This window comes from Rhinolophus sinicus, linkage group LG03 (assembly GCF_036562045.2).
Source record: "Rhinolophus sinicus isolate RSC01 linkage group LG03, ASM3656204v1, whole genome shotgun sequence".
Classification (NCBI taxonomy): domain Eukaryota; kingdom Metazoa; phylum Chordata; class Mammalia; order Chiroptera; family Rhinolophidae; genus Rhinolophus; species Rhinolophus sinicus.
In genome coordinates this window covers 52,973,252-53,182,122 of record NC_133753.1, presented here as the reverse complement: position 1 = coordinate 53,182,122, position 208,871 = coordinate 52,973,252, and the positions used below count along the sequence as shown (strand labels likewise).

At 37.9% G+C, this 208,871-nt stretch overlaps 1 protein-coding gene across 6 annotated transcripts; it reads right to left on the bottom strand.

Moving 5' to 3' along the window:
* Nucleotides 1–50,542: 50,542 nt before the first annotated feature.
* On the bottom strand, nt 50,543–163,965 carry NEDD4 (NEDD4 E3 ubiquitin protein ligase). 6 transcript variants are annotated; one of them, XM_019732304.2, is made up of 30 exons: nt 163,563–163,965; nt 156,289–156,346; nt 146,332–146,405; nt 137,964–138,042; nt 137,831–137,869; nt 118,931–118,984; nt 88,032–88,082; nt 86,572–86,633; nt 84,024–84,126; nt 79,106–79,272; nt 77,052–77,169; nt 76,797–76,964; nt 73,410–73,475; nt 70,277–70,396; nt 68,762–68,962; nt 67,607–67,687; nt 67,328–67,382; nt 67,173–67,231; nt 65,388–65,453; nt 62,757–62,986; nt 61,085–61,206; nt 60,862–60,932; nt 59,638–59,733; nt 59,231–59,304; nt 58,888–58,948; nt 56,313–56,372; nt 56,123–56,230; nt 55,373–55,469; nt 52,721–52,793; nt 50,543–52,214 (listed from the first exon to the last, which is right to left on the bottom strand). In XM_019732304.2, the coding sequence occupies exons 4-30, from the start codon at nt 138,006–138,008 to the stop codon at nt 52,112–52,114; spliced, it is 2,550 nt and encodes an 849-aa protein (XP_019587863.1). In that variant the 5' UTR covers nt 138,009–138,042; nt 146,332–146,405; nt 156,289–156,346; nt 163,563–163,965; the 3' UTR covers nt 50,543–52,111. The 6 variants fall into 6 exon arrangements, with proteins under 6 accessions (XP_019587863.1, XP_019587859.1, XP_074183814.1 ...); XM_019732300.2 differs by lacking the exon at nt 156,289–156,346 and having other exon boundaries at nt 163,563–163,740; XM_074327713.1 differs by lacking the exons at nt 156,289–156,346; nt 163,563–163,965 and adding an exon at nt 155,121–155,146.
* Nucleotides 163,966–208,871: the final 44,906 nt, after the last annotated feature.

The following is a 208,871-nucleotide window of genomic DNA, read 5'->3' as shown; positions in this document are numbered from 1 at the left end:
AATGTTTATACCAAAGAAGTAAAAGTTGTGGAATAAATTCACAATATTACTATGAAATTTAGAAATTTCCCATCTTCCAACCTGTTCTGGTGCAGACTTCCTGGCCACTGAAGAGGTACATGCTCTCACTCATGTTCTGTTTGGTAGATGAGAAAAAGATAAGTGTGTGTGGCGGGGTGATGCTTGTACTAAGATATTGTCCCCAACACCGTCATGCTTCATTAGAGGCACTCCAGGGGTCTAAAGGGACTTCAGCACTCTATTTCTAGACATACCCATGCTAAACTTTTATTTAGTACATTCATAAATCTTTTATGACTGCCCTCAAATAGTGCACCATGCCTCAACACCTTTACATGGCACCTAGGAAATGTGCTTTGGACACAGTGGATCAGGGGGTTCCCCCCAATTTTCTAAGGGAGGAAGAAACTGCTTTTCACTTTGTCTCCTGATGAATGGAATGGTGCTGACAGTCTATAACCCATGGTTGGTATGTGTGTGGTGGCGTTGATGTGAAAGTAGGAATAGGAACAGGAACATAGGTCACAATTAGACACCTATGAATTGTATCCACCCAACTCACCTGGGCAGTGTTTCACTCCCAACTCACCTGGCCAGTCTTCAAGGAACACCGAGCTCTCCACTCCCTGCCATGGGAAATGTTGATGACACACATAGAAAGAGATACAGTGGCAACTGCTAGCACATAATTTACTGAGTTAGGTTTTATGAACCAATCATTTTCTTGATCACCTCCTCAAAGACCAGTATAAATTGCTAAGTATTTCATGTCTCATTGAAAATGCATTTTATTTCAGTGTGAAATTTCAGGTTTGTCAGTAGATAATATTTGGTTCACTATTACTCTTGCTCCTATCTACAGTAAATAATAGCACTAGCAGCATTTAGTAATTGTTTACTCTCTATTGGATGGCTATATCTACACAGTTCACCATCTCTATCTAAGAGCTCATAAACCTATAGATTCTTGACACTGAGTACACAAGCTTCCAGCTAACATACATGAATATGCATACATATACATATATATATATATATATATATATATATATATATATATATATATATTTCTGTAGTTTGTAGATTGTATGGATATCATTGGCAAAGGATAGGTACCATGTGAAGGTTGTTAGGGTTAGTAGATTAGCTTTAATAATTATAGACGTAGAATTTTTTAAAGTTTGTATAATATTTCCAAAAAATTTTTTGAACACTGCTAGGAGTTTTCTAGATCTCTTGGCTATAAAAGTTAGAGAAGAAAAGATAAATAAACATAGGGACATATATAACCATACAAATAGATTATAGTTCCTTTGTTCTGGCTAGCATTTTTCAGAAAATTTATATTCTGCAAATTCAAATTTTTCATTACAATAAGATTGATGACTTAACAGGTTAGTAGTTGCCCTATATTTAAAAAATTACTGTCTGCCAATAAATACTCTTTTATAACATAGAGCAACTTTCTTATGTAACATTTTTAATGATAACATAAAAACTGTGAATAAACACAATAATTTGATATGTTTTCATTTTCCAAGATAAAAATGTATAACTATATATTTTGAGAGTGGTAGGTATGATTTATTACAGGTGCTGACAAAACGTAGTCCTCCTTAATTGTGTATGCTTTAAGAATTAGAAGAGATTTTAATTTTAAAGTTTGGTTCTTAATGTTTCCCTTAGATCTGAGGTCCACTAAGCAATCATATTCCCACTTATACCAGTCAAATCCCATTCATCACTGAATGGCAGCAGCTAATGAGCAAGTACCCGGGTACTTGCTTTCAGTTCAAAGATCTTGCACTAGTGAAGAAGTGTTAATTTCTTCAAAGACTTCACAGCAGCCCCTTCACAACCTTTGAGAGTGCAAGGAATCCTTTTCTGAGCCCCACAGAAGTTGTTTGGCGGCATTATCACTTTAAGGTAGGGAAGGAGGGAGGAGCTGCCTTCACTTCTTCCTCTTCTTGCACCTCTACTTTAGAAATCTTACTTAGCTCGAGGGGCTCCTTAGACCGAAAATCTTACTGTGTGTTTCCTAAGGCTGCTTCATTTTCTAATAGGATGGAGGGAAGCAGAGGAAGAACAGGGACAAAGGGAGGTGGTGAATGAGGCTTTTCCTGGCCATCCCATCTAAAAGAGTACCTCATTCTCCCCCATTGTCATTCCCTGTCCTAGCACAGCATAATCATATATATTGATTTGTGACCTCTCTTTCTCACTAGAGAACTTTTCCTGGTTTACAGCAAGCTGAAGATTTTTCTGGCATAAAGTGGACACTCAATATCTACGAGTATTCAATGGATGAATTAATGCATTTTGTAGACATAATCATTTCATCTGTTGATAGTTTAATAGTAATGTTAAGAGAATCTTCTTGAAATGTTGGTTGTTTGAAATAGGCTTGTTCTCTGATTTAAAATTCTAATGTTTCAATATAAAATATTCTTTTGGAGGAATTTCTTTCAGGCGGCTATCTTAGTATTTGGTTTAACCAGGCAAACACACACTCTCCACTCAAGCACTCTGCTGGATGCTAAGAAAAGCAAAATGAAATGACACAGCTCCAACCCTCATAAAGCTCCCAACATAACTGTGGAGACAGACATATAAACAAATGCTGATAAGATTCTGTGATACGTGCTGTAGCAGCAGTATGTACACAGTGCTGGGGGACTTGACTGGGTAGGGATGCATTTAAGTGGTGGAGAGAACAATTCAAGACAGGACATAATTTAAAATATTAAATGCTATTAAAGTAACACATGTACATAGAGTAAAAAGTCATGATGAAAAGGAGCAATTCTGTGCACCTCCCCCACCCTCCTGACCACAGCCTCCATCGCCCTCCTCCAGTCTGCACCGGTGGCTCTATCAGCCTGCTGCATAGCTCTTGTCTCGGGACTTCCCTTCCCGGCTCACCAGAGCTGGAGTCCTGTTTCCTGGATCCCATCTCTTCTTTCTTGCTATTCCTTTATGTTGCTAAAGCATATACTGTAGAAGATCTTCAAGAAAGGGTGCTTGGGAAGTATTATTTGAGTCCTAGAGTAGCTGAAAATGCTTTTGTTCCACTCTCATGTTTGATTGATAAAGTATGGCAAGATACAGAATTTGCAATTGAAAATCATCATCCTTCAAAATTTTAAAGGCATCCACTGTCTTCTAGCATCATTTTTTCATCAAGGCATTCTACAATTCCTAATTCCTTGAATGTAGCTTGTTTTTTTCTCTCTGGATGTTTTTAGGATTATCTCTTTATCCAAGATGTTCTGGAATTTCACATTCATGTGCCTTAAGGTGGGTTGTTTTTCACTCATCATTCCACCAACCAGTGAGCTCAGAATTTCTGAGTTGTAAATTTCTGCAAAGTAACAATTTTACTGACTTCTATCAGCTTGCAAGTTTGTCTGATCATGACTTCAGAAGAATTACAGAGAAAATTGTATTTTGAATATTCATGTTGTTTTTTGCATAATTTATCCCAAATTAAAATTTTTGCAATATGGAAGAAATTTCAAAAAGTGTTATTTTCCAAAAAGTAAAATGTTTCATACAATAGTGCCTTCCATTTATGTAATTTTAATGGTTTATTAAATGTTTTCACAAACTTGATCTCATACAATTTACCAGGTATTTTGAAATATTTTTTAAAAGACAACATCACAAAAACAGTGAATAAAAACTTATTTGACGTTTTGCTTTTTCTATTTTTAAAAGAAACTATAGCTGTAAATGTGATTTTTTTTCTATCAGTTTAGCATTTTCTTTGCTCTAGATAAATTAAAAGAACAGGTTATTGAAACAAGGTTGTCTAGTGAAGAGTGTAAAATGTAAGATAGGTAATCTGGAGGTGGAAATGGAAATCCCAAAGAAAATAGAAACAGAAAAACAAAGAACTAGTAATGTGTGAGAAGAACCAGGCTAGTGTTTTAGGAGACATAGAAATTAAAACAAAATGTTATACTTTATGTACTGAGGTGACAAATAGGTCAAACTTCATGAATTTGTAAGAGCCCGTTTTGCTGAGGGAGGGTTAAGGAACAAATCCTCTGCTTTCAACGCCTGAAGATGGGGAGGGTTTCTGTGGTGATTTTTTTCCCCTCAATCTCTGATATCACCACCAAATAAATGTCTTTTGGGTCCCCATCCAGTCTAAGAATAGAAATATATCACTTATGTTTATCTTAGGTTTGAGACCAGCTTCCATATTTTTCTGAGTTATTATGTGAACGCTCACAAAACAAAAATTCAAGTTTTATTAAACCCTTGTCTCTTTCACTAAATTTTTTTTGCCTAAGGATTTATTTCAGTCCAACAGAAATCCAAATCTCAGACTACACTGCCAAAAAAATACTAATTTTTTTTGTTTGTTTTGAGATTTTTTTTAAATTTATTGGGGTGACAATTGTTAGCAAAATTACATAGATTTCAGGTGTACAATTCTGTATTACATCATCTATAAATTCCATTGTGTGTTCACCACCCAGAGTCAGTTCTCCTTCCATCACCATATATTTGATCCCCCTTACCCTCATCTCCCACCCACCACCCCCCTTACCCTCTGGTAACCACTAAACTATTGTCTGTGTCTATGAGTTTTTGTTTCTCATTTGTTTGTCTTGTTCTTTTGTTGTTTTTGGTTTATATACCACATACCAGTGAAATCATATGGTTCTCTGCTTTTTCTGTCTGACTTATTTCGCTTAGCATCATACTCTCAAGATCCATCCATGTTGTCACAAATGTTCCTATATCATCTTTTCTTACCGCCGAATAGTATTCCATTGTGTATCTATACTACAACTTCTTTATCCATTCATCTATCGAAGGACATTTTGGTTATTTTCATGTCTTGGCCACCGTAAACAAAGCTGCAATGAACATTGGAGCACACGTGTTTTTATGTATAAATGTTTTCAGATTTTTTGGGTAGATACCCAGGAGAGGGATTGCTGGGTCATAGGGTAATTCTATTCGTAATTTTTTGAGGAACCCCCACACTGCCTTCCATAACAGCTGCACCAGTCTGCATTCCCACCAACAGTGTATGAGGGCTCCTTTTTCTCCACAGCCTCTCCAACACTCGTTACTATTTGTCTTGTTGATGATAGCCATTCTGACTGGGGTGAGGTGATATCTCATTGTGGTTTTTATTTGCATTTCTCTGATGATTAGTGATGTTGAGCATTTTTTCATATGTCTATTTGCCATTTGTATGTCTTCTTTGGAGAAATGTCTCTTCAGGTCGTCTGCCCATTTTTCAATTGGGTTTTTTTGTTGTTGAGCTTCAAGAGTTAAAAAATGCTAATTTTTAAAATTAGTTTCAGGTGTACAAAACAACATAATGATTAGACATTTACACCACTTACAAAGTGATAATAACCCAACAAGTCTAATACCCATCTGACACTGTACGTAGCTATTACAATACCATTGACTATATTCCCTATGCTGTACTTTACATCCCGTGACTATATATATATATATATATATATATATATATATATATATATATATTTAATTATAGTTGACATTCAATATTATTTTATATTAGGTATATACCACAGTGACTAGGTATTTATATAATTTATAAAGTGATCCCCCTGATAAGTCTAGTATCCATCGACAGCATACACAGATTTTACAACATTATTGACTATATTCCCCAAAGAGTGCTAATTTTAACACTTGATATGGAAGTTCTCTTTCCAAGTTTCCATTTTTATTTTTATAATTATTGTAGTTATTAAGAGTGAATTCTCTAATCTGAAATCTAACAATTGGTTTCAAATATTATTTTCATCATTTACTTAGTTTCATAATGTTGGGTAAGTTGCTTAATCCCCTGAAATTCAGTTTCTCCACCAGTAATATGTGGATAATAATTAGTATCTATGTCGCAGAGTTGTTATAGGACTAAATGAGGTAATATATGTAAACAGCTTGGCAGAGTGTCTGGCATATAATAAATAAATGTTCAATAAATGTAAACCATATACATTTACATATATGATGTGTAACTGAGCTCCATGTTCAGTGAAGTATTTAATATGACAAGAGAGCTCAGATTTTGTTTTTAGTGAATACAGGAAGGATTTATGGCTTACAAAGTTCAGAAAAATGTCTCATGCAAACTTTTCTCCATGTGAACTACTGGAATCAATGCACAGGTATTCAATTCCATGTCTATAATGACCAAGAAGCTTCAAATCCACCTGCCCTACAGATAAGGTTACATGCCTATTTTTAGAGTATATATATATATATATATATATACACATATATACCTTTTCTAGGTATCAATGTTGCATAAAACAGTCACCTTAGATTATAAGAATTGGACTAGTTTGACTCCAATTTGTTAGATATTTGAAGCAACTATGAAGGTGTTTCCTATTAGGAAAGTGCTGAGCAATTTATGAATTTATCATTTTGTTTCTGCATGCTGATTTGGTAGGCCCATGTATTACTTGTGATACATAACAATAGCTGATGTAAAATTCCATGATTTAACACAATAAGCATTTATTTCATGCTTATGCTATGTCCAGTGTAAATATTTGTGGTTGGTCATCCATATAGTCATTCAGGGACCCAGGATCCTTTCATCTTATGGCTCCACATCCAATGGGGCTTCAGACTTCTCTGCTAAGAATTGTACATATAGTCAGCAGACTGGGAAAGAGAGAGTGGAAGACAGTGCAGGAGGTATTTATGGGCCAGTTTTGGAAGTGTGATATATAATTTCAGCCCATTTTTCCACTCAATCACGTGGCCAAATCTTACTACCTGGCAGCTGGGAAATGTAGTCTATATGGTTTTCCAGGAGAAAAGGAAATGGGTTTTAGTGAACATATAGTCTCTGCCATAGCCATGTTTAGAAAGTAAGCCAACAAGTACTCTGGGAAACTGTTAGAGAATGTAAACACAACAAGACATCATGGTCTGGTCAGAGAAAAATTTTAGTATCTATGGTCAAAGCAACACAGGAAGAATGGTTTTCAAGAGCTATATGCTAACCCTTGGGGTGACATGTCTAAGTTCCTTAATCTTCATGAACCTGAGTTGTCTTGGTCAGTAAAATACAGATAGTAATAGTATTTATCTTTTAGGTTTGCAAGGATTAATAAGTGAACGTATGTAAAATTCCTAAAACTTAATAAACACTTAACAAATGTTAGCTATCATTATTATTACTATTATTAGGATATTTTCAAGTCCTAGGAAAAAATTGCTATGTAGCTAAAGTGTAGTTTTGTTTTATTTCCTCCCTTTATAGCCAGTTCCTAGTGCCATCCAACTTCTTTCCCTCCTGCTTGGTCAAATAACAATTGCCTCATGACTATTAATTTTATTTACTTTTTCACTTAACAGCAGAATAATCCAAGAGAACAAGGTAAAAGTGATCATGTTTTCAATGACCTAGCTAAAGAATTCGTGCACCATTACTTCTGCCATATTCTATTTTTTACATAGATCAACTTTGATATACTATGAGAAGTTACTACACAAAGATGTGAATACAAGGAAACAAGAATCACTGGGAGATCATCTTGGAAGCTGGATATCCATAGTCTGCCTCTGGTCCCCCATGTTTCATGGCCCTACCACATGCAAAAAGTATTCATCTCTTCCCAAGCCCCCCCCAAAATCTCATCCCATAGCTGAAGGACAGTGCCCTTAAGCTTCTTAGAAGCCCTGGTGTTAAACTGAAAGGTTCTCTGAAGCATAACCTTGAATCTTTATGAGGTCTTCACAAAGGATTTATAGTAAGCTTCACCTTTATTCCATGTTTTCCCTTGAATGCCTTGGATTTTATCTTCATCCAGAAATCGTTTCTTAATTTTAGCATCATCTGTCATCTGGAGAGACCAGGAATTTTCAAACCCAATGATTCCTGAGATCTTTTTGTTTAATGGTCCTTTCTTTGGCTTATCACTCGCTCACATTTTACCTGAAGTAGCAAGGGGAAGCCGGGTGGCACCTTCAACACTCTTGTCTGGTGATCTCTTTAGCTAGATTGCTTAGTTCATTAAATACATTTACTACTTTCCTGTTACCACAGATAATAGTGTTGCCAACATTTCTGCCACTGCATAACAAGGATCATGTTTCCTCCAGTTTCCAATAAAAGTCTCCTAGCTTTCCTTTAAGACCTCGCTATCAGCTTCCTCAAAGGCCACCAGGCTTTAATGGACAGACTCTTCAAAGCCCGTTAGGCTTTAATACCCTCTGTAAGGAACTTCTAGTTTCTTCCTGTTGTCTGGTTCCAAAATTCTCTCATATTCTAAGTTTTATTTTGGCAACAGTCCACTTTTAGGCATCAAAATCTGTATTGGTTACCTATCGATCATTATAAATTACCCCCAATTCAACTGTCCTAAGATAACAGTAATCATTTTTTATCCTTACAGTTTCTGTCAATGTATTACTTTTCAATGGCTGCTGTAACAAATCACCACAAACACAGTGGCTTGAACACAACACAGATTTATCTTACAGTTTTGTAGTTCAAAAGTCTGAAACAGATCTCCCTGGCCTGTCTCCCATTAAGGTGTCTGCAGGGCTGCCTTCCTTTCTGGAGGCTCTAGGGAAAAACAGTTTTCTTGCACTTTCCATCTTCTATAGGCCACCACATTCCTTTTCTGGTGCCCCTTTCTACATCTTCAAACCCAGCAATGGCAGTCGAGTTCTTGCATTGCTTCACTCTGACCTGTTCTGCCTTCCTCTTCCATATTTAAGGAGATTTGTGATTACATTGGGGCCACATGGATAATCCAGGATAATTTTTCTATTTTAAGGATAGCTGATTAACAATTTTAATTCCATCTGTTACTTTGATTCCCCTTTGCTATGTAATGTAACATATTCACATGTTCTGGAGATTATGACATGTACGTCTTGGAAAGGGAATCATTATTCTGCCTATGACAGTGGATTAGAAATTGCCAGAGTGTCTAAATTTAGGGTCTCTCATGAGGTTGCAGCCAAGATACCAGCTGGGCTTGGAGGATGCATTTCCCAGGTAAGTTCATGGTGGTTCTTGGTGAAAGGTCTCAGTCCTCTCCATGTGGGGCTCTCTTCTGCTGCTTGCAAAGTCCTCAAGATGTGACTATGGACTTGCCCCAGAGTGAGTGATGTCAGAGAATAAAGCAGAAGCAGCAATGTCTTTTATGATCTAACCTCCAAAGTCACACACCAATGCTTCAATCATATTTCATAGGTCGGAGAGACTAGCTCTGCTACAATGTAGAAGGGACCATACAAAGTGTGAATACCAGAAGGTAAGGTTAATTTGGCCTGTATTAGAGGCAGGCTGCCACACAGGCACACTCTTTGCATGAAATTTTTTCTAACCATTTCCCTGCCCCCCACCACACTCCTGTGTGCTTCCTCTGCCCTCTTCTGATTCACACTACCCTTCATTTCACTCATTTGTGTATTGGTCAGTTTTCCTTTCCCTCATTTTGAGCTCATTGAGGTTAGGGGTTATGCTTTATCTAGTTCTGAATTCCTAACATGCAGCATGGTGTGGTTGAATTAAATTTAGGTAAGGAAAGAAAGTCTGAGGACCAGAAGTTGGAAGCAAACCCCACTCTTATAAGGGAAACTTGCTGAATTTGGATGGTACCTAATTTGAATCTGAAGACTAGCTAGAGCAGGGGTGTCCAAACTTTTTTCAACGTTTTTCACCAAGGGCCATATGCGGTAAAATACACAAACAGCCGGGCCACTCACTCGAGGTGAAGTACGTATTGCCTCACCTGGTTTATTTAAGTAAACTAAATATATTTTTGGAATTTTCTGTGGGCCAATTAAAAATGGATTGCAGTCTGCAGTTGGCCCGCGGGCCGCAGTTTGGACACCCCTGAGCTAGAAAGAATCGTAAGATGGTAAAACCTTGAGTAATAAGACATCTTTATAGTAAATGTAAAGAACTTGAAGGCTGGGGAGTATGTATAACACTTCATTTGGTTGTTCTCCTGCCTTGGATAAAATTGAAACTTGGCCACCATGCTGAATACCTGCAATCTTTCTAATGGTATATTTGCACAGGGAGACTCCTCCCTCTAAACAAATTGTTCTTGGTCTGTCAACCTTTGACAGTGTGATGAGAACTATATTTTGCCCTGTATAGTGTGCTCCTGTGTATAATGCGCACCCATGTTCTTGGCCCAAATTTTTAAGGAAAAAATTTTTTGTTTTGAATTTTTAATTCAAACTTTTATTTGTTTACATTTAGATACTTGTTTTTCATATTATAAAGGAATTTCAGCATTTATTCTTTAACATATTATGGTGCAAGACATTTTATGTAACAAATAATTACAAAACACAAGAACAGATACAAGGTACAAGAAATTTTATGCTGAAGCTGAAGCTGAACAATAATGAATGTTAACTATAATTATATATATATATATATATATATATATATATTTAAAAGAAGTGGAGTACAGCATTAGGACTAGAGACAGTGGAAATGTAATGGCTGTGTGCATTGTCAGAGGGATAGTAGATGGGGGAGTTGTCACTGTGTGAGGGGTATAAATGATAAATGTCTATTACATTGTTTTGTACACCTGAAACTAATAAGAATAAATAAATAAATAAGAAATTTGATGGACCGGTAACAAATTTATAATATTTATACAATCAGAGAAGGCAAGAATTTTTTGTCGTTGCAAGTTTGTCATACGTTCAACAAACCGATGATTATCGTACTTCAGGCTATTATTTTGCATACGGATATTGTTGTTGATTTCTAAAGTTACACTTTTAACTCAGAAGCATAAATAAAAGAATTAAAAACATTTATATAGATACGGATTTAGTACTACCCGTGTATAATGTGCATCTTTATTTTCCCTCACAAATTTGGACAAAAAAGTGCGCATTATACATGGCAAAATACAGTACTAACTGAGGATGACTGCATGTTAAGGCCCCCATTCTTTCTCTCTTAGCATGTTTATACACCTGAGAGACTGTTGACAATTTCTCAAAAGACAGGATTTATTTGGACTCCTAAAATTTAAGTTTCCAGCCATCCTGGGTTCTCTCCTTGAATATCAGCATGAAAGTCTACAGGGGCATGCACTGTTTGTTCTGTGAATGTCCATATGAAATGTACCCAGTTTTCCAAACTGTGTATTAATCTAGACTCTTTACAAATTTTGTGTTATTGAAAATTATTGCAGCATCTTGTGTTAGTGAAAATGGTTTCAAATTAGACAGCTTGAATTTCTTAATAGAAATCAGAGAGACTTTGGGGTAATAATGTGAATGGAAAGAAAAGAATCTGCAAGTTTCTGGCCAAAAGGTGACCCCTGTAAAGACATATTTGTTAGTTGTGAGTGACAGAGGTTACAGAGCCAGCCAGGGCCATTTCTAAAGTGTTAAGCTGACCTTAGGTAACAAGGTCATGAGGTCAGTTGGGGTCAGGATTGGTTTAGGAGAACTCTTTGCCTTTTGTAGGGAGCTTTTAAAAGCCTTCAACTTTCTGTCCCTCTCTTCTTTCTGGTCTCTCTCTGCATGGCTGTTTTCTAAAAGCCACCATGATTTAAAAACTGACTCACTGGCTGACCTCCCATCCCAGGGGCACATGAATAACCAGATGCTGGGGTTCAAACCCCTTCCTGTTCAGCATAGTGGCCAAAGCCATTAAGACTGGCTTAATGAATCTCTTATCCCTTATTCTATCTGCAAGAATTTTTTTTTTTTTTTAATAACAATATGGCCTTCAGTTCTTGGCATTATTTCCTTTGGCCTCTTTGAGTTTATGAGTTTGAATTGGTATTTCCGATGATCTTGAGCAAGTCATTCAACCATTTTGGGACTCATTTTTCTCATCAACAAAATGAGAAAGTTGGATTGCATGATATAGTCTCGCTTCTTATTTTGTTAGTCTGGGTAGTTAAAATGCCTATGCTTTTTTTGGTTCCTGATTAGTAAAGAATTAAAGACAGTTCACATTCTGTTTTCCATACTCTCTCTCTAGGAATGAAGACACTGGATTACTCTGTTCTTACAAACTATTCTCTATGTGTAATGTTTTGTATTTTAGACAGTGGAGTAAGTCATTGGGGCACCTTTCAACCCTTTGTCTTCATCCCAAAACTACTTAAGAAATTTAATACAAGTTTCTAAGATTTTACACGTGGTATATGCTCAGCACATGGTTGTAGTTGGTTTCTCTGGCATCTACCTTGTATATTACTTATGTAAGCTTCTCTGCTCTGTAACAGTACTTTAGACAATGATTTCTTATTAAAAGGACTTTGTCTTTCCCTGCACTGAACATGTTAAAGCACATTTGAACAGATATCTTATAAGCAGAGACATTCAGTGTTTTGCTCACGAATACCTTAATTGACTGAGGGACATTTCCTCATTAACTTCTTTCCATCAATTTGGAATGGAAATCAAGACTTCACAATGAATCCTTTCTACTTCCACACTTCCTCTTTTCCTTTCTTTGGAAAATCTGCTGGAATATGGGTCTGACTTTTGAATATTTTCCAGGCTTCCAGCTGCAGTGATCTCAGCTCCCTGAAACCACGGTTGCCCACAGCATCAGGGTGCTCTAAGAGGAGGATGCTCCCATGGTTGGAAGTTCAGAGCCCCTCCTACCCCACACACATACATCCATACACACCATGTGGAGTTTGCCTGTTGAGGGTTCAGGGAAAGCATATGGGCAGTTCTGGCTGCCAGATGCTCATCTAGTTCCTTCTGCCTCCATTTTAGGGGAAAATAACCAGGGTAAGAAGAGGAAATGATTGTGTTAATGATTATGCCCCCCCCCCAATCTAGTGTATATGCTGGAGGAACGGAATAAGAGAAGAAGGGAAAATTCCTGAGAACTGATTGAGAAACGTGGGCTTGTTCCTATCTGATTCAATTATTAAAAAACAAAATTAAACTGGGTAAATTTTAAAGATCTTATTGGCTTTATTCAATGATTCATGAATCGGGCAGCTAAATCTATCCAATCTAAGATAAAAAGGAGCTCTGTAGAGCTGTACAAAATGAAAGAGTTTATAGGTAGAACAAGGTGGGAACAAGGAAGTTATACTTTCCAAAAGTGGATTGGTTGTGGCAAGGTCACCTTCTTTTAGGGGAGGGCAGTGATCTATCAGGTGAATTACTGTACTAGTGCTGACCAGGTGTTTCCTGACTGACTGATTTAAGATTCCATTTCTGGGAGAAGCTTAAACTGTAATTAAGTCTCAGTTTGGGGACATGGTGCTTAGCATAAGTGATTCCATTTTACACTAGTTGTCTTGTGCATGTGTGTTTTTAAAAACAGAATTGAAGAAATATTTATATGAGTCAAATTATGTAATATGAGCATGGGAATGCATAAGATACATAAGAAATATAAGGTGTGGGTCCACAATCTGGTGAAAAGGGAAGAAAAATACATACAGAACTTAACTACAACCACATAAAGACATAGACGCAATGCTCATGGGAACAGAGAGGAGAAAGGGAGACATTCTGATGGGAAGACGTCAAGAACGCTTCATGTGGGAGGTAGCATTTTCGCCTGGTTTTGAAGAATGGGTATAATTTAATGCACAGATTTTGCTCAAGGGGCAGAGGTCAAAGAGGATATTCTAGGGAGAAGGAAGAGAAAATAGCTTTAAGAAAATCCTAGGGGAGGCAGCAAATAGCAAGAGGCAGACAGATAGGAATTAGTGAGTAGATTCTTGAACAATTAAATTTTAGTTTGCAAATCACACTGAGGAAGAGAAATGTGAAACTATCATTAATAGCTGGATGGAGAGCAGAAGAAACTTTAAAGGTAACATCACTCTGGAGGCTTAAAGTTACTCTTGTTAAGAAAACAATAATATAGGTATATGGGTGTTACAGAACATCTTGGTAAAAATCTTAGTAGTTTCTTAGGCACTATCAGGATTAGGGTAAAGGTTGGAAAAGGGAAGGTAATACTCCCATGTGGGATAGTAATTCTTATATTTAGGATTACTGTAAGGATAAAGAATTTACGTGAAAAGCTTGATATTGTGCCAAATCCCTAAATGGCAGTTGCTATTATATAAAAAAATTTAATGATATTTTGTGCTCTTGTTATAGTTATATGAAACTTAACCAAGTGAAAATAAAAAACACCAAGACTTGAAAAATGTTTGGTCTGAAGAGAGAGAGGAAAGCATCAAAACATTACCCTAAGGATTTGGAGAATGGAGGTGCCAGTACATAAAGAGTATGGCTGGCCTGTGGGTCCTCCCCTCCAAGTCTTGTGCTCTAAGCTCAGCCAACTTCTGCAACAGTCAGAAAACATTTCCGTTTCCCTATCAGTTTCCTACCCATCCCTCTAAGCCCAGGCCAATGCCAGCCCCTTCCTCAACGCTTTTCCCTTCCATGAATCAGATTGCAGAGTATTTCCTCTGTGTGCTTAAACACTGCTGCTTGCACTTTGAGTATGCACGTATTTGTGTATATGTCTCCCCCCTTGGACTCTTTTGGGTGCCTTGCACTTAGTGGGTACCCAAGAAGCATTTACTGAAATAAAATATTTCAGTGGCACATAGTGGGTTTAAAATTTGCTATAGTTCAACTTTAATGTAGGTGTTGAGGGTAGCGCCAAACCCCAGATGTATAAAAAAAAAGTGAATTTACTTTTCTATGAGTCCTATTCACTTCTCTCAGGGTGACAGAAATTTTATAGTAGTCAGTTAGGGGGTCTCTCTTGCTTTCCTCCAGGACTGGATATAAGTTCTATGGGGCGCACACAGAGCCATCTTGTACTCAGTCTTCCATCTACACAGCTCATGACTGAGTTGTTCCTTGTTCCTTGTTCTTCTCTGTGCCTCTCAGGCTCAAGGACGCTCATTGGACACCTCAGCTCCAGGTTCCAGTGCTGTGGGTGCAGCTGCTCAGACACTCACACAGCCACACCCACCCTGGCACTCTGGGCTGCCTCTGGGGTCTACCAGAGGACTGGGGTACAAGGGTTCTCTTTTCTCAGCTGCCCCAAATCCGCCTGTGGTTTCTGTTGTTGTTTCCCACTGCCACTCTCCAGGCCACGTTAGAGGAGGCAGGCAGGTCACAGCCTGCTTCAGGGAGCTGCCTGCTGATGATCCTTATCGCTGTCTCCCAGCCCTGCCTAGACTGCCCTCCTCCTTCCAAAGCAGAGCATCTTCACTCAGACTCAAGAGCGTGACAACGTTCTCTGATGCATGCATGAAGTTTTCATTTTATTTAGTTATTTTCTGTGTTCTGAGGGTCCCTCCAAGACCTGAACTTTTGAGTGTCAAAAGCTTTCCCTCCACTTAAGACACTGACTGTCCTTGAGTCTAACTCCCCAATGAAGGAAAGGGTGGAGGGGTAACAGGAAATACTGGGTTGGGGGACTCTTTACCATTTCAGCTACACAGGCATCTGGTGATATGGGGTTCATAGTAGAGAAAAGAGAACTGGAAATGGTAGATTTGGGAATCAACATAGTGGTGATAACCAAAGCTGAGAGTGAGTCCATGTTCTCCATGTGTGTCTAAGGGGGAAAAAATCAATCAAGTCATTTAAGCACTCTGCTAATTACCTCTAAGGGACAGACAGGAAGTTTGCAATTTACTTATAAGAACCTTTCACAGTGTGGCCCCAGGCTCCCTCTGTAGCCTCTTTTCTCACCACTGAGTTCCTTGACCACCCGCTTCTCACTCTAGCCTTTCCCAGGCTGTTCCCTGAGGCTGGAATGCCCGTGAGTCTCTCTGCTTTCTCTTCCCCAGCCGGCAAACTCATCCTGAAAGAAGATCAAATGTCTTTTCTTGAAAGATTTCCTGATGCCTGCAGTGGTATTCTCCCGGAGCTTTCTCCAGCCTCGCATTTTACCAGCAACCACTGACCTGCGAAATATCTGAGGGCAGGGGCAGAATCCATCCCCAGCACCTTGCATAGTGTTTAGCACGCAGTAGATACTCAGTAAATATTTTTTGACTGAATGAATTATGTATACAACGCTTTTATACAATACTTTAAGTGATAAAACAATGATACCTGATATAGGATATACTATCCTAAGCACTTTAGCTTCAGTCTTATTTAGTTCAAGTCACAATCCTACAAATAAACGCATTTTATTTTTCCATTTACAGATGAAGATACCGAGAACTAGAGAGGCCAAGTGCCCTGGGGTTACTTGCCCAACTCTTAAGTTGCTTGGCTCTGGGCAGGCTTCTTAATTCCTCTAGACTCCAGTTTGAAGGGAGGGCATTGGGTCCTGTGATCTACAAGATCACTTTCAATTTGGAAAATCTGTGACTCAATAGTCAGGGATGCGACTAAGAAGCAATGTATGTAAATGGTGGAACAGTGATGAGGGCAGGGTTTGAAGGGTGGAGAGAGAGGTATTCTGAAAGCAGATGCTGAAGAAAAAGGCCCAACTAAGGCTCACATCCTTGCATGGAAGCACCCCATGCATTTCTTTCTCACAGAAGAAGTGGCTGAGCTGCCCCTGCCCTGTCCTCCCCACCACACACCTTCTGCAGGATTCCTTCAGAAAGGTACTTGGTAGCCTTTTAAGGCTGTACTACTTGATGGCCACTTGCACTGCCTTTCCCTGGGGAGCAATGCTGGGGAGGATCTGTCCAAGGATGCATCCCCTAAGATGGTCTCAGGACCCACACCTTCCTAAGACACAGGCCAGCCAATCACAGTGGCTCAGAGAAGTGCGGGAGCCGCCCTGAGATAGCAAAGCACGGCAGTCACCAGGACTAAGCAGGTTGAGGGGTGAAGAAATGGATCGGCGGAGGTACCCACTCCATCTGTCTTCTTTGTCCTCTTAGTGTCCAGCCATCCAGTTAGTAGATTCCATCCATTCTATCTCTCACAGAGCTTGAGCCTCTCTCTCTCTTTCCCACCACCTTCACCTGCTTTGGGTGTGAAGTACTTCCTTGGTGTGCAGCAGTGACAGCCCTAAAGGTCTCTCCTCTTCCCAGTTCCTCTTACATATACCAAGCTGTCAGATTTAGTTTAATCATAGTTCTGATCCTACAACTCCAGGGCCCCCCAACCTTCAGGCCCTTCCCATTCTTGATTTTTCATGTTCTGGTCCCAAACTCCTTGTATTCTCATTTCCTACTTTGTACAGAGAAACCATCCCACCCCCATCTGTGTCTGCTGAAATTCTCTTAGACCCAGTTCAAATGTCGTGGCTTTTATAAAGCTTTCCCAAATACCCACAGTCAAACTTAATTTCGCATAGCACTTCCTCGTGCCTCTGGTAGAGCAGAAGATCACCACCAATCTTGTACTTAGGGTTATTTTTGTAAATGTGCTTCCAACAGGTTATGAGCTCCAGGAAAGTAAGAATCCCATGTTTTCATATTTCTCACAGAGGTCATGTACACAACCCTTCATTTAGTGGGCACTTGGTAGCTACAGAAGATGTGAGAGAATGTAGCAATGACTAGGCTGTGTTTATTGGGGTTGAGCAACATGAGCCAACACTCACAAGTTACACACTCATGTCTACATTAAACTAAGGAAGAGAATGTACAGGGTCTGCTTTGTTGAAAGCCGGATATGATGTATTGGGTAAAAGAAACTCGGTAGCGGTTCTCCTGGAGTTTTCTGCTCCTGAGCGTCTGTCTACTCAGTAAGGTGTATTACTGATTTTCAGTTTGTTCAACAGCTTTCTTTCTGTGTGGATGGGAGTGACAACGTCCAAGCCTCTTACATGCAGGACTGGAAACCAGAAGTCTCTGTAGGGTCTAATTTGGAATAAGAAAGAATCAGATGACTGAGATTTGGGAAGGAAAGGACCCAGGGCAGCTCTGGGTATTTGTATAGTGGAAGTCGGCCTTCCCTCTGGAGTCCTGCCGCTGATATGATTTAGCAGCCACAACGCCTAGGCCTCCCTATCTCTCCCCTTCATACCTTACATTTTAGGGAGGAGCATGAGGGGGATTAGCCCCCCTGGATCAATCAGCTCTGGCCAAGGTCACTAGGTCACACAGTATGGATGTGGCCACTCCTCAGAAGAGGAGGAGTCTTTGTGAGTTGTGCAGAGTCACAAGAAGCATCTACCTCACAGTCAGAGGTCCCTGTTTGAAAAGTTTGGCAGAAGAGGAAACAGGGCAGGGGAAATAAATTAACCTCTAGAGGAGGCAAATGCTGGGTAAGAGAAGAGTTATTACTGTCCTATTTCAAAAAGTTAGAGAATGAAAACAAGTCTGTTTTAAAAATAAAAAATGTTCCTATTATCCTTAGTAACTTAGTCTACGGTGTTTTGTGGACTGGAGAGGTGGAGGCTGGAGAGGACAAAAGTATCACAACAAAGAAATTGATCTTAACCCCACTGCTGATTTGGATCATATATTTGAGGAATCAATGTTAATGGAAAGAGAAAATGCGGTAGCAGTGGAAGGAGGCAGTAAATTCCAGGGATTGCTCTCTTTTCATGTTGGTGAAAACGTGAGGGTGTGATTGAAGTTGAGGATGGGAGGGTGGAAGGAGGGGGTTGAGTAAGAAGGGGTGGGGCTTGGGGTGCCTCCTGAAAGCAGATCGGCTGCTAGCAGGATTTCAAGGAGCAAAGAAAGGATCAGGGCCAGGGCTTGCTTGGGTGGTAGTTACTATGTGTTCAAGCAGAGGAAGACCATCTGTCTCCCTTTGAGAACACAGGGAAGCTGAAGGGCTTAGCTGCAAAGGCAGGCAATATGGAGTCCAGAAGGACAGTGTGGGATGGATCACATACTATCAGCCTGACGCTTTCATCTAGTGTCTTATTTCTTTCAAGACGAGTACTGTTCCAGTGTTAGTTTCCTAAGGCTGCTATAACCAAGTATTACAAATTGGATGGCTTAACCAACAGAAATGTATTGCCTCACAGTTCTGGAGGCTAGAAGTCCAAAATCACGGTGTTGGCAGGGTTGGTTCCTTCTGAGGGCTGTGACAGAGAATCTGTTCCATACCTCTCTCTTCAACTTCTGGTGGTTTGCAGACAATCTTTGGTATTCCTGGCTTATAAATGCATCATTCAAACCTCTCCCTTCATTTTTACATGGCATTTTCCTTGTGTCTTCACATGGGTGTCCCCTTATAAGGACACTTATCATATTGAATTAGGGGTTGACCCTACTCTAGTATATCATTTAAACTTAATTAATTATATCTGTAACTACCCTATTTCTATATACGATCACATTCTGAGTTACTAGATACATTCTTAGTCAAGATACTTGTTTTTTTTGGGGGGCGGGGAACACAATTAAACCAATAACAGTTCCCATTTTACAGATCAGCAGACTGAGGCTCAGAGAGGCTTAATGCATTGCTCAAAGTCATCTAGCTAATAAGAATCAACATCAGTATTTGAACCCATGTCTCCCTAAGCCTGAGATGTTCTTATCTTCTCTGTGAGTTGAGGGTTGGTGAAGAGAAAATGGAAAGTTCAAGACAGAAAAGGTTAGCAGCAGTCAATGAGTTAGAGAAGTAGCAGGAGGGCTACTGGCAAGTGGCCAGGGCTCAACTGAACTGGAAGAAATAAAATTCTCCTGGCAGGTCTGTGTAATCAGATGTCAATTGATATATTTTAATAACTCATTATATTTATGCCCCTTAGGATGGGCATGGCAATATTGAGATTTGAGAAGAACTGCTCCAAAATTTGGGGAAAAACTGATGGGTGCTTTTTTTTTAGAGCAGAGCGTCAGACAATAAAGATAATGACAATCGCAATAACTAATACTTCACAGTACTTTACAGATCATATGGGATGTTCACGTTGTGCAGTCTGCAGACATCCTTAATTTATTGAGGAAAAAAATGAGGCTCAGAAAAGTAATCACAGATGAGCACGGCTTAAAGACGGGGGTACCAGTATGTTCTGAGAACCGCGTCAGGTGATTTTGTCATTGTGCCAACATCACAGCGTGCACTTACACACACCTAGATGGTTATAGCTTACTACACACCTAGGCTACACGGTATAGCACCATCGTATATTCAGCCTATCGTTGACTGAAATGTCATTATGCAGCGCATGACTGGACATGGCTCACTCAGGAGCACCCAGCTGGTATGGGAGGAATGGCCATGGTTCTAGCCTCTTTTTTTCCATTGAATGCCTTTAGGTGTCTTGTTCACCGATATCTGAAACAGTAAGAACTTGGAGACATCACTAAGAGAGAGCTCAGTGTAAAGAAAAAGAGGGACAAAGCCTGGTCCTGAAAGACCATGTTTTAAAGCCAAGGTAGAGACAACCCACAGAACCAGTGGATGTATTCAACCAGGGCAGAATCGAGGAGGAGAGAGACAGTGATAGACAGTGTCAAATGCTGGGGGAAGGTCAAGAGAATGAAGGTGAAAATATCACTGGATTTGGAAATGCATAGTTCACAGGTGACCTCTGAAAGTTTTCAGGAGACTGGTGGAAGGAAGCTGGCGTGCAGGGGGTGGGGTTGAGGAAATGGAATGATGAGTGGCCCCATTTTTCATTCAGAAAGTTTGGCAGGGAAAGGGAAGAGAGAACAGGATTGTAGCTGGAGGGCACAGCAGGACCCAGCAAAGGTTTTTCCAAGCGGGAGACAGGGAGACCTGTGCATGTCTGGAATACATCTGATTTCAAGGCAGTCCTCTGTTTCCAGATGTGCAACAGTCAATGATGAATACAATAACGTCTCCATCTGTCAGCCAAGCCATAGTCCTTCTGCTCTCACAAAGACTTCCGTGTTTACTAACATATGTTATTAATTTTGTTTGCACTGTAGTGGACAGTATATTGCCTAACACTTGTCTGCATTGGATTTATATCTACATTACCATTCAGCAACATTTATTGCATAGTGACCAAGAGCTTGGTTTTTGAAGACCTGGGAGTGAACACTGGATCTTTAGTCCTGGGACAGTTAATATTCCCTTAACCTCAGTTTCCCCATTTGGAAATCAGGGATCATATCTATCACAGAGTATTGTGAGTAGAATGGAAGGAATTAATCTATGCACAGTGCTTAACACAATGCCTGGAACATACTTAATACAATGTCTGGAACGTAAACACTCAATACATGGCTACTATTAGTAGTCTTGGGTGAAGCAGTAAAAGCAATGCTACTACTGCTTTGACCTTAAAATCGAAGTGGGGCATTTGTTTTTACTTTTTGCACCTCCACACTGTACAGTGATTGCTCAGTCTCCTTTTACCAGGATCATCTTTAGATCAGAGACTAAAGATGCTGAATTGGCCGCACTCCACACCAGAACAGACCCCTCCCCCACTCATTCCTTGACTATCAGGTCAGTCTGTGTGTGGGAAAAGAGATCTGAGTCGTTTTCAAACAGATCTGGGATGAAGGGGGAGGAGGAGGAAAGAGGAGAGAAGGAAGGACACCAAATGAAACTCTTTGATCTAAAAAAAATGCCCCCACACACACACATGCACGCACGCGCGCGCACACACACATGCACACATTTGGTTTCTCTCTATCCACTGTGTCCACAAGCCTTCCTTTCTGAGGCCTCAGAGACAAAGAACATTGCTACTTTACTACTTTAATAGATAATGACAATTGTAAAATCTTAATGAACCATCGCGCCTCCTTCTTGGCCTGTAATCTCATTAATAGATTAGGTGCTTGGAAAAATTTAACTACGTATAAATATTTTTTAACTTTTAGAAAGCCATCCATTTGGGGAATTGATGGGGTGAGGGGTGGAAGGATGAAGAAAAGGCCGAGCTGCTGAATAGCTGCAGGCCAGACTGCCCCAGAGACCCAGACAAATATAAACAAATATCCATGCCCACTGTGATTTTCTTTCAAGTTTTCTCGGCTTTTCACAAATACCACTTTTCCTTTGATCAAAGTGTCTTCTGAAGACCTGGGGGTGGTGGGGGGAGATGGAACAGGCTTCCTGCTGCTCTCACCCCATTTTATCTCATTGAGACCCACTGCTGATTAGGAGAAGGCCACTTGGCCGGGGAGCCCACACATCTCCTTCTGGAATGCGCTCTCTTGCTACAGTACTCTCTGCTGTCACGGGAAGAGTGATTGCCTCTCTGGAGTGTGAAGATAAACAGATTTCTCTGTCTGCAAAGCTTATTCCCAGCACCACCTAACCACTCTTGCTCTGGAAGGACACGTCTGGCCACCCCCTTGCTTTAAAAACAACCCCAAAATATGACTGCTCGGGACCCAGACTTTCTACCATCACATATTATTGTCATCTCAGGATTCTCAGGGAGGAGGAGTGGTTAGCACAACTGAGGTTTTTAAGGGGAGGCAATGCCAAGACAAAGTGGTTCAAAAATAGTCAGCAAACAGGAAAACACGGAAGAGAGGGGTACGGACACATAGTAGTACTCTGATGTTAGCATTGCCTGAGAACAGTTTGCATTTCTGGGGACTTACATGGATCTTGCCAAAATCTCTCTGGGAACCCTGTTCCTCTTATCTTGCAGTTGGCAGTGGCCCCAGGTCTTCACAGCAGCTACCTCCTCCTCTGCTCTGAACCCCCTGTGCATCTTCTTTGTTTATTTGCTGTGATTCCGTAACAGGTGGGAGTGGAGAGCGATTCCTTCTGGAAATGACTCAAGTAGTCCTGCAACTGTATACTTAACAGTTCGGTAAATATCCAACATGTGAGAATCTCCATCAATGAATACTTGTGAGAGGTAGGAGTGGGCAAGGAGAAGTTTGGTTGCAAGAAGCCATGGGCCTGCTCTCAAAATTCTTCTTCCTTTTCACAGCAAAAGCAATCCGCTTTGTTGTCAGGACAATGACAGTCACCTACTGGCACGATTTGCAAGCCTGGATTTATCTTTTCAATTTGAAGTTCCCACCTAAATGGAAGGAACAAACACTCTTCCCTAATGGATCCACACATGCAAATCTCACGTCTGGTGGTGGGACTGAAGCACAGAAAAGCACAGCCCCCAGGGCCAGGTAGGAATTTTAAACCGATAACCTTCTCAGAATAGCCAATTGGGTCAATAATCCCCCAGCAGCAGGTAACAAAAGGCTGCCTGATGAGTTGCAGACAGCGCTCCCGACAGAAACCCCTAATGGTCAGAAGTACATTCCCTGGTGTCTTCGGGCTTTTGTCCTAGAAAAATCTCTCCCGGCTCTGTGGGTTCCCTTCTGGCGCCAGCTTCCCGGGCAGGTGAGGGGAGGGAGGGAGTCAACAGAAGAAGGGCGTCCCTCTCTGTAGCTGCAGGAAAGTGCTCTGCAGGGAGGAGGGAAGAGAAGCCGGGCTTCTGTATCTGGCTCTGTCTTCTGTTTCCTGGCTTGGGAGCTAGGTCCCTTGGCACTGAGCAAATAGGTGTCCCCAAAGAAGATGGAGAAATTTTAACCCCTATCTCTGCTCCCCAGGGCAGGCAGAAGAGTGCACTTTGGGGCTTGCGACCCCTTCTCCTTGGGCTTTCCAGAAATAAGCAGCTTTTCATCTGATCACAGGCAAGACAGGAGAGACCTCACTCTTAGGCAAAAGTGGGAGGTGTGGAAGTTCAGCATTGGTACCCATTTCCGCATCTCCCCTCCTTCCCATCAGTTCTTCCACGCCCAGCCCCCTAGCCTATGCTCATCCTCCTGGTCTCAGCTCGAAGTCGCCTTCTTTCTGAGACACCTTGTGAAGTGTCACTCTCTTCCCTTTCCTTCCTTAGTCTCTCGATTCCTTCTTACACTCAGGCTGGTTTGGGATCTGTTTGTCTGCTTGTCTCCTCTAGACCTTCAGGCCTTGAGGTCAGATCATATCTACCTGGCTGGCCTGGTTGGTATCATGCTGAGTCTGCATTAATGGAGAAGCAAATACCTGATCACGCCCAGGAGCTGTCTCTCAAGTGTCCCTTCCGCTGTTCCAAAATGTCTCCCTCCTTTTCAACTAACATTCACAGAGTGTCTTCTTGGTGTCTGGTACTCTAGTGGAGGACAAAGAGAATAAATGCTGACATATATAACACTCACCATGTGCCAGGTACTCTACTAAGCACGTTTTGTTGACTCCTCTAGACCTCACAACTCTGTAAAGGAAGCATAATTCTGCTAATCCCCATTTTACAGCTAAGGAAACCCCATTCAAGTGGCTTGCCTAAGATCACACAGCTTATAAGTGGCAGCAGTGCGATGAGGACCCTGGGAGTCTACCTGCCAAGCCCAGTCCCTGGTTATATAGTCTCATCATTCTATATCAGCCAGTGGGGGCCTCCTCCCAAGAGGTCGTGTTCAGAGGTTGTGAGGGGGCTGTGGTGGATGCACTTCTAGACCAGTAAGGAAACTTGGGATAAAAAGAAATATACCCATTTGCTTGAAAAGGCTGCTTCCCACCTCTTGTTAGTAGGGCTGTCATAAGTCAGAATGGCAAACAGCTTGAGTAGCACCCTTCAGAAATCCCCTTCCCTCAGACTTTTATATTAAGAGAAAGGCAGCATTCATGATAACATTTACGTGCAAAAGGCAAATGGCCTAACTTACAATTCTAACTCCTAGAAAGGAGCTCGTTGATGTAAAAGAGCATCTGAAGGTGTTCAGGTTGGGGGATCTCTTGTTGGGACTAGAGACAGCTGCCTGAGGCTGCGAAATGTGTGTCTGGAGACTATTTGCAGTTACAGGCAGGGGTGGCTGGCAGAGGACTATTCTCCCAGGGTCCTCAGACCACCTTGCAGTCAGTCACAAAGGGAACCCAGCCCACAGATACGCCCTCTCCAGTGGGATTCTCTAACAGGGTCTGACATTTTAACATTTCTGCAAAGTGTTCACCTCTATTATTCTGTGGGTTCCTCACAAGCAACCCTGTGATTGGAAAAATATGAAGAAAAGACAGGAGCTTGTTTTCCGTTTGGAAAATTGTGCTCACAAATCGATGGTTGTAGGAGTGATCATGCACTATTCTTGGGGTGCTGATGGGAGCGGACATTGCATGCTACACGCAGTGAGCAGGAAGGCTGGGTGGATAGGGGAGCTATTTTATAAAGGGTCTTAAAAGTCGAGGGAGTTCAAATGCTGTTGAGTCTTAGGAAACTCAGAAGGTTTTGAACTAAAGAATGTCCATTCATTTAATCATTCAACTTAACAAAAGTGTAGCCACAGGTGCCACCATGATGAACAAGCCAATTCCTGCCTCTTAGACGGGTAGAGGAGACAGGTGCATAAGCAAATAACTACAACCCGGCCAGACAAGTGTGATAACAGAGGAATGTCCAAATAGCTGCCCAAGCACAGGATGGGTGGCTCTCTCTGGGGGAGGCGTTGGGGCTGGGCCCTCCAAGAAGGCTTCCCAGAGAAAGAGATATACCAAGTAAGTTTTAAGATATGAATAGGTGATCACTAGGTAAAGACTGAATTATAAGTGTGGGAGTAGATGAAGGTGGAGAGCCAGGAAAAGGCACTTCAGGCATAAGGAAAGCATCAGCCAAGGCCCAGATGTGGAAAATAGTAAAGTACGATTAATGAATGCCAGCTTGTTGAGGTTATGATATGGGTATTCTGGGGAGAGACGGGTAGAGAAAGAGGGATGATGGTGATATAAAAAAGGAAGGAGGTTAGACAGGGTGTTGGGAACCTGATGATCAAGGGACTTGCCTGTTCGTATCAGGGTGCAAGGCTAATTGCAGACTTTCTTCCCTTGTTTTCCAAAGGAGCACCAGAGCCCTTGGGAGGGTAGTACATGTTCCAGTTTGAAGGGGTCCTGTGGCCTAAAAACCTTAAGGATCATTTGGTTGGGCAAAGTTATGTTTTTTTTTCACTTCCTGAATTTTCAGAGTCTAATATATTCAGACTTTTATTTTTTTTGCATGAAACATGGTGTTTTATTGTATACGATAAAAGCATTTTTGTAAGATTCAATAAATCTTTGAGTAGTACATGAATCAGGGTTCTCCAGAGAAACAGAATCAACAGGGTTTGAGTGTACATATATCCATATGTATATGTATTTATATTTGTGTGTGTGTGTGTGTGTGTGTGTGTGTGTGTATGGAGGGAAGGAGGGAGGGAGGGAGAGAGGGGGAGAGAGAGAGAGACAGAGAGACAGAGACAGAGAGAGAGAGAGAGAGAGAGAGAAAGAGAGAGAGAGAGAGCCCTAATTTAAGAAGTTGGCTTACACAATTGTGGGAGCTGCCAAGTCTGAAATGTGCAGAGCTAGCCAGCAGGCTAGAAATTCCAGCAGGAAATGATGAAGTCTTGAGTCTGGAGGCAAAATTCCTTCCTTTTCTGGGGACCTCAGTCTTTTCTCTTAAGGCCTTCAACTGACTGGGTGAGGCCCACCCACATTACGGAGGGTAGTCTGCTTTAGTCCACAGTTCTACTGACTTAATGTCAATCTCATCTAAAAAAATACCTTCATAGCAACATCAAGACTGGTGTTTGAGCAAACAGCTGAGCACCAAAGGCTGGCCAAGTTGACATATAAAATTAACCAGATTAAACCTCCATGAGGCACTAAACATTACTCTGGACACTGGGGCCACAGTAGTGAATTAAATAGTTGAAGAAGCTACCCCCGTAGAGCTTATGTTCTTATAGATGAGTTGGGGTGTCATTTCCACGATGAGTTGAGGTGGGGGGGGGCAGGGGAGCAGGAGGTTGGGGTCTGGAAGGCCAGAGAAAAGGGTCATGAATGCATGAGGTAATGACATTAAGATTGGAGTGGGACATTAAGATTGCAGTGTGACAAGAGTGACTGGGGCTGATAAAAGATGTTTTGGAGGAGGAATAAATAGTCATTAAAATCATAGGAAGGACCCCAACTCTTCTTTAGGGAAGAAAACTCAGGTTTTGAGAGATGATATACAAGCTTAAGATCTCATGACATGTGGTGACATTCTTGATATAGGACATTTCTCAGCAGGTTTCTCTTGACATCCTAGATACCTTGAATCATAGGTATGGGCCAAATTTTAATCAATGTTACATTTTTAAAAAATATGTAACCGAGGATGTCCTATTTCACTGCAACTGAACATATCCTATTGTGAAAAATCAGATCGAGCTGAATGGGTCAAATGATGGAGTATAGAATAACGTACCCTTGAAAACGGTGGGATAAAAGGCCCGGTCACCTAGTTACTGGAATATGTGAGAACTGCCTCAGACAAGCCTGGAGTCGACCCAAAACAAATCAGGTTACAAATGAATACAGCAATCCTGGTTTGTTTTTCTGATGACCCAGCACCACGGCAGGAACAGAGGGAAAAGTGGAGAGAACCAGCAGTAAAAATCCCACCGCCAATGGGCAACGAGTGCCTCAGCTCCGCCAAGAACAGCCCTGAAAGTGGCAGGCGGGAGGGTACCCTTGCGTCTTCCTGAGCCCAGCTGTGGTTCACCCTGCTGCTAGGAGAGGCTCTAACCTAATTACAATTAGCATTTGTTCTGATTACATTTTGGAAACATTTTCTGTGGGAAAGCAGCACCATGGCATTAAAAAAAGTACTAGAGAGTGGGCGGAACTCATCTTACCCCAGGATAGCAGCTGCCAGATCAGAGACCACGTGTCCATGGGCTGCCAGCCCGACAAACCCTGCTGGGTGTCTCTCACCCCCCTCCCAAAGCCTGGAGTGGGGGTCAGACTGCTACTGTGGCTGCTGGCTGCTGGTCCAGGCCAAGTCAGGCCAGGGGTTGGGTTTATGCCGAAGGGAGTTCCAGCATCCCATTCAGTTTGAGGCCAGCTGGGCCCAGTCCCCCTTCCCGGCCTGCCTTTCCTAGGCAATGCTGACCTAGACCATCCTTCCCCCTCCCAGTTCATAAAGGCTCCTTTTTCCCCCTTGGGCTCACCACAGGCCCAATCAAGCTGAGAGACAATAAAATCACCGACAGCTTGTGATTAGGCACCAGTTGCAGGTACAGAGAAAAGTTCCCTGACTATAGAGCAGGGTACAGTGAGGGCAGAGAAGACTTCTGAAAGTATTAGGTTGGTGCAAAAGTAATTGCGGTTTTTACAATTATTTTTAACCTTTTAAACTGCAAGTACTTTTGCACCAACTTAATAGGTAGAACTCCAACGGGGCCTAGCGGTCACTTGGCCTCATCAGATGCTTGGAACAACCATGATGACTGTTTACGGGGAACTGCTGTGTGCCAAGCACTGTGCTGAGCAGTTTACATGCATCCCATTCGTCATGTTCCACCAGGGTAAGTAACACGGCTGTTTTGTTCACTGCTGTATCCCTGATGTCCAGAACAGCTTCTTGCTTAATAAATATTTGCCTGATACCTGAAAAGTAGGCAGGATTATTTCTCTTTCACAGTGAAGAATTTAGATTGAAAGAGATAAAGCGAACTGCCAAAGCCGAAGGGATCAGGTAGGGACCCAAACCCAGGTCTTGCGGACCTGGAGCTCTCACTCTTCACCATCCCACTGCACTAGAACCATCTGGGCTTTAAAGGAGACAGTATGCAACCTATACAGCTAGAAGCCTGGAATTAATGCGAGGACATATCATGGGAAATTAAATGGAGTAATCAAAAGAGCTTAGCATATTTCCTACCCCCTTCTAGAAAGCACCCCTCATCACTGCAACTTAAGGGCGTTTTCCTCCCAGCCCCTTTCTGTCCTATAACACAGAGTGGGCATGTAATTGCTACTTAGTAAATATTATTTGAATATGTGTTTTTTTCTTACCTGTTGTTCATTGCATTTTTTAATTGCTTTTAAACTTTCTTTGCACATCTATCTGTTTGTCCCAATTAGACTATAAATGAGGTTTCCGCTCTCAGGGCTATTCTCTGGCTCTCTCTCTTTTTTTATTCTGTGTCTTATCCTTCCTACTGTAGCCAGGCCAGGGAGGAGTACATGGCAGGGCTTTATTAAGCCTAACATGAGAGAAAAAGCTTGTAATAAAATACTCCCTGGGCTGGGTCTCCATAGTTACCCACGGTCTTCTCCTCCTCTTTCCACTATCAGTTCTTCCATTTGGTCGATTTGTATGACCCTATGCGAGAGGCTGAGCACTAAGGGAGGATGAGGAAAAGCCTGGTTCCTGCCCTCAGAGGGTATACACATAGCAGGTGACACGGATATGGTTATTAAGAATTAGAACTCAGAAAAAAATTGCTCCATTAGAGAAACACAGATAAAGCTTAGTATAGCATGTCAGAGGAGGGAGAGATTATTTCCAGCTGTTGAGATTAGGGAAGATGGCTTCCGGGATGTTCACTGTCTTATGCCACTCACCCCCATCAAAGAGAGATGACCTTGAAAGACTTCAAAGGATACTGCTTACTAAGTAGATAGCTGAGCAATTGAGGAGCCTAGGCTTTGCTGTGGCCCTTGCAGTATTTTTTGCACTTTATACTGCAAAGTGGAATCCAGTTTTAAAGGCTTGTGTTGACTACAGAGAGCTCAGACAGAGGAGGACAGAGAGACAGCCCCCAAGTTTGGTAATCCAGTCAGAGGCAATTCTGGAAAGAGAAGTTTTAGAAGAGTGGTGAAAGCAGTATCTAGACAGCAAGGATATAAGTTGAGAATGTATAATGAGGAAATGGAGACATTCGTTCATTGAATTCAGCAAATGTTTGAATGCCAATTATATTCCAGGCACTCGGCTAGACACTGGAGAGAAATACACAAAATAGACATGTCCCTGTTCTTTGGAACCTTCAGCCTATGAGGCCTCTTTCAAGACTATTGGAGAAAGGTTGTATGTCAATTATACCTCAATAATTTAAAAAAAAAAAAAAAAAAAAAAAAAAGGAAAGAAAAAGACGGGAGGTGCCATGAGGAGAACTAGGAGGACAGCACCACAAAGTCGTTGAGGGAAGGTTTGTTTCGTTGTTTGTGTATTAAGATGAGAGAGACCAGGGTATGGTCTCAGGCTTAGGGGAGACAGAGATGGAGAGTTTGAAATGCCAGGGGGAGGCAGATACCTAAGAAAGCAAAATCCTAGAGAAGATATGTGTAGAATGCTTAAACCGTGCTGGCACTGTGCTAAGCACATCTTGTAAATGACCTCATTGGATCCTTACAATACCCCTATGAGGCCATTATTAGAGATGAGGAAACTGAGGTGCAAGATCACAGAGCAAGTAGGTAGAAATAGAGATGTGAAGCCAAATCCAACCGTAAAGCCAGGCTCTCGAGAACTTCACTGCTTCAAGGGAATGTGGCTAAGAAGACTTTCAACGGAGTCTAAAACTTGCTTCAGCGGGTCTACATTGCAATATTTCACAGGCCTTTGGGCCGATGTTCACCTGAACTTTTCGCAAAGTTTTGAGCAATGCGGCCTCGGGGGAGGGGGGCCATCTCCCCCCACGCCACGTCAGGCTGCTCTAAGTCCATCTGCAGTTATGCTCTGGTGCAGATCTGGGTGGCTGGTCCCAAGACTGACTTCTTCCTCACTCAGGCCCCTCCCTGAATCAGCCTTGGGTGCTCCTGATGCTTCCTTTGGCAAATCCCTAGCACCATTTCCCCAGCCCATTCCTCTAGGTTTAGGAGCTCATCAGTCACTGCCTCCCCACCCACTCCAGTTCAGAGTTTCCTAACTTGAAACAGTGCTTCAGCACGGAGTAAGTGCTGTAGAAGTGATGGACACATAACGTTTTGCTTTCTTAAAGCAATTAACCCACATGGAATATAAGAAAAGCAACAGGGTTGGTCAGACAAACCTAGATTTCAACTCCCCTTCTGGTACCTAGAAGCAGTGTGGCTCAGAACAAGTTACTCATTCTCTCTGAACCTGTTTCCTCATCTAAAAACTGGGATAACAAAACCTTCTTCATATTCTGTAGTGAGGATTAAATGAGATCATTCATATCATGTGTTAAACATCTACTTCGTAGTGTGTTTCCAATAAATGTGGGTTTTTTCCCACCTCAAATGTATTTTAATAAAGCACTAACCCCTCACGAGAGCCTGTAGGATTGGTTTCCCAATTCTTATTCAGCACTGTGGGAACACCTCAAAGGAGGAAACAGGACCAGAAGCATCTTCCAGTACGTCAGAAATCTGACTGGGTTTTCTTCTCGAAGCAGAAAAATCTCCACCTTTCATATGATGTCACACAAGCCATTTGCACACCAGAAGTGTGACTTTAAAGTAAGCAAGAGAAAAGGATTGCCTTTTGCAAGCCCTAGGCATGGTATCGATGGCATTTTTCAAAAGCCACTGCAGAATCCACTAATAGAGTTCATTTGTTTGTGGCGTCTTGAGATGCCTGCCTGATCTTAGAGTAGGACCCATTCATTAAACAAGGAGAAAGCCAGAACCTTGACAGGGAAGTTCTCCTTCCATAGGCAACAACAGATGAAACCATGATAATGCTCTCACCCACATGCCATCTGCTCCCACTCTGCAGGTGGTGTGGGGGCAAGAGCAGGAGGGAATGTTCTTGCATGTTGCAACCCCTGTCTTCCCAACCCACTGAAAAAACAAGCCTCCGGTGAGGTCCGCATGACTCTTCAGAACCACCATTTGACAACCCCTTGGTCCCATTCTACCTCTTAACCCTTGGAAGACTACAAAGATGTGTGTTTTTAAACATAAATTTCAAAGCCCATACAAAGCACTTGGTTAGTTAGTAATAAAGAAAAGTGATTTTACTTAACAAGATCTACACCACCATCAATGAGACTTGATGGTATGTGATGTGACTCCTCGAGCTATCTGAAACATTCAGTTTAGCTCTAAGAGAAGAGATCAGAGAGGAAACTATTTTGTCTGCATTACTTTCTTTTTCATCACCACAAACAAGGAATCATCGTCTCTTTTTTGGATGACAAAAAAAAAAAAAAATATCTTGCATATGGTCTAAAAATAATTTTTTTTCCTCTTCAAAATGAATATATCCTATATGTTCTGCTGAGGCTGGTACCAGAGAAGAAAAGTTTTGACAACCTAACATTCAAAAGGTCAAAATCAGTCCACAGGATAATTTGATTTAGCCCATTCATTTTCTAGCCTGCTAACCAAATGTTTAGTGCTTACTTGTATTGTATAAAGGACATAGGGCAAGCTAGAAGCCAAGATCAAGTACCATGTTTATATCTTCTACTTTCTAAATCTTAAAATTATTTACTTCTTAAGAGAGAAAAGGCAGGACAATCTATTTGAACATTAACTTTTCCAGAAAAGTAATCTGCCTTTCTCTCTTTGTCTCCCCTCCCTCCCTTCCCTTCCTTCTTTCCTCTTCTGTTGCGTTAACTCTTGAGAAAAGTCAAAGTGGGGAAGAGAATTAGGGAATTTTCATCTTAAATTCATGTTACATTTCCAGGACTGGTCTTGGATAAAATTAGGAATTCAGCCCTATTGGCCTTACGTCCTTTTCCTGTCCCGCTCACATTTGACTAGATCGATCCTGTTCACAGAAACCCAAGAAGACTAGGAAACCACATTTTCTGGGCCTGTCCAGCCTAGCTTCTGCCAGAGATCTGAAGCTGCAAAATTGTATCTATGCTCTCCTGAGCGGCAATTAGGCAATAGCCAGCGTAAGTGGCCATTTGTACCATCTGAACAGCATGCAAATGGCGGATTGTGGGTGCAATTCAACAGCACATGCTCCTTGGTATCTGGAGTTTTGCTTTTGAGCAAAGGGAAAGGCCACAGTGGGGAAGTTGGCCCTGCCAGATTTCTCTCTTCCCCCCTTTCCTAAATACTGAGGACTGTCCAAAGGAAGACAATTTTGAGACTGGAAACAAATAAAAGTGTGGAAAATCCATGGAAACATCAGCAGCATGATTTTAAAAGTCAGTTTAGAGGCAGCTGTGCAGCAGGCAAGTGTTCAGGATCCTTTTCAAAGCCGAGGGGTGATTAACCAACAGCCTACCCTCATCTATGCTGGAAACATGAATTAGTAGTGCCACCTCCTGGCAGAGGTGACCTCCTGGGGAAGGCTGGGAAAACATGGCATCCATTTTGATTTGGGCACCAGAAAGTTCAGAGCTGGAAGAAATCACAGGGCTTGTTCTAGCCCAACCCACACTCATTTTACAGGAGAGGAAATTGAGGTCTGGAAAAGTGACATAATGAAATCAGTGGCAGAGCTGAGACTTAGGAACTAAATAAACCACATCTGTTGAATCCTTACTAAGGGATGAGCACCATGCAAAACACATTACATCCTCACAATAACTCTGTGAAGATACCATTCTCTCCCATTTTCCAGGTAAGAAAAGTGAGGGCCAGAGAGGTTCCAGTGACAGCTAATAAGTGACTGAGCTCCCTGATACTTTTCTGGTATAGTACTTTCCAGCTGCCTTTCAGACACATGAACATAATGTGTGACAGATATTAAGCCCAGGCTCCAGTGTATCTGGAAAAAATGCTGCCACTACACTATCCATATTGCTCTGTTCACTGGCTGTAAGAGCTTGAATGGAAACAGGCGCTGTTCTGTGGAGTTGGGTGGGGGTGGGAGGGACCCCCGGGAGTGGTGGAATGGAATCTCTAGAAGGCAAGTGGTTCCTCAGAAGTCAATCAGTAAATAACACTCATCAGGCACCCTGTTCTCTCCATTAGTTTTTTCATAAATGTCAAACCAGCATCTTATTTGGAAAATATGGTTCCTACATAGAATACAATAGAAACTCAACAGATACTTGTTAAATGAGTTGTTCCAAAACAGAATTCAGAGAGCGTTTCCCCTTGCAGTGCTGTAATCCTCCTTTTCTTTTTCTTACGCTCTCCTTCCCTTCCTCCCCCAGCCCCTCTATGCCAACACACAAATTCCTCTCCAGTTCCTTATTCAGTTTGCGTAGCTCCAGGAAACACTATTTTCAGAGGTGGCCAATTTTCAGTAAGTGCCAATTCAATTATCATTACAATTATTCCTATTGTTAAATTAGTTTGTCATCCAACAATTGCACTCCCTAGTCCTAATTTTTACTTCTTGGGCTATACAGGACCTATCTCCTTTGTCTTCTACATAACAGTGGTCACATTTCCACTGGGCTCTTCCCCTTACATTAAATCCTGGGTTTCTTCACAGTTTCTTAACAAGTCCTCCCTCCTCTGGTCACATCGTGTCCCCAGAACTCTACTCAGCCTCTGGGCAGATTGGCTACTGAGGAGCAGGATTTATTCTCTTGCTTAAGCCCAGGAGTACTTACCTCTGGACTTGATATATTGAGAAAAAACAAACCTGTAAAGCCAGCTCTCTGTTGCTTGCAGCCAAATACTCTCCCAACAGCTGTAAGTACCTGCTTTGTACCTGGCTCTGTGCTGGCTACTGTACTACCGTCATCTCCAATCATCGGGAAAATTCAATAACTGTCTCCACGTTAGTGTTCTCATCTGTGCAATGAGGGATCTGGACCCAATTATCTCTGTGGCCCTTTCGGAATCTGATGTCAGCTCTACTGGCATCACCACTGACAGTCTGATGCCTATACCGGACTCCAAACGCAGTGCTGGCATTTTTCTTAAATGATTTACGGTCACAACTACATTTAATTTGCATTTTGATATTTTCCTTCCTGGAAATATTTTTCATAATTGCAGCATCTATTCCTGCTGAGTTGGAGAATCCTTAATATTTCAGATCATCTACCCCCCACCCCCACCCCCGCCCTTGTCATCCATCCCTCTGGCTAGTGCAGGAATAAGCACTCCCAGACACCAGCCTCCATCACTTGGTGCTGAGAGAGAGAATGGGGAGCTGGGCTGAGGGCTGTGGTGTGGGCTGTTGTCCACTGGCCACCAAGCCCCAGAGGGAGGGATCACACAGAGCGCGTGCACATCTGATGACCCTGCGTCAGCTCTGGCTACTAACCAGTGGCTGGGCTTCTGTAGGCCTCTGTGTGTGCTTCTGTATAACGGGGGGTGGGGAATGATCCCTGCCTAGCCTGTCCTGTGTGGTTGCTCTAAGAAGCTAATGAGGAGTTTTGAGCATTGTGAAGACGCTGTACACGTCAGGATCAATTTTAAGATTCTGATAACTACTCTTTCCAAATGATAATTTTTATGACCAGGATTATTACTGCTATTTGTTACAATTCAAAGCTAGTAGATATGGAACATTGTCCTCGCCCACATATTTCCAAGTGGTTAATACATTTATTGTGCAATTGCTACATTTATCAGACCGAAGAATACAGAGTTTAGAGCATCTGATTGCTCTGGCACAAGAAGCATTTACTCTGTTCCTAAACGGGCAACGCACCCCTTTAAAGAAAGTAATAGTTGCCCAGCTGTGACTAGTAAAGACACCCGTTATTTCTGACTTCCACTCCTAAATCTCTGAAAACCAAAGGAAAGGTTAAGTCTGAACACTCTAATTCTAGCCCAGCGTCAGGGTCGTGGCGGCCACTGTCTCTCTTGTAGATATGGAGGCAGGACCTGCTCCAGTGGCTGCCACCACATGGGGATGATCATCAAAAGAAAGAAGAGACAAAAATATTTTAATTGCCTTGTAACTTCTCCTTAGTTGTGAAACAAGGTGGCTTTTACAGCTGCCCCCCAGAGAGACTAAACACTGAGCCAGGACTGTTTTGAATGGAAAGCTATAAAGTCCAAGCGTTTAAAAAGAGCGTTACTCTGTAATCACCGCTGCTATTTATGGAGCTTGCCCCACTCCACAGGCTCTTGGCAGCATAGAGATCACCTCTAGGCAACTGCTGTTATCAGCTTACCTTGCTGAGATTGGAGGTGAGGTCCTAGTGGGTGGGACCTGCAGTGGGAGGAAGTCTGGGCCATCGGATGCTGCAGTCATTCATACAAAGTTTCCCAGGAAGGAAACCAGGGCTGGAACCCAGGCTGGAGACTTGGGCTAAGCCAAGCAGGGAAGAAGGTGACCAGACCAGTAGATCCCCATATTTTCCCTCTCTCATATACAAAACTCTTGGAAGCTAGGATATATTCCCTTGGAAAAATAAATACTTATAAAAATTTAAATGAGAAGTTCTCTCCTAACAAAATGGAGCCCCTCTACAGTTGTGTGAATTCTAGTATTTAGGGACTGTCTGGTGGACAGCTGGCTCTTCCGGCTCAGTCACCTGCTGGCTGACAGGCCTCTCTCACTCACCTAATTTCTTAATCCCTCATTCTTAAACACAAACTGAAATCCAAGGATCACCAGACAGTTGGTTCAAATTACAACACAAATGAAACAACCAAACAAATAGAAAAATTGACTCCAGAGGAAACAAAGGTAATTCAGGGAACAGTAGAGAACTTGGGGGAAAAAAATCTGTAAACAATATCCTCAGGAAAACGTGAGAAGATATCATGTCCTTAAAACAAGAAGAGAATGCTATTTTTTTTTCAGAATGCTATTTTAAAAAGGAAAAAAGAAAGAAGTCAGAAAATAAAATGTTAATATCTAATATCTATTGAGATATTCAATAGAGATTTTAGAAATAAAGAAAATCCTCCAGAAGGTAAAATAAAAAGACAAAAATACTAAAAGAAAAGAAAAAGAAGAGACATAGAAGGCCAATCAAGGAGGTCTGAACTTTCTTTTGAGTTCATGAAAGAAAGAATCAAGAACATGGGCAGGAGGAAATTATAAAAGGAAGAATTTAAAAAAAGTGTCTAAAGCTGAATAACATTACAATGTCAATGAGTGACATTGCAATTAAAATGGTCCACTGAGTGCCTAGTATAATAAATTAAAAAAATAGATTCCTACCTAGATATAGCATGAAAGTTAGCAATACTGAGACTAAAGAAGATCCTCAATGCTTCAAGGTAGAATAAGACAATACCTACAGAAGAATCAGAATGACAATAGCCACAGTAAATGCTAGTAGACCGTGGGATGAAGATCTTAAAATTCTGAGGGAAAAAGATTATCTTGTATATCCAACAAAACTATCATTTGAACACAATGGTAAAGCCAAGGCATTTTCAGACATGTTAGGACTCAATTTACTCATGCAAACCCTTTACCAGGAATTCACTTTATGACATATTCTTGAAAAAGGAGGGAGCAAATTGAAGAAAAAGTAAAATCTAGGAAATACTGGAGTCAAGAGAGGAGAGGAGTCAAGAAATACCAGAGATTTCTTGAGCAAGCTGTCCCAACCTGAACAGGAAGCCAGGAATCCCAAAAAAGAGGTCTGCAGGGAAAATAGGGGCTTAGTAGAATACTTAATTTATTAGGGATTTGGAAATAATTGGGAATAGGGTCAAGATAATTGGTGGGAGAAACCAAAAAGAAAGCTAAGCTAATGAGAAATTTCCTGGAAAAACATAAAGATGCACAAAAAGGGGAATTTCACAGTACATATACTATTTGAAACAGAAGTGCATGCTATTTACCTGGTCATAATAATATAATTGTTGCTTAGTGATTTTCAGCTGTAAGACTTAACCTACAGGCAGTTATGTATATTGGGGGTTTATGAGAGTAGGGGTAGAATAAATGAGCTATATCATCGCTTACGGAAGTAAATAAAATGTAAAATGGATAAATCAAGAAATAGAGGCAGAAACATTGTTCATTGATATGGAAATGGGAAATAACTAAAACTTTGAGGGTAGAACTGAAAGTGCATTAGCTGCATTGATCAAAATTTCAAACGACTTTTTTTTATATTTTGAAATAATTTTAAACTTAAAGTTGCAAAAAATAGTATGAAGATTTCCTACCATCTTCTATCCAGCTTCTCTTAATTACCATTTTACATAACCACAGCACAATGATTAAAATCAGGAAATTAACATTGATGCAATACCATTAACTAAAACATACACCCCGATCTGATTTTCACGTTTTTCCACTATTGTTTTTTCTGTCCTAGTATCCATTCCAACCTAGGACCCCATAATTCAGTTAGTAGTCATGTGTCCTTAGTCTCCTCCAATCTCAAGCCTTCTCTGGTCTTTCATGATTTTGACACTTTTGAAGAGCCCTGATCAGTTATCTTACAGACTACATCTCAATTTGGGTTTGTTTGATGTGTTCTTGTTTTTAGATTGAAGTTATGCATTTTGACAAGTCAAAAGTGATGCTGTGCTCTTATCACTGCCTCATATGGGGATACATGCCATCAATATGACTTATCCCTGGTGATTTAATCTTGATCATTTGGTTAAGATGGTATCTGTAGGATTTCTCTATTGTGAGGTTATTTTTCCCTCGGCAATTAATTTCTCAGGGGAAATACTTCAAGAATACGCAAATATACGGTTTCCCTTCAAACTTTTGCCCACTTTAGCACCCACCATAAGTCTTACCTGCAACGATCATTGCTGTGGTGTTTGCCTAATCATGATTTTCAATTTCTCTCATTCCTCCCACATTTTTAAATTAGAACTCTTCTGTAAGGAAGAAGTGTCCTTTCTCCCATGTAGTTATTTATTTGATTATTTATATCAGTATAGACTTACGGAAATTTATTCTATGGGCTTTAATTCAATACTATGATTATTTTCTTGCTTAATTTGTTCCAGCTTTCACTATTGGGAGCTCTTTCAGGTGGGTTACCGTGTCCTTTTGATGCTCCTTTATCAGTTTTTGAGCACTTCATTTTCTGTAACTAAGATGTTTCAGGCTCATCTTTTTCTTTCTCTGCCCAGCTCTGGATTGCACTATTTCTCCAAGTATCCCTGGTTCCTTTTATTGGAGAACGATGGATCTAGCGACCTACCTTAATACATATTACAAACCATAGTTCATCATGGTTCCTCCAAATTTAATCCAACACTGTACAGGTCCTCCTACCCTTCTCCCTTTTTGGTAATTTCCTTCTCAGACCTTGAGAAACGTGGCCTTCAATATCTACAATATACAGAGTGCCAAAAAAATGTATATACATTTTAAGGAAGGAAAAACTGTATTAAAATTGTAATATTCAGTTTATACCAATAACAAAAGATGAATAGAAGTCTTGTGTATACATTTTTTTGTCACCCCTGGTATTTACTTATTTGTTCGATCCTAGTAACACCTACAGTGCTGTGTTTCAGAATTCCTAACCCATGCCATTGCGAGAAACAAGTTTAGGAACTGGAGTATAGTATTTATATACAGTTTATATTTAACCTCATAGTAGCCAATCAAAGTAGTGTTTTGCAAAGTTGTTTAGGTGACTTCTTTTCTTCCTCACCTCCTTCAGTGTAATTGTTATGTTCAATTCGGTTAGGTCCATTTTTTACTGTTTATATACCACATTGGGTTCTCCCACATCCTGGTTGATTTTGTATGTTTATTTTTGGTGGGTATGTGAAACATTACTATGGTTCTGAGTCAGAGCTTCACAAAAAGTTTTAATCAAAGAGTTGTTCCCTCCTCATCCCTACTACCTCATTCTAATTCCTCCTTTCTTTCAACCCCCTTCCCACCCACACCCTGTTGTAACTGTATTTCCTAAGGCTGCCATGCAAAGTGCCACAAACTGAGTGGTTTAAAATGACAGAGAGTTATTATCTCACAGTTCTGGAGGCTACAAGTCCAAAATCGAGGTGTTGGCAGCGCTGTGCTCCTTCTGAATCTTTCTCTGCTACTTCTAGCTTCTGGGGGTTTGTTGGCAATCTTTTGAGTTCCTTGTAGATGCACTGCCCTTATCACTGCCGTCATCTTCATATGGTGTTTTCTACGTGCTTCTTTTCACATGGCCATCTTCTTAGAAGGACACCAGTCATACTTGATTAGGGGCCCATCCTACTCCAGTATGACCTCATCTTAATTACATCTGCAGTGACCCTGTTTCCAAATTAGGTCACCTTCTGAGGTACTGGAGGTTAGGACTTCAAAGAGGAGGGTGGGGAGGGCCACAATTCAACCTATAACAACCTAAGCTGTTTCTTTGGTTTCTGCTTTATGCTCCTCATATCTCTTTTGTACAAAGAAACAAATACATGTGTATTTCTTATATCCCTTCTTGCTTACATGTAGGACAGCATACTATAGATGCTATTTTAGACAGTTTTTTACTTAATAGTGTATCTGGAAAATCACTCCATATTGATTTTATAGACACCTTCCTTATTCTTTTATAGAGCTGCTTGTGTTCTATTTTATAGATGAACCATAGTTTATTTAATCACTCTCCTATGAATAAGCATTTATATTTGTAATTGCCAGCAATGCTAAAACAACTAATCTTGTGCATGTATATTTTCACATTGTTGGAACTATATCTGCAGGATCAATTCCTAGAAGCGGTATTGCTGGGTCAAATTGCACAGGTAGTTTTGTGAGGGGTTGCCTAATTCTCTTTGCAGTTTGCATCACCACCAGCAATGTATGAGAATGCCTGTTTCCCCACAGCCCACAGAATGTATTGTCATGCTTTATAATTTTTGCCAATAGGTGAGAAATGGTATCTCAATGTTGTTTAATTTGCATTTCTCTAATTATGAGTGAATTTGAACATTTTTTTCATATATTTAAAGAATATCTTCCCATTTTTTTCTATGGGATTTTTGGTCCTTTGTCTCCTTTTTAAAAAACACTTTTATTTAGATATAATTCATACATCATAAAATTCACTCTTTCAAATATACAACTCAATGGTTTTGGTATATATACAGAATTCTGCAACCATCAACACAATCTTAGTTTAGTGCATTTTCATCACCCCAAAAAGAAACTTTGTATTCACTCCTATTCTTCCTCACTCCCCAGCCCCAGGCACCCTCTAACCAACTTTTCTATCAGCATGGATTTGCCTGTTGTAAACATTTAATATAGAGTCATACAATAGTGGTCTTTTTGTGACTGGCTTCTTTCATTTAACATAATGTTTTCCAGGTTCATCCATGTTGTAGAATGCATCAACACTTCATTCTTTTTGTTGAATAATATTCAATTGCATGAATATATCATTTTGTTTATCCATTCATTAGGTGATATACATTAGAATTGTTTCCACTTTTTGGCTTTTGTGAATAGCACTATTTATTAAAATACCCTACGATTTGAGATGCCACCTTTAATGTCTACTAAATTTCCATATGTACTTGGGTCCATTTCTCTTTTTTCTATCCTATTTTACTGACCAATTTGTTTATTCATGTGGTACTACCACGCTTTTAATTACGGAAGATTTATAGTATATTTTTATGTCTGGTAGGACCAGTCATCTCTTGTAGTTGTTCGTTCTCAAGTGTTTTCCTGGCTATTTTCCCATTTCTGTTTGTCCATATTAACACTGTGTAATATCAACTTGCCTAAAAAAGCTTGCTGGTATTGCATTAGATTTTTGTAAGTAACTTAGGGAAAACAGCATTTTATGTTAAATCATACTATGCCAGAACAGGAGGGATCTTTCCGTTTGTTCAAGAATGCTTTACTGTCTGTCAGGAGTGACAACTTATATTTTTAAATTGCTTTTCAATTATTTTAGGGGTTGTATTGAGTTTTTAGCACTGTGAAAACATGCAAAAATGGAGACAACATTCTATGCAGAAAAAAAGACTAATTTCTTAAACGCTAATATGACTCACATAGTAAATGATGTTTTAAAAACTTGTAGCCTGATCGACCAACACCTTTGATGACATTTTATCAATGTCAGCTGTAGAGGGATGCCTTAGGCAGCCAGGAAATGCCAGGAACACAGGGTTATTTTCTTTCTTGGATCTTCCTCTCAGGGCTCTGCAGGGAGCCAGATCTTTCCCACCTAAACCATAAACTTTCTTGAGAAAGATAAACAACTTCTCGTTTCTTGAAAGGAGAGAAAGGGAGGATGATATAACCAATGGAGTCAATGATATGAGACAAAAACTTTCAGAATAAAGTGGAGGTAAAAAAGAAAGCATGTAAGGGGCTGTAGCCAGGACAGCAAAGCCCTTGTAACAGAATAATCAGGCACTGGTATGTTGCAGAGAATTTACACACACACACACACCCACAGAGGACAGAGAATGACAAAAGAATTGATCAAGACACAAAGGTGAGAACACAGACCCAATTCAGCCATCCCAGCTAGAGAATTTAGAGCAAGCCCTTCTGTAAGTGCAGTGTAGTCTTGTAAGCCCAAAACACCTTGATGCATTAGGTTTCTAATTAGTTGTAATCATTTAGAAAATTTTACCCATTGCTGATGCTTGCCATTTTGAGAATATTGCTTACTACAAGTCCCAGTTAAAGAACCTAATAAGGTTACACAAAAATGTAAATCCCGCTGCTCCTACTGCCCGTTAGTCCCTGGCTCAGGGACAGACCCCTGCAGTAAGCGTGTCCACAGCCACTCTATCTGGAAAGAGGAAGGCCACTGGCTTTATGACTGATACTCCCAGGGGAGGGGTTGCCTCCAAGCCTCACCTGCAGGTCAGGCATAGTGAGATTCAGGTGAGGTCATTAGGCCTGATACACAGTCCTGAAGTTGTCTAAAGCCTGGGTCAGGAGACCACCCACAGAGGCTGACCTCCCTTCTAGATCCAGGTCTGTTCCTAATTTACTCTGTGACCAAAGCAAACCCTTGCTGAGTCTTGTTTCACCTTTCTGATCTGTCAGATGAGAATAATGGCACGTGCCCTACCTACTGGCATTGAATAAAATGAGAAAATAAATGTGAAGACACATTAGAGAGACTTAAAAGTGCTATCTGAGGGATGTTGCAGAGTGGTTCAGTGAACTCTGTGTTCCAGTACTTTCCAGTGTTCTAATTAGGAAGAGAGAACAATTAGGTAGCTTTCAAACATATTTGTCATGGATTAAAACTATATCCACTCACTCAGGGGCTGAGTCACCATTCTAACCACGGCTGTATGTACATTAGATCATTTAAAAAGGGCTGAGAAATCTCTGTTCCACCAGCTGAAAAGACTTCCAAGCCCCATCACCTGGCAGGCAGCCTGCAGAAGGAAGCCACCCCACACTGATGGCGGAGAAGTCCGAGATGGAGAAAGAGGTTGAGTCAAAGGGAAAAGTTATTGCCACTCTGGAAAAGATTCTGTAGACTCAGAGAAGGAGCATCTGTTATAGTCAACGAGGGAACCAATGTAATGAAAGAAAGCCTCCCATTTACATCTGTCCCTTTTGGTGGAAGTGTATCTGCTCTCCAAGTTCATGCCCATGAATATAACCATCTTTTGAGTAACTCAATACTTGGAAGTACTTTGTGGTGCAGAGATTTACGAAATGCGTCTCCTACCCCGAAGTCTCAAGTGAAATCACACAGATAAAATAAGCAGTGACCAGGCTGCAGCTGTCACCAGGGACTCTGCTCCGGCCATTTCTCTTAGACTGACGTTGACCTCAGGTAAACAGGGCCCAGGAGACAATGGCGAGGCTGGAAATTTGGTCTTTCAGGACTCAGCCTCCCATTTCAGGGTGCTTTTCCAACCAAGGGGGGGTGCCCTTTTCCTAACCTCTGTCAGTGCTGGAACAGGTCTTACCTTAGTCCCTTACATTTTCATGTGAATAGATTTAGGGTCAGGAAACTTTTTCTTTGTATCATAGTTTCAGTCTTTTAAGTATGGAAGTGAAAGGTCTTATTTTCTCTTAAGATAATTGTAGTCATCAGCAAATAGATGCGTATGGGGGTGCATAACCAATTGCCCTTGAATCTCATCACTCCTGGTGGGAGGCTAACCCCGAAAGGGAACTTCAGTCATTTGGGGTACTTTTGAGTCATTTGGGGGTCCAAGGGTAGAGAGGAGGGGCTTTCTTAACTCCCCCCACCCCCAACGGCTTGCCACCTTACCTATTCTCTGTCCAGGAGCTGCTAAGGCTTCTTCCAGGTGGCTGCTTGCAACAGACAGCTCAGCCTCGGTCCCATCCCTGCAGAGCCCTCTGCTCCTGGCTCCTCCGTGCTCTCCTTGGCTCCCTAACTCATCCCCAGTCTCTGCCTCCTCTTCCCCAATATTCCCCAACGTCCGGAAGCCCATTCTCCTCGTGCTTCTCCCTCCTCAGGCCACCTGTCCTGTTTCAGTTTCTCCACCCACCCACACTACCTTATGTAGGTAACAGCTGTTTCCCATCCATGAAGTTACCCACGTGGGGCTGGCTGGAGTGCCTGAGGCTCTCAGCACTACCCAACAACAGGGGCCAGTTCAACCCCCCCACCTCTCTCCATATTGAGGTCTCCACCCTGGGTTCAGACACTACCATTTCTTACCTGCATCGTTGCAATACTCTGCCACTAGCACCTGCCCGCTCAGTCTTCCTACCCCTACACAGGTAAAATGAGCTTTCTAAAGTTCATATCAAATTGTACATTTTTTTGTCTTGTGACTTTTCATTTGCTTCCTCATTGTTGATCAGTTTCCTTAGCACCGAATATAAGGCCTTTCATGGTCAAAACCCACTATTTCTCCAGCCCAATATAATTTCTGCTATTTCATCCATTGGAAGTAACTCATAATTATCTCTGGTGAGTCTCTTGTTTTATTTCACTCTTTCTTTTTCATGGGCCACACGCACTGCTGAAAATTAGAGGGCTGGTTCCAGTTCAAAGCCTTTCGCTGGACTGAGCTCTCAGCCAGAAGTTCTCCATCTGCAGCCTATTAGCCTTCTGCTTGCATTTTGTTATTCTCTTTGCACCAGAAAAAACAAACAGATGTCTCTCCCACAGTCTCTGCCTTCCCGCAGTGTCAAAGAGGTTCTCTCCCAGGTGACCCCCTGCGACCCCGTGGAGTTCCTTCCTCTGCAGTGGCCTTCCCCTGCCGGTTGTGCAGTCTGATTGTCACCCTCCCGTTTCTGGCTGTTTCTTTCTGATAAGCTACCCCATTCTCTGTCCCTCTTGCCTGTGCTGGTGATGATCTTCCAAGGTCCTAGATCTAGTGCATCAGGCTGGGTGCTGGTGCCAACAATTCCCACGTTTGCCTCTGCCCACAGCTCCTGCGACCTTCAGTATGGGAAACCTTCAGTATCACGGCTGGGGACAACCTCAGCACTAGGGAGCTGGTCTCAGGTGTGACTTGGGGATTTAGCTCCCTCCCCATAATCTGCATCCTACCTCTCTTAAGCCATCACTCGTAAACATACACTCCAAGTGGAAATAGTGTGCTTATAGTGTAAACACAGCTCACCTTTCAACCAGACCGGCATGTTCCTAAATGTAAAATTAGGAATTGTCCAGAGCGACTGTCTAGAATGTTGCTTGTTTTCAGCATTTGGCTCTCCTGGAGGAGCTTCTTCCATGTCTCTGGAGTTACCGGGAGGAAGCAAGCTAATTTAGCGTATCACCAGGTAAGTCACTTCTGGCTGCTTCTCGATTCCCTTTTCTTGTGCTGAAGTATGACGTAAGACCATTGATTCCAGTGCTGTCCGCTATGGCAGCACCAGCCACATGAGGCTATTTGAAATGTGGCCAGTCCGAACTGAGACGTGCTATAAGCATAAAATACATACTGCATTTCAAAGATTTAGTATTAAAAAAATGAAAAATATCTCATTAATAACTTTATTTTGATGACATGTTGAAATGGTAATATTTTAGATACAGCAGGTTAAATAAAATACATTATTACCAGTAAATTCACTTACCTCTTTTTACTTTTTTAAATGTGCTACTAGAAAATTTTAAATTACAGATGCCACCTACATTATATTTCTACTGGATGGTGCTGAATTAGATCTCGGCTCTAATTGCATGTCTTCATACCCCTTCCAAAGGCTTGCAGTACATGCTACATCGTCCCTATTTTCTGCCCCTGGCAATGCTTAAATTAGTAATTACAGGTCTTGATGATAACCTCCCAATTCCTATCCACATTGTCCCCAGATGGCAATGGGACAAGTATGTGAATTGCAACCACAGATACTCAATCCTCATAGTGACTAAGTTAATAGAGCTTTCTTTTTTCCCTTCTCACACTTCTTTTGAAGAAGTAGACAAGGAGACAAGTGAAACGTGACAGAATTCCTCACAGCTTAAAGCCACACAACATCAACACGCACGTCACATGCAATACACCATTACAACAAACAGCAATACTAGAAAAGGAAATCCAGTTGACTACTACTCATTCATGACCAAGACCTTGGTCACAGCTAACCATAACGATTTCACTGTCATCAAGTCTGGAGGAATATTTGTGCTACACTTGGGCTGATGCCCAGTGACTGAGTATTAACAAAGTCATTCATCTGCATCGTGTTTTCAAGTTCAGCATCAATGAAAATCCAGTTTGTTTCAACTGCGATTATCCTTCGCTCACTGTGCTTATTACCTCTTATTAATTTGAGAGAATACCCTCGAGTTTCTCATTTATAAAATATATGTTCCAGAAAAACAAGTCTCAGGAAGGCATGGGGGTTTGCCTTGCTCTTAATTGATTATTTGTCACAAGAGAACTTAAATCAGAACCCAAATGTTGAATTGAGTATGTTCATGAACGTACAGTTATGGCTTTAATCTCTGGTTAGCTTTCCAAGGAGAAAAACTCTGGTCTAGACTTGTGATTGCCCAGGACCTTCCAGTGACTATGGTGTTAGGAAGCCCACCCCTTCTCTCCCTGGAGACTGACAGCCTGCAAACGACCAGCAGCTCTGGGCTCTAAAAGGCTTTCTTCCCTTCTCAGCTCTGTTAAGATTTATACCCACGTCATTATCTGGAACATGATTTCCTTGGAAAAAATACCAACCCTTCAAATAAATGAAAAGAACAGCTGTGACCTTTTATTTCTGTTTGAATAACAAGGGACCTCCTAAGGATGGGTTGAATCTACTAGGTTGGTACAAAAGTAATTGCGGTTTAAAAGGTTAAAAACAATTGCAAAAACCGCAATTACTTTTGCACCAACCTAATAATTTCAGACCAATTCAACCTTGATGCCGCTGAGAAAAACACAAACCAGTGGCTCACCTGGGAGTAGTGACTTGTGAATTTATAACTGCTGAGGTTGAATCTTACTAGCTGACATGAGCATTAGTTTATCTGGCTTTTCATTAGCAAAGAATGGAAAACTACACTGTGCACTCTAAAATTAGATGTGTTTTTCAAGCTAAGTCTCCATAACCCTTTGCTCTCCTTTATGTTGTGTGGGAGGCAGAATTTCTAGGAATGGCCTTCAAGAGCTCTGGCCCTCAATCCCTGCAACCTATGAATGTGATCAAGACCTCACTCCCCTGATAATTATGCCTACGGCACAGTGGACCTTCAAAAGGGGGTATTATCTAGGTGAGCCTGTTCTATTCTGGTGAGTCTTGAAAGCTGGAGAGCTCTACTCCACCTGGTGGCAGAAGAGGATGGCAGAAGTGGACATGGGGGAGAGTCTAAGCATGAGAAACATTAGATACACCATTGCTGGCTTGAACATAGAAGGGGCCAAGTGGTGAGTAATGCAGGTGGCATCTAGAAGTTTAGGGTGGTCCCAGCTGACAGCCAGCAAGAAAATTGGGGCTTCAGCCACAAGGAATTGGATTCTGTCCACAACTCAAAGGATCCTGGAAGCCGATAACAACAACCTAACTGGCGGACAGCTTGATTTTGGCCTTGTGAGACCCTAGGCAGAGAGCCCAAATGAGCCCATGTGGACTCTGACCTACTGAACTGTGAGATAATAAATGGGTGTTGATTTTAGCTGCTAAGTTCATGGTAATTTGTTATGCAGCAAAAGAAAATGAATACACCTTGGTAATTTATTTGTCGGAGTCCACAGCTTTTGTTGTGGTGGTGGTTCATAATCTAGGGTTTGCAAGCTGTGTGGCCTCAGGTGAATTACTTGCCCTTTGTGAGCCTATAAAACTTGCCTTGCTGAGTTTTCATGAAGATCAAATGGGATACACTTAAATGTTTACTGCAGACTCCGGCTCTCAGCAGGCTCGCAATCAAGCTCCTTGCCTGCATGTGTATTTATATAGTCCCCAATGTTCCCCTAAATACAGGGACACTGGAGGTGTTCGATACATGTGCACTGAATGGATTGTATACACATACAGCACTCATCAGATTGGTACAGTCATCAAATATTTGTGTTGGGAAATGAACACATTAAAAAGATGTATACAAGGTACCCTCTGTTCTCCAGCTGCCCCAAAGTGGGAGTGTGTAGGAGAGAATTATGTAAACAAAGAATTGCAATACAATGCCATTCATGCTAGTATATACCAAATGCTGAGGCCATCGAGCCTTTCCACTGGCCCAAAAGGAGGAGTGATTTCTCAAGTGGACGTGAGGGGTGAAAGCACGCCAGGACAGGCACAGAAGAGCCTGCAGTGGTTTGGGTGGAGCACAGGGTGCCAGAGAGGGTATGATGGAAGGTGGAACTCATACGTTAAGGTGAGGTCAGACTGCTTTTCACGTCGGTGAGTCTGGGCTTCATGTTTCTGGCTCTGAGGAGCTCCCAGAGGTGTTTGGCTGTAGAGTGGTAAACTAATTCAGTTTAATAGTTTAATAGTAACCTGATCAATTTGTTTGCCAGAAAGGAAACACTGGTATGAGATGGAGGGATTGCACCGGATAGGGTGCAGGAGAAGAGACTGGCAGAACCTAAACAGGGGGTTAATTCAGTGATCATCTTTAACTTTCAAAAATACAAAACCTACTGAAGCCCTTTCTTCAGTAAGGTCCTGAGACTCTAACAGTTTAACATCCTTTATAAAAGAACGTGTCTGCCCTGATAGCAAAGCAGGGATTTCCTATATGGTGATGCACAGTGTGAGCTAGCTAGTGCTTGAGCTGGTTAGCACTAGAAAGGGGGAAACAGAGAGGGCAGTGGCCTGGGTCCCAAGGATTCTCTGGATTGTAGCAGAAACAGAAGTCTGGAACAACACCTTCCCAGGGCTGGCTTGAGGCAGGGGGCGTGGATTCCTTTCTAACTAGGAAAGTTCCAGGCATCTAAGAGGAAGGAGGAAAAGATACTTAGTTCTGAATTAACACATGGAACTCCTTTTTTTTTTATAGAAACAATGCTGTAAGTAGTGGTTAGGTTAATGGCTGGTCTCTTTAATAAGCAGCACCAGTGCTGGGCGGCCAGCGGGATAGCTCAGTTGGTTGGAGTGCCAGCCCTGAACAACAGGGTTGCCACATGGGATGGTGGGCTGCGCCCCCTGCAACTAAAGATTGAAAACTGCGACTGGACTTGGAACTGAGCTGCGCCTTCCACAACTAGATTGAAGGACGATGACTTAGAGCTGATGGGCCCTGGAGAAATACAGTTCCCCAATATTCCCCCTCCCCCCCAAAAAAGCAGCACCAGTGCCTGAAATCCAGTCCATTTGTAACTTCACTGTCTTATGGATATTTCACTAACAACTAGACTTTTGGAACAGAACATGCCCTGTGAATAAATTGGAGATTACCTGTGGTTAAGACTATATAATGATATTAGTTCATCAGATATAAATTCAAGATTGTGTGAGAATTCCATGTTGCTGCAAAGGACTAGGACAGAAGATATCACCCATCATACTAGCTTGGAGACATCTCTATTTAAAATGAATTACAGTTTTCTTTTCTTTAAAATTAGAACTTTATTTGTGGCATCAAGATTTTTAAAAATTTCATACTTTAAAGTATTCAATAAATTCTGATACATTAATCTTGATATATATTTACCATATCAGAAGATTTTAAAAAACAAGGTCAAATGTCTTATAATCAAAATGAATTGTTTAACTTGATAATTACATGAAATAATTTCAGCATTATAAATAAAAAAAAAATGAAAACATATCATTTAAAATTGAGTTAGGATGAAATGCATTTGTAGTACAATTTTATGTCTATGTTAAAATTTGATTACAGAGAAAATATAGGCTAAAATTATATGCTTATAATTTCTAGAAAAATATGATGTCCTTTAAGAAAACAACCTTACTTACTTTCCAGCCCCAGAATGCATTTGAGATACTTTTCTATCTGGGGTGAGGGTCTGTGTTGCTTGATGCAGATTTCTTCCAGACTGTCATCCCACATCTGGGAGACGGCGTGGAAGATGGTCTGTGGCTGGGGGCTGGTGGGAGGGAGTCTGGTCTCATTTACACCCGTTTTATCTGAGTCACCAAATGAGGATCATCCAAATAATATCAGTCAGATGAGAAGCAAGCTTTCTATTTTCTCAAGCTCTGACACATGCCATGGTATTTCACAGAAGTGATATTTAAACAATCACATGATAAAATCCCGTTTTAACAAAAATAATTTTCACATTCAGTTCTACATAATGAGGACAATCCAACATGCACTGGCCCGTTTTAATTACTTTGCTGATGTGGAGAAAATGAATTCTGATGGTAAGCTCCATGTATAGATAAAAATATGTATACATATATGTCTGTGTATTCAGTATCAGATATGTTCCTGCTTCCTTATTTATTAGCAGTCATTCTATTTTTAAATAATGAGATTTTTCTTTAGGAGTGTAGTTACTGTCCACACCTGATTTGACAAAATCTGATGGTGAGCACAAAGCATCTTTTGATTGTATGATACTTTACAGAACACCTCTCTGGAACAACAATCTTACATGACGATGAGAGGGGTCATGGTGATTCTTATTTGACAGATGAAGAAATAGGAGCCCAGAGAGGTTAAGTAAGTTGCTTCAGTTTAAACAGTAAGTGATAAAATTAGGAATACACCTGGTGGTCTTGCCGGAATCTGGTTAGCACAGGTGGAGATAAAACACAGGTGCACTGATCTGAGTTCACTTCTGTAAGCTGAGCTGTTGACATGGTGTTTGGAAAGTGGTTTTGCTATTGTCACATCTGAGATCTCTACTAGGTACTGGCAGGTACCCATCATATTATATCCCAACCAACTTAAGCCAATAGCCAGAGCACTTTTTACAACTCTCAGAGTGTATATACATATATGTATTTAAGAAGATTCATAACATATAATTATTTACAATTATTCATAAATCACGAAGATACAATATTGAGAAATAGGTTTAACTGTTTGTAAGAACATTTTCTATATAACCTTTCCAATACAGGTATGAAACATAAATACAGTCTTGGCACACTTTATCTTGGCAGGTACACTGGAACACTTTCCCTTTTGCCTTATTCTGCTCACCCCTATTTTGATTGTTTACAAATTCATTTACACACCTGTAAGTTCCTTGAGGATGAGAAATGAACTAGATTGCTTGGAAGCTGACAACTCTCCCCCTGGAGCCTAGCACAGTGCTATGTGTATAGCAAGCATTCAATAAACCTTTGTGGAATCTATGTACATGGTTTTTATGTACTTCGATTTGATTAAAGTAGGATTCTATCTGTAGTATTTTGCTGAAGAGTTTTGGATTCATAGTAAAAACATCTTTTTCATAGTAAACAGTATTTTTAAAAGCATAAGAAATATGGTAATAAATTTAATACAAATTATGCATTATAACTAGTCTTTGGTTATTTTTTAGCTAATTATTTGGTTTTTTTGACTAATGTAAAATACTGAAAATATAAAAAGGCCACTACAGAAATTAGCTTAAGGTGTAAACATAATAAACCCTGTAAACATATAGTTACTACATAATTGTGCAAGTGTGAAGAATGACTAGTAAAGGCAAGTACTATACATTTAACTAAGTTCTTCAAGGCATATTTAGAAATACTGCTTAGTGGAGCTTTAGTTTAACATTGAAAGAAGGAATTCTTTAAACTAAAACACGAGAGAGTGATGACTATACCAATGAGCCATAAAGCTATAGAGGCAAGAGGATGGCGTTAATACTTTTCACCCTTTGCAAATCTGAATTTGCTTCACATGTCTTATACACCACTTTGTTTAGTAAAACCACATATTAACAAAAACCAAATATTTCTAAAATGAAGAAGTAAACAATTTTTTTTTGCCAGTGAGTCAGTTGACTAAAAATATAGCTAACACACTTTCCAAAATTTATCCAAAACTCTGGCCAGTAAGGTGCATTAGGCAGGTCTACAAAATAATAATAAATGCAGGCAGCACTAAATATAGTGTAGTTTACTCAGTATTAAAGTATTCTTTTCCAAATTTCAGTTTTCCTTCTCAAAAAGCATCAAACTTTTCACACATGACACTCATCACAAATATTCACAGTTATAATTTCAGTAGTTTAAAAAAGGACTGCCTGGCAAATACTGCAAAAGAGGTAACTGTTAAAGACACAACTCACTATTTCAGGCACAGAGGACTTAGGTCCTAGATGTGAACTCTAAAGATAGAATGAAACAACTGTGTAAATGCAACACATTATTTTAAAGTGGATGAAATAATGGTCAAGTTGCGTTACTGTTTCTTCTAATGCTTTTATATGGTTTTTTCCAATATTTGGGAAGAATCAATGGCTAAGTTTTAGTAGTTCCCTGGAAAACTTTAAGTCAAGATTTTGCTTATAAAAAAGTGGCAGTAAAACACCGTAAATTGTTATCTGTAATCTAATCAACTCCATCAAAACCCTGAGTGTTCTCAATTGCCATCTGAAGTTTATCCCATAATTCTTCAAATGATTCATAGGGTGGCAAGTCCAAGCGATTAAAGCTGAAAAACAGAGAGGAACTGGTTATGACAAAGCAACTATTACCACGACAAACACAGTTTAAGGCAGCTATTCATGTTGATATGGTCCAACAGTACAAAAAGACGTTTTATCACTGGGGGGGGGGAGGAAGATACAGGACTGGACTCTAGGTATGGACTCTTCCCATGCCTTCTTGGTAGACACCTCTTGTCCCCACCTTGACCTCCAAATATCTGGGTTCCACTGCCATTTTAACCTCCGAAAGGGAAAGTTCTAGCCCCTCTTGGGATGGCCTATCATTCATGTGATGGAGGCAACATATGGTCAACCGTTCAGATGGACCTCTCCAATGTGCAACTACCTGGAAGTCAAGCCCAGTCTACCTGGTTAAGAAACACCTGTTCTTGGGTTGTGTCACAGCTGCCACTGACACAGCACAGAGGAGTAGGCCTTCTGTACCTATACCGACTGTTAGAGGAACTTCGCTCTGAGAGCTTGTTCTCTCAGGGTCCAAGAAACTGCTCACCATGTATGGGCTCTTGGCAGCTTTTCAGGGGTACCCCACTGTTCAACTGTAAATGACTGTGGTCCATTTGAGCCTATAAGGAAGAAGAGTTGCTTTAGTTTCATTTACTCTTTACAAGAAACTCTAGGCATTTCACAACTCATTTTTTCTAATGGAGACCATATACAGAGAACTAATCTAGTTTCTTTAAACTCAAAAGAAATGAAGGTGGTCCTGTGCTTGATGGTTTTATTGTCCAGTCACGAAAGGTAGGCTCCTCTTCTATCAGTTCCTTTGTCACCACTGTATCACTCTTTCCCCGAGGTGGCATGTCCCAAGGTACTTTTGCTGTTTCCTAGCCCTGCATGTCCTTATACCACCTCCTTCATAGGTACACAGAGAAAATGATTGTTTTCTTCTTTTTTTGAGTCCCACTGAAAATAGCCTCATTTTTTTCTGATCAGATCTGACTGCACAAAATTAAAGCAATAAATATACAATAAAGGATGTAAAATTACCTCAAAATTCCACTAATAAATCTGAGTTAATATCCCATCATGAATGTTTTTGTGCACGTATGTATACAGAGAATTTTATGTGCATGTGATACTATTGTACATAATATGTTTTTCTTTAATTATGGACATTTTTTTTTAGAAACTCTTTTTTTTCCTTTGGTGTTTTTCACTTAGCTCTTTCTTTTCCAATTCTCAATGTCCTCCAATTGCCCAGGTAATTAATGCTGCCAACCCAATGTGTAAACCACCTATACTTTTCTCCATGTCTTATTATTATATACAAATATATGCATTAAACTTATCACACATCACCCAGCACAATTATGTTCACAGTTAACATTTCAATACTTTTGTCATTATTTGTTTTTCATAATATGGAATCATATCAATTTCCTTGCTTTCTGATTTTCTCACCTAAATTAATCATCAGGAAATCTCCCTCTAAGTCAATCGATATACATTTAACATACGTTTTATTGGCTAGATAATACTGCATTGTAATATTAACATTTTGAAGCAATTTTTACTTCTTTTTATAAATACATAAGAATTTGAATATTCTAACATTAACAACTCTGGCTTCTTGTGTGGGATATTTCCACCAAATTCCAAACAGTTTGTGACATCAGTGGATGGCTGTAGGCCTGGATCCATAAAAGAGGCAAGTGGAGCTAGAGCTGGAAAAAGGTGTTTGCCCTGCAGTGATTTTCTCTGTGAACTGGCTAAAGCATAAGAGAAGAGACTGGAAAGGGAGTCAGGCGAAATCACTAGAAAGATAAATGCTAAGAAACATAATTAGGCAAGGAAAGAGCACATCGGTTAGTGGCAACCTCCTGTTCTCATTCTTCTCACTATGAGTGGTTATTCTAGGTGGAGACGTGGCAGCTGCTTGACAAGTTCTGCAAACAAATATAAATAAAGCTCAACAAGACAAGGTTTGCCGAGGAGGAGGTAGAGGGGGTTGGCAATCCCATCAGGTAGCAACAGCTTTCGATTTGCCTGAAAAACTCAGCTTAGCAGCTACCCAGGCAGCAGTCCCTGACTTCTAGTTCCCAGAACAATTCTAATCTTTGTTGCTCTGAGTAGAGCGCCAACCTTAGCTACACCTTCTCTGAAAGATTTGTTCTCTTTGTATATTTAAAAGCAAGTAAGTCTCATTCCAATAAACAATATGTTAACATACATGAGACACGTTGCTGTGATCTGTATCAGAAATAGAATTTTTTTTTTCTTTTTTTTTTCCACAAAACCCACCTCTAGTGTTATGAGGTAAATCGACCAGAAAATAATTTGATAGCACATACAGAACTTCACTTGATGGAACACTTAATTAATAGTAACTATTCTGAATAGCAAGAGATACGTGCATTCTGACCCCTAGTCTGGCCATTTCCCACAAGACTAAGAAACAGTAGCCTTATGAGATTCTCTACCCTCCACACACCACACACAAGGATTCCACACACACACGATCAAATAAGTCTTGAAAACTCTGCTTTGCCTCCCTCCCCCATAATAAAGGTTCTGACAAGTCCCAAAGAAATCTATTTGACTTCGTTTAGTCCAGTATTTCCGCATATGTATTCTACTATGATATTCTGTTGTTTGTTGTATACTTATTGACATTATGTGGAACTTTACATGCTACCCTAAACTCTCTCACTACAGGCAATCTTTTTCTGTAATGGAATGCGGAATTTAAAAATTCAAGAATGGCTTCAAATAAGCCAGGGGGATGTAATGTACAGCATGGGGAATATAGTCAATAATATTGTGATACGGTGGTATGGTGTCAGATGGTTGCTAGGCTTATCATGGTGATCACTTCTTTAGGAATATAAATGTTGAATAACTATGGTGTACACCTGAAGCTAATATAATATTGTATTTTATATTTGCAATAAAAAAAATAAAATTCAAGAATGGAAAGTAACCCAAGTGATTTCATGTTTCCTGTTTTCTCCTTTGCTATCTGATTATTGGGTGTCCACATATTTTGACCTACTGTACTGCATCTAATTATATCATTTAAAAATCTTACTTCATTTTTATTAAGCTAAATGTCTGTATAAATGATAGAGGCTTGAAGACTCATCAGCCATGGAAAAGACAACTGGTGTCACTCCATTTTTTAATATGTATGGAAAATCCTTACCATATAGTTCAGCAAATCCATTCATAGGCACGCGAGATGTGCCAGTGACAAACTGAAGTAATCTTATTCTTTTTTCTGAATCCATCATTAAAACAGCCTGAATAAGATCAAAACATAATGTTTTTGGAATTATCATTGGAAAAAAAGGTAATAAAACTATGCTGAAAAATATGCTATCAGGATGTGGTTAGAGCATTAATGATCACTTTAAATTTGCATTTTTCTTTCAAATTTATGTTTATGGGTGATTTACAAAGTTCTTGAAAACTACATTTCCATGGCTACATGGTAACTCTTTAGAATGGAATTACAGCCTAATAAAGTAACAAAAAAATGTCTTCTTAGATGTGACTTGTGGCTTTTAAAGAAATTATATTTACTGATATTATTAGGTGGCATATACGTTTCTCTATAAGATTGAAACTCACATTTAAAGGAGCCATGTAGGCGATCTAGAGAATACACAGCAGGTTATTAAAAGTTCTCTTGAAGAGTCCATACTTTAGTAAAGAACTAAGTGCCTATCTCAGCTATCACTGCCATTTACTACATTCTGAACATTTTACTTACTAATCTATAAATATGTGTGGGGTTGGGCCCATACCCAGAAGGTATATGAATACAATACAAAATCAAAGATAATTTTTACTGGGCTGTATTTTGTCTCATCTATAAAAGAAGTTAACGAGTATAGTTAAATAGGATTGAATCTATCAAAAGTAATTCCTGAAAATAGAAGCTTTCAAGTACCTTCCAAAACCACTGGATGACTTGATGATTGACATTGTAGCCATTTTTGTACTTGGTGTGTTCTCTCCAGTCATTCACATCGACATCTCCCAATCCACACATAAGAAGCTACGTAACAAGAAATGTCAAACTGTAGACAAGAAAAACAAGTACAGAAGTCCTGTTTTAACATAAAAATAATGTTTCTTACCTCTAGTTCATTTTCATCGAAAATTTTGATGAGATCCTGTGGTATTAGTTCAAAAAATCCCTAAAAGAAAGAACGCATTTAAAAACCTGGTTAGCAGGGTCAATGGATAATCCTTTACTTTAGCTCCTGGGTGCTACTAGCAAAATTCCACATCCACATAGATTCCTACCATACACATTCGTGGGCTCTAAACTCAACTGAGATTCAATATTGGCAAGAAAATATATGTGTCTATAGTCTGTTTTCTCATTGATTCCTCAAAGTGGCAATTTTAAAACTTTCCCGTACTTCGCAAGCCTCCTCCTTGTCCATGTCACCCCTTCTGTATAGCAGATAAATTCTATTTGAGAGAAAATAGAGGTGACCAAGCAGGATGGAATTCACTCAACCTTCCGCTTCCCCATGTACCATCCAGCACCAACATCCATCATGACCTCCATCCCATTGCAGTGGAGAGAGGTACCACTTCCTTTCTGTGCTTCATCTGCTTCCTCAAGGAGGTCATGTCACTAAATCTCCTTCTCTTTATTAGCTCACTCTTTATGCATTTAAATTTGTTCCAGCCACATCTACCTTAAAAACTAAAGAGCAAACACCTCTTTCTTCTCTTCACAGCCCAGTTCTTAACAGTGTTAAATATTATGCAATCTACTTGCTCACCTCCTGTCTCTCCCTCAACCCACTGCAATCTGACCTCCATGCCACTGCTTCACGGAAAATATCCCGGGAAAAGTGAAAAACAACTTTGAGGCTAAATCTGATAAACACTTTCCAGTTCCATGTCTCATTTGACCTTTCTGCAATATGCTATTATTGAAAACACCTTTGTTCTTGAAACTTTTCTGTTGATGGTTTTTCTCGTATGTCTCTGTCTGCCTTTGCTAATTTCCTCTGAAGTTTCCTTTTTACTGTCCATCCCTTAAATGTTGGGGTTCCCAGGTCTCCATGTATGGCCATCCACTTTCACCTTCTTGTTCTTTCGAATTTTTCATCTTACCTAGTCCATACTTCCACTACATATCCACAGATGATTCCCAAATGTATACTGGCACCCCCAATACCTATCCTTTAAATAACCCTATGCTGTGGATCTCCCTCCTGAACGCCACTAAAATGTGCACACAGCTCTCCTCCCAGTACCACTATCTTCGTTCTATCTTTACCGTTCTTCACCTGGATTACTGTAACATTTTCCCAACTAGCCTCTCCTGCTAGTCTTGCCCTCCTCTAATTTAGTGCATATCACTTCCAGAATGATCTGACTAAAATGTAAATTGAATCCTGATGTTTTATCGTTTAATAGCCTTTAATGCTACCTTCCTTCCCCTCAGTGGACTTCTGAGAAAACTCTAACAAACAGGCCCTCCACAATCTGGTTTTGGTCAGCTTTCCAGGCTTAGCTTTACCTCTTGCTTCCTCTTATCCAGTATAGGAATTGCTTGCATTTCCTCTAACCTGTGCACAGTCTGTCTGTCATATTCCAGACTTCACACATGCTGCTCCCTCTGCTTGGAACTGCCAATCCCTCTCGTCCTTCCTTGCCCCTTCTTCAACTCTCTCTGCTCTGGTTTCTTCCTCTCTTCTGTGCTTCCCTAGTACTTCAGGCTTGCCTCTGTCCATTTTACTTTTTAGATTTTTCTGCTCCTTGAGAGTAGGACCTATGTCTTTTGCCTCATATAGCACCAGACACATAATCAGTGTTCAATACTGAATAAGTGAAAAAGTATGTGATAAATATTTCACAGAAGATTTTAAGTTAGCTTAAGAAATGAGTGCTCTGGGAATAGCCTAAATGTCCACCAATTGGGGAAGGTTAAATAACTTATGAATTCATATTATGAATAAAATACAGCCACAAAGAAAGGCAGCTACATATCTTGGCATGTAAGGATCTCTAATAAATATCTGACAAGAGAAGAAACAAGTCACAATCCAACATGTGTAGTGTGATCCCATTTAGGAAAACAAATAAATGGTATATTCCACTATCCCTATAGCACTGGTTCCTTTGTTCACCTAACGTTACTTAAAGTAAGGGATGTGAGACTGGGGAAAGGTGAGGGGCAGTGATAGGTGTGAAGGGGGACCATCAAGGTTTATTGCATGGACTTCTTTTTTTTTTTTTTTGCGGTTTTTGCAATTATTTTTAACTTAAAAAAATTTTTTTTTATTAGTTTCAGGTACACAAGACAAAGTAATACTTACACGTTTATCATTTATATCCCTCACACTGTGTGAACCCCCTTCCCCCCATCCACTATCCCTCTGACATTGCACAGAGCCATTACATTTCCACTGTCTCTATTCCTAATGCTGTACTCTGCTTCTTGTAAGTATATACATACATATATATACATATATATATAAAATTATAGTTGGTATTCATTATTGTTCAGTGACTGAATTCTAACACTGAACATGTATTCATTTAATGTTTTCTTAATATAAAAATATACTTAAAATGGTTTTGAAAAGCATGTCACATACTAATTTTTCACTGATGTGATAAGGCCTAATATTGAAAACTTATGTATTGTACTTTGAAATTACAGAAGAGCAAATGAGAAATGAGTACCTCTTTAAAAGCAGCCATTTGCTTCTGGATTCGGTTCACAAATCGCCACTGTATTACAAGACTGAAAGAAACAAAACATTTCATCTTTTTCACTTGAACCAAGAAAAAAATTTTAAGCTATATTGATTCTGGTTAGAAACAAAAAAATAAAGACTAGCTGAACCCAAGGGAAAAATTAAATATGAGTGGTAATAGGGCACTGTTTTAGGAAGAGAAAAAGAACATTGAGACTCTGGCTTTGGGGAAAGAGAAAGAAGGTACAGTCTTCCCAGAAAGAAGTACAAAACTATTTCCAGTAAAGTATTTACTAAATATGGTAAAATATGACTAACAAAATACTTACTAAATATATTCCTTTTTGTTCTTATTGGTGACAACTATTTCCGATCCACCAATTTTCAACTCATGTTGATGTGTCTAAAATTAAGCATGATACCTTGATATGTTATTTTAGTGAAAAAAATAAAGTATATATATTATAGTTATACCAGAAACCTGGTGTTTTAAATTAAATCCATTCAAAAGCTAAGAAAACTTAAAATATTAGTTTTACTAAAATAAATATGGACTAAGTCAAATGTCAAAGAAAGAAGAAATTCTTTCTGAGAGACAGCTTTTGTTAATGGAACATAAATTTTAAAATAGAGCACAGAAGCATGTTGAGTATATGCATAATTTCACATCTAAATTTAAGTTATAACATTTGTTTCACAATTTACGTACCATTTTAATTAATCAAAATTTACAAACCTGCCCAAAAAGTTCTTCATCTATGACAAACCTAAGGTCCAACTCTGTTGGATCATTTTCAAGAATCCATCTTAATGAATTGTAATATTCACTATCCTAGATGGGAAAAAAATGGCATATTTAAAAATTGTGTATAAAAAGAAGATACCTGACCCTGCAAAGAAAGTATGTTGAGGGTTTGAATAATTGGACAAAAGATGAAAAAGTCATTGCACATTTTTTTTCATACAAACAAAAGTATCATAAAAAAAGATGGGTGACTAGTAAATGTGAGAGTAAAAATGCATAAATCAATAGAGTGGTGTCTGCTTAAAAGTTTAAAAATCTATCTCTGTGTGGAAGCAGTAGAGGTACAGATTTTATTATCCAGTTAAAGGTCAATAAAGCAGTTTTCAGATGAATCCTAACTTCCACAGATACCCAGGGGCACCTAGCACCTTTCTCATATGGCCTATAAGACTGTGTGCGAAATGTTGAAATAGCTATGAAGAAACTGTTATTTTCACCTGGCCCAAGTTAGAGAAAAATCTCAAATACAGAATCTCAACTAACCAACTCAAATAACCGCAATCTTATGATTTATAAAGAATTATACTATTCGTACTGATTGCATGTCACAAGAAAGGGCATTAAAAAATGAACTTGGAACCAAGGAAGAGATCTTGGAATCTAAGTTTGAGGATACTCAGCATAGGCTATAATCACAGACTTAATTCTTGCATATCTGTTTCTTTGCCATGGCCTAATCTCAAGGCCTGTCCTTGAACTACTATTTTGACAACATGCTGTACATCATTAAAGATCACAATTCAAATATTGATGCAAGAAATACATAAAAATGTTGTATAGCGTGCTGAAGTATTTAGGGAGAAGTTTACTGATATCCACAACTTTCTTTGAAATGCATCAAAAAATAAAATGGGTTGATGGACAGAGGGGTGGACAGGTGAACAAGTATGTGATCAAGTAGTATAGATTAAAAAGCCAACTGTGGGATCTGGGTGGTGGATATACATATGTCCATTGTAACAATTTTTAAATTTTATTATATGTTAGAAATATTTCATAATAAAATGTTGAGGGAAAATGTTCATTTGTATTTTGGAACATTATAATGTATTAATTTCTTCATCATTAAAAGCTAATTCTTTAAATAAAAGAGTCATTAAAATATTCAGTTGCCTGTTAAATAGTCTGTCTATATTATAAGTGAGAAAGACATACCACTGATTCCATATCATGAAGAGTTATTGGTTTGTGTAGCATCATCTTGTAAAATGGGCGGATGAAAAAACCTTGCAAAAAAGCAAATGTATTTAAAATGATTACCAAGTGAAAGAATTCAGATAATTATAATTACATTATATAATTATATAGAATTACACATATAATTACATTATAATATAATTATACTTACATATAGAAAGGTTTTAAGCTTAATACTAACCATCCAGGAGTTTGCCATGATAAACTGCCATTCCAGCTACCCGGCCAATAAATTTGAAGTAGGAGAGGTGATCTTCATTACACAATCCAGAGTTTGGATTTATCTGCAGGGTATAATTATCCCTGTAAAGACAACCACATTTAAATGCTCCTGTCTAAATTTCATATAAATATTTCAATATGACAAAGAATTATAAATTATCTCCCTTTTTTTGAGTTCTTTACTTCCATTAGAACCATATAAAACCACTGGATTTAATGGTTTTAAAAACAGTGATTTCTCAAGGTTGCCAGTTCAATTCCTTGAGTCCCGCAAGGGATGGTGGGCTCTGCCCCCTGCAACTAAGATTGAACACGGCACCTTGAACTGAGCTGCCTCCCAGATGGCTCAGTGGGTTGGAGCACAGGCTCTCAACCACAAGGTTGCCAGTTCAATTCCTCAACTCCCACAAGGGATGGTGGGCAGCGCCCCCTGCAACTAAAATTGAACATAGCACCTTGAGCTGAGCTGCCGCTGAGCTCCCAGATGGCTCAGTTGGTTGGAGCGCATCCTCTCAACCACAAGGTTGTCAGTTTGACTCCCGCAAGGGATGGTGGGCTGTGCCCCCTGCCAACTAGCAACGGCAACTGGACCTGGAGTTGAGCTGCGCCCTCCACAACTAAGACTGAAAGGACAACAACTTGAAGCTGAACAGCACCCACCACAACTAAGATTGAAAAGACAACAACTTGACTTGGAAAAGAGTCCTGGAATACACACTGTTCCCCTTCCCCAATAAAATCTTTAAAAAAACAACAACAAAAAAACAACAGTGATTTCTGTCAAACGGTAGAAACAACCCAAACGTTCATCAAAAAATGAATGGAAAAACAAAATGTGGTATATATACATAATGGGATATTATTCAGCCTTCAAAAAGAAGGAACTTCAGGGGGCGGCTGGATGATCGGGTGGTTAGTGTGTGAGCGCTCAACAAGGTTGCTGGTTCAATTCCTGCATGGGATGGTGGGCTGAGCCCTCTGCAACTAAAGATTAAAAACTGACTGGACTTGGAGCTGAGCTGCGCCCTCCACAACTAGATTGAAGGACAACGACTTGGACCTGATGGTCCCTGGAGAAACACACTGCTCCCCATTATTCCCCAATAAAAATTTAAAAAAAAAGGAAGGAACTTCTGATGCATGCTATGCCATGGATGAACCTTGAGGACATTATGCTAATGAATTAAGTCAGTCACAAAAGGACAATACTGTATGATTCCACATATGTGAGGTACCTAGCGTATGTGAGGTACGTAGGGTAGTCAAATTCATAGAGACCGAAAGTAGAATGGTGGTTGCTAGGGACTGAAGGAGTTATGTTTAATGGGTACAGAGTTTCAGTTTAGGATGATGGAAGAGTTCTGGAGATGGATGGTGGTGATGGTTGCACAATGTGAAAGTACTTAATTCTACTGAACTGTACACTCACTTTACAATGGTTAAAATGGTAAATTTTATGTTAGGTATATTTTACCACAATTAAAAAAAAAAGTTATTTTGAAACAACATTAATTATACTCTTCCTTTTCTGGTGCATTGTATGAATAACATACATTTTTCTTGCATCATACAACTCTGTTACTTTCAAAACTGATTTTTTTTTTCTCTGTAGTCATTGTAAAGGTACTTACGTAGCAGAATATTCAAACAACCCATAATAAGGGTTAAACATTTCCTTTGAGATCAGGAAGAACCATTCTCTGGCGACTCCTCCATAATCTAATCCCTTTTCACCATCAAACTCAATCCACAGTCGAGCCTTGAGAAAGTCTGCTCTCTTGACACCCATGATTCTCCTGTAAGAGTCCTCAAGAACAGTTGCACGGCGAAGTTTCATTTCTAATTTGTTTGGAATGTCATTCTGAAAACCCAGAGAAGAAAGACCTATGATTTGAATCCATTCAACATGACAGTAAATTTATCTCTCATGAAAGTTATCAAATGCATTGTATTCTACCTTGTGCCCCAGACCCCTTTTCAGGGAAAACATGACTAGGAATATTGCCTATATTTCCTCTGTAGTTTGAAAGAATTTGTGCATTTTCTCTAATCGACCCCTTTTCAGGGAAAACATGACTAGGAATATTGCCTATATTTCCTCTGTAGTTTGAAAGAATTTATGCATTTTCTCTAATCACTTAATAATATAGACTTCTGATTTTTATATCTGAAGAAGCAGCTATTGATGGTGGTAATAATGCTCGTGTGAAAGTATTTCATGAACAGTCCTTTCCATATTGTGTTCCAGTGAAATCCATTTTGTGACCTATAGTCTAGCCGGCTGCCTGCTACTTGTTGCTCACCCATCAGTTCAAGATTTTCCCTACCTCCACCTTTCCTCCTTAGAGCCTATCATGCTTCACGCATTAATAGGTGTTTACATTTACTGACTGTGCCAGGCTCTGTGCCCAGCATTTTAATGGGTTAACTCATTTACTCCTCATAACAACAGTAGGATGAAGCTACTATTATCATCTCCATTTTATGGATGAAGAAACTGAAGACAGAAGCTAAGAAAGGCTTAGTTCCTGAGTCTCTGCTCTTAATGAATGCGCTACATAGTTAAGGATAAGACAGAGGGAAAGGTTAAAGACAGCTCAAGGCGTTGCAGCATTGGTTTTTAGTATTTTTATCTCTGTCTTGGTGTTCTGCTCTATTACTATGATGTGTCCAGCTATGAGTTTTATTTTTTAAATCCTGCCTGAAACTTTTTGTTAAACTGAGGATTCAGATTCTCAGCCTCTTCCCCCATACTCGAGTCTCTCCCTCTGGAATGACTCCTTGTCTCTTTCTTTCATGTTTTTATTTCTCAATGTACCTTTGTTGCATTCTGGGTAATTTCCTCACAAATTTTCTCTTGATCACCAATATGATATGTCGTGATGGTTAAGAACATGGACTCTGGAGCTAGACCACTTGGTTTGTATCTGGCTTTGCCACTAATAACCATGGGACTTGATCACGTTATTTAATCTCTCTGTACCTCGGTTTGCTAACCTGTAAAATTTGATAATAACAGTCCTTTCCTTATATAGTTATTGTAGAGATTATATGAATAATATATATAACTTGATAAGAAGAATGCCTGGTATGTAGTGAGAGCTCAATGAATATTATTGCTTTCATTATAATTTTTGTGTTCTGTGATCTGCTTATAGAGGCCTTGTTCCTGCTGTTCGGAAGACATCTACAGTTAGATACTGTAACATGTTTTTAAGTATTCAGAATGACAAACGGAGGAGTTAGGACTTCTATTCCACCAGCATTTTTTCAGAGAGTGAAAATATTTACCAGACCAATAAATCAACAAAGATTTAAAATCCCCAAAAATTCTAAGCAGAAAACAAATTGCCAGAACAATTTTACCATACAGTTACTAAAGATGAGTGAAAAGTTGCTTATGTTTTAGGATTTTATTTAGGCATAAAATGTTTGTACTAAACAACTATTATATTTCGTTTTTGTTAAAATCTGGATGAAAAAAAATGTGTGGTAGCAGACCCACCATCTTGAATCTTTGGAAAAGCAGACTTCTGGTTTAGAATGCAAGAAAGTGTAACCCAATATAGCCACCTACTGGCAGTATTCCTAAACTGCATGGAAAGGGGAAAAGGATGAGCAAATCAGAAAGGCATTAAAAAATGGTCGTCACCCACAGAAATGAAGTAGATAGGTTAATGATAGTTTAGTTCCAAACATACTGGATTTATGGTGATGGAAAAAAAGTGTAGTGAACATGTCTGATAAGCAACAAGAGCACTGTTTCAATTACAGTTGTATTTTCAAATTATACAGAGATATTTGAAGCTGCAGAGAATGAATGACTACCACTGGAAAACAATGGTCATAGCAGAAAAAGAACCCAGAATCCACCTAATCCAATCAAAGACTAGGCCAGGAGATAATCTCCTAAGCTACTCTTGCTCAGATTCTACCAAGCCCAAGCTCCAGAAGCCCCACTAGGAAACTAGGTGAGAGCTCTTTAAAAGCAAACTTTTAATACTATTTTTCTAGATTACAGGATATCTTGAAAATTCAATAAAGAAAGACATAAAATAATTGTGGTTTCTAAAGATATACCAAAAAATAAGCATCTCTTCCCTCTAAGAAACTGTTTAAAGTTGTTACAAATATAAATTATCTACTACTTTCTTTCTTTTTTTTTTTTTTTGGACCCCTTTCACCCATTTTAAAATGCGTTTACCATTACTTTCAGTGTACATAACATTCATGCCTAAGAACTCATTATAAGTATCACTGACCTGCTTCTTCAACTTTCTTCGGAAGAACTCATACTTTCTTTTGTAATCCCTGGAGTAGGGCACTGCCTTGAGTTGAAAATTTTGGAAAAATAAAGAGGGTTTAGGTTGTTTTATTTTGTAACAATTTTTAAAAGTACCCCTCTGGGTATTTTATGAACAGAAGTTAAAGGCATTAAAAGAGGATATTTGGAAAGAAAAGTTTAATTCAAAGAAAAACAAATACAAAACTTTAAAATTTTAATTTCTCTGTTTAAGGTAAAATTGTACTCAGCAATTCTTATGGCTGTAATTTTCATCATTCAATATTCTTGAAATACAACATGCCAGAAACAGGAAATTTCTTCCAACTAGAGAAATATTAGAAATGAAAATTTCCATTTCTAAAGAGACTTTCAAAGTGATTTCTCCATTAAAGGGAACAATTTGAAAAATGTACTTTTTCCTTGAACTCTGAGGAGTTGCCTTTTTTATCCATTATTTTAGAAGACTAAACATGGAGACTAAAGAGTAATCTAAAAGAATTGTATCTTCAATTTTACTTATTTTTGTGAATTAGAAAACAAAATCTGAAAAACTAAAAATGGAAAGAATAATTATATAAAAGAGGATAATGATTTTTCTATCATTAACCGGACTCAAGAGTAGTATAAACATCACGCATGGTAATATTTGTACTTAAATATGAGTGTGTCATATATGAGTGTGTCATATACAAGGTCTGACAATTAAGTTTGCAAACATGTTGCAACGATGTTGTTAACCTTTTTTGATATCAGAGGGCTTATTCATTATGAATTTGTACCAACTGGACAAACAGTTAACGAAGTTTACTATTTGGAAGTGCTGAAAAGGCTGTGTGAAAAAGTGAGACAAAAACAACCTGAACTTTTCGCCAACAATTCATGGCTCTTGCATCATGATAATGCAACAGCACACACGGCACTGTCTGTGAGGGAGTTTTTAGCCGTAAACAAATAACTGTATTGGAACACCTGCCCTACTCACCTGATCTGGCCCCCAATGACTTCTTTACCTGACGGTAAAGGAAATATTGAAAGGAAGACATTTTAATGACATTCAGGACATCAAGAGTAATATGATGACAGCTCTGATGGCCATTCCAGAAAAAGAGTTCCAAAATTGCTTTGAAGGGTGGACCAGGTGCTGGCACTGGTGCATAGCTTCCCAAGGGAAGTACTTCAAAGGTGACCACAGTGATATTCAGCAATGAGGTATGTAGCGCTTTTTCTAGGATGAGTTTGCGAACTTAATTGTCCAACTTCGTATATGTGTATCGTGTATATATGTGTATGTATAAGATATGACATATACATGGACATGTATGATGTATATGTGTGTATATACATATATATGTTATATCTTGTATCTTATATATACAATGATTTCTAACAAAAAGTTCAAGACACGACCCTGGAGTGGATAGGGCGCTGTTCACTTCCTCAACTGCTACACTCTTGGCTCCTCTCTGCTCTGCTGTGGGTTGCCAGCATTCTTTTTTAGACAATGGCAAGTAGCAGCCTGAGTACAGCAGCCTACTGCCTTAGCATTTTGACTAGCTTATTAGTCTCCTAAAGCTATTGTGTAGGATAAGGATAATGACCTTAGATGCTCTTTTCAAATAACTGAGACCTGGAGTGGGGGTGGTGACAGGAGAAAATTGCAAAGTGCTTTTTTCTCAGTGCCTGTAGTGTGATGCCCTTGACTATTTACCCTTGAAGAGACAGGTGAGAGGACAACCCCATGAAAACATACAAAGATACTTACTGGTCCAGTTATTGCTACATTCTGCAACCGAGGATCTTCCCATTGTGTTCTTTTTATATCTGAAGTGAGAGATAGAGAGAGAGATGTTTTTCATTCTTATGCACAAAATTCAATATTATAAAAAATAATGTAATGAAAAATCATGCTGCACATACTGTGATTTATGTAGAAGATTCTTCCATCTGTGTGAGTTCTTTCTTCCCATCCTGGCTACAGTGAAGAATGTATTTCAATTATCTTAGTAAAGGGTTTTAGATGTTTGGGTAGAAAACTAGCATTGGTTATATGGTTAATTTAATTTGCATATTTCATTCTTAGTAGAAGGCATCAACACTTTAGTAATATTAATTACAGTTGTTAAAGAACTGCTATATTCCAAAATACAAAATGTTTGAGACAGCCAAGTTAAATTGGTGGCAGTTCTATAAACTTACAGGTAAAGGCCCTAGATCATTGGAAGAATCAAGTGATGTCTTTCCTCTCAGGTGAGCTGGAATTTTCAATCTTGGATCTTCCTTTTTTGGTAAATAAAGAAAAAAATACACACATACAAAATTTAAAATCGTTAAAGTTAATCGCTTACTGTGTTTTCTAACATCAATGGATATTTAAACTATTCTCTTTTAAAAGTCTACTTTTATTTGATTTGCTTAATCTGTAAAATAATAGTTTCTCTGTGTACAAACCTATCATCCTCAGGCTATAAAACCTATCGTTCTCATCAGGTCTCAGAACGTGATCAGTGTTTACTCATCATCTCTTGCACAGAAACCATTCAGAGTATTTTGCCCACTCTTTAGGGATTGTGTCATTACATAGGACCCTTCTCTGAATAGAAACTGGTGAAAGAGTGAGACAGTAGACGGGACCACATGTTATATCTGAGGCCCTGAACATGTTTTTTGGCATCTGTTAACAGATTTATTGATTTATTAGTATTTTTGAAAGTCAGAAAAGAAAGCTCAAAAATGTTATTAAAGTCAGTCAAATTGTTGAAAAAGAATAAAATTCAATTTATTAGGATTAATTTATATATGGTATTATTTCACTATTATTTTATTCAATAATTTATTAAACTATTTTAGTTTTACTTAGGTACATTGGTCTTTGAAATAAATTAACTAATCCAAATCTATTCATCCGCTGATGATTTTCAGTAAATTTTCTATTAGTGGTGAACCAATAGTTAAACAAATTTAAAGCCTTATCTTAAAATAAAAATACTTATTCTATCAAGTCTCACAAGGTTTTGGATATTAAATGAGATATGGCTACCAAAGTACTTTGGAACTATAAAGTGTCATATAAAGGTAAAAGATTATTACTAAATATCTTCCTAAGCATTTATGACTAGTGAGTTAAAAACTAGAAATGCAAAGTAAATGTATCTACATGACACAAAATGTTAAAAATAGGCATAAACATATCTTGAATAGAAACAATACTATTAAGAATCCAACATATCTTGAAATGAATACTAGGAAATGTGGGTTATACTAATGTATACTCAAAAGATTACAAAGAACTATATACATAAGCGGTTATTATTGTTGTTGTTACAAATTTAAACTGGAGAGTATTAAAGTTACCCAGGTGGTAGTTTTGGTGTTGTGGTCAATAAAGAAAGGCCTCCCATTTGGTGCGTGCCGGACTTCCCAGCCTTTAGGAAGGAATCCTTGCTCCATTTCAGACGGCTGGGTCACCTGCTGTACTGAATCACCTGTGGAGACCTGTGGCTGAGGGCTTACAGAACTCTGGCCTGATGGCAGCTGACTGGTCTCCAGTGTGGCCTAGCACATTAATTAAATCATGTTATAATGTTTTGTAGAGAACAAACAAATAGCAGTAGTTACAAAGGTAACCTAACCTGCAGACAGAATACACACTTATAAATAGTCCTAAACATTGAAGGCTCATTTCCTAATAATATGTTTTGTCAAACTTAAAAAAAGTTTATAATTTCTCAGCTAATTCTTGAGCACAAAGATGCTGGTTAACAAAGTTGCTGAGGGTGCATGTGACTGAGGAAGCTAGGTCGGTGGGTCTGTCCACTAGCTGCAATGGAAGCCATAGTGCCGACAGCAGGAGGTTGTCTTTGCTCACCCAAAATACTCAAAGAGCAGGGAATTCCCCATATATAGAAACAGGTTCAAATGCAGGATAGACAAAATGAATGGCAAATACCCACTATAGAAATGGGTAACTGAAATGTAATATATTCACCTGATAAAATATTAGGCAGTAGTAAAAAGAAATACAGTAGATCTATCTATCTATCTATCTATCTATCTATCTATCTATCTATCTATCTATCTATCTATCTATCTACACATTTTAAAAAACATGGGTGGTGTTTTAAAACCATGTTGAGTAAAAAAAGATTTAGAATTATACAACATAACATCTTTCCAAAATTTGAAACACACTGACATAAACAATATTTTCCATTAACTCTCTATGTAAGTACATAAAAATAGGCTAGAATACCCAACAAACTCAAGATGCTGGTTTCCTATGGGGAGGGGGACAAAGTGCCTGGCTAAAAGGGATTTTTGTTTTATCTGTAAGATTTTATTTTTAAAAATAAAATATCTAGAAATGAATATGGTAATTTGTTAATGGTAGTAAATTCTGGGTGTTAAATGGGTATTTGCTATTTTATCCTCTAGTCTTTTCAGTGTCAAAAAATTTCTCAATAAGCGAAATGGTGATAAGATAAAATAAATATTTTCTTAAAGACTTACACGGAAATATTACAAAAGTACTGACTGTTGCCAAGGACAAAGGGTCATCAACACAATTTAATATATATGAATCGCTAAGATTAGCTTTTAGCAAACTAATGGTTTTAACCATTCATTACAAAATTACCCAATGTACTAGATCATTTACATTGTCCTCTTATTCCCAATTGGACTTGTTTTACATAATAACAGTGGTAATTCATGCATATTAGAGATCCACAGGATATAGTAGGCAGCACCAGTGTCAGAAAATAATTAGTGGCATCCAGTATGTACCACAAAGGGATGTAATAGCTTCCACAGAAATATGATGATTTAAATTATGTAAGAAAACAAGGTAATGGATAGATTGCAGGGCACCTCTACAGTGGGCTTTGTCCACGTAGTAGTTCTGGAATTGTGATCTACATAATATGATCTTCCTCTTTCATCTTGTTTTTCTTCCCAACCTGGTGGTAATCCAGATGAAGTAGGCAAAAGCTAAAGTGAAGAATTATAGGAGAATTAAACATTAATAAGAATTCTTTTAAAAGGACAACATTCCCTTTTCACTGCTAGCTCTGTTAAAATTAAACATGTTTTAAATCATATTTTAAAGTGTATAAAATAAAGTATACAGCAGTTCCCTTAAAAAATAACAACAGTAGAACAGATAACGATGAGAGTGATAACAACACTAATAAAACATGACAGTAATAACAACCACACACGAAGTGCTATATAACACAGATCATGTCATTTAACCTCCACACAACTTGTAATGAGATAATTGCTATTATTGGCCCTTTTTACTTAGGAGGAAACTCAGGCTTAGAAAAATGAATGAATTTCTTAATAGCTACATTGCTAGTGTGGAGCTGAGATTTGAACCCAGGTCATCTAACTGGAGAAATTATCACCCACACGTGCCAAATCAAAAGTTACCCCTGCCTTCTTTCTGTAAGAGCCAGGGAGGTGCTGTTTATTGATAATGAATAAAGAGGTCTAGTTATCTCCAGGTTTACTTAAAATAGTCCAGGTCTGGCCTTTCTTTTGCCTTTTGAACCAGATTAGACTCTTCAAGGACTGGCCTGGTTCCCTAATGTGCCTTGCACGTAAGAACTATCACCACTGGTCTGCTTCCTAGACACACGGTTCCCTAGATACGCAGTAGGTAGATGTACATTGCTGACAGTTATGAAGAGCTGTTAGCCTGCTAAATAATGGAACTCCAAGTTGCCCAGCTTAACAAACGTCCAACAGCTGGCATGTTGATAAATGAAATGCAGCACACATATCTACTCAGTGGAATATTGTGAACTAAAACATACAACATGGATAAATCTCAAAAACATCACGTTAAGTGAAATAGGCTGGACATGTTAAGACTACATACTGTATCATTCCACTTATATGAAATTTCTAGAAAAGGCAAAACTGTAGCAACAGGTGAATGGTTACCTGGGGCTGAGAATAGGTGTTGGGATTGAGGGAATTTAGGGGGGGGGGGATTGATAAAAGGGTTCTTAAACTTGATTGTGGTGATATTTTTGCAACTGTATACATTTACTAAACCTCATTTATTCACACACTTAAAACTGGGTAGATTTTATGGTACATAAATTATACCTCAAGAAAGCTGGAGACAAAAAAGTCATGGAAATTGCTTTTTCAGTATATAAAATATAAACGATATCTAGATTCTGCTGCTCGTCTGGTTAACTTAAAATTGTTTCTTGGGGACCGGCCTGGTGGCTCAGGTGGTTGGAGCTCCATGCTCCTAACTCCGAAGGCTATCGGTTCGATTCCCACATGGGCCAGTGGGCTCTCAACCACAAGGTTGCCGGTTCAACTCCTCAAATCCTGCAAGGGATGGTGGGCTCTGCCCCCTGCAACTAAGATTGAACATGGCACCTTGAGCTGAGCTGCCGCTGAGCTCCCAGATGGCTCAGTTGGTTGGAGCGCGTCCTCTCAACCACAAGGTTGCCGGTTTGACTCCCGCAAGGGATGGTGGGCTGTGCCCCCTGCCAACTAGCAAAGGCAACTGGATCTGGAGCTGAGCTGCACCCTCCACAACTAAGATGGAAAGGACAACAACTTGACTTGGAAAAAGTCCTGGAAGTACACACTGTTCTCCAATAAAGTCCTGTTCCCCTTCTCCAATAAAATCTCAAAAAAAAAAATAAAATAATAATTGTTTCTTGGATGAATGTCTGTCAATCTGAAATTCAACATTTTCATTGTATGGAGGGCGTTACAAAGTGCAGGGGGAGAAATACCATGGGTCTCTGTCTTAAGCAGGCTCCAGTCTAATGCAGGAGACCAGGTAAGTGGCAATAAGTGAAAGAAAGGCTGGTGAGGGCAGTCTTTTGGTGGCATCTTCCCTGTTGATGGTCAATATTGACGGGCCAATTGCACAGGTGGGTGCCCCACTCCTTCCTCCACACAGGAACTGTGTCTCTCTGTGCAGGGCCACCTTTTTAGATGGATGAGTCACTCTTGGGTTGTGGAATTTTGAGCCTCTGCATTCCTGTGCTGGAACTTCCATAAAAGTGAAAACTCCCACTTTTCAAAATTAATATATAGACTGCCATTCAAAATTACACATGGTCAGTGGAAAAAAGTGAGGAGGCCATTCCAAGTGGGGAAATGGAATGCACACAGACCAGGAAGAGGGAGAGAATTAGGACATGGGAACAGCGACTGGAAGGAAGAGCACAGACAGGAATGATGGGAGCAGGAGGCGTCTGTGGGCAGATAAAGAGAAGGCTAGGCTGAAGGGGCTGGGAACCTGGGAGTTTTCATTTGGTTTTAAAAAACAAGTGGGAGCCATGTAAGAGAGAGACAAACTCAAAGTAATGAGAGTTGAGTCAGGAAGAAGATGCAGGCTGGGAAACCAAAAGGGAGTCAACAGTACAGATATGAAGTTGTTAAGGTCTAAGCTCCAGTCAAGGCCATGCCTGGGAAGGCTACTGAGGAGGAAGTGGATGACCTTGGTTCGGTGGCGGATGTGAGACTGAAGGGAAAAGAGAAAAGGGGGGACTAATAAACTCTGACCTGTCCACTGAGCCTGCTGATACTAGTGTGCACCTGTCCAAACCCTGACATGACTCTTCACGTACGGGGCAGAAATGGTTGCTACATGCCATGGGCCGTGTACAGAGCAAAGGCAGCTGGACACCATAACCCTGGATTGTATGCTGCCTGCCGCAGACCACCCCTAGCCAGTCCAGCCCTTCAACTGACAAGCCCAGATATCACCTACCGTCACCAGCACTCAGAGACTTGGCTTTCTTATTATGGGAGAGACCGTTCTCCTGGTTTTGTCTTTTTAACAACACACTTGGGCCTACCTACCCAATTTCCCCTCCCTTGTACCTCATTCCCAGAGCCTAGATTCTGTGCTGGATAGGTACTCTGCTAGGCACTCAAATGTCAGTGTTTTTTTTTTTTTTTTTATAGTTGCAAAGTTTTCTATTTTTATTGATGATTGAGGGAAGAGGATAAAACTCACCACAGGAAGTGTAGGCTGTTCCTCAAAAGTATAGGCTTGTAAGCTGCCTCTTCTGCTGGAATGATTCTTATTTAAAAAAAAAAAAAAAAGAGTGATAATAACTTTAGGTCTTGGATTTGTCTTTGAATGGCAGATAGTATAGTGTAGGTGGGGATGATGGAGCAGAAGAAAGAACACTGGCTAGGACATGACCATAGAGACTCTGTAAGTGAAAGCACTCAGCTGCTCTCAACACCACTCACATGTGGTGCTTTCCAACTTCCAGCTCACACCTCTCCCCCCAATCCTAGACTGCCTCCTGGGCACTTTCTCTTGAATGTCTAACAGACACCTGCTCATTGTGCCCCAAACTAGATATGGTTTTCCCATGTTCACACTCACTCAAACATTCTCCAGCATTCCTCATTTTCAGTGGGCAGCACGTGAATCCAGCCATTCCCCAAGTCAGAAATCAGACACCCGACTTCTAGATTTCCCTGCTTTGAGTCTTATTTCCTTAAATTCTCCTTAAACGCTCCATACTGCATGCTGTGGCCAGAAAGTGCTCTACAGTGTGATCCAGTCCTATCATCTCTAGCTCAGAGCCTTTCCATCATTTCTGACACTCACTAGGATAAAATCTGTAACACAGAACACAAGGCTTAGTGCGCTCCCTGACCTGGCTCTTCCTGATGGCTCCAGTACTTCCCACCTCACAACCTACCAGATCTCTTGTTTCCTAGAAATCCCATATTCTTTCTTTACTTGTCTTTTTATATGCATGCTATTGTCACTATCTGAAATATCTTAGTTTTGTTATTTAATTACATCAAAATTTATAACACACATATAAATTAACTCAGAATATCCAGTGTAGGATTGTTTCTAACAACAAATAACTATAAACAATCTAAAATCTATCAAGAGGAGACTGGTACAATATCTTAAGGTTTACTTGCACATCGGCATATGCCAAAGTTTGATGATTTCTTTGGTTGTTGGTTTTAAAAGGAGTAAGTCCATATTCACTGAAATGGTCCAATGTTTACTATACAGCAAGCGAAAAAAGTAAGTTATGAAAAGGTGTGCATGAGAGGATCTCAGGTTAAAAAATTACACAGACATATATGTGTGTGCATGCATGTTTATAAATCTATACAAAATGTTCAGGACAATATATGGCAAACCATAATATTAGGTTGGTGCAAAAGTAATTGTGGTTTTTGCAATTATTTTTAACCTTTTAAACCACAATTACTTTTGCACCAACCTAATAGAAACTGAGGTAGCATGTGTTAGAGGTAAGATGGAAGATTTAATTTTCATTTTATATACCTTCATACTATTTCAATTTTTAACCATGACCATGCAACATTTTTAAAATAATGAATTATTTTTTTAGTAAGTAGCACATACATGTGGCATGAAATTTGAAGGCCTGTTCAACCTGTTCCTCCTTCCAGAGCTCAGCAATATTACCAGTTTCCTGTTTAGTCTTCAAGAAATGGCATACACATATTTTTATTCTCTGTCCTTTAAATAATTTATATAAATAATAGCACATTAAACACACTGTTCTGTACCCTGCTATATTTCACTGACCAATACATCTTAGGGATTGTTCCATACAACACATACATTCAAAGCCATCTCACTCTTTTCAATGGCTGCATAGTATTTCATTATATGGATATCATATATCACTTTTAAAATGAAAAAAAAATAACAGGAGGAAAGGGAACAGGATCGTATGTGATTTATCACCAGAAAATCAAAATAGCTTATTCTTTAAATATTTGACTGACTTTTCCCATTCCTCTGACAAAAAAAAATAAAATGAGTGGAAGACAGAATAGACAGGTGGAAGAAAGGAGGGAAAGGGAGCAGGTGATCTGCTCTTGGGTATTCACACAGGTATTCACAGAGAACTGTCTACTTAGAAGTTTCTTGGAGAAGGTACTAAAATAGAAATCAGCAAACTTCTGTTAAGGTCCAGAAAGTAAATATTTTCTAGGGGGCCACACAGTTTCTAGTATAACTACTCAACACTGACAATGTAGTGTGAAAGCAGCCATAGGTAATACTTAAACATATGGGTATGGCTATGTTCCAATGATACGTTAGCATATTGTGCCTTGCTTATTGTCAGCCCTCAATAAATATCTACTAATTGAATGAAGAGCAGGGAACTCCAACTAGAAATGACCATAGCATCCTCAGAGAATACTCTTTGTCTTCCACTGGATGATTTGCCTTGATGATACAGATTAGAGAGCTAGCAATGAAGCCAAGATCATGGCAGTGGATGTTGGAATACTTGCTCTGGACCCCACGAACAGTAATTTTTACAGCAGTTGCTGGAGTGAGATGTCATCTAACTTTTTGTTTAGTCAAAGTATAATACTTATTCACACACATGTGTTGGTAACATCTGTGGTATAATTAAGAAAAGCAGCCCCTGACATCCAGGACCAGGCCTCATACTCATCAGTAGGTTCAAGACAAAATCAAGACCACTCTGTAATCATGTCTGAACACAGACAAAACATGAACATTTTCCAAGCCACAAAGTACCAAATAGCTCCCTATCCTGGCAAACGTAACTGCTGCTTCTTTGTTAATTATAATTATAGCTTTAGCCTCGCTATAGACAAGATTTGAGACACCCAATCACAGAATTACCCTCTCTGTCTAACAACATCCAATGCACAGCAAAACCCTGCTTTCTTAAACCCTCCCTAAACTGCCTCACATGAGCCTAAATCCAATAAAGCTTTTCTAATGTACTTTTGCTGAGACACTCATGGTGTGTGTTCTCCCTTGCTGAAACGAGTAATAAACCCACTTCTTCAATTACAGGTATGTTCCTGGTGGTTGCTGGCTGAGGGGCATGGACATCATGGACATTTGGACTCCAAGGACCATTTGGATTATCCAAGACTCTGCTCTACACTATTACTGGGAATATTTGAAAAATGGCCATGATGTAAAGTTCCAAAGTCCCTAACATTATTACATGCCATTCAAGATAAAATTTTTCTCATCACAAGAAAATAAAAGTGTAAATATGTGAGGTGATGGATGTTAACTGAACTTATTGTGGTGATCATTTTGCAATATATACATATAATAAATCATTATGTTTGTACACCTTAAACTAACATAATGTTATATGTGAATTATAGCTCAATAAAACTGGGGGAAAAGAAAATTTTATGTAGGAGTTACATAATGAATGCAATAATATATATATATATCATATTATATACATATTATATTATATATTATATATAATATTATATATATAAATATGTATATAATATATATTACATATATATGTATATATACATATACATATACATATAATATAAAATCCTGAAGCTACAACAAAATCTAAGAGCATCTTACTGAGCTGGATACTGGCTGGCCGGTGGCTGAATTTCCACAAATAGCGGGTAAGGCATTCAATTCTTCTGCAAGTTGAGCATGAACATCCATGTTATTTGATGGTGGAGATGATGGGAAAGCCTGATTGCTATACATGGTGCCTTCATCTTCTCTTATAATTTCCCAGTTCTAAATGAACAGAATAACCTTAAGCCACACATACTTTAATCTAATGCTATAACATGTGTCTATCTAAGAAAAAGAAATTATTTCTACCTCGGAAGACTCTCGGTTGTCAACACTTTCTGTTTCCTCAGATATCTGCCGCCTCGTGGTAAATGCTCGTTGTGCTTGCAGTTGAATGTTACCATTCTCAGCATCTGTTAGATTGTCCCTATATTAGAAGTATAAAAGCTATCACCCATGTCTGAAGAAAGTTAAAATGATAGTCAAATATTCTGTGATCATTTAAGAAAAATACCTATGTTAGATCAGAATTTATTATTCCTGGCCAAAGGCTATTTCAGCATGCAAAAATTAAGTTGTGGGCACACTGGTAACTTCAGAATACCTTACGGAGTTAACGTTTTTGTGAAACTGTGTAACATGTCTGACTTTGCTATTTTAGTTCATCACTGTGCCTACGATTGTGGCTGACATGTATGGGTACTCAAAAATATTTGTTGAATGAATGCATATCTGAGACTTTCACAAATAATTTCATTATATTATTATTTTGCCATCTTATTACAAGAGTAAAATCTAAAGTAGCTCTTGAAAGTTCATAGAAAAGAAGCTTTAAGAGTTGCATATACATCTTCATGAATCAGACAGTAACATTTTCTAGAACTGATCTTAAGCTAAGAGTAGAGTTACCCACACATGAATGGAGAGGGCAGAATGAGAGACAGTGTAAGGACACTACAATTAAAAACGTAATATGTTACTAATTAACTGGTATCTATTTTTGATCATATATATTAATAGTAATGGTTGTGGTCTAAAAAAGGGTAATAATAAAGGCATGTCTGGGTTTAGGAAAGGTATAAGGGTACCATACTGAGGGGTTGGTTCTTCTCTGCTGTACCTTTCCTAAATTACCCCAGTCACTTATTACCTATGTTATTCTAGCTAGTATTTGCGTTTATTATAACCAAATCATCAGATCAAGAATTTTGTACAAATATTTAATAACAAAATTATTGTTAATTCATTTAATGCCATATAAGCCCAGGATAGTCAGAAGACCAGTTCTTATTTTACTGTTGCTGGAGAAAACGTAATTTGGACAGATGATTCCACAAAGGCTTCAGACTTTTTTCCCCCTAAACACTTGATTTTGGCTAGCTGAAAACAACATCAACTATAGTGAAAAAAATGTGATTCTACTCAGTATTAAGTCAGGCTTGCCATAATACTGAGGTATGCAATACGACAAATTTGCAGAATTTTACAGTTTTGCAGTCTGTATGTTATTTCTACAGAGAGCTCAATGCCTCTGTGCCATAGATCACTGATTTGCTTTGGGAGGATTTGAGAATAGAAAATACCTATGAAAGTTTTTGGGCTATATCAGACACAAAATATTAAAACCAAAAATCTGAACATTAATGAACAAATATGAAAAATTTTAAGTTTGTGTCAAAAAGCGGAAGACTAAAGAAAGACTTCTTAAGATTAAGGAAAGAGAAATGGAAGGATATTTGATAATAAATTTGAATAATGGGAGAATTTGTAAATATATATTTATAAATATAAAGTCTGATGGTATTAAAAGAAAAATGTCACTGAGGAGAAGTAAATTAGAATACCTTGAAGGTCATTCTGTCCTTGATCTGTGTATGTTGGAAATTATGTATCCATTGACCAGATTGGCAAATAGGTGTTTAACAAAAGACCCTTGTTATTGAAGCCTTTATATTTTACAAATAATTTATATTTTTAAAATGGTGCACTGTAGAAATTAACATTTTATTGTGTTTTAGTGACAAACTACAAAAAAATCTCCAAGATTTTCTAAATCAGTCTAAAGAAAAAAATGTACCCTTTGTGACTACATAATATTAAAAAACATACTGACCGACAATTTACCAAAATAAAGAACCAATTAGAAGGGTAGTATTTGTACCTCAAATAATTTAGAATATTATCAAATTATTTTTAAAAAGAAACAGCTATGATAGCATTTTTAAAGCCCTGGGCCATAAAAATCCTGGTATTCTTACAGTTTATGGATCCCTATATTACTATGAATCCATTTGAGACATGACCTCAAAACGAAGTGATCAAAATGTATCCAGATTACAAACGTGAGAGTCATCAACACATACTGAGGAGTTGGTCTTTTCCACTGTGTTCTTCTAGATTCATGGTTTACATAGTAGGTCCTCCCGAGAATGTCCTGTCTCTCTTCCCATCCTGGAGGTAGAGGAGAAGGTTCCTGTTGCTGCTGCAAATGGCAGGCAGCATCTGGTTGGTCCAAAACAACCCAGCCAGGCTGTGAAAAAGAATGGGAACAATCATGTTCAGGCCTGATTTTTTAACTCAACCTTACAAATTATGCTAGAGGAAATTGAAAAGTGATTTATTAATAGCATATCCAGTTCCAGAAATTATACAAAGGCAGAATAAGCACATTGTCAACCTTTAAGACCATACTATGAATGTTTTATGATAATGAAGACTTTTTTTTTTTTTTTGCAGAATGATGACATTTAAACTTTGCTTGAAACAAAAATTTTCAAAAAAGTTTTAAAACATACCTGACAGACAAAAAAAAAAAAAGACAGAAAAAAATTTAAATAAACAATTATGGAAAGCACTGAGAAATTGAGAAACAATAGCTTAAACCAGGGTAACCTTAGGCCATTCTCTAAATTTTAAGCAAGTGAATGAAGGGCAGGGATAGTGTCCTGTCGTACTGGGCACTGCCTTCCCACTGACAAAGCACCTTGTCCAGGGTGGAAATCAATAACTATCTGAGATCTGAAAAAATCATTAGATGAAGGTGAAATACGAGTATGTAGAGGAATGATAGGAAAGGGCAAATGATTTAGAAATAATTGCAACAGTGAACTCTCTAGTGATTGAAAAGTCATGATGATTCTCTGGTCTGACTTTTCTTTTCCTCCTCTTGACCAACGGAAAGCATTTTAGTCAAGCCAGGAAGCAGCCAAACAAAGGTTTTGTTTTGTTTTGTTTTAAATGCCAAGAAGGCACTGGAAATTTCCTCTGAGTCTAGGGAGGAGGTATTATAAAGCCTTAAGCTAAGTTGATAGAGCAAGGAATTAATTGAACAGGGTAAAAGGCAGTACATAAAAGGTTCTACTAAATACTGGAATGGTTAGGAAAGCATAACTACACTAGTCAAGAAAATTTAAAAATTCTCCTGAAGGGACAGAAAAGAAGACCTGAATGAAAGAAAAGACTTAATACGATCTTGACTAGGAAGACTCAATTTCACAAAGGTATCAATTCTGCCCAAGTTAATTTATAAAGTTTCCAAGATTCTGATAAAAATACATTATAGGTTTATTAAAATAATGAGACATGACAAATCTCAAATTCAAATGGAAACACAAACAAGCAAGAATAATCAAAATTCTATAAAAGAAGAGCAAGGCATAGAGACGAACTCTACCAGATAAAACGCATTATAAACCATAGTAATTCAAGCTGTGTGGCACTGGAGCATGAGTAGACGGACAGCTCAACAGAATGGATTAGAAAGCCCAGGATGAGACATAAATTGTAGTATTTGATGAAGACCTTCCAAATTTGTGGGAAAATAGGCAAATTACCTAGAACATAGGAAAAATGTAATTTAGATTGCTACCTCATACCTAATACCAGGATGTTACAGATGGAGCAATATTTAAATATTAAAGTCAAACCAAGATGTTTTAGAACAAACCTGGGGAGATTTAAAAAATATACTCTGAAAGTGGGGAAGCCAATAAATATGATACGAAACCCAGAAGGCATAAAAGAGAAGACTGATAAATTTCATTACAAAACCCCCAAATTTGTACATGGCAAAAACCACACACACACACACACACACACACACACACACACACAAGACAAAAAGACAAACTGGCCAACATAATTGGTACTATGATAATAGACAAAAAACAATTTCCTTAATAACTACAGAGCTTTTTTTCCTAGGCACTGGGAATCTTGCACTGAAAGACTGTTGTTGCGGCAGCCAGTTGATGGCTTAGAATATGGAAAAGAATTCTTCTATACTGAAAGGCTAGATCTGAAAATGAAGATCAGGGAGAAGAGCTAGGAAGCAAAGGAATAAGTTCTGGCAGCAGGAGTTTCTACAGCAATGTTGATCTCTTCTGGCTAGCTCTACTGGGAGGGTTACAGCCTGAGGCAGAACAGAAGGTGAGGAATAGGGACAGAGGAAGACAGAATTATTCTGGAAAAGGGATGTGGATGGGGAGTAACACTGACTCACTTTCTTTCTTACTCATTTTTTCCTTTTCTATGGGAAATGACATCTCTTTAATTTTATTGTTTTTAATGCCCAAACTCCATTCTGTTCTTTCCTTCTATCCTCTTACTTTTTCTCCCCATGTATATTTATTTTCCTTCTCTCTCTCTCCTATCCTTTAAATGATCATAATATAGGATCGACATACCTAAAAATGAGTATTATCTATATTAAATCAGATTTTATTTCTCCAGTTTCAATTTCAAAAGCATGTAAATTGAATTTTTATATCTCACCTTTGAAAAAAGACTAACAAGTATTTTTTTGTTGAGTATGGTCATTGATTAATTTTCTGCAGATTAGTGAAATTTATTAATAAAGGGGTACTCACTACTGCTTTAAAGGACAATAAAAAAATCCAGAGCTAGGAATATGGTACCAGAAAATATTTCTTTAAAATCTTAAAGATTTGTCTCTTAAAGGTCTGCTTTTTGTATTTGTTGCCCAAGTAAATCCAAGAAGGGAGAAAAATTAATTTAATTAAGTACCTTTTAAAAAACCTGTTTCAAGTTTGAAGTACAGTTGTGCATTTTAACATTGTTTAGAAAGACTGAGTTTTCATTTTTTTGTACATGCCTTCCTATTAAACATGTATCCCCTAATATTCTTCATAGAATAATTTTCTAAGTATCAATGAATGTTACTTAATTACTAACCCTAAAGCTAATATGCAAGTGCCCTCAACTTAATGGAGTCAAAGAGGGTCAGAAAGAAAGCGTTCAAAGCAACAAGTGTTATGTTAATCTTGTAAAATACATGCAACTAAATCTAAAGTTGCAAGGGGTACAAAACTCAAATGTTGTTACACAATTATCTATTATAGCCATACTCTATTGTACTAACGAATACAAACTGCCTAAGAGTGAGCCTCTTATGAAAATTACGATTGTTTTCTTTATATAGAACTGTGTATATTCAGTCATGAACTAGATGTCAAAGGCAAGACTTCCCTGGTCATTAGCTACACAGAATATAAATAAGCACAGATTCATGTGTTTGAATTCCTAGGGCCTTTCATAAATAAACTCCTACATGCTTACATCTACTGAAATTATAAGGTGCATTCTGAGGGAATTCAAACACTGAGACATGAGACCACAAAATAAAGAGAAGCAGGTCTACCCACAGAAACTGAACTGTGAATAAGGTACCTGTGATACGTGTGTGTGGGCAAACCTTGGAGCAGGTTACTAAATAATAAAATGCTGTTCATTTTTTTTAAGTTACTAAATAAAGAATTTTCTTTATTTATAGCAGACATCCTTCATTTCAAACAGAATTTCATTATGCAAGATGCCAGGTAGAGAAACTTCCACCTAATAAACATGTAAAAAAAATTTTAAGTGATTATTGTATGATATATCAGAGAAAAGCTGAAAAGAAAAAAGAGGCAGTCAAATAAGCTAATAAAGACTTAAGAGAGGATCCAAGTTCTTTGATGGCCAAACTAAGGGCTAATTATATTCTATGATTCAAAGAAAAAAGTTCTTTCCTTCTATTATTATAGATTCCCCCACAAAGTAAAATCTCATTAGTGCATATAAAAAATTCCCAGAAAGTCCTGTTGCAAAAGCACTGCTTGTTCTCAAGCTTTCTTTCTCAAGGCATGTGGGTTTGTGAAGTAGAGCCCAGCCCTTGGGGGGCTCCTCACCTTTACAGTTCTTCTGGAGATCTAACCAGATCCTCAAAGATGCATGGCTGTTGAGCGAGGCACACACACGCGTGTGTATGCGCGCACGTGCACTCCCGCACACGCACGCATACACACACACACAAACACACCTCCAAAGCAAATTGGTGCCAATGCACTGTGTGCTTTCAGTAAATCTTGTTGAGTAAGATGCTATCTTTTGATGATAATATTCCTTTTGATGATAACCTCAGAGGGCCGGTATTTTTTTTGTCCCCTTTTCAAATCATGAATTTTTCTTCGGAAAGAAACCCTAGAGCTCATCTGGCACAACCTGTCACTCTGTAAATGCAGAACCTGAGGTTCAGAGAAGTTCAGAGACTCACACAGTCATTCAGCTGGCTAGCAGCAGAGGTGACGACTAGGATTCCAGTTTCCAAATCCCCATTCAATCCTATCCCTAACACATGCTCGCTGCCTCTTCACTCATCCCAGAAGCATGTAGTTTTGCCCAAATACTTGATTTGGACTTCCTTTATCCTGTCACCCATGAAAGGTGTTCAATTCTATTTGCCCCCAAATAAATGTAGCTTTTTGTTAGATTACTTGAATTTTCTCCCTGTTTGTCTTATTCCCCTCCTTTCCTATGAGCCCCCTATACCCATCCTAACCATGATAGGAAAAGTAACAGAAATTACACTTCATAAGGGCTCCTAATTAGTATAGTCTCCTCAAAATTTCCATGTATTTAACTTACAAATACTAAATTGTGTTCTTTAATCATGGGGAACATGACATGGTTTTAGAAAACTGAAAAACTAGTAACAATTAATGACTGAATCATAGTAAGTGTTTTCATTTATAAATATTGTATTCTCTATTCCCTAACCTTTAAGAATGCCATTAATAATGGCCATTCATTCTACGGAAATATCGTACAAGGAAAGAAATATTTAATAAATGCTTGGGTAAAATAAATAAATATCCAGGTAAATAATTTTTATTGTGCCCATTCACTTAATTGAATAAAGTCATTTTTTTCTTCAGAGTATAGTAAAATAAGAAATCAGATATATTTTCTTTTAGTTTAAACAAATGTTTATAAAAATCTCACCTCTAATTCCTCAGCCTGTTCTGCATTATCTTCTTCTGAGCCACTGGTTTTAGGTAAATAAGTCATTTTTAATCTCAGATAACCTTTAACTCTTGATTTGTGACTGTAGAAAAGAAAAAAAAATATTCACAAAACTTTAACACTAGGAAGCAAAGCATTCATTTAATTAGCATTTACTGAACTTCTACTGACTATTAGAGGAGACTCAAAGACAAGTTTCAGTGCAGAAGCTATCTAGGAAAAGGAATAGATGGTGGAGAAAAAGGCACATATATAAATAAATAATTGTGGCGAGATAAGTAAGATACTAAGGAAGTTTAAGTCAAAGATCAAAGAGAATTTGAACGAGAAGTTAGCATTTGAGTTGGGGAGGATTTTATCTGTGGCAGTGAAGGGAAAGGCATACGAATAAAGGAAGGAGCAAAAACAAGGAAATTGATGGGAAGCCTAGGGTGCAATTAAGGAAATGGCAATAGTTGAGTTTGGCTAGACTACAGGGTACATAAAGGAGGCGGGGATAGTCTAGATGATGAGGTCCAGGTGAAACAAGGGAATTTGAGATTTTATTTTGCATACTCTCTGAAGCCAGAGCATTTTGGGAATAGAGATGCGAAAGGCATCCTCAGAGATGTGCTTTCAGGATACTAATCTAACCGTATGTTGTATAGGATGATAGAAACGTGGAGAGCAAAGTCTGGTAACTATCTGGTACCTACTATTTTCCTTTAACAGCTGTTTGAATCTGTCATACATTAATTTATCTCTTCTATTTGCATATTGTATTACCTCTTTGAATAATGAGTTATCTAAGCTAAAGGTTGCTGCCCACTATATTAACATTTAATTTTTTAAACCTGTCTTTCTTAAGCTTCTAACTTAAGACTTAATTCTGTCTATTACCCCCATCAATTTTAGCATCCTATTTACTTAAAAACTCCTTGCTTGTCCCATTTATACACACACACACACACACACACACACACAGGCATGCATATACACGCCTATATATTTGTTTGTTCCTTTTGGTGATTCTTATAGAAATCAGTTATGTAACCAATTAGCCCTTGTCTTTCTAGACAAGAGTCCTAACCCTTTTATTCTGTCTTCAAGAAATACGCCCCACCCCCATGCTTTCCTTAATCTTTTTAATTGATTTCCTGTGTACAGTTCTCATGGATTTGGAAAGGATACCTTTCCTGAGTGGTCAATAAAATCCCTGAAGCTTATTTCCAAAGCCACTAACAATGGCCCGTCTCCATAGTTAAGGGGGTGTGAATACTCTGACTTGTTGCTATAAAAATGACTACAGAAAGCTTGCTCTGATAATGTTTTATAGAAGAGTTTCTCCACATGTTTCATGTCTTTCCAACTAGATAATAAGCATGTGGTTTTGGACTTAATGGGGCTAAAAAAAAATCTAGGAATGTAATACATTTTCAATCTGAATAAAGTTCTTTTCTGCACTTGCAGTAATATCTAGTGCAGACAGAAAATGTAAATTGTTATAGTTTTTAAAGATAAAGATACTAAAAAGCATTTGATAAATTGAAAAGCAGGCTACTAGTAGGGCAATCAAATAAGAGAAGAAGTATTTATTTAGTTATTCTTGGTATGTAGATGTCCCAATCAGCCCAAGATTAACGGAAGAGAGATTTATATTCCAAGACTTCTATAGAAATTAAATATGTGACTGTTCTTAGAGAAAGTTAAATATTAACAGTCAGAGAGCATTGTCACTTTTGTTTTGTTTTAATAGTTATATTACAAAGAGTAATTTCTTAAAATAATTTTTAAGTGAAAAAAATTTGCTAGTTCCCATAGTATGTTTTCAAATGCATTTTCTAGTTTTAAGAACAAGACAAATAGTGTTTTCACAGATGTCCTTCCTCTGCTTTACTTTGACCTTTTTGACAGTAAATCCACACACATGTCTTGACTAGATTTTACTTAACCATGTGGTACAGAGAAGATCAAAAGGAGTTCTATTTATGGCTTAAACTTTAGAATTTTGACAAAAATCAAGTAATTCAGTTTAGGAAAATGAAATTATGGGTTTTAAATTCCAGTCTTCACTCATGTTATTTTCTCTAAATATTTGAGTTTTCTGAAATACCTTTCTTTATTAAAGTATGCAAAATGTAGTTAGGTTTTTCTAAAGTTGGTTTTGTGCATGTCAAGTTAGATACCAAGTTGTACACGAACTGACATTTGTGATTTTTTAAAGCATAGTCTGACAAAGTTACATATACTTTAAGATATAAAATCAATACAAAATGACAAATTTCAGTCTTCTAGTCTGATAAATGTTAAGGTGACAAATCTTTCCCAAAGGGACATAATTACTTTTCTGTATTTTGAATTTTTTTTTGTACTGTACATCTATTACTTTATAATCAGACCTAACAATAAAGCTTTTAAAAAATAATGTAATATTTAGAAGTAGCTTGTTAACAAAGGTTTAAACTTCGAATTTCCAAAGCAGCTACTATAAGGTATAATGAAGAAATTTAAAAAACCCTTAATATGTTATTATTTTATATTTACTGACCTTCTTGGGTGAAGAACAAAATCCTTAAATGTATATGGTCTCTCCATTCTTGGATTTTCTGTCTAGAATAAAACAGTGGGTTTTCAAGATATATATCTAACACCAAAAATATGTACTTTTCAAGAATATTCATGAATTATGATCTCAGGCATAACTGAAGTTAGAAGTGAGGAAAAAAAGTAGCTTTAGATTAAATGCTTACAATTGACAATACTTTCACTTTCCTGCACCACAGGAATTGTAACCGGCATCACACTCAGTCTAAAACTAGCTGAGCAGGTATGTTGTGGGGCCAAAAGTAGAGTAGGAAGTGAAAAAACAGTACAGTGGTCAGCAGAATATGAACAATGTCAGCAGGTTGGCATGGTTAGAGCATAGAGACAATTCCAGGAGAATGGAAAAGTAAACAGCCTGGAAAGACTGGATTAAATATATTATTAAAAGCTCGTAATTTCTGAAGACTATGGAGAGCCAACAAATATCTCAAAGGACTGATATAGTAAAGAAGTATTACTTCTCTTTCTTATCAAGTTCAGCAGCCTTTTGTTTTTGTTACTGTTTATTTCTCTGTTGCATTTTGCTTTGTTAACTACCCATTCAGTCATGAAACTCAAATTCTCATGACATTACTTTACTGGGTTCTTTTCCCGGTTCCCTTTGTCTGTCTTCTCTTTCTCCTCTAACAGACCCACAATGACTAAGGTTCAATGTTTGGCCTTCAGTGCTTTCATCTCTCTTATTTGGACAGCCCATCATTCTCAGAGATTCTGCTGTTCCCTTGATACTAACAAATGAGGCCTTCCAGTCTCTTTTCTCTACACAATTTATTTTCATATTTCTGTCCGCGACCTGCTTTAGGCTTTCATTTTTCCCATTTTCTAGTGAAATTCAATATAGCAAAAATAAATGTATTACTATTTCAAAACAAAAGGCCTTTTCCTCCTAACTTTTCCATTTGTGTCACCACCCTTATCTCCTAAGTTCAACCTTTACTTTTTGCTTATATATTTTTTGATTCCCATGTAAGAAACCTAGTCCAATATACCGTAGTTTTATTATGTTTCCTGAATCTGCCTGTTTTCCTCCATTGCTATATGCTTGGCCCAGATTCAGTTTCATACTTATATTGTTATAAACTGTCTTAGTTTCCTTCTATGAGCCTAGGCTCTGCCCATTCTAGTTATTCAGTAGAATATTTCCAAACTGATCTTTCTCGAGTAATACTTTCATTACATGAACAAACTTTAGTGGCTCTACTTCTTATGGGGTTAATGTCAGGGGATCTTGAAGACCAAATTAAAATGGAAAATTGAGATGCATTTCAGAAAATAATATACTCAAGAAATAATAGCAGTATATATTTTAAAAATCAAACATTTATATTAACTATACTGTGTATTTGTAAATATTTATTAAAATAAAAAGAATAAACAAAAAGTAAAATGAACATCTATACTAACCGGTAACGGATAAAGAGGAACATCCACTTGACCTAGGAAATCATCTCTTGTCTATAAGAGAAAGAAGAAAAAAAATAATTAGTAACATTCTCAATCATTTTAGAAAATTTTGATGAGCTCTTGCCATCATTCACAAAACCATGTGGAAGGTTTTTTTTGTTTAATCCTATACAATATCACTAGAAAATAAAAAGTAGTATGGCATAACTTCTGGTAATTGCAGGATAGAGTATATCAGATTGATCATTTTGCAGATAATAATTAGATACTCTGAAGAAATATAAAACTAACTATTTGAAACTAGCATAGTGACCAAAAGTAAGCAGAAACTGGAACAGAGTCGATCTTGAAAGAAGGAACTGTACTGGGTAGGATTCATATTTATACAGCTTTTCACGTGATAGTACTCCATAGTTCATTCGTGAAGTGGTTAGGACTTAAACAGAATCTGAAATCTTACTTGTCTGAGGATTCAGAAGACTGAGTTTGAAGTTAACAGAATAACTGGAAAGTGAGGGGGACAATCCCTAAAGGAAAGAAGCCCCAAGAGTCCTTCTAAATCTCTATATAAACTCTATCCAAATTCCCAGCTGATTCTAAAACTGCGTATGTGAAAGGCAACAGCTGGAAGGCTGAAAGGACTGAGCATAGGTTTAAGTTGATGTTCACCTTTAGGGAGATAGCATTTGGAGTTCAGCTAAGTTAACAACTTGCTAGAACAAAAATCAATACTCTTCAGGGAAAGATAAACTTCATTGTCTCCGTCATGTACCATGTATAATGAACGAATGTATGGAGATTCTCAGCAGTGAAACAGAAACTTAAAAATGAATCAACTGTACCAGGGGTGCCAAAAAAATGTCCACACATTTTAAGACACGTTATCTGTATCACTTTTCGAAGTTGAATTGAATTACAGTAGCAATGTGTAGTATGACATTAGCTCAAAAGGTGGCATTAATGAAATGAATGCTAGCGTCACCATGCGACAGGCAGGACAGTCAAAGAAAATGGCGGAAGCAGAGTTGTCGTTTGAGGAGTGCAAGACCATTTGGAAGCGGTATCTGAAATTCGAGAATGTTGTGGAAGTACGATGGCAATGAGTATGCAACAGAACCTCCAACATGCCTAACAACTGTATGCATTCGTGATAAGTTTGAGACACATGGTACTGTGTGTGATGGGCACAAGGGAAGATCCGGGAGGCCTCACACAGCAACAAGTCCTGGTTCTTCTGCTGTGGTGTTGGAACAGTTTAGATGCTCACCACAGAAGTCTACCGAACAATGTTCACTGTAATCAGAAGTGTTTGGGTGCTGACGGCAACCACTTTGAACATCTCTTGTAATTGCAGAAGTCAAACGTGACTTGTATTCATCTTTTGTTATTGGTATATATTGAGTATTAAAAGTTTAATACAGTTTTTTCCTTTCTTAAAATGTGCATACATTGTTTTGGCATCCTGTGTATATTTTAGGACTGAAAAATATAATATTTGAATTAAAGATCAGTGGGTGGGCTTAACATATGATTGAAGATGACAGGAGAAAATGTATGCGAACTTGAAGATATATTAATAGAAGTTATCTAATATGAAAAATAAAGAGCACTTACAATTAATATCAAGTAGTCTAATAAATATATGTGCAACTGGATTCCCAGAAAGAGACGGAGAATAAGGCAGAAAAATATTTGAAGAAAAAAGCAGCTATCTTCCCCAAATATTAACAACTTACATAACTATAGCATAATGATCAAAACCAGGAATACTATTACTTAACCTACAGACCTTACTCAAATTTTGCTAATTGTCCCACTAACTTTGGTCCAGGGTCCAAATCAGGATTACACATTACATTTTGTTGTCATGTCTCCTTAGTTTCCTTTAACCTGGAAAGTACCTCAGTCTTTGTCTTTCATAATCTTGACAGAATGTCCCAGTTTGGGTTTGTCTAATGTTTCTTCATGGTTGAATTTGTTATACATTTTTGGGGCAGGAATACTACAAAAGTGATGTTTGTCCTTTTCTTAGTACATCATTATCAGGAGGAAATGAACACTGAAATCTCATATGTTATGGATAGTTAAGGACCACTAAACATTTGAGAAAAGCCACTTGAAAAACAGAGATCTAACCCAAAAGGCAAACAGAAAGAAGGGAGTCAGATGAATAAGAATCAAGTCAGACATAGAAATACTTCAGAAAAAGTATATTAATATTCTCAGAGATGAATCATTTATCAATCAGACTTGGAGGCTATGAAAAAGAAGCAATTAGGGAACAAAAAAGAGCTCTTAGAAATTAAAAATATAACTTAAATTAAAAGTTTAAGATAGAATTGAAAGATAGAGTTACAGAAATTTCTCAGAAAGAACTAAAAAACACTATTTGTAAAATTTCTAAAAAACTATAGGATTCCCCAAATAAGAAAACTATAGGATATATTTTAAAAGTCAACATCTAAATAATAGGCATTCAGAAAGAAAAAAGGAAAGGGAAGAAATTGTCGAAGAACCATTTTTAAGAAGCTTTCCTTGAACTCAAGGAAATGAATTTTGAGAGTAAAAGGCCCCAATGAGTTAGGCAAAATGCATGAGAAAAAGACCCACAGCAAGGCACATATGTAATTGTGACATGTCATAATTGTGACATTTCAGAGCACCAGAGATAAAGTAATTCTAAACGTTTTTGAGAGACACAAAACAGATTGTACCCAAAACTGAAAGACACAAGACATAATGCCTCCAAAACTGTGAGAGAAAAATATTTGCTGCATAGAATTTTATACCCAGCCAAACTATCTTTTTCAATAATTAAGGTAGAATAAAGACATTTTTAGACATTGGTGATCTTAGGAAGGTAATGGAGGATGTACTTCACCAAAATAAGGGAGTACACCATGGTAAGGGCAGATGTAGGGGATTCAAAACAGGAGAAAAGCAAAGAGGATTCCCAGAATGATGGAGGAAGGAAACTCTCAGAATAACAGTAATGTAAGACCCACAGAACAGCCACTGCTTACTGGAGCATGAATGTATACAGCTTTAAGAGGGATGCTTCCAGAAGAATAGGAATAATCATATCTATCTAATACAATTTTGTGAGAATTAAATGATATAGTATATATAAAGTGCTTTGTATAATTCCCAGCATACAGTAAGCATTCAATAAATATTAGCTATTATATTTGAAATGCTGGATTCCATAATGAACACCCTGCTCCCTTTCCTCTGGACCAGTCTGCAGAAATTTCAAATAGGCACATACAACAAAAGGAGCATAGCTAGAGATGGAAACCCAGTAAATTAGCTTACTTTAAGGCCATCCATATTCCTATTCTAGTATATAAGGTGATGATAATTTTTGAAATGGATAAGTTAGTTTTTAATTATACCTTCAAGGCTGTCCTATGGTATGTTTTTTTACTCCTGTATTTATTGTGAATAGATGTTATACTCCAAAAATCTGATCTTTAAGAAGCTTTAAGTAAGGAAGTAAAATACAACAAAATACAGTAAAATCTCAACCACGATGACTGAGGAATAAAATATTTTGGTTGAATTACCTACTTAGGTTTAGGATCAACCAGATAAAAACATAAAACACCTTATTTTGGGTTCGGTCTTATTGAATAGGCTTGCCTTTGGTAAATAATGACTATAATGAACATCTGTTTGTGCTTCAAAAACATAGCTGTGATAAACTATCACTTGAGTAACACAGGTGCAGACAGGGCTTCTCAACTTGGATACTATTGACAATTTTAGCCAGATAATTCTTTTGTTGTGAGGGCTGTCCCAAACATTGAAGGATGCTTAGCGACATCCCTGCACTCTATCCACTAGATGCCAGTAGCACTCCTCCTCCAGTTGTGACAACCAAAAATGTCTCCTGGTATTGCCAATGTCTTCTAGGTGGCAAAATTGTGCCTGGTTGAGAACCACTGGTAAAGAAGATATAAAACAGAATGTCTCAACTAGTTAGCAAAACACTCCCTCTTCTGCCTTTAAAAATAACAGCTTTATTGAGATATAATTCACATAGTATAGAATTTACCCACTTCAAGTGTCCAATCAATTTTAGAACATTTTCATGCCCCAAAAAGAAAACCTATACCTATTAGCAGTTAACCCCCATTTCCTCCTTCTCTCCTAAGCCTTAGGCAACCATTAGTCTACTTTTTGTCTCTTTGGATTTGCCTATTCTGGACATTTCATATAAATGGAATCATATAATATGTATAATATTCCTTTATGACTGTCTTCTTTTACTTACCGTAATGTTTTCAAGGTTCATTCATGTTGCAGCAAGTATCAGTACTTCATTTCTTTTTTTTAATCACTGAATATTATACTACATGGATATACCACATTTTATTTATCCATTTATCTGTTGATTGACTTTGAGGTTGTTTTCATATTTTTGACTATTATAAATAATGCTGTTATGAACATTTCAGTACAAGTTTTTGTGCCAACATATGTTTCATTTCTCTTGAGTATATACTTAGGAGTGGAATTGCTGGGTCATATGGTAACTGTTTAATATTTTGGGGAACTGCCAGACCTACCAAATTGGCTGCACAATTTTACATTCCCACCAGGACTGTATGAGTGTTTCAATTTCTCCATATCCTTGCCAATATTAATTACTACCTATCTTTTTAATACAGCCCTCCTAGTGGGTGTTGAAGTGGTATCTCATTGTGGCTTTATTTGCATTTCCATAATGACCAATGATGTTAAATATCTTTTCATGTACTTATTGTGCTCTTTATTTCTTAAAAACTCTTAACTTATAAATCTTCCCTAGAGATTCAGTCTCCACTGCAGAGGCAGTGCCTGGTCACTGTGGGGCAGAAAGAAAGCATTTCATCCATATATTGCTCCAGAGTCCTTGTTCATAGATTGCATTTTGTGAACAAAAGCACAGAACAAGAATCCCATATGATGAAAATTTCCTTGTTTCAAGTAATTTTGGTATATAAAAGTATATTTTAAAAATTTCTTGCAACACATCTTCCTTACGTCTTCCTTCTTTGAAACACGTGCTCTGAAATGCATTTCTTAACTTCTACTTAAAATGAAATGATCCCAAGAACCATATTTCTAATATTACAAGAATGAACAAATTTTCCAAACTAAAAATCAATACGCCTGGTCTGAGGAGACGGAGAATATGAAACTAGGAGCTATCCTGGAAAGTCTGGGACATATGGTTGCTATAAATATGGACAATTAGAGGTTCTTTTTCCATTTACAAAGAAACAGTGATAGTTTTAAATTCATTCCTATGAAAATAAGTCAGTCTGTGATGGTCATTAATGTTTCCCTAGCCAACCAATTGTTCCAAATTCTGAATATCAAGCATTTCTTTGCAAGAGTTATTTCCTATATTTTAACTGCATGCCACTTACTTCATAAAACAAATTTGCATTTGGCAAAATATAAGTAATTTAAGAATGCCTGAAAATCTACCAAAGAATTCAGAACAGCAGGTGATTTTAAACTGTAGTGAGCACAGTTTATAGTCAGTAAATAACACTTTTTCTGATATTTTAAAGATACGAATTTCAGTTTCTTAAAACCATTTTTAGAACATGAAAAAAGAAAAAAAATCCAAATTGCTGTTTTTTCAAAACTTCTATTAGAACTATAGATGGCTCTAAGTTTAGGAGGACAAACTGTTATCAATTTTGATAAGGCTGAAAATTGAGTGGCTCAATGTTCCGTTTTAAGAGAACCCAATGTTACAAAAAAAATCTGAATTTTAAAAACGTTAAGTTAAAGTGTCATAGCTGTGAAGAATACTTGGCTATAAAAAGAGTTTCCATAAAATCTGAGTTACAAATAATTTCCCAGGGTAAATCTACAGTATAAAGCAAAATATTAAAGGAAGAATCACTTCCTCATTACTAGAGCCAAATATCATAGCCCAAGTTTTCTGCTGTAACATCCAACTTTTAATTTTAATCATGCTTTTTAATCAGTAAAAATGAATTTTATACATGAATATTAAATACAGTATAGTTCCGGTTTTCAGACTTAGCTATCAGCACTTTTCTAATCAAGATGATTTTACAAAGTAATTTAAAAACACAGGTCACACATACACTGGGTACAAAATTAAAAGGGAAAATAGAATTTCTAGCCTCCAGTTATCTAACTCCTCCCACTGTCTTTCCAAAAGGCATGAGCAGTCATTTTTTTTTGAGTTTTGATAAGCCTTCAGATTTTTCTTTGACATACTGTCATGCAGCTTGCTTTTTTCCCCTTCAACAATATCTCTAGAACCTTGTCCAATATCAGTCCACGTGGAGGTGCTTTTTCTTTGATGGTTGATAGTATGCCATTGCATGGAATACCAAAATTTACCTAGTTCCCTATCAATAGGTTGTTTATAATTGTTTGCCATTACAAACTATGACTCAATGGATAAACTTGCATTTATCATTTTGCATATATACCCAAGGTAAGTTTTATTTTGTAAAATAGTTAGAACTATAGTAGACTAATCTGAACTTATCTGAAATGGAAACAGATCTCAATGACTGATTCGATGTTACTGAAGGAAATAGTGTCCTGAGTAACCCAAAAGGCACATACAAGTTTTCAAAGACAAAATCAAGATTAAAGATTCAAGATCAAGACGTTTGCATTTGAATTAATATCCTACTCAGTGGCAATAACTACTGTCTTCACACAGTTGTATTCAAATTGTCTATGTGCAAAGTCATGATTCTTCTATACAGATCACTAATTCTAAAAAAAAGTGAATTGGGGCAAGCAGTAAAAAAGACACTGATTAAATTCATACCTATAAAAATGTTCAAGCCATCGTTAATCATATTATTTAAATTAAGTCAAGAGATACTTCAGAGATCTTAAAAGACTAAGGAGAGTTGAAAGCTCTGAAACTGAGACACTAAAAGTGAATTTTTCTGAAAACCTCTTTGTGTAAAGTAGAATTTAAACTCATTCTATTTATGAGTTAAGAGGTTAAACATTTTCTTGATTAGAACATGTGAAAAGTCAATATTTTGACAGAGGATATTAGCACATGTGAATCTTTGAGAAAAATAAGCAGAACTTATATGAATGGACTCATTTATAGTATTTTTAAAAATAAGGAACCACATATTTTCTGCTTCCAAAATTCTATACATACTATTATTTTTAATGAACATCCTTCCTCTCAAAATCCATACTACATGGATTCATACTACATCCTAGACATAAATAGAAAAAAAAGATTGTGAAAACGACTCTAAATTTAGCTCAACTATTTTCTAATGTATGCACATTCTTATTATTATTTCATTTGCATAACTTCTACCTTTCTACTTATATATAGACTTACTACAAACTATGACCTGCTTATTTTAAACGTTTTTTTTTTTTTTAGAAGTTCAAGATTTATTGATTCAATCTTTTTAGTATGTTGAGGGGAAAATGGTGTTAGCTAAATAAATAAACAGTATAATCTGATCTATGCTATAAAATCATAGTGCTATGGAAACCGGATGTCTTTGCTTAAAACAAACATTCAACATCCCAAGCTTGTGATTTGCTCAGCCAGCCAGCCCGTCTGGTGGATTTAACTGCAAGACACAAACTGTACTTGTTCTTTGAAAAAAGCTTCATACTGCTTAAAAATGTGGGTACATGTGTTCTACAGTTCTTAGCAACCTTCACATTTTAAAAGGGATTTTTACCTAGTAGATGGGGGTGGGGAGGGATTCAAGATAAAACCTCCATCTAAATCACTTTCAGTTTGAGTTCTCCTCTGAATTTCAGTTTCTTTGGAGGTCTTCACTTTATACAAGCATCACTAACTTGTGAAAACTGGCGATTTACCTTGACAAGTTTCTCTATCTTTATATGCTTTAAAGTTAAATTTATAATTTACTGTGAGGGTTTTCAAATATAAACCATATTTTTAATATGCTACAGAAGAGAAGGAATCTAAAGCAGATGAGGAGTAATAAGAATCAGGTTGTGCTGTATCAACATGAATAAGATTTTATAATTATTTTCAAAATTAAAATTTAATATATCCAACATACTTTTACAAGCAATTTGTATTGTATGCCCCTCAGCTAGAGGACTGCAAAAGGTGAGAAGAAAGTTTTGTGTTTATTACAACTTTCCTCCCCTCTCCAAAAATGGGAGGGGCTCATCAACTTTTCCCATTGTTCCAAGTTTGTATTCTAAACAAAGAAAAATGATAAGAGGACTAATGTATAAAATTATAATTTAACCAGGAAATACCCACAGCTAGGTAACTGATAAAAGGGATAAGGCTCTTCCTCTCAGAGAGAAAAATATTAATTCTTGATTGAAAATAAACAGATACAGAGATTCACTCTCCTGAGTGCCACTTAATTATGATACTACGTTTTTTTTTTCTTTTCAGGAATGTCTGCCAAGCTACCAGCTACGAGGAAAAGAAAAACATAAATTTTTGAAGCGATGGAAGCTAATATTCTCTGGGGAATTATATCTATAGTCTAAATGAGAAACTAATTTAGCAGAGGGCTGCCACTGCTGAGAAAGATAGTGACTTTAATTCTAAGAAACCAAAGAGCTGTGTAAAATCTCAGATATTTAATTTAAAAACAAGTAAGTGTGAGAAGATGAACTAAAATCATCACTTTAAAATGAATAAACAGAAGCTGTGGCAAGAAGTAGTCTAGAGAGGCTTCTGCTCCCAAACTAATCTAGAATTTCAGATTTAGGTTAGTCTGCTCAAGTGGTTTTCAAACTTCTGTGTGTGTCAGAATCATCTGAGGGGCTTTTTAAAAGACAGATCACTGGGCCTTACCCCTATAATTTCTTTTTCCGTAGGTTTGGAATGGGGCCTGAAAATCTGCAACTCTTACAAGTTCTTGGGTGATATTCATGTATCTGATCTGGTAGACACACTTTGGGAACCATATCTCTATTCAATCCTTGGAGCAAACCATGATTGATAACAGTGGAAGATGAGTGAGCAGGGCATCTAAATTTATCAACTTGTATCCTGCCAGAAGTAGTTCCAAATGGACTTGGTCTCTTTAAGATAACACACAATGTAAATTAAGAGAGTTGAAGATAAAGCAGAACAGAATCCCTTTAAAAGAAGCAAAGGAGTCAGGCACCTATGTATTTGCTTTTCTTGCTAGCTTAAGTTGTAAAAATAGACACATATAGCCTAATTATGGCAATCTTCTTTTTAAAACCTTTGCAGACTTGCTAGTCCATAAATATCGTTTCCCAAATGTGTTCTAAGGACTAATAATAGATTTGCTAGATAGTAAAAGAATTCAGAGGTGGTCACATATTTGAGAAACATTTGGTTAAACGAAGTTCAAAAATTTACTTTCTGTTTAGGGACTTTACTAGTGTACATTGTGCCGTCCCAAGAAATATAGCATACAGTATTTATACAAAATTATTTGTAAATGGGATGGATTTTATATGAAGTATCATACAGACTGACAAGGAATACATTTCAAAAATATTGGTCCAGCGGAAAAACTATTAATATAAATTCCTTAGCAAGGGATTCTAGACCCTCTACATTTGTTTTTCCAATCTCCCTTACAGCCTTATCTATTAATGTAAACCTCCCCAATAGAGTAGTACTATACCTTTGCTCTCAAACTCACTTCTGCTTCCTGGAAAGTTTCTTTCTCTCTCTGCCTGTGTAAATCCTATCCACTTGTGAGTCCCAGCTCAATGACATTTTAATGAAAAAATTTTCCTGAGGAGACTAAATTGCTACTTTCTTCCTCTGTAATTCTACTGCACCTTGTATCTTTTAACATCTGTTGTTATAGTTCTCTTCCATTGCAATGAGACTATAAATGCAGTGAGTCAACAAATGTTACTGACTGGCTTTCTACAGCCAGATTCTGTACTAAGTGAGGGAGAATGTTCCTGATATCATGGAATGTACAGTCCTGCATGGTTGACAAATATGCACATATTATTAAAGTGTGTGTTAAAAACTGAAGGAAAGTACAGAATTCTAGGGATGTATACAGGAGAAGGGTTAAGGAAAACTTTTATTCCCCATTATATCCCAATGTGCCCTGCCTTTGTGGGTATCTAATATCTAGAGGTTAAACTCTAGATTATTAGTGGTTTTTTTTTAATTGCAATGGCCTGACTTACTAGAAAATTATATCCTTATATCATGTAGTCCCTCCTTTGTAAAAGCTAGCAATTTAGACCTAAGAAAGTACGCTGATATGGAGAGAACGTACCAGAAAGAAAACAGTAATAGTTCCTCCAGCATTATGAAACCAAACTAGCAATGTGACAGGAAATAATAGAATAACAAAAGAAGATGGTTATCACATTTCCCTTGCCTATTCAGGCACTGGACTCAAGTAAGCGTCCATTTGAAGAAGTTCAGTATGTTGAACAGCGTTGGAGAAATAATGGAAAGTGTTAAATGACCTGCTCCGCTCCCTATAATCAGACTGCCTTCTTCAACCTGGACTTGAATTTAGATCTCTGTCACAACGTTGATAACCAGGTAATGTTTGCGCTCCAGATGCTTTGTTGATTCCTTGACCACGTCATCACTGCTTTGACTATGGCTTATGTTCCTGCATCATTTACCGGCTTTCCTACCCCAGGGGCTGAGCTGTATTTTCTTGAGTTGTGAGAGGCTGTCTTCCCTAGGAAGGAGTGATTCGAGCTATTCCCCACCTTTCTCCCCAGGCTTCCCCATCTGTCCCTGACCTTTTCTGCCCTCTAGTGACCATGAGCCAGTCTCTCATCCTTGGCCTATGGGATCCACTTGGAATCTGCACATTGTTGGCAGCTTGACAGACTATTTTGCACAAATCTCTATTATTCAAGTCGCATGAGTTACAACCCTGATATCCTATCGCTACTACATACAAATTTTAAAAAAATACATCCATGAGGAGTGAAATCCACAGCTCACATAGACTTAGATTCAGATAAAACTACCCCATTTATTGATTTAAGTATAATCTAAGAATGTTTAAACAATATTTAAAAGGAAGGTTAAAAATAATTCCTAAGTTTTGCCATATGGTTCAGGGCCTAGCAATGACTTGCACATACCGTGTTTCCCCAAAAATAAGACCGAACCGGAAAATAAGCCCTAGCATTCTTTTCAAGATGACATCGCCTGAACATAAACCCTCATGCGTCTTTTGGAGCAAGAATTAATATAAGACCCGGTCTTATTTTCGGGGAAACACGGTAGTAAGAAGTCATTATTTGGCTCATGATTAGGTTAATTGCTAAATCAATCGATCCAGATTCCAGTTTAATCATCTTTAAAGGTAACTGAATCTGAAGTTTATAAACCACTGAACGTTTCTTCAGTGTATTAAACAGCAGCATTAGTGGGTCTGGAGAACACTGCTGACATATCAAAGTTTTCAGTCTACAGACTACTTTAATGAGGTAATCCTCCTGCAAACTTGAGGCAAGCAGTCTGGGAGCTTCTACAATCGTTTCAACGCTCCAATCCTTCCATAATTAACTTCAAACTATTTTATTTATGTTCTTTGTCTTCTTTGTTTAGACTGCCCCTTCAAAAGTTGGGACAATGTCTGCTACTCTTTTGTGTTTTATAACAAAAGTTATTTAAAAAAACAAAATCTGCTTGTTGGAGTTTCAATAGTATTTTTCCTAATCATCAACAAATAGTATTAAGCACAAACGGTATACAGTGACTGGCAAATACATTCAAAGATTTATTGTGAGTAAAATGAGCTCACTGGCAAAGTACCAGAAGGGACGAGCCAAAAAGTACCTCTAAACAACAACCAAAATAATTGATTCCCAAAGCGGTCTTTCTTCCTTGTTTTTTTTTAATTTCTTTTCTCTCTTCTTTTTTGTAGACGTTGGTACAAGACTACTTATGTAGCGGTAGAATGAAATGTTTTCTCTAACAATTTTTACTTTTTGAAATGAATCTTTTCTAAGATTTAAAAAAAATATTTCAGAAATAGAAATCGATTGTTCTTATAATTTTATTACCTGATTATCTGATCAAATATAAGTTTAGTTGATCTATAAACAGTTTTTAAAGTTTCTCCCCGGGTTGGAGACTCATAATTTTTATTGAAGAATATAATGTATCAATGAAAACAGGAAAAAAAGGGGGGGGGGATGTGGGTTACTGTTGTTTAAGAAAATAAGAACTCAAAGGATTCCTTTAAAGCCAAATTTTTCTTGCTTCAACAGCAAGACAGGTACCAGTGGAGAAAAATAAGGCCATTGGATATGCCTCCACTACTTCAGCCATCACAGCTACCAAGCACTGTAGATTTAGGCACCTTCCTCAATACACTGGAGCATTCATTGTCCAAGTTACAGGGATATCAACACTTTTGTGGCTCAAATGTAATGTTCTAGAGGAACCCTGTCATAGAGCTTTCAACAATTGTGGGATATTCTGTATAAGGGGTGTCCAATGCAGTAACCACATGTGACTACTGAGCGCTGGAAATGTGTCTAATGCAAATGCGGTTCGGAATTTTAAATATGATTTCATTTAAAATAATTAACATCTCAATAGCTACGTGTGGTTACTGGCCACTGTATTAGACAGATGGAGTTCTAGAACAGTTTTTAGTGAAACAGTACTTTCTGGTTTCAAGATTTTATTTTCAGTTCTTGCCCTGGGATTCATACAGGTCCCCCAGGCTGACTGATTTCCCCAGGCTACTGTATTCAGAATTATGACTTGATTTCTTTTTCTTTTTAAACTAGATTGGCTTATCATACCTAAGGAAAGGTTGCGTTAAACTTTTTTAAGGATGCTCCTGAGAAAGAAGTCACCCAAAGGGAAAAAAAAAAGGAGAGAAGATGAATGACATGATTGCCAAAATGCTGATAACTGTTAAAACTGGGGCTCATTAGGGCATACATGGGGGCTCAATGCATTAATCTTTCTACTTTAGTGTGTGTTTGAAAATTCCATAATAAAAACTTTAAAAATGTTTGCAAAAAAGATAGGTAGTTTATAATGATTTAGGTAGTTTATAACAGTTATTGAAGAAAAAGAAAGAATATAAGTGTTATACCATGTTTCCCCAAAACTAAGACCTAGCCAGACAATCAGCTCTAATACGTCTTTTGGAGCAAAAATTAATATAAGACCTGGTATTATATTACATTATTATATTACAGTATAAGACCTGGTCTTATATTACAGTAAAATAAGACTAAGTCTTATATTAAGTTTTGCTCCAAAAGACGCATTAGAGTTGATTGTCCAGCTAGGTCTTATTTTCAGGGAAACACGGTAGGAGGTAGATAACTCATATACAGTATGTGTTATTTGAGCAATAAAAACTAATCAGAAAGAACAAAGTATTTATAAATGTTGGGTCACAAGTCAGAAGAATAGAAAAGATATTTGAAAAATAAACTGGTTCTCTAGTAATAATGGGCTTAAAGAATAATCTCTGGGATGGTCGGTTAGCTCAGTTGGTTAGAGCCTGATGCTAATAACACCACGGTAGCCAGTTCGATCCCTGCATGGACTACTGTGAGCTGCACCCTCCTTATAATAGAGAGAAAGAGAGAGCGAGAGAGACTGGTGTCCCTCCATCTCCATAAAGAAATAAAAAAGAATAATCTCTGAAGTTTTCACTCAACAGTGGTAATAAGAAAGTGTTAGATCTATGCAGCCCAGGCTGTAGCCATCTTTTGCTCATCCCGATATACTTTTCTCTCTTACAATAAAAACTTTCTTAACTTGCTGGACCACGCACGTTCCTTTACCGGCCGAACTATCAGAAAGGACTTGACCTGAACCTGCTGTTCTACAGAGTGTGAAAGTGAATCATCAGATTGTACTCAGCTCAGGTGGAAATTTTCCTTTAATGAACTCATTTTTTCTTCTTCTTTCTGATGGTATTTTTACTAGAATCACCTTCCCCAAGCAGCTATATCTTGTAGATTCCTCCTACTGCGGGGTAGGATGAAAGTCCTCTTGCTTAGAGAAGTCACAGAAGTGCCTTAGGGTACATAACAGAGCTGAGTTTGGGCCCAAATATAACAATTTACTAGATTTATGATATTGAATAAGTCACTTTAACTTTTCTGAGCTTGTTTCCTTACTTCTAATATGGAGATAATATCAGAGAGTTTTCTGAAATGTGGCATACAATACGGTATATTAACTGACTTAAAGTTTTACAGATACACATATAGGGTTAAGAGTTTTAAAAACAATATATCAGGATTTTCTCCAAATTAAAAAAAAAAATCATAGTTGAGGTTTCAAATTCTAGTGACGGTGAACATCCAATATTGCACTTGCACTCGTTGGTTAGACCGTGGTACTACTAATACTAACACCAAGGTTGCTGGTTCGATCCCCACATGGGCCACATTGAACTGTGCCCTCCTTAAAAAAAAAAAGGGGGGAAGGCAATATTGCACTCCATTAGAGGGCCTCCTCTTCTTGCCCTACACCCAAACCCATTTTTAATAGGTCTACTCTCTTCCTCAGAGTGACAGGTACGCACATTTACATCTAAATGTATTGCCAAATGTATAACAGACATCACACAGTCTGTTATAAAGAATGTTTAATTTAGTCTTTCTAGTAGTATCTTCATTTCTAGAATACACACAATGTATTTCAGACAACAGGTATGAAAATCAGTCCCCTTACTTGATGTAAATTAATTAAATTATCATCAGACCTTAAGGTTTTGGTAAGTAAATACTACTTTTTAAGGCATGTTTTACCTAAATTAACTCAGTGTCACAACTTATAGAAAGAAATAACCTTCATCGCTAGTATATCACTAACCACTGCTATAAAATATAACTAGGCAATCACTGGAAGTTTCTTCTCTGGAGACACAAACTGACCTCTGGAAAAGACCTACAGACATTAGAGGTCTCCCAACAATGACGCCTCCCAGTTGAAAAGTCCCCTCCTGGTCATTTCATAGTGACTGACAAATATGAACAGACAGCAAGGTTCACAAGATGCCTGGAGAAAAATTTCCAGTAACAAGAAGCAAACAACAATAACAACAAAGTAACTCACAGGAACCAGAGACAATGCAGGACCCATAATAAAACTTAAAAACAAACAAACAAAAAAACCCTGAAGTAAAATATTCTCAGAGAATTAAGAGATTATATTTATAAAATAAGAATAGAGAATCATCAGAAAACAAGATAAAACTTAGAAAGTAAAATAACCAAAATTTTAAAATTAAAGAGAACTGGAAATTTTGGGGAATCTTCCAGACAGTAGGATAAAGAAAGCAAAGAGATAGAAAGCAGGATAGAAAGCAAGATCGATCCAAGGGGTGCAAACGTTAGCTAATAGGAAATTCTAACAGAGAATACAGAGAAAATGGCAGCAAGGAAATCTTCAAAGAAGTAACACCTGATTTTTAAAATAGGCACATGTGTTATCTTGATAATATCAATTAAAATTGGTTAAAAATTATATATGCAATCACATATCCTAGGACTTAGGTGTCCACCTGCCTGAAGTAGGTATAGATATTATTCTATATTATACTGTATCGCTCCCTGGTTGTTTCCATGGCGTATGCTGTCTTCTTGTCTAAATTATAAACTCTTCAATGCCAGGAATAATATTTGCCACTTACAGCAGGCACATATTCTATTTCTGATAAATACTTGTTAAACTCATTTGCTTTGAAGATGACTTGAGTTTCCATTCAACTCTGTGACTCTTTCAGAGGGTTCAGTCTTTCAGCCTCGGTACAAAAGGTAAAGGTCACTCTTAGCTAAAACAGTTACTTGAAACTCCAGGAACAACTCTGAGAATCCAGCTCTCATATCAAGCCTGGAATGAAATCTTTTCATTAAACAATGATAAATTTAAAGCTGGTCAAGTGGTCTTTGTTTAAATACCCTTAAAAGTTTTGACCCATTTCATCTTTTGTTTTTTAGAAAACTTGATCTGAGCCTCTATCCAGACACACAGTTCTATGGTACCAGTTAGTGGAATATGTAGGCTATGAATCAGACTCTGCTGTGGAAACTAATCCTTGAGTCACAATCATAATATTCCATTGGCATCCTCCCCGGGGGACAAGGTATTCATTTAAGAGTGCACTCTTTCATGCAAAGGATGAAGCATCAAGCAGCTCCCACTCATCATTACAGTCATCATTTAAACATCCTAGTTTGGTTATCTCTTTGTGTAGGGCCGTCTGGTCACCGTCACCCATCAGGATTCTACAGTCACTTTCAACCCCATTCCAAAGGGTCCCTTGGCTTCATTCATTAATTTCATAAATATTTATTGAGTATCTATTTTGAACTAGGCACTTTTCCAGTCTTGGTGATGATACAGCAGTAAATAAGAGAAAAAGTCCCTGATTTAGGGAATTGCATTTTAGTAAATTAGAGACCAGAAAAGATTACCTATTTGCTTAATTCCTTTTCTAGAATTCTTTTCTGATCAATTCTAGGAAATACAGATCTGCCTGCCTGCTTCCTTGCCTATCTATTTCTATCTCCCGGTCTTTAACTTTTTTCTTGCTATGCCTCCTTTTTCTCATTTCTTATCTGAAATGTTTGATATCATATGAGGCTCCCTGACAGTAGGCTAAGCCACTGACAGCCACAAACACTATAAAAAACCTAGCCACCAACAAGATTTCTTAAACTGCTTGAATAGAAGAACAGTTCGTAAGACTTTCACATGCTGATTAATGCTAGAGAAGTAATATATAATTTTAAGAAGCACTAAAGTATATATATAGGATTTTTAAACTTTCTCCTTATAGAGCTATTCAAAGGACAGTTAGTTCATAACTAAGCATTCATGATATATGTTGTGTCAATTCATTACATAAGCCAATGTAAGACTTAAACATTCTTAGTAGTACTCTACCTGGCACTGCTATAAGAAAGTATATTCAAAAGATTGAAAATGTTCACAAAGAGGAAGACAGACGATATTGCTTGAATAAACCGGAATAATGAAGAAATATATAACATTTCAATTGTTATTTTTCAAATTTCACAGTGAGAGGGGAAAAAATTAATATAGGCAACAATTTTAAAAACAATATAAACCAGAATAACAGCCATAATGAATTCAAGAGATTTCTTTAAGTAGAACGGCATGCCTTACAGACCAATATTTTTAAATCTTAAATGAAACTAAAATGAAATCCTGGAAAATTTAATAGTCAGAATTCTGGAGGAGTCATACTAAAGTTCTTTTATGAGGTAGGTAGGCAACCTCTCCTGTATTACATGGTCTCAGTCAATAACCAGTTTAAATGTCTAAGTGGATGTGAAATGCTTTGCAAATTATTTGGCCCTGGCGGCTGTATACCTTTAGCTCTTCTTTATGTAAAAGTTGGACAGGGACTCATTGGATACTTCAACTATGAACTTGTTCTCATAAAAGAATGGTCTTAGCCTTGCTTCTCAACGTGTGTTTGGGGAAAACAGCAGCCTTGGTAGAACCCGGGGAGCTTGTTAGAAACACAGAACTCTCAGGTGGAAACTCAGGTCTCACCACAGACCTACTGAACCAGAATCTGCATTTAACAACTGACAACTTATTAAACCATTCCTTAAAGCATTGCAAGGCAATACCTATCAACAAAAATTTGAGAGAAAACGAAAAGAAAAAGGAAGTAGTCCGGGCTATTATTTTAGCTATATCGTAAAATGTTATACTCTCGGCTTTGGGAAAAGGGATAAGAGATTAAAATTCTGTTAAAATTATTTCTTTACTTAAGGAACAACTGAGTTTAAAGACATTGTATGCCGTACTACCAATATCCTTGATGTAAATTGTGCTCTGTAATTTTTTTTCTTTTAAGGTAAAGCACAAAATGTTTCATGGTGTTATGGTTTTGTAATACATCCAAGTCAAGAGAAGGCCTGATCTTCACGCCCCCACCCCATACAGATACCCTAGACTCTAAACAGAGATGTCATAGATTCTCTTGGTCAAGGTATGCTTTTATTTTTTATTTTTTTATTAGTTTCAGGTGTACAAAACAATGTAATAGTTAGACATTTACACCCCTCACAAAGTGATAATCCCCCTCCCCCAACTTACTACCCCTCTGGCATCATATATTGCTGCTCAAGGTATTCTTCATTTGACTTGCCCATGAATTGAGCAACAAGGTACACAGACATGCTAACTGCTTGCCCTTCCAAGTTCTCAGATCTGCTCTAATTACATCTAAGCAGTTTAGGTAAATCTCAGTGAAGGTGAAATTAATTTTCAACAACTACTCCCATGTTGAGAGTCTTCCCCCAAATACCTCACTGAATGGGGATAAATTTGTCCACCTCTTGTTCTGAGAGGCGTTCTTATACCTCTAGGTGTCTGTCTTCATCTGACCATAGTCTTCCAATCTCACCCATGGGCAAACAAAGAATACTGAATCACACACTTGAGGAATACTTCAGGTATTTCCTGGGTATGCTAACATCATTGGTTCCCTTTCTCGGCAGCACTCACTTGCTCCTTCTTCTAACCACCTCCTGACCTCAACACATTGGCTGGCCACACCCAGGGACTCTGCCAAGCCCCTTCTGCCTAAATAGGCTCCTGCTCCTGGCTTCTCCTTGTCTATCCTGTTCCACTGTCACCCGTAACATAAAGGAAGAGTGGGTTTAGAAGGGTGAGGACTTAATAGCTAGGACACGGTGGGCTCCATATGCTGGAAGAAACCAGTGACAGAAAGACAGAGGGGCCTATTCTCCAAGTAGTTTTTAGGAATAGGCCTTGAACCCTGACTTGTTTTCTGCATGCCAGCTCTTTTTTTGTTTTGTCTTATTTTGGGTGGTAGGGAGAAGACAGAGAAAGAGTAACAATGTTCAAAATGAGTTGTGACTGTTCAAAGGCAGTCTTAAGTTTTCACTCCTATTTCTATTTCCTTCATTTCTTATTGCTGAATCTCCATTTTGGTTCTCCTTGTGTATACTCACGTATTCTATAGTTCTAAAATGAAAGAACGGAGGTACAGCCTTTGTTCCCCTAGAAAACAGACTTCAATGGTCTTGTACACAGAATCTGTCTCATGCATCTTTTGTCCACCTAATATTACGTCTTCTATTTAGCAGCCACTAAATATATACGCACTTGCCTATATTCTCATGCGTATTTGATGACACTTAGCAAGCAATCAATGCTTGCTGTTTTGCTTCCTTCCTGTTTCATTTCTACTTCAGCCAGGCTTTTACACTATTCTCCTGAGACTACTCTTGCGAAAGTCACTAAGGGCCTCCTAACTGCCACATTCAATGGATACATAAATCTGTGGCATTGTATGCTGCCCTCCGAGAATTTTCTCTTCCCTGGACTTGCTTGCCTCCCTGCTATCCTAGCCTCTCTGTCCCTCCTGCGGCTTCTTCTTCGCCTCCTCTTTGATTCTTCTTCCACTATCTCCCCAAAGCTGGTGGTCCCAGAATTCTGATTTATTCCCACTCCACCCACCACCTGTCTCACTTTCCTGCTTTTCAGTTCATCTTTACCTAAGGCTACAACTCTACTAATAACTCCCAAGCTACATTTCCAGCTCTCATTTCTCGCCCTCGCCCTCGCCCTGTATCTTTGACTTACTTGACAGCAGTCCTACCAGGACAGTCTGTCAGTACACAAACTTAACAATACATGATTTCTTCTTCACTCTCTCAGTCTGGCCCCTTCACACCGAATTCCCTATCTTAGTTCATGACATTACCATTCACCCAGTAATCTAAGTCAAGAAAACTTTGATACATTTATAATCCATGGTGACCATAAAAAAATCATCAAAAAACATAAAACTGAGCACATTATGCTCTCAAATAAAGACTTCCATTGCTAACTATTGTCTGTTAACAGAAGACACATTGCTTTCTCTTCAGCCCTGGCTACTGTATACCCAGTGGGACTCCAACCCACTCCTAGTTCATCATCATCATCATCACACACATCCCTGGAGTCCCTAAGCTTGAGTCACACTGAACTATTTACAGTGGGATTCTTTCACACAACCAGCCTTGCATGTGCAGCTGCTTCTGCCTAGAACAATGCTTCTCAACAGGGGTCAATTTTGCCCCTACGGGACACCTGACAATGTCTGGAGACATTTTTTGATTGTCATAATTTGGGGAGAGGGGTGCTACTAGCATCCAAAGGGTGGAGGTCAGAGATGCTGTGAAACAGGTCAGCCCCCCTAGAACAAAAAGTATCCAGCCCTAAAAGTCAGTAGTGCTGAGATTGCCAATCACTGCCCTAGAATATCCTCCTTGATTTCTCTGCCTGGTGAACTCCAACTTACCTACCAAGACTCAGCTCAAATGTCAGCTCCTCTGTGAAGCCTTCCACTACCCACCAGGTCTTCTTCTCCAGACAAATATTGTTGTAGCTTTTCACTTTCTCACACATACCTCTATATTAATACATCACACTTTAAACTGAAAATTTGTGTTTTTTTTTACCAGTGTGTCTCTATTACTAGAATGGGAGTTCCCCCAAGCAGAGACTGCACTTCATTATCTTCTATTCCCAGGGTTTGGGTCAGTACCTGGCAAATAGTAGGGACTCAAATGTGTGCTAGATGAATGAATTAAAGACAACACATCTACAGAGAAATGTAAAGTGCTTCTGAAGCTAATAATTCAAATCCCTGAATAATCACTCTGAAAATAATATTATAGTTTCTCAGTTCTAAGAAATATACATACACAAGCATATATTTCTCACTAAATTTCCAAAACTGGTCATTAACATTGTTGCATCACAGTTTGAGAGTCAATATTTATAAAACATAATGGTTTTTATACAAAAGATTAAGTGTTGTTCAAAATAAATTTAACCAAGTGTCTCAAAATATGCTGCTAAAGTTAATAAAGTAAGGACTGAGAAAATAATGTAACAGAAAAATAAGTATAAATTTAGGACACTTATTTTAGGAAGAATAAATAAATGACTGAAATGTATAATCTTGATATTAATGTTAAAAGGCTTTTGAAAGAATTGAGACATAGTTTTTTTACCTTCTACTACACTAAGCTTAAGCAATTTACCTACCAAGGATTAAGTAACAGAAAATGAACAAAAACTTTTATAACAAAAAGAAAAACTGTAAAGCCAAGCTTTCTGATTAAAACATGCACACACAGGAAGAACGGAAGATATGCATGAGCTTGGGTGAAATGCTAAGGTATTTTAAACAATAGGGTAATGAAATCTCTGAGCACCCTAACATATAAGAGATTTAGGAAACAACAGGGAAAAATAAAATAATAATAAAATGTTACACAGATTTTAGAAATATGAATAGCAATTTTTAATAACTGGATAAAAACTACCTTAGCTCCTTAATCTATTTCATGATCGAGCTGACAAAATATTACACACAATGTTAAGACATCCAATATCTATTTTCAGATCAAAAGTCATTATGCAACCGTTACAAAAGTAATATTATATTTCAAAAAGTATACATAATAAACATGTCACTTATTGTTATGTTCTTTGACAGCAAATAAATAAAATAAACACTATCAAGCAGACCACAAGGTCCCATCTTCATTCTCTGTTGTAAACACAGAACAGGGCCCTGTGGCAGACACAGGTAAAAGTTCTCACTGGCTTTAAAATATTAGCCATTAATGAGCTGTTGATTATAGAGAGCTAGAAACTGGATACTATACTGCTAGAGACTGGTAGCTAAACACATAAGAAAAGAATCTGTAGTCCTCTCAGTGTTTCAGAAACAAGGGTCCCTGACCAAAGCAGTGATTTAATTTCACGGCTGCTCGGTACAGATAGCTGACATTACTAAATGCTACTCTAATATCAACTTGTTAAATGTGAATCCAGACTCAGCATATCAGAATACTAACCCAGACTAACTGGAGTCATGGGAAATATTTTGGGAGCTGTTTATTTATAAATGAGTTACAATATACCACTATATTTAGATTAATATATAATTATTGATAAACACAGGATTATTTCTAAAACCCCACTATTGTTGCCACTGCTATGTTTAGAAAAAAACATTAGTATTTTCCTCTTAAAACAAGCCATTGATTTACCACTAATCATTTAGATCAATTTACATCTAGTATATGTTGAATTTAATGGTGACTATATTGTTTATAATACTTTTATAGAGTTGTTTAATAAACATTTAAAAAGGGAACAATTTAAAGTTCTCTAGCAAATTATAGGCTTCTGAACTATTTTATAATCCAATAACCTACCCAAAAAAATAGAATCTGCACAAAGCTAGGAATTTGGCTGTCACAGAAAAAATATTTGTGAGCTTACCTAAGTTTAAATAAAACCAATAAAAGTGTGTATTTTTAGCCATGCAAAAGGTATTTAATCACACTTTATTAAAAAACATTAAAAATACCATTTTCAAAAGCATCAACAACAAACTATACTACTACCACAAAATCAACTTATTTTAAGGATATTTCTATAAATATTCTAGGTTAATTATTCCTTGCAGATTAATTATTTCATTAAAAGTAAAATAAACTTACAAGTTACATGTCAATTCAATTAGCAAACTATTAATGTTTCTTCTTAGTATCACTTCATTGCTTTCTTTAGGGTGCAAAACAGTTGAATGGATTATAATATCCTAAAAGCTGGTTTTTAAACAGTTTTGTAAATGGAGTTAATAATTCTAAAAGATCAGAATATGAAATCTGATCTTTATTCATCCTTGGTAAAGTAGTTGCTTATATTAATATCTGGGCATTGGGTAACAATGATTATATTTACTGAATTTCAAAAGAGAGAAAACAAATTAGCAATTATTTCATATTTTATTTACCTTAAGCTACCTCTCCAGAAGTTTAAAAAAAAAATCTTTAGTATAGATATTGAGTGTTACGTTGAGTGACTAAACACAGACAAACAGATAAGTTTTTCCTTCAATAATGTCATCTAGAATTGGTTTAGTCAGAAAAAAATTTAATTTCCTGGTATTTAAAATGTTTTAATATCCTGGCAAGACCTTCCAAATACAGAAATTTAAAAAAAATCTATTTAAGGTCAAAACACTTAACATACTTTGGAAAGGCCACATTACATAAAGAACTGTTTTAGTTAAGATTCATTAGAGTTAAATTACTAATATAATAAATCAAAATTATCAAATAACAAATGAATAAGATAACTAAAAATTATGGGAAATACCTAACAATTGAAACCAAATTCAAAAATATGAAACTTAGATTTCAATATTGTTGAAAGAGTAAGTTAAATTTCAGAAGGCAGTCTTACCTGGTAGCTAAAGAAAAATACCGTGGAAACAAAATTCCTGTGGTTAAGGCATATACAAATGAAAATGTCATTTACTTTTCCTCTGCTTTAAACATGCAGCATAATAGTTTTTAACAATGATCTAATAAATACATGTATTTTAGAAAAATATTTTTCTCTATGCTCATTTCTAACAAGCTTTTCATATTTTTACCATTTTTACATACACTTTTTATTGCTTAGTATTTTAAATAAGCATTCTATATTTTACTTTATTTCACAATGATTAAGGAGAGGAGACTAATAAATGAGCATTTTTGTAAATAGGAATAAAATATGGAGTTAGACATTAAAATACTATGCCACTTGAGGGGAGGGAAAAATACATCAAGGTAAAGTGTTATAAAATAAATTATTATTTAAAGCTTGTTTTTATGTTACAGAAATGTTTTATGGCTTAAATCACTTCAGAAAGTTTTTTTTTTAATGAATATTTTCTACATTGGTAAAGTAACAAATAGAGTGAAAAACTACTGGGGGTTCATCAGATTTACAAATATAAAGTTCATGACTACAAAATACTTGCTTGCTAAGTAAGGACCAGGAAAGTATATAAAACTGCTAAATTATAACCAAATATTTCATAAAGCTATTCTAATATAAATTAACATTTACCAAGACCAAAGGAAACTTACCTTACAAGAATGCTTCAAAGAATTAGATAGTTCATTTGTGAAATCTCTGTTGCTGTCTCTTGATAAATTATCAACTTTACCTTCATTTCCAGATGCAAACTTTATTAGTAATTGAGATGGTCCCCCTTTGGAACAATTGTGCTTAAGGCTGGATAAACAGGAAACATTTGGATAAGTCCCTCCCAGTGAAATACTTCTTTGGAAAAGAGCACGGTTTTCGTTTATCTGTAAATTTGGTCTTTCCAACTGTCCATTAATATTTATTTGATAATCCACGTTTTGGGAGTATGGTAAACACGCAGATGTCCTATGCATAATCCTTTCTGACATCTCTGGTCTACAATCACTATTTGCTGCTTCACAATCTACTGTAGTTGCTTTTTGTTGGGTGAAATGTACTGAAACACAAGAATATCCATCAGGTGACTTGTCAAAGACAGTCTGACTTGGACTATTATTCGCAATAACAATTTTCTTTTGTGATAAGCCCTTCCCCTGAAGTGGTCGTATGTCTCTTACTTCTCCAGTAGCACAGATTGTTTTAGATAACCGCAGTCCATTGACAGCTGTTGAAAGAAATCCCTTAGCACTAGTACCATCTTCATTGTGGGCAATTTCACTAGGAGAAATAATAAATTGGTGTGAGGTCTGATAGGATCCTTTGCTTGGAAGAATACCTGTATTTGTCGGAGAAGTTGGTGGGGTATTTGAAGGACTCCTGGGAAAAATGACTAAGGATGAGCAACGTTTTAGTGGAATTTTCGAGTTCCTGCTCACTGGCAATTTCATAATCTCTAGTCCATGCTCCAAGTCATCCTGGACAAAAGGAATTGTACTTGTACATCTTGAAAAAATTTCACATGGAGTAGTATTCCTGTTTGGCACATTTCTATAGGAGGTGCTGTCAGAAGATAAATTTCCGCCCAGAAAAGTATCATCAGTTGATGGAAAAGTATAACCGCTGCTGTCACTGATGATACTGTTGGTGTAGGAACCTCCACTTGTGATACTTGTGCATGACCCATAATCACTACCGTTGCTGTTGTAAGACCCGTTCTCACTGGTTGAAAAGTTACTAAAGCTACCACTGCAAATGGCAGAACTGCTTAAAAGGTTTCCATCATTCACAGCATTTAGTTCATTATCAACCACAGCACTGCTGTAAATGCCATCCTTCAAGACACAGGTAAATGAAGCATCGTCAGCATCAGCTAAGACACTGCTAGACTGAAGATATCCACTGTACCTTGTTGGCTGTAGTGAAATCTGTAGACAGCTGCTCTTTTTATTAACATTCTCAGGTGAAGGAACAGATGAGCTCTCCTGAGACGTAACGTTTTCCTTTATTAACGGAGCTAGTGCAGTCTGTCTGGGAGTCAGCTTCATTTGAACAATGTTAGACGTTGAAATCCGTGTTGGTCTTTTGAAGCACATGTGAACATTGCTATCCGAGTCATCTCCGGAGGTTTCTGACAAAGGATAAGTATTGCTTCTTCTGGCTGCAAAGTGCAATCGTAAGCTTTGTGCCATTTGTTCTCATTTCCAAACATGTTAAGGGCTGAAAGTCATAACAAAGATCTCTGTCGGTAGACAGGCTAGAAGCAGCTGCACTGCGTCGAAAGAAAAAATCATTTGTGGTGCCTAAAAGAGCTCTTAAGTAGTAGTCTTTATCCAAAGGAAAACACTAGATACCAGATATCTCAGAAAGAAAAAGACGACCCATTCCTGAGACTGACGTTTCCAAAATGTCTTGAATTGCTTGTAGTCAAAATGCCTTCACTTACAAAGCACTTGATTTCCAGCGACCTTTAAAGCTGAGCTCAGCTGCAGCTCACTGCCTCAAACACTGCCAACCTTGTTTCAATTATACCTTCTCCAATTTGCATGAATGAGTAACACAAGAACAACAATCTTCTAGCATTTCAAGTTGAAACAGTATTTTTTTCACTCCAGCTCTACTAAATGAACATTTAACTGTGTGAATCACTGTGCCTATACTTTTTCCAGCCGAGTTTGACCACTAATATTTTTACCCATAGGGATAAAATTACAGGAAGTTGGTAGGAATGAAACCCCATGTAATTGAGTATCAAATCGAGGATTGAATTTCCAAATAGTGGCCACACTAGGAATCTAGTCAAGTTAGTTAATGTAGAAAGGAATATAGACTGTTAAAATTTTTACAGATAACTTCAAACAGTTATGCAATTTGGACACACCAAAAGTATGGGGTAAATTAAAAATTTAGCATTCGATCAAATAGATAAGTATTTTAAACTCCAAAACACTTCTTATACAAAATGAAAGCTTAAGGAAAGAAATACAAAATGAGCCTATTAATACTATTGCAAAAATTGAGTATATGTCTGAGAAAAAATAAAGTTTAAGAGAAGCTGTCACCAAGCATTTTCTCCTATAATTTTAAGGCCTTTTACAGCCAAGTAGTACAGTCTTTAAATGATGCCATTTATATTTTGACTATTAAAACTCTGCCAAGAAATAGCCTAAGCAAACATTCCATTAAAAATATATGCAGATTAGACAGAAAAACTATACCCCAATATAGTTTGAGCACACAAGATATTTTATTCCACTGTCTCTGCAATTCATTCACTTAAGAGAGTGTTGTGGTAAGTAAAGAAGTCTAAAAAGGATTTAACACATCAAATAAACATATCTCAATGCCAATTCTGTTCTGAAAAACTCCAAGAGCTCTTTGCTGGCCCCTACTGGTGCACTGAAACAATCCATTTAGCTGTTTCATATCTATAAAGAAATACAACCCATGCTGCATATTTCTTTATATAAACAAAGTACATACTTGTTTACATTTTTGAGTACTAGCACTGCCCTAGAGGTGGAATTACTTACTACTGCTGATAAAGCTCCTCCAGTAGAGAACAGTACACTGTTTGTCCTTTTAGGGGTTGTGATTTTGTATATCTATTTTTTTCTGCTTTGTATTTATTTAACCTTTACTTTATTTTCAGTTTACTAGGTAATAAAAGTTTAATATTTTAATTTCTGCCCCAATGTCATAGACCAAGGTTGGTACTCTATTTGAAAGAAATAAATTTATTTTTAAATAATACTCTAGGGTGTATTTAAACCCCTTACCTGAATTTTATAGCTGGAACTCCAGTAATAAATATATACTGGCTCATTCATAGGAAAGTAAAAAGTAAAATAGTTCAGTTGTTTACACCACATGGTACTACACCCAAGTTGTATTTTTTTAAGTAAGGTGTTTTTTTTTTCCTCTAAGTAAAAGCAAATATGTAAAATACATACTTGCACTTTGTTTAAAAAAGAAAACCCCATAAGACAGAGCTGTTCTCAATCACAATTTTCTCAACAGTATTTTAAATCTATTAAGACAAGAAAAAATAGAAATATGGTATCGATTAAATTATATTTCTGACTAGAATAATATTTCTGACTCGAATGAGACAGTCTATGTTTTAGAATGTGTGCAATAATGTAAACTTAGTAATAAAATTGTTACGCAATTTTGGTTTTGTATAATCTCCCTAATGATTTTACAGATGTCAGTAAACAGTCCCTTATCATGCCTTTTCTTTAAAGAAGAAACAGTCCTAATCTTTTCACATTGCCTTCAAATGACTTCTGCTTTCTGTCTTATTAAGTTAGGGGTCTGATAATTCAAAGAATGGATCATTACTAATCGGCTAATCAATGAGATCTAACTGCTCGTGCCTGCGGCCTAAAACTTTCAGTTAATAAGCAAAGCTCCTCTAGTTCTTAATATAAAATAATGAACCTCAAGAATTTGGCCAGATAAATGTTTTCTCTTTGGTAAGCTCCCCTATAAGCATCAGTTTCATGTTAGTTAAAACTCGAACTAGATTTTAAGCTTCCAGTGTGTGAGGGCCATAACTAAACATTTCTTCTGACGCCCCGAGCTCCTCCTGGGAACAAGTAAGCACAAAGCAACACCAGAGAGGAGACTGAATGGATAGATGAATAGCCACTCTGCCTGCCTCATGATTTCTTTCAGGGTTTTCAAAAGAAGTTGATCCAGTTACTTCTTCTAAAGAAATGTCAAAAAGCACTGCAGCTGGACAAGAAGGACTGATGCTTGAAAATTTTGCAAAGAGGAAAAGTAAGGTAAGAGAATCATCTGCCCTTCCTAGCTCGCTCTTCAGTCTGCGTTTAATTCTCGAGAGGCTGAACAGTTTGCATTGCTGACTCTGGTCTGGGACTACACGGGCTCTGTGCTGCTGTCACAGCAGTGATGTGCAGAGCCTGGGGGACCTGGGGTAAAATGTAGCCCCTTAGCCAAACAGATGCCAAAAGAGGAGCCTTAACCCAAGGGGAGCAGAGGTACAGTGGGGGCAACCCTCATCGGGGAGGAATCTATGCCAGTCCTATAGAGTTTCATATTCTGAAGGGACACAGATAATGTCTTAGGATTAGACTGGAGCTCAGGACCCCACATTCTGACATGTTTGGTGATTGATTATCTACACAGAAAATAATGTGATTATTGACATGCTATGGCTAGGCTCTGGATAACCCGAATCATTGACTAGATCTTTGAACTCTAAAGTCCAGGGTGATGATAACATGTATGTGTCACTTGGCGGGGTTGTTTTACCTAGTTGTTTGGTCAAACACCAGTTTAGGTGCTGCTGTGAAGCTATTTTTGAGATGTGATCGACATTTCAATCACAGATTTTGAGTAAAGTCGATTACCTTCCATAAGATGGTGGGCATCATCCAATCAGTCAAAGGCCTTAAAAGCAAAGGCAGGTTTCCCACACAAGAAGCAATTCTGCCTCAAGACTACAACATAGAAACCCTGCCTGAGTTTCCCGCTTGTTGGCCTTCCCTGCAGATTTCAGCCTCAAGACTGTAACATCAACTCTTCCCTGAGTCTTCAACAAGCCATCCCTGCCCCCTAGGGAATCTGTAATATCCTGATCAATGCATTCTTTTGTGTTTGCTTTTAGCTTTAAAGGTTTTTGTTTGTTTGTTTTTAATGTTTATATATCATGTTTATAACCCTAGAAATATCCCATTGTTAATATCAGAGGCAATGCTTCTTCCTTTTGACATATCATGACACCATGTATAGTACTCTACATGTGCTCAAGGAATGTTAATGCACCAGAGTATGAGAAATATCCATTTTGGCAACGAAGAAAGAGTTACACACCATACTGAAGTTACAGGCAAAAAAGACTAGACAACTATGGTGAAAAGTGCAAACATGAGCTATCCCTCCTTGTGGACAACATTACAAATAACTCACATAAAATAGTTCACCAATGAAGCACCCAAGAATCAGGGAGAAATTCACATTGGTGTCAGTAACAACAGGAAAAATAACACCGTAACACCATGACCCAGCAATTCAACCCCAAAATACGAATCTTAACAGATACACATGTGCATCAGGAAACATGGCAAGAATGTTTAGCAACTGGTAATAGTAAAAACCTGGAAACAACATTGGTATCTATTAAGGAGGATAAATACACAAATTAGGATTTTATGGCATTTGCAGATGATGGAAAATTATGCATCAGTGAAAATGTGTTATCATGGATCAAAAAGCATGTCACAGAGGAATGCATTCAGAGTGATACTATTTTGATAAATTGAAAAACATGCAAAAGGAAACTGTTTTTTTTAGGGATACATATATATACATGATAAAATTATTTTTAAAAAGGAAAGAAATGATAAACAATTTTCAGGATGGTGGCTGCTACTTGTGAGCGGAAGAAAAGGAAATGCTGTTGGGAAGGCTAACGGGGGTTTTGAAGAGTTTGGTAATGTTATAGTCCTTAAGTTGAGTAATAAAGTACACAGATATATATCTTATTATTTAAAATAAAGATTCATATTATATCTACTTTTTGTATATATATTTCATTGTTGAAAAAACACCAACACTAAATTTCATCTGGTCCCATCTAGAAGGAAAACAGCTCTGTAAAGACAGAGGGGAGGAAAAAATTCTTATTCTATAGTAAAAGCAAAAGCAAAAATACAAACAGAAAAAAAAAATCAAATCATCATTTGTCACTCAGCGTTAAAAAGTTAGATTGCCAGTTAGTGAGGAAGTCTCCTTTGGCAGCAGAAAAGCATCTTTGCTAATTAATAGATTTTGTTTGCAATACCTTCAGTTCCTAGTATAGCTGTCATTTCTTGAGAGGGGAAAAGAAAATATGTTATGAGGTCTAACGCTAAAAACAGATTTTTAAAAATAAAAAATCCAGTGTCTTTGTTAGCTATAAAAATGAATAAAACTGTTCAACTTTTTTGGTACTTTGAACACATAACAATGTTCTTGTACCTTCATGTTCAAATCTTAACAGGTTTAAAATATAAGTGTAAGACGCTAAGGAGGTTTGAAATAGGATCCCAAAGAGACAAAATTAGGAAAAGGATAGGATTTGAAGATAGTCTTAAGGAAATCAGAAATCAAAACTACCGGTATCATTAAAAAAAAATAAAACCAGGTTTAACTTTGCTTTTTGCCTATATAAGAGCTGGCAATCCTTTATTTTATCAGTGCAAAGAAGATAATTTTTCTTTGTAAAACAATGGGGATAAGAGACTAGATGAGACGTTGCAACCCCCCAGAATCCTCTGGAGTGAGGAGGTACACCTCAAAACACTGTGGACCACCAACCAGGGTACAGGGATGAAGCAAGTGGAGGCAAGACCAAGAGGCCGGCTTTCCTGTCATCTCCTGAGTAAGACCTTATAATTTGTTTAGAAATGACAATCAGGAGAGGCGCCTACTAGGAGAATGGAAGGGTAGAGTGTAGCACCAGGAAGGAGAAAAAAAAAATTATATCTGCCTAACCATATTACCCAAAGTCTCCATAACAACCCCAAATCATTCTCTCACATCACTGATTCCCAACCACTTTTCCTTGCGGATTTTTTGAAATATACCCTTGCTTCATATTTTACACAAGTATAGTGTAACTTACCAATCGATTTTCATCAAATACTTCAAAAAGAAGCCGGTGCTGCTGTGGATGGACCTAAGTAAGACAAACACAACCTTTTTTTAGAAACAAGTGAACATCAACCTACAGAGACTGAGAAACAAATTGCTTGAAAATGTTGCCATTTCCTAACTCCTATTATTTACAAGAAATTTTAAAGTATAGGAGATACTTAAGACAAAGGCATACCAGTCACATGTCACCCATTGTCTAATAGTTTTACCATAAAAACAAAGTGAATTTGGTGGCTTATTTTTCCAATTTGTGTAAAATAGAATGAAAAGAAGTAAAATGAAATTTCTAAAAAATTATTTAAATGTTTGCCAGCACTTAAAAATATAGGCTAGATTTTAACTCCTTATTATCAATTTTATTTACTCACTTTTTATTTATCAGGTTAGAACTACCCAAAGAGGATGTTGATTTTATGGGAACTAGTGTTCTGAATCTTTTTAGTATTAACTTGATAAAGGAATCTGTTGCTTCCACTATAAAAAGTACACAAGCAGTCAGAAAGTATAAACTGAATTTTCACTTAATGTTTATATTTCACATGAGTGAAAATTAACATGCAGTATTTTATTTTTCAAAGCTGGTATTTCAACACCAAGTTAAAAATCTACTTAATATCTGAAATAAGTCAGAGAAAGGCAAACACCATGTTATTTCACTTATATGTGGAGTCTAAAAAACAAAATAAACAAACAAAACAGAAACAAACTCATAGATAGAGAACAAATTGATGGTTGCCGCAGAGGGGAGAGGGTGGGGAAGATTGGGAGGCTGGGTGAAAAAGGTGAAGGGATTGAGAAGTACAAATTGGTAATTATAAAACAGGCACAGGGATGTAAAGTACAGCATAAGGAATACAGTCAATAATATTGTAATAACTGTGTATGGGGTCAAATGGGTAATAGACTTACCAGGGTGATCACTTCAAAAGTTATATAAATGTCTAATCACTATGTTGTACACCTAATATAATATTGTATGTCAACTGTAACTGAAAACGTTAAAAAATTATTTTAAAAACTAATATCAAACATAAAGAATCTTTAATAATTTTTTATACTAGAGGTTAAAATGTATGAGATAATAGAAAAAAATATATATATATTGGTCTCTTGCCCCAGTTCCTGGCACAGAGCTCCTGAAACCCTTGTAATTGCCTGGATGACAGGAGTGTCTTTTGTTCTAATGAGGTGACTCTGGGTGAGCTCTACGATGAGGGCTGGTCACGGAAAGAACAAGCCCTGACTAGATGCTTGGAATTTTCAGCCCCAACCCCCATTCTCTTGAGAAGGGAGGAGGTTTGAAAATGGAGTTAATGATCAATCACGCCTATGTGACGAAGCCTCCATAAAATTCCCAAAAGTACAGAGTTCAGAGAGCTTTTGGGTTGGTGAACACATCCATATATGGGGAGGGTGAAGCACCCCAAGTCTACAGGGACAGAAGCTCCTGCACTCAGAAACTTCCCAGACCTTAACTTATGTATCCCTTCACCTGACTGTTCGTCTTTATCCTTTATTATATCCTTTAATAAACTGGTAAGCATGAATAAGTGTTTCTCTGAGTTCTGAGCGCTGCTCTAGCAAATTAATGGAACCTGAGGAGGGGGTCATGGAACCTCCAATTTGTAGTCAAGTCAGACAGAAGCTGGGGGTAACCTGAGAATCTACTACTTTGGACTGGTGTCTGCAGTGAAGTCACTTTTATGGGACTGAGCCCTTAATCTGTGGGATCTGACACTAACTCCAGGTAGATAGTATCAGAACTGAGTTAAAATGCAGGACATCTGGCTAGTGTTGCACATAATTGCCGCATGTGGCGGGAAAGCCATCCACACATTTAGTGACCAGAAGTGTGAGAAGTGAAGGGTTCTCAGAGAGTATCAAAGGAAAAACACAGGCGATGGGAAACTAGAATTATTTTCCCAATGATAAATATGTTTCCCCACTCAGGCTAATATAAGATAATCTATAAAAAGTTCCCACATTTAGGGTGATTTTTTTCCCCCTATGATAAATACATTACATTAAACACTGCGATAATGTAATACTTTGCTTAACATGTCAAAAGCATTGATAGCCTTCAGAAAAATGTCCTATAAGTGTGACAAAGATATTTAAATACCAAACCCAATGTCCACTCTCACTTCTTTCTGAGAACATAATCTTAATTTTACCTGCAGCAATGCATCCAGAGTCACCACACAGCACAACTCTGGGGGATAATTTGTTTTATTTGAAGTATAATATATATTCAGTAAAGTGTAATGTATACTAACCTTAAATATATAGCTTGATGACTTTTTATATATGTATACTGTGTCATCATCACCCAAATCAAAATATCAAACACTCCATTCTTTATTATATGTTGTTTTCCATGTGAATAGTGCCCTCTGGATTTGTTCAACAGTGAGACTCTAAATATGTCTACCTAAAAATGACTCCCTTCCACCTAAGGGCGACGAAAGAGACCAACCTAATGGCAGTCACTGGATGGGACTTCTGGGAGAGCTCTTTACATGGGGCTGTCTCAACTGGGAGAGATGTTCTTCTTGCCCTTTGCATTTCTCTTTCTTGCCTGGAACTTGGTTGGGAAGGCTGGCACTCCTGCAGCCATGTTGTAACCACGAAGCAACTCTGAGGACAGAAGCCCCAATTAAGGGCTCAACAGTATAGGGATAATGTAAGGCAATCATCTTTTCTAAGAAGACGTAAAGGAAGTTTTGGGGAGGAGATGAAAGTTTAGCAGAGACATGAAGGATGGGAAGAATTTGAATAAGAAAGTATAGAGAACATTCACAGCAAGGAGATGACATGAGGAAAGGCCTGGGAGCAGAATGAGCATGTGCTAAGGAGAGCACATGGATAAGAGTATTTTTGTATTTGAAAGTGGCAAGAAAAATTTGGTTAGTGAGGGTAGAGCTAGGCTGAAGTCACTGAAATTCTGAAAAGGTGTTAAAATTTGATTGGTAGGGAAGAAAATGAAGCTTTTAAAGGAAAACAAATGGCATGATGTAGGTCATATGTAAATATTATTTTTGTTAGTGATACCCACAATGAATTGGACTAGAGAGAGACCCTGGAATCCATAGGGACTGTGGTCCTAGTAACTCCGGCATGAAGTGATGAGAGCTCTGCCTGGGATTGTCCCAGTGAGAACAGGGAGGGAGATGAGGCCATGAAAATCATTCGGAGGGAAAAAATCAGAAGTCTCAGTGTCTACCAAAGTACCTGACAGACACTGTAGACATTCAATATCAACAAGGAATATTCTAAGAACATAGGAATAATATCTGATCTGATCAGGCCTCTGCTGTCCTACTTCAGGCCATAATTAATAGCTTCTTAACAGGATTCTCTACTTCAATTGGCTTCTCTTTTTAATCTGTCTTTCCTACTATAATTGGAGTGACTTACCCTAAAAGACATCTTTACTGCCCCACTCAAAAGTTGCTCCTAAGGGCCTAAAGAATAAAATCCAAACCTGAGCATGGAACAATGCTTCATGATCTGAGTCCGATTTGCATTTCCAGCCTTATCTCCTAACTGTCTCCCTAGAAAGAAACTACTCACTGCTTACTGAGTACATTCAGTAAGAATTAAGTTCATTAGACCTAAATCCGAGGTTAAGCAAATTATGGCTTCTGAGCCAAACCCAGCCACCTGCTTTTTTTTTCATTCCTACAGCCCATGAGATGAGAATGTTTTTTATATTTTTAAATGGCTATATTTTAAATAGATACATAAATACCTACACACATAGCCTCAATTTTTGCCTCCATGCCCATGACACCTGAAATATTTACTATTTGGCCCTTTAAGAAAATGTTTGCTGACCCCAGTCATAAGACATTCACTGTATATTATCTATTAATCTCTCTCCTATGTATCTGAAATAAAAATGGTACTCGATAAAGCTATCCTTGGAAGATGTGAGAAAAGAGTCACTCAAACCACTTCCTGTGTTCTGTGGTTCACATGAGGAGTTCTGCTTGAGAAAGACAGAATCAGTCTGGGGAACCTTGCATTCAATTAGTTCGAATCCCCAAATGATAATACAAACAGAGGGAAGGAAATTATTAAAGAAATTAGTCACAGAAAATTTTTCAGCGCTGAAGGGAAACAGTTGTCTTGAAATTGAAATGCTTAGCAAAGGCCCAGCACAATGAATTTTTAAAACTGTACACACAAGGCATATCATTGTGAAATTTTAAAACACTAGGCTAAAGATAATTATCAAATTTTTCAGAAAGAGAGAGGAGAATCATCCTCAAAGGAACAAGAATCAAACTTTTCAACAGCAACATAATGTTCAACGATGATTAACGCAATGCCTTTAAGTTTCTCAGGAAGAATTACTTTCAACCTAGAATCTTGTGAGGGGCAAAACTATTGACCAAACATAAGTTGACTATTTATTCTTCTATCATAGCTGGAAGTCAATTTGGGACACGGATGTATGAGCTATTCAGCAATATGGGAATAATGACAAGAATAACAAACAGAAACAGTTAAAAAGCAGCTCCTTCTGGGAAGCGGGAATAGGAAGATAAAGGACAGGGCACTAGAGGTAGCTGCTTTTCATCATAAGCCCCTTTATACGATATCATGTTTAAGCTATGAGTGAATTCTATGATGAGATGATTTTTTAAAAAATTTATTTAAAACAGGAGTAGATCTGTGGTTACAAAAAAGAGTTTACAGAGTCATATTTATAGGAAAGGTGAAACAAAAATAAAAGTACTGGTAACAGGTTGTCAGAGGAGTAACCAAAGTTTCAAAGAACAAAAATATTTTAAGTGTCCGTTTATCCTACTAGTATTCATAAAGAACCTGAAGTAAGTTCCTGGAAATTTAGCTGGTAGATTCAGGAATAAACAATGTAGGCATATTTTTTAAAAATCTCTTCATTGAGATATAATTCATATACCATACAACTGACCCATTGAAAGTATACAATTCAATGATTTTTAGTATATTCATAGAGTGTGCAACCACCATCACAATTTTAAAACATTTTCATCACCTCAAAAAGAAACCCCATGCCCTTTAGCAGTCACTCCTAATTTCTTCTCAATTTCCCCAGTCTGAGGCCACCTCTAATCTTTCTGTCTCTGTAGATTTGCCTATTTGACAGTTAATATAAGTGGAATCATACAATATGTGGTCTTTTGTAATTGGCTTCTTTCACTTAGCATAATGTTTTTGAGGTTCACCCATGTGGTAGCAGGTGTCAGCACTTCATTGCTTTTTATAGCTGAATAACATCCCATATACATTTTGTTTATCCATTCACTTGATAAACATTTAGGTTGTTTCTACTTTTTGACTATAACGAATAATGATGCTAACATTCATGTACAAGTTTTTGTGCGGAAATATGTTGTAAGTGCATTTAAAAACTGTAAAATGTGTCCATATTTATGTGGTTTTATTTCTGGGTTCTCAATTCTATTCCATTGGTCTATGTGTCTGTTTTTCTGCCAATACCATGCTGTTTTGATTATTGTAGCCCTGTAGTACAAGCCAAAGTCAGGGAGTGTGATACCTCCATTATTGTTCTTTTTCCTTAAGATTGCTTTGGCTATTCGGGGTCTTTTATGGTTCCAAACAAATCTGATGATTTTTCGTTCTATTTCTTTAAAAAATGCCATTGGGATTTTGATGGGGATTGCATTAAATCTGTATATTGCTTTGGGTAATATGGCCATTTTAACTATGTTGATTCTTCCAATCCATGAGCATGGAATGTCTTTCCATTTCTTTGTGTCTTCTTCAATTTCTTTCAAAAATGTCTTCTAGTTTTCAGCATATAGGTCTTTCACATCCTTGGTTAAGTTTATTCCTAGGTATTTTATTCTTTTTGCTGCAATTGCAAAAGGAATTGTTTTTTGTATTTCTTTTTCTGAGATTTCATTGTTAGTATATAGGAAAACAATGGACTTTTGTACGTTGATTTTGTAGCCAGCAACTTTACTGTATTCATTGATTGTTTCTCATAGCTTTTTGGAGGAGACTTTAGGGTTTTCTATATATAGCATCATGTCATCTGCAAAGAGTGATAATTTAACTTCTTCATTCCCAATTTGGATGCCTTTTATTTCTTTCTCTTGCCTGATTGCTCTGGCAAGGACTTCCAACACTATGTTGAAAAGCAGAGGTGATAGGGGACAGCCCTGTCGTGTTCCTGAACGTAGAGCAAAGGGCTTCAGTTTTTCGCCATTAATTATGAGATTAGCAGAGGGCTTGTCATATATGGCCTTTATTATGTTAAGGTATTTTCCTTTTATACCTATTTTATTAAGTGTTTTAATCATAAATGGATGTTGTATCTTGTCAAATGCTTTTTCTGCATCAATTGATATAATCATATGATTTTTGTCCTTTATTTTGTTTATGTGATGTATCACATTGATGGATTTGCAGATGTTGAACCATCCTTTTTGACAAAGAAGCTAAAAACATACACTGGAGGAAAGACAGCCTCTTCGATAAATGGTGCTGGGAGAATTGGATAACCACGTGCAAAAGAATGAAACTGGACTGCTATTTGTCACCATGTACCAAAATTAATTCAAAATGGATCAAAGACTTAAGCATAAGACCTGACACAAACTGCATAGAAGAAAACATAGGTACTAAACTTATGGACCTTCGGTTCAAAGAGCATTTTATGAATTTGACTCCAAAGGTAATGGAAGTAAAAGCTAAAATAAACGAATGGGACTATATGAAACTTAAAAGCTTCTGCACAGCAAAAGAAACCATTGACAAAATAAAGAGGCAACCAACTGAATGGGAGAAGATTTTTGCAAACAGTGCCTCCGATAAGGGGCTAATATCCAAAATATACAAGGAACTCATGCAACTCAATAACAAAAAAACAAACAACCCAATTGAAAATGGGCAGAGGACCTGGAGAGACATTTCTCCAAAGAGGACATACAAATGGCAAATAGACATATGAAAAAATGCTCAACATCACTCATCATCAGAGGAATGCAAATAAAAACCACAATGAGATATCACCTCACCCCAGTCAGAATGGCTATCATCAACAAGACAAATAGTAACAAGTGTTGGAGAGGCTGTGGAGAAAAAGGAACCCTCATACACTGTTGGTGGGAATGCAGACTGGTGCAGCCGTTATGGAAGGCCGTGTGGAGGTTCCTCAAAAAATTTTGAATAGAATTACCCTATGACTCAGCAATCCCTCTCCTGGGTATCTACCCCAAAAATCTGAAAACATTTATACATAAAGACACGTATGCTCCAATGTTCATTACAGCTTTGTTTATGGTGGCCAAGACATGGAAACAACCAAAATGTCCTTCGATAGATGAATGGATAAAGAAGTTGTGGTATATATACACAATGGAATATACTATTTGGTGGTAAGAAAAGATGATATAGGAACATTTGTGACAACATGGATGGATCTTGAGAGTGTAATGCTGAGCGAAATAAGTCAGACAGAAAAAGCAGAGAACCATGTGATTTCATTGATATGTGGTATATAAACCAAAAACAACAAAAGAACAAGACAAACAAATGAGAAACAAAAACTCATAGACACAGACAATAGTTTAGTGGTTACCAGAGGGTAAGGGGGTTGCGGGGTGAGAGATGAGGGTAAGGGGGATCAAATATATGGTGATGGAAGGAAAACTGACGCTGGGTGGTGAACACACAATGGGATTTATAGATGATGTAATACAGAATTGTACACCTGAAATCTATGTAATTTTACTAACAATTGTCACCCCAATAAATTTTACAAATAAATTAAAAAAGAAACTGTAAAATGTTAAATGAATTAAATAAGCTTTTTTTTGGTGGGGGTTAACAGTGTGTTTTTTCCAGGACCCATTAGCTCCAAGTCAAATCATTGTCCTTCAATCTAGTTGTGGAGGGCACAGCTCAGCTCCAAGTCCAGTCTCCGTTTTTAATGTTAGTTCCAGGGGGTGCAGTCCACCATCCCATGTGGGAATTGAACCAGCAACCTTGTTGTTGAGAGCTCGCACTCCAACCAACTGAGCCATCCAGCCGCCCCTCTGAAAGCTCTGTGGCAGCTCATTGTCTTCAGCCTAGCTGTGGAGGGCGCAGCTCACTGGCATTGAACCAGCAACCCTGTTGTTAAGAGCTCCCGCTCTAACCAACTGAGCCATCCTGCCATCCTAGGTAAGTAGTTTTATAAGCATAAAGCATTATATAAAGTATCTTGGCATTTTTATTTATATGTTTTATGTCTTCCTACTTTGTTTCTCTGTACAGTTAATTATTTATAATCAACAAATATAAAAATAAATTATAGATACACAGCCATGGGGGGGCAAACAGTAAAAAAGATACATAGTGAATTATAAATCTCTTATCGTCGTCCCACTCTCAGAGAAAATATTGGAAGTAGTTTCTTAGGTCCATCCAGAAGTATTTTCTGCAAATACCAGCATATGAGAGGTCATGTGTTTTTCTTTTTTTACACAAAAAGATGTATCATATACACAATGTTCTCCACCTTTGTTCTTTGAATATAGTTTGAAACTAATGCTCTATCAATACATATACGTCTGTCTCTTTTTAAACAGCTGATGTGGATTTCATTGTACGGATGTGCCACCATGTACTTAGTGCTTTATTAATAATAGAGTGCCTCCTCTTCTTTCTAGCCAACCGAATTCTGATTTTATTCAAATACTGGATGACAATATGGGTCAGGGATAGACAGCCACTCCCCACCCCCAGGAGCTTAATCTTGATTGTTGTAAGTCTCCGGGTAATTCCATTCTCCTTTCCTATGACTGGGTTAAAAATATACACAGGACAATTCTGGTTCAAGAGATACTAATCAAAGTCTCCTGGAGGAAATTTTGGAAAAATTTTGAGGCACGTGAGGGAAAAGTCTCCCTTTTCTGCCTCTGGACATCATGTGAGGCTACGACATTTGTAATTGCTGCAAACATTTTGTGACCATGGACAGAAAGCCGAGAGCCCCAGAGAACCTGAGTCAGACATGATTCTCTTCAGCTGCTGCAGTCACCAACCTTCCTCTATGTTTGCTTCTTGTGATTCAAGATAATAAGTGTGCTTATTGTTTAAGCCAGTATTAACTGTTGCTTCAAGTCTATTACTTGAAGCTGAAAACATCCCAAGTAATTTACCTCCTCAGAGGGCCCTTCCTCAATCCCCTAGATTTAGGGAATCCCCTAAATTTCCCCCTGCTATTCACTCCCTAGCGCCTGGTTTTCCCTTTCATAATGCTCAGCACAGGTAATTATTTTGAGAAACATGTTCATCCAGGTCCACAGCAGACAGTATGCTTCGTTGAGGGCGGGGACTGTGGCCATCTCATGAACCAGTATTAGCAAAGTGCCTGGGAAACAAACATAGAAAAATATCACACCAATTTTGTGTGAATGTGTGGAGGTGGAGGAGTATAAATATGTGGATATAATTACCAAAAGATCACACAATCAGTGATGGTTTTATTAAGATTAAATTATGGCTGAGTTCTATTTCTCTTTATAAAAATATCTATCATGTACAAGTGACATTGCTTCTGTCACATTATATATATATACACAAACATATACACATTATGTAAATGAGTATGAATATTAAAGAATATTAAAGCACCACAGGAATATAGGGAATGGAGTGGGGCTGTCTTTTTCAGATGCTCATGCACTAAGCTTATGCCCAGAATACATATGTGTATGTTGCACCTAATATGACTTTTTTCCCCTCCTGCAACTTGCCTCCCTTGGTCTCTTCTGAGAAACTATAAGTGTAGATCTGACTATAATTTGCTTTTGAGCACTAACTTCAATTTGGAGTGTCCCCTGCTTGTTAACCTACCAATAACAGTTCTCCACAAAAACTTTCTCGGAACTTCATGTTTTCTCAAAGATATAAAGGCTCCCTTCAACTTCTGGCCACAATTTCCCCTTGGCTAAATGGCCAATAACCAAGTTTTTACTGTAGCATATTATCTCAATCACATTTTTATGTGAATATATTCAATAGAAAACACTTTGTGCAACGTATAAATAATGATATAAATGACAAAGAGGAAAGTAAGGGACCACATAATAATATCCGTTGTACAGAAAGTACTAAATCACCATGTGTTTTCAGTTCTTTATCTAGCTGTGATAAATTAGCATTCATCCACACAAATTTATCTAGTTATTCTTGCAATATATTTACAAATTTCTGATTGAACTAAATGTGCTGCCTGTGATCCCAGAATAAAGTATTACTGGCTAGAACATTTGGTAATAGTGAAATTATGGTAAAAGAAACAACGAGTAAAAAGCAGTAGAGTCCTGAGGCTGGTTTATCAGCTACAAATGTCCTTCTTTCTTATTTTTGTGGTAACATCTTTAATTCAAAAGTAGTACTGACTTGGGCAGCCGGATGGCTCAGTTGGTGAAAACGCAAGCTCTGAATAACAGGGTTGCTGGTTCGATTCCCACATGGGCCAGTGAGTTGTGCCCTCCACAACTAGATTGAAGACAATAAGCTGCTGCTGAGCTTCCGAAGGGTCAGCCAGATGGCTCAGTTGGTTAGAGCATAAACACTGAACAACAGGGATGCCGGTTCGATTTCCACATGGGCCAGTGAGCTGCACCCTCCACAACTAGACTGAAGACAACGAACTGCCACTGAGCTTCCGGACCGGCAGCCGGATGGCCCAGTTGATTAGAGCACAAGCTCTCAACAAGGTTGCCGATTCAATTCCTGCATGGGATGGTGGGCTGTGCCCCCTGCAACTAAAGACTGAAAAGAGCAAACTGGACTTGGAGCTGAGCTGCGCCCTCCACAACTAGATTGAAGGACAATGACTTGGAGCTCATGGGCCCTGGAGAAAGAAACTGTTCCCCAATATTCCCCAATAAAATTTATATTTAAAAAAATGGTAGTACTGACTTTCAAGCACCCTTCCTAATCGGAAATCAAGATCATCAAAAATAATAGGAAGATTTTTAGTTATAATTTTTAATTAAATTTTTTTTAAATTTTAATTACTCTAACCCATATTTCTTATTTCTATTCATACTGGTTTTGCTATATTTTGGGCCTTTAAAGAATTCTTCCATTTTAGCTAAGTTGTTAAAATTATTGCCACAAAGTTGTCCATAATGTTACCTTATTTATTTTTTTGTCTGTAGGATGTTCCTTTCATTCCTGATATTGGTCATTAGAGTTTTCTTTCCTTCTCTTACTTGGGCTAGCTATAGCAATATCAATTTTATTAATCTTTTCAAATAACCACCTTTGGTTTCATTTACTTTCTCTACTTTTTAAACACTTTCCATTTCATTGATTTCCATTATTTCCTTCCCTTTACTTTTTTTCTTTTTTTGGCTTAAGATAGAAACTTAGATCATTGATTTAAACCTTTTTTCTTTTGTATATACTCGTAAGTATATGAAGTGTAAATTTTTCTCTAAGCACTGAATTAGCTCATCCCATATTTTGTATGTTATGCTTTATCAACTCGTTAAAATATTTTCTAATTTTTCTTTTTATGATTTCCTTTTTGAGCCATGACTTATTTAAAATATGTTACTTAATTCCCAAATATTTGTAGCTTTCCAGATATATTTGAGTTGCTGAATTCTACTTTAAGTCTTTTGTAGTCAGAGAACATATTCTGTTGAATCTCAACCCTTTTAAATATAGGCAGATTTGTTTTAGGGCCCAGTATATGGTCTACCTTGGTGAATGTTCCATGAGCATATAAAAAGAATGCATATTTTTCAAATATTAGATGTAATGTTCTATGCATGCCAAATAGATCAAGTTGACTAATAGTGTTTTTCAAATCTTTTATGTACTTATTTTTTTTTTGGTCTAGTTGTTCTATTAATTATAATAAAATCTTCAATATTCTGGATTGATTTATTTCGCTATTTAGTTCTGTCAATTTTTGCTTCATAATTTTGAAGCTCTTTTATTAGATGCATACAAATTTAGGATTGTATGCCTTTTTGATAAATAAGCTCTGCCCTTTTATTATCATGAAATGTCCCTCTTTATCTCCAGTAATATCCTTCATCCTAAAGTCTACTTGATCTAATGTTAATACAGCCACATCAGGGTTTTGTTTGGGGCTTTTCTGCTTAGTGTTTGCATGGTATATCTTTTTCTCTACTTTTAACCCGTCTGTGTATTTATACTCAAATTATATCTCCTGTAAACAGTATATGGCTGAATCTTGCTCTTTTTTAATTATCGAGATGGTTGACTTTATGACTCTCATCTTTCTATTTCTTTTCTATTTGTCTTTATTCCTCTTTTCTCCCTTTTTGTTTTTTAAAAAAATTATTAATCAAGTATTTCTTGGTATTCCATTTCCTTTATTGAATTTTACTTAAAATTTTGTTTTAATTTCTTAAGGGCTGCTCTAAGGATTACAATGTGCATCCTTAAATATCACAATTGTAACAGCCAGAGTTGAGCCACTAGATCTCTTTCAAGAGAACCTGTATAGTTGATTGACAGTCCCCAGCTAACAGTGCACCTTTGAATCTACGCTTTGTGTTCTCCTTGCTTGCTCCCCAAAACTGGATACAATGAGGGTTCTAGAACCTGGCCATTCTTGCCCAACACAGAACTTCCCTAATATACAACCTTTGCTTGGAAACTCTCCATCAACCTGGATGAGACTTTCTCAAAATGGTGCTGCCATGTAAGGCTCTTTCTACCCAGTCCTTTTGCCCCTCTCCTTGCACAGGTGTTAGGCCTGCATTGTGATGAGAAGGCTCTCCCCATTTGTACATCCTCCATCTTTGACCTTCACAGGTGCTTCCCCAATAAACGTCCGGCATATCTCATCTCATCTTGGCATGTGTTTCTTAGAGGGCCCAGGCCAACGCAGATGGTATGAGTAGTGGGGCTTTAGGACCACCCCACATTCACCTGGCAGGCAAGGAGCTCCCCATCCTGATTTGAATGTGGGATACATAAAGTCCCCGGCATAAGGTGTCCCAATTCCTAAAGAGTTCTCCCGTGGTGTCCTGGAGAAATGTCATGGTGGAGGGGAACACCCTTGCCAGTGTGATGTGTAAGGCACTTGAAAGATAGGGGAAGAACAATGCCTCCAAAAACAACAATGGACTTGGCTAGTTATTACTATGCTGTATTAATGACTTACAGAGAGATAATGAGAAAATAAGGGCGATTAAACAGCTGGTTAAATATGAGAGACACAGGGCCTCGTTGGTAGCTTATAAAGAGGTCTGCATCTCTTGGAGTAGAAAAGACGACACAACTGGGGAGCAGGCTCAAAGTGGACAGAGTTGCAGAGCTCAGAAGCATTTAAATGCTCAGCCACCTCAGGTCTGTTACGTTCAAATCAGGGCCCTGCTGGGGCCCTCACGTGTGGGATAGGAGGATCTGGGTGGATGCTCCTGAGATTTTGATCGTGCAGGTCCCTGAACTCTCAAAACTTGCAGAGTAGCCCATCCCTCTGTAATAAGAGCTAGCTAGCTCTTCTTCCGTGCAGGAAGACACTGCAAAAGCTTCTCCCTGACAAGGAAAAGGGTTCTTTCCTCGGAAGTTTCTCTAACTTCTCCCCTGGCTACCAAGATAATAACCAGTGTTAACTTCCAGCATAACCCAGCTGGGCCTGATATAAGATGAAAGAGATTACATCTGGAAGCAGCTTCAAGAATTAAATAGCATGTACTGGTAGGAGCCAGAGAAATACCCCGGGGACTATGAAGCTTGATCAAAGGAGCAGAAACATAAGACTCGATAAGCAAGATTTCACTGACTTGAGATTTAACATCCTGTCAAGGTCCCCATGAGATGAGGCAAATTTGCTGCTACAGTGGCCCCTAAAAGGCTGAAAAAATAATGAGCCAAGTGGAAATCCCTGAGTTGCCCTGGCAGATGGCAGGGGCAGGAGGAAAAAGGCCAATGAAAGTGGAGATGCTGGAATGAAAAATAAGTATACATCTATATTGCATGAAGCCAAAATACCTATCAGATTCTTGTCGCATGGCAGGGCCCGGAGGACACACAGTGACCTCAGTCATCAGGCATGTGCTGGTGAGAGGGGCAGCAGCATCACCAAGAAGTGTGGTGGTGGCTCTCTTCTGCGTGCTAGGACTGATGGCAGGAGCAGGGGTCACGCAGCTGGGCTCCTTAATAGGCTTGCAAGGGGATGATCCTCCCCTTTCCCAGTAATACAGGCTAGCTAGTGGCATTTCACTGCCAGAATCAAGGGGGCTACAATTATTGTAATGACTGGTCAGGTTGAAGGGGCAGTAAAGCAGACTTGACTTGACCTGCAGAGTGTAGAACATGGCACCCCTAGGGGCAAAACAGGCAGGTGGCCAACAAAGGTGCTGCTTACCATGTACAATCATGAGACGGCAACAATGGAGAAGCAGGTGGCTAAGGGCAGCTGAACCAATTGAAAAAAAAAAAATCACAACCTTTGTCCAGCTCCCCAACCTGAGCCAACTTTCTGATCCAAAGCCCACTGATGGAAGAAGTGACTAAGTCCTTAGAAGGAAGGATTCTGTATCACTGCAAGAAGTATATGTTGTAATGACTCCTCCCTCCCTCCAAAAGAACTATGGCCATTTATGTGGGTGACTGTATACTGGAGGTAATGGATACTCAAACATATTGAGGACTATTGGAAACAGGGTCTGTGCTCATACCTAGAAACTCAAAGCATCGTCTTGGCTTCCCTATTAGAGCACAGATTTACAGGGACCAGACAATAAATGGGGTCCTGGCTAATGTTCAATTTATACTGAGTCTACTGGTTCTGTGGATCCACCCAGTAGTCATTTCCCTGGTTTTCCAGTGTAAATTGGGATTGACACACTGGAAGCTGTATCTCCTCCCCACCACCACCACCACCACCACACTGACTCCTTGGCTTATGGGATAAGAGCTCACAGTGAGAAGGCCAAGTAGAAGACTATAACTGTCCTCCTTCTGGTCAAGATAGTAATCTAAAACAATATTGATTAGAAACGACAACAGCACAAGCAACAAAAGATAAAAACAGATACACTCAATATCATCAAAATTAAGACATTTTGTGCTTCAAACAACAACATTAATGTCAAAAGACAGCCCAGAGAAGGGGAGAAAATGTTTGCAAATCATGTGTCTCACAAGGAACTTGTAATCTAGAAATCTAAAGAACTATGACAACTCAATAACAAAAAACAAATAACCCAATTACAAAATGGGCAAAGGATTTGAACACACCTTTCTCTAAAGAAGATAAACAACTGGTCAATATGCTCATGAAAAGATGTTCAACATACTTACACATCAGGGAACTGCAAATCAAAACTATAATTAGTTATCAATTCGCACCCATTAGGAGGACTATAATAAAAACACAGATAATTGCAAGTATTGTTGAAGATGTAGAAAAATCAGAATCACATACACTGTTGGTGGGAATGTAAAAAGGTACAGCCACGTTGGAAAACAGTTTGGCAGCCCCTCATATGATCCAGCAATCCCACTTCTGGGTATATACCCCCTCAAATGAAAATCTATGTCCACACAAAAACTGGTACATAAATGTTCATAGCACCATTATTCATAATAGTTAAAAAGTGGAAAGAACCCAGATGGCCATCAACTGATGCATGGATCAATAAAGTGTGGTTATCCAAACAATGAAATATTATTTGGAAACAAAAGGAAATAAAGTACTGATATATGATCTAATGCAATTGAACCTTGAAAACATTATGCTAAGTGAAAAAAATGCAGACACAAAGACCACATATTGCATACCATTTGTATGAAATGTCTAAAATAGACAATTCTAAGAGACAGAAATTAGTTTGGTGGTTGCCTGGGGAGAGGGGCAGGTGTTAGGAGAAAAAGGGAAGTGACAGCTAGTGGGTATGGGTTTCTTTTTGGGGTGACGAAAATGTTCAAAAAATAATTTTGTGATGGGTTGCACAACTCTGTGAATATACTAAAGAACACAGAATTGTACACTTTGAGTGGGTGAATTATACGTTATGTGAATTATATCTCAATAAAGCTGTTTAAAATAAATATTGCAACCTCGTGGGAATGTCAGATATTAATACAACCACTAAAGACATAAAAGATACAAAGGTGGCTCCTATAATATGTTCATTTAATTCTTTAGTCTGGTCCCTACAGAAAGCAGATAGACCCTGGAGAATGACTATATATGCAAGCTCAACGTAATGGTCCCAATTGCCTGCTGGTTTCTGGACACAAGGAGTCCAGAGTACTCGGGTGGCAGCTGTAGATGGGTTTGATGGGACCTGTACTATGTGCCCTGGAAAGAGCATGGTCTCTTTGAGGACACAGACCTAGAATTCAGCAGAGCCCAGAGTTCCAGGGATGAGAAGCATGCCGTCCCCCACTGGGTTTTTGGGGATGATGGTAAGTAGGGCCACTCCTACTGCACTAGTTTGTTCCTGGGTCCATGTATACTTTCTGTTGTGAACACAGCCTCAAATTGAGGTCTCTGGTTTAATAAATAAATTGGCACCTTATCTTTGCACAGTATTGCGTCCATATTAGTGCTTGGCCATTATTTCTTCAAATATTTTTTCCCACCAATATCTTTATCCTCTTCTGAGACGTCAATGATGCAAATATTAGACTCTTTTAATATGGTTCACAGGTCCCTCAGGCTCTACTAATTTTCTTTCAATCCTTATTTTCTGTTCTTCAGATTAATTTCTATTGATTATCTTCAAGTTCACTATTCTTTTTACTGTTACTCCATTCTGTTATTAAACTCATACAGTGATTTTTAAATTTCAGATGTTGTATTCTTAAGTTGTAATATTTCTATTTCATTCTTTTTTATGGTTTCGATTTCTATGCTGAAACCGTCTGTCTTCCCATTCATTATAAGAGTGTTTATGTCATGGAGCATGGTTACAGTAGTTAAAAAGCTGCTTTACAAGGTTTTACTAATAATTCCAAAGACTGGGTCATCTTGGGACTGGAATTTATTGATTGTCTTTTATTTTACAGATTGGTCATATTTTCATAGTTTGTTGTATGTAAAATAATTTTGGATACATTTTGAATATTATGCTTTGAAACTGGATCCTGCTAAAATCCTTACTAGCTTTACAGTTGTTTATAGCATCCGGTTAAGTTCAATGCCCTATTACAGCATCATGGCTAAAATTTGAAGTGTCAATATTTTTCTTTTAAAGTCTTCAAAAAAATAAAAATAGCTGAATACCTCTTTAATGCGATAAAAAATGAAAAGCTATGTTTAATGGAGAAAAGCTGTATCTATTTTCCCATTAAAATTAGGAATAAGACAAATAAATATTCATCCCTATAATGATAAAACATTATTTGAAATGTGCAAGGCAATGACATTAGAAAAGAGAAAAGAGTAGGAGGTACAAAAAAAACTTCAATATGTTGAAAACATATGCTTCTAAGAAAAACGCAATAAAATATGTAAAATAATAATAAAAGTGTTAATAAATAAAAAGCTCAACCACTTGGGAATTGTAAAACTCTCACCTAAGCAATAACTCGTGCCAAAGAAGCAATCAAAACCAGAGGTTATCAAGTCTGGAATTTACTCTAGCGAAAGTAAACCAGAAATTTAGCTTCATTTTTCTCCATATGATTATTCAGTCGACTCAATACCATTTCCTTAAGAATCCAAAATTTCCAACTGATTTAGAATGCTATTTTTATGCCATACTAAACACAGTGGGGGAGATCCTTCTCTAAACAAGAAAAACCAGAAGCATTCTAGTTGGTGCTGTTGGCTGGATCTTCAGTAACAGCTTCTCAGATATTCGCTTTTGCAATTTTTTTCCTTCTAAGTCATTTTATTAAAATAAAACAAAACAAAAAAACAACAAAATAAATTCCTTCAAAAGTGGAATACGGAAGAGTAGCTCCTGTTTTCCTGACTGAAATTAAGTGTGGCACCATAGAGGCTGGTGTTTCAGTAACAGGCAGCTATTAATATGTCAAATGCTGCTAAAAACACTAATAAGATGAGATTAGATGAACGTGGTACCATGGAGGTCACTGGTGACCTTAGCAAGAGCAATTTTGTTCGCATGATACAGGTGTGAGTTAGATTAGAGGGGGTTAAGGAATGTATCAGAGAAGCAGAAACAACGAGGACAGGCAACTCTTTCAAGAATGTTGGTTATTCAGGTGAGCAGAGAAATGAGTCAACAGCAAAAGGGGAATATGAGGTCAAGGAAGAACGTTTTAAGGATGGAATACAAATGGGAATACTGGTATATATCAGTATTACTGATATGTATCTCTACCACCGCTGGTAGGGTGTTGACTCTGGTCTCAGTAAGGACTCTAATAGCCACGAGATGTTCTCAGAATGAGGGGCCTGAAATAGCTGCTGATTGGAGTTTGCACTTCTGGTATAGTGAGACAGTGTGAGGAGGACAGTAGGAATGTGCACGAAGGGTGTCAAAGAAGAAATGTATCCACTTATTGGTAGGCCCATATCATCTCTTGCGTGGATTAGTCTAGTTAATAAATGACTGGGGAGACACAAATATTGCATCCTCTTTAAGGGAAAACACCAAAATCTGCTAAATTGGAATAAGACTACCATATAGTCTCCAAAACAAAATTAAATTAGAATAAGATAATTCCAGATTTAGAATCATATTTTACCTCTTCATTAACTTACATGTTTTTCATAGCAAGATAAATGGTTATCTTGGGGATATCTAGATTTAACTCTTTTTAAATTTTTTAAAATGTTGACAAATTCTTATAAGATACATTTTAGAATATTATAAGTGAGAACTTATCATTCTAACCTACTGAGAAAAAATTTTTGATGTTTTAATGAAATAAAATGCATACTTACCCTGAATAATATTTCTTCATTCCATTTTGGATTCAAAGTCTGAAAAACAATAAACATGGTATCACTAATTTTTAATATTTTGTCATATATAAACAGTATATTTAAAATTTTTTTGAATATTTCTAAGTCTAACCTTCTTAATGGTTTTCGTTTGCACACTTGTTAAAACTCCATTCATTGGGTCATATAACGTCACTCTCACATAAGGATCACTGTTAGAATTAAAAAAGAAAATTAATTGCTGCTTATTCCCAAAATCAGATTACTCAAAATATAAAAATCACAGAATTTTCCTCGTTAACAATTTCTACAATTATTTCCTACACTTAAAAGTAAGGGTTCCGGGCCGGCCCGATGGCTCAGGTGGTTAGAGCTTCATGCTCCTAACTCTGAAGGCGGCCGGTTCGATTCCCACATGGGCCAGTGGGCTCTCAACCACAAGGTTGCCAGTTCAACTCCTCGAGTCCCGCAAGGGATGGTGGGCTCCGCCCCTGCAACTAAGATTGAACACAGCACCTTGAGCTGAGCTGCCTCCCAGATAGCTCAGCTGGTTGGAGCACATCCTCTCAACCACAAGGTTGCCAGTTGGATTCCTTGACTCCCACAAGGGATGGTGGGCTCCGCCCCCTGCAACTAGAAATGGACCTGGAGCTGATCTGCACCCTCCACAACTAAGACTGAAAACACAACAACTTGAAGCTGAACGGCACCCTCCACAACTAAGATTGAAAGGACAACAACTTGACTTGGAAAAAAGGCCTGGAAGTACACACTGTTCCCCGATAAAGTCCTGTTCCCCTTCCCCAATTAAAAAAAAAAATTTTTTTAAAGTAAGAGTTCCTTAGGCAAGGGTAAGTAATTATAGTAATTTTTGTACCTTGTTAAAAAGCTCAAGTACCATGTTATTGAAATAGAAAAAGAACTAGAAAGAAAATCTTTTAGTCACATTTTAAATGATTTCCAACCTTTTTAGATTTTTAAAATTTTGTTTGATTTTTTAATATAGTCTTTCTTTTGGGTTAAGATGGTTAATTCAATGATTTTCAAGAACTAACTTTGCAAGACCTCAGTTTGTTCCCAGTTATTTCATGGGTATAAATGCTTTTCACATGAAATTTCACAAAATGCTTTCAGTTCAAAATAATTATCTGTCATAAAACGTCTTCTACAAAAAGACCTGGAGAAGAAAAATCAAGATTTTTGCCCATTTTGAATTGGCCTTTTATTGTATTATTACTGAGTTGTAAGAGGTCTTTATATAAAGTGGATTAAAGGCCTTTGTCAGATACATGTTTTGAAAATATTTCCTCCCCATCTGTGGCTTGCCTTTTCCTTTTCTTAACTGTGTCTTTCAAACAACAGACGTTTTTAATTCTGATGTAGTCCAATTTAACATTTTTCTTTCTTTTCTAGTTCATACTTTTGGAGTCCTATTCAAGAATTCTTTATGTAACCCAGTAGAGCAAAGATTTTCTTCTATGCGTTCTTCTGGAAGTTTTACAATTTTTAGCTCTTACTAATTTTCTATATGATATGTGATAAGGAACGAGGTTCTTTTTGTTCCATACCACCAGTTCCAGTATCATGTACTGAAAAGATTATCCTTTCTCTTGAGTTACCTTAACGCTTTTTGTCAAAAACCAACAGACCATATATGTATGTATTGTGTGTGTGTGTGTGTGTGTGTGTGCGCCTGTATTTCTACACTTTATTCTATTCTATTGAACAATACCTTTATCTATTCTTACGCCAATGCCACGCTGTCTTGATTACTATAGCTGTGTAGTAAGTCTTGAAATTAGATAGCATAAGTTGTACAATTTTGTTCTTTGTTTTGGCCATTCCGTGTCCTTTCACTTTCTATAAGAATATTGAAATTTGCAAATATCTTCTCCCATTCAGTTGGTTGCCCCTTTATTTTATTGATGGTTTCTTTTGCTGTGCAGAAGCTTTTTAGTTTGACATAGTCCCATGTACTTTAGCTGTCCAAAATATATGAGGAACTCATAAAACTCAACAACAAAAACCAAACAATCCAACTAAAAAATGGGCAGAGGACCTGAAGAGACATTTCTCCAAAGAGGATAGAACAGACAGCCAATAGACATATGAAAAGATGCTCAATATCCCTAATCATCAGAGAAATGCAAATCAAAACCACAATGAGATATCACCTCACCCCAGTCAGAATGGCTATCATCAACAAGACAAATAATAACAAGTGTTGGAGAGGCTGTGGAGAAAAAGGAGCCCTCATACACTATTGGTGGGAATGCAGACTGGTGCAACCTCTATGGAAGGCAGTGTGGAGGTTCCTCAAAAAATTAAGAATAGAATTACCATATGACCCAGAAATTCCTCTCCTGGGTATCTATCCAAAAAATCTGAAAACATTTATCTGTAAAGATATATGTGCTCCAATGTTCTTTGAAGCTTTATTTATGGTGGCCAAGACATGGAAACAACCAAAGTGTCCTTTGAAAATGATTGGATAAAGAAGATGTGGTATATATACACAATGGAATACTACTCTGCCGTAAGAAAAGATGAAATAGTGCCATTTGTGACAACATGGATGGATCCTGAGATTATTATGCTAAGCGAAATAAGTCAGACAGAAAAAGTCAAGAACCATATGACCTCACTGATATGTGGGATATAAAACTGAAAGCAACAAAGGAACAAGACAAACAAATAAAGAAACAAAAACTCAAAGACACAGACAATAGTTTAGTGGTTACCAGAGAGTAAGGGGGGTAGAAAAGGGTAAAAGGGATCAAACACATGGTGATGGAAGGAGAACTGACTCTGGGTGGTGAGCACACAATGCGATATATAGATGATGTATTACAGAACTGTGCACTTGAAACCTATGTAATTTTATTAACCATTGTCACCCCAATAAATTTTAATTTAAAAAAATATTGAAATTAGCTTATCAATTTTCTCCAAAAAAGCACACTGGATTTTGATTGGGATTGTGCCAAATCTAGTCAATTTGGAGAGAAATTACCACTCTAACAATATTGAATCTTCCAATCTATGAACATGGCATATTTATCCATTGACTTTGATCTTCAATTTCTCTCAGCAATGTTTTCTAGTTTTCAGTGTACACTTCTTGCAAATCTTTTGTTAAACATATTTCTAAGTTTTTTATTTTTATGCTATGGAGCTATGTTAATGGAGATTTTAAAAATTTATTTTCCAATTATTTATTGATAGGATATAAAAACATAACTGATTTTGGTACAATTACTTTGTATCTTGGGGCCTTGTATTTTATTAGTTCTAGCAGTTTTTTTGTAGATTCCTTAGGGTTTTCTATGTACATGACCATATCTGCAAATAAAGTTTTCTTCCTTTTCAGTCTGCATTACTTTTATTTCTTTTCCTTGCCATATTACATCACTTGGACATTCAGAGCAGTGCTGAATTGAATATGAGAGCAGACAACTTTGTCTTATTCCTGAGTTTAAGTAGAAAGCACTCAGACTGTCCCCACTGAGTATGATGTTAGCTATAGGTTTTTTCACAGATAATCTTAATCAGGTTTAGAACATTCCGAAATGAAGAGTTTCTATTATGAATGTGTGTTAAATTGTGTCAGATGTTTGTTCTGCTTTTATTAAAATGATCATGTCTTTTTCTTTTATTCTATTAATATAGTGATCTACATTGATTAATTTTTCAAATGTTAATCCAATCTTGCATTTTATTCCTATCTTGCTGTGAGTTTTTATCATAAACTGGTGTTTTGGATTTCATCAAATGCATTTTTTTCACCTACTGAAATGGTATTTTTTTTCTTCTGTACTATATTAAAATGATGAATTGATTTAAAAAAAAAAAAGTTGAACTTTGAATTCTTAGGAAAACTCCCACCTGGTCATATATTGTTATATATTGTTTTAAAAGGTTTTTCAAGTTTTCTATTTCTTCTGTGCTTCTTTTTGGTAATTTGTGTCTTTCAAGGATTTTTCTATTTCATTTAAGCTGTGCATGATTCTTTGTTAGTATGAAGTTGTGCACAACGATCTCTTTTCGTCTTTTTCATTTCCATAGTATCTATAGCAATGCCCTGCTTTCATTCCCACTATGGTCATTTGTTTCTCTCTTTTGTTCTTGGTAAGTCTAGCTAGAAGTTTAAAATTTTTATTGATCCCTCCAAAGAACAAGCTATTGATTTCAATGATGTTTATTTATTACTTTCTATTTTCTAGTTCACTAATTTCTGCCTTTATCTTTCTTATTTTCTTCCATCTACTTACTTTGGAATTAATATGCTTTTCTTTTTCTAATTTGTTAAGATCAGAATTCAAATCATTCAGACCTTTCTCCTTTTCTAAGTTAAACATTTTAAAACCCTAAATTTCCCTCCAAATATTACGTAAGTTGCACCCTACAAATTTTGATATTACAGTATTTTCATTTTCCTTCTGTTCAACGTATTTTCTAATTTCTCTTGTGATTTCATCTTGAGCCTATAGATTATTCAGAAGTGTATTGTTTTATTTCCAAATATTTGGGTTTTTCTAGATATCTTAATGTTATTGGTTTCTAACTTTATTCCATTGTTATCAGAGAACAGCCTGTATATAATTTCAATCTTTTCAAAATTCCTGAGACTTGTTCTATGGCTCTACGTATGGTTTATGTTGGTGAATGTATGATGTGCACTTGAAAAGAAGGTGAATTTTGCAGTTGTTTGAGTTATTGTTTTATGGCCCAACATATTATGGCAGACAGACTCTAGGGTAGCTCCTATCATCCCCACCTCCTAATGTTCATGCCCTTTGTGTTACGCAACTCTTAAATGTGGGAAGGACCTATGAATTCTAACCAATACATTATGACAAAAGTGACAAATGTATGCGATTGCATTACATACGAGTAAGATTGTAACCCATCTTTCTAGGAGACTCTCTCCTTTGATAGCTCTGAAGAACCAGGCTGCTAGCTTGTGAGCTGCGATATGAAGAAGGCCATGTGGCAAGGAACTTAGGGTGGCTCTGACTGACAGCCAGCAAGAAACTGAAACTCTCGGTCTGGCAGCCCCCAAGGAACTGAATGCTGTCAACAACCACAACCACATGAGTTTGGAAGTGGATCCTTCCCCAAACAAGTCTCAGATGAGGCCATAGCCCTGGCCAATACCTCGATTGCAACTTTGTGAGACATGGAAACAGAAGACCTACCTAAACCATACAGGGCCTTCAGACCCATAAAAATATGAGATAATAAATGTGCATTCTTTTAAGCTGCTAAGTTTGTGGTCATAATTTTGCAGCAATAGGTAAATAATACATGTATGGGTTATGCTGGTGAATATACCACGTGCACTTGAAAAGAATGTGTATTTTGCAGTTGTTAGAAATAGTGTTCTTCAGGTCAAAGCTGTTCATAATAGTGTTCAAATTCATGTTTTTGTTGATTTTTTTAAAATCTAGTTATTCCACCAATTTCTGAGAGAGGTGTTAATGTCTCCAACTATGATTGTGGAATTTTTTTAATTGTCCCTTTAATTTTGTCCAGTTTTTTTTCCCCCATGTATTTTCAAGTTCTGTTAACAGGCACAGACAAATTTATGTTTGTTATATCTTCCTGATGAATTTATTTTATTGTTACAAAATGTCTGTAAATAATTCTTTGTGTTGAAATCTATTTTATCAGATATTAATGTATTCACTTCAATCTTTTTAAGCTTACTGTCAGCATGGCACATTTCTTTGCATCTATTTTATTTCAACTTACCTATAACTTCATATTTTAAGTGCATCTTTTATAGACAGCATGTAACTGGGTCTTGTTTTACAATTCATTCTAACCACCTCTGCATTATCTTTACCTTAGTCCATTAAAGTTTAATATAACATTAGGTCTACCTAATTATTACATTAGGTCTACCAATTTATTATTTGTTTTCTCTTTTTCCCCTTCCTCCCTACCCACCCCCCGCTTTTTTTGATAATTTGTTCTTCCTTTCTTGGCCTTCTGTTTATTTTACTTTTTCAGGGATTTCATTTAAAAATGTCTATTGGTTTTCTTTATCTATAATTCTTTACATTATTTTTAGTAGTTATTATCTAGGTATTACGATATATACCCTTAATTTTTTTATTCCACTTACATTTAATATTGTGGCACTCTACTAAACAGGTCCATAATCCACACCACCCCTGTACTTTACACTATAGTTGTAATATACTGTGTTTCCCCAAAAATGAGACCTAGCCGGACAATCAGCTCTAATGCGTCTTTTGTAACAGAAATTAATATAAGACCCAGTCTCATTTTACTATAAAACCAGGTATGATATAATATAATATAATATAATATAATATAATATAATATAATATAATATAATATAATATAAATACCAGGTCTTATATTAATTTTTGCTCCAAAAGACGCATTAGAGCTGATTGTCCAGCTAGGTCTTACTTTCAGGGAAACACGGTATAGTCTATCTGCATATAATATAAATCCTGCAAGATAATGTTTAAGTTGTGATTTAAACAGGCATAGGTTTTATTTTTGAAAGTTAAGATGAAAACAACAAAAAGTCTTTTGTATATTCCCAGATATTTACCATTTCTGATGCTCTTTATTCCTTTCTAAGGATCTAAATTTCTACATTATCCATTCTTTTTAACAGGAGGAACTTCCTTTAGCTTTTCTTATAGTGCAGGTCTGCTGATAACAATGTCTCATAGTTTTGTTTTATCTGAAAATGTCATTATTTTGTCATCATTATAAAGGATATTTTCACTCAATATAGAATTCTGGATTGAGTCGTTATTCTATTGCTCCATTTTCTTTTGACCTCCATAGTTTCTTATGAGGTCAGTCCTTAACTGAATTATAGTTCTCAAGGATGCAATATGTCATTTTTTTCTCTTTCTTCAGTGAAGATTTTTCTTTATACTTGGTTTTCAGCAGTCTGACTACTATGTGCCTCAGTATGTTCAGATTAGTGTTTATCCAGCTTGGTATTTTTGGATACTACAGAGTTGTAACTTTCATCATTTTGAAAAAAACTGGCAATTATTTCTTCAAAATATGTTTTGCCTCATTCTTTCTCTCTTCTCTATTTCTAGGATTCTAATTACATTTATATTAGACTGTCTGATATTATCAAACAAATCCCTTAGGCTCTGCTCATCTTTTAAAACTTTTAAATCTTTGTCTCATTTTCTGATTGGGAAATAACTTCTATTGATCTATCTTTAAGTTCAACTAATCTTTCCTCTTCATTTCCATTCTGCTGTTAATTCCACCCAAGAATTTTAATTTGAAATGTTACATTCTTTAGTTCTAGAATATTCATTTTTTGTGGTTTCTATTTCATTCCTGAGATTTCCAATCTTTTGATTTATTGTGAGTATATTTTCCTTTCTTTTTTTAAAAAAATGTTTACTGGGGAATATTGGGGAAAAATGTGTTTTTCAGCTCCAAGTCAAGTAGTTGTTTTCAATTAGTTGTGGTGGGCACTGCTCAGCTCCAAGTCAAGTCATTGTTTTCAATCTAGTTGTGGAGTGCACAGCTCACTGGCCTGTGTGGGAATTGAACCAGCGTCCTTGGTGTTATGAGCATTGCGCTCTAACCAACTGAGCCAATTGGCCACCCGTCAGCATACTTTCTTTTCTCTATTGAGAATGTGTTCCATTTTCCTGGTTTTTAAAGATCTTATAATATTGTATTATATCCTGAACATTATAAATGTTAATTGTGGATATCGGATTATGCAGTTTTTCTCTGGTGAGTGTTTGTTTGTCTGTTTTATTTTATCATGCAATTAATTATCTCATTTGGACAAGAACCAAAAATCCTCTTTCTTGGGCAGTAACTCTGATCTCTGTTCATATCTTTTATCCTTAGCTGAGTTGCTCTGAATCTGCTATCATATGTGTGATTCAGGGTCAGCAACAGATGTCAGGAGACTAGTTTGGAAATCTACTCCCCAGTTCTATTTCTTCCCCACCATTGCCATATTTTTTTCAGATTAAGTTTTCTGGTTTCCCAGACCATGAAGACTATAATTTTTCCAGGTGCTGACTCCACTTGGCCTCACACTAATTCATAAAATTGAGAACTCAGTATAGTCCCAACCTCCACACATGGACTCCCCACTCGACTTTGCCTGCTCTATTCATTTTCCACTGCCATCAGGTTGCTGCTTTTTAGATTATGTTCAGAGTTTATGGTTGTTATCTGCTAAAGGATTAGTCTGTTAGAATTTTATCAATGTCAAGAAGCAGAATGTATAAATGTATCTCATAACTACCACTCCGAGTTGTACCTTTGTTTGTTTAATTTCACAAGTTCAATAATTCAGGTATCAAGAAATTTAATACACCACCAACTGGAAATATTATTGTTCTACTCTGCACAACAATTTACTAATAATATTACTCAATTTTCCATCCAACCAAAATTTAGAAAAAAATTCATTAAGAAGTGCAAAGTTTTAAAATTACAACCCAAATTAATATACTTACCTAGCTCCCAAGATATCCTTCTTGGCAAGGCCTATTCCAGCTATAACTTTCACCCTCACAATTCGGGAATTTTCCTAAAATACAAAAATGTGTATTTTATTTTCATGTAATTTACACCTTATCTAAGACATATACCTTTAAGTATATATATCAAATAAAGTAATCGGGATATTAAAATTAATTGGAGGAATCTTTTTCAAGAATTAATTTCATTAAGGGAATCCCTGCCTATCCTGGAAGCTTGGTGGATCACCAGCGTGGCACAGCTGGGAAAGCTGAGCAAAGAGCAGATTCACAACACTGGTGCATGCCAGCCCTGAGCAGGCGGAGCAGCTTCAGGGACCCACAGGGCTGTGTCTGGGTCCCAACACACCAGGAGCAGCAGAAGCCTCTCATGAGTGGCACACAATTTCTACTGAAAATATAGGATATAGGACTTCTGATCAAGATGGCAGAGTAGGTAAATGCCATGCTCACCTCCTCCCACAACATCAAAATTACAATTAAATTACAGAACATCCACCCTGGGAAACCACCTGAAGACTAGCTAAACAGAACTCCTATAACTAAGGATACAGAGAAGCAGCCACATCGAGACTGGTAGAAAGAACAAAGATGAGAAATGGGCTGGCCCCACAGCTACATGTGGCAGTTAAGAATCAGGAGAGATATCTTGGCTGCATGGCTGTGGAGGCCCCACTGAGGAGCAAGGAGCCCCAGCCCCTCACTGAGCTCCCCAGAAAACCAGTGCCAGGAAGAGGAGTTCCCACAACATCTGGCTGTGAAAATCAGTGGGGATTGGGATTGCATCTGGTGAGACAGAGGGCTGCTACAGACCCAGGCATCTTCTTAAAAGTCCTGAGCACAGACTCACTCACTCACAAGCACTCGCCCCACGTTCCAGAGAAGGAACAGCACCTCAAAAAGCACCAGGGATATAATGGGAAGAACTGAATTGTCTGGCTTCAGGGCAAGGGCTGGAGGGGGTCAGCCCTGGGACTAAAGTGCCAGCAGGCACCAATGTTCCTTTGTTGACCCTTTCCCACCACAGCCTGCATGCAGGCACCAAACCTGACTCTGCTTTAACCTGGCTAACACAGCTCTCAACCCACCCTGGTGATTCCCTGAGACTCCACCCTACCCAATTCACACACCCAGCCCATACCTGTTTCAGAGGCTAATCCACATAAGCAGAGACCCACATTACGGACTTTCCTAAAATTTCTCAAAGGTTCACAAACCCCAAACAGCAGCTAGCCTCAGCATACCCCGTACGTCTTGCTAAGCAGCACTCCACCTGGCACTCAGTGACAACTGACCTCAGTTCATAGCATTATCTCCCCCAGGCACCTCCAAATCCAACACAGGGAGCAACCAACAGCAGATCAGTTTGTAGCTCCTGCCAGGTGGCCCCAGCCAGGCACAGGTAGGAACTGACTTTGACCTGCACCAAAGCCCCTCCAAAGAGGCCCCAGAACCAACATACCCGGTGACTCGCTTTCAACCACACCAGAGTACCACCCAGTTAGCACCACAAATGACACACCCAAAGAGTGCACTCAGCACGCACCAGAGCCTTTCTAAAGTGAATCCCACTTCCTGGGGTCAGCCCTGCCCCCACAGCCCTTCTTGTCCACTGCAGTCATGGCCAGTCCTCACAGCCAGTCAGCTTGGGGGTCAATCCCACCCACTAACATGTCAACAGCAATCAAAGCTCAACTACAACAGGAGAGCACACACAACTCACACAAGGGACACCCCTGGAGCATCTGGCTCAGGTGACCAAGGAGATTGTGCCACTGGGCCCCAAAGGGCACATACTACATAAAGCCACTCTGCCAAGACTGGGAGATGTAGCAGCCCTACCTAATACATAGAAACAAACACAGAGAGGCAGTGAAATGGAAGAGACAAAGAAACATGTTCCAAATGAAAGAACAAGAAAAACTCCAGAAAAAGAACTAAACAAAATGAAGGCAAGCTCTCTATCAGATGCAAAGTTCAAAACACTTGTTATAAAGATGATCAAAGAACTTAGGGGAAGAATAGGTGAACTCAGTGAGAACCTTAACAAAGAGATAGGAAACATAAAAAGGGAGATAGAAAACAAAAGAAAGCACCAGTAAGAAATGAAGAATACAATAACTGAAATGAAGACTACATTAGGTGGCATGGAATCAACATCAGATTAGATGAAGCAGAGGATTAAATCAGCAATTTGGAAAACAAAGTAATGGAAAACACCCAAACAGAATAGCAAAAAGAAAAAAGAATTCAAAAAAATGAGGATACTTTAAAGGACCTCTGGAACAACAACAAGTGTACCAACATTCACATCATAGGGGTACCAGGAGAAGACAGAGACCAAGGAATGAAAACCTATTTGAAGAAATAATGACAGAAAAAATCCCTAACCTGGTGAAGGAAATAGACATACGCATATAAGCCCAGGTTGCACAGGGAGTCCCAAACAGGATGAACCCAAAGAGGCCCATACCAAGACACATCATAATTAAAATGACAAAGGTTAAAGACAAAGAGAGAATCTTAAAGACAGCAAGAGAAAAGAAGTTAGTTACCTACAAGGGAGCTCCCATAAGACTTTCAGCTGATTTCTAAATAGAAACTTTGCAGGCCAGAAGGTATTGGCACGAAATATTCAAAGTGATGAAAAGCAAGGACCTACAACCAGGATTACTCTACCTAGCAAAGCTATCATTTAGAATCAAAGGACAGATAAAGAGCTTCCCAAACAAGAGAAAGCTAAAAGAGTTCATCAACACAACAGTATTACAAGAAATGTTAAAGGGACTTCTTTAAGACAAAGAAAAAAAAGACCAAAACTATGAATAATAAAATGGCAATAACTACATATTTACTAACAATTACTTTAAATGTAAATGGATTTAATGCTCCAATCAAAAGACAAATGGATAAAGAAGATGTGGTACATATATGAGTATACAATGGAATATTATTCAGCCTTTAAAAAGAATGAAATCTTTCCATTTGTGACAACATGGATGGACCTAGAGGATATTATGCTAAGTGAAATAAATCAGACTGAGAAAGACAACTACCATATGATTTCACTTATATGTGGAATCTAACAAATAAAACAAACAAGCCAGAACAAACACATAGATACAGAGAAAAAACTGATGACTGTCAAATGGGAGGAGGGTGTGGGGGTAAAACAGGCTAAGGGATTAAGCAAAAATTGGCAGTTACAAAACAGTCATGGGGATGTAAAGTATAGCATAAGGAATATAGTCAATAATATATATATACAGTAATAACTATATATGGTGTCTGTCAGGTGAGTACAAGACCTATCGCGGGACTCACTTTGTAAGTTACATAAATGTCTAAATACTATGCTGTACATTTGAAACTAAAATAATACTGAATGTCAACTGTAATTGAAAAAATTTTTTAAAGTTTTTTAAGAGCCAAAAAAATGAGGATATTGGTTTCCATTGTATTTTTAAAACTGTTATTTTTGTATATATTAAAACTAATGACCCTATATTAAAAAAGAATTAATTTGATTAAAATCTATATAAAAAAATGAAAACTCTATTATTTGTAGATGACTTGATTTCCACAAAGTAAAAAAAAGTCAGATTATTACATTGAGTAAGAATTTATCATTTCTTTATTTTTGTATGTATTAAAATGTCTGTATATGTTATTTTTGTACACATTAAAACTAATGATCCTATATTAAAGAATTAGATTAAAATCTATATAAGAAAAAATAAAAACTATATTGTTATTTGTAGATGACTTGATTTCCACAAAGTAAAAAAAAAAGTTAATTATATTAAGAATTTATAATTTCTTCCAAGAAAATTTACAGCCAAGTTATTAGAAGTAATATGAATTTGTCATTATTGCTATGTACATAATAACACAAAATCAAAGTTCATAATCATTTGTAATAATTATTTAGGAAGGTAATTATTTTTAAAATCCTATTCAATAGATTACATATTAAATAAAACTATAATGTATTGATATTATAATGTATCAAATATTAAATTTCTTGGGTATCATGATAGTATTATGAGGTTTTATATAAAAGTGTCTCAGTTTTAAAAGATACATATTGAAATATTTTAGGGATAAAGTGTGGTAAGTCTTCAACTTACTCTTAAATGGCTCAGCAAATAAAAAGTTGAGTGTGTTTGTGTGTTTGTGTGTGTAAATAAAAGGGATAAGCAAAATGTTACCAATTTGTGGATCTAGCTTATGGGTATACAGGTGATTATTACACTAATTTTTAAAAAAATATTTTTTATTAGTTTCAGGTGTACAGAACAACACAGTGATCAGACATTTACATAACTCACAAAGTGATGACCCCAACAAGTCTGACCCCACCAGACACTGTACATAGTTATTAAAACATTAATGACTATATTCCCCATGCTGCACTACTCATTCCTGTGACTATTTTTAAAACTATAGTAGACATTCAATATTATTTTGTATTAGTTTCAGGTTTACAGCATAGTGGTCAGACAGCTATATAATTTATGAAGTGATCCCCTCAATAAATCTACCACCCATCTGACACCATACAGAATGTTTGCAATATTATGGATTATATCCCCCATACTGTATTTTACATCCCCATGACTCTCCTGTAACTATTAATGAGCATGTCTTAATCACTTCACTTTTCTCACCCAGCCTCCTAACCCCTCTCCCACCTAGTAACCATCAGTTTGTTCTCTGTATCTGTGGGTCTGTTTCTGTTTTGTTTGTTCATTTATTTTTGTTCATTAGATACCACATATAAGTCAAATCATATCGTATTTCTCAGTCTGACTTATTTCACTAAGCATAATACTCTCTAGATCAATCCATGTCACACATTATACTGCTTTTTTAACTGTCCTATAGATTTGAAATTTTCAAAATTAAAAAGTAGGTAAGAAAATATTATAATACAGAATGCTTATTTAAAAAAATTCCCACATAAGCAAAACTCTTAGACACAGAGAAATAAAATTAATAAAATACATTTAAAAACCTTTATGGATAAAATTATAAAAATTATTGAAGAACATAAAGAAGATTTAAATGAAGAAAGTCACTATGTTCATATATGGAAATAAAACTATTGTCTGTTTTTCCAATGTAACCTATAAATTAAATTAAATTCTAACTCCCCCTTTGAATTTTTAATGGATCTTAACAAACGATTCTGAAATTCATACGGATGAGTAAAGAAGTAAATAATAATATTCAATCACTATCTTATACTACATATAAGAACAAATGCCAGATTCATTAAAGTCTAAAAGTGAAAAAGAAAACTTTTAAAGTTTTATAAGAAATTTAAGAATATTTCTGTGACATTGAGGTAGGAAAAGGTTAAAAATATAAACCCTAATTCAAAAAGTTGTTAGATTTGACATTAAAATTATATACCTTTTGTATGAGAAAAGATGCCAAGAGCAAAATGAAAAGTCAAGGGGACAGACAGGGAGAAAGTATCTAAAATATGTACCATTGACAAATTATAATTATCCAGAATATATAAACAACTCCTAAAAACCAAGAAGTGAAATATGAACAACCTAATACAAGGAATCAATAGAAAATGTCCAATAAACACATGAAAAGATCCTCAATCTCACCAGTAATCAGAGAACTCTAATCCATTGTTGGTGGAATTGTAAATCAAAGAATCATTTTGAAGAGATATTTGACAATATTTATTAAAGTTTGAAATCAATAACCAGGAATTTCACTTTTAGATATATTCCCCAGATAAAGTCTCACTCATGTATTCAAGGAGATAAGCACAAGAGAATTCACAGTAGCATTTATAAGATCAAAAATCAAAAATATGAAATAAATGTTGCCCAACAGTATCAACTTAACTGATTTTATTCTAAAATTATCCCACCTCAAATGGTCACATTCCCTTCTGAGGAAGTCTGATTGGAGAAAATATACATATCATAGAGTATTTATTCATTCTTCTTCCATTTCTATATATGTATAACCACCCCTGTTCCTGGAGGTTTCACCTAATAAATATGATAATTGAAATATTGTATTAGCTCCAAAAGTCAGATGATAAATTCAGGTAACACAAAAATCAGTGATTAGAGATGCTAGATAAAATAAAACTTTCCTCCACCACCAAATAAAACTAAATACATAGGTGATTTTGCAAGCAAGAAGGGAAGTCCTCAGGTATCAAAAATAAAGTCAGAATTGAAAACCAGAAAGGAAAACAAATAAACTGAAATTTCAGTTTTTTGCGGGGACTGAGTCCCAAAAATCAGAAAAGATTTACATATTACATTTTTTTTTCCTGGAAAGTTACTGAATAAATAGACCCATTAAAATATTCTATGGGGGCGGGGAGGAAATTATTTGGCCCCAAAAGCCAAATTCTCACCATATCAGTTGACTGGGAAGTGGCTATACTTTATTAAACAGGTAGTAATCTCCAAGACTGAATTGTGAAAATTAGAAATCTTTTCTGTGATGACTTAATTAATAACACAAACTTTTTCAAGTGATAAAAGTGTAATCAAAAGTGCTATCGGCAAATAATAAATGTTATTTGGTACTCTTACCTTTTCTAAACACAGACAAATTTTTATAATTTGTATACGAATTTAACTAAGGAAAGAGATTATCATACCTCTTTAAGAAAATTAATACATATGTATGGAGCGTCTACGGAAACTATCCCCCAGAAGTCTCCTGGAGAAAAATGCAACAAGCATTAATTAAAAACAATTCCAGGAAATGATAAATTACCCACTGGCACAGACACATTTAATTTTTTCCGTGTATTTCCCCCAAATCGAAACTAGTTATATTAGATGCTATGGTTAACTGATGTGAAGCTATACTGATTTAAGATTTTTAAAATAAGATTAAATAAGAAATGCTATTTATTTTCATATTTGCATTCATTTAACTTTATTTTATAAATTTAGGCTAGAAAATCGTCAAATCTGGTCTTTTAATCACATCCATACGCAGACGTCACATCTCACATCATCTTTGAAAATGAAGACGAGCATTAGGAATAGAGACAGTGGAAATGTAAGGGCTGTATGCGATGCCAGAGGGGTAGTAGATGGGGGCAGGGGGTTGTCACTGTGTGAGAGATATAAATGATAAATGTCTAACTATTACATTGTTTTGTACACCTGAAACTAATAAAATAAAAAAAAGAAAGAAAATGAAGAGAAGCATAAAAGCTCCAACTACAGACCAGACTCTTGAATAATTTTAGACTTATGATACTAAAAATACTATTAAGAGATATCTGGATAGTGCTCAAATGAGTAAAAAAGAAACAAAAATTAAACATCTTTTCCTTACTCAAAACAAGGACAGTAACCTCAAATAGATCATGGCTCTTTACTAAAGCTGGAATCTTCCCCTTTCACTCATAAGATAGCTTTATTGATTTCTGAAAAGTGAAATGGAAGAGTTGCAAATTATAGGCAAAGATATGTGGCTTTCCTCAATGACAGGAAAGAACAAACTGCTAATGCATCATCTATATCGGAGGCTTTAGTAATTAAAAGCAGCTTCCTAGGGCTGAAATTTTCTCCACAATTCACAAACAGCTACTTACTGCTCCTCAATCTTCTGTCAAACTCCCCACCTCTTCCACCCCTCCACCCCTCAAAAAAACCAGGAATAGGAAATGTAGAGCTTAGGTCTTTCCGTCTCTCACAGGTCTTGGGAGACTTTTTGTTACTCTTTTCATCCTTCTCCCATCCTGCACCCCTCACTTGTATCCCTGTTTACTTACCCCTGAGTTTTTATACAAGCTAGCTTCCCTCTGCCTGGGCTATTCTTCCCCGGCCCCTAAACACTTCATAGTTAAAGTCCTATAGCATCTAAGCAGGTTCCTTTGAAACCATTAAAAATGTAATTGTTAATATTATTTAATGACAGAAAATAATTATAATGTTAATTGGAAAAATCAGGATGGAAAACGATCTCTAGTCTGTGATAACTGTAAAAACATGTATGCAGATGGATAAAGATGAGAAGGAAACATGCAACAATGAAAATAGCTGTTAAAATAATGACATGATGGTTTTTGTTTTACTTTTTAAACTTTTTATAAATTTTAAATTATCTTTTTTCTTAAAAAAAGTTCTGTGATTTCTTTAAAGTCCAAATGCCATCTTTTCTAAAAGCCTTAACGTGACTCTTCCCTTCTCATTGTTACAGGCTCATTTACATAGCATCTATCACACACAGTCTTGTAGCTGAGGCAATGAACTCTGTGTCTTTCTCCACTATTAAAATTGTGAGATTTTTGAAGCAAAAAACTTAGCTTTTTTATTATCTCTGTATTCTCTATAGAACCCAGCAGAACACCTAAAACATACTAGGGGCTGACAAACTCTTGATTAACCACAAACCTTTCTGAAGTTCCTGAAAGTAAGAATAAGGCATCTTATCAAAAGCAAGGGAAAGTTTGCATAAACAATAATCCAAGAACACTGGCTGCTAGATCTACATCCATCAGAGAATTGGAAGACTTCTCTCTAAGGAAACTGAGTGGTCCAAGGTAGGGGAAAAACCAAACGTTATACATACTTATATGTGAGAGTCCCATAGTGAAATGGTGGGTTCAGACAACTGAAATATTCCAGTCAGTAGGACTTGACTATTCATACAGAGGATCTATGTCAGCAAATGAGGGAATCAATAAGGAAAGAAGAAAACAAGAGATTAAAGAGACAGTGGATCTAACACAGAAAAGAGATCAAGAGAATTCTCACAATGATGGCAAGTGAAAGCCTGCAGACGATGGTGAAGAGTGCAAGCAGTTCAGATGGAATGCGACATAGCAAGGGGCTGTCTCCAACAAGACTAAGGAAAAAGGAATGGATAGCATTTGAGAAATATATATCTATATATTTATATATATTTTTTACGACATTGAATGATTTTAAAACTCCGTCAGTTTGCAAGTAATTTGTGATAGGTGTACAGAAAACTAAAGCAAAAAAGTGCAATAAATAACTATAAACATGGTACAATGGTTCAGATGTGAACAAGAACTAATATATTTACATAGTATAATAACATAAGCACTGAATATTTACTTAACAAAAAAATTGCAATGGTGGGAGGGATGTGTATGTCTCTACCTTTTTTTTTCTTTCAACATATGCTATATAATTTCTGGTGACCATATTTTCCAAAGTAAAAACTGGAACCTATAGATTGACAGTAGTTTTCTTCCTCTGGTGTATAAAGTTACTTGAAAACTTTTATAAAAATATAAATGCTAGGTCACCTTTATTGAAAAATTAATGAAATCAGAACAGTCCTAGCAAAAGTAGAGTATACGATTGCTATATACTTGCTAATCATGGTCAAAGCTCGTCCGGAGTTTTTGACAGTAATAACCATGATAAACTAGGATACTCAGAATCCTTAGATTTAGGAGACAGCAGTGGTTCTCAAAGTGTATTCCCCGGACCAGTAGTACAAGCATCACATGGGAATTTATCAGAAACACAAATTTTCAGGCCCTGTGCCTACTGACTCAGACACTGTGGTGGGGGCCAGTAGTCTGGGTTTTAACAAACTGTCCTGGTGATTCTGATGGACACTAAAGTTGAGAACCACAGGTAAAGAACGTGAGGGTGAGAAAGGGAAGGGCTGTCGTTAACGCAGTTGCAGGAGTATTCCCCACTTAGAAAGGAGGAAGAGCCCAAGGAAACATTCTGGAGTGATGGAAATATGCTATACCTTACCTGGGTTGTTAGTTATACATCTTGGAAAGCATTGTACATCAAATTGTACATTTAAGATCTATGCATTTCACTATTTGTAAAGTTTACTCCTTCCCATCTCTCCCCTAAATAGAAGAAAAGCAACATAAAGGCATTTTCAGACAAAAACAAAAACTGAGAAAGTTCATTACCAGCAAATACTCACTGAAAGAAATTGTAGAGGATGTACTTCAGGCAGAAAAAAAATGATCCCAGATGGAAAGCTAGAGATTCAAGAAGAAACGAAGAAATAACAAGCAAAGACAATGTTAAATCCATGATGAACAAACATTATAAGGAAACAATGTCGATGATGACAATGTGTAAGTATGCCTGTGCAAACATTTAGTTGTGTTTCCATGCCACTTGGGATCCAATTTAAAATCCTTAATAACTGGCCTTCAGGCCCTGACCAGGCTTTGCTCTCCTCGCCTCTCCAGGTTCATCTCCTAACACCGTCCCTCTTGCTCTACCGCCCTAGCCTTCTTTATGTTCTTCTTCATCTCATCTTTTACATGAACGGTTCTATTTGTCTGGAAAGTCTTTTGCCCCTTCTTCACCTGGCTAATTCCTATTCATCCTCAGTTTCAGTTCAAAGGTGACTTCCTCATACTCTTTCCCCTCCTCCATACATGAGTAATTCATTTTTTTTTCTTTCATCTTACACTCCTTTTCCTTCATAACATTTATAAAACATTGCTGTCTGATTACACATTTAATATCCCTCTCTCACTCTGGGCTATTAGTAAAGTTTGTTGCCCATCATTATAACGTTATAGCTTGACCCAGATGCCTTACACAGCGAGTGTTCAACAAATATTTGTTGAGCAAATACAGAATTCAATTACTTCAGAAGTCCACCTAAAATCTATTAAAAACAAACAAACAAACAAACCAAAAAAAACCCAGAAGATATGGAAGTAAGAACATAAGAACAGCTACAAGTTTAAGTTTGTACATGTTCTATTCATTATCTTCCTGAGAAAGAATCTCTTCTGTTAGCGGGAGATACCACTTATCAACTACTGCAAGACCGTTGCAATGATTGCAGCTAAAATTTGGGAACATATAACCTGCTGCCTGGCATATAGCAGGCCTTCAGTTAATTGCAGCTGTGATGTATTTAGGTTGAGTCTTCTATCCTGAAGGGGAATGTTTTTATTAAAGCATCTTTATGCACTGACATGACTGTTCATATTACTCTCTTTATTGCCCCAACACATTTCACATTGGTGGAAGCCATACATTTGGGTCAGGCTATGAGGTTATAATGTTGGGCTACGACATTTTTATTCCTCAAGACTTTCAGAAAGGTCTTATCAAAACCTTTTCATTTGTTTGTACTGTGTCTTTCTCCCTGCATTTATCTCCAGACTTCTCCTACCCTCTCCATTCATTTATCCTCTTAAAACTGTGATAGGATTGGCAAGGGAGCTGGACTAAATAGAAGCTTCAAGGAGGGAGAGATCAGTAACACCGATTGCCATACAGCTCAGTAGAACAGTGGGGTGTGTGATTCAAATCAGCAATCTTACATGTCTCCAAGCACTGTAGAATATTCCGAATACCAAATATACCTAGCTAGTAGATGGGAAAATTAGCTGATTTAAATATCCTGCTCTGACAGAATACCTATGTCAGATGAGTGACATAGGACCAGAATTCCTTAGCAAGTGACAGGACCAGAATTCCAACCTAGTTAAGTTCCATTTTCTATACCCCTGTTTATCCTGAATGATTTATGTGGTGCCTTCAAGATTCTATTCCTATGTGATATAGGAATTCCTAATATTTATATTACATATAAAACCTCTCCTCATCTTCTCTTGGGGGTGCAGAGGAGTCGATGGCAAGCCCATCTGAGGCAGAGCTTAGGGGCAAGGGGCAGTTTCCTGGAGGTACATGGCCAGCATACTCACCAGCATGGGACACAGAAGAGAGGCGATACAATAGCAAGTACTGCCAGTGTAGCTGAAAGTGGGGTGCACAAGTGGCAGACAAAGGAGATGCCTGCATGGTTAGAAAATTAGTGACACCAAAAACATAAGTACATGGATTAAGCACATAAGTAAATTTAATGAGGATAATGAAAGTCAGGATTTTCACTGTTAGAGGAGGTACTTATGGCTAGAAAGAACCCTGAGATTAGATTTGGAGAAACCTGTATGAATTAATGATTTTAAAATATCTGTACAGAGATATAGAAATAGCTGTGTATGTGTGTACTTATATATGTATACGTGTGCAGTACACACACACACACACACACACTCTCTGTTTCCTGAGATGGTTGAAGAACTAAGACATGCAGTAGCAATGAGCACACTGAACACCCAGATCTTGGCTTCTAAAATATTTTCTGCTAACTGGAACCAGTGCTCCTAAGAGAAATGGCTGATTCAAGACAGCGCTGGGCCAGGCAAAATACAAGAGGATATTAGAATATCTTCTGCCAGAAAGTAACGCAGTATTCAAAGAATGATGGGGACTTGTCACAATGACCTAGGAACCTCCTTGAAAGGACGTCCACTGGCCAAACTGGGATAATTTGAGCAACAAAATATTTAATGACAGTAATTAATAATAAGCCACTGAATATGGTGGGATTCTACAAGTCCATGCTGATATAAGTAAACAAATGAATAAATAAATGAAGGATAAAGGGAAAGCTCTTCTTACATAGAATGCCAACTGATAAAGATGGAAGTAAAAAACAGTGGTGTTTAATTCTGGTGGAAGTCATCAATGGATGCTAAAACAAGTGGATGGAGATCTGATGAATGAGGGATAGAACATTGGCATAATCTCTGAATATGTCACCACAAAATACTAACCAATGGGTCAAATATACAGTGATGGAAGGAGAAGTGACTCTGGGTGGGGAACACATAATGTGAGATATAGATGATGTATTACAGAATTGTACACCTGAAACCTATGTAACTTTACTAACAATTGTCACCCCAATAAACTTTAATTTAAAAAAAACACAACAACAAAAATACTAACCGATTATCAAGGGGAAAATGGTGACATTGCGAAGAAGAAACCCAGCAGACACCAAAATGACAAGTGATCAAGGTGATCATCGACAAGTCCACATCATCAATGAGACAAGTCAACAACATGAACCCCCTGAGGCGATTGATGCACTGCAAAGAACACAGTATCATCTCTGTGATTCCTGCTGACAAAGCATGACCTTGACATGGTCATGAGGAAACAGTAAACACACCCCCGTTGAGGGACATCCTACAGGTTGTACAGACTGTACTCCGTAAAACTGCCAAGGTTAAGAAAGACTGAGGAACTCATACAGATAAACTGCAAGGACATGACAAGTACCATATGCTCCTAAATGGGATTTGGGACCAGAAACGAAAAAGAGAATGAGAACATTTGTCAAAGACTGAATGGGACCTACGGATTAGATGGTGGTGTTGCATCAATGTTGATTGCCTGGTTTGGAGGGTCAGATGGCTGTTATGGAGGAAAGTGTTCTTGTTTTAGGTAAATATATTAGACTATTTAGAGGTGATGGGGCATTGTATCTGCCGCTTGCCTTCATATGGTTCAGGAAAAGATTAATGAAAATGGCAAAAAATAAAAGGGAGTTATGGAGCAACTGTGAAATGTCAGCAATTGGAGAATCTGAATGAGGAGGACTTGGATGCTTCATATTACACTTCCAAATTTTCTGTTGGTTTGAAATAATGAAAAAGCAAATTATTAAAAAGTAAACTATCCACTTCTTTGGTCTCATGGAAATAATGAAAAATACTTTAGAATGATGCTGAAATTAAAGAGTTGCAAAAAAAGCAGTAATGGCAAAAGTGATACATGAAAAACTGGGCTAAATTATACTAATGCAGCTACTGCTTAAACTGTACTTCTCCTCCTTTGTGTGCAGTGAATAAAGGTTTGGGAATGTTGTTCCCAGGCTTAATGTAATACCAGGGCAGGCAGGGTCTGCTTCTGCTCAGCATTTGTGGGCCTAGAATTGTCAGGACATACAGTTCTTAGCTATCCTGTTGCATATGCATTGTCGTAGCTGACACCATCAAAGACACCCATTCTTCTGTACAGGCAAATTGTGAAGTGGAGACTCTCAGCTCTCCTCTTTGTTTCTTTCCCTCTTTTCCTTATTTCAGTTATAGGAAATAGAAATCAATCGATGTTTTAGGAAGAAAGAAGTTAATACAGGGAACTAGGTGCTTACAAAATCGTTGGAAGAGCTGGAGGGGCAGGCTATATAGGCTGGGCCGTAAGAGGGGCTGAAAACACTGCAGTTCTGGCCCACCTAGGAAACCGCCACCTCTGCCCATTAGAAAGGTAGGTAATCAGAAGCTACTACCAGACCTGTTGACTTTAAAACATACACAATCGAGACATCAGGAAGCCACCTCCCCCACTACTACTTGCAACTTCCTATCAATACCCACAAGTTACCAGATACTGGAACACTTTTGCAGAAAAACTCGGTGTCTACAAGACTATGTTTGTCAGCAGAAAAAAGCCAAAGAAACAAGAAGTTAGCTCTATTCATTTCCACCTTCCAAATCTCAAGTAACTACACCTAATTGGGAAACCTATTTCACAACCCAGTTCCAGAATGCTAAGTGCAAAACAGTTTGGGAAACACGGTTTAGCTTTCCAGCCTCTGCGTAACAGGGAAGTCCACTGAAATGAAACTGGAAAGGATGCTGATTTCCAGTCCCCACATCTACCACACTCCTCCTCAACAAGAGGGAGTTATTTTCTACTGTTAATCCTAGGAGACTGTCAGAGCAAATTTGGTATAAATTATATTATGCTATTTGCTTAGTTCGTTATGCTTTAGGGCAAAATTCTGCACATGGAGCCAGGACCATCTCTTACTGAAAGACACTCACATGTAAAAGAGCTAAAACTCACTGAAAAGTGTGTGTGTGGGGGTACTACGATCGAAATGCCAGCAGACTTCAATACTGATGTAATCATACAGTGAGAGGCAGTGGCTATCCAGTATATACTGGTTAAGTTACAATTTTCTATCTTCCATCCTATGTCTATTCATCTTTCTCCTTGTTTCAATTTCAAATTTAAAAGAATCATCTCTTTGTACTGTAATAAAAAAAAAAAGGTACCTTACTTTTAATCAACAGCAGAGGGCTGCCTATTTCCAGACTAGTCTGAGTTTTAGAAAATGACATAGCTGCAATGTTTTTAAATTTAAAAAAATAGGGAGAGGGAAGCGTTTATAAGCCCTCTTTTACTTTTGTGATGGACCAGAATATAAATGGCAAATGAGTGATGAGATGGCAACCTCCACCAGATTTTTGTCTTTCCCAACAGATTGTGGGCTCCTCATAAAACAGGTGAAGACTGTTTTTTCTCTCTGTATCCCTGGTGCCTAGCATACCACGTGAAACAGAACAGTTGATAAATGTTGAATGAATAACCTAAATTACAATGGAAGAAGTAGAAGACAACACTTCATCATCATGTCGCTTATCTTCCTGTCTCACTCTCTTCCCCAATGTGGACAAAGTGGATGAAGGGAACTAGAAGGAAATTTGAGTCATCGGACTGACAAGCAGACCCGCAACATGTGAACAGAGTGGGCCCCATGCCATTAAACTTCCCAGAAGTACAAGTCCTTCAGCAAATTCAGGAAAACCTCATTTCAAAGGGTGAAGTGTCTGGCCTTTAGCCCAGCTGGCTTAACGACCACCCACTAACTGCCATAAGTCGTTTCATTTCAGCTGGGTAGAGGGGTGATGTGAGAAGCAGATAACTGAAAACACAGATCCTGTACCAAGAGGGAGAGAACAGACAGTGAATGATACCTTTGGCAACATCCTATGATCAATTGGCTCTGCTGGAAGGTAGAGAGATGAGAATTCTGGAATAGCAGGGCCTACCCCCGAATAACAAATAACAACAACAACATAGAAAGAAAGTCCAAGGCCAGTCTGATGAGGTTGGATGCCAGCTTGAGGTTATCTGTGTTGGGCAGCTTATTGTAGCAAGGAGACTTGACTAATAAGAAAACTATAAAGCTATCATTGGTTCAACACTGCATTGCTTTCCTCTGATCTCTTCTACAGAACATTAGCTGGATATTATCTTTAGCTATAACATATTGACTGTTGTTTCCGAGGGACTACCAAGCTGCCACCATGTGTCCACCACCACTTTGCTTCTCTTCTGGTAGCAATAACTAAGAAATTTAAGTCTAATCGCATCGCATAATCATTCTCAAAACACTGTCAGATAACTTGCCTGCATGAACAAGTTTGCCCACTGTTTATAAACAAAGAACTTGCATGAAAAATGTAAAAGACTTTTTTTTTTGCAAAAGATGTTTTAAGATACCAAGTTACTAAGAGAAGGCACTATTACAATACTGTTAGAAGATACCTAAGCAATTAGGATAAAGGATTTACAGTTAAGTGGATCCAATCTTGATAACAGATACATGTGACAGCTTATCAACAGTAATGTTTAAATTTAATGTTTTTTCTCCAAACAGAACTAGTCACTGTTAGACTAGATAGCCTTTCCATCTCCCACCCACTCCCATTTTTCAGACAATCACCAAGAACATAGGGAATCCGCATCTCATTTAAAACAGAACAACTCTTTCCAAATGGCCTTATTTTTAACAAGCATAAGGCATAACCAGCATAAATTATTTAACTGAAAAGAGTTCTGCCTCTCAAATCACAGAACTTAATTTTCAAGGTGAACAGCTGTGGGAAGTTCTTTAAAGTATTTATACTTTTTCAGCTTTATTTTTTAAATATCAATATATACCAGTGAAAGATAGCACGAATTTTCCACACTTGATACTTGTTGCTAAATATGAGGAGGAAAATCTATCTGCCTGCTTTCCCATCCCCGTCTCCAGTTAGGGAGTTACAAAGGATTGCACATAAAAAAAGAAAAAAAAATCTAAACAGCTAATGACAATTCACTTGGAAGTCTTTAGGTCGAAGTCCATAAAGTCCAGTCCAGTGGGCCTGTGGCAGAGCAGCCTAATCTGCTGGGATGCTGAGCTCCAGGGAAATGCACCCCACCCTCCCAGAGCTCACGCACACTTGGCCGGGGGGTGGCAGGAAGGGGATGGCGGGATGATGCGCGTCCCTCCTTGCACTCACGCCGCTCGCTGCCTAGTCTCCTCCCTAACACTTCCTGGAGGAAACTGATAAGGCGGCGGCTCAGGGAGGTGAGGGGTGTGGAGGCAACTGGTTTACGAAGAAAAAGCGGCTCCCGAAAGCCAGCCCCACCCCAGCCCGCGCGCGTCGGATCGCCCCCGCGGCGCCTCGCGCGCTCCCGGGGCTCGCGCAGAGGCAGGAGGGGGCTGACAGCCGACCCCCTGGCCGCCGCCACCTCCTCTAGTTCGGCTGATGGGCAGCACAATGGGAAGCCCGGCCCGCAGCCCCGTGGTCCCCGCACCTCGTCCTCCGGGAGCCCGAACACCTCCACCGCGCAAGTTGCCATTTCTGCACGGTTCCAGCAAACCGGACGCGCTCACCCGCCCAGGGAGTGGGAACTGGAGTGAGGAAGAGGAGAAGAGGGAGGAGGCGGGAGGAGTTGGAGGAAGAGGAGGCGGTGCTCCACCCGCTGCCGCAGCGCCTCCCCCGGCCAGTGGGCGATAGTGGACGAGGAAACGCGGCGGGAACCGGCCAGCTGCGCTTCGGCCGGCGGCGCGCGTGGCGGGGCTCGGGGTTTGGGGAGCGCGCGTGGCGGGAGCGCGCGCGGTGGGGGCGCGCCTCCCGTCCCAGCGCCGGGAGGTTTGGTGGCTGACAGGCCCGCCTTCGGGAGTCGCGCAGTCCCAGGGCTTTGCACCGAGCAAGCGGTGGAGGCCCGCAGAACGTCAGCCCTTCCCCTGGGAAACAAAGCTGCGGTTTTCCTCAGCAACAGGTCACACTGAGATCCGCCCAGAACTCAGCCTCTCGCTAGACACCTGGGATCAGGAGTGCTTCATCTAGCCTCACTGCAAGCTGAAAATCAGATGCTTTCTTGTAGTTTAGGGCTGCGATTCCAATAGAAGCTGGACCTTGATCCTCCCCAGGGAAAGCCCAGCCTGAGCATAACAGCCTGAAGGGATCTCATCAGTCCTGCTCTCAGGATCTGAAATTCTCTCCCTGTGATTTGGAAACACTGCCAATTCATCAGTTATTTCCTGTCATATGGTCTATCTTTAAAGCCTACCAATAACATCCAGGCTCCAGACTTATCCCACTAAACCTGCTTAGCTAAGCCTTGACTTGCAACACCACTGGAAGGTAGCAAAGAAGGGGGAAAAAATAAAATGAACGAGGAGCACCTGTGCCTTGGAATAATTATGCTTGTTTTATAATCATGTCTAATGGGTTTTATATTTCCATAATCACAGGAGGGCCCCCACCAAATAAGCATCCATAAAAGAGAACAGGGAAAATTATAAGCCCTCAGTTACAATATTGTCATTTTTTTTAACAGTTGCAGAAATTTGTAGAACTCCAGGAATCTCAAAGTCTAACTAATTTAAATTTTCCTTAAGGAATCAGAATAAAGAGTTTAAAGTGCTGACAGGTGGGAACAAGACTATAGCCCATATTATTGATTTGTTATATAAGATTTTGTCATCCTTTAATTATGTTTGGCAGGGTCTACTTCATTCATATTATGTATCAGAATTCTGTTAATCCAAATTGTATCATCTATATTAGAACGAGGTAGCAATTAAGTAAACAGTAGTGCAAAATTCCAGAATGGCCAGGAATTATTGGCTTAACTAAATTTAAAAAGCTATCAATACATTAATTCCTTTGTTTTATAAACTCACATACCTGTGTTTTTAAGTGGGTTAGTAGTACAATAATCTGAAAATATTCAGTATGTCCTTTTATTTGGGAATAATACTTTTTCCTAATCTTTCTGATACACATTTTATATTTAATTTTAAATAGGACATTAGTGTTATTTCAAGGCTGAGTTACAAAACAGGTATGGAAACAGCTTGCATTAGTGCTACTAAAATTTAACGAATGGACAAGAAATAGACACATACCCTAAAACTGGTAGTAAAATGAACCAGAAACCCCAGGGGTTTGAAAAGTACAGTATCAGCTGATGTAGCTGAAGATAACTCCAAATGCCAATGATTTGACTTACGATTTCTTGTTATTCTTTCACTCTGATATCCATAATGGATTAAGCCGGCAGCTACTGATACATGATGAAATAGAGTAATTACTACTTCTAAGCCGAAAGCTAGGAGAGGCCTTATGCAGCTGGGGAATGAAGAGGAAGTTCAAAAGAAAAGTAGTGTCAGCTGGTGGTCCAGTAACCAAGTAACCACCACTACTGGAAAACCACCACTACCATCAAGAAAGCTGCATGGAATGGGAAACCCCTCTTCTCTTCGACATGCTCAGCTGCATGGTACACTCAGGAAGGTTTTCTGCCCACCTGAACTGCTTTCAATGAAGTTCATGTTGATGTGATTTGAATAACAAGGTGTGTAACAGAGTAAGAGACACGTATGAAGAATGTGATACTGTGCGTAGTCACTTGTTCCAAGCCTCACACTCCTGCTAGGGATTGCCCCAAGTAAAAGCCTAGGTAATTCTAGCATCAACATGCTATCCTTTGTTCTTGAACCTACAGTCCCTTCAAATCTTCCTTTACATGAACCTCCAAACTGGTAAAAGAGCAGTAAATGAATTAAATTAATTTAACTTTGTCTAGACCTTCCAGTAATCTATGTACCTACACATACTTATATCTGCCTATAGTTATGATACAGAAGCAGAAGTTTTTTTTTAAACTTTTTAAATATGACACCTTGGGATAAAAATTTAGGTATTGAATAACTGCTCTCACAAGGGTAACAATAGGAAGATTACTTTAATATTGGTTATTCTCTAAGGAATACAAAAAAAGTCTTGTTTGAAAGTTCTCCTTTAATTCTCTCTCACTCATCTGCTAGCTACCTCTCTTCTGTCTCACACTATATGTTTGAGATCTTTAAGACTTGTTTTTTATTGCTCTTCTTCCACTGTAAACTCCCTGGACCTCAGCCATTGCCACTGTCATGGTTTCCGCTATAAACTTTGTAGAGCCCATCTCACACCTAGAGCTCAATAGTGCAAGAAATGTTATTCTGTAGTTTTCTATAACTGAACTTAGTTTCTACGTCAAGCTTCCTGTCTGTCCAGTGGCAGAAACCCTAGTTTTAATCGACGCTCTTTTCGCTAAGGTTAATTCTAAGTTCTAGCAAGCTGTTGTAGAGCTACATCATCTCAGGAATGGAGGGCATGGCAAGGTCCTCATTGTTCTACAATGGCAGTAGTAGATGCATCCTTGTTCCCTTTGGACATCTGTATCGGTTAGAATGACCTTTGCTTGTTAGTAATAGTAACCAAAACTAATAAGATTTGAAGATAGATGTTATATTATTTTCTCCTATAAAAGTCCAGAGGTAGGCAGGCCAGGATAAATATAGCTACTTTGCAACACAAAGGAGTCACAAATTCAGGCACTTTACATCTGGCTGCTTTCCCATTTGGAGCTGAAGCCCTGCAAACTATAGGTGAGGTTCAAGCTCCAACCATTGTATCCATGTTTCAGATAACAAGGCAAAGGGAGGAATAAAGAAGGGAATTCTGGTCTCTTGCGTGTCTTTTTTTTTTTTTTTAATTTTTTTTTTGACGTTAGTTTCAGATGTATCATGCTTGTCTTTTAAGAAAGGTGTACAGAGCCTTCTATTTAAGCTCATAGAACAGAAATGAGTCACATTGCTGTATCTAAATACAAACTTTTTTCTAAGAAGGCTTGTTGGAGTTCTATTACTAGGGAGGAAAGGGAGAATTAGTCACTGCCCTAACATCTTTGCCCTTTGACCTCCATGGAGAATTCAGACTCCAATCTGTTTCTGATCTTCAGGCTATGGAATCTTAGGCTTAAACATGAGCACCCCTTCAGGTTGTCCGACCTCTCTTCTCTACTCCTGGCCCTTCTGTATCATTCTGTAGTTGCGAGACTAGGGGCCTGTCTCCAGTTGGCTCTGGATACTCAAGCTTTGCATCATTCTTTATTATTGCTGCCATTCCACTCCGGTATGTGGTGGAGATGGTGGGCTCTTCTGCAAAGCTTTCCATGCAAGATTGTACACAGGATCCCACCGATCTAACTGGGGGTTCTGTCATTCTCCTACTTTGAGGGAAAACCCAAGTGCTATAAGAGGCTCAGACCCTCTTCTTGGAGATAGTCAATGTGTCCAGTATTGACCAATAAAACGACAATAAGGGAAATCTGTATCTGTACTGCCATTATGGCAGCCACTAGCTCACAAGGCTATTGAGTAGTACTTGAATGTAATTAGTACAAATAAGGAATAATTGTATAGTTAATTTCAATGTAAATAGTTCACTATGGTTAGTGACTGCCATGTTGGACAACACAGAAACTGTCTAACATGTCCCAAATTGTAGACACTTTTTCAAAAATTAAGTCTTGGGTACATATAAAGGATTATATGGAAGGTATAAAGAATTACAATGAAATGAACACTAACATATCTATCACTTACTGTAAGAAAAAGAATATTACCAACAACTTTTTTGCTTCCTTTATATCCCCCTATTCCATCCCCTTTTCCCCCCCACCCACCAAAAAATAACTACTATTCTGAATTCTATGTTTACCATTTTCTTGGGTTTTTTAAATTGTTTAACCACATGTATATGTATTCCTACATAACACGTTGTTCATTTTTGCTTCTTTGAACTTTATATAAGTGGAATCAAAAGTGACTTACATTTTTCACTCACCACTCTATTTGTGAGTTTGATTCATGTTGATGTGATAATAGTAGTTAACTTATTTTCACTGCTGTGTGATATTCCATTGAATGACTACCACAGTTAATCATTCTACTGCTGTTGGACATAGGGGTGTTTGCAGGGTTGTTTTTAATTTGTAAAGGCCTTTTATTATATGATTTAGCTGTTTCAAATATTTGTGGCACATTGTTTAGATAAATTACAATGGTGTCTCTGAAATTTAATGATGGTTCAGAATTCGTATCAGTTGAGATAAATGAGGCACCAGTGAGATTACTAAGCTTTTCCCAAAGGTGCATTATATTCAAAGACAGAAAAAAAAATAGTTTGCAATTATGGTGTTAAAAGACTGATCCCATTATACTTTTTTAAAAAGAAGTAAATTCTAAAATTTTTCCCCACTGTAACCCAAGTACAGCACAGTGCTTCTTGTTTTAACTTTCTCTTCCATGCTATGTTAAGAAGTTTGGACTTGACACTTCTGCAATAAGAGGCAATGTTTTCTTTTCTTTCTGATAATTTTTTCTATTATTATTTTGTTTTGCTATTACAAATACTTCTGCTATAAACAGTCTTGTTTATAAAATCTTTTTATGAAACATTTTTTTTTATGCCAGAAAGCAATAAAATGATGGGGACATATCAAAAGGACCCATGAACAAGCTGGAAGAAGCTCCCACTGGCCAAATATAGACTAACTTGAGTACCAAATAAATTATGATAACAACAGATTACAATCCAATGAATAAATCCAGTACTGTAAATTTATACTAATGTAAATTATAACAAATGGGTAAATTCAATGTTAGACAAATGAGATTTTTACAGAGTTTGACCTATCTTTCTATAAAATATTTATTAACTATACAGGGAAAAAGCTGAAAGACACCACCATGATCAAACTATCAAAGTGAAGATCAGTAATGGGACAAATCGAAATCTTCAACCTGACAGGATGCAGTGAGAAGAGCAGAGTACGACTTCAGTGCTACTCTTGCCTAACCTGAGTCTAATTATGGAAAAATAGCAGATAAATCCAATGTACAGGACATACTATACAATAACTGGCCTGTGGTCTTCAAAAGTGTCAAGGACATGGAAGTAAAAGAAGTCTGGAGAACTGTTGCAGACTGACAGAAATTAAACAGACCATATTAGTCAAGGTTCTCCAGAGAAACAGAACCAATAGGATATGTATATATATGGAAATAATTTGTTATAAGGAATTGGCTGATGTGATTTTGAGGTTGGCAAGTCCAAAATCTGAAGTGTGGGCCAGCAGCCTGAAAACCCAGGAGAGCTGATGGTACAGGTGAACTCCAAAGACTGTCTGCTGGGGAATTCTTCTGGGGACACCAATCTTTTTGTTTTATTCAGGCCTTTCACTGATTAGATGAGGCCCACCCATATTATGAAGGGCAATCTGCTTTACCCTAAGTTCACAAATTTAAATGTTAATCTCATCCAAAAACACCCTCCAAGCAGACACGCAAAATTAACCATCAAAGAGACATGAGAAATAAAGGCACCTCACGATTCTGAACCTTATTGCAATAAAAGACATTACTAGGGCATTTGCTGAAACATAAATGTATCTGAGGATTAGACAGTTGTAAGGCATGAATGTTAGTTGCCAGATTTTGATGATTGTATTGTGGTTGTATAAATGAGAGTGACCTTGTTTGTAAGAAGTACATGCTAAAATATTTAGCACGGGACAGCAAGTCGACAAAGTACTCTCAAATGGTACAAGAAAACAGTTTTTTTAAGCTATAGTTTCAACTTTTCTGTAAGTTTGAGATTGTTTCAAATTTAAAAAAAAGAAATGAATTTGTTCTTGTTTAAAATAAATAAATGTCTTCAGTATAAGGAACCATTTCCTCTTTGGAGAAATGGCTGATTCTAAGATCAGAGTAGGAAATTCACAAGATGAGCCTGGAGCGTCTTGTATTGTCAGAAAGGAAGGAAGTGCTTTAAAAAGAAAAAAACACACAATGATGGGGGTATGTCAAAGATCTCCCAACAGTCAAAGCTAGAAGAATTTGAGCAACAAAATGAAGTAGTATTAGATTATAACCCAAAGTATAAAATTAGTATACATGAGTTAATACTGATATAAATGAATGATTAAATAAATGAGGGAGAAGAGACAAGTCTTCGTATAGAATTCCAAATCATGTATGTAGATACTCCACCCTCAGGAGAGGGAACATAACTCCCCACTGCTACATGTGGGCTCAGCATAGTGACTTTTTCCCAAAGAGGACAGCATGGGAAGACGGTTACAAAGAGTAACTCTACAACGGAAAAACCTGAAAAACACTGCCTCAGCCAGGTGATCAAGGTCAACATCAATATTGAGGGCATGTTGATAGTATGTATCCTTGATATGATGTAATAAAATGGCACTTTACCTCTGTGAGACCAAAAACCTATAACCCCAGTCTAATCATGAGACAAACATCAGATAAATCCCAATAGAGAGTTAATCTACAAAATACCTGATCAGTAGTCCTCAAAACAGTCAAGGTCCATCAAAAACAAGGAAAGTCACAGCCACGAGGAGCCTAAAGAGACATGATGACTACATGTAATGATGTAATGTGGCCTCCTGGGTGGGATCCTGGAACAGAAATGAACATTAGGTAAAAACTAAGAAAATCTGAATAAAGTATAAATTCTAGTTAATAATTACACATCAATATTTGTTTATTAATGGTAACAAGTGTACCATACTAATATTAGATGTTAATAATGGGAAATTGGGTCTGGGATATATAGGAATTATCAATATTATCTTCACAATTTTTCTGTAAATCTCAACTGTTCTTAAAAATAAAGTTTATTTTAAAAAAATAAGTGAACAAATAAATAAATAGATCTGAATGTCTTTAAAAAAGTTTTACAATTTTCTCCACTATGGTCATACATATTTTGCTATCTTTATTCCAACATACTTTTTTTCCTATTGTAAATGTGTTATCTTTTTCATTTACATATCCTAGCAGCTTATTGCCAGTATACGGAAATACAACTGAGTTTTGTATATTTATTTTGGTATTCAACAAGCTTCCTGAACTTCATTATGTCTAAAATAATTCTTTTCACTTTCATGTTGACATTCATTAACATCTTTGAACGATAATTTTGTTGCCTCCTTTCCAGTCCTCTCAACTTGCATTTCTTCTTATCTTATCTGTCTAACACTTAAATAGGCACATTGATAACTTGCATAATTGTCATGTTCCTGGCTTTGAAGAGAGTGATATTTGCTGTAGGGTTTTGTTTGTTTTCATTTTGGGTTTTTTTCCCTATTCTTTATTTCATTAAGAAGTTCACTTTGTTCCTAGCTCATTAAGATTATGGATCATAAGCGGACATTGAATTTTATTTAACAATGTCTTCTGTATCTCTTGAGATGATCTTTTTTCTTTTAATCTTATAGTATGGTAAATTTGGGTAAGTTATGGTAATTAGTGACAGTAAATTTTAAGTGTAATGATGTAGTCATCCCAGATTTTCCCAGTCTTTTAGGTTTTAACTTAATCAAAATATACTATTTTTCATTTCTCCTCATACTCCCATGAATGGTCACAGTGATGGAGGAAGGTGTCTTTTTTCCCTGCTATCCCTCTATATTGGAATACACATAGCTGTTGTCATTTTACCCATCATTCTCTGGTTGTTGTCCCATCTGTAAAAGCTCTTCTGGCTCACGGACCCTCTCTCAACCATTTTCCACCCTCTTTTAGGATTGTGGAAACTTCCACATGCAATCCACTACTACTTTTGAGACAGAAATCTTGGGGGCTGGACTCGAACACACTGTCAAATCACACCCTATTGTCATTTCTACTACAGCTATTGCTACTATACTCAACATCCAGGTTATTGAGACTCAAAAAAAAAAAAAAAATCAGTGTTTTTTCAGCTTATTTTTTCTGCTGAGAGATTCAAAGCTCTGTTTTGAAACTTATAAACTGAGCATTGACACATCTTTTTCTTTTCATTTCTGTTTTAACAGCCCTCCCAGGAGGGCAGTAAATATAGAAAGCACTCTCTGCTGCTTGGGTGGGGGAAGGGAGGGAGGCAGAATATTCCACAAATAATTAGTTATCTACAATAGAATTTCACAATCATATTGTGCAACAACTTCCACACCCTTAGCTCTTTCCTGAGCTTTGCACATATATTTCTTAATAGCTAACTCTGCCTGAATGTCATGAAAAAACCCTCAAATTTAATAGATCCAAAACTGAACTCAGCATCATCTAATCTTCTCTGTCTCTGGAAATGGCATTACTATCTAGCCAGTCTCAAATGTAGAAATTTCTGAGTATCTTCAAATCCATAAGTCCCACCAACAATTTGTTATTCAATAGAAATTCTTCTCCCTCCAACCTCAGAATGTTGAATTTTGTGGGTTTTCCCCCCCATCTTACTGGTATCTGTGGCTAATCTCAGTGCACCCACCGTTCTCTGATTATTGGCCCAGACAGGTAGGTAACCCTTGGTCTTTCTTGAGCTACCCCATGTCTTCTGAGACAAAGGTTTGTATGAGGTAATTTATTTTGGAGCATGCATCTTTTTGGGGCGAGGACCAGCTGTGTACATCTCTATCCAACTGTAGATTTGGTGATGTCTTGTTAGTAGCTTAAAATTACCCACAGAGTGCATGTCTACACTACAGAAATTGACAAACACTACAAACCAGGGTAATTTTTTTTATCCTGGAGAGACAGTTTATTAAACATTTACTAATATACCACTGATCATAGGAACATGAGTAAGGGCCTGAGAAGAGTACACAGGGAAGGAGGTAAAACCAATGCAACAGTATTTGAATGATTCAGTTTAATCAATATTATTGAGACAATGTGGGGCTCTGTCTCACTAAAGACTTCAGAAGAGTCATGTGGAATGCACGTCTGAATTAACCTCCCAAGAAAGGAGTATTTATCCACTGGCTTCTATTCCTCATTGGACAGGGTTGCCTCCTCGGGTGTTATCTCCCTTATGTTTCCAGATTTGCCTGCATGTGGAACGGCTGAGGTGTTGCCTTCGGCATCTCAAGCAGCAGCAGCAGGAGCAGCAGCAGCAGCAGCAGGGAAGACCAGGTGCAGAAAGTGAGGGCGACGCTGAACAACTGGAGTGCTGCCTGATTGCATCTCTACACACATGGTGACTGCAGCAAGGACTGAAGTAAAGGTTAGCTGAGAGGCGATGAGGCAGTGTGTAAGAGGAATCCGATACAAGGGTTTGTAGGATACGCTCCAGTGCCCACTGCAGTAAGTGGTCTCACGGTAGTAATTAAGATTCATCATCTCTCTCCTACATCACTGTCTAGCTTTCGCCCACCGTTGGCCAGCACTTAGGTAAGTCTGGGTTGTTGCCTGGTGGTGACCTTGATTTTTATCCCCAAGGGATATGAATCATCCGTTGTATTAACCTTATTGGGCCTTAGTCTCTGTAAGAGCCCATTTACAGATACCTTTGGACGTGCGAGCTCTAAGATATGCCCCAGTGAATTCCCTGAGTTCCACACATACTCATTCTTGTCTTTCTTGTGTAGCCCAAAACTAGTTCCTCATGATAATGAGAGTCAATCCCTGTGCCCTCCTACCAACACAGCAACTCTTGTATTTGTCTGTGGGTCCACTAGCATGAGAAACTCAAAATGACCCAATGATAGTCAGAATTTCAGGTGTAGTGGGACTCTTACAGCGTCTTCTAGAAGAAGCATCCCGCTAGCTGACCTCAGGAAGTAGAACTTCTAGTAAAGCCTAAATTGTAGGAGCTGGAAGCACAAATTCCACAAATAAATCACTGAGATGATTGTGAGAAGCGTCTAACCTACTTCTACCCTTTGGGTCACAGATCTGAGAGTTTAGCTATTATAGACACAACGCCATATGTCGATCATCTTACTGTCCATTGTAGTAACAATGTCCACAGGCCTTTGCTATTCCAGAACACTAACCTCCTTATAAATATAGTTTCATGACAGTATCGACTATTGCTACCCCTGCCCTACAGGGAACAGCCAATGAGCTTAAAATTGTCGGTAGCCCCCTTATCAATGCATTCCCTATTGTTTTAGTCAAGTGTCCTCTTAGGGAACAGAGTTAGGTGGTGAGTTCTCTGGCCCCACATTATAAACCAATCTAATATTCTTCCCTCCTGAGCCTTCTGATTTTTTCCTCAATGATCCTGCCAAGGCAGTTCAGGCATCTCTACCTCATTTGCTCTATGCCACAGTCATGTCCAAACCTCAAGGAACAATCCCAGCTGCATATTAGGACTGGATTCAGGTATCCTTGCCAGGACTTTAAACCCTGAGTCATGGGAGAATGTTCCCATGTAGATAAATTCTCCTCATCCAGCCCATACAGTCTGCCCTTTGTAGTCAACACCTTCAAGATGGGCCCTTGCTTATGCTCTCTTGGTTTCAGCCAGGATGGTGATTCTTAGGTGTGTATCGTATTTCTTCCCTGGACAGGAACTATATTGCTTTGTTTAGGCTGTGCTGTGACCTGATCCCAGAATGTATCCATTATTTATCTGGAGGAATTAATGGGACAGGATCTTGAAGAGGACCGGCATCATCTTAAGATGCACTTGCCTAGTGTAACATCTCCAGGTGAGGGGGGCTACTCAGCTCGAGCGATGGCAAGGGAACCGCTTCTGCCAGTCCGGAGAGTTATGGGAAATCTGGGTATTTTTGTTTCCTAGGGCTGCCATAACAAATTACCACAAACTGGGTGGCTTAAACAACATAAATCTATTTTCTCACAGTTCTGGAGGCCAGAAGTCCAAAATCTAGGTGTTGCCAAGGCTGCACTCCCTCTGGAGGAGAATCTAGTTCTCATTTCCTCCCGCTCCTGGCAGCATTCTTTGGCTCATGGCCACACCTCTCTCTGCTCGTCCTCACATTACCTTGTCCTGTGTGTTATCTCCTTCTGCCTCTCTCTTATAAGAACACTTGTGACGGTATTTAGGGTCCATCTAGATAATCCAGAGTAATCATTTTATCTCAAGAGCCTTAACTTAATCCCACCTGCAAAGACCCTTTTCCAAATAAGGTAACATTTACAAGTTCCAAAATTAGGGCTTGATATGTTTGGTGGCCATTATTCAATTTACTACAGTGGGATTTTGAGATTCGCAGACTCTTCCAACCAAATGTCCCCCTGTGAGGTTTCAGAGCCTGGTAATTTCCCCATCAAAACCCTGACTGCCACGTGGCTAACCTGCCGAGGCCATGTACTCAGTCTCCTGCATAAACCTTGCCAACTTTACCATTAAAGTTTGGGCCTTGTTTTCCGCACAGTCTGCCTAGGGCCAGCTGCAGGAGATACAGGTCTTTTTAAATGATGCAATGGGAGATTTCTGACTTTCATTATTCTATCACTTTGCCCATGTTGTCTTTCTGCCTGCAATGCCTTTTTGACTCACCTCTCTTTGACTGGAAGGCACTTACTAATTTTTTAAGATCCAGTTCAAATGTCATCTACTCCCTGGTTTCTCACAATTCTCCCAGACAGACTCAGTGGCTCTGTTTCACAGCCCTCCATTCTTATCTTTAAAAATTATCTTTAATCAGGTTTTATTCTTTAGAAAATGATTCATATCTCTTTTACAGTACCTAACACGTTGCCTTATAAATTGTCTCATAGCACTCCCTGAATTAGTCTGCGGGTTCCTTGAATATAGGAATTATATGTATTATGTTACCATAGTACCCAGTCAACAGTTATGTATTAAATGAATGAAAGATGACACTTCCCAGCAATGGGGTAAAATGTAACACTCATATTTCCACCTCATAAAATTTTTATATTTATGGGTTTTATGTTGTTTTCTTGTTGTTCATGAGTCAATTCTACCATAGATAAGCCATATCTATACCACTAATATTACTCTGTAGATCAAAACCTTTGGGCAAATACTGTTGTTTGTTTTCACTCCCAGATGTAAAATATACTTTAAAAGAACATTTAATTTTCATTATTAAGCATTTTTTAGTGTAAAGCGAAAAAGCGGGATTAAGAAAAAATATGAATAATTACTACAATTTTATGGTCTTTCTATAGTGACTTGTTGAACTTTTACCTAAAATGAATAGCAGTTAGGATTTTAAATATTTGTCTGAATTATTAAAACGATAGAAAGGTAACAATTTGAATTGCAAAATATTTTATATTGTTTCGTGGAAGAATAAAAGACATTATACTTGCAGGTTCTTTTACCCTAATTATTCTTAAATTTGAATTAGAGAAGCTATTCATAAAAGTGATTCTGAGTTAAACATTTAAGAAATTGCTTCTATTTTATTATCATATGTACAGTACAAGTATTACAAATGAGGATTTCTACACTGTCATTTGAAATGATTCAAACGTGTGACTAGCGTTACCTTCAGATAAAACCAAGAAGACAATTTGGCAAACAATTAGAAAATCAATATTTTATTTAAAAAGTGAAAAATATCTGAGAGGTAATGTGGTATGTGTGGTCTGTGTATGTGTGCATATGAGTGTAATTTTGTCTTCTTTCTTTACATGCCACATTTCTGAGGCAAAGAAGTCATTTCTAAGTTACACGTGGCCTCGAATATCTAAGCCATTGAGAAAACTATCTTCAAGTTTTCATACCAAATATACGTTAACATTCCAGTTTTGTTATTAAGAGATGGTGAGTGATAAAACAGCTTGAGAATTTTGCAGGAAACCACCTACAAATTAAGTCAAAGGTCTTAGTCTACCTGTACAAACTTGTTTAGCTTTTGGTTGAAGAGATTCAAATGCAGATATATAATTTCCAAGTAATTTGCTAAATACAATTGTTGCATTTAAATTCTTCCTTCTTCTCTTGACTCATTTCTGAGGCCAAAAATAAAGTCACTTCTTCTAAGGAGATATTTTTGAGGTCAAAACACTGTACCTGTTTAGTGTACAGTGACAGTACAAAAATGAACTTGGCATCTTTTATTGGGAATACTTATAGAGTCACAGAATTTTAGAACAGCAGGGCATGTCCCTCATGGCATGTGCTAACTGATGCTGAAAGTCTAAAGTGTTTATTGCAGAATAAATGCAAAAATGCTTCCAGCAAAAGTCATGTTCTTTTTTCTTCTGTATTCTACATGGAGCTTTTTGGATCAGTCTTATGTATAGAGATATTTTCCCTATTATGTGAAAAATTTATAGGAAATAATGGGAAATCTAAACAACCAAACTAATATCAATAGCTTAAATAAATTGTGGTATATTGATACTCTATAATTCCTTGAAGAGAAATGTACAAAATTGATGAGTATGCAACATCATAAGACAAAGTATTGAAGAAAAAAAACCAAGTTGCAGAACAATGTATACTGCTTCCTATCCACGTGGAACTGTGCACATCAAACTTATAACAATGGTTACTTCTCGCTGGGGTGGAGGGTACTGGAATTTGGCAATTTGGTCAAAAAGGACTTTAACTTTATCTATAATATATTAATTTTTTAAAAGAAGAATTCTTAATCTACTTTTTGTATTATAAAGAATTAGTTAAAACATCATTAAATAAAACAATGAATGAAAACATTAACTATACAATGCTACATTAATATATGGTTTTAATAAGAAATATAAAAACAGTTAAGATTTGGTGTAAGGAGGAAAAGTTAAAGCATTTAACCAAAACGACTCCTGATACTTATTTGATAATAATATTGCAAGGAAGTAATTTTAGAATTACTAAGAATCAGAGGACTTTTTAGGATAGCTTAAAATTTCTATTCAAATGAGGAACCAAAATACTGGTTTATGATGGCTCCAGGACACTGTCACTTTAAAAAAAGGAAGCAAGCAATGAGTATTTAAATGAAAACTATGTAAAGTATGTATCATTTGCTTTTGATTGCACAATGGATCTGCCTTTGGAAAGTTTCCATTATTCCCACTTCATATAATTTTGAAAAAAATGCCAATCACAAGTTCCTACACTTCTGACCACAGGGATGAGAAAGTGGTCCAGGTTAGGTCAATCGAACTCTCTCCTGGCAATTTAAGTTTTTGGAGTGAAATCTACCAGAGACCTCAATAAAGAAAAGATAGCTCAATAAAATACTTAACTACTTCACAAAGTATTTAAAATACTTAAATAGGTACTTCACAAAGGGGGGGTATCTAATTATTCAGCAAGCATATGAAAAGAAAGTGCTCACCATCATTAGTTATCAAGAAAATGCACACAATGAGATAGCACTACTCACCAGAGAGGATAATAATTTTTAAATGACACTACCAAATGTTGGCAAGGATGTGGAGCAATTGGAACTCTAATTCTCCACCGGTAGGAATGTAAATTGGCCCAGCTTCTTTGAAAAACCATTTGGCAATATTTACTAAACCCGAGTATATACTTACTTTATCACCCAGAAAATCCATTCTCGGAGAATGAAAACATAGGTGGACCCAAGACATGTGCAAGAACCTTCCTTTGTAGCTTTGTTTACAATATCCAAATTGGAAATAATCCGAATGTCTATTAAGAGTACAGTACTCACAGAGTAAACAGCTGCTGTGCTATGGGCAGGCAACAATAAGGATACATCTCACAGGCATCACCTTTAGCAAAAGAAGCCAGTCACTACATGACTCCATTTATGTAAAGTTCAAAACTAGGCAAAAAAAATCCGAGTGATGAAATCAGGATACAGGATGCCTTTGAGGGGTAATGACTGGGAAGGAACATGAGGGCGACTTCTGGGATATTGATAATGCCCTGTGTCTTGATCTGAGTGCTAGTCACATGAGTGTGTTCACTGGGTAAAAATTCATTGAGTTGTACACATAAGATCTGTGTGCTTTATATACGTTATACTCCCGCTTAAATGGTTTATAAAATAAAATCTCGAGCAGAGACACACAGAGATGGAAGGCAAGTGGAGTTGAGTTACCCCAAGGCTGGCCACCTCTAAGGTCCCCAGAGCTCCAGGGCTGTTCTAGTTTCTCCACTTCTCAAGAATGGGTGGTTACGTTCTTTTTTTGAGTCTCTGGAACCCTACAATAAATTCCTTTCCCTTTTTTTCTTAACACATTAAGAGTTGGTTTCTTACTGAGACCCAACTTGAGTTGCCAGGAAAAACGTTGGTATTATTCTTGAGGTAAATAGTAATTTTTTTTTTTAAAGGCAAATACCTTATAGGTGAAGCAGCCAAAATAATTCTTATAAATGATAGAAGCCTGATTGAGTGCACTGGAATGCTTGGCTGCAAGCAAGGACGTTATAGAACTGGCATCTGTACTGTAAGCGAATGCCATCTAACTTAATAGCAGTAAAATCCAGATTTGACAGAAGAATTAAAAGAATAATATCCATGTGGGTAAGAGCAGCTAGAGCTGGGAGTCTCCTGCCGATTACTGCTCGTCAGCACGCGGACTGGAACACGATTAGCTGATCCTTAATATCCCTTAGTGCAAACGGGAAGACTGGAATATTTAAACAGGAGTGTTTGAAATTGCTAACTTATAAGGACAATTCTGTTTTAAAGAGGGTGGATTGTGTTACAAGAAAGTCGCTTTTGTCCTGCTGAATACCTGGATAGGTTTGGATATGCAAAGTGCGTTGAGAGCGAAAATTGGGATTGAAGAGTTGAATTGTTCTGCAGTTTAGAAACCAAAAAAACAAAAAACAACAACAGAAAGTTACAGGTATACTCAGTGAGTGCAGGGGGGTTGAGGAAAGAAAGGAAAAGGATGGCAAGAACCAGGGGAGAAACTGGCAGGGGAAAAATAAATCCCACGGGTCGCACACCCTTTAAGAGTGTTGAACGTTTCTTGAAATTGTTTGCATCTTCGCAGTATAAGCCTCATATCTATCCCCCAAAATATTCAGTTAAGGTTACTCAACACATAAATGTCGTATGTATGTGTTTCTGTCTGTGTGTGTTTCAAACAAAGGAGTCGTGCTTCACAGAAAAGTTTGTATGGTATTTAACAAACAGTATACAGCTCAACATACACTAGAGAATGATATGATCCATAAACTAAACCATTGCCAACGGTGGACATATGAATGTGAGAACATCTAGAATTCAGAGAAATCTAGAAGAGTCCTTTATATTTCTACAGATCCTGGAATAACAGGTTTAAGATACTCTCCGCATAATCTCATGGGCAAGGAAAGTCCAACTAGCACATGGCTTACACAAGACCTTACTAAAGCTAGGCAATAACAAAAGGGAAATAAACACACCATTTAACCCCAAACTAGACTGTCTGGTTATGATCTGCTCACCCTAACTCTCAGTCCTCTGTCCAGTTGAGTCCATATTAGACTTATCGTTCAGGGACTATATCTGGACTTCTATTGTTTCAGGTAAGAGGCTTTCTACCTCAAATAACAGAAAACCAACTTCAAGCCTTAAATAATGAAATTGGCTCACATACCCAGAAATCTACACACATCAGGTTCAATATGATCAAGGTTCTTGCAGTTCTCTGAGCTCCATCCTCCTCCACGTTTAGGCTCTGTTCTCTGGCTGACTTCTCTCAAGGTCACAGAATGGATACCAGCAGCAATGAGGCAACAAGCTCCTTTGTCTACTTCAATATGTATGAGTGAGATTGACTTTCCCTCACCATCGCTTAAATAAAAGGAAGAACTCTTCCTAAAAGCTTTCAATAACTCAAATTTCATTTGCCAATAGTGGGGCCCATTCCCATTCCTAAACAATTGCTGGCCAGGGGCAGGATTACCATGAGTAGCTTACCTTAATCAGCCTCTACTTTGTGAGCTGAAGGTGGAGTGAGCTTTCTCTGAGTCACAAAGGCTGTATAGGATAAGGACCGGCACCAGAACAAGCTGGAGATCAACGAGAAAAGAGGTTTGGCAAATGAATCATGTGTACGCACCAAGAATATTCACGATATATATTTTCTACCTTCTTCAAATTCTTGCACTACTCTTTGTTGTTTGTAATAACACTGCATTGGCCTTCTCTGAGATCTTCAACATGCTTTTTGCGCATTCTCTCTCTAAGGTCTTGGTTCAGGCTATGCCCTCACCCTGGAATTCTCTTCTCCCAGGCCCTTCCCTTGTTAAATACTCATCTGACTACATTCCACTTAAAAGTCACTCCTTTGGTAAAGCCTTCCCTCAGCCCCACAGTAGCTCACAAGATTCTTCTTCCAACTCAAACTAACTTAAGCCAAAAAAGAATAGGAACCTTCATACTGTTTTTTATAGTGGTTGTACCAATTTACATGCCCACAAATAGTGCCACCAATAGAACCAACAAGGATTCCCTTTTCTCCACACCCTTGAAAATACTTCTCTCTTGTTTTTTAGAGAATAGTCATTCTAACAGGTGTGAGGTGATATCTCACTGTGGTTTTGATTCGCATTTCCCTCATGATCAGTGATGTCAACATCTTTTCACGTACCTGTTGATCATTTGTATGTCTTCTTTGGAAAAATGTCTATTTCAATCCTTTGCCCATTTGTTTTTAATGGAATTTGGCTTTTTTTTTCCTGGTTGTTGTTTTGTTTTTGCTATTGAGTTGTATGAGTTCCTCATATATTTTGGATATTAACCTCTTATCAGATTGATTGTTTGCAAATACTTTCTCCCATTCTGTAGATTGCCTTTTTATTCTGCTGATCAATTTTGTCTTGTTATTGTTGTGCAGAAGATTTTTAGTTTGATGTACTCCTCCTTTTTTTTTTTTTTTTTTTTTCTTTTATTACCTGTGCTTTTGATATCATACCAAAAAGTCACTCTCATAACCAACATCAAGGAGACTTTTCTCTACATTTTCTCCTAGGAGTTTTACAGTTTCAGGTCTTACATAAATCTTTTTCATTTTTATTATTAGTATTTTTTAATTTAAAAAAATTTTAAATTAAGGTTGACATACACTATTATATTAGTCTCAGGTGTACAATGTAGTGATTAGGCATTTATATAACTAATGAAGTGATCACACCAATAAGTTTAGAAATCATCTGACACCACACTTAGTTATTGCAATATTAATGACCATATTCCATATGCTGTACTTTACATCCCTATGACTGTTTTTGTAATTTGCACATCTTAATCCCTTTCCCTTTTTCACCCATCCCCCAACTGCCTCCCATCTGGCAACCATCAATTTGTTCTTTGTATCTGAGTTTGTTTGTTTCATTTGTTTATTTTGTTTTTTTTAGATTCCACATATAAGTGAAATCATATGGCATTTGTCTTTCTCTGTCTGACTTATATCACTTAGCATAATAGCCTTGAGGTCCATCCATGTTGTTCTAATGGCAAGATTTCATTCCTTTTTATGGCCAAGTAATATTACATTGCATATACGAGGACTGACAATTAAATTCGCGAACTTCTTGAAAAATGTTGCTAACCTTTTATGATATCAGAGGGAATATTCATTATGAATTTGTACAACTGGACAAATAGTTAACCAGTTTACTAATCGGAAGTGCTGAAAAAGTTAGACAACCTGAACTTTTCGGCAACAATTCATGGCTCTTGCATCACGACAATGCACCAGCTCACACGGCACCGTCTGTGAGGGAGTTTTTAGCCAGTAAACAAATAACTATTTTGGAACACCCTCTCTACTCACCTGATCTGGCCCCCAGTGACTTCTTTCTTTACCCAAAGATAAAGGAAATATTGAAAGGAAGACATTTTGATGACATTCAGGACATCAAGGGTAATACGATGACAGCTCTGATGGCCATTCCAGAAAAAGAGTTTCAACATTGCTTTGAAGGGTGGACGAGGCACTGGAATCAGTGCATAGCTTCCCAAGGGGAGTACTTAGAAGGTGACTGTAATGATATTCAGCAATGAGGTATGTAGCACTTCTTCTAGGATGAGTTCACGAACTTAATTGTCTTATGTTGTGTATACTAACTCTTCTTTATCCAACCATCTATGGATGGATACTTAGGTTCTTCCATATTTTGGCTATTGTAAATAATGCTGTAATTAATACGGGGGTGCTTATATCTTTTCAAATTAGTGCTTTGGATTTCTTCTGATAGGTACCCAAGAGTGGAATTGCTGAGTCATAAGGTAGTTCTATTTTTAATTCTTTGAGGAACCTCCATATATTTTCCCTTAGTAGCTGCACCAATTTGCAATCCCACCAACAGTACACAAGGGTTCCCTTTTCTCCACATCCTAGTCAACACTTGTTATTTATTTATTTATTTATTTATTTATTTATTTATTTATTGTTTACTGATGATAGCCATTCTGACAGGTATGAGGTGATATTTCATTGTGGTTTTAATTTGCATTTCCCTGATGATTAGTGATGTTGAGCATCTTTTCTGATGTCTATTGGTCATCTATATGTCTTTTTCAGTGAAATGTCTATTTAGGTCCTCTGCCCAGTTTTCAATGAGTTTTGTGTGTGTGTGTTCAGTTGTATGAGTTCTTTATATATTTTGGATATTAAACCATTATCAGATGTATCATTGGTGAATATTTTCTCCCATTCAGTAGGCTGTCTTTTCATTTTGTTGGTTTCCTTTGCCGTGCAAAAACTCTTTAGTTTGATGTAGTCCCATTTGTTTATTTTTTATTTTGTTTCCCTTGCCTGAGGAGACATATTCAAAACAGTATTAAGAGTGATGTCAGAGTTTACTGCTATGTTTTCTTCTAGGAAGTTTTACAGTCTGGGGTCTTACATAAATATTTAATCCATTATATATATATATATGATATAAATATAGCAATTATCAATATATATAATTATATATATATAATTGATTTAGTCTTATAAGCCCGTATTTGTCTCTCTCTCTCTCTCTCTCTCTCTCTCTCTCTCTCTCTGGCCCCCCTCCCTCTTTTTTGGTGGGGACAGACTCATTTCAACCACCAGTTTGCACAGGGCTAGTTTGCCAAAGAACTGATTTCTATACGTCATATAAACTATACTATTTTTGCATTTAAAAATAATTTAAACTCTCAGATAATTCATTATTTTCTTTTTTAGTTCTTTCTATCATATATTATCTTCCAGAATGATAAAGAGATTGAGGCTCTATTCACAATTAGGTCAGCTGTCAGTAATGATCAAACATCCTCCTCATCCCCAGGAAGGGCGTGAACCAAACAGAGAACGACCATGCACGTCAGGCTAGGGGTTTGCTCCACGATACTGCAATGCATGTTAACTCAGAGAAGGAAAAGAGCATGGTTTTGTACTAAGATTACGGGATGGAGAAGGGGTACATTTTCTGGCTTCTCTGAGGTCAGTCTTTCCAAAACAGTTAGATACCAATTCTCAAATGTAAAATTCTATACCCAATATCTTCAATGATGAGGGACTTTTTGAAACATTCTTCACAACCATCTGAGCCTTTCTTTCCCTTTACTAGCATGGGTAATTTGGAGTTAACTATACAGTTAATACTTAGGAAATAAATCCCACAGAATTTGCAGGTTAAAGGTGAAAAAAAAAGGAGAAAGGGCAATTCCTGTACCTTGATAAAATACTTTATTCCATCTGCAGAAGTAGCTGTGACTCACAGGAGTGACTCATGTTGGAACAGCGGGCTAATATAAAAAGAGCATCATGTGCTGGCAAACAGTGTGAGATGACAGGTCAGTTATCTCATTGGGCTGATGCAATCCTGGAATTTCCTGAACTGAAATACAATGTAGAACCAGAGGAGAAGGAGAGGCCTTGGGCTTTTTGGCCTTTAGCTAATTCTGCAACACCCCTCACCTTTTTTTTTTTTCTTTTTTAAAGCATTTGTTTGTTTCCTTCTTTTCTTATGTGTGAAGTGATAATTGCTAACAATTACATTACACCAGACACATCTAAAGGTTTTACTCTTTTAACCTTCACAACACTCCTGTGAGGTAGGCATCCCATTTTACAGGTAAGGCAACTGCTATGCAAAAATCATATGTATTTAATTGCTTTAGGTCACACAGGAGAAAATGTAAGGCTCTTGGAATGCTATATCTGAGGATCTCTGCCTTCAGAGCTCAGGTTGTATCTATCTTCCAGGAAGCCCGACTCTTGGAAAAACCATAGCCACTGTGCGCTATGACAAAGAAGACATTGCCACTTCAGTCAACTCAGTGCTCTGATCATCTATTTTTACCTTGAAATTGGAACTTTCTTTTAATTATATTAGAATTTTATTTTCCTATGTTTCTTTCAGGTTGCTTAGTATTTTAAGTTTGTCTTTACTGTCTCACCAGAAAAGGATCACCACCTAAGATCTCCCCCAACATTTTTAGGACTTAAAGCGTGGGATTTATTTACTTAATTATTTGGGGTTTTAGGATTATTTTCAGATAAAACCAGATGATCAAGCCTTAATAATCTTTTATAGCTCATTGTTTTGTTCTGGACTTAATACCAATATTTACATAAATGAGAGATTAGAAAAAATATGCAAAGGATATGATGGTTCAATGATTATCCTCAGGTGCCACACAATTCAGAATCCATATGTCCTTCACTTCTTACTGTCATAAAGGAATGGAAGAAACTGTAAATGTCTAACAATCCTGGAGGCCATATTAATGATGGATTCCATGCAGCCTTGGCTATTTTTGTGTAACAGTTCCACCTGGCAGCCACACAAATCCCAACTATATATTCCTTTTGGCAACTTGTCAGGACGGCAAGGAGCACAGCGTGAGTAGAGACTGATTGTCCAAATTTACTACTTGGGTCCCGGGTGGCCAGGACAGGTGTCCTCCTGGACAGGGAAAGAATTAAATAAAATATTCAGAGTTAATCCTGGCCTGCGGCTCTTTTACTATTTCAGTTTATTCTTGAGACAGAATACAACTCTTGTTCTCTCACTTGTTCCTGGAGTTACTAGAATGTTCCAAAGGTTAAAGTCAAGGTTCTTTGGCCTCAATTATAGTGCAGGGTCACTGTCATGTGAGGGCCTCGGGAAAGTGCTACTTCGAGGTTCCTTTCTTATCTATCAAGACTTACCTCTGTTTAAAAGAAGACATGTCACACCTAAGGAATGCAGGATAGACAGAAATCTCCTAGTAGAACTCTTCGGTTAGCATATAAATCCTCAGTAAATGAAAAGTAGTATGATTTTGAATCACATATATACAAAGAACCCCACACAACTGATGCTTTGATTATTGCTTGTTTGAAGACTAATTCCTCTCTCTCCCCACCTCGTGACATGTTAAGTGTAATCAGTAGACTTGTATTTTTAAGACAGAAGAGTACCTATGGAGGGGGATCCTGATGGGAAGTGAGCTGATTTGCCCTACAGAACTCTGGAAATGCTCAGGAATTAGAAGTGCCAAGGACCTCAAAAGGCAGGTAAGGAGTGTGTGTGTCTTTGTGTGTGTGTGTGTGTGCGTGTGTGTGTATGTCAAGAGCAAAAGCAGAGGGATTATTTGAAAGTCTGTATAAGCAACAGTCAGATTCCCAAGTTGCCATCTACCCTCCGGACCCCTGCTCCTCCCCAACACGTGCAGCAGAGGGGAAGCTTCTGAGAAATGGGACCAGAGACTCTAGACTTGAGGATGCCAGGAACTGGGGAGAGTGAGGATGAGATGACAGATTTAAAACAAGGTAAGTGATACCCTGCACACTGAAAGGTAAAACCTCTTTCTCCTTCCCCTACTGACTTTCAGAGTAACAATAGCCAGTCTTACAAACAGGCAGGAGATGGAAAGATGTGCAGCCTCAGGAAAAAAATGCCTAAGGACGCTGACCTTTAGGGTTCCATGAAGAAAAAGGCAGCTGGCCACCCAATTGCTCTAGAGTGAACACGACCGACCAACAAGCATTATTCATTCATAATACTTCAGTTAGGTGTGAAAAAATATATATATACACACACACGTGTGTGTGTGTGTGTGTTACAATATCATAGTCATAGTAAAGAAAAGCACTGAAAATAGATTTAACCAAAATTTGGGAAAAAACTGCATTGGAAGGATGGATTAGCAGAGGTGAGGGAGTGTAATTTCTCTTCCACCATAATAAAAGATAATTTAGATAACCTCTAAAACTGATAAATAGAAAACTAGCAACATTTGCATATTACTTAGAAATATGAAAGTAAAGCTAGAAGAACCATTAAAAAATTAAGTAGTTCTATCTCAGGAATACAAGAAGATGAAGAGGGCAGGAGATTGCTGTTTTGTTATATGCCTTTAATGATTGTATGACATTTTAAAACTATGGACTAACATTACTTTGATGAAAGTGATATAATATACATTTAGTAGTAAATTATTTCTTTTCAATGAATAATTTAGAGAGTGTACACCTTAATTTAGCCAAACAGTTTATGGGTAAAATAACCCTGTGACCTTCCAGAAGGAACTATAATAGACAGAGTGCCCTTTTGAAAGATACTTCCCGTACTGGATCTAACTCTTTAATGAAAGACAAAGAGATTCTCCATTAAGGTAATTCCACGAAGACATTAGAACCCAGAGAAGGGAATGGGAAGACTGTCTTTCATTAGATGCACCACTCTTTCTAAATTAGCCTGGATATCTTTGCAGGAAATGAACATTACGTACCTAGAAATTCAGATCTTCATTATTAAAGAATGTTGTTGAGCTGTAGTCTGAGAAGGTAACTTGAAAACTGTGGAGTACTGCACAAATGAAAACTTATTTGCAAGTCTTTGATAAATACACCATTTCCTCATTAACTGTACAGACTCTTTAAAAAGTATTTTAAAAAACATTATCTCTTCATCAATATTAGGTCATGTTCCAGGTAGAAATCAAGACCAGCCACAGATAGTAAATGAAAAAAATCTGCAAGATCAGGAAGCATAGGTCAGCACTTAGTTGTCCGATTGTTCAGTACGAAGGGTTATATGAACTATTTAAAGACCTCTTTGAAGAAACACTGATACTTTTTCCTAGAATCTTCTTCTCAAGGAATAGCTAATATTATGACCAAAGTGGAAATCTGAAGAAACAGGCTGCTAAAAAAGGTAAATCTTAAATTTATTCTATTTCCTCAGAAATTTACCAAAATAAGTTTTAATTCAATGACTAATCAGTTCATCTCTTGCTCTATAAAAACATATCCCAGTTTCAGTAGAGATTCTCTCTACTGAGTATCAGACTATCAGAAACCTTAAACAAATCAGAAGAAATAACCAAATGTGATGAGGAAATCTCTAAGCCCAGAATTTCTGAAAAAGCGTTTAAAACTCTGTTTACCATCTAGCTTTCTACAGTGGCTTTGCAGGACATGTCAGTAAAGAAGTCAGTAAAATCCAATATTTTTAATGTGATGACAGCATTCTTGAAGAAACAGAAAGGGTCAAAACAAAACTATACAATCAGCAATCATTTCAAAGTATAGCAATATCTTGGCATGTCTCTCGGATGTACCGAGACAGTATTTGGACATTTTCACCTTGGACTCTTTTGTTTCCTAAAATCATTCTGAAGTTCTCTACCAGTTGGTAATGTCATTCACTGTTTGATGAGGGTAGAGACTGATGCCTACAAAGAAATAATTCAAATAATTTAATTGAAATGCTGAGTAGATTTTTAAATTCGTATCTGGCAACAGAGTCTGAAATCACAGCATTTTGGATTTGTATGAGCCAAGCTTTTGACTGAGAAATGGTTTTGTTTTGAATTCAAAGAGGGCTTGGTTCCAAAGTTTGAACCAAACTGGAGGACCAGAGTTTAGGCTTTGTGAAAAGCAGCCATAGAGTAGGGAACAATATACTCCATGACTCATGAGCAGTTCCTCACCTGGCAGGCAAAAAAAATCAATGAAACTTTTCCAGGGCTGGGAGAGAGGAATCAGAGAGAGAGAGGAGAGCAAGAGAGCTGTAGTGCCCAAATGGGGCCTGTGTTCATTTTCTTCTGGGAGCAGTCAGAGCTGCAGTGGGGGCACAGGTTGGCGGAGCTTGATTCAGTAATCAGGGCAAAAGGAGCCTATGCCCCACTTCCCACAAGGATGGCTGGGAGGACACCCTTGCAGAGTGTCCCACGTCATCATGCCTAGCCTCGGTAGAGGATAAATGATACTATGATGAGTTTAGTAGGTGAAGAAGACAGCCTGAGTTGGTGCCCCATTGGTTCCCTGTGACCTGGACAAGATCCATTAGTTCTTGAGTCAGGTGCAATTGGAGCCCTGGGTACACAGACCAGGTGTGCAAAGTGGAGTAGACACAGGATAGCTGGCAGATGAAGAAAGGAAAGAATGTGGAATGCTATATTTAAAGCATCTTTTTTAGACTCTGAATTGTTCAAAGAACTGAACCTCTTTCCAGAGACATAAAAACATGGAGCATCAAGAAAATCATAAAGCAGGGGTGGCTGGATGGCTCAGTTGGTTACAGTGTGAGCTCTGAACAACAGGGTTGCTGGTTTGATTCCCACATGCGCCAGTGAGCTGCACCCTCCACCACTAGATTGAAGACAACTAGCTGCGAGAGGGGCGGCCAGATGGCTCAGTTATTTAGAGCGCAGGCTCTCAACAACAAGGTTGCTGGTTCAATTCCCGCATGGGACAGTGGGCTGCACCCCCTGCAACTAAAGATTGAAAACGGTGACTGAAATTGAAGCTGAGCTCTGCCCTCCACAACTAGACTGAAGGACGACTTGACTTGGAGCTGATGGGCCCTGGAGAAACACACTGTCCCCCAAGATTCCCCAATTTAAAAAAAATTAAAAAAGAAAATAGAAAATATTTTTTAAAAAGTCAGCAGGCTTTAAAAAACAAAAAAAGAAAATCATAAAGCAACTTGGGCTTTAAGTGCAGAAACTTAGGGGGTATTTGGAAAGACGAGGCTCTGAAAAAAGTAACAAGATTTTACAGTTAGGCCATCTCTAGTGCTATGGAAGCTGAGCAGATCTCAGATGTGCTGAGGACACAGAGAGGAAACAAGGGGAGGGCCATGCTGGTGTGAGGAGAGCCTCAGCTCAGGAGTTGCTCACAGCCCTTTCTCATCCACAGGCCAAGGAGGACAATGCCTCTGGCAGGGAGAAGAGGAGATTGGCATTGAGGAATCCACCCACACTTTCTGTTGCTCTTAAGGAAGGACAGCAGCCTACCTTGTTGATGTGAATGAAGCGAGGGTCACCATGTACAACGTATGGGGAGGCGGGTGTTATACATACAGACTAAGATAAAAGTGGTGTCCCAGGGCTTTGCAGCACACATCCTGCAAACCTCTACTTGAGGGCCCCAGCTAATGCCTGCCTGAAGCTTATCCCCCAGCAAGGAACTCTGTCTATGTCTTGGCTGAAGCTTCGTAAGAGGTGGGGTCAGTGAGAGAATGCACAAAAGCCACTGATGGAGGGATGTGAGGATTTTACTTAAGACCAAGGTCATCTAGGTAAACCTAGAGGGCTTTCAAACAGAGATAGAAAACAGATTCTACATAGAGGGTTTCTTGGAAGTGGGAACAGCTAGATGAAAATAAATGTCTTTGTGGCAACTATGGATAATTCATTAGTAGGAAATGAACTTGGAATTTGGGGTGACATTGGGAAATTTTAAACCAAGATTTGTTTTCCTTAAGTAAACAAACTAAAAAGAAATAGACTCATAGATAGAGAACAAACTGATGGTTGCCAGAGGGGAGGGGGCTTGAGGAGCTGCAAGAAAAAGGTGAAGGGAGTAAGAAGTACAAATTGGCAGTTACAAAATAATCACAGGGATGTAAAGTACAGCATAGGGAATATAGTCAATAATATAGTAATAAGTATGTATGGTGCCAGGTGGGTACTAGACTAATTGTGGAGATCCCTTTGTAAATTATTTAACCATTATGCTGTACACCTGATACTAATATAAAATAATATTGAATGTCAACTGTAATTGAAAAGAAAAAGAAAAAATTAACAGACTTCTACAAGAAGGAAAATGGGCCAAGTAGAGATCCTACAGAGAATGAATGCTCAGGTCCATAGGGAAAATGAGCTATGTTTAGAATAAACATAGTCACTGGGGGGGAGACAAAGATGAATATGTCTGTTTGGGTCAGAGCATGAAAGGCTGGGTTTGCATGCTAAAGCAACAGTACCTTATCCTTTAGGCCAGGACTTACAAACTTGAATTTCTACAGATAATATTAAAAATTGAAGAGTAAAAAGTAAAGTATTTCACATTCTTATACTCCAAGAATCAACACTGAGCTTCATAATGAACAGCACCTGACTTCGAGCACAAAAGAGAATGGTGGGAAGTATGACAACACGGAAACATGCCCTCTGTTTAAAAGCGGTGATGTTACTCAGCTCCTGCACCCTCCCTTTTTTCAGGCACAGTGTTGTCAGATATTATGCTTTTTTCCCAAGAAATTACAGGAATCTAAAGTTCTATTTGAAGTGACCTGATTAGTAAAATTTGACAACCATTTCAATTAATATATATATATACACACACACACACACACACACACACACACACACACACACATATACACACCAATACTGTGAAAACCAAACAAACTATATCTGCAAACTGGATATAGCTTGAGGGACACAAATTTGTAACCTCTTTTAAGCCATGGGAAGGATAAATGTCTATGAAAAAACTTCAAAGACAAGGTTTTGTTTTCTTTCCCAAAATAATACTTGTTGCCCAATGATTCTTCACCAATTAGAATGGCATTCATTGCTTCAGGGAAAGGCATATTCAGCTAGAACAAAGGAGGCCACTGAAGGGCTGAAAAGTAGTGTGTGTTCTAGTGTGTGTGTGTGTGTGTGTGTGTGTGTGTGTGTGTGTGTGTGCTCGAGAGAGAGAGAGAGAGAGAGAGAGAGAGAGAGAGAGAGAGAGAGAGAGAGAGAGAGAGAAGTCTGTGTGTTTGAACTCAGAGCAGGAACAATTGTCTGAAACCATGCACACGCCATAGGTTTAAAGTTTAGTGTCATAATGGCTCAGATGGAAAGAAATTTAAGTTTCTTTATTTGTCAATAAAAACAGAAAAAGCCCCTCATTTCTACAAATGGTGGGAAACATTTCATCCTGCCCCAGTCAAGTACCTCAGACCTCTCCAATTTAAAACCTCATCTCTTTTGGAAAAATAACTGAAGGGTGGCAGAATATGCCACCTCCAAACATGCCACTTTGGCATAAGGATTATTTTGAGTTAGAGGTCATTGCGAAGAAGCAGATATAAGAAAGGTCCTGGGGATGCAAAGCGCAGCATGGTGACTTTATAATTAATAACACTGGATTTCATATTTGAAAGTAGCTAGGAGAGTGGATCTTGAAAGTTCTCACCACGAGGAAAATAATTTTGTAACCATGTATGGTGATGGATGTTAACTGGACTTACGGTGGTGATCAGTTTGCAATATATACAAATATCAAATTATTACATTGTACAACTGAAACTAATATGCTATGTAAATTATGCCTCAATAAAAATATTTTTAAATGCTATTTGTCTATGAAATCACTTCCTTAAAAAAAAGAGAGAAAGAAAGAAAAGTTCCCTATCCTCCCCCTATTTGCCTAAAAGCAGAATGTAAATTTACAAAGGTCTCCCACCTCCCCTCTCCACCAGGAAGGACAAAAGTTAATCATGGGAGACTAGACCCTACCCTATAAGCCTGGAGATGGTACCAGTAGAATCTACATAACAAACTTTAATAACTAGCTTTGTCCCCCATTAATTTCCCATATATTCGCCTTACCACAATTTGTCACCCCTGGAGACTTAAGGTCCTTTTCCTTTGTCTTGTTACTTCTCTAAAATTTATTGTTCCTTTGCTAAGATACCATATAAACTAAAGTTCTAACTAAACCTTTGTTACTCACCTCTAGGGTCTCCCATATGCTACATGTGTGATACAGATGTTAATAAACTTTTGTTTGTTCTCTCTTGTTAATGTCTTTTGTTAGAAGGGCCTCCACTGAGAACTTCCGGAGGGTAGAGGAAAATTATTTTTTTCCTCCCCTACATCACCAATTCAAGATTAAATTTAGTTAATGCACAGTCAAACTCCATGTTTAGGCTTTTCTAACTCTTCCTACACTTTGCCCCTAGGGCTGTGCTCTGAGTACAGGTGGCAGGTGGCACACAGCCAGCATTGAGCTTTGGAGATGCGTGTGTGGCCCATTTGCAGATCTGCTGACCTCTGCACCTTGATGGCCTAAGGTGATACCTTGCTCTACAGACGTCTTAGTCACTGCTGGGTGCACCACTAGCCATCACCTGCTTGTGAGATAGGGCGGGGGCAGGGCTGCCAAGAAAAACCACTAACTGTCAGAGTAGGCAGGAAACCAGTGCACCCGAATGTGGTACAAACCAGCCAGAATGAGCCAAGACCAAGATGGCAGTGAGATTCATCTCCAAGTAACCTCCAACCACATTATACAGTCGTCATAATACATTTCCATACTAAATGCCACACCCCCACGCCATGACACTTCCAGAGAGGACCATATAAGAACAAAAAAGGGAGTGTGTCTCAAATTCTTGGAAAAAAGCACCCCTTCCAAGAACTAATAAGAATATTACTTTGGGGCAGCCAATTAGCTCAGTTGGTTAGAGCGCCATGCTCTTAACAACAAGGTTGCCGGTTCGATCCCCACATGGGCCACTGTGAGCTGCGCCCTCCACAACTAGATTGAAACAACTACTTGACTTGGAGCTGATGGGTCCTAGAAAAACACACTTAAAATAAATTAAAAACAAAAAATTCCTCCTCCTTATTCCCACATTTAAAAGCCTGACTAATAAAAACCACGGCTGTAAGCAGGATTGGGCTGTCTCTTGCCTAAGGACAGCCTTGACACTGGCTATGGAGTAGACTACCTCTCAATAAACTCCTTTCCTTCTATTACCTAGCTCGCGCTTGAATTCTTTCCTGCACGAAACGAAGGACCCTCTTTCCTGCAGCTGGAATCCTTCCTTCCCCAGGAACACCCTTTTAGCAGTTGTGCATCCCGCATAAAGGCACGTGGCCTCTGGATCTTGTCCAAGAATCACATAACCTCAGAAAACCCATGGAAAACTATCATCACAGACTGTTCTGTGCCTAAACACCCTACCCCACCACTGCCACTCTATTGTCATTCCCTTGTTGGTGTAGGTCATTTTTTAAGGCAGTGTCCTTTCAAATTCCAGACCGAAAATCATGTACAGCCACCTCTTCTGTAGCAATGTCAAGCGTGAGGCTGTTTATCCCCACCTTTCCCCATTCCTGGAGCTGGAGAATCCTGCCCTCCTCATGCTTTCCTCCAAGCTTCTCCCTGCAAGCCAGAAAGGTTTTTATTGCCTTTTTGTGTGACAGGAAATTGCCATGACCCTATATCCTATACCCTATGGTTTATATTAAAAACTCTAAACTTGGCCCTCCATGCGTTGGATCTAAGAGATTTAAAGAGAATGTTTTACAAGTTGAAAACAAAACAAAACAGAACAAAAGCCTGTTCTATCTCACATGGCTGGCTTTTGTAACTGGAGTGTAGAGCCTGGCCTGTTTGCCCTCCAGTCCTTTCCCGCCCTGTGGAGGCCAACTCTCTGGTCTGGGTGGGGGTGGGGGGGCATGCTTATAGGCCCCCATGGCAGCTGGCTCTGGCTGGGTTCCGCCACTGGGTGACACTAGCAGGAGAAGGGGCCAGGGGTAGGAAGGGAGAAGTCTGGGCATTTCTCTCTGCCTCAGTAGTATCTCTGGCAGGAGTTGCCTTATCCCACTGTGGTCCATCTTCTGCAGTAACAGTCCCTTCCCTTTGTCTCTCCAGTTTTGCGGCTGCTCATCTCTGGGTGACTTCACCATTCACTTTGGTTTCTCACTTCCTCCATCTCTTGTGAATCCAATTACCTGCCTTAACTTTCCTCTGTCTTGAGTTCTGAAAGCAGTTCCTGTTTTCCTGGTTAGACACTAATTGTGTCCCTGGCTTTCAAGACTCTTGCTTTTGAAATGGGCTACAAGAGTTACACAATGATTCTTTGCAGTCCTGCTGTTAAAATCTTAATCCTTCTTAAGGCCAAAAAGGCTAAAAAGTTAGGGGGAAAGTAGTGGTTAAAGAAGTATAAAAATAAAAAAGTACATTAAATATTTCAAAATATCTCATCACCAAAGCATCCACAGTGATTGCGTTCATTGTATTGTTACCTGAATAGACATTTTTGCTGCCCTTCTATACTTAATAGGCAAAGTTCTCAGGTGTTCCAATAACCATGTGGCCTTTCTTGGATCCTACACTATATCTTGTACATCTTCCTTATGACAGATTATACCCCATTCAATAGCAATCCACACAACTCACTCAGCTTAATGGCAGATATATACTTAGTTGTAACGAAATCAATTTTTGACACTGACCAAAATGTGGATGCAGGAAAGCGTGTTAGAACATCAGTGTGTAATGACTGGTAACATCCAGTTCACCAAAGATACTAAAATCTGCAGATCCAAACGCGCAGACACAGAGAGCACCCAAATCCAGACAGGTGATGTGCATGAGAAAGTGGACCCTGTGTATTACAACAGGGAGTGGTGGTCCGGTGGAAACTAGTGAGCAGGTGTGTTATTGAACAGGGAAGTGGCCTCTGCCCAGCTCCCGCTGATTATGCTGTGTGAGAATGGGGACCTCTTGTTATGCAATGTTACCATCTTTGAAGAGAAGCCAGAAATCTAGCTTGCGTGTGAAAATCTCATTATTTGTACAGAAATGTCAACTAATTCAAAAAAAATTTTTAAATGTCTAAATTTGACAAACATATCTTGAGCTAGATAGGACCTCATGCCACTAGTTTGCAACCTCTGTCCTAATTAGACGTTATACTTGGGAGCAATATACATTATGTGTTCAAATAATGCTGCCTCCACTCAATAACATTTTGGCGTTACCTCCGTAACGTGGTCTATTCTTTTGAATAGTCTCATTTGTATGAAATAGACATTCGTTAATAAGAGGCTAAATTTTTGAAAATAGCCAAATAATAATAACAGGACTACTTCTTATAAACAAAGAAAAAGTGGGGAAAATGAGTTTTTTACCTCTTCCTTTCACTATCCCCATACACATTTATTTCTTCACATCTTTGAGTTTTAAAAATATCTCTGGCATTCTCATTGCTACCATCCATTTGAAGTGAGATGAGTCCCTTTAGTAAACCATTCCAATCACTTCCCATTTCTCTGGGCTCCTAGGCCATCCGATGTGCATCTTATTATGGAGCAGTTAACATGTACAAAGCACAATGTTAGTGGCTCAAAGATAAACTGGAAAACACTCTCTGCCCTCAAGAAATTCACATTCTAGACAAGTTAGGAGGTACCAGGGCTGTGGTTTTCGGGGGACGGGGAACATGGACGAGCAGAACCTGGTTCTTTGATGGGAGCCTTCCCGCCACTCCCCACACACACCCCCACCGCTGATTGAATTAGCTATGATCTCTTCATCTCCGCATTTAAAGCAAGACGATCCTACCTACCGTAAACTACATGTCAAGTCTTACCTCTGCCAAGTAAGCTGTACTAGTTGGTGTTCCCTGCACACATTATTGTGCTTTTCTGCCTCTGTGTTTGTTTAGGCAGCACTCTCCACCTCAGCCTGTTGAAATGCTGCTTAAACTTCAAAACTCAAATAGTGTACTTATCTTATCCGAAAATAATTTGCTATCTTTTTGGAGTTATTCTTTCTTTTGCGCATCCATGGAACTTCTTGTCTGTATTTTGACATTTACATTCTGCTTTGAAGTACAGATTCTTGAGGTCTTGTCTTATCCCCACTAGACTACAAGAACATTTAGGGCATCATCTGCATCTTATTTTTGATCATCTGCCCAGCCTAGCATTAAGCTTTGCACAAAATAGGCCTGAAGATTTCTGTCTTGTATTGGCCAGAAGATGAGTTCTCCATCTAGTGGTAAAACTGAAAAATTGCATGCAACTTTTGCCTCAACACAATTAAGACACCTTGGCCCCCCTCCAAAAAGAGTGCCTCATTGATACTACAGATTGCTTCGAGTTTAATTGATATTGAGGAATGCACTGTATTACATCTCAAGAAGACATAAGCATTTTTGATCAAAATACTTTCTCCAAGAAATTTTTCTAGATGATAAAAGATGATACAAATAATCAGGAAGATTCCTTTAAATAGGCAAGCTTCCTTTATCAAGCGTAGAAAAGTGCTGCCATTGCTTTCTTACCCATGGCATAGCTATCTTGAATAAATGCAGATACTCTAATGCAGATATTTTCAGACTGTTCTAGTTCAGCCAACTTGTATTTGTAGAATTTGTGAACTAAACAATTCTCAACAAGACCTGGTCCTCAGTACAATCGTAACTATTAGTTTACATGATGGGTCACCCCATCCCAGGCCCATAGCTTCCTTAGCAAAGACTGGTCTCTACCTTAGGTGAGCCCTGTCCATTGTTCTTATGCTTTAGGACAACATACCTTTGAAATGTCAGAGTAATTTTCTTTTCCAGACCCCTTGGAGGCATAACCACTGTCACCAGAGCACAAAACAAGAAACTCCTCGTTGTTATCTTGTTGTGTTGCCCACATATCATCTCTATTTACTGTAATGTTCAATGTTAACTATTCCGTACTCACTAATGTAAAAGAAGTATGTATCTCTCCATTTCAGTTTTTATCTAGTCCTAAGAGATTTCCCTGCTTTGCTTTCTGCTTAAATTTTCTCCTTTGATTCTAATTGCACAAAAAGAACTGTAAATGCCATTCTCCAGAGCACTTTCTCAGTTCCTTGAGATCTTGCTTCTGGGTATGTCCTCAGATTTGGCTCAGCTACGCAGTTCTCTGCTAGTTTCCCTTCTCTTGAATCTGGGCTGACTTGCTTTAACCAGTAGAATGTGGTGGAAGTGACACTACAAGTTCTAGAGACTCAGCTTCCAGGAGCCTTTCGGCTCCTGCCTTTTCCCTCTGGGAACACTGCCCTAAGACCATCACATGAGGAAACTGGTCTAGGATACTGAATATAAGAGGCCAGGTGGAAGGAGGACCAAGGTGCCTCAGCTGACTAGTGTGAACTGCCAGCCCTGTAAGTGAGGCCATCTTGGACCTTCCAGCCCAGCTAACCCTGTGAGTTACGGGTTACAGCCCTATGAGTAAGCCCAGGCAAAGCCTCTACCTTTTAATAAGAGAACCCCAAAGAACTTGAAGCCATCTTTAGTCCATCACACTATGTCTGTTGTATTCATCTATTGCTTTGTAATTAGCTACGGCAAAACTTAGCAGTTTGAAACAACCTCCACATATTTACTCACAATTCTGCAATTTGGGTTTGCTGCACTTACCAGGACAGTTCTTAGCCTGTGGGTGGGCATTCAAGGTAGATTTTCCCACAAGTCTGTGTCCCATTGTGACTGCTTGAACATCTAGGGCTTCGCTGGTGTCACCCTGTAATAAAATAAGACATATGCATTTGGTCTTTGTCCCTAGTTCCTGTCACAGAGCTCCTAAAACTCGTGTAATTTCCTGAATGATGGGCTGAGGGACTCTTGTGAATCATAATAAACCCCTTTCAACCATATATGAGTTTAAGTTAATATGATGACTGGTGGCCCAAAAGCCCCTAGATAGCTTTAGGATAGGGGCTGGTCACAAGAGAAACCAACCATGTGATTAGAGGATTGGAACTTTCAACCCAAACCCCCCACCGACCTCCCCCACAGACCCCACAGGTTAAGGGCTCAATCCTACATGACTGCCCCCACCTCCAGGGAGGGGAGAGGGGCTAGAGTTTGAGATGACCACCCATGGCCAATGATTTGATTAGTTATGCCCGCATAATGGAGCCTTCACAAAATGACGAAACTGTGGTGTTCAGAGAGCTTCTAGATTGGTGAACACATCCATGGCTGGAAGGGTTCACACCCCAACTTCTTGGGACAGAAGCTCCTGTGCTAAGGACTCTCCCAGTCCCCACCTTATGAACCTCTTCCTTTGGCTAGTCCTGTGTATCCTTTATAATAAGCCAGTGAAAATAAGTAAAGTGTTTCCCTGAGTTCTGTGAGCCATTAAAGCAAATTATCAAACCTGAGGAGGGGGTTGTGGGGATTTCCGATTTGTAGCCAAGTTGGACAGAAGTGTGGGTAACCTGGGAGCCCCTACTTGTGATTGACATCTGAAGGTGGGGGCAGTCTTGTGGGATTGAGCCCTTAACCTGTGGGGCCTGTGGTAACTCTGGGTAAATAAGTCAGAGTTGAATTAAATTGTGGGACACTCAGTGGTGTCCACAGAGAACTGGAGAATTGCTTGGTGTGGAAAACCTACACACTTGGTGTCAGAAGTGATGTTGAGTAGAGAAACAGTTTTCCTGTAGCCAGGCATCTTTCAGCATTCCATCTGGGTAGCTGAACCTCTTTCTATGTGGCTTACGGCTCCAAGAGGGCAAAAGTGGAAACTGTCTTGAAAAATCTGGCACAGTGTCACTTCCGCTGCATTCTATTTGTCAAGACAAGTCACAAAGCCAGCCCAGATTCAAGCAGGAGGGGAAATAGACTCCATGTCTCTCTGCGTGGAACAGAAAAGATCTTGTGGCCATCTTTAATCTACCATGGTGTATCCTCTGTCCATAAATTACTTGCATTTCTCCCACATGCAAAATACATTCATCTCCTCCCAAGACCTCCCAAAGTTTCATTCAATATGGTAGCAGCTCAGTGTTCAGAATTTCATCATCTGGATCAGGTCTGGAAGTGGATGAAGTTGCTTGGGTGTAGCTCTTCTCAATCTGGAAACCTGTGATCTATAAATGTAAGTTACCTGCCACCATAACTACTCCCCTGCAACTGAACCCTACGTGTAATGGTGAACCACATTCCTCTTCCCGGGGAGGGGGAAACTGAAGGCACATAGCAGGCACAGGTCCTTGACAATTCTGAAATCCAGCCACACGCGTGCTGCCAGTTTCTCTGCTCCAGAGGCAAGGACTGTTAACCTACTTAGGGTCTGTTTCTGCTCCCTGGAAATGCTTCCTTAATCTAACTGTTGGCTCTGTCCTCAGACATCTTTTTTCTTCTCCAGGAGAAATGGTTCATGTTTGCAGCTAAGTACTTTCTCGATCTGCTTCTTGCTCACAGAAAGTTGGGGACTCAGAGGTCTCTTTTCATTTTGAAAGCGTGTTCCTTTAGCCTGAGTGTGTACTATTCCTTTTAAAATGTGGGTTTTCTATATATTGTTACAATCTACTTCAGTTGACAAAAGTCATCCACACATCTCTTGGAGACACGCCCTCTTTTCTGTGGGCTATGAAGTTTTAAAACAGGTCTTACAGACACACCCTCAACTTGATATTGACTAAGGACACAGTTTGCTGGCAGCTCCCTCAGGCCATTTCTTACTTTAAAAACCCTTGAGGGCAGGAAGTTCTGGAAAAGAGTTTTATTTTCCATTCCAGCAAGTCCAAGTTTGCAAATATTTTCTCTAAATTCTGCTTGAAAACTGAATTCCTCCCTTTTTGGTTCACCTCTCCTTCCCATATTTTATCTCTGGCAGCTAAAAAGAAACAAATTAGCCTCTTCATCATGCTATTGGAAATTTCCTTTGGTCTGATCCACAAGTTCATTAAGTTCTATCTACCATGCTACTGTAGTCATCAGCTTCGCTAATTGTTGCACTACTTAGCAACACAGATGACCAGCTTTCCAGCCTCCAATCGCAATGTCCTCTCTGCGCCTGCCATCCCTTTCAGCCCTTCCCCACGGCTCAGTCTCAGAATCACCTGTTCGCAGTTTCTGTTACAGCAGCACACCACTTCCAGTTACTTTCTGTTTCAGTTCTCTACTGCTGTGTAATAAACTACCCCAAAGTATAATGGCTAAAAACAATGACTTACAATTTCTCATGATTTTGCGGGTTGGCTGCAGTAATGTGCGACTTTCATCTAGTTGCTCGCTGGGGCTAGACTGTGCACCATGCACTCATCCTCCAGCCTGTGGCTCCATCATTCAGTGGTCGAGCCTAAGTCACTTTTCAGCATGGAGAGCACATTCCAAGAGAACAAACCCCAATGTGCAAGTGCTTATCTAATCTCCTTTCATCACACTTGCTAATGTCGCCTTGGCCAAAGCAAGTCACGCAACAAAGTCCAGAGTCAGTGTTTTAGGGGAAACCAAGGACATGAATACTGGAAGGCGCGATTTATTGGAAAGTTACTGTCTACCGCATTCTCCAACTTTCTCTCTTACTATTTTCTCCTTTGTTCACTATGATGAATTTACACTGTGTTCCTAGCTGTTCCTTGACACAGAAATCTCTGCTTTGCCTCAGCCTTTGTTTTTTATTTTCTCTACCCGGATCGTTCTATCTCTAGTCTTCAAAGGGCTGTGTCTTTTATATTCTTCCCATAACAGCTGAAATGTCACCCCCCTCATTACTATCACATTACCTTGTTCCTTTCTTTCTTTCCATCTGAAATGATCTTCTTTATAAATTTTCTAAGGTGTTTATTTTTTTCTTGCACCAATCAAAATAAAACATCAAGAGGTCTTGTCTACTTTGTTCACAGCTGTATTCATAGCACCTCAAATAGGCTAAACACATAGTAAGTACTTAATAAAATGTTCTGAATGTATGAAGAATGAACAAATGGATGGACAAATGAATTACCTAAATTTTAGTGTAAAGAAATTTAGAATAAACCTTTTTTTACAAAAACTATATCGAAATTTTAAATAACTGTTTACTTCTAAAAACCAGGAGTGATCCAAAATAGTCCTTTTTGAGAACTAGACTTAATATTGGTTATAGCTGAAATATTTAAAATAAATGATATACTTAAGATTTGCTTCAAAATAGTTTGGAGAACATGGGGAAATAGGCTGGGGTACAGAAGAAATGAGATTGACTCTGAATTGATACTTATTTGAGTTAAGGGTACATGAAGGTTCCTTATACTGTTCTCATATATTTGTTTGAAATTTCCATATTAAAAAGTTTAAAAATTACATGTAGATTAATAAAGGATTGAAAAGCATTAGAAAGATTATGACAAATTTTCACAACTATTAACTAATTTATTAATATTCCCACTTTTCCTACGTCTTTTAGAAAGAGATGTGTATGCTTACATGATAGAAGGGAAGCATTTTTAAAAACCATCTAGAAAAATCATTGAGATGATCTGAGGCTTATTTAGAAGTTGCATTTAATCTGTGATGGACCTCATTTTAAGATATTCCTGGAACTTTGCATTCAGGACAGATTTCTGTAAAGCAAATCATTTCCCCATTGATTTCCATTCAGTTGTGGAAAGCATGCTCATACTTCCTGTTGATTTCCTGTCTGCTAATTATAGCTCAAGGCAGGAGATGGGAAGTGCAGAAGCGCAAGTAGGCACTGGCATTTTGCCTTGATCTGGGGCTCAAGGCAGGTATCTGATGCGACACATTTTTGTGTTTTCTGCCTGGATCAAGAAGGAGAATAGGAGTTTGCTTCAACAGATGCCATTCTCAAGCTGACAGTCACTTTGTCTGGCTCTGATATCAGCCTGGGGAGTTGCTCAATGTTGGCAGAATTCAATTATGAAGGGACTTTTAATTATTGTATGTTTTCCATACGAGTCTTTATTTGGGGGACTATAAAAGAAATGTGGCTTTGTTCCAGGTATCAAGGACCCTGAAGACTCAAAGGGCTCAGGGACACCACCAGCCTTCATACAGTACCTGATATTTTCCACCCAGAACTAGAAGAAAACCATTACAAGTTTGAGAGTTGCTATATCCTGGGCATTCATTTAAGGAATCAGGACCATGGAGCCAAAACCATCCAGTGACAAAGCCTCCCGGTGCAATGAGCCATGGAAAGGATGATGTCGTCCTGTGGGCAGAAGACCAAGTGGCGGGTTTCCAGGCGGAGCGGGATGTTGCTCTTCTCTTCCTAACGACTCCAGATTTATAACCAGGCAAATCCATTCAGGAAGACTATTCTGCTGGGGATTTCTGCCTCTGGAATAGAGGTAAGAAACCAAATGTGAATGTGTTTTCATGGAAGTCTCTTCGCTGGGATTTTTCCTCACCCACAACTCACACACACTCTTCATGTAATGTCCGATTACAAAGGTGGTTGAAGAAAGGCCAAGACACAAATGAAGGTGTGGAGGGGAGAAACCTGGGGTAAGAGAGGCATATCTGTTTAGGGTGCTTTCAGCTGCAAGTAACAGTGAACTGGAAGTATGGGTTGCTTCATCCAGTCTTACCTCCCCAGACAGCTGCATGTTCTCAGGGAGGCCCTGAGTTTATAGTGGAAAAAACACTGGGCTGAGGGGCAGGCAACACGAGCACTAGTCTTGACTCATTGTTTTCCTCACCTTCCAAAACCTGTTTTCCCAACTTAATAAGGAAGGAGGATGGTCTAAATTCTCTAATACATCAGTTCTAAAGGTCCAGGAATCAGTAAATAAATGATAAGATAAAAACGTGTAGACTATTGGACAGGGGCAAACTTAGGAGGGGTTTGTAGTTAGGGCCTCTGGAGCACTGGGGCTTCCAACGGATGGGTAGCCGATCTTTGAGAAGTAGGACGAACTATCCTCACTTTGAGATTATGTTCAAAGCTCCAAACTGACCTTGACTTTTTGGAACAAGTTAAATGAAGTTATCTACCACAGTGCTTAATAATGTTAGTCTCCTGCTCCCTTCCCATAAGTGAAGCCCACTTTTCCTATGTACAACCAACTCACCCAGACAAGAAAGAAGACATGATTTGCAAATGCAAACACGGGCCTATGTCAAGACTTCTTTTAAAAGAGTACTTTAAATACATTTTAAAAGTATGTTAGCATCGCATAATTTTGCAAAGATTACAGTTGACTCCAGTCACTAAACTAAAAATAAAAATATTATATTTTTATTGGGATTCAGTTGGATTTGAGAATTTTCCCATTTACAGACTCACACAATAAAATAGGAGCTTAATCAAAGATTTGTTTAATGCAAATATTTGGCATCCTACCAGAAAGACCATAAGGCTATTGTCAAATCAGTTAAATTTCTGTTACAAGCACTAAGGGAAGCCATCTGCTGTGGTTGGCAAATAAATTAACATATTTGAAAATGCAAACACATCTCAGTCTCCCCCTACAGATCTCAAAGCCAGCATCTTGGCTATAGACAATTTGGATCTAATATTTAAGAACTTCAACTAAAATGATATCCAATATCTTTAAATAGATGAGAGAGCTTAGTTAATTAATGTTCTATTTATTTGCAATTTATGAAGGGTGACAATTTCTTAGCTTAATACTTTGTGCCTTCTTAACTCTACTTGAAATCATTAGTGGCAATTCAATTTAGCAAATGAGTCTAGTGCCTTGCTACCGACAAGTTGTTGGGTTTGGTGCTTTGAGCCGTATAATGAAAGAGGCCTTGAAAGAGTTTCCAATCTAGTGGGCGTGGGGATACATACCAGCTGGCCATACCAGGCAGAATACTGTCATGGAGGCTGGAGTCCAGTGCCACAGGAGTCTTCTTATGTTATAGGCAGGGATGGCAAAGGCTTCCCCTCAGATGGCACTTAAGGTGGGTTTTGAAGGGAAGTATGACTCATATAAAAAACAAAAACAAAATACAGAAAACAACTTGAGCCAGACTTAGAGGCACAGAAGTGTGTGCTCTGTTCAGGAAACAGCAAGTGGTTTCCTTTGGCTAAGTACGTTTTGTAAAATGAAGCTCAAAAAATTGTGTGGAACAATGGTGGGCATCTATTATATTTTTTGCCTGGCTTCGACTCCCCTTCTTCTGGAAACAGCACCTTGATTTTCCTTTAGGAAAAACTACCCTGCCCTTTTGTCAGCTCATGTAACTGGAAGCTGATTGGGCAATGCTATGAACACCATCCAAAGGAGTTTAAGTTGTATATTTTAAGTATCTTATTTAATAAAATGAGGAATCATAAAAACCTTTTTAAATGAAAAATTTTCAAATATATCCAAAAGTAAAAAAACAAAACAAAAAAATCCCCGCACACTATGAATCTCTAAAATCCCAGACAGCCTGTGTTTTCACTTCTGCATATTTTAGTATGCCTAAGCAGCATGGACAAACAAAGTGCCATTATCACACCCTGTGATTGACTAATTCCTTGCGCTTGACTAATATCCAGTCCATATTCAAATTTCCCCAATTATCTCAAAAATGTCTTTTTCTGCTGGGTTTTTTGAATCATGTTCTAAACAAGGTACACACATGCCATGTGGTTTTATAGCTCTTAAGTCCTTTTTAATCTATAGTAGTCCCCCTCACCCTACTGTTTTCTTTATGCCACTGACTTGTAAAGAAAACCATGTCAGTTGTCCCTTAGAATGCTCCCAGTTCTGGATTGGTCTGATTGATTCCCTCTGGTGTTATGTAACTTGTTCCTCTATCTTCTGTATTTCTCATAAATGGAAATTACCCTATGTCTATTCATTCATAATGAATGAAATGTATATTCATTAATATTAATAGTAATGCTAAGATTGATCCGTGGTTTCAGGTGGTAACAACCTGATTCTTCCACTATTAAATTTCTTACCCATCCACTATCTATTGGTTTTATCCATTGATGGTCTTTGCCTGAATTCTATTCCATCAGGGATTGAAAAGCATTGGTTTTCTAATTTTATCTCTCTTTCCACACTTATTACCTGGAAATTTTCACTAAAGAAAAATTTTCTTTGTGTCAAGTATGGCTATTTGGCCATCCTAAATACAGTTGATACAGGAAAGGAAAATTTCCTTATAATTGCCAATTTTCAACATACTTTAAAAAACAATTTTTTTAAAACTGCAAAATATAACAAGGTACAGAAAGCCACATAAAATAAATTAATACCTTAATAAATGACTGTAAGCAAACACCCTTGTACCCCCACCTAGGTGAGGAAACAGAACTTTGACAGCCACCCCAGAAGCCCTCCGTGTATCCTTAATATAGTTTCTATGGTAATCATTTCTTTGCTTTGCTTTCTTTATTTTATCATACAGTATGCATCCCTAAATACTATAGCTTATTTATCTGTTTTTTTAAAATTTAATATGAACTTTACTATGACTTTTTAAAAGTCTCTTTTACTCTATAGGCTCATTGCTTCCCCCCTCCCCATTTAAATTTATTTGTTAAACTTGACTGTTTGATCTATAGTTTCCCAGTTTCTGGATTTTACTGATTGTGTCCCCATGACACTGTTTCATGATCTATGTACTTTGTGTAAATTGGTAATTGGATATCAAGACCTGATAAGGTGTCAGTTTAATTTTTTAGAAGCAAGGCGACTTCATTGTGAGTTGTGTTCTTCTGTTATTAGACACACAATGTCTGTTTGCCTCTTTTTGTGATGTTAGTAGCTACTGAAGCCTTTTGTCTGGATCAATTCAATTTATTTGGGGTTGAAAAATGATGATATTACAATATTGTCACTCCTTCCTCATTTATTAGCTAGAATATTTCTTTATAGAGGACCCCCGCCCCATATGCTATTTGGTTATTCAGGGGCACAGCTCACCCAGGAAGGGCAGGGCAGAGAACCATAGAATTAGAATATCACAGTTACTGTTTGCATTGTCTTGCTTTATACACACAACAGTCTCGGAAAACTCACCCAGTCTATCACCACCAATATTATTGAAAAAGTTTAAAAGTTGTTTGCATAAAAAATGTGAAAAAAGTTTGCATATACTCTCTCCATTGCCTATAGTTGTATTTTATCTACATTTTCAGAGCATATATCCATCACATAGTAGCATGCTTCCCCAAAAATAAGACCTAACCAGAAAATAAGCCGTAGCATGATTTTTCAGGATGACATCCTTAGACATAAGCCCTAATGTGTCTTTTGGAGCAAAAATTACTATAAAACCCAGTCTTATTTTCAGGTAAACACAGTATGTACTCTCCTTTTTAACCCAAAGATAGTCTTGGTTTTTTATAAGACAGTAGATTTTAATGGTCACCACCAGTCCTTGGGTCGACATCTCTCTAGTCATTTGGACATCTGAAGTTTGTTCTAGTAGATTCTTTAAGAAACGTGCGAGAAAATAACATTGAATGATTGTGCCCTCACAATGTTTCCAACAGAGGATGCTGTCAAACTTAGATTTCTTTGTATTTCTCTTATTATGAGTCAGGTTGAACATGTTTTTTTCATGTTTAAGGATCATTTATTTTTCTGTTCATCGTTCGTCCACTTTCTATTGGGTTGTTGGCTTCCCCCTTCCCCCATTTTTAAAAGCTCTTTCCTTATTAGGATTATTACCCCTTTTTATGTGATATGGCTTACAAATATCTCTTCCTACTTTGTCATTTGTTGTTTGACTTATAGGGATTTTGATATGTGACCTCATTATATGTTTAATATCTTCTAGGATTAGACATTCAAGTCATTTTTCAGGTTTTTGGGGGGCTATAATTATTTATGGTCTCATTTTTAATGTATATTCAATTCATCTAGCTCTAGAAAAAAATCACTAACATTTTTGTTGGGATCATTTTAAATTTATCAATTAACTTGGGGAGAATTGATATCTTTATGATGTTGAGCCTTCCCATGTAAGAACATGGTTTCTCACTCGATTTGCTCTGGTGTAACTTGTGTCTTTCAGTAAAAGTGTCTTAAAGTTTTCCTTATATAAGTTTTGCATATTTCTTATTAAGTTCATGCCTGGATATTTTACGTTTTTTTGTTGCTAGCATTATCTCTTGCATTGTATCTTCTAGCTGTTCGTTTATATATACGTAGAATATTGACTTCTGCATATCAAAAGCTTTTGAGTTAAGGATTTCTATGGTGACACTATATAGAAATTATTAGAGAAATGAAAGATAACTCAGTATTTCAAATGAGAAATGAGTCCAAGTACTAGGGTGGGGTGGGGAGGAAAAGGAAGAAATAAAGAGATACGTAACTCAAAACATATGACTTGGAAACTCATTTGATATTGAGGAGGGGATGAAGGAACAGGCACATGAGCTTTCAACTGGGTGACTGCAATGATGACAATGTTGATAACAGATAATAGGAAGAATAGAAAGTTGAGGAAAGAGAGAATTAATTTCAATTCTGCACAATTAACTTTTGAGACTAAAAGTCAGAGAAAGGTCAAATCTGAAAATTTAGATTTGGAAGCCATCAGGTAGAGCTGTAGGAGTGTTTGAAATGACTAGGGAGAGAAAGTAGAACAAAAAAAGCCAATGGTAGAATATGAAAGGATTTCTATATTTCAATCATAGGCAGAGGGAGCTGATGATCCCTGAAAGAGACCAAGAATGTAGGGTCTGAGGTAGGAAGTGAATCAGAATGCAAAGTTATAGAAACCAAAAGAACAAAGTCACTGGGTTTACTAATTATAAAATCACCAGTAATTTTTGAAACAGCCATTTCAAAACTGTTATCAGGGTAAGATAAGATTGTGAAAGATTAAGTAATCGTATTGACCAGGGGTAGATCTATGTAGGACATTTAAACTGTGTGTATTTCAAACCTGTGAAATCCAAATACAAGATGATTTAAATAATCATGTAGTTAGCAGTTACACAACCATGATCAGATGAGAATAACTTGACCTAAATTAAATTTTATTAATGGTAATTTGTTTATGGCCATATAATCCAAATTCAAAGTTCAGCCCTTTGTCTGAATACACATTCTTACTTTACCTCCTGATGGATGTGTTTGTGGCTTCAAGTAAAACACCACATTTAAGTGCTGAAAAACTTTTCCCACTCCTACATAAATGTCCTTTTATGTAGGCATTTATAACAATCATAATAGCTTATACTTAGGGTTTACAAAATACTGTCATATCTCACCAAAGATTCTGGAAAGTAGCCAGGACAGAGATCACTATTCTTAATAAAGTGCAGAAAGGGGAAGGAATGACAGAACCAAGTCTAGATCTCACATGTTCTTGACTCCTAGCCTCCGCGCATGTGTTATGAGTCCGAGTTAAGAGTAGGAAATGCTTATTGAAGGCACTTTAAGAAGAAAAAGGCTTAATGTAGGGAATTAGATGCTTATACATC

Coding starts and splice junctions, on each gene's coding strand:
- NEDD4 (XM_019732298.2), bottom strand. CDS start 113,489: ATGGCACAAAGCTTACGATTGCACTTTGCAGCCAGAAGAAGCAATACT. Junction 67,688..68,761: donor ACACCAAAACTACCACCTGG/GTAACTTTAATA, acceptor TTACCAAAAAAG/GAAGATCCAAGATTGAAAAT. Junction 55,470..56,122: donor TCATCCAGTGGTTTTGGAAG/GTACTTGAAAGC, acceptor GATCTTATTCAG/GCTGTTTTAATGATGGATTC.